The sequence below is a fragment of the Calypte anna genome, chromosome 3 (assembly GCF_003957555.1).
Source record: "Calypte anna isolate BGI_N300 chromosome 3, bCalAnn1_v1.p, whole genome shotgun sequence".
NCBI lineage: Eukaryota > Metazoa > Chordata > Aves > Apodiformes > Trochilidae > Calypte > Calypte anna.
Window position 1 is genome coordinate 35,403,477 of NC_044246.1, and position 288,358 is coordinate 35,691,834.

The window sequence follows — 288,358 nt, forward strand, 5'->3', positions numbered from 1 at the left end:
AGACAGGGTGAGAGTTGGGGCTGTTCATCCTGGAGAAGAGAAGGCTCCGGGGAGACCTTGTAGTGGCCTTGGTCCAGTACATGAAGGGGGCCTACAGGAAAGATGGGGAAGGGCTTTGTCACCAGATAGTGACAGGACAAGGGGTAATGGCTTTAAATTGAAAGAGGATAGATTTTGATCAAATATTAGGAAAAAACTCTTCACCCTGAGGGCAGTAAGATACCAGAATAGGTTACCTATGGGGGTTGCTGATGCCCCCTCCCTGGAAGTGTTCAAGGCCAGGTTGAATGAGGCCTTGTGCATCCTAGTCTAGGGGGAGATGGCCCTGCTCATTAAGGGGGATTAGACCTTGATGGTCTTTAGGTTCCCTTCCAACCCTGACCATTCTATGATTCTATGAGGTGTATATGCAGTTGCTGTAATGCTGTCAAAATTCTTCAGTTTTCACAATTCGAAAGCTGCGAATCTGCAGAAAAACACACATAGGGGACACGATTTTTTTTCTTTTCAGTAGAAACTAGACATTATGAATAATAATAAGAGTGCAAATAATAATGCAGAATGCAAATTCTTATCTTGGAAAAATAATATTTATTTATTTATTTTTATTTACTTCTTAAAAATATAGATATTATAAAAATTTTAAGATCTAGTTAAAAAAACAGAAAGAGATATCCTGACCCTTACAAGACAGATATTTGGGGAGCAGAGTGTTCCTTTCTGTCTGGCCAGAGGATGAAACAGTACATTCCAGTTTCAATGCTGGCTGTCCTTAAACTACATAAATTCTGTCCTTGTCCCACTGCAATGAAAGAAATCTTGGCAAATTCACACAGCCATTCATAGTTTTCATCTCCTTGTCCCTTCTCAAATCACTGCTAAAGCACCCTCAGCTGACTTCAGATTCTTGCTTATTTTGGTTAACTAGGGGACATAAAAACTAGGATGCTCTCAGTTTCAGGCATATCCAGCAACTTGTAAGCCTATCCAACAACCTGCTCTCTTGATTTTTGTGGGAAATGTTTAATATATTGACCTATTTTTTATATGGTTGCATTCCAATTACAATAAAAGACTCACTCTTCTATCACAAAATTATGAAAGCAGTCATTGAAGTCATTTAGTTGTCAATGAAATGTTTGGTGGGCAAGCTATTCCAAAGAGGGGTCCTAAATGGTAATGCTTTGAACAGTGAATTTAGACACAACAAATTCCATTAGTATGTGACAGATGTACAAACACACTAACAGCTATTAACACAAAGTAATTAATTACAGAGCTTTTTGCTTGTAAAGAAAAAAATAGGGCTTTCCCTTAAAAGCATTTTGATAACATTAATAATAAAAATCTTTCAGTGGGGGAAGGAGGATGGATTGTCAAGCATCTTGAGTTTAAGTATGAATAAAATCAATGTACAAAAATTGGCTATTGTAGGATTATGTTTCATATTGAAGTTGCCGAACTTTAAAGAGTCTTGGGACTTTCAGCTTTGTCACTTTGAATTACGTCAAAAAATAAATTATGTTTATTCCTCATGCATACAAAGATGTGTTTTTCCATGGTTTTAATTCCTTTTGCATTAATTATGCTATATTTAGATTATAAATTAATGTGATGAACAAATGTATTTCACATCAGTCCGACAAAGCTATACAAATTTTGCACACACAAACAGGTTTCCCAGCTAAAAAACCCCAGTATTTACTTTGTTCTAGCTTATACAAATCTAAAGCAACTGGAAGAACATTAGATTCACATAAGTGGTGCAACTCTTGTTGCCCTTTAAGCATGATTTGTGACCTAATGTATTATTTTGCAACAGTCAACAGTGTACCAAGGCCACAGAGATCTCAGTCTTCCAGTTTCTGTTCCCCTGTTAAGCATGCTATTTATCTAAGATTATTTAATACTGCTTTGTTTGATATTGATCAAACAAAGGCAAACTTCAAAGTCTAAATTCATTGGAGAAGTTTAAGTACTTTAGGGGAAAGTAACATAATAACATCTTATTTTTAACCTCACTGGTCAAATACGTTTGCTGTTATAATCTGTTACAAAATCTGTGATTTCTTTTTCATTTTTGTACTTCTATTAAAAAAAAAAAATCCTTTCTGGGCTTAGAAAGGATTACATCTGATGTTGCTAACATTTCCTGGAAATGGAAAATAGTGATAACAGCTGCTGTTTTGGCTCATTTTCAGTTGGGTATTTTGGTTTGTTGGTTTGGGGGTTTTTTCATACAGCAGCAATTTACAAGTAGTTACAGCTATCTCTAGTAGGTTTACATCATTAGTAAAACATCGTAAGTCAGTAAAATATTTCCTTTCCAATTAGAGCACTTCCTGTACTTACTGGATTGTTGATTTTCTGAATAGTATTTATGGTAACAGCACTTACATTTTTAAAAGATTGCTAATTTATGAAATAGCTAAAACTAGCTGCATATGGAAGTTAACTTTGGAAATATTCTATATTTTATTCTAAAGCAAAATGCCTTCAATGAGAATTAAGAAAATCTCAGAAGTATCTTACTTAGATAGATAGTACCTACCTGATTTATCTCAAAAGTATAAAATTTAAGATATTTGATGAACAGATATGTATCTACATTATTTTTAAATTTGAAACATACATATTTTCTTCTTGGGGTGAAGCATTCTTTTATAATATCTGCAGTACTGTAGTGTTGTAAAAGAGGAACACTCAGCGGTAATTATGAAAGATAGAAGGAAGAGCCAAGCAAAGCAAGAGACAGGGAGCTCTTAAATGTTGATATTGTTGAAAAATAGGTCTGTGCATATTCGAAGATATGACCTCCTTAATGTATGTTCAGTTTTAATGTTTTAAAATTATTTGTAGGAGACACATTAATTTTTTTTAATTACATTTTCATAATTTAAAGTAAATGCGTTATGACATTTTATTATTTTTCCACCAAATCTGTGCCTCCTTCTTCAGCATGCGATTAACCTTCCAAAAGCAATGCTATATATGTGGGCTAGAATCTGTTACTACGCCAAAAGTTTAGGATTATCAAACAGATCAAAACAGATAATAATTCTCCCTGTGAATTTTGTGACTTCAGCAAATCCCCCTCCCCCAATTACATTTTAGTATATAAAGAGTAGCACCTCCATTCATCACATCTGAAATGGCTGGTGAAAAGCTTTCCCAGCTCAAGGGCATCTCTAGCATTTTTCATTTTGGGATTACTCTATGAGCTCTTCTTTCAAACTGTCTAGCTTTGAGACCAGCCTGTGTGAGGCCAGTTTGCCAGTTTGTTTGTGAGCACATAATCCAGATGTGTCCTAAGAAGTATTTAATACTGGTGTCTACATTGCACTGAGCCTTCAGGAATGGAACGTGGGATTTTCTGTCTGGGTTAGTAAAGGCCAGAACTTGTAACTTCCTGGTGGCTCTTCCCTCGCCTGAGTGAAGTGAACTGGCAATATCCTTCTGTTCCTTAACAAGACAGGAGGGTTTAAGAGTTTTACACCGTAAATTTTCACAGACTTTCAGTTAAATGAACAGGGAGACCAAACTACCTCGTCCTTCCTGCAGCTGATGATTTGAAATCACAGCTCTGAGTCACAGCAAGAAGAATGGTGCAAAGGAGCCCTCCTCCCTCCCGCCACGCTGACTCATCAGAGGATTTTATTTTCCACTCCGGTCAGGAAGCCAACATCTTTTATTACAATTAAACTAATCCTAACAAGAGAACTTTGAAAAATTAATTAAGCTCTGAACCATACCTGAGTAGTGAACTTATGCCATCTGAACCCTGACAAAGGTGTATGTCAATCTATAGCTGAAATCAACTTTCATTTATTTCTTAGAATCATAGAATCATAGAATTGGCTGGGTTGGAAGGGATCTCAGAGATCATCGAGTCCAACCCTTGAACCACCGTTGCAGTTGCTACACTATGGCACTGAGTGCCACATCCAGTCTCTTTTTAAATAACTCCAGGGATGGAGAATCCACTACTTCCCTGGGCAGCCCATTCCAATGCCGGATCACTCTCTCTGTAAAGAAATTCTTTCTAATATCTAACCTAACCTTCTTGATACTGATGCTGACTCCTAGGGAAAAAAGAAAAAGTCCTGACATTTTCTACAAAATATTTTAATGCTAGCTTGTACTGCTTAACTATATATTGTTCTTTGACAGGTTTTTCTGTTGAAACACAATTCTGTACTGAGAAATATATCTGCACTTTAAAATCCCATAATTGTTTTTTTCTGGACTAAAAATCTCAGTTAATTGGTTAGTATGTTGGATTACTGTAATCATTTTAACTGCTGAAATACTTTTTGGTTTGACTAGGATGAACTGAGCAGCTTAAAAATTATTTGATCATAGTTATATTTTACCATAAATAGTACTTTAATAATCTACAATAAAAAGCCAAAAAGCATGGTTTGTGACAGATCCCATCTATGACTTGGAGAGAGACACTTTGCCATTCAGTATCTCTGTTTCACAGGACTGGAAAAGAGAGGAATGATGTCTGTCTTTCCAAGTTATTTTATTGATTTGTGTACAACCCCCTCCTCAAAACTACTATGCAAGACCTCTCTCTTGTTAACAAGTAGCAGTTTAAAAATTTCTTCTGTGTGTGTATATATATAGTTAAAAGATCATCAGTAAAGAATAAAGGGATGGCCTTCGGGTTACAATTATTGCTTAACCTTACTGACATGGGGCTTCTTTCACAGTCTCTTCAGAAATCTTTTTTAAGTATTATTCTGTCCTCCAACACCAAGCATTCCTCGGATATTTAACATCTGAGGAAATTCTAATATCCCAAGGTCTGTGACACCCCTGCAAACAGCAGGTGTATGAAAACTTCGGTTTTAATTTGTGCTTTCTGTCAAGAAGAACCTTGGAAACAGCCACCACCAGGAGTGAGCTCTAATATCTGTAAGATACTTACAGGGGGGTACTTCAACATATCTGGGGGATTAAAAAACCCTCTCTTCAAGATCTGACCTGCCTCGAAGTGAAATCGAATAAACTGAATGTCTCAGAAACTTTCAGATTCTAACAAATGTACACAGATAACAGATCTGACTGAGCTTTAAGGGTTGATTTACCTCTCTTGTCCACTCCAGGACTTGAAAACTGCTGTATCAAGCTATTAGTGCATTGAGAGAAACTTGCTTATCCTTCTTTAATGCAATATGATTTTATGCTTGTAGCATTACCCTGGTGAAATTTTAGAATGAAACAAAATGTAATACAAATAACAGTAGAATTTCTTTAATATCTTGAATCATGAATAAAAGCATGTCTAGACTAAAATACAAACCAAGTTTTAAAACAAAATTCAAACCCTCTGTTCATTGCCAAAGGCTGAGTTCAGTCCCTGAGGGTCTGAGCAGCGTTTCTTCAGCTACAGCAGCAGCGGCAGCGCTGAGGGCAGGGCAGGGATTGCCACTCTTGGGCTTGGTGTGCTGGGTGATTTCATCACCTCACACAGGTCTTGACAGGTGCAAAGCCTTTCACTTCACTTCACTTCACTTAAGGACCATAGAACCCTTGGTGCGTGATTTAGGTGACTGGGAGCTAACATTTTGATCCAGGAAAGGAAGATGAGATCTTTTCCTGACTGTAACCCTCTAGATCTCTTAGTGTTCCTTTACCGCATTTCTCTTAAACCCAGAAATAACATTTGCTCTGAAAAGAGTTCTGACACATGCTGAATTTGCCAGACATTTCACTAGGAGACAAAGATATGACAAATGTGCTTCCTAGCATTTTCATATTGATTTATTCTCCCTCACAAAGGACAGCTTCATAAAGAGCTTGAATCAGATCCATGTTCACACTTTACATATGCAACATTTTTGTGGCTGACAAAGTTGGCTTCTTTTGCAAACTAACTTGGAAATACAGTCAAACCAGAGAAGGGCACGTTGAGGCCGCTATACTGCTGTAGCTATTTTTTTCCAGCTAATAATCATTATTATTATGACTAGATATTTACCCTTAGGTGCACTGGGCAGATCTTTCTGACTCATCCATTTAGTGAATGTTGTCCTGTTGGGTTAATGATTATCTTTTTTGTCTGAAAGATTTGTTAATTCCTATAACTGCATAGGATAGCTATTTTAGTATTTACCAGTTGACCTTGATGCTGATATAACCTTTCTGGTATTGTTGGCTGTGGCTTGTGTCATGACATTAATGTGAATTATCACTGTCTTGAGGATAAAAACCTTCATATAGCACAGATGGTCTGTAGGAAAAATAATTTGAAATGACAGTCTGCACATCATACATTCAGTCTTCCCTTGCAGGCTATTTCCTTTATCATTGCCTCATTCTCTTAGGCACCTTCTAATCAAGCACTTGAGGCATCATTTATTGGACAGACTATGTTCTATAATAATGACTGGAACATGGTGTTCTGGAACACACCTCTGCTACCAGCATTATCAGTGTCTTGTTGGCCTCCTCCAAACTAGCTTAGCAATGTATCACCATTACTTCCAGAGAGCTGATTTTTTTACTACTTCTTTGAAAGAGCCATGAAAGCTGTGTAAGCTCATTACCAGAGCATGTGTGTAGGCTTAAAATTACAGATAATAGACAAATGGTTGTAAAGTCAGTAATTCCTTTACATATTTGCCAAGACTTAGGTCAAGGTTCAGAGTTTCCTTTGCTCAAACCGGTGGAATCAGAAATACCTCCAGGTGTTCTGGGGAGTGCTGGCAGTCCACATGCAACCCAAATGATGAGGCACAGATGATCTCAGTTGTTTTCTGCAAGAGCAAACCATGTTTCACGTAAATTGCACTCAATTGTGACGTCCTTTTCTTTTTGCATTAGTATTTTGTATAAGCCAGTCCCTCTATTTAATAGCTCTTGGTGGTTTTTATGCACTCTAATAATTTGTTATTTATAACAAAACAGTAAATCCCTGGCAGTAAATTTTGATGCCACGAATATGGCTTCTCGTGTGAGTGAAATAGTTAATATATAAGAAAATATTTGTGTGGTTAAGAGTAATCAGCACAAAGAAAATACTGGCTTCCCACTCACAAGCCCAGTCCATGTATGTTACATCTGTATTTGTGTAAACATTATACAAAAAGCAGTGAGAAAAATGTGTGTAAGGAGTTTAAAAAACTGATATGCACATATATAAATTGGAGTGGACTTAGATATTTTCCAGGAAGATTCAGCAAAAGGATGATTTTTACCCCTGTTCATCAGCTCTTTCTTCACAAGCATGGGGTTTTTTTCAGTTTTTACTGGTTACAAAGCCACAAGCTTTAAATGCAGATCCTTGGGCTTAGATCCAGGAGAGGGTGTGAGGATGGGTGCAGTTGTACATCTCCACCCCATTGGCCTGGAGGCAGCAGTGAGAGCAAAATCTACTCTTGCCCTTGTGTGCACCGTGTTTCTAATGTGAAAGGCAGGCACTGCCCCAGAAGCTGGTTTGCATTGTCTTGACAAATATCTCCTTTGCTGACCCACTGAGTGTGTCACTAAGCAAGCAAGCAGCCTTATTTGAGATGTTAAATGTGTGACACAGGCACATTGCCACCACTGCTGGTGTGAGACCACAGGATGATTGGTTTCACCTGGGCTACCCTGCTGCAGAGTGACAGCCGCTCCACCTGGCCACTACACCACAAAGGATCTGAGGACATTATGCTCCTACCAAATTATTTTTTATATATGTATACATATGTCTTGGAATATATCCATATTAGTATAGTTCTCTGAATATTGTTTTAAAACAAAATGAAATCTGTTTTCCTCTTTTAAATTTCTCAGCATCACTGCGAGCGAAGTTATTTCTTACTCTTGTATTATTTGTTGTTGCAGTCGTTCATGCTGATTTTATTAAATAATTATGCTGTGTGTGTATGAATGTGGATTACCCTGAATAGTCCATGTTAATGAAAGCAGCAGTAAATGCTACTGCATCTGGGGGCTGCAATAATTTTCCCTTTTGACATTGACTTAATTTTCCATGGTTTTCAGGGAGCAGAAATTGAGTGAGTGCCATGTTATAATCCGAATTATCTCTTTTAGGCCACATGACAGCCCCTCTAAAAAAACCAACAAAACAAACATTAGAGTGTGAAAATTGTGAATATGAAATCGTATTTTGTAGATAAGTGTTTATGCATCTGGCAGTAAAATTTTGTCCTAAGTAAATGATGTTAGAAATAGAGAAGTAGTGATCTTAAAAGATTAGCTGTGTAAGAGACACTCCATCATTATATGGCAAAAGAATGTTTTCTTTGTTTTTATTAGGATTCTTGCTTGGATACTAAAGTAATGCATACATAAACAATTTTTGAAGGTATATGAGGTCGGAGACTGAGCAGAGCCTTAAAGAGATACCAAAACCATCCTGTTTTCAAATTCAGCTCTGTTTTGTGTCACAGAGGAAAATTTCTAATAGAAACAGAGTGACTGAGTAGCAATTTGCAATTTCTTATGTAATTGTTTCAAAGTGTAACTGTAAATGTAATATAATTCTTGAGGTTATTTTTGTTTTTTGTTTTTTTTTTTTATTCACCAGTTAACACAGGTGATGGGATAGACTACAGCCAGCAGAAGCGTCAAAATCTTGGAGATCTTATTCAAGAGACACTGGAACTCTTTGAACGCCGTGGTGGAGAAAATGCTTACATAAACATTAAGTACATGATCCCTACTTATGAGTCGTGCCTAATAAACTGAGTTGTATCAAAAGGGATCATTCCATTTGTGTTCTAAAAAAACTGTATCTGACTCTGTGTGGCATCTTGTTAGTCATGCTTTTTTTCTCTACAGCTGCTAAAATAGTGGCTTCTGGGGCATGACAGTGTTAGCACTATTGTGAACAAGCGTTTCCAATACATAAATAGTGCCTGTTCCTTTGATTACAATGGTGTACTGTGCTTGTTTGTTCCCTGAAAGAATCGCTCCTTTATAACAGAGCTGACTCGAGCAGGAATCAGAGTTAAACCTTCACTTGTATAGACAATAAAACTATAATTTTCATACGCGATTCAGCAATTGCTGTTCTGTGTCCGCTTGCCCTGAGGGTGATGTCAGAGGCTGTAACAAGAAGAGTTTATGCTGACTGCTTAATAGGTGTTTGTCATGGAAGAGAAACACCAGTTCAGCAATGCCTCTCTAGCAGCTGTGCCGAATAATGTGCACTGACATACAATAAAACTGTTGAATGTATAGAGCAATTATAGTGGGAAAATTTATATGGTCCATTATAAAGCACTGTCATTAAATTAATTCATGTTTCTTACACACTCCAGAACTCAGGTTCCAAGTGTTTACCTTTTCATGGAAGTTGAGTTCCCCTGGGTGAACATCAGGCACAACCGCTATTTTGAAGAAAAGAGGCTCAGGCTAAACATCAATAAATCAGATGGAAGATATATGATGTATCAGTCCCCAAAGACACTGTTAATCTGGGTAAACACAGAATATACTCCTATATTTTTAAGGGTGCTGAATATTTTTTGCAGATGCAAGGTTGCTATTGCTTTTCTGTTATTGTTATTGTTATTATGGTGTATATGTATGCAAAAAAACCCACAATTGTTGGTTTCTCCCTGCATACCCACAACACAGAACTGATATAATCATGGATTTAAGCAAGGCTATTGAGATTGATTTTATTGCTTTTTAAGCATTTATATGGAATAAACCTATGAAAAATAAAACGAGTTTTACAGTTCTCAAGGACAACCATTTAAAAATATTGAGTCAGCTCAAAACAAATCAGAAGATACAACCTTTGTGTAAAGAGCGTGAGATTTTTAAAAGCACAGACTTTGGGATCATTTTGCTTCTAGTCTGGTTTCTGGAAGCTCTTAAAATATATGCAAGTTGCACTTTCAAGTGTTTCTCTGTAACTGCTAGAGCTTGAAATGCACTCTTTGGTGTTAAACACAGAAGATTTTTTCCAAGTGCTTATCCACATCCATATTTACAACCTACGAGGCTTTTTTGTGTGAGAGACACAGCCCCTGTGCTGCCCTGTTCACTTGGACACAGACTGGAACATGGGGGGCACCTTCTCACCTGCTGAAACCTTGAGATGCCACCTGCTGAAACCTTGAGATGGATCTCACTTTAAGACTGACATTAGACTTGCCATTTTCTGTTCTGCTGCATATGTGCCCTTTTCCCAGGCTTTGGAGACCTTTATTTTCTATCTGTTGGGTTATTTATTTATTTATTTATTTGGGTCTTTCTGAGTTTCTTTTATGCATTCCCAGGGCTTCCCTGAGTTTAGGCAGCATGTGTCCTGTGACTAATACACGCCTGTCACGGATGAGCACAACAAATGCTCTGCCTCACCTACCTGCCAGGGTATGTGCGAATCTTTCACCTCCCAGGCAGAAAGGAAGGTGAAGCCTGGCTTCAGACCCATGTCTTTGGAAACTCAAGAGTTTTGTCATCAAACCTTGCATCAGGAAGTCTAGCAGAATACTGTGTGGAGGCTAAGGTCACATCTTCCAAAAATGCCTTTCTTTGCAGCCACCCTGGCATTATTAGCACAGCTTTCACCTACAGTTTCCCCCTGTTTCCTGTCAGCAAACCTGTCCTGCATTGTCCTTGGCACCAGTGAGCTGTGCTTTTTCATTTACTGGTACCTCTGGGTTTGGTTATTGTGGCAACCCAGGTTTCCCATGAGTACACGGTGTGCTGGAGGGCTGCCGTTCAGAGGCAGCCAAGTCATTCAGCTTGGAAACAAGTCTAGCCCTTCATAAAGGAAAAATGGCAGGCCACCTTTCACTCCTTAGAGCTATTTGTATTCTGTCCTTAAGAGAAAACCCAGTACTTCTCTTTGCCTGAGGTCAGAAAAGTCCTCAATAGCTGGCTCCAGTTCCCTCGCCACTGCGCTCCAGCCTCAGAGCTGCTGGCAGAAGGGACAATACAGGAAAGGGCTTTCATACCTGGAGTTTCCCCAACCCATCAACCCTCTGCGTCCCAGCAGTCCTGCTGAGGGCAAGTTGAAGCTGCAGGCTCCTGCAACCAGCTTTGTAACTCTGTTCTCTGACTGACTGACTCTATGCATCCTATCCCCCTTGGCTGACTGACAAAGAGACAACACATAAAATGGTGTCCATCATGCAGCTGCAGACTTGCCCAGACCTGATCCTCTCAGCCCTGTGCTCTTGACTGAAGATTTCTTTCACAAGACGTTGCTTCAACAAGGAGTGACCTTATTGCAGACTGTAAGGGTGTTACAGGTCATGGCCATCCACAAAAGGAAAAACAGGCTTTATAGCAAAATGCTTTTACTTGCATGTTCAAGGTGTTCATTAGCCTCTACCATGCTATTTTTATGACTGGACCATTGCTTTAAAAGTGAACGTTCTCCCATAATCTTATGCATCAGTGGGACTGATAAAAAGAAGCATGATACATAACACGGACTGGTAATTTAGGAACACTGAGAATAAAACTATTTTAAGATGTCATTTTAGTAAGTGAAACTGTAGGCCTGCCAACCTTGACAATGTCCCTTTAAGCATGATCAGCAGCATATTTATAGGCAATTACAGCAGAGCTCAGAGCACTTTATAAAGCATAAGATCAAGGACCCAGGTGCTTAAGCATATGAGTAATACTATGTCATTCAATATACTGCTTGCCTATTTTGCTATGCTCAGAAAATGGAATTGTAGTTAAAAATTAGTAACTGCCTCTCTTTTTGCTGCATCATGCAATTGGGGTCATTGACACTAGGGGCAAGCCAATCAACAGTTTCTAATTGTAATCAATTAAAAGGCTCTCTAGGCCAGGTGTTTCAATGAGCATAAATTAAGCATAGAGGATTAAAGGTAATGTGGCTGTACAAAACTGATGTGGTTTGTGCTTTGCTCTTAGTACTGCTGCTTCCTTCTAGCTGTGCAGCCACTGCAACGTAAGTAGCATCAGTAGAGGACCCTGTGAATGGTTAAATAAGTTATAGGTGCTGGTTTTCTGAAACTAAATGGTTGAGATGTCTCCTAGTTTGTCTGGATTGGTATGGTAGATAGTTTGACTTATGGCTGCTTAGCTTGAAGAACACGAATATGGTAATGGTGGGGATGGGGGGACAGAAATCTAGCTGTGGCCTTCTTTTTCATGCACAGTCATCAAATGGAGGGGGGAAAAATGAAATCTTTTCAATTATTTGTCCCCCAAGCTGTATAAGGGAAGTCTGTGACAGGTGTCAGAGTTTTGGGAACTCTGGCACCTTGTGAATGATGGCGGGTGCTACAAAGGAGTTGCTGTGCAAGCTTTGGGGCTACTGAATGGCACAAGTTGCCTGTGTGAGGCTGAGAAGGGGCAGAGGTGGCTGTGGCTCCTGCCAGCTTGGGTTTGGGCTGCCCCTGTGTCCCTGCGGCGGGGCAGAGCCTGGCAGAGGAGTGGAGGAGCTGCTGCCAGCACTGGCAGTGGGGAGCCGGAGCCAGGCTTCCAGCTTTCTAGTGTTTCAAAGAGATGGAGCTGACAAAAGGAGTTAGAAAAAGGCCTCCCAGGAGTCAAATACAAAAGGGCTGTGGGAAACTGCAAGTGGGAGGGACCTTGGCTTGGGGAGGGGGAGAGGTGTTTGTGGCAGGGGGTGCAGGGAGGTGTAGCTGCAGCCAAGCAGGGCAAGAATAAAAAGCAAAAGTAGACACTGTGTGCTTTCCTAATCCTGTCTGGAGACCCTCTGACTTCCAGAAAAGCATTCTCTGGGCTAAGGGGCTCTGCAGGCAGTGGGGCAGTTCACATTTTTCCACTCATCTGTAACATCCTGTGTTTTCTGCTTTAAATAAAAGCAGTGATGTTTGGGGGAACTCTGTACAAAGCCTGTCTGCTTGCAACCGCTCTGAGCTGCTTTGTGCCTCCTGGAGACCGGGAGAGGAAGGTTCATGCCCTGGCAGGACAAGAACTTCCCTGCACTGGCCCCATAATCCTTCCGGCGTGCAAGGGGAGGGAAGGGGAACGTGTGTGGTGGAGCATATCTTAGCTCTGTTTGTTCTTGCCTGGCAAATGCAGCCTGGGTGTATCTGTGGGGGCTCCTCGCTGAGAGCTCTTCCTCCTTAGGACAGCATGTCCAGAGGGAGGGGTGGATTTCCCAGCACCTTGGTTGGTGGTTGATGGGTTGGTGGGTGCCTTCTGGTGAGCTGAGAGGACAGTGAGCATCCTCAGAGAGTGATGCACGTGTTTCTTGCAAAAATGGGAGCCAGCTTTGTGCCAAATGTCCCCTTTATGGTGCTGGTTTAGGTGCTTATTCAACAAATACTTAATTTTTTACCAACACCCAGGAGCGGGTTGAGGAAATAATGAAGTGCATGGGCCTCACAAGGCACCTCGTGACTCCCTGGGGGCTGTGGCCATAGCAGGACTGTGAGGTATAGCCCTTTTCTCTCCCCTCCTGCCCCTCTTGGCAGTGGAGACATCTGATCTTGGCCACAACATTGGTAGGCTGGGTGTGCACCCCGAGTCCCCTTTGTCCAGCAGAAGAGGGAGGGCTGGTCACAGTTCTTGCCAATAGAGTCCCTCATGGAGAGCAAAAGCCTCAAGCTGTAGAAGAATGGGCACCTTCATGGGCGAGGGATACAGAGGGCATAGCTGTGTTGTCCTGCCTGTGGCCAGGGGCACTTTTGAGACTAAAGCCTCTCTGTTGCTGGTGGCCTAGTGGGCACCTGTGTGCACAGGAGCCCTCTGAGACTCTGCATCTGCTGTGGTCTGGTGACCCTGGCTGCTGGGGTCCTGGAGCAAGCAGGGATGAGGTGATAACAAATCCTGGTGCTTTACAAATGTTTGAAAGGGAAGTTACAATTGTGGTAAAAAGAAGAACGGGGACATCTAAATGGAGTATCATAGCACTGGCCATTGTACATCTGATTCAAGGAATGAGTATGATATACCCTTACTTGATTAAATGATATCAGTAATCCAAATTTCCCATGACCACCATGATCATCTGTTTCAGCTTAATTTTTTTTTTTAATTAAAGTGGGAGGTTGAGGCTGTTGGTAGGCAGAAGGGGAGCAGCTGCACACCAACGTGCTGCCACAGCTGGCTCTACACTGGTGCATGGGGAGCATGTTGTACTTGGGCCTCATCTCTGCCCCTTTTCCATCTCTGTGACTCTATGGTGCACAACTCGGTAGAGATGACATCAGCTGTGTTTGATGTGATCATAGTTAAATGCACAGGTCCTTTTGGTGGGGTACAGCATACTCGTGTGCTGATAGAAGTGCTGCAGCTACTACCATCCATAACCACTGTAGCTCTGTGCCTTCCACAGAGTCATCCTGCTTTTGCATGAAGTCGCACTGCTCTCTGACATGGGTAAAGTGATTAAACAAAATGTGGACAAATGCCTCAAAAAAACCACCTAAGCTTGAGGAGGTGTTCACAGCACAAGCACACTCTCTCCACAGTATATACAACAGTGTTGGATGCTGAGGCCCACAGGGTATAGGCCAGGCAAAATTAATGTCTGACATAAAGCAGCTACCTCATGTTCCATGCTATTGCATTAATAAGCCTGGCTTTAAATGTGTGGTCCATCCAATGCTGTATCACATTTCAATTTTTGTTTTCTGGGTGTAATTCCTAAGTCCTTCCCTAAGGAACAAATACCAAGAAGCAGCTTGGCTTGCCTAACTCCAGCCCCTGAAGCAGGGAATGAAATCCCTGCATCTTGCTTTCTCCATCTCATGCATTAGTCCCATTACTTCATTTTCAGGTGTTTTCGCTTCCTGCTTCTCCCAGGTCCCCATGGTGCTGTGCTGAGCTGGAAGAGATGCTGAAAGCTGGGTGGGTAGAGGGGTAGCTGATGAGAAGAGATCAGGAGGGACCAGCTATTCCAGCAAAAGCTTTTCCTTTGCAGTTTATGTGTTGGAAAGTGTGAGTTGTGGGGAATTTGCATCTCTTTTACCCCAGAACTGCTCCCTGGGCAGTAGGTGAGGTAAAACATTTCTGGAATAAGTCTTCCTTCCTTCTCCTCCCGCATAATGCCATGGTCTTTTGGGAGAAAAATATCAGCTCTGCTGTACACGGGGGACAGGAGTGAGAGAAAATGGTGGGAAGCTCTTGGCTCATGAGCTCTGAGGCACTGCACTTGTCCAGCTTTTGAGGCCACTGTGGCTGTGCATCCCAAACCCCAGCCTATCTGCACCCCCATTTGTCTCCCCAGCTACTACCTGGCCATTTTCTGTGGCTGGGACTTTTCTGAGTTTTCTGTAGCAGAGCTTTTCTCTTGTGAAGGGCTTCAGTGCTGCAATGTGGGGCAACCTGGGACTCGCCCAGCTCACTTCCTATGTGACTTGCAAGATGGGGTTGGAGCTGCCAGTGCTGCTTTTGTGGGGAGAGAATGTATTTTCTGTAGTCCCCTTTTCTTCTGTCTGTTTCTGTCTCTACCACAGCCTGCCCACAACAACATGCTGCCTTGGTAGACTGGATGTTGAGACTGTATTAGCCAGGATATGTCATCAGGCATCACTGAGCTGAGCCTGGCTCCCCCTGGCCAGCAGCACAGCCTGCTGAGCCTCTTTCCCCTCTTCTCCATGGGGGACAATGTGGCTGCTGCTGCTGCTGCTGGTGTTGCCCCACAGCTGGTGATGCTGTCACAGGCCTGTTCCCAGGCACCTGCACGGTGAGACACCCTGAGGTGGGTGGTCTGCAATTCCCCACATCTCTGGAGAGCAACTGAATTCTTTCTGAGTGAAAAACAGAATGAATAGTACTCAGCAAAAATAGTGCTTTATAGCCACTCCTGTAAGTCTGAGCTTAAAACCCAGGTCTCTTTCAAAATGCTCTCGGTATGGGGGAAGGGAATACTTGGAAGCCCTTGTTCAGCCCCAGATTTCACAGTGTGTTTTATTCCTCAGCTATTCACTGGAAGAACTCCATGTCTGAAACTTTTTTATTAACACTGAATCATTTATGTCTGTTACAAAGGAAGAAAATGCTACTGCGCTGCCTCAAGAATCAAAGTAAAGGGAACATCTGCTCTCAACTCCTTGCATCCGATTATTGCTTGCTATGCATTATTACTTACTGGAGTAATGTGGCTAAATTAAAGCTTTTTTTCTTGTGCCTGCTTTTATGCATTGCTTTGGTATAAAATGTGTGGTTTGCTTAAAACCAACCTACAGCTAAAGCTATGTCCCCATACAGCTGAGCCCACGTGTGCTTTGATGCAATTGAGGACACAATTGGAGCATTCTGACATTGCTGTTAAAAGCCCTTTTGTTCACTCCCCCGTAGGAGCTGGGTGTACAAGCATGCAAAACTGCAACATTAAGGGAAAAAAACCCTCCGTGAAGAATTCTGAAGATGCAGAGCAATGTTTTCTGCAGCTCAGCAGCTGTCTGTATTCAAAAGCGGGGGAATGACTCTCACTGTGAGGGTGATGATAATTTTGATAGGAATCCCCCACATGACAAGAATGTTCCTAATGAAGGAGGAAAAACCCACCAGAAACATTCCAGGGCTGCAAACCTGCAAAACACTCAAGCCAGCATCCAAGCTGCTCTGCAAAGACAACAGTAGCAAATCCAGCTACTGCTGCAGGAGACGGAGAGATTTAGGGGTTATTTTCCTTTTCCTTCCTTTCTGAAGTGCTTGCCGTCTTACCAATGAGCTTAATTGATTGAAAAAAAAAATATCTGGAAAATAAAGCACTTGAACTTGCATGCCTAGAAACCTACCAGCATCACGTGCATAGCAAAGGCCACATATCTCACAAAATACCACAGCATTTCACAAAGGAGGTTTAAGAGCTTCAATTGAATAAAGCTTTCTCTGTGAAATATCTTTATGGATCTACAAAGCAGTTAAACCCTCCTTGGGAAAAAAATGTGTACATCTCTTACAGTGCAGTGGCAGCAGTGTAACTACCACTGAGGCCTTATTAATAAGGTTTCTCCCTTATCAGTAGGAGAAAAATAAGTCCTCATCACAGAAATTTAAACTACTAAATTCTGACTATTTGCTGCTAAATCCTACATATATATATTTATTTAAATAAAAGTGGATCAATGCTCTGCCCTTCTTTAAGGGATGGATCCTGTTACTTAAAGCCAATAAGGACAATAACATGGCCTAAATAAGCTCAGTAAGACCCTTTTCTATCAATAATTTTGTTACTGAGCGGGACTGTTTTTAGTGGTCTGCATTTTAAATCTAGGACAACTTGGGTACCACATGCAGTAGGAAACCTGGGCATCGGCAAAGCCTGCAGCATTCATTTGTACATACTATAATGATTGTTTTTGCCTTCTTAAATGAAGAAAAATGGTATTCCTATGTTTTCAGTGGGTTTTTTAAAAGCTTTTATTCTTTGAGCATTGTTCAGTTTCCAAGAAGATGGCTGCATTGCCTTTGCTCCACAGCACAAATATTTATATCTTTTTTATTACCAGCAACTAGTGTTTCAGTGTCTTTTCACATCTCCCATATTGTTATAATTATGTTCTGGGAATGGAGATGGATGGTGTGTTGAGTGTATGTTTGGTTTCCCCACAGCCCTCACTCATGGCTGTTTCCCACAATTTTATCAATAGAAGGCAGTTGTACAAACAGTAGTTTTTTATTTCCAGTTTTTGGTTTCAAGTTTCTCAAGAATTTTTAAATGTTTCTCTGAGATTGCACAGCACCATCTCATATGCTTTGCCTCAGACATGATATTTGTCTCCCTCTCTCTGCTGTGAGACTGGGGAGCCATCATCCCAGGCTGCTTGGTCCATGTGGACACATGCACCATCCTGAAGGCCCAAGGAAGCGACTGCTCCTTCATAAATATTCCCAAATAAACCTCAAAGGGCAGATGTTGCCACTGAGGTGCAGAAAGGTCTGGAAACCTGGCTGGGGGTTGGGTGAAATGAGCTCTGCCCCAGTCCCATGCTGAGGCTGGGCTTTTGAATCAAGGTTGGGAGATGCCCTTGGATGTGGTCTCCAAGGTCAGGGAAAGAACTGCTTTCCCAGCATCATCTGGGGTGTTTAGCAGCCACCTCATCCAGCTGTGCATGGCCTTGGTGGTGGCTGGGCACCTGCTGAGCCCAACCTTGCTGCACCCAGCTACCAACCAGCTCCTGATAAAAGCAGATGCTCAAAGTGCCCAGCGTGCACCAAGCTGCCAAAGTCTCTGCACATCTGCTTCCTTCCTGTCACAACAGATGGTGGCTACAGTGGGAAATGAAGCTGGCAATGGGCATTGGCTGAGCTCAGTGGTTGGGAGGAGGAGGCACAGGGGCAAAGGTTTGAACACAGCAAAGTTTTTTCAAGGCAGATGCCTCTGCTGCTAGTCTCAACTAGCTTTGCTCCAGGCTAAAAAGGGGAGCCATATATATGCTGCAAATATGAAGGGACTGGAGAAGAGCTGTGCCCACTCACTCCTAGTGCTCTGCAAAAGCCCAAGTTCTCTTTTACTACTCAGTGGATGTGGTGCAGCATTCTGGGTGGCATGGCAGACCAAGGCAGAACCCTCTTCCCAGGGGTCAGTGGCTTCCTAGGGGCAGGCAGCTGAAACCTGAAGTGCTGCCGCACATTTGGGAAGTGTTGATATTTCTGCTTTTAGCTGAGGAAGCTAAAGTTGCACAGAAAACTTGTGTTAGAGCAGAGGATGAAACCCAGTCACTTGCCCTAACAACTGCTGATGCTGTTCTGGTGCCAGACCTCCTCCTTGTTTCTTGGCCTTAACGAGAGTAAAATGGGGAAGCGATGCCATGTGACTGCTCTGGTTTCAGTTCAGCATGTATGGAACCTGCTGGAGCTGCACACAGCTGCCTTTGCAGCTAAATATTGTCTGTCTTATCCTTCAGATGGATCTTGATGAAGCCAAAGGAGCTATCTGTACGAAAAAGGAAAGCAGACACTAGCACCTGACCTTACCTTAAACTCACGTTGTTGTCCCGGAGCAGGTTGCATGGATTTTTTTCTCAGGATAATTTTTCTTCTTCCCCAAGCAGTGCTGTAGAAGATCCGTATTTGCACTTGGACCTATCTTCATCTTAGAGCTGTGGGGTCATTTTGATTGGCTTCTCTGTGTTGCTTAGGTTTGTGCACTTTGGATCTCTTTTACTCATTAGCTCTTAGCCTGTTTTTTTATATTTAAATGTCTTTCTGCAGAAAATGGCAGGAGGCTGAAGAGCTCAGTCTCATACATCGTGTTGTGATGTGATACAGAATTAGCATGCACCTGACTTTAAAGACTGGCCAAGGTTAATATCAGTGATATAATCTATTTGTTTAGGAATTTATACAAAACTGCCACTACCATACAATAATAAGAATCATTACATTTGCTGTAAAAGGCATTTCTTTTTTTACTGGGAACTTTACAACTCTTCACTCCTTTCAATAAATGCCCAATAAAAGCTCAAAAAATCTGATGCCATAAAAGCACGTATTAGAGGGTTTGCACTACAGGGTCTGCAGCTGCCTAGTTTTCCTGCTGTGTGTCCCACCCAGGCTTCCTATGGTGCCAAGGGCTGGCTGCCTTTTGGGGCCTCCCCACCACATGCCTGGAGAAACCTATCCTGGCTGCAGCATGTGATGCACAAGCACAGCCTGCCCGGGGCTGCTCACCCCAATGCCATGCTGGAGGGAGGGAGGAAAATGACATAACCAAAACCCAGAGGTGACTGATGTCCAGAAGCATCTGGGAAGGGAGGGGGGCAGTGATGGCACCAGCTGGGGGGAGGCTCTGCTGCCCTGACCTAAGGGGAGGGCTGTGAGGCAGGAGGGGTATGTGACACGCTGGGGTCAGCCCACTTCACATCAGAGGTAAATGGGGAATTTTTGAACCAAACTAAATTGTGGGGGATCAGAGCCAAACTTTATGTTAGCAGCTTCTTTAACTGAAATAGGTAACTTGAAATAGGTAACTTGAATTTAACAGGGAAACTTCAAGCTGTATGTTTATGCCTTATTAATTTTCTCCTATAAAACCCAATTCAAACAGCAGAAATGGGGATTAAAACCAGATAAATTAGGGCTGAACTAAGCTGAAAATAACTTGCCTGTTAGACTCACTCTAGCCTCACATCTGTGATATCAGAAACTCTGCAAGATGCCTTGGTGAGGGGGGAAGTGATTGTCCATGAGCAGGCAAGAGGTGGTAGGGACCACCTCAGCAACTCCTGTTTCTGCTGAAGCCTCTCCAGGTCTGCTCCTTCCTGACTGACAGAAAACCTGTGAGGGACAAACACAGTGTCTCCTCCATGCCACAGTCTCCCTTAAAAAAGATTAATAGGTCAACCCCCAAATCTTACAACCCATACAGGAACCCAAATGTGACTGCTCATGGGCTTCACCTGCTGAGCTGAGAGCTATCATGTTGGAGGGTGGGATGCACTGGGGAGGCTGCCATATGGATGGGGACATCCTGCTGCAGAGCATGTGAGAGCTCAGCCTATGGCACAAGCCCTGCAGTAATGCTTGCCCTCATGGCCAGAGGCTGGGTCCTGGACTACTTTCTGTGTTTCTTGTCCCTGGCTTCTCTTTCTCTTCCAGGACAAGGAAATCTTCCCCTTGAAGGTAAAGTGTGAAGCCTTTTTTTCCTGCCACACCAGGCTGTGGTCCTGTCATGCTTTCTTCACTGCCTCACTAACCCTAATTTATTGCTGCTACAGAACAGAATCAGCCTTCCAGCTGGTCACAGTAATTTTCTAGTTCTGTCCTTCTTTCATGTAATTTTTAATCGTGTTCCCCTTAAGCTGAATGATGATCTAGTGCTGCAGACTGTACCAATAATGAAAGCAGCCTTTTGGACACCGAACTGGAGAAACCACAGTAAGTGCTGCTGAGAAGATGGCTGGGACACAAATCCCTTCCATCAGGCTTGATGTCCCCTTTGAGATCTCAGTGAAAAGTCCTCCCACGGACAACTCCATAGTGCCAGAAGAGGGATATACATCTGCAGTTTCAAGGGCATGGATGTGAGCTGACCTGCAGCTGAGCAAAAATGTCCCAGCGTGTTATGTCTGAGCAAATGAGTGGTCTTCCTGCCAGGCTATGGAGAAGGAAGAGAAATGAGCTGCTCTCCTGGAAAGTGCTGCTCAGATCCTACAGCCTGGCCCCAGCCTGCCTCCTCCTCTTCTCTCTGCAGTGTTCAACACATCAGCACATGCTCAGAAATGCCTCTGAGCAGGGGCAGGGGCTGCTGCATGCAGGAAGAGTGGAGCTGAGGTCCTCTGAAGTGAAGGTTTGCAGGGAAGAGCTGAAGAGTCAATGGCAAGCACAGAAGAAAGCACTCAACATCAGAAGGCTGAGGGATCTAGAGATTTCGCTCTGTTATGAAGAAGGTGGGAAAAAAAAGTCAAAGAGAAATGGAGCAAATGTTACAGGAGGAGAGGGAAGAAACCAGTAGTGGGAGGAAGAAGGCAGCAGGGGTGAGAAGGTCAAAGCAAAGACAACCGATGCTGGGGAAGAAGGAGGAAGTTGCAAGTTAACTAAAGAGCAAAGAAAAATACATATGTCTGTGATAGGTGGGCACAGGTGACTGAGGAGGTGGCAAAACACTGTGCTTTCTCTGCACCAACGGGAGGACACAGCTGCTCAGATGATCTCCTTGGAATTGCCCACCCACTCCTCCAGTAGGTACCAATCCTGAGCTTGTACTGAGTAACACCACAGTGCTGAAAAGACAGTAAGTGCATAAATTTGTGATACAAGAGAAAGAGATATTTATTCTTGTGTAGGAAAGAGAACACTGTTTAAATATTTAATCATGTTTTGGTTTACAGTAATTTAATGGTGTTAAAGCATCTAATACACGCTTACAGAAAAAATCAGCATTTGAAAGCCATAAATTATTCTGGTTGATTTTTTTTTCCCTCTCTCTAGATAAAAGTAACCATCTGACAATAGGTTCCCTCAAACAATTCAGCCCATGATAGTCTCATTACAAGCTATCATAGTCTCTCACACGTCTGAACCAAACCACTGAGGAAGTAATAAGTGATCATTCTTAGGCGCAGACTGGTAGCTAATAGCATCCTCACTTACCTTCTAAACACTGAGCACAGTTAAAATAAATTCAGGATGTATGCATGCAGAAAACTTGACTGCAGTTGCATTGGAGATGAACCAAAAATGGAAGCATTCAGAACTGCTAGCGTAAAATCCAAATAATGTCTTATAATAGAAGTCAGCTTGAGAGGACAACACACCCCCTGTAATCATCTTTAAGGGGACTTTGTCCATGTGTTCAGAGCCCACATCACAGTAAATATATGTAATTCTGTCCAAATAGATGTACAATACAACTGAGTGCTGAAGCTAGGTAGGACAGCCCCTCCCACTGAGGCCTCAGGAGCTGCCTGTTGTTTCCTTTCAGTCCCTGTTGTAGCACTGCAGAAATTTGCCAGTGCATCTACTGGATAGTAAGAGTGTGGTGGAAAGACAGATGAAGGTGGATATGTTCTTCTGCTGAGGGTGTCAAGGCTTTCAGGGTGCATTTAAACAGGGAAATATTGTAGAGGTCCATATTTAAAAATGGCAAAGAAAGGCCTATTTATACTTGCATATTCCTTATGAAAGGAATGTATGAGGTTGCAGGCATTTTAGAAACTATCCCTTCAAACCTGTCATTCTTGACCCACGATAGCTTCTTTGCATGGGGCTATAGCACAGACATGCTGAGGGTGGGTGATATGGGTACACCCCAGCTGTCCAGTCAAAATAAGAGAGCTGTCACAATTTCTGCAGGTCATGGAAATGGCATTTTTATGGACGATACCATATGATGATTTAGTAAAAGCTGTGATCCTCCAGCAGCTTTTAATATATCATCATAAATTAACACTCCTGTATAGTGTTAGGATGGGCAAGATGGGTAATTCAGTTGGTTCTTCACTAGGACTGGCAAAAGTATATTTAAGGTTGCTTCATGTGGGCTGGTAAGCTGAAAATGTCATTACTCTAAAGGGATCACCAAGGTGGGGGAGTGGGCAGGGGATGGGAAGCCACCTGGTCAGCGTTCTCTGGGTGTTTTGCAGGACAGGGGAACCCAGCATGGAAGGGAAAATACAGCTGTTAGGTACATCAGTCAGTGCCAGGGGTTTACTTCTGTGCCTGGAGTGACTCTGCTTTCAGCACCAGTGAAATTACTGGCAAATTTTTTCTTTGGGTATAAGGATTAGGGTAAGTAATTAGGACCTCATTGGTTCCTGCCCCTACTCTGCTTTTGACTGTGGGACTTTTGGGTCCTAATTTGACCTCTTCATGCCCTAAATTTCCCTTCAATAGCATGGTACTACTGGCTGTTTTGTTGAAGTGTTGTGATGCTCAGTTAATGGAAGGGACGTGCCACGTGTTAAGCCCAGCGAAAACAGTGTTCAGAGTGCAGCATTATTAGGATGTATACAAGTCTGCATTTTGGGAAACGTTTCCATTCCACCTCTTAAATATCCTTCGCAAATGGAACTTGCAAAAAAAGCAGGGCAAGCACTGCTAACAAAGCTTTGCCACACACTGTCAAGTGCTTATAAACTCTATTTATAGCTGCAGTTAAAGATTCAGATATGCAAGTACTCCATTAAAAGACCACATTAATGAGCCCTTAGAGAAAATATCTCACAAAGCCTTTTGAGCTCGTAACTGCTCAGTTGTGCAGGGCTTCTTGCTTGTTAACATTCATAAAATATAAATACTGTATAGTAAACAGCAGCACTTTGTGGATTGCAATGACTTCTCTCACCATCAACAAGGTAACTTGTGTGAGCAGGGGGGCAGCAGCAGCAGCAGAGCCCCCCTGTATGCTGCCAGGCTGCACCAGGCACTTGCACTTTGTCTGATCTGGGGGCCTTTCTTTCCAGCATAAAGCCAAGTGTCAGACTGACTTGCAGGTCAGTATCTGTGAGTATAATTTCAGAGAGACCAATCAAACCTATTAGCTGAGAGTGGCAGAGCTGGGCCTTCTTGTAGCTGCAGCTCCAGAGAGTGACAGGTATTCAGAGCAAAATCTAATAGATGAAAGTCACAGGAGGTTAGGGTTTTTTTTTGGTTTTTTCCCTTTTTTTTCTTTTGACATAAGCTAGCTGATGAGAAGTGTTATTTGAGAGAGAAAAACGCTGCTCTATTTGATTTGTTATCATTTCCCTGTTGTCCTGTTCTGTCTGCAATTATGCGGTTTCCATTTTCTCTCTCTCACACAGAATTCTGTATTTTAGGTTGTGACAGATGCTCTTCCTTAAACGTTTTTTGATATATGTTTTATCTGCAATTGCTATATCAAGCCTGCATTGTATAGACAAACATCTTTGAGTCCATTTAAGAAAAAGTCTCTGTAACCTTCACTACTGCATTTCCATCCATCCAGGATTTGCGAAGTGCTGGAGCACTGGAGAAGATAATTTCTGGGTTTATATCCATCTCTCTGCAAGCTGAAGAAACTGAGGTAGGGAAAGATGAAGTGACTTGCTGGACAGTATTTGCTGGCACTTGTTACCAACCAATCTATGTCCATTTCTTTGTGCTTTTGGTCCCGTTGCCTTTCAAACAGAAGGTGCCCTCCTGGAAGGAACACTTCTGCTCATGAAAGGAAAACTAAGGACAGCAGGCTTTAAAATGCTTCAGGGCAGATCTCACTGTTCAAATGTGTCATTGGTTTCCATAGTACATTAGCAAGATCTAGAGTGCTTAGCTTTATTTTATGGTGGTGAGTACCTGATGGTTCAAAATATTAGCATCTTACTGAAACAGCCAACTACCTACTGCCATAAACTGCCTGGTGCTGTGTCTGCTGCCTGATTACTAAGTGCCTGATAAAACAGGGTCATTTAGAATCAATTGGCAGTGTAGGCAAAGGCAGGGCTGCAGCACCACGACTTGCTGCCTTCCTGATGCTCTTCTAATTAATTTCCCTTTATTTGCCTCGTTCTGTCTGTCCCACATCCTGTGAGTGAACTCCCACTGAATCCCTCACCCAGATTTCTGACCATTTGTAGATGAGACTTAGATGTCACCTGTGAAAATAACCTGGGAGACAACAAGAAAAATCCCACCACCCGAGGGGTGGCTTGCTATGCTGGAAGACCTGGGTGGGCTTCCCCTGGCATTGGTTCAGAAGTTGGGTCCATGGCAGCCAGCTGGTGGTCCTGGTCTCAGTGGTAAACAGGGATGGAGTCAATGCATCAGCTGGCCAGACAGACAGCTCTTCATTGGGATGAGGTATATCTCTGGCTTGACTCCACTGGCTGTGCAGACTGATCTCCTCTAACTAAAAAGGGAGCATGAATCCTAGTTTACAGACTCCTGTTCAAACACATGACAAAATAATCTCATGCTGTGGAACAGCTTTAACAGCAAAGATCGAGAAAAATTCAGTCCAGAGTGCCTGTATTGCATGTTTTCCCATACATCATCAGATAAACCTCTCATAGAGCTGTAATGAGAAAGGGCTGTACCCTAACCTTGAGATGTTGGTCAGCTGTGGGTGACCTGAAGCTCTGAACCTGAGCACCCACAGGATGGCTACAATGGGCTTCCCCTTCATGCTGTTATGGCAGAGACCATGAATCCTCAGGGAGTGGGCAGGAGAGCAAAGGTGGGGAGAAACTGGAGAAGTGTCAGGGGGAGGTCTGTAACCCACTGTGTCACTACCAAAATGGATTTGGGGGAGAAATGGCTCTTTGGGGGAGAAATGGCTCTTTGGGGTTTCAGCAGAAGTATTAGGGGCTGAGAATCTTATGGTCTTCCAGCAGCAACTGGGGATGGAACTGGGGGCTTGAGGGCTTGTAACAGCTCTTACATCTGCTGGGAACTGAGTGTCCTCCTTAGTTTGTGCATCAGTGTAGGAAAAAAATTCCCACCACTGAGAAGTTAAATGCTTTAAACCACTATAAAGCAAGCAGGTCATAGCAATGTCATCCATGCTGTAGGTAGAGTGGGAAAACAAAGAAAGCTGAAAAAAGTCCTGCTAGCAGAGTCCAGAGGCTGCCTTGCTGGAAGTGATGCTGGCTGCAGGCTGGACCAGCCTTCAGCTGTGTTTAGTACACAGACATTATGCTTCTGTGTTTGAGCAAAAGGGAACACAAAAGGGATTTATGTTGGTATGAGGAATGAACAAAATGGTGCTGGTGGAGGCAGGACTTGCACATGGGACAAGGAGGCTAGAAAACATTAGAAAATGGGAAGCTTCTTAGAGGAAAGCAGCCAAGCTTCTGACAAAAGGAATAACTCAGTTTCAGAAAACTGTTTATTTTCAGCTGAATTTGAGTTAGGCATTTAAGTGTATTCACAAATGTGGATCTTCTGTCCCTTGCTTTCCCTCTCCATAAAATGTAAATAACAATGCTTTCTTTACTCACAGGGTAGTGTGAAAACAAGCTTGTTCATATCAGGGAAGCTATATGGGAACTATAGCAAAGACTGTGAATATAAAATTAAAGCTGTAGGCTTCCATTGAGGCACATGGCATCTTCTCAGATACACTGTGTATTGTGCAGAAGGGCTGACAGAGGAGGATACAAAAACAGAAGCCAAATTTAATGAGTTCTGAAATCAGGAACCTGTCACTCCCCAAAATTAGAAATGCAAAGACTCACAAAAAACACTGAGAGGCATATGTATTCCTAAACAAACAGTAAAAGTCAGTGAAGAAGTAGGATACAGTGGGGAAATACTCAAAGGCATAGTCCGTGGAGTTCAAGAAATCTGTATACCATTGAGAAGTAAATCTACTGAGGACAGAAATGACCACTGTGAATGACCAGGGAAACACAAAGAGCAATAAAAAGAAAAGAATATGAGACCTATAAATCAGCAGGGTCAGCGCTGCAGGAATGGGTACAAGAGCCCATTGTGAATGAAGAATGCAAAAAAATGATCCAAGAAGCTGAAACAGGAAAAGAAGAGGGGAAAAGATGTGAACACAATAAAAGTCTTTATAAATTTGGTATACAGGATGCCAAAGGTCATTCAGGGAGACAGCCATCACCTTCCTGAGCAACAGGGAAGCTACCTTGAGAAAAGGGGGGATATTGCCAGGAAAGTGAATTATTATACCTCAGTCTTCAGCAGGAAGAGGTGGAAAGTCTGTCACAGTTCCTATACATTTTCCAAGGACAGAAAATAAACAAGCATTAACTCTGAAGGCTCCCAACTGAGTAAAACCACCAAAATAAAGAACTGTTTTAAAAGTGAGTTGTTTATACCCCAGACTTATTCTAAAAAAAAAAAAAAAAAACCAAAAAACCAAACCAACAAACAAACAAGAAACGTTAATGGGATTTAACCTGAAAAAATGTGAAGCTGAGCAAAAGAAAGTCACAGTAAAGGTGCCTTATGGAGATAGCTGGAGCAACTCAGCAGATGAAAAATATTTGAGGATGGCAGCCAAGTTTCTGTTTGTGTTCCTTTTTTAAGGCTCAGGGATTTAAATAACTAGGTATGAATGAACATTGCAACTTTATATACTTTGGTGGAGTTCATAACTTCAACACACGCATTTACAGCTTGTGAGCAGGTATAGCTACCTAGCAAAGGGATCCAAAGCTTGTTTCACACTAAGCTGGCAATTACTCTACAAGAAGTGCTGCTGATGCCTACTGACATACAGGTGGCCCAGCACCTGTTTCCATGGAGTGTTTGCTGCTGTGGAACCAGAGCCCAGCTGGAGCTGGGTCACAGGCTCTCCTTCCAGCTGACATCTTGCAGCCTCCCATTACGGTGGTAATCAGAGCATGGGGCTGGGATGAGGAGGAATGGAGCTCAAGGCTCAGTCTCTCGTCCTGAAGGTGTTTCAGCTTGTAGCTCTCCTGTGTAACCCCTTCTCTGATGAGGCATTTCTGATTCCTCGTGAGGAAAGCCATTCTAATTTTTAGGTATTGCAATTGGTCCACAGAGGGGACAAGAGCCCAGGGAGCTGATGGCCCGGGTGCTATCCTGCTGCTGTTCATATTTCATCATGACAAGAAAAGTGGGAAAGATTGGACATGTTACTACTGAACTTTTGGGCTCCAGCATTCATTGCAGGAGGGGGGCTGAAAGGAGGTAAGTAAGGGGAAAAGGGCAATCTTAACTGTTTGTAAAGTTCTAGCATAACTTGTAAAGGAATAATATTCAGATACATGGAGGTAAAGAGAAATTTGAAGAAAATTCTACACTTGAGCTCAATGAAGTAGATTATGCCAAGTGACTGACTGATATATTTCCTTGATTAAATTGAATTATGTTCTTCATAAAGGAAATGCTTAGTTTTGCTGCTGTAGATGGTTGGTGAAGCTGGAGGCCCTGAGGATTAAAAAGGGAACTGTGGGACACAAAAATATTTGGCTAAAGGGGGAAATGATAGTGAGTAAGTTTGAGAGGGGAGATAATGGAGACCAGTTAACAGAGGAGTTTCTTGAGAACCATCTTCAAGCCCCCATCACCTTGGTACAAAAAAAAAAAAAAAGTGGTAAGGATGGTATTTTCTGCAGCCATCACATGAGTGGAGAGAGGAGGCTGCTGGCCTGAGCCCCTGAACTGATCACCAAGTGCTTTGGTGTCTATGGAGGCAGCCTGGAGATCCCTGTTAGGCACTGGAATTAGATGCTTACAGGGAGCTGCTGTGAAGAGCTTGCTTTCCCCTAGAAAAACTTCTTCCCTTAGGGAGTGAAGCATACATGTCCCTGTGTATTTCAAATTGGTGTTCTTAAGCTGTAGCTCTAAATGACTTGTGGATCACAGTGTGAGGGAAACCATATGAAGATAACTGTCTCCTCATGCATATTTTCATTAATTTGGGCCCCTCAAAGTAAAAATCTTTATTAATTACCAGCTGTGACAAAACCAATAAGGGATCCTAACTTCTAACCTAGCTGCTGTTGGCATTTACCTATCTTCAAAGCAAATATTTTCACATTTTTGAGTGTAGATAGTGAGAAATAAGGAGATTCTGGAGCTTCATTGTTATGGCTGCAAAGCCTTCTTGAGCATTAAACTCTTCTGTACAGTCTAGAGTTTTACAGTCAGCAGATGCTGACTGTATGCTTCCATCAGCAGATGAGGATTTATCTTCTGGGAGACCTTTACCCTTGGTGAAATTGGGCAGTAACACATCAGGTGTAAACACAAGGCCTGTCCTACACTTAAATAGTACACAAACCTTATTTTGAAATATGATTCAGTCTTGGTGGACTTAGATGGACAAGAAGAACCTGCATTTCCCAGTGCTGAGGCAATTTTTATTTCCGAGGGGCTGGGCTTTGCTAATGTAGTCATGCATGTAGTGGAACAAAGCAATCAGACGCCTCTGATTACCGAGAAGTGGGTGTGAGCCGGTATCAAATCCACCTGTGCCCAATTAGGGCAGGCCCCCTATTGAGCATGTGCAAGACCAGGGGGCCAATAAAGGTGAAACTCACAGCCACAGACTAGCTCACTCTCAAGCACTGTATTACCTTTATTGCGCCACTAGCGCTCATCACCTGCAAGGTGAGGCTCTTGTGGTGCAGCTGGTTAAGACCCAGTACTGCAATGCTGAAAGCCCCGGGTTCGAGACTCCACAGAGAGCCTCACCCTGGAGGCTAGTGGCACAATGAAGGTAATACAGTGCTTGAGAGTGAGCTAGTCTGTGGCTGTGAGTTTCACCTTTTATTGGCCCCCTGGTCTTGCACATGCTCAATAGGGGGCCTGCCCTAATTGGGCACAGGTGGATTTGATACCGGCTCACACCCACTTCTCGGTAATCAGAGGCGTCTGATTGCTTTGTTCCACTACACATGCATCTCCCAATTACTGATCAAAATGCATTACAAAACACAGCTCTATACCATCTTCTTCCCCCCCCCCCTTTTTTTCCTCTCTCCTCTCATCAATTTCAGTCATGTAATAAGAGAAGCCCAGTTATGCTAATTAGTATGACTTCCCCTCAAAGGCATTGTGAAATATGAAATAATTTCATTCATTACTGACAATGCAGGGGCATGAGTTTTCCCTTGAGGATCTGTCTCATCTTGTGATTTGGTGACCATACAGAACAGCAAAAGGGTTAGGGACATATTGTTTTAAAATTAATAGTTTGCTGAGGAGGGGCTGGATGATGGTGGGAAAAGAGAAAGCTTAAAATTCCAGAGATTAGGTTCAGCTTCAAGGCTCTTGGAGGCTGATGCATCTAACTGGTATTTATCAGGCAAACGCAGCTGCTGAGAAATTGTTAGCTCAGGCTCCTATTTTTTTTTTTTTTTTTAAAGACAACTGAGCTGGTGTTTGAAACATGCTATGGACCAGGAGAAAACTAACTTGATGTAAAGCTGGTTAGATTCATTTCTTCTTTTTTATTTTTGGGAGTCAGAATTTCATTTCCTTAAAACACGGTGAGTGTTCAGACATGAGCTCCCAGGCTGTCCCAAGCTCAGTTCAGTAATGGAGCTGCCACCACTGCCTTGCTGAGGTTTGTCCTCTTCTCTGTCAGGTGGCCCATAGCCTGCAGAGCAAACACAGCAGTCCCAGGGTGATCCTCAGGGGATTCTACATGAGGAGGAGAAAACAATCCTCTCTTTTTCTCTTTTCTTTTGCCGAGCTAGCAAAAAAAACATCTATTGCTACTTTTGCTGCATTTGCAATGTTTTCATTAGCAAAGAGGGTTTGTTTTGGGTTTTTTTGGTTTTGGGTTTTTTTGGTTTGTTTTTTTTTTTGGAAAATGGGCTGCCTTTGTGAGGAGGAAGTGAACCTCCTGACAACTATGTCATTTCCCTTGTTTCCAAACAGTTCCTTGTCTGAGCATACAACCTCCACTCGTTTAGCTTAACATCTGGCTAGAAAAGAGCAGGGAGGTTTCTGCCAGCTGTTCCTCTGCTCTTCTCCTTGCTTTTCTCAGACAATGTTACCAAATCTTTACTGCAGCTTTAATTCTGCTTCATTAACATGCATACTTTGGGGTATTGTTTCTTCTGTGCCCTGGATAGTTTCACTGGTTTGACAACATCCTTCCTTACCACTAGAAGAATAGGTCCAAGCCAGCAGTGACCCTTGTTGTATGGGTGTGTTCATTAGCTAAGTGCAAAATACTGAGCTGCATCAAGAATGTAGACTGTTCCATCTCTAGGGGGGCCTTTGCTGAGGATTACTCATGAAAAATAATCAGTAAAATACATTGCAGATGAAGGCTGTGGCATGATAATCGTGTCATTGAAAGATCCGTAATACAAGTGCATTTCCCTCACAGAAATGGAAATGAAGATAATGTCATTTAACTGAATCGATAGAAATCAATGCAAAGACAATAACTCAAGAAATGCATGCATTAACCAGAGAGTAAGAACCAATTGTACTCCCAAGTTGACCCATGTCTCTGGAATTAAATGTACTGAGAGGATACAGACCCCGTTACTAAAAGTGATTAAATCATAAGCTAAAAACTGAAACGTAAAAACAATTTCAGTTTTTCATTTTAATCATGTCGTATGGTAGAAACTGAAACATGGAAGAGGGAGGTGCAGGAATAAATTAGCCTTATGATCAGGAGTGAAGGATCTACCAGCTCCTCAGGGTTATCTACAAGTCAGGCATCTGTAGCAGAGGATGTGACTCACTGACTTGGCAGAAAAGGAGCAACATCATCTGGGGACCATGCAGTCACCTTCTCCGGTCTACTCCATGTTGAGGAGAGAGCAAGCTTTCCTGTTGCAGCTGAGTGAAGGCTGGGAATACGTATTTCACGCTTCTACCCCCATGTTTTCAGAAAGAAAAACAAAAACTACAAAACCCCACAACAGTTCTAGGTTTTTCAAGCATTTTGGAAAGGCTCGTGCAGTGGGAGGAATGACAGCATACCAAGCTCATATGCACGTGAGAGAGCCAAAATCCCCATGGGAAGAACTGTGGAAAATTAAAAAAAAAAAAAAAAAAAAAAAAAAGGAAATATACAGCAAATGCTGCCTCTGACAAGTGCAGCTGCTGCTGCCACTGTAGGTATCCTGTGAACTGCTGAAAATAGCGTTAGACAGGAGTCTGCCCCAAGATTTGGAGAGAGCATCTGACTGTGCCACTCCCACTGTGGTTGCTGGGAGCTGTGACTGCTTAGTGTTGCTGGAAAACCCCCAGCAGCAGGCTATAGACTTGAGTCTAAACATACTGACTGTGTGATCTTTTCTGGGTCTTGCCTTGTCAAAGAAATCCAAACTGAACTCCAAAGTTACCGGGAGTGTATGTTTTTGCATTCCTCAGCCCTCCTGTCACACCCACGAGTTGCTGCTGCAACTCCAGCCCCGTGTCCGTCGCGCTGCACTTCCCGGGTTTCTCTGGAAAGCCGGAGGTGAAGGAGCCATCCCTGATGCTGCTTTGACTGCTGCTACCGGAGCCTCCAAGAGCAGGAGGGATGAGTGTCAGATGTGTCTGCCCAGAGACTGTAAAGCAGAGCCAGCCAGGAGCATCATGCTGGGGAAAGGAGGATCCCAGAAATTTCCTTGATTCCCAAGCTGGCTGCTGCTGAGACTGAAGCAAAGGCTGAGGCTGATCTGCTGCTCTTCCAGTGCTGATTGCTGTTTCTACAGGGACTGAAGGGATTCCCAGCTAGGTCCCTGACACAGATAATCCCTATGGCATTACAGCTACTTAGAGGCATGGTTTACAGTGTAGAGTCTTAGAAGACCACTGTCAGGGATATCTCTGAGTTTATGTTTGATCATTCAGGGATCCCACAGGAAAACACAAGAGGTAAAAGCCAAAATCCAGGAATCAGTTTCTGGAGATGCAACTGCACCTTTGAAGTACTTACTCTACTGCCACAGAGCAAGTAGCAAAATCTCAGTAAGAGACACTTGAACCTTTTAAGCATCATCTGTTGGCAATAATGACCTCTCATGCATATTTATGTACAGCACTTAGCTTTATAATGGCCACTTGAAAGACATTTAATTCTTTTTTGCCTAGGAATGAAGCTATGCGAAGTGTGACAAAAATGTTCCAAGGTCCAAATATTAAAACCCAGAAATGGTCCTGGCATTTCCTGCATGCCAGCCAAAACTACCTCCTGAGAGTATACTGTTTAAGAATTTATGTACTTCTTGATTAAACGAAGATGTGTTTGTAAGCACCTATACATAGGCATAGGAGTTAGTAAAATCAGGTAGTTGCTACAGAGCTTCAATCAGGCTTTCCTGGAAGAATTTCAGACAGGTCCTATGGCTTGGTTTGGTTTGTAAAACCTTTTTGTTGCACAGAACTTAATGTTATTCATTATGCACTGAAACCAAAATCATATGACTACCATTTCCTAAGTAAAATAATTATCTGATTGATTCTTATGGGGCAAAACACTACTTTTATTGTTAATTAATACTACCAGATCTGGTTATGTAATTCTGGATATAGGAAGTTCAATTTAATGTGTGTTTAGGGGGAAAAAGTCTAAAAATAAATGTCTTCAATAACTTTTTTTTTTTCTTTTCCAGAATGTGAGCATAGTTACTGCTTTGTGTGATTCCTGTTCTGAACTACTACGGGAAATGCAACCTATTATCACTTTTCATCAAGGAGAAAGAAATATAGGTAATGAAATATAAACATTCTCTGTGAAAAACATGTTTTAAAATAAGCTTTTTGTAGCTGAACAGAAACGCACAAGGCAAAGCTACACAACCCTGCTGTTTTGGAACCAGTAATTTTGGAACCAGAAGTAATTTTCTGGAAAATGAAAAGAAAACTTGCAATAATTTAGAGGGCTAACACATTCAATCTTATTTTAAGTGGAAATGTATTGGGAAATTTTTACACAGAAGGCACATAAATAGTGTCTTGTCTGTCCCTCAGAAAAGGTGGTATGAAAGATTCATTGGACATTAGGACATATAATGACTTCTTGATTCTTTCAGGTCTTAGCCAGTGCTCTAATGAAATTCAAACCTGCTACATCTGCCATACTACACTGTTAATTAGTTTTCTATTTATTTAGCAGATCTAGAAGTGGAAAGCAATCTATTGCCAGTGAATTGTTTGACTTCTATGTTAAGTAGGCTGCATTCCAATCCTCTGATGTTGAAACTAGCATGAATCCAACTTTCATCTCATTGCCATGTCAAATTAGCACCCAGCAGGTTCTAGATACAAAGACTTCCTACCCCCCACACCTCCCACCCTGCTTTAGTTTTTAAAAGACCAATAGTTCTTGAAACTCAAGAAGCAGAAGCTAGGCAATTTTTCTGCAATATTTCTTTGCCTCCCCTTGCTTGCTACAGTGGGTTAAATACAGGGGTATAGAGGCTGTGCTTTGTTTATATTGAGAGAGGAACATGATTTTAAGCAGGCAGTGTTCATTATGGAAAAAAAAAAAAAAAAAAGATGCAAATTGTGCAAGAGTTTGAATAAAATACTACTCAGCATAAGAAAACCCCAGAATGCCTTGGCAAAATTATGAGATGACTTTTGCACATGCTTTGTGATTTTTCTGTTTTTGTCTGTATTCTGCAATATATTGCAGCATCTAAGCATGGCATTTGGTCTGTGACTTACTGCTATCTTGCAGTGTCAACAGGGACGCTGGGTTGTGAAAGTATGCAACAAAGGCAGATTAAATTAGAAAAGAAATCGTCTAGAAAGGAAGCCATTAATCCTAGAATACTGCAGGGCAGGAGCTACAGTGTACTAGAGAGGGGCTGAGGATAAAAACCTACACCCCAAACTTAGGAGTTTGCCTTGAACTTTGAGGTTTCTATAAAACTGAGGTTAAAACTTTGTGGGTTTTAAATAACTCGTCTTAACAAGCCACTATTATACAATGAGTAAGCAAAATGCTGTGCTGAATTTTGGCTGGGCAATGACAAAGCTGATCTCCTTCAGTACTGTTGTATGTGGTGCATCCTTGATAAAATTCTGATCGTATGCAAGGCGTTGGTTTTGAGTAATTCACTGTGTAAATCAGAGGAATAAAATATAGAGCCCAGGACAGCACCATACAAAAGCTGGGTCCAACAGCACACTGGTGGTAGTGTTCACAAAAGAGTAGCTCCTTTCAAGGGAAAGAAAATAAATCTTTCTCACTAGGCCAAATTATATTTCTGGAAAAATGTTTTTGGGTTTCAAGTCTGAAAGAGAAACAGTGAACTTTGTGTTAAATACTGGTTAAAATGCAAGCTGTATGTTATTATTTTATTTGATCAGATTGCTTGAGATTCACAGAATAAAAACTTTTTAAAAAATAAAGATGTGAGACCTGAAAAGAAATTCAAGGCCAGGACTAAGTTCAGACAACAAAGGCAGAAAGAAGAAGAGATCTGAAGGAAGCAATGTGTGAGAAGAAGTAGAATAGGAAGGGAAAATGTGCCAAGTTTTGAACTGAAGGAACTTGATCTCAACTCCAGATAGAAAACCCAGGAAGAGTCGAGATGAGCCAACCCATCCTCTTTTCTGATTTAAATTCGGCACTGGCTGTCTTTGCAGTTCAGGATTGTGGGGTTTTGTGTTTTTGGTTTTTTTTTCCTTTTTGGATTTTTTCCCTTTTTTTCAGTGATAGATATTTCTTGACATAGATCTTATTTCTTTAGCATGTTGTTCTCTTCCACCTGTAAGAAGAGCAAACTACTGAAAAAAAATGTTAATTCTGAATCTGGGAAAATAAAAAATAGCATAGCATAGTGAAATGTTTAACAGAGTCAGCAATGACATGAAGTCCCTAGTGCTCCCTGGAAGCTTCCATTCTTACAGATCAGTATTTCGTCATGGTAGAAAAAAGGAAACAAACTGTATGAGTCAGAGTAATTTTCCTAATTTTTTTTTAAAGTTCCTTTCTTGGGTTCCTGGCATATTTAGAACAGTGTGACTTCACAAGGCATGCCATTAAGTACAGGTTGCATTTGTAATGATCGGGTTTGAATTTTTGATAGTCAGGAATAGAAAAGAGTATAAAATAAGATTTATTAATCTTTCCCTGTGTTCTTAGAGCTGAACAAACTGAAACAAACAGGTGAGGCTGGAGACAGAAATCTGAAGGCCTGAGTTCTGATAATGAAGCTGTGTAATGTATAAGCATGTCTTCTGATGGTTAGGAATAAATCCATGAGTTTCAGGAGCCTTAAGTATACCCAAGCTGCAATTTTTCCAAATGGATAGATTATCTGCATACACATATGAAACAGGTGCCAGAAAGACTTCTGCTTATTATGATCTGTTCATAATCTTCCTGTAAGTTGCCAGAGCTGAATCTTGGCCACAGCTCCCTTTGTTTCTGCCCAGCTTGCAAAATTTGGCATTGTCTGTCCCTGAGAGCTCAGGGTGTGTGGTACAGTACATCCTCTCCTACTGATTGCTTCTGCCCCAGTTCAGAGGGGACCTCCCAGGTCAGGGAGCTCATCCTGCAAAAAACCCTGCTGTAGTGCTTCTCTTTTTTACCAAGTTGCACACTTGTGTCTTATTTTCTGCAGAAGCATAAAACCAACGTTGTTTAAACCAACACAGCCAACAGATGCTTGTGACTATGGATGTTGCGTAATCAATGAATGGTAGCTTATAAAATCTTTAAACCTGCAGGAGTTCAGAATTTCAGCAAATTTCTGCCATGTCTGCCTGCTCATTTTGATTGGCAATATTAAAAAAAAAGCCAGTTGTGCATAAACTCCATCTGTTCTTATGGTGTGACATACATGTTGTTGGGAGGGCTATTTAAAGGGATATTGGAGGTGTTACTGGAAAAAGAGTGACTGAATAGGGGACCAGGATTCCATTTGATGCACAGAGGAGGCTGCAGTAATCAGCAACTCAACATTTTGCAAAAATATTGGCAGAGGAAATTGATCCTTAAGTGTAATGTACGCCTTGAAAGAAATTTTGTAAGCTATTTCAATTATGCCTCCATTTTACACTGCTATGTAATCTGATTATACAAACTACACCTCTAATTCTTGCCTATGCAGATGTTGCACTGAAACATTTCTCTGTGTTCCGTAGAACAAGATACAAGCTTTACTGAAGAGTGGAATGAAAGGCAAAGAGTTAAGATGCTATTTCATAACATGAGAGACATAACTCAGATTAATTGTACTTCTGGTTTGTAATACATAGACACACTATTTTTGTAACAAGATGTAGTTGAGAAACACACAGTATGAGCCAAGACAATAAAGTGTAACTTTAATTGCAGGGAGAAAAAATAGCTTTGTGAAAGAATAATATCAGGCGTCTGTCTCCCAATTTGTATTCCTTACTTCCCCATTAAGTTGTCCTTTTTAGTAAGAGGTAGCTTGGAAGAAGTGAATTTAAATCCTTGATGTGCTTGGACATAGCAGCTGGAAGGCTGTATTATCATAACAGGCAGTAGCAGTCACCCCAGAAACCTTTATATTTCTTTGGGTCTGATGCAATTTTACAGGACCGCAGAACAGCTCTGGTGAAATCGTGTTTGTGCCACAAGAACTGAATGGATCCTCTGATCCATTTGCTTCTCCAACAGCAAAGAGAAGATGAGGAGGAGAGGAAGCAATGAGCTTTACTTTCCACAAAATAAGGCCTCTGGAAATAAGTTAGTGCCAAAATCTCTGCATTTGTTGTTTTGTGCTTAAAAGGTCCTTTATAGTTCAGGCAAGAAAGATCCTTGCCCTGGCAAGCTTGCATTCTAATTGAAACCTTTGTGTGTCTGCCCAGCACAGCAAAATGTAGAGCTGTGGTGACAATGGAGATACTATGTCACTGGTTGGGTCAAAATATGAATTTCAATAGTATTAGTCATGAGAAAAGGACATGCAGTTATTACTGCAGGACAAGGGGACATGTGGCATAGGGAAGCTGGCTGGAGCAGTACAGCTCAGGGAGAGTGGCAGCATGGGAGAAGTCTGGAAAACCAGGCAGGAAAGAAGTTATGAAGGAAGCTTGGAAAGTCAAGAGTTGGGATACATAAGAAGAGACATGGCAGAACAACAGAGAGCAGATTTAATTGTTTGAATTACATGATTGAAGCTGAGTGTCAGGTGAAAGCAATAAGGAAGATGTAGCCGTCTGAGAGGATTTATAGGGATCATCTGGAAGCTAGAGGCAGAAGGAAGGTGAGAAGTTGCTCTGTGGAGAGGCAAAATTAAGTCAATGAAGCTAAGGATGAGGTGTATCTGTTCTGGTAGTGGACATGGCAGTGGAAGGTAGTGTGTGAGTAGATCAGAGTAAGGGGAAAGAAGGAACTTGAAGATGTGTGATATTTATTGTGGGAACAGAAGAAGGAACAGAAGCATTAAGAAAGGGAGGAAAAATGACCCTTGTAGGTAGGAGAGCCTGGAACACTAGATTTAGTGTTAGTTAGTTTAGTGTTAGTAGATTATCTGTGCAATGTAATAAGCAAAGCAGTAGCAGAGGATAGAGGAGTGACACTGCTTTTAATGGTATACCCTAATCTATATGAAGTGCACAATCTTGTAGAGTTTATTTATGGACTTGCTAGTAATGGAAGCACAGGTGCAAACTTTGTGCTTGAACGCTATAGGCCCATTTATATTTGTCAAAACGAGCAGAAAGTTTTAGTGACATGTACCAGGATATTAAAAAGTAACTTCTAAAGAAAAAGTTCCCAGGAACAGTTCCCTGGCCCTCTGGACATCATGAGCTTTGTCCTGTTTCCTCTGAATGAATGCATTCTTTAAATGTCTGCAGTTACAAACTTTCTTTTCGGCAGCGGGTGCCATGGAGCCTCTGGCACTCAGCTTATTGTGTGCCTGTTGCTGTCGCTCTCTCCAGTACATGGGGTGTCCTTTGCCACCACTCTCTGAATTCCTCTTGGGTTCATTCTGTTATTTGCTTCAGTTCTGTGTATTTATTTCTCTACTTCCATGCTACATTCTGCTACTGCTGAGGCTGGGATGCACTTAAAGCCGTTTGCTAAATCCTTTCCCTCTCTCTGTAGCTTTCCCCCCCCCCCTGCACATCCTGATGAATGATCCTGGCAAAAATCCTCTCTTCACGTTATTTTTTCATTTACCTTTGAGACATCAAACTGTCAAGCATCAGCACCTTTTTCCTCCCTAATACTTTTGAAGGAGAGAGACCAGCAGTGAGAAGCATTAAGTTACAGCCCTCTTCTTCCTCCAACCCCTCTCTATCAAAGGCTTTGTTTTGACCATTGGCCACTTCTGTCTTCTAAGTGGATTAGAGGGAAATACACACATAGGCCAGCACCACATCCAAATTATTTAGAAGAGTTTACCTAGCAGGACATCGTGCAGTATCCATGCTCTTCCACTGGGCGTTCTGTGACAGCCTGGTGGTTCCTCTGACTTTAATGTAGAAAAAACATTGCCAAAATGCAGGAGTTTTTAATTCATTGTTCTATATCAGTAAAATAATGACACAATTTCAATTCTCTTCTTTCCTAATGTTTGTGTCCCAGCTTGTGTCTGCATGTATGTACACTTTTAAAAACATGTTTTGTGGGTTTTGATGTTTATGTCTCTTTAAAAAGCTTGTTATGACATGAAGAAATACGAAATATCGAGCTTGAGACAGCTTATTTGCAGCTAATGACATTGTGAAATTTATTTGAGTTTGAAGTTCTTTGTGTTCTATTGTTGTTTATTCTGGAATCTTTTATTCTAGCATGTTTAAATATCTGATGTGATAGAAACAATACATATAAAATGTCTGTCATTTCCACCATACAGGTTATCATACTTATATAAGACACAGTTTTAAAACCTTTCAAATATTTTCTTTTGAATTAAAAAGGTTTTAAATTTTATTTTATTTTTAGGAAAAGACCCTTTTGAAGGGATATAATTTTAATCATTGCTCTCGAAAATTAGGAACAAAATCCTGGCATCAGTGAATCAAAAAATCTGTTGATGTTGGGTGTGCTTGCATCTGCCCTCTAGTTTAAAACCCAGTGTTACCTGGTTTTATGAACTGACCGCAGTGTAAATCCACTATGGACTTTACATGTGAGACTTCTTACTTCTGAATTACAGTAAGAAAAGTGATCATTTGCTTCATATCCCATCACAGCAGAATAATTTAGGCCATTCATTTTTGCACAGGAAAACCCAGAACCCACCAATACTCAGGAAACCATGTTGAGAAAATCAAAGAATGCCTATGCAGGTAAGCATTTTCATGGGTTGCACTCGTATAGGCCTGCTCATTCTCTTCCTCCTTGCTGGCAAGAGCATCATCTCAGGATGAAGGGATCTCCTTGTTCAGCCCTAGGTTTGTTCACAGGACACTTACGGCATGATGCAAGATTTAAGGATCAGATCACTGGTTTGTTTTGCACCCATTTCGGGCTTCAGCCACAAAACCTTCCCTCTACCCTCTCCTGTGCTTGGAAAACACATTGGGTCAGTCTTTGTGAAGCTGTTGGGGTTTTTTTTTGTTTGTTTTGTTTTGGTTTGGTTTTTTTTCCTTTTCTTTTGTCATATCCTCTGAAATACAACCAGCAAGCCACAGTTCAACACAGATCCAATGATCCATGCCTGAGTTAGAACAGACACCACTACATGAAGGGGTAACTGGAGCTTTGTTCTTGGCAGTTTTAAGCAAAATGCAAAAGCTTCTCTGTGGTGTAAATGGCCAAAAAAAGGAGAGCAAGCACATCTGTGAATGAACACAGAAGACTTTGCTGGAAATTACTAAGAGTGTACACCACGTGTTGCTTGCTTCAAGGGTTTGTAAGGTGCTGACCCACTGGGGAGCCCTCATGGTTAAGCTGAATGCTGAGCTGTTACCAGATAGCTACACAGTGCAAGAGATCCCGCTTCTCACCTCTCAATTTTGCAAAGGTAAAATGAAAACCCAAAAACTTAAGCTGGAGAGATCTGCCTTCAAATTCATTGTTTAGCTGAGTGCTAAGACCCAAAGCACCAAGCACCCAACATACTCTGTTGCTTATGTAGTCTTCTGTGAGCAAAGATACTCATGCCTAGAAGCTGTTTTTCAGGTTGCAAACCCAATTATTCTAAAAACAAAGCTTTTATCATGTTTGGCTGAACCTAAATAAGTTTGAAATGAGGATATTTTTAAAAAAGAACCGTCTGCTAATTGGTATTGAGGTTTAAATATTTGAGCTTGTTTATTTCTCCTACTTCTCTAAATGATGTTCCAGAAATGTTCCCCTGCTATTACAGTCTATTAAATCAGACTTAGTAAAAAGGAAACATTTATTGATATCTTGAGAGACGGGTGTGTCTAATTAAGGTTGTGTTGCTGTGCATATTTTATATTAAAGTAAACGTTTCCTGTAATTTGACTTTAATCAGGTCTGAAGGGCCTTAATAAGTGTTTGGATCTGTCTCTTTTTATTTTTCCTTTTCCTTGGACTAAGGGAAGATGTTCTCTACCAGTTTGCAAGATCTCATTGTTTACCATCATGTGAGAAAGTTCTGCCACACACTGCAGTATTTTTTCATCAATTTAGAAACTTTGGCAGGTGATACTAAATAGACATTCTAGATGGAGCTTCCAAGCATTGGTAAACAAAGAGGAGTCTGGAGTATTTGCAGATTGAAATTTTAAAGTGTGATCGGACAACTACTTTGCTTATTCCTTGGCTACTTCACCCAATTTTACTTGAAACTATGATTACTAGAAGAAAAAAAGATATATAGGTTTCTGCATTCCTAGTTTAAAGCTTATAATTTAGAATCTTACTTTTCTTTTTGCTGGTATTATTGTAGTGCAACCTCCTTTGTGCTGTTACTGCTGTCTTTTACTCTCTTCCTCACTACCTTTCTTGTTTCATGTACAGCTATCACTTGGAAGGAAATTCAGTCTCAATCACTCAGACATTAAAACCTATAATAAAAACTATTAAAATTTTCTTACGCTGTCCCTCAGCTCAGGGGTTAACTTCATCCTTCATAAATAGTTTTTGCCATGCTGCAATTTAAATTATATCCTATGTAACCTGATCTTAAAAGATTATTTAAAAGATTAGCAGAAAGAGACCAGCTACTACTATTGATCTCTGAAAAGCTGACATTTTTTAGTGAAATGTCATATATGCCTATGTGGAAATGTCCTCAGATTTTTAGAGGAGTGGTTCATAATGCAAGAATAAGTTTATCTAATTAACAATAACATTCCTGTCAAAGAGCTGTGTAACACATTGTTACCTCACTTCAGCTGGCAGAAGGATGCAGTAATGCAGAGCTCTTGTGTGGATGTTTAAATATATCCAGAATTTAGTATGCACATGTATATATACTATATACTAGTATATGTACAGATTCACACTTACAGAAATATATTTGTGCAGGGAGTCCAAGATTTCTTTTAACAGGCTTTTCTAAATTTTTGCAATCTTTTTGTTGCTGCTTATGACTTCAGGGCTATGATCTTATTGCAACAGATGTTTTACACATAACAGAAATGATCCATTTTTTACCAGTGATACCATAATTCAAATAGATAAGCAGAGGAAGAAAGGGAAAAGTAATTTTTCCACTAATGGGACACTTACTGATAGCACATTCCCGTGCTCTGCTCAAATGCAGAGAGGGATTATGTCTGCACTGAGAAATTAAGCAGAACCAGGGAGTGTATCCCAGCGTTGGGAGTGTTCAAGTGTCAGAAGAGCCCTAGGACAGTTTTCCCTTAAGGCCAACTCCCCCTTTCCCAAAGACCATTAGGTAGGTGACCAGGCTGCATTGGATGAAATCTTAACAGTATGAGCACAGCCAGCCCAGGGTGCCTGGCATTACAGTCACAGCTGGGTCCTGGTCTTGTTTATTTATCTTTTTAGAGGAGATGCAGCCAGAAAATCTGTATCAAAAGCTGACATTATATCCAGATTCCTTTGTCTTCTTACAGCTCCTTTCTAGATCATTACCCTCATTTATATGACTTTATTCTTAAAAATCACCCTGGCAAAATAACTAAGGCAGTGTTTAAAGAACAAAATGAACTCCTTTATTTTCCTCAGACAAACATCACAAGATGTTAATTGATTTGTTTCCAGCTTTGACGATTTTTTTTTTCTTGGTGAAAAGCAAGATGACAAATTAAAGAAAGGAAAACATCACTGATTCAGAAATAAACTCTTGGAGGTCTCCAAAATTAGATCATGTAGTTAGTATCCAACTTATGAGCACTGACATTTGGTGGAATCACACTTGCGTGAACAAATTCAGTTCATGCAATTTAGGAACACTAAATGATCTTTAGCAAGGAATGATACATGGGTTTTTTTCTAAGCTTCCTTCATTGATTTAATTTCTGATATTCAGTAGTTCTTAAAAATTATAAATGTTCTCCAAAGAAAACCCTTCACAAATCAGCAGTGGCTATGGCTTAAAAAATGACAGAAACTTAATGGTGCCATGTTAATATGTTCTGATACATCGAAGATGTATTCATGAAATAACAGCACAGGCTCCCTATTAGTTAATTCTGTATTCTTTTTCTAAGCCATCTGCAAGTTTTGCCAGTGTCTTTTGCCTTTCAAGTATGTCTGCTAAGAGCTCGAGGTCTATCAGCAGAAATTTTGAGGCACCTGTGAGTACAGGAGGCAGAAAATGTTCCTATTCAACACCTAAAAAATAAGAAATACTGTAAGCGTGTAAATCAAACTTAAAAAAAAACCCAAACAAAAGGAATTGCCTTTCAGATTCCCTTTCAGTTCAGTGCCATCCATGGAGAACACCTTACATCTGTGAGATGACTCTCTTAGACTGGTATGGGAACAGCCAGACTTCTCATAGCTTAGGCAGAATGGTGAATGCCCTTTAAAGTGCTGTGATTCGGCTGTAGGAAATGTCTTTTGGGAAGAAATAAAGGCAAATTTATGCAAGAATCCATTTGGAAATACCCCAGACTAAAGATTAAACATATAAAGTATTTTCTTGAAAGCACATGCACCCCACTGCCTTCAGAATAAATGTGACAATGCTTCAGAATCAGCCTTAGGAAAAAGGAAAATTGCTTGTTTTCAGTGTTCATCAGAAAAGATGAGTGGTAAGATAATTTACCTATGATTTCCAGTGGTGTGTGTGGTTTGGATTATTTTTCTTTGTTTTGTTTGGTTTTTCCCAATCTTTACATATCTTGTGATTTCTGGATTTGAGCAGAATTCTTCAGACAATAGAAATATTAAAAAACATGAAGTAAATTCTCTACCTAGCAAACAGCTGAAGGGGAGTTCTTACTGTTGTAAAGCTGAAAGTGTGTGGTAATCTTGACAGCACTGTGATTTGGGTCCTTACACTCAGTTACATTATTTTTTTTTCCCCTCCTTTTCTCTTTCTCTCCAGGAATTAGGATTTTGCACTGGGACCTGGTATCCATTACAGGACTCTCTTCAGAAGAGTGAAGAATGTGCTCCTACCCTTGGTGATTTTTGAAGCAAAACTTCACAAGGAAGAAGATCACTTGGTATGTTTGGAGTCCTGCCTTTAGGAATCCACAGAAACCATTACTGTTCTGTTTGTGTAATTGGAATTGCATTTGTGCATTTTCATGTTCTGGAAGCAGAGTTTATTCCAATGGATGTAACTTCTTTGGCTTTTTGGATATTGGGTGCCTTTTTTGGAGGGGTTACTTTTCTGGTGACATAAATGAAGGGCTTTCACATGCCTCTGATGTACCTGCTCCCTGACTTAGGCCTGGCCACCTTTCTTCCCACAGAAAAAAAACAGTCAATGACCTTGGCTTGTGTGCCACTTTTTTTCCTCTTCTCTTTGGGAGTGTTAATAGCTTAAAGGAAGGAAAGAAAAAAAAAGTCCCTGTTAAGGTGAAGACTCTCTCAACTTTGTACTGTCCTCCATATAAAAGCTTCCTACTAAGTCTGCATTTACCACTGCATCACTTGTGTCTTTTGCCAGCTTTTCTATCCTTTGCTTCTGATTTTTGATTTGAAACTTTAACTGTCTCGTGTCCCTGTTTTCTTTCAGAATTTACCAGCTTGGTGTGTTTTACTCATCCACTGCCCTGTACATGAACGTAAATAGTCCTTCCCCTCCCTGCAAATCTCTCTGCAGAACAAGAGGCAAATCATCATCCAGATGTGCAAAAGTTTCATTGAGATCCCACATAAGTACTTCAATTACTGGGCTGGACAAATCCAGGTAAGTTTGAAATCTCTCCAGTTGAGAGACAAAACTGAGTTTGTTTTTTTTTTATCCCTTCTAAGTTTTAAGGGTTTAAATACTTTAATGTTGTATTTAATATAATTCTCTAATAAAGTACTTCAATATTATCTAAAATAGCATCTGTGGTCACAACTGGCTATGTAGATTTATAGAAAAAAAAAAGGGGGGGAGATGCAGGTTAAAGGATGAAAGACTTAACAACAGTGATACAATTTCAGTTGTCAAGTATTAATTTTTTATTAGGTTGTACACAACATTAGTGCTTTGGAATCTCCTAAGTAAAACTGTTTCACTTAACCTTTGGGTATCGCAAGCAAAGTCAATATTTGAAGAACATAAACAATAACTGCAGAATAAATGAAATGTAGATGGCTCTACTGGATTTAATTAGATATGACATTGAATAACTTGAAAACAAACTAAAATAAAAACATGAACATATTTATTAGGGCGATGTTTTATGAAATTCATATAGGCATTTTATAAATATGAAAGATACAGCCTGGACAGTGAAATATTATTGCACTTGAAGAGCTAAGAATTAACATCCTGCAATTGCTTCACTAAGTTCTTAATTGACAGCACAAAAGCTTATTTTAAGATCTGGTGTTCTGGTTCAGAGATGTGAAAAAATTTACTGTACCCCTTGTGTGAGTTAGGGCCCTGTCTACAACAGCTATTTGAGCCAGAGAATAAAAAGGGGTAGAAAGAAGGTAGAGATGATGAAAGATTGAAGACTCTTCTTGACAATGTCATTTTAAAGGAATAAATATATATCCATTTTTCAGTTCTAGTATTTTAATGCAATATAGTCTTCCATCTATAAAAAGCATGTTCCTTTAGTTTTGAACTACGCATACTGAAAATAAATTCATATTCTAGTATAGTCTATTATATCTAGCTATAATCCCAGTGTATTGTACGTATTTAATTTAAAAAAATGTCAGTTTAGTTTCCAGAAATCCTCAGTCTCACAAAATCTAACCCTTCTAAATAAATGTACTAATGTTAGCAAAATCACAGCAAAACCAGCTTAATTATTTGACTTTAACTCCAACTAAATGATACTTAAAGGCACCTTATCATACCAAAAAAAAAAAAAAGAATCCAACATATGTGTATTACTACTGATGTTAAAGGAACCTTGCAGAGGACTGAAGCTTCACCATTTCTTCATTACTGAAAACAAATCCAGTTAAGACTTTGGGCAAGCTTTCATTTTTCAATTAACATGTTTTATTTCAAATTTATTCAGAACTGAAACAAGAGTTACATTTACAGCTGAGGAAAGGAAAGATGAAACTTTGTTCTTTCTTTTGTGCTCAGCCATACAATTTATTTCTCTCTTGGCAACAGATTTTAAATCTCTTTGCCTTTGGTTTTTTCTTTTTTTTTTTTTTTTTTTCATGGGAACTGTTTATAGTAAGTGCCGACATTAGAGCTGACAACGCTTTGTGTGGTTTTTTTCCTTTTGCCTGGTTTCTGTGTCTGTGTGTGCAGGCATGCATTCATTAACGTAATTCCTCAACATTCAACAAGAGTGCATCATAAACCAGAGGAAAAAAGCCTCATAAATATTTAGATCCTCCATCTACCTTCCAAAACTGAAGTGAAATAGAGTATTTAGTGAGGACTTGGTCTAAGTTAATCTGCATATGAACTGAAAGGGGTTACAAAAGGATGAAAAGGTGGTGGAAACGAGCACACAAACCCCGTAGTCTCCAGGGGGCCATTCATCTTGTTCTTGTCAATACAATCTCAGTCTCACTGCTTGGCTCTTCTCTGCGCATGACCCAGCAGAGCAGCTCGGCAAAGACAACATTTCAAAGGCTGTGAGTGCTTTCTTCCTAGTTTTGTTCTCCCGTGTAATTTTTCGAGGAGCAAAAGCACAATACTTCATCTTTCCGAAGCTGCAGGAATTTTTCTAAATGTGTCTCTGCTTGTTCGTAGTCCACACACTGACATACAAACTTGACACATTTACATAAAAGAACAAGTAGGTCACATGAAAAAGCAGTTTTAGGTAATCTAACAATTACTGAGAGGTAATGAGATCACAGAGTAGCTTATGGAATATTATTATCTGCTATACAGCTACAAAACTATACACTTTGGAACTGGTGCTTGTGTAAATTTATATATAAAACACCATTATTTTTAACAACACTGTCAAAAAGTCCAGAATTCCAGATATGAAACCCCCCCCCCCCACAAAATTTGTTATTTAATGTATTTTCGTAATTGAACATTCACTGAATTGCAGAGGGGACCTCTTGAGATCATGTACTCCAAACCCATGCAGAGAACTCTATATAATTTTTTTGCATATATGATGGAATGGTGTAATACATTAAGTGGCATTTTTTATTTCATGATCTGAGATAAAATTTTGAAAGATTATACCAATACCTACACATAATGACTTGCCATCACCAACTGCTGTGCTTAGGTATCCTTTCCAGCCAAAAGAGCACAAAGGCCATAAAACAATGAAGTCTGTAATAAGCCACAAATAATGACTTCACGCATAAGAATTCTTGATCATAAGCAGCCAAAAGACAGCAGTTTTTTAGTTGCTGTGAGGGCAAAGTTAAAATGAAATACTGTAACTCAATTCATCAATCTCACAAAGGTACAACAGGAGAATTACATCAGTACTATATGCAAAAAGGTAATTTTAGTCACATACTGGTAATATCCACTCATTTACTACATTACTGATGAGCTATTTTGTGTTTGTGATAAGCAAAAGGTCTATCTTTTTCAAGTTAAGATCTATATTTGTCTCCTTCTTAAATGAACTCCACTGTTGCTTTTTTTGTTTGTTTTTTGGGGTCATTGATTAGTTAGATTCTGGTTTTATGTTACCAGACCTTCTATTACCACAGCAAAACAGTGATGCTATCAATGTAACACCGAGTACAAGCCTGAGCCTGCAAGCTGTACATACAGTGCTATGACTCCTCTACTAATCACCTGTTGCTGATCTAACACAAAGGACTCCACCTACTCTGACAAACTTCTAATGAAATACCAAGATGTATCTGTAGCCAGAGGGGTAATAGATTTCACTACTAACCTCCCAAACTTCAAAATGGGGCAAAAGATCAATTATACCTCCAGTAATGCAAATCAGATGGCTTATAAAGACTTCCTGGAAGGAAAACCACGTTGGGATGCATAGTTGATGTGCTAAAGGGAAGACCTTCTTCAGGCATGAAAACTGGCCACCTGATGGGCTCTCTACTGTTTAAAAGTAAGTAAAAGAACTCTAGAGATGTGGAAATGGTTTTAAGTTCAGCAGTGCTTCCTCTCCCTCTCTTAACAGAGAAGTGGTTTGCCAGCTTTGAAAATAACAGGGATTTTCCAGGCCTTTTTTTTGGGGGGGGAATGGATTTGGTGTGGAGTGGGGGTGTGTGTGCTAATAAACAGAGACAAATTATTCACAAAACCTGTAATCAGCAGAAGTGCAATAACCCTTCTTTTTAGTTTGACAAGTTATGTAAACATCCAAAAGGTGAAGAACAGCCATGAAACTTTCAAATATATATTTTAAAACAAACATACCATATGCGATGTTCCTATTTCAGTGATCACCTTTATTTATCAATGATACAGTAAGCTCCATAATATGAAAATGCCTATTGTAGAAGGTTTTACAGGCAACTTTCATTAAGTTGTAAGAAAAAGTTATATACATAGAAACCTCTCACTTTCTAAATGAACAGAAATATCCAGACTTGTGTGAACTGGATCTGTACAAAAGCCAATTTGAATATACAGGAAATGTGTTGTATTTCCTTCCCTGTATTAGAGTCACAATGAGAGACCAAGCACAAAGCGTTTCACACTAAAAAAATAAAAAATTAACAGATTTTGAGAGCTAGTCAGCAGGGTACAGTGTCATTTCTATACACTTCAAACTTAGCTGCAGCAATTATTATTTTTTTTAATCAGACCACTTTATCTACGTCTGGGTGATTACTCAATTATGTATATATTTGGCCACTACATCACAGTGAACTTTTCAGTCTACTCCCATACCCCTCTACTCTGTGGTCTAACACTGTGACTATGAATGCAAAAATCCAACACACTTCCGCAAGCCAAACCCAGGGCACGACCACATTACCTTCAGCAGAGTAACTTGGTTGTTGCCAAAACCCTGAACCCAAGCTCTTGCTCAAACATTCTGAGTGCAAGTGGTTAAGAGAAAAAAAATCTTTCTGCACACTTACAGTGAGATTCACCTGACCACTTGCAACAGCTGACAGTGGCCACTCCACATGTCCAGAAGACATAAGGGAGTTCTGCACAGAGCTAGCAAAAGTGATACAGGAACTATGAAAGAAGAGGTCTCCTGGAGGTTCAAGTGGAATATCGTAAGGCAAGTGAATCTCACCCTTTATTATGCTTATAAGCGTGCAATAATGAATCACTGTCATCAAACATTGGACTGATTTTAAATAATAATCAGATACAGTATTAGCTTAGTAAGATCATGTGATCTGCTATGAAGTGACTGTAGCTTAGAATGAGTCTGATCTCCTAGATAAGCTATCAGTGCAGAAATGCTTGCCTTTTAGCTTGGAGGCCAAGAGTTGTTTTACTGATTGGTATGACCAGTCAGCTCGACAGTCAAATAGGAATTTATGATGCACCAGCCTACCAAGATGGCATGAAATTTAGGATGCTTCCTGTTTCTATAAGGAAATCCTGAATCTATCCAAGTTCTTAAGCAATAACTCTCTGTACGTTTATAATGGCTTTCATGCAAGCAAATTTAAGTACTTTACTACAAAGTGTTACATAGTTTCTGAAGAAAAGAAAACTGAAATAGGTGCTGAGGAATACCATGACAACTTACCTGGCTACCATATTCTAGGAAAGATTCCTAGACTCCAAAGAATGACAGTGGGTAGGAGGAACAAATGGGAGACAGTAAATTTGAACTCTGATGGAGCAAGTCCAGGGGAAGGCCATGAAGATTATTAGAGGGTTGGAACACCTCTGCAGTAAAGACAGGCAGAGAGAGTTGGGGTTATTCAGTGTGGAGGTAGATCTAGGTAGACCTTGTAGCAATATTCCTGAAGGAGGCCTAAAAGAAAGCTGGAGAGTGACTTTTTTACGAGGGCATGTAGTCATAGGACAAGGGGTAATGGTTTCAAACTGGAAAAGAGTAGATTCAGGTTAGACATTAATAAGAAATACTTTGGTGTGAGTGTGGTGAGACAGTGGAACAGGTTGCCCAGAGAAGTTGTTGCTGTTCCCTCCTTAGACGTGTTCAAGGCCAGGCTGGATGATGCTTTGAGCAATGGGAGGTGTCTCCACCCATGCCAGGCAGGGTTGGAACCAGATTATCTTCAAGGTCCCTTCCAAGCCAAACCATTCCATGATTCTAAATCATCCAAAACTAAGTTTAGGCTTCCTAAAGCAAAAAAAGACCATAAAGATATTAAGAGACTGAACACTGCTGTTAGCTTTCAGAGGAAAGGCACAAATACCCATAATCAGATAAAGCAGAGAGCAAGTTTCTGAGCATACTATAGCACAGAAGCACAATGGTTTCTGTGTGGGAAATCAACACACCACTGTAGCTCTTTGTGCTCTGCAATGAACACTTGAGCAGTTCTGTCTTCTCTACAAAACTGAAGATTTGTTTTGCTTGGTCCTTTTCCTTCCTCACAGCTTTTTAACTCCAGACACTTCTCTTCACTATTACATACATAAAAGATTTGTATTAATAAAGATTTAGATTATATAAAGTATTTTGAGTCGGGAAATAAGACTTCTAGTTCATTTTTCAGACTGATTACAATTGCATTTTATTAGAAGGCCCAGGCAATACAAAAGTTTCTTGCCCATTACCAGAAAGCTTTAAAAAATGAAGCTTTCCTATAACTCGTTTGTTTTCTATCTGGTTCAATATAAGCTTCTTGCATAAGGACTACTGCTCTCCCTGTACTGACCATTAAGAAGCATAAGCAACACACCACTAGTGATGCCTCAGTAAGTCAATATACTACACATTCCTATTTAATGTTATAAGGAAAACTTAAATTAATGCACTATATAATGCAATTATTGCAATACATAATTACCTAAGCTCTACTTGGTTTTACAAAATAACTGAACTGTCACTGTTGGAACAATCCCCTAAGACCACCATATCCAACCATCAACAACCTCCTGTCCCCCAAAAACCAAACCAACCAATAAAAAAATTTACCACCATACCCACTAAAAGTATGTCCTGAAATGCCTCGTTTACATGTTTTTTAAATACTTCCAGGGATGGTGATTCCACCACCACCCTGAGATTTTAGCAGTAATGGAAAAGAATGTTTACAAAATAAAGGCTCAAAACATTTAATTTATATTCAATTGTAACCAATTCAGTATATTTTACCAAAAGATGGTGCACTGAAAAACAGAACTCATCAGTTTCTTTAGCTCTTTGCCACTATGGCTGTCAAAATAAATCTGCAAATTTCCCTGATACAGACTTTGTCTCTTTTTCCCCCCAATCTTATAGTTAAACCGAAAAAACTTCTCACTATGGTGAAAAGTAAAACTACTTTTGATTAGCTATCTTACACAGAAATATGTCTTTAAGCACTGTATTTTTAGTTACGTGTTGCCAATAAAAAAGCTACTGAGACCACTACAATTGTTGCAATTACTGCATCATTTAAAATGCATAATGTTATCCTGGATAATTTTAAGGTTAGATATCTAGCACCAACTGGATAGAAGGTAAAAAACACCACAGGAAAACCAAATAGGTGTGTCTGAAATAATGGCTAAGATATCTTAAGTTTTTTAATTTCCAGACACCTTTATACTGTCATCTTTTAAATGAGAATGCTTGTTAATGGGACTCCAGTGACAGCTGTATTTACAATGGTGAAACCAGTGCCTCCACAGAGTTAGGCAGCACTTACAGCAATACACACTTGCTGCTACTCCACTCCTGCAACACTTCACAAGCTGGCTCACAGTGTTTCCTTACATGGGTTCTCCATGAGAGACAGGACAGAAGCCATTTGAAATTCCTCCCAATGCGAGCCCAGAGATATAGAGCTGAGGTAGTAATTTTGTTGACTGTACAGATGGGGCTTGTAGTTAAGCACAGTAACTGAAGTTATAGGATTATACATGGCATTAGAAACACTGGAAATGTGCGTGGTGTATTTCAAGAGATTATTTGGTTTATACTGAGCTATGATGAGTATCAATGATCCAACAACAAAATGCACAAAAATAATGCACGTTTATAAATTATAAGAACTAGGAAAGATTATGAGCTTAGAAGCAAAATATACCTTCAAAACACAGAATTCAAGTATGTTCTGTGAATAGTTCTTTATTTTTCTCCTAGCTCTTAAATTATGTTATATGCTGTTATGAACAAAATTACAAAGTAGGTAAATTTTATGTTTACAATATTGTAATGTAGTGACTCAATTTAGTTTTCTCTCCATAACTGCTGGTAATTTTTCTTCTAGGCTGTCTCAGATTACTTTCCTTTCCCTCCTCAGGGTTTTCCACCTTCCTCAGCAACATTATAATAAATCTGGAATGCAGGAGATCATTTTTATCTCCTACTGAAGAGTGGGAAATCACACCAATCTAAACTTTGTTCTTAATGCAGGTATTTGTCAGAAGCCTAGCAGAACTACCACCCTGCCTAGACAGACACGTTTTCCTGTTCTACAATCCGATCTTTACTAAAGAAAAGTCAACATAGTAGTAGGTAGGTTTAGAAACAGCATGGACATTCCTTAACCATGGAAACGATCTACTTGCAGAAAAAATATAATCTAATAGGTAAGTAATCTATGGCATTCTTGAACATTGACATAATACATTCTATTAAATACTGATTTACATCTTTTGCATGCATAACCATGGCTATTTGGTACTTAGAGATAAGATGAAGTCTAACACAGAGATACTCATGTCTTCAAGAGCATGCAGGTGGTGAGACACTGGAACAGGTTGCCTAGATAAGTTGTGGATGGCCCTCCCCGAAGTATTCAGGCTCAGGTTGGATAGGGCTCTTCCTAGTCTTGTATAAGTGGTTGAATCACTCTCCTGGCTCCTTTATTGCAACCTGAGGAATAGCCAGTTCTAACAGGAGTGATGCTTTGGGTTACTAGGCCTTTTTTCATACTCGGTGTACAGCTTGAGATACTTTAAGTATACAAGATACAAATCTGAATTCTTACAGGCTAAGGTGCACTTAAAACCTGTATCTTCTACTTCATCAGCATTCAGCTGGGATCAGTAGTGGATGAATTTAGGCATTAGCTATCCCAAAATTACATACAGTGCTCATAAACATGTTACAGTCTATGTATGTTATTATCTGTATTTAATGGAGTAAGCCTATCCTGGGATTTAGAGAGAAGGCAAGATGTATTTTTAACTTGCTGCTGTGTCAGAAACACATTCAAGCCTGAGTAAAGCATCCAGTTCCACACCTAGGATAATCCTGGCATAGAGTGGTCAGGTAAGGGTTACGATAGTTAGAGAATGTGAGGTGGTCATTGGAACACAGGCTTTTTTTAATTAACTCTTCTCTTTTAAGACTATGAACACTATGCCTTCTGCATATATACTCTTCCTGCTAATACTTGTTTGAAAAGTGACCTGTCAGTTTGGCTTAATGTCGAAAGAAATAGGTTTTTGTTTGTCATACACATAACACATTTTCAACTTAATTGGTTATTGAGACTTTCAGTCTGTCTCTAGACTTTTTTTGGTTCACAGGTTAATCAACTTCCAGAGATGAACAGATTTTAGATGTCCATCTTGTAGTGACCACATCTGACCGCTGCATTACAATTAGAGCAGCTACAATCTTGTACATCAGAAACTAATAAATACTGAATCATGTAGTGTTTTTTTCTTAAGTGACTGTAAAGTGGAGAATTGCTTTTTTCCCCTAGAGAAGAGTAGTGTAGCACACTGGTACCTTCCTGTGACAGTATTACAGAAGGCTGATGACATCCAACTGTATAAGCCTATCATTTGGTCAACAGGAACGCTGAAAGTAACAGCTAACACTTTAAAAGAGTAAGTTTCCTATTAGTCATCAGCCTTCAGCTCTCCCATTTCCCAAGGTGCTATCAGCTATGAACATTATAGCAGTAATTGAATTCATTTTTTATGATCATTGCAGGCCTTTACTGTAATATACAGAGTCTGCTACTGGCGTTATCATAATTTTACTTACTTCAAGATTAGATTAATGCAGTAAAACTTCACCTTAACAGAGAAGCTTTTGGAGAACATTACAGGCTACATAGAAGAAGGGCTACCTAGATGAAAATGTAAGAGTTAAAGACTTCTGCTTGTGTCCAGATTCAAGGTAAGGCCTTGGGTAGCTGCTGGAAGAACAGCACAGGACTTTGACAGAAACCAAGACAAAACCTGCTCCTCCACCCCCAATATCAGTACCACACCACTTTTCTCCCCCTTACCTGCAGGACCTGTTTATCCAACCCTGTGCTCCACCCCTCAGTTCTTCCCCCATGGGAAAGCTGCAAAGTTCAAAGGAGTGCAAGAGTTTTCTGGTGCCTCTGTAGGTCAGCCTGTAGACACACCACTCCTGATGGGAAGCTATGCTTTCTCCGAGGTCTTTAACCAGGAATTCTTACAACACGCCTTTCCAGGACATGGAAGCATGGTAAGGTAGAGGCAGAGAAAAGAACTTCAGGTATGCTAAGAAGGGGGTTTTAGGTAGCTTGTTTTTCCTGTATACTTGGTGAAGAAAGAGATCATGTTGATTTGGTTATTGAAAACTAATGGTATTATCTCTATTTTGTTAATGCATTCAGCTTTTGCAAGGGCATTTTCCCAATGACTTTTCATTAAAAACTTTAAAACTCTGAATTGACATCAAGTATTGGAATTGTTCTTAAGTCACTTATGCCCACCTACACAGGAACCTTCAGTGCATATCTTTGAGCTCTTGCACTGTTCACACTGAGAGAATAATTCAGATTAACACAGAACAAACTAGAGCTTGAATTTTGCATTGCACTGTGTGAGTGATTCCTCTGTAACTGGTAGAGTCCCCATCTTATTCTCTGGTACATGAGTGGAAAATAGCTATGGATAAGCTATATAGTTCCTGTTAGTAGGGAAGATAACTGATAGTTACTGCACACAGCTTATGCCGATATTTTTTGTATCATGGGGTTGTTTTTCCTGCTGGTATTCAAACATTTGTAGCACTTTATATACAGGAAACAATAACGAAGTGGTATGGGAACAGCAGCACCAAACCTGCTGAAAAAGTCTCCATATGCTATTTTTACTCAGAGAATCAGCAGTCTAGAACAGTTATTCTAATATTACCTGAGTTAATCTAATTTTAAGATAAAAGCCTAACAGATGCCATTAATGAAAATGAAGGATTTGATACCAGGTCTTTTCAGGGTTAAAAAGAGCCTTCACTCACTAGTTAAAAATTAGCAACCAGCTACAAGAATGCATCAGACTGTTCTACACCAAATAAAAGGATGGTAATTTTTAAGGGAAATAAGGCTGTGCTTTAGCTTGCGACAATTTTAAAACATGGCTGGAAAAAAGCAAACACAATCTTAACAATCTTGTTACTAAATAGAAATGGTAATGTTTCATCATCCAGAGCCATACTGCAGTGTGCTTTGGGTATGTTACCCATGGATTAAGAATCTATGTTTAAAAACACAAATGGTTTATAACACTGCTACTCTTTCTTTAGTAACAAAGATATCACCCTGCTGAATACATATTTCTTAAAATAACCGAAACAAGAAATCTGACTTATCTTACCTAATTCAGTAATTTTAAACAAAACCCTGAAATGAAATACAAATTCTTATGTCCAAATATGTTCTCCATGTTTGAAGGGCAAAGATACAATAAACATGACAAGGAATGTAATAATGCAAAGCATTTTTCCTGTCAAGAGAACTAGTTTCTGTAAATCTTGTGAATGCACATTTTTCAGGAGAAGCAGAGTAACACTGCTTGACAATATCCAGCAAAACTGAACACCTGTCAAGACAACAACATCTGTACTTCTTTTTAAGTTTTGAAAGTGCTCGTCATTTTAACCTGATCAATAAAATTTTTTCAAATACTCCGCAGTAAGTAAAAAAAAAATTGAATTTTTACAGAACTTCAAGCAACATCTAGAGACTTTCTACCTAGTCCTATTAAAAATGGCTTTTTAGTGAAATAAGTGAAGATGGAAGTGATTTTCATCTAGCTTTACCATATAAACTCTATCAGGCTGCTGAAAATCGGAGCAAAGCTTTCTCAATAATAAAAATCAAACAAAAACACCAAGTAAGTGCGTGGGAAAGGCGCGGACCAGGAGGAATACATACAAGCAACCGCGTCGCGCTGCTATGCCTCTGCGCCTGCAATGGATGCAGCACGTTAACTTTGGTTCCGGCTGCCGGATACTGCTGCTCCCATCACGGCTCCCATCCAAACCCGCCAAACAAGCCACGACTGATGCCAAAACACGGCGCGGCCCTGTAAGCAAAAAAGGCCGTGTAACTGCCAGCCGGCGAGGCTTGGGCTGGGGAGGCAGCGCCGCGACCGCGACACAGAAGCCGACCCAGGCTGCCGCGGGGCGCCGAGAGGGGGGCCCGTTAGGCTGGGATACGGCGCCGAGCAGCGCCTGTGACAAGCGCGGGCTGCCGTTGTCGCTGCAGGGTTGGGAGGCCAAGGCGTGAGTAAGGCTGGGCCACCGCCCGCAACGCTCCTTCGCCCCCGGCAGCAAACGCCCGGCCCGCTCCGCACCCCTCAGAGACCGAAGGCAGACGCTAAAGCGCTCCGGCAGCACGCGGGCTCGCGCCGCCCGGCCGACAGACGGGGAAGAGGCCTGAGGGGAGAGCAGCTCCCCACCACCCCCGCTTCTCCTCGTCGTCACTCCCCTCTCCCCGCGGGGCCGGTTACAGCTCGTTACCGGGGCGCTCCCCCAGCCCCGGTACCTGGGCCCCCGCGTCGCATTTCTCTTCCTGACCCCGCAGTCGCGTTACCGATTAGAAATCGCTCCTCGCGCCGCTCAGCCACCCGCACCACCCACCGCCCGCGAGCGCATGCGCGGCGCAACCAACCGCCGCCCAACCAACCGCCCAACCGCCGCCGCAACCCCCGACCCCACCTCCCGGACCCCACCCCGCTCCGCCGCGCGAGGCGGCGGCCACGCCAAGCGGCACCGGGGCTCTCAACGGACGGCGCACGCTCCCCGCGGCCGCGCCCCGCACCCCGCCCTCGGGGGCGCACGTGACCCCGCCCCGCCCCTCCCCCCCATACCCCCTCCTCCTGACCCCCCCCATCCCCCCAAGCCCCGGTCACGCCGTAGGTGCGGTACCGCCGCTCTGTTCAGAGGAGTTCCGTGCGCGCGCCGGCTCCAGCGGGGCGGGAAGGGGTGGGACAAGCGTGAGGGAAAGCGTGTGGGAGCTGCTGCACGAGACGTTGCGCGCCCGAGCGCCTGCGCTGCCTGTCTACGCGCAGACGCCCCGAGGGAGCGCAGTCGGGGGGAAGGGGAGAAACCCCCCTTCAGCCCGGCGGCGGCGCCCCTTTCCCTCCCCACCCTCCGCCCCGGGCCCCCGGAGCGGAAAGGGAGCGACAGCTAGCTCCGCCAAGCGGCGCTGCCGCCGCCGCTGCCAGCCGCCGAGTGACGGCCGCTCCGCCCCTGGGCCCGCCCCCTGGCATGTACCCACCCCCGCGGGCTCTGCCCCCTCCCCTCCTCCTGCCGCCGCCGCTGCTGCTGCTGCTGCTGCCAGCGCAGCCTGAACTGAAGCGAACTCCGGAGCGAACTGAGGAGAAGTGAGGAGGCGGCGGCGGAGCCGAGACTCACCAGCCACAGGCAGCGGCGGCGGCGGCAGCAGCGGGAGGGCGGGCGGGCGGGAGGGAGGCGGAGAGGAGGACACACCAGGCGCAGCGCGGCGGCAACAACAGCGGCGGCGGCAACAGCGGAGAGATACCGGCGGCGGCTCCTCGGAAGCGGCAGCCGCGCCAGCAGCGCCCGCCCGCCCCGCTCGTCCCCTCCCTCCCCCGCCGCGGAGACAGGGGGCAGCGCCGAGAAGAGAAGCCGGGCTCAGCGTGTGTGCGCGGGAGTAGGAGGAGGAGGAGGCGGCGGAGGGGGGACACACCGAGGACTGCGCCGGCCGAGGGCGCACGGAGCAGGGAAGCGGCGGCACCGAGAAGCGGCGGCGGGTCCTTGTGCCTGGGAAGGAGGGCGCAGCCCGCAAAGGGGTTTCTACCGAGTTTTCCTTTTTTTTTCCCGGTCCCTCGGACTCGTCGGCAGGTCTGCGTTTGTCTCCGGATTTGAATCCTCCTCCTTCTCCTCCTTCCTCGGGGAAGCTCCCCTCCCCGCCCCCTCCCCTCCCCCACCGCCTCCCTGCCCGCCCGGATCCAGCCGGGCGCCCCGTGCCGCGGTCGCGTTGCTCGGCGGAGCTGCTGCGGGCTCTCGCCGTCTCTACGCGGGCTTGGAATATGGTTGGGGAAATGGAAACCAAGGAGAAGCCGAAGCCGAGCCCTGATTACCTGATGCAGCTGATGAACGACAAGAAGCTGATGAGCAGCCTCCCCAACTTCTGCGGGATCTTCAACCACCTCGAGCGGCTGCTGGACGAAGGTAAAAGCGCTTGTCTGGCCTCCCCCTCCCCCGCTCCGCCGCCCTGCCCTATCTCCCCCTTGCCCTGGGCCTCCGCGCTGCTCCTGGGATCCCGTTCGGCCCCCCGCCCCAGCCCCGACCAGGCGGCGGGGGGAACCCGGGGCCTGTTTGCCTCTCCCCGCTGTTCTCCGCACGCTTTCGGGCCCCGGCTGAAGAGCCGAAAACAAAGGGGAAGTGCGAGCTCTCCCCGCCCTGGCTGCTGCCGTGTGGTGCCGGGGGACTCGGTGAGCAACTGCGAGGGAGACGAGGCAGCCCTGGCCGCGGAGGTCCCCCCTCTCTCTCGGGGGTTTCCCCTCCCACTCCTTCCCCCCCCCCCCCTTTAATTTTTTTTCTTCTTCCTTCCCTGCACCGTCCCCGAAAACCGGGGGAAGGGTAACCGCCTCACGGAGGGGAGGGAACGAGGAGAGGAGCTCAGGAATGTGCTCTGGGGGAAGGCAGGGAGGAGGGGAAGGCAGGCTGGCGGCGCGGCGCTCCCCTCCTTCCCTCCCGAGGCGGCGGGGAACGGGGTCCTGTGCGGCGCCCGTCGGGGGAGCGCTTCCCGGCCCGGCCGGAGGGCCCCGAGCGGCGGGTGGGGGCGGGGAGGGGGGCAGGGTTGGGAGGGTGTTTGGTTTCGAGATTTGGCTGTTCTGGAAGCTGCTTGAACTTGAATGACTAAGACGGAGGGGGCTGAGCTTTTTCTTCACCTCCAGCTCTACCCCACCCCAAACTGGCCACAAACTAATTGCAGTTTTCCTATACTGTAAGGGAAGCGAACAAATTTTTCTTTCAGCTGTCCTTATCTTTTGAAGAAACTAACTTAGTAGATCAGACTCCTACGTGTGACTGTAGTGAAGGGGAAAAAAAAAAAGATAATTACGAAATTGCCTGGTCTGCCCCAGCCAAACGTTTGCTGCCGACCCTATCTCCGCACCCTGCGGAGGGGTGAGGGGGCTGCTCCTGTGGCTTGACCACCACTCTCTTCCCCCCCCCCCCCCTTTTTTTTAACTTGAGTTTTTACAAATAAAAATGCATTTTGGAAAGATAAGAAAAAGTATTTACTGGGAATTTCATGCATCCCACACGAACCCCCCGGTACAGTAGCAGACCCACTGTGTTAAAAACAAAGCGATACACTTGTTCTTAGTGTTTTAGGTTCGGTTTATGCTTGAGTTCATAGCTTTGCTTTTGTAGTTAAAAGCGTTTCCTTTTTTACCACCTTAAACCTAGGCTTTCTGATGAGTGAGAAAGATCTGTTTGTTTCATCGTACTTAATTATACTTTGTAGAATTTGATAAAGCCATAAATTATTTATACAGTTTCAACTTGCTGGAATTCGTAGCATGAAATACTTTCGAGATTTGGAGTTAGGGTCCTTGTTTGCAGACTTATATTCCTCCTCGCTAGAAGAAGCTTGGGAAGTTGTTGACCTCGGAAGATGAAAGAACCGGTTATATTTGGTAGAGCAACTCCCCGCCCTCTCCCAAGACTGTAAAAGTGAGATAGTGACTGTAGTACAACAAAAAATAGTATATCGAGAAAACGCTGCCTTCTGAAATAAACGATACAAAAGTAAAAAACCAAACAAACCAAAATTAAACAGTGACGAATACTGAAAGATGGGCTGGATGAAGTAGTAGGATGGGACATTCTTTTATTATTTTTAAGACTTTTGGTGAAGGTTGAATTTATATTGGAGCAAATACGGATGCGGAAAGTAAAACTGTTTAAAACTTACGTTCTTGGTCACCACGGCAAACAACCTCTTCAGAATAGTTACGTTTACAGTAAACATCAAGAAGAAACTTGACTGAGAAGACTGCCTTTTAGCACAAATAGATCCCTCCAGAAGTTTGCTGTTGGATTTTTAAATTCTTGAAACACTTCAACTTATATTTGGCCAGAAGAGGCCTGAAACGTGGTTTTTGTTTGTTTGTTGGTTTTTTGGTGTTGTTTTCAATTTTGACAGAGAACGGAGGGAAGATAAACATTTTCCTATATGAAAAGGACTCCAAAGTCTAAACGTATTTTGATATATTTTTTAATATCGGAAACCCTGGAAGTCTGTGTTGTGAAGTATTGGAGATGAAAGATGAGAGCTGTGGAAACTTTCTGAAAAAGTTTAAGGATTGTGTTGGAGCTATTCTTCACACTCTGCTTTAAAAGAAAAACAAATAAAATACAATATATGCTTCTAAATAGCCTCAGGAAGAAGTCTGCTATCCCTTTAAGCTTTTCTGCTTTTCCTGTTTACATTGGCAATTGGGTGGAAGTATTGTGGAGGCAGAAAACTTTTTGGAATGTTGAAAAAAATGTTTCGTGCAAATCTAGTAAATTGCTTCAAGACTTCAAAATTTGAACACTAAGGGGCGCCAGTTATTTTTTTTCTGAGGCTTTAGTCCGTCCGCTGAACACCATTTCTGACTTGAGTAGTGAAATTAACAAATCTGCCAGAAGATACCAAAGAAAATACTTGTGGATTTTTGCGGGTATCTCTGTTTACATGAACATATATGTATCATATGCTTATATACAGTATTACATAGGTGGGATAGTTGATAGTGATGAACAGCTGAGAAGTTGACTCAACTCTTGTCCTGTGAAACACATATCCCGGTTACCAAAGGGGCACTGTGTTAAATATCTTAAACTGGATGCTGCGCTGACATCCACCAGAAGGGTTCCATTGTTTGCTGGAAACGTCTGCAAAGATGTACAATGCTTGCCTAAAAGTATACATCTGTTAGTTTTATTTCATGGCACTTTTGTGAATACCAAATATGAGGGCTAGGTGTGTATACATAGGGATTTAGATAAGTGTATCTAAAAATAAAGTTTCAGTGTTTATACTCCCTCTTTACTCCCTCCCCGCTACAATTTGGTTTGCTGCTTCTAGTTTATTATGTTGTGCTTTAGGTAGGTGTGTTGGGTTTTTTAGTTAGTATACAACTGTTTTCCTGAAGGCTTTGTTTATGCTTCAGGAAACTAATATGATCAGCCTTTGTCTTTTATTTTGTACTAGTCAAACTCAAGAAATTAAGTTAAAACCCCAACAATTCAAACAAATTAAACACGGGATTGCTTTCTCTAATGGAATGCTAGGATTTCATTTATTTTTACATGCCAGTGTTTAAAAACTAAACTTAAATGGATTTGTGTTGTGATTACTTCATGTAATCGTATTCAGCAAGAGATAGAAATGGGCCTGGTGGTTTAGATGAAGAACAGCACATTTAATCTGGTTATGTTTCAGAATGTACATCTACTTTTTTGTCCGGTTTCTGTGCTGTGTGTTAACCAAAACACATTTTCCATTCTGAACTCCATCCTAGTATTTGATCTTTGAAAATTGTAGTGTTTAGCTTAGTAGATGGTCTCTGACGTACAGCATTTGGTTTTGGAGATCAACTTGTTTTTCTAAAAAATAGACTTTACAACAAAATATGAAAGTCATCGTTTTATTTAGGTTACAGATATTTTTGCATGTGTGCTTTCAACTTCTTATGTATAAATAAGGCTTTTGTGGATTAACAAGGATGTTTAGAGTGCACATCATAATAACTAGGAAGCTGGATTGTTTTTATCAGACTACTGCAAACCTGTGGGAAGAGAGGGCTCTTCCTGAATGTGGAATAGGCTGTATTTCCTGTAATTGTTTGCACCATCAAATGTGACCTGATTTTTTTGCTTTTCAGTTTCTCAGATACCAACTTTTCTGATTCTAACCTGGTTTGTTTTTATTGTAAATTATGTACCTTTTTACTTTTTAAAATAAATTGGACATTTCAAACTCTGCAGTTGCATACTGACTCACTGAAATTTACATGGTTTGAGTTTGTTTTTCCAGCACATTGTGTACCAACATGCCTAAACCATTAACTGAGATCTGGGTAGTGTAATTTTTGTATTTGCATTCTGTTTTCTTGTACATGTAAGTGTTTAGAATGGTGTGCTTGATCAGAATGTACATAGATCAAGCCTGGAACTTTTTTTTTTTTTTCCTCCAAAGATACTGACTCACACTTTTTCAGGGATTATTTTTTTCTCTGTAAACTGTACCTCAAAAACTTCCACTTTCTTGTCAAACTTGTGTTGGAGGTGACATAAAAGTATGTCTCCCTTTAAATGTAAGTTGAGCCATGAATGTCGCTTTTGGACATAAATGTAATTTCATGTCCAATAGGCTGCAGCTTTGACTAGCAGTTATAATAAACCTAAAAAACATCTAGGTACAGATAAAGGAGCATTTTTTTTTTCTTTTGGATGCCGGTCTTTTAATTTGCTGTGCTCACTGGAAAAAGTGTGTGAGAATTTGCAGAGCCCAGTGCTTTAAACTGCAGCTATTGTGTCAGTTTTGTCTTAATCAGAATGTCTGCCTGAGTTATGACTGAAGAACTGTGTTCCGCTGTAGTAAAAGTTCTGCCTGAGAAGTTATCTGGTTACTTTTGTACATGACCTTATTGTTTGTGATTATGTAAATGCAGCCTGTGCTTAGCTGGGGTTTTGCTGACTTGTCAGATTTGATGAAGGGGTGCTGGCCAGATTAGCACATCTATTTTTCAGTTGTATCAGATCTTGCCATAAAACCCCTTTACTTTGTTACAGAATCATTCCTCATAATGATTACAAACCATTACAAATTGTAATCATTACAAATCATTCCTTGTAAATTCAGACGAATAAGTTATTTAGGATCAAGGTCGTACGATAGGTTTTTGCCCACAGTCTCAGACTGTTTTTTAAACTTTTAACATAAAAATTGTACAAAACAGCATGCATCTAGAGCATTGTTTGTGTGCTGGTTTTCAATAGCATTCTTTTGAATCTGATTCTTTAATCATCTGTAAAATTGAAGATAATGGTCTGAGGCAGTTCTGTGATTTATGATTATCTCATAGTAATGAGGTTGTAGAGCTTTGAGACCTTGTGTGTTCAAAAACTTCTTAAAAGTTGTTCTAAGGTGTGGGTTGTTTTTTTTTGTTGTTGTAATTCCTTGGCAGCCGCTTGTAAATTCAAAACAAAAGCTCCATTGCACTTAAAAAAAAGTTGAGATTTTTTTAGCTTTTGGAAAAATATTCAAAACTTTTTTTTCCTTGTAACAGGTCAGTTATTTTTTAAAAGCAATTGTATTTGGAGCTCTATCTGCAAGGTTTATAGGATTGCAGTCAGCTGGAATGTAACTTAAAAAATAAGGGTGTTGTTTTGACAGATAAAAGTTTTAAGTTAGTAAAGCAGTTATTTTAAGCTCAGATTTTGAAAGCAGTTTGTTTATTATTCTTACCAGTAATTGATTATTAAAATGCTTGTCATCAGGTTTTTTTAATTAAAAGTAATCATGGTAGGTTTAGTTCTGTACAAGAGCTGCTGACTTGATTGCCTTTAAACTAGGAGTGACCTGTTTGATTTTTTTAAAAATTGTATTTTATTATTTTTGTTATTGTTACTTGTTCCTTCAAGCTGGAATTGAGTTTTCTTCATCTGAGATAGTACACAATAGTTTCCAAAATAACTAGTGCCACATAAAAATCTCTTACTAAGGTTAGGAACAACTGGCAAGTGCTGATGAGATTAGGGAGTGGCACAAGATGTTTTTGTAGAAAAACTGAGTATCTGACGGTTGTTATGTAGTAAAATGGGAGAATAATCAAGCCAACCAGCAAACCCTGAGAAACACTTGTAATATTTTAAGAGATCACGTAGAACATTTTAATTATAAAAATGAAGTATACCTGTATCAAAAGAGAAAAGATCAAGTTAGAAAAAAGTTGCTGGTGTTTAATGGGTGCTGTGTGTGAGAATTGAGGGCTGGACATGAAATGAATGGTTACTTTTGTAGTTCAGTATTTTCTTTGAACAAGTTATCTGTGTTAATCCTTAAATTATTTTTTTTTCCTCTAAATACAGTGCCAGATCAGGAATGGGATACTTACAAGGATTTGAATTGTGTAGACTTTGGTAAAGAAAACCAAGTGTATTTGAATTGTTTGCAGTTACCGTCTGTATCTTTTAAATGCTCTCCTTTTTAAGGAATGCATACTGACGTCGATATCCTGTTAATTAGATGTATTACTAGATGCTAATTTGGTATATATTGTGGCTGACAGGATAGACCTGTGTTAATGTTAATTACCAGACTGTCCTGACAGCTCGGGCTGATGGGGGTTGTTGAATTTGACTGCTTATACAGAAGAATGTCGGGGAGCCGGAGAGGGGGAAGGCAGGGGAGGTGCTGTTCTAGGAGAGCTATGAGGTAATGAAATGCCCTCACGCACTGACTCTTGTCTTTATTGAAACATAACTCGAAAGTTCTCATTTGGGCTGTGTGAATTTTTCTGTATTGATTTTAATCAGAATGCACATTATGGAAATTATCTGTTGATTTTGACACTTGATTGAAATTTAATAACACGGTGCTAAGAAAACAAGTAGGAACAGTAAACTGCCGGTGGTGTTTGTCTTGTTATACTTAATGCAACTGGTTAGGTCTAAGATACATCTGGGGCAGGATCGAGGTCTGTGAAGCACACTGGAGCTGTTCTTTGAATAATGAAACAGGATTTATAATCTGAATTAGATCAGAGACAGAGCTATTTTCCCAAGAGTTAAGTGATACTTTTCTGCTTTTGAGTTGAGAAAATATCCTGTGTTACCGTGTGCAGTGCAGTTTAACTTAAGCTCTGGCTTTAGGTATTCTATTAAGTTCTTTGAAAGAACTTAATAGAAGTAACGTTAGCTTTTTTTTTTTTTAATTGTAGAGCTTAGATTTTTGAGACAGTTTGTGCTTGAATGAGCAAAGCAACCGTGACAGCTTTAAGGGCAAATAATATGCAGCTTCTTTAGCAGAGCTGCCCCTCCGCGGTGTCATTCTTGTTTCTGCTTGAGCTGTCTGTTGCCGGCTGGTTGGGTGTCTGAGAACTACGGCAACAAGAAAGTGCAAATCGAAGTGCTTCTATTGAGGCAGTTGTGCTACTAAACCTCTGTTGTCTGGGTCTGGTATTAGAAGTTGTAGGATTTTTGACACTTGGCAATTATTTTAGCAGGTGTTAATGCTGAGAATGTAGTAGCACTAGCATATTTTGTATTTTATTCTCATGGTTTAAAATACTGAGTAAAAACTAAAAAACATGTTTTAAATTACTTTTGATAGGAAAATTAATTTTTATACTTTGTGTCAGAATAGTAAATTTGACTTCTCCTTTTATTGCAAAAAAATAATTCTCTTGAAGGTTAGTGGTAATAGGTACTTATTAATGTGCTTCCTTTTAGCATTGTTGGTGGTGTATTGGATTGGATAGAATGCTGAAGGTTAATTTTTTAATTAGTTTCTAAAATGTTTTTGACTGCTTTTCAGTTGCTTTCTGCTCCCAGAGCAGGCAGCAAGAGAGCAGCGCTTGGGTACTTTAACCTTGTTGCAGTGCTGCAGGAAGTGCGTGGGAAGGTCCTCAGGATAGCCCTTTTTAAAGGGGATACCCTGAAGTAAGTTGTGTGATAGCTGACTGAACATGTTAATAGTGGGACAGTTAACACTTCTAATTGGGTAGAATCTTATAAATGTGTATGTGAATATCTGAAAAGAAAAAAAAAGCCTAATTAAAAACTTGTTACATCACTATGAAGTTAAATCTACATCGTTCTGAGTTGTAACGCAGCAGAATTGGCTTCTGATGTCGGAGCATCAGAGTAGGGGAAGATAATACAGTATTTTATAACCTTATCTGGTGGATCAGTGCTTTAAAAGGTCAGCTGATACTCTGGACTGATCAGGGTTTGTTTGAGTTTTTGTGGGGTGCTGTCTTTCTTTTTGGATGGATCAGGGCTGTGATCAAGCTCACCACATGTGATCTCAGAAGCTGACAATGGCTGAGTTGCCTCAATACTAAAGATTGAGAGCCTAAGGGAGAGAAGTACCTTTGCTTAAACATTTACTTCAAGGTATGAATCTCCTAATAGAAGTCATCTGATTGTACATCTGGTCTTTTCAAAACTTGAAGGACATGACTGTTTTCAGACTAGCTGACACTAGATGGAAGCCAGACTTTGCTGAATTTAAATCCTTCAGATGATGAGATAATGAGCCTTTTTGTTTTGCCTAGTTCAGATTAAAGAACTATCTTAGAAATCTCTGTAACGGTTATTTGGTCAAAATATCCTATGCTAACTGCAGTATTTTTTCTTCATTAGTATTTAGAAGATGGAATACACCTGAAATCTTAAAGTAAGCAACAGGTGTGTGTAGCACAAGTGTTAATAAAAACTTAGGTTCTGTTTGTGTATTTAAATGGCAACTAAAACATTCAGATGATGTTACATAATGCTTCTGTGTATTTATCAGACTTTGAAGCAGTAGCAAATTTGTTAATGTTTTTCTTAATGCAGCTTGATCTAATAACCTGCAAATAATATATCAAAAGTTAAAGATGCAGAGCAAGTAAAATCTGCTTCTGGCTGCTGTGGAGTATCTGTTTCTTTGCAGGAATGGGGAGGCAGAGAACCCAAGAATTCTGACCTAGTGCTGTTTGGTTTTGAACAGTGTTGCTCATATGTGCATACTGCTTTGAGTTAAAGTTTTTATTTTGAAGGAGTGTGAGCTGCACCCCTACATTATGAATTAACATAGGTGTTTTTTCTAAAAGTTGTTTCACTGTTGTAATCTCCCCTGCCCTTCCCCCACAACCTTTCAGACTAACTTTGCCTAAATATACTGTGTGTGTAATATATTGACAAGTGTGTTCTTGAACAGTTGTTTTTTGTGTTAAAGTTAAAACGCTGTAATAGGCTCAGCTGTCTTGTTTAAAGTAGAATGTTGTGAAGATTCTGCAGTGAGAAAATGTTGCATGTTAGGTGATGGTAGAGACAAGTTGTTTGTAGTTTTTTAATTGCTTAAGTATCTTATCTATAAAGATAAGCATAGTCAGAGAGGTTCATATGCAATCAGTTTATGAGGTAATTGCGATGTCTTTAAATCACTTTTGTCTTTTATGGAAATCTGATAGTGCCTCTGAGTCAACCAGAAGCAAGACTGTTTATATGGATTTTTTTGTTCCTACTTTTCACTTAGTTCTGTCAACTCTGTGTTCAACTAGTAAATAGACTTGAACAAAATCTGTGAACAGTTGGTAGGGTAAGGATCAGAAGTGAGTTCTAACCAAGTTGCTATTGGGAATACAGATGATGTATATTAAAACATCTTGACAGGAACATTGATACTTTAGCATATGCCTTTCAACTTTAAAATTAGTGACTGCAGTTGCCTTTAGAAGGGCAGTAGCTGTTGTGATTAGTTTACAGATATTGAGTCTCTTACTTTGCCAGTCCTTACAGTGTTTTTGTGTTTGTTCTCTGTGTATAAATTTTCTTTTTGTGACAACACAATCATTTGGGAAAAAATCTGGAGCAAACATAATCTAAAGATCAAATCCACCTTGGAAGAAACTGGAAAAAAAGTACAGCTGGTTTTCTTGAAAAAAGCTTATGTAGCTTATGGACTTCAAAGAACTTTTTTTAGACACCTGTGGCTTCAAGAGATAGAATGATATTTGAGGAGCTGAAGGGGGAAAACTATATCAACTTAATAAGGGTTAATTGAGGTTAAATTCAGTACAGATCAAATTGCTTCCAGTTTCTAATAGTTCGAGTGTAGCTTTCAGGGAAGCAAGAAATTGTGCTAAAGCTCTGTCTATAGGCAGTGGGCTACGTAAACATACAGCGCCTGTTGATTCAGTAACTATTTTATTCATAAGTATTCATGAGAAGCTTGTTGGTTCCAAATGGGAGGTTTAATGCACACGGAGGGCACTTGGTAGTGCCGAGTTTTAATACTGTTGTCTTCAGAAAGGTGTTCCTGCATCAGCCTCAGATTAGCATAGGATGAATAACAGAGCAATTCATCAAGTAAGCAGCTCTGAAGAGTGTCAGCAAGAAAGCTGATGATGATGAATTGAGGAGAAATGGATTCTACGGTAGATAGGCACTGCAGCCAGCACTGGAGCAGTGAGGGATGGCACTTGGTATTTAGGTATATGCTGGGTAATTAAGTGAGGAGGGACTGCACTCCTTTGCTTGGCTGTGTAGAAAAGAAACATGTCCCTTCCACAATTCAGGAAGGTTACTAAATTTAGCAGACAGATGAACGACTGGTTTGTACTTTACTGAAAACTATTCTCATCAATCTTTAGGACTGATAAATGTGAATTGTGTTTAGAAGACAGACTTTTGAACTTCCCTTGAAGTTTGCAATGTCAGCAACCTTATTTGGCAATAGAAATTTGAGTAAGCTAAGTTTGAGTAAGATTTAGTTTCTGCTGAACTTAATTTTGCTTCATGTTTTGCTCTGACCTTTCTTAGACCTCTTGGCCTTCAGTTACTTCCCATTACTTAAGTGTCTAGTTCTAGTTACTTGGAGTTTCAATTTTTTTTTTTTAGGATAAAGAAAATGTGGATTTGATATTGTTAAACCAGAAGTAAAATTGCATTTTTTTGTTTCGTCTGTCAGTGTAATAGTATGACTGTCTTGTGCAAAGATTTTTAGTCCTTTTTGATATGTTTCGTGTTATAATTGGGTTTGACCACTGATTGTTATGTCAAATTGTTGAATGTTTGGTATGTGGAGAACAGTTTAGAGTAATGACGTTCAGGTTTTCTTTGTGGGAGCTGTTTGTGTACATTTTTTTCTGACTAGTTACTAGTTTACTACTAGTTACTAGTTTTCTTACTAGTTACTGAGGGTAACTAAGCCTGTGTGTTCAGGTTTTCTCTGCACCAAGCAGAATTCAGTATTGAAATTGGTATTGAAAACATGCATTTCACTATGTCATGTAGCACAGATCGAACTACATTTTTAATCTTCTGGATTAATCAATTTTGCTGCTGAAAGTTTTGAGATATTGTTAATTACTAAGTTCTGTTCCTGTACAATCAGAACGATATTGTATTGTCTCTTCAGACTTTTATTGTGTGCTATTAGATACAACGAATGTGAGCTTTTGTGTTAAATTTCAGATACGGAGTCAAGATACTAAAAAAGGGCAAACATTTAAGGACTTTTTTCCTGTCTAGTTATGGATTGGTAGTTTCTGATAGTGTCATACGTATAGTTGAAAACACAGCTTTATGCTGTTATAAACAATTCTGGTTTTTTTGTTTGTTTGTTTTAGGTTTTTTGTTTGGTTTTTTTTGGTTGGTTGGTTTTTTTGTCGTCTTCTGGGTAATTTCCAGACTTTTAAGCTAGTTAATGAAACTTAAGGCCACAAATACTAAAATACTGTAAATCTGTTGATACTGATATAATGAACAAAATAATAGTATGATGTTTTCCCCAGGTGATATTTAGAGAATCTATTTATATTTAAATGTATGTATATGTGTATGTATATATATATACATTTATATAATAATAGAGCTGAATTTGCAGCATTGAAACTCCAAAATATTAAGATGTTAATCAGGAAGAGTCAGTTTAAGAAATGTCACCAATTAAATTGTTTCATATGCTACTATTGTAGAATAATTTCAGTAGACAACTGTTTTTAAGGGTGTCTGTAGCTTTCAATTTTAGTTCCATTAAAGTAGCCACACTGTGTCTTTTATGAACAAAGGTATTTAAGCAAGTTCTGGATACTGAAGTACCTTTAGCTGTAAATATTTCAGGAATTTAGGGTTTTTTTCCAAAATTTTTTTCCCCTCTTATGTTTGGTGCTTTCCTCTTTCTGTGAGTTGGAAGGACCTGTTTGGTGTTAGAGATAAATGAAAAAAAATGTAACTTATATCATTGTTTAATACATAATACTCCAGGTGCATCAGGTGCAGGTCCTGTCTATGTATCTGTTCTTCAAATCAATCCTGAATATGAAGTCATAATTTATAATGTTCTTCATGGTGGATTTAGGGAGAGAGAGACAGAACTAGTATAATTCAAATCTGTATTGTATTGGAAGCTTATAAATCTGTATTTAAAAAGTACATGTGATTTACAGTTTGCATTCAGTTTAAATACTGGATTTTTAATTTGTATGGTGCATTGCAGTTTGTCAACATTGGCTTGTTCCTAAAGAGTTCTTAAATTCGAGGGACTTTGTCAGCTGAAGGGAAAACTGATGTTTCTGTAGTGAGTATACAGAAACTTACATTATTTTCAACATTTTACTTCTGTAGGTAGCAGAGATCCTGGCTACCAGACTAGTAAAATAAATACTAGTTTTGTTTTAATGTCCTCTCTTTGTTTCTGCCATGTGTGTATATGGACATGCCTGCATACATTTGACAGCAAAAATGAATATCATGGTTTGTTTTTTTAAAAAATCCACTATTCTTAAAATACAGTATTGAAATGTATTTACAAAACATGGTGGGTATCATCACACAAACTTGCATATGACAGGTTTTTAATGTTGATTTTTCCCTGACTTCTGATATCTATTGATGTCACACAAATCAACTTCCTTTGTAATAAACCACACTTTTGTTAATTCTTCAATTTTTTGACAAGACAGTAATCCTTCTTTCATCATGGTTTCAGTTAGAAAAGCTCTGATCAGAGCTTTTGCTGTAATGGCAAGAGGTGAACACTGATGCTGCATTATCTTATCTGGTTGATAATTTCATCTAATGGTCCCGGAACTTCATGTGCCAATTGTTAAATGCACTGGGCTGTGAAATAATTGGAACTTCAGCTTGCAAATACCAAGCTATTGTTTTCAATAAAGTTGAGTTGAAATCAGCTTTCTGTGCTGCATTGCAGTGAAAACCAATTAATTACAGTATGACAAGATGCCATTTTTTATTGCCAAAAGAAAGTTTCTAGTATTATTCTGCAGTATGAGCAAATTCATGGCAGTTTTGGTTGAAATTTAAGCCAATTTCATTGTCAAATGGGCTAAAAGAGTATTTGGTTGTTTAATGTTGATTTTCAGAGTCTGTGTTTATGAAATGTCTTCTCAGATAATTTCTCCAGTTTACACTGCTTCTAATGCCATGCAGTATGTAATTTTTATTAATCATTGAAGTCTAGATGGCACTTCATTTTATTTCATTTCATGTGACACATCTGATATGGTACAAACCATCTCAGTTGTCCAAGATGTAATATTTTCTGATACATGCCCTTAATTTGCCTTTCTTTTTTTATTTAACTTGTATAAGTTAAATATCAGAGATGGATAATTTAACAGGTGTTGTGTGTGTTTTGTATGACATACACTGTTTGCTTATCTGATAATAAAGTATTTTTGAAAAACAGTGTGAGAAGACGTATGGTTTGAATGTAGTTACTTAATACAACTGAGTAATACTTAAGCTCAGATGAAATTAAGTCACTGTGCACATAGACTGGTTACCTCTAATACAATTTGATTAACTTTCCGTGTGACTTAATACAGATACTGTACATGCTAAAATGTTCTTACGCTTTTTTACTAGAATATCAGGGGCTTAATATTTTAAATTACTGATTATATATTGTTTTAATTGTTTCCTTGTAATTTATAGTCTTTTATTCCGTGAAGTACATACCAGTAGGAATTTAACTCCCATACTTGAAGAAGATTTGCCATGGGGTTTTAGTTCCTATTTCTTTTAGCTCCTATTCCTCTTACTACTTTTGGCTACTCTGTGTTTTCAGTATTCTTGTACAAGCTTTATAAACTTAGCTCAGGTAGCATTTATAAAAAGTAAACGAAGATAAGCCATTTCTTTTGACTCTTAGTGGAGGTGGTCATTAAAACATGAAGCACAGATTGCTTGAATTTTGTTTGCTTCAGTGACTTCCATATCAAGAGGTAGCAAATATGTGTTGTGGGGTTTTTTTCTGAGCACTTTTCAGGCTTGTCCAAAAACTGTTAAGGAAAAGTAAGTTTTGTTTAGGTGGGAAAAATGAGTGGAAATTTGCTAACAAAGTTTGCGGGAAAGAAAGGGACATAAAATGAAAAGAAAATGTATGTAAGAAAGTTCCCACAGAGTGCCTACTAAGGACAAGTGTTTCAAGACATGTTCATGTTTTTTAGTAAGGAGTACAGGCTGTATCTGAAGATGTAGTCAAAACAAGGACTGATTTTCTTCTCAGAAATGCTTTGATGAATTCAAGGAGAAGAGCTTAGTATCAATATATTCAAACTTCTGAAAGCACTTAATATAGGATGTAACAGTAGCTTTTACTGAAAATCTGAACTGAAAGTACCACCTGTGAAGACTTCCTTTGAGGTATACTCACTGTTAAGGTTTTTTCATGTGAGTGATAGGTCCTTGAATTACACTGGAGATTCTAATGTCTGAAAGGATGTGACGGCTGGCTCGGAATGATGCTGCTGTTAGCAGTGAAAAATGCCTTCCTTACAATTCTTGTGCAGCAGGCCATGGAATGTAGCACATTTTTATAATAAAGGTGATGAATTTAATCACAAACTGGCAGCCAAATGGAAATTGCAGACCTTGATACTGGGAGAAAATTGCCTATAAAGCAACTTCTGAGAGAGCAGGCTTTAAATTTATCCATCCATTTCGACACTGAGGAGAACATAGGAATTGCAGGGTATTTTGCTTGGCCTGTTTAGTTCAGATGGATGGCACTAAAGTCTTCCTTTATTTAATAACTATATAGTATTTTGTTGTTTTTTTCTAAATAAAAAGAACAATTGGCCTTTCCACTTAAGCTTTACGTGGTAAGGCTTTTGGAAAAAGCTGTTCCTTTATTATCTTGAAATTTACACCTATTGTAAAGCAAGGCCTAATGTACATAATTAATTGAAACTTCAACAAATCAACTGTTTAACAAAATTTCCCCTTATGTCAGATTTAACTCTAATGTGATTTCAGATTAAAAAAAAATTAGCCATGTATCGGAAAGCCACTTTACAGCATCGTACTGATATGACAGGCAATGCCATAAATGCTTGAAGTCTCTCTGGAAGTAGGATATTTTTCTCTTGTAGTATGTAATGTAATTCCTGATAGGGGCACAGCGTTTTTCAGAATTGTTGGTACTGATACATTTCAGGAAACCATGGTCTTAGTCTTTTAATAGTGCCAAATGCTGATGTTTTTCACATATGGTAATGAGGAAATTGAATTACACATAAGGATATCTTACATTAAACTTTTGGGCAAGTATATGAAACAGGAGCTGCTCATTTCTTGTTCTCAAACTTTGCTCTGCCTGTGAGAAAGTCAAACCTGTTACCAATCCTGACAGATTTATTATTACTTTTTTTAAAAGTTACTTATTTTTTATTTTGGCAAACCATCCTCAGAGGTAGTAGCCTTTATTACCAGAAGACACACGGATTGATAAGTGTGTGATGAAAACAATTAAGCTTCATTCCAGCAGCTGATGGAAGTCTATTACATACCATTTCTGTAGTTAATGAGTAACTCATTCTTTTTCCTTATTGCCTTCTGACTGTAAGCATTCAGAGGTGCCCATTCAGTTAGGAAAGACCAAGTGCAGGTCTTGGGTAGAGTTGAAACTGGAATGTATATACCAAATGAAAAGAGCTTACGTCCAATTGGTTTACTGCAAAGTAACTATAGGACCCACTTTTTAAGAAAAAGTTAGCAGAAAACCCTGGAGAGGAGTTACAGAAGATGGTTTTGAACTAATTTAGTAGCTTGATGATGCAAAAAGGAGATTCTTAATGGGTAAGTTGTCCCTGTTACTACTTTTCTGCTAGTTTTGGCATTCAGTGGATTCTTCAGTGATCTGTTTCAGCTCAGTAACCTGGAAGGAAGCTAATCAAGTAAAAAAGAGGGAATGTATTAATGTTCTTTTGCTCCATTACTAAGCTGAATTGGTTTACTAAGGCAGAGCTGATGTGAGAGTTGCAGCTGGGAGTGAGACCAGCAGTGGTGACTTCATTTTTGAGCAACAGTGTACTTTTAAGATTAGTAACTTTTCTTACCCTTCAAAGGAGGGAGAGTGGTATAGTAATCCTGTTTTTTTAAAGTAATGCTCTTCTCATGGTCTGGATTTCGAATTTTTGTGGACTTCTTGTATATGATTTAGCACATGCAGTTTTCTTCCTTTAAGTAGTGATCTTTGAGTGTCATAGTTTTTCCTCTCTTGTTAGCGGCTTTCTCAAGATCTGTAATTCTTTTCTGGGATGAGTGGTGTGCTGCCTTTTTAACTATGCAATTTTTTGCTTCTTTGAAGGAGAACAGGAATATTTCATACAGCTCACTGTGTGATAGTTCTTTGGATCTTCCCATTTGGTTGGGATAAGCTTTATTGTCACTGTTCTTTCTTCCTGTTGGTTAAATGTCTGTGTACGCTTAAGCTTCTGTGTTGCCATTCTTCTTCTCTTACATTTCAAATTAAAAGAAACAAACATAAAACCTAAAAAAAATTAATTGAATGTAATAGCTTTTTGGCTAGTTCCAAAATGTAACAAAACTACCAGTAGTAACATTTTACTCTCAGTGCAATCTATGATTAGTGCTCTGTTTTCTTTGATCGCTGGTATAGATCCATTTTCAAGTAATTTTTTTTCTACTGGCTTTTTTTTTTGCATTGTGTGTATCAACGCAGAGTGAATGCCCATCAAGGAAAAAAGACAAAGATATTCTAATTTCTGTCACTATTTTTTTTTTTTTTTTTGTGAGGGGCTCACTTATGAGCTCATATGTTGCATTTCTAATGACAGTGATTACAGTGGAGTTTGTCCCCTGTAGCTGCACAGTCTTGCTCGTAGTTTTGCAGTATTGTCTATTACTGTCGAAACAGGTTTCCTTTGTTTTTTTTATCCACTGTGGTTTTCACCTTGAAATTCAACAGGAATAAGCTTGGTTTACTTTCTTTAAGCCATTCATCCTTTCCTATTTCATCTTCATTTTTTGTGAACTATCTTTTTTTTTTTTTTTTTTTGTCTCTCCTTTTAAACAGATATATTGCACCTGACTACTTTCACCTACTTCCCCATATAGATACCTACATTACATGCTTTCAGAAAGAGCTGTTTCTTGAGATAAACAGAGATTTTTTGTACAGTGCAGACTCATGAAGAGTCTTAATCTATTCTGACAATCAATATCAAGTGTCAATCTATTCTGACACTTCATAGCTTTCCTAAGTATTGTTTACTTTAGACTTACTATTAATTGTTTAGCTTCTGTTTTGCTTTGTTGACTCAAGTTGCAAAGCTCTATTTTCTGTTTGTCTCCAGTAAATGCTTATCTTATTATTAAGAAAGACTTATAAGTAGGTCATCTAGTCATTCCAAAGTTTAGGAATTGGTCTGTGCATCTGATTGTGGACCAAAATCTGTTGAATTGAGAGTTACTGTATTCTGAGAAATCTTTGTTGAAAGTTAAGCTTTTGTTGTAGTTGGTAATTCATGGAGGTGTTTTTAAAAATGAAAAATGCCTCCTTCTCCGCCCGCCTTCCCCCGTTTTTATCATCTTAACCAGTTGTGAAAGTCTTGTTAGGAACAGATTATTTTGAAAACATTGAAACCATGAGATTGTTTATTTATTTAGTAGTATTTGCTGAAATATGGGAGAGAGCTAAAACATTGAAGTGGGAGTGTGAATCTGTAAAATTAGACTTGTCTTTTGATTAATTTCCTTGCAAGAATGGAAAATAAAAGGATATAGAAAACTGAGTTTACTTTCCAGCTTTACTGATTCCTGTTACCTCTCTTGGTAGGCATAACTCAATTTACTGAAATATAGAAGCAGTTTACTTATTTTAAGAAGTTCTTTAATGCAAGCTACGTGATTCGAAATTTTGAAATAGTTTGGCAAAGTCTTAGTAAATATGAGAAGTAGGAATCAGTGGTCCCTTAATCTTGTAGCAGAATGTGCTTCTATATTGACATTAACTGATACCACCCCTCCCAGTACTGGAAGTTGTGAAGAGGTGTTCAGACATCTAAATAATTTGCTTCATCATGCGGTCAGCAGGATCTCTAACGTTTCTTTCCAGTTTCATTACTGATATAGAGGGGAAATATTTCAGCTGACAGAGGTTTGTTTTTGTTTTCTTTTCCTAATTTGCTTTTTAAGGAGTTGGAAGGACCATGGCAGCCAATTAACTAAATGGAGTGCAGAGGTCCCAATATTAATGTTCCAGTTTGAAGTGTCTAGCTTTGGTTTGCAGTTCACTGTTACTTTTTTTAATTTTAAGGGGAGACATACCAGCTGATAACCAGAAATGCTGCTGTCTTTTGCAGCTAAAAAAATATACCAACCAAGAGCTTTTGATTCAATACTCATCAGTAATGACAGAAACAAAGATAATTTATTAACAGAATATTTTTCTGGCAAGCTGAAATGTATTCAGCATGCATCTAGGCTGTTTTGAGTAGTAATTATAACTAGATTTACTGGTTCTGTCTCTTAATTCTTTACTGTACTGCATGGAGCTTTGTAAATCTGAAGTACTTGTTGGTATTTTCAAGAACACTTTATGGTATGATAGTCTGGTTCCATTTTTCCCTAAGAAAATCATGTTGAAATGAGTTTTTAGAATGTTGATGATGAATAGAGGACTTCAAACAGTTCTGTGCTGTGAAGTTTTTTTGTTTGCTGGTTGCGTATTTTGGATATCTTTAACTGAAAGCAGTCAAGCTTTTACCAGATGCTCTGCAAGTCTAGTGGCAAGATGGGATTGACTATTTGCCTATGCTTTTTTCTATGTCCTTTACATATGATTTCAAAAGAGAATTGTTTCCCCCTGCAGCCAGTATGCAGGAACAGGTGGGTGAAAGAAAGAGTTAAAGGGAAAGAGACAGAAACTAAGATAAAATACAAGCCTGAAAGGCTATTTCAGATTTTGGCTGATTTTGTACTCAGGGCTTGTTTTTCTAAGTCTTGAATGTTGAATGGAAGAAGAAAATTAAACTTTCTTACTCCCATTTGACATACTGTCTTGAAATGTCATTTCCCTTCTGGTAATGGAGCCTTACCTATTTGCCATTAGTAGTTGTGCATGACTGTTTTAATGAGCAATGGTTCGTCTGCTTGTGCAGACTGTAGTTCTGGTCAATTAATGTTGGAAGCAGTAGTGTAAGCTGGTGTCTGGTTGAGACCTCATCTTGGTTCTGTTTCAGTACCCTGAAATACATCTTAGTCATAGTGGGGGAGTTGTGGGGTTTTAGGGGGGGTTGTTTTTGTGGGGTGTTTTGTGATGATTTCTTTTGTTGCTTAATTTTTTTTTTCTTATTTTGTAATAGGATAAACCATGAAACAAAACTGAGATAGTGACTTTATGGCCAGGCTAGCAAGTGATGTTAGTGATGTTAGCAAGCACTGTAGTATCTGGTACTGAACACTGTCCCAATGAAAAGAAATACAATGATAATATTATACTGGTAATCCTAGTATTTTTATTGCATAGATTGAAATACTATTTCAGTCATCCAGAATATGGGTGTTTTTCTGAAGAAGTATGTGAATTATGTAATGTGAAGCTGCAGGTATGACCTCTGTAATGTGCTGTGCTGTCATACATTTTTAAAGTAGTTCCAATACAATTTCTGATGAAGGTTGTGTTATGTATTGCAATAGATGACCTCTTGTGTTGTATGTAGCTTTGCAAAATTATCTAAAACTTCTTATGCCAAATGTGTGGTTAAGGCTCAACAATACTGAAAGCTTCAGTTGAAACAATGAAGTAGTTTTCAGGAATGAACGTGGGGGAAAACGTCTCTGTCTTAAAACAAAAAATAGACTTCTTTAAAATTTGTTAAGAGAAGTTGCTAGAGTGTGTTTGTAATTTGTCTAGCAGTCTGCCTAGATCTGCATGAGGCAGATGGCATGTTTGTGTATGAGCACTTTAGTGTCCAAAAAGACTTACCCTGCTGATTGTGTGGTGCTCGTCCATCCAGTGTCTCTTGTTGAGCACGCTATGGATAGGCATGCTTGACTTCAGTCTGAGGCCACGTGATTGCAGCTGTCAGTTTCTTTGGATCTGGAGAGAAGTTGTGAGGATGATGCTGTGTTTGGACTAAAAAAGTGCAGTGGTGTAGCCATCCTTCACGGTTGGTAGACTGGAGCTATTAGAGAATGTTGGGTAGGAACTAGAACTAACCAAAGGAATGAAGAAGAACATGTCCCACAGGTGAAAAATGGGACTTAAGTAGGAAGATAAGATGGTTTGGGAGTAGGATAGGGTTTAGGACAATGAAAACAGGCTGAAGCATGTGTCTGCTAGAGGAAACTGCTTTCCAGAGCCTGGAATAAACCCAAAGTTGTGGAGTCTTGCCTTGTCTTTGCTGTCAGGAAATATCTGTGAAACCCAGAGGCAAACTGTCTCGTTCCTCCTCTGCTGCTGGACAGTATCTCCTTTTCCTGTCAGCTAATACCCTATTTCATGTAGCAGAGGTCTTTGAATGTAAAAATGTCAGCCTAACTGACTGGTTGAATTTAACAAGTTGCCAGATACAATTACAATTGTTTTCTGGCAGTAACTGATCCATAAGATTGCACGCAGATGAGTACACTTGGAACACTTTTTTTTCTGGTACTGGGGGATCTCAGGAAGCAGTTCTCTGAACTTTTAGTGGGTTTGTTATTTTTGGTTTGTGGTGTGTGGCTCTGGTGTTTTTGGAAAAAAAAAAAAAGAGTAAGGATTTGAGTGACGCAGATGACTTGTAGCTTAAACGTGAGCTTATTAAGGGAACAAGGGACAAGTAAAGAAGAAGAAAAAATTATGATAATTTTACTTCATTAATAATAGTGCTGATTACCTGAAAACTTGTCAGTTAAATACATTGCTTAACACATCTGTGGTTTTGCTATGACGTGTATGCATGTTGTGCTGGAATTTACTCTCTCAAAGTAAATGTGTAAAGATGCAGAAAACCCACCCAACGAACACTCATCTGTGTAGAGAAGATTTATTTCATAGAGGATTGGAATGCTTATTAAACAGATTATTGTGCCCTCAAGTGCATCATGAAGTAATATTTCAGTTTTCAGCAAAGTATGTCAAAGTATACTAAGTTTTCAACTTATAAGTTAAACATGTATTCCCTGAGTGTTTTAATAAATACTTGAGCTTGGAATATGGATTCTAGAATTGATTTTCTCAAGTAACTTAGGAAAAAAGAAATCACATTTGCAAGCACTTCTTTTGATTTCTTTATTGTGTTCACAAGATTGTAATGGTCTATTTCCTAGAAAAGTGTGATTCCTTCAGACCTTTTTAGAAAGTACCTCTTGGTGTTGAACAACAGAATATTACGTTTGAGGTGTAAAAAGGTATAGACCAGGGCAGTGGAGAAGCATTGTGTTTATTCTTGAAGGTGGTATCTTACTGATGTGTTGTCTCAAGGCAGGGCCTAAATAGAAATAGTAATAACTGTTGTTACTGTTTAGGAATAATAATTGGGGATTCGAAATTTGAAGAATGATTGCAATGACATTTTTGCTATGTATTTTGGAATCAATCCTAGCATAGTTCCATTGTGTGATTCTAAAGAAGTAGTAATACAGAAATAGTAAACTCTTCACACTCCTTGAGAGTGCAATTGATATATTTTGAGGAAGGGCTGTGGTTTTGCTTTACTAGGTTTTAGTTGGTTGCTCTTGTGGCAGTGCAGTATACATAACCATGCCAGCTGGAATCTCGTAGCAATGCCCAGTCTGTATCTCCCTGGCTTGCCCTGTCCAGGTTGTGACAATGCATGCTACCTTTGATGTACCTGTAAAGTTTTACAAAGATACCTTCCAAGTAAATATTTGGAGGCAGTTTTGACTATGGCAGCCTCGCCAGTCAAAGAACATCTGCCTAATGAGGGCCTGATGTTACAAGCAAATCAATTACTGTGTATGAAACATAAAGGAGTGATGATCGGAAGGCCTAGCCTAGTCTGTTTTATTCTTATTAATTCTAGAATTAAGAGTAGTATTGCTAATCAAGTATTTCCTACTGTTTACAGAGCAGGCAGGCCATTTACAGTCTCATTATTCTTAGGTGTTGTTAGTGTCTTAGCTCTGTTATAGTTGAAAGCAGTGAGTGTGGTTCTGTGTTTATTGAAATAAGAATCCACCTAATAGAGCAGTTAGCACTGTAGTTTTTGGAAAGTGTGTTTGTGTGTATCATGTAAAGAAGCAAAAAGATTGTAAATCTACCTATACCTCTGATAGTCAATGGGGTTTTTTTGTAATGTTAAAAAAATCTTAACGGAGGCTTTTTGCAGTTGAATAAGGAAGTGCAGCTTTGAAAAATGAGATTAATATGTTTTCACATACCCAACTGCAAATTAGATTGAACGTTCTGTTCACTATGTGGAATAATAATAAATGAAACAGGGCAAATAGCAGCTAGTATCTTTCATTGCAGCAAAAGAAACCTAAGTAGCAATATTCTTTTTTCTCACTTTATCAGAGGTTGATGCTTTTGTGGTAGCTGATTCTCTTCATTACAGTTTTGCTGGCCATGCATGTTTAGAAAAAGTTTAGTTGCCTTGCTGATTTCCTGCCGGCTGCTAATGTGTTGAGTCAGACAGCTGAACTAATGCATGGTACAAAAGGATGGATAACAGTAAGATTAGCACACTAATGTGTCTCTTCAGTTTAACTTACGTTCAAGTCTGGAAAAATATTCAGGTTTAGTAAAAATGACAATTACAAACAGCCAGTTTTTTTTAACCTTGAAGTTAGGCTTCAGTAGTGTAAGACATGATTTGATTGTTGCCAGGGTTCAGTTCCCTGGAGAACCATGTGTACATAGGTGTGTTTATCTTTCAGAAGATTATTCAGGTGTATGTGTTTGTAGTGAATTCAAGCATACTGTTTTTGTGGTGTTGTTTTTTTTGCTTTTTTTGCTTTTTTTCTCTAGGTTGATGGAAAACGAGAAGCTTTTCAAAGCTGACTTTATCTGGTTATCTTAATCACTTCAACATGAAATTGAGGTTGTTTAACAGTTGTAATAGAGGAACTTGCTGACAATTTTTAAGTAGTGGGATTTTCTGAATGTACAATCTACCTAGCATAAATACAAGATTTTTATTTTTTTTTTTACCTTTTAACACCTTCGTTAAAGTGTTTAATGAAGTGTGGCTTACACTGCAGTTTGATAAGCTATCTACATAGAGTAACTTTCCTCATGTGTGACCCACCTAATTTGTTGTAGTTTGAAGACAATCTTGGTAAGGTATTCTTATCCCAAGCTATGAATTATATATATTTTCTGAAAACATGATATATTTTGTTTTAGCAATTTTTTTCCCCACCAGAATCATAATTTGCTGTGGTGGGTTCTTCCAAAATGCTCTATGTCAAATGCAGATTTTTTTTTTTTTTTTTTTTTTTTACTGCTACACTTGTGGCCAGCTAAAATCTGTTTAATTACAGAGCATGTGTAGCCCTTTAAGCTCTTATTCTTGTGGCAATTGTCAATGTATTGATAATGAGCAAGCATCTCATGTTTCCCCCCCATGCCCTGAGCCAGCCTGAGTGAGTGGCTGTTGTGTTTTACATGATTCAAATTTCTTTTCATATCTTCAGTACTACTTCTGAATTAGGATGACCAAAATTGCGTGGAGCATTATAACAGAGTTGTTTGTGCAATTGTTCCATTCTTTATTGAAACATCTGCAGAGCTACATCAATCAAGATATTTGCTCTTCTAGAGATGTCACTGCTTGGTCCCTCCTGGTCATTGTGTGATTGATAATAGGTTTTGAATGCTGTCTGTGTCAAATAGTAAATTTTCATTAGGGGGTGCATTTTATAAAACCTCCTAGTTCTGCAGCATTAACTATTCAGTATGAGATTCCAGTTTCACTAACTCCTTTTTAGAGAGTATTTGGTTTTCTGTACCTTTGGTCAGCCTCTTTTTAATGAGTTCTACTTTCAGCACTGCTGTTGTCACTTTGTTTTAGCATCTACCTTGGCGAGCTTTTCTAGGAATTGCTATTTTTTTTTTAGGTAAATTCCACTCAGAGTGTTTTATGGGAAACTCAACTTAGCATTGCTCTCCTTTCTCAGGCACTCTCAGTTACTGTATCAGTCTAGCACAGTCTAACTTCTGCAAACTTGCAGTATGCTTTGAAGACTTTCACACGGGTATTTTAAGTTATGCAGTATTTCTGAAATTTGACATAGTAGTATACATGGACTAATGTATTTGGCTGGAACGTTTATTCTTGAGCTACATTTTGGAGCCTTTTCTTGTATGAGTACATGCCTGGTAATTGTACTTCCAAATCAGTTTCCAGTTTTTCTCTTTTCAACATCTCTTTGACCTACTCAGATGATTTTGCTAACAGGTTCCACTGCTTTATCCAAGTCACATGTTTTGAAATCTACGCTTAAATAAAATTAGTTGTTCTTTTGATCAGATATATTTGCTTTCTCAATTTTTTGTTTCATATCTTGCTGTATTAGGAAAATTCCCCAGATGATAATCAGTGATCACAGGTTTTTTTTTTTTAGATGTTGCAAGTAAAAAACCCCAAACCTTTAGTGCCAGAATCTGGGTTTTTATTATTACAAAGTGTTCTCATAAAGAAGACACATGAAGTGTCTTCACTGTCAGCATCTTAAAGAAATATAGTGTATTTTTAAAATAAAGAATGCATAACATTAGTCCTTCATGACTGATCATCTGATGCTGAGTAATTTTTTTTTTCCTTTTAACTTACTAAGTGTGTTTTTGTGGTCCAGATGTCTAGCTTTTTTTCATGTGTGCATAAACTGTAGAAGCTTCAGTTTTACAACAAGAAAAACTGATACAAAACTATGTGAAAATACTAGTGCCTCTTAACTTCCCAGCAATGTATTTATATTAGCTACAAAGTTTATGTTCCCTCAGATTGCCTTTGTATGTGGAAAATGTGAGAAATTTGAGTTTGGCCTTAAAAAAATAATAAAATAGGGAGAAAACTCCCATGACATTACTGTGTTAGTGAATAGTTAATTATTTTTGGGTGATCATAGAAGTAAAAAAGAAATTACCTCGATCCTTTTGTACAAAAGACATTGAATGCATTAACCAGTGAAATGTTTTCTTCTACTTAATAACTCTGTAGAGAATGGTTCTGGATGGTTTCTAAAAGATGGAGGAAATAACCTGCATATGCTTTACATTATTCTTTTTAAATGGTGAGTGTTAAGATGTACCCATGGGAAGGAAGAAAGAAAGACTCTAATGGTGTAGTTCTTTTAAATAGGTATTTTTAAAGTAACTTTCACTGTTTTATTTCCTCTCATTTCCAAGAATAAACAAAGCTGAAATTTAAGTAACTCCATCAGAATAGGATTAGCTTTAAAACTAATTATTTTGGAGGGTCTCAACCAGGAACTTCTTAAACTCTGTTTTGTTTAAAGGCTGTAAAATAGCATGTTACCTGGTTTAGTGGTGGACAGGTATTTTCTATTATTTTAACTGAATTACTGTGGAAACTCAATCTAATGCTGAGACTTAATGCATTAATATTCATAATTAATTTGATTCATGATTAACTTTAAAATCATGTTGACTTTTACAGTACTTAATATTCCTTTACTCTTACAAGTTTTTTTTAGTTGTACTGTTTTCTATCAGCTAATCACTCACCCCAAGGAGCTTTTATTTTTACAAATATACTCATTTAAATGTGCATGGCTATTATGTCAGTTGCTAGATGATAGTAGTTGAAGATACTCAGTAAATTGCTGAAAAGTTTGTTCAACTATCCTGTTCTAAACTGATTCTTATGTTAAAGATTTTTAGAGTTTTTTGAGCATAATACTGGGATATAAGAAGACACAGGACTTAATCTCAAATGTACAGCTTTTTGTGATAGCCAGGAAAATGAGACTGTATTTAATATTTTATTTTCTTAAGTGAATGGAGGTTGCTATTGTCAGGTACAATGCAGGGCTGATATACTTTAGATGAGACCTGCTCAGGCTGTTCTGACATACATTGAATAATACAAATCCAAGTCTTAGTAAGTGGAAACAAATGCATAGCTGTTTCATTATGTCAGAATTCAGTGTCAGGTACTAAACCAGATCTGCTAATGTATGAAAATTTCTCAGAAGTGGACTGTTTTATCAAGATTTGATGCTTGAGCTTGTCTGAATTTTTATTTTTTCACTCTTTATTGGTTTGTGGAAGAAAGATGATAGGAATCTTCCTTGACTGATTCTCAGTCATTCCAGTGATTAATAGCAGGGGGTGAATAGAGTAAGTGCTTTGCAACATTTTGGTCTGTACGTTGATGATGCATGCAGGGCACAGGTCCATGTGGCACAATATTAAAAATGACTTGGTTTTTTGCTAACATTTCCATTCCTGCTTCATCAGCAATAGTAGCAAATAGCATTAGGATTAACAGTGAAGACTGTTAAAATTGCAGTGAATAAACCCAAGTATTTCTTTTCCAAGTAAGCGTACTGCCAGATTAGAAAACACGAGTTGCAATGTTCTACCTATTGGTATAACAAGTGCTTTATTATTATTATTATAAAACACTTCAAAGCTTTCTGTTGACATTTGTACGAAGGGAACAGATGAGCATGCTCTATTTGGTTTTGAAGTCAGTTTGATACAAACCTTGCAACTGCCCATAAGAGAAGGAGTTTTGCAGGTTCCTCTTGAGGAAAAAGAAATGACTGAATTTTGATATCAAGTGTTGACAAATTGTTGAAAGTGCTGCCCACTTATCACTGGACTGACAGTTTAATCATTGAAAGCATACTGCTAGATGGGGCTTAGAGAAACAAAAGAGAAGGAACTACAATTTTTTCCAAGGTGTTGAAAGATGAATTGAGATTTGAAATGCAAACAGTTTTTTGGGGTGGGTGGGACTGCGTGGAGTGACACTGCTGCATGACTTATACAGCCATATTCTCAGTTGTGGTGTACAAAACTTAGATTCTTTTTAATTTTTTCTGATAGAAAGTGCTGATCAACTTAGTGCATAGATGGGGTGATGTCATGTTGTTTTAGTTCTTGTTTTTAATTTTTATAGTAAAGGTATTTAATTATGGAATGTGCTGTGATAGCAAGGTTCCTTTGGGGTGAGTTCTGAATATCAGCATACTACTTGTCTTGTAGTTCAAGCACATGCTCTCTGTTGGCCTTCAGAATGCTTTCAAGAGAGTTTCTAGTCCACCTGTCTGGAGATTTTCCAATAAGAGCAGAATAAAACTGTTACGCTTTTTCTTCTCTTTTCCTGCCATTCTTAGTTATATTTTTTTCATGTGCTTTGTTTACACTATTTTTTGAAGAAGACAGGCTGTATATTATAGAAAACTAACTGGTATCTACTTGCCATTGTCTAGCTGCTGGGTAATGTTTTAATACAACCCAGAATGGATTGTCTGCCTGGATAAACCTCAGACCCATATTCACTGGATTTGGATCCTCCAAAGTAGTAATACTGTGGGTTTATGTTTAGAATGTTTGTAACCATCATTTCCTAGTTTGGGGATGTATCTGATCAGAAAAGAATTGGTAAAGAAACTCCTAGTTGTAGTTTAAACTGCAGTGAGAAATATTTTGGTTTAAGAACAGCGTCCAGGTGTGCTGCTCTTTGAAAAGAAAATTTTATAATTTAGAAGGAAGCCTTTATGAGGAGAAGTTGTGAAGCTGTGTACCCTAGGAATGAGGGTGGTTTGCAGCTCCTAAAATGATGGGAGAAGAAGGATGTTAACTTTTTCAGTGATTTCTGACTTTGAATATGCTTGCTGAATAGTTTATGTAAACCCATTTTATGTTGCAATTCAACTGTCTTAAACACATGTGCAGAATTTTGCCTCCTCTAATGTAAAAATAATTGGCAGCTGAAAAGCAGCAACTTCTTGGTTGTTTTCAGTGTGATGGGAAACATTCATTTGAACAGTCTTTTATGTGCTCAAGAGGAAAGAATACTTCACTGTTAAATGTCACGAAGAAATAAAAAATTACATCTCTGTAGGCAAATGTAGTGAGTATAAATAGTGTGTTCTGTTGCAGATCTTATCTTAGGGGAAGGTGTTGGAGACATTGAAAAATGCTATCAGTATAGATGAAGGAAACAAAAGATTACATTACTTTTGTGGTTTTCAGTGACAGAGGAAGAAAAATGTTCTCCTGCACTAGAATGCATGTCATTACCACCATAGGTGACTGTCATGCCATGTTATGGTGGAACAGGATAATTATATTGAAAGCAGTTTTTCTTTTTTTGAATCTGTTCCCCCACTGCCCTGCTGTGAGCAAGACAAATTTATCATTTACTGCTAAACTTATTACTTCCAACATACAGACGAGAGTATTGTTAAAGGGGAATAATGTGGATTTTGAGATTCTTCTTATGCGTTTCTGCTACCTACAGTAGAGATGAGTACTTAGATCTCTTCAAAGGGAGGCCTATCACTGCATTTGCAGAGCACACAGGTTTTAGAGGTATGGTGAAATTGCTGCATGCTTTTTTTAGGCACATTGCTATTATAATTAAATATCTCTTCTTACTAACTCTTTTAAATCCCTGGAGTGTTACACAACATAATTACCACTGCAGTGTTAAGATAGAGCTGAAGCAGTTAGAACTGTACTTAGGTGTTTTCTTTGAAAGTAAAGCTTTCCTAATTTTTAAATCAGTTGGCTTCCTGTGAGATATCATGGTGGAAGAATTTGTAAAGAATTGTAAATGTGAAGGAGCTAAAGCGTAGTAAATGAACTTGGAAAGTGTAATTTCATGAAAGACATGCCAAAGAAGTTTTTTGGAAGGGAAGACAAGACATCTGCTTCTTGTTGTGTAGGAAATTTGGTGAAATAATCTATACAAAAGGCTTTTTGCTTGAGTCCCTCTTGTTTTTAATGATACGTGGATTCAGTGGTAAAAATTAAAAAGGTGTGCTTTGAGTATGTGATCTTACTTTTGAAGTACTCCTGTCCTCAGATTTTAAAGTATTTCAGAAAATAATAAGCAAGATATTTGCTAGACATGAAAGGGCAATAGATCTTTTAGCTTTTCTAACATGTAGCTAGTGAGGCTTTCTGGAATCTTACTGCACTTTTGATAAACTCTTGAAGGGAAATGCTGGAAATACAGAAGCAGACAGTTCTAGAAATACGCATAGTGAGTGGCAAAGTTGCAAGAGACTGGAAGCTTCGACTTGGTTTAATGGAGACAGAAAGATTATGTGATCAAAATTTAATACTTTTGTATGGACTTTTGTTGAGAGACAAGAGGTTTGATTAAACACGAGGCAGATACCTGAGAAAACTGCTGCTAGTCATAAAAGAAGAAAAATCTTAAAGAATGTTGTGTATTTGGGAGAACATTTGTGGCTAGCTGGGCTAAGAAGTTGAGAAGGGTTGTAAGTTGTGTTCTGTTCCTGATTAGAAGTGAGAATGGGTGAAGTGGAATTTGGTCTAATTATTTTATTTAAGCAGTAGTCCTTCAGTTCTGCCACATACAAGATAAATGAAAAGCTCGGAGAAGCTCCCACAGAAAGGGAGTTTGAAGACCTGATCAGCAAGTGAAGAAAAACTGAATTCTTGCTTGTTATTTCACCCATTGCTTCTGAATGTTTCTTCTGAAGACTTAGGGTAACTAAAGCAAGGGGAAAGGTAAAATTCAGAGAAGCAGAAGAAAAAGTAGCATTTGAGGAACTGATGACAATGCTGAGTTGATGTTGCTGTCAATCCCTGTCATGATGTTTGTTCGTGTTACCAGTGGCTTGAACGTAGAGAGAAAAGATAACTGGAATATGCAAAGGAAATGGAACTTCAGTTTTCTAGTCCTGTAGTGGAGTAGAAAATCCTGAGCTGGTAGGTGTCTTTGTTCTAGTGTTTCAAGCATGATAGATTGCTTAGGTTTCACAAAAGCCAGAATTTAGTGCTAGTCCTCAAGTCAACCTATCTGTGTACTGTTTCTCCGTGTGTGTTCTGAATGTTTGGCTATGCCATGTCATGAATGTGATATATGAGTGTTTGCCGGGAAAAGATTAAAATGCGTTCTCTTTCTTCAGTGAAAAGTAGGATATCTAATATTAGTGATTATATCCCTCGTGAAAGATACAATTTAAATTTACATTTTCAGTGTAGCTACTCTGTAGCTGCAGAATATAAATAAAAATGACTGTGTTGCTACTTATGCTTCAGTACTTTGGCAGATGTTAAAGCTTGTGTCAGTGTAGTGGTAAGTTAATGGAGAATCTGAAGAGAATGAAAAGGAAACAAAGCCTGCCAAAAGGTAATATTTGTTCATAGAGATGTGCTAAAGAATTTCTTTCTATACTGAAGCCAGTATAAATACTGCATGTAGTTCTGAGGATTTTGTGCCTGTTGCCAAAATTGTCAGTTTAGAAGCCGCTGTATGTTTTCCTTGAGCTGTGAATATGATGATGAAATTTGTGTTCTCCATTCTAGAACAGGTGTTAACCACCAAATCATTATATACTATACACAACTGACAATGTCAGTTTCCAGTGGAGAAACAACTTGTTCTTGAATATGCAGAATAAGTTTGTTAGAATTAATTCAAACTCACTCAGTTGAAAATCAGGTCTGCTGCATTTCAAAGGTGCCTTATTTCTAATACTATCCTTTTCCTCCCTAGCTTTTCAAGTGGGCAAATCTTAGCTATAAATCTTTTGCCAGAGAAGAAACTGATTATGAAACAGAGGCTATATTAATCTCTGTTTTGCTGCTAGAGTTTCAAGTGACTTCTCCTTTCTCTGTCTTCCTGTGGTCATATGAGAACATATTTTCAGTTATATTTTAAATCTGAAGATTTTGAAAAAAGTTGTAACAGTTTTGAATAAAAGACTGGGATTACTGGTAACTGTTCTCACATCTTACAGTGCACACTTATACTTTAAAGCTTTGGGAACAATTCCTCTTTAATGTTATTTTTTAGGAACTTGTTTGATACATTTATTTTACGTAATTCTTTAATGATACTGGGATAAACTCATTGCGAAACTTTTATACTAGTTGAGATTCCATAAGTTATTAAAGGTGGTTTTTTTAATTCTTATGGCAGTAATTTAAATAGCAATTTAACAGTTATAGAAGTGAAGTACACAGTCTTGTTAAATATGGCTTTTTGTTAGGTAAGAGTATGCTTTCTGTCCATTCTCAGGTTATTACATTTCAGTGAAACCAAAACCGATCTGAATCAAATTGTCTATTTTTATTTACATTGTTTAGAATTACTCAACTACATCTTGGAAGTAAATACCTTAGGATGTAGAAAGTATATGTGTAATTGATAGAAACAGTATTTATAAGTCAACTTTGTGGCATTCCCTGGTGCTGTTCAGTTTAGTACTTTGTAGGAGGTGTATATATTCTGAGTGTATATAGAAGTTGCCCAGATCTCTGATACCATACTTGTCTTCATTTTTTTATGATCTCACAGGGACTAGTCAGTAGAACAATATTTAACAATATTTACTATTTTGTTGTCACACCATGTTCTCAGTAACTGCACCCTTGAGTTGCCACATTTCCATTCCTGAAAGATGCACCATTTCATTTCCAAATGCTATACTTAAATCTTGTAACTAGCAAATGATACTGTATAGATGCATTTCTGTATTATTTTTGTTAGGCACAGGTTTTCTGAGTTTTTGTTTTGTTTGTTGGTGGGTTTTTTTGTGGGTTTTGGAGGTTTTTTTTGTTTATGTTTTTTTTCTTTCTAGATGCTTTATTATAAGCATATGTGAATTTACTGGTTTTATACACCTTTTAAATTATGTGAACAATCTTGTAAGTGCTTTAAAGAACTGCATCTAATTTTTACTTTAGTAGCTGTAATCCATAAACAGGACGAGTAGGCAACAAAGTTACAGATGTGAAGGAAAAAATATTTAAGATAGGTGCTGCGATTTCAAAACCAAACCAAACCAAATAAAAAACGCAAACCGAAAAACCTAATCCTGAGAAATCCATAAAGAACCTCAACAAAACCAGTAGTTACCATGATGCTCATGAAGAGAGGAGGAAAATGGCATTAAGATTTGGGAAAGATTAGAGAACACTATCATGTTAGATTATAATCTGTTACTGTGTTTAATACCTAATATACGTTTTTCCCCCCACAGAAATTAGCAGAGTACGGAAAGACATGTATAACGACACATTAAATGGTAGTACGGAGAAGAGAAGTGCAGAATTACCAGATGCTGTGGGACCTATTGTACAGTTACAAGAGAAACTATATGTGCCTGTAAAAGAATATCCAGATGTAAGTATATCTTTTTAGTCCCTAAATTTTTTTTTTGATCCTTGTGGTCATCTTTAAATGTAAATTTCATGTGGTGCTACCCTTGGATCACACTGAATTGCTTTTGACAAGATACTTCTCAGGGAAGCAAAGTATGTTGCTCTTGGTTTGATTTGTAGTGAGTGTGAGTGGAAGAAGTTTATATTAAATACCAGACCAGTATGGCTTATGAATTACTTTGTTCATTGAGTATTGTCAGTCCTGAGACACTGTGTAGTGAGTATTATGGGGGAAGTAGTTCTTGGGATTGTGTGTTTTCCACTTAGTATGTCTGTCACAATCCATTGGAGAATCCTTAGAGACCCTTTAGAAACCTTTTGGGGGCTACTTAATCTCAATTCCTGTTTGGTCCATACATGTGTAACCACTTGTCTTTATCTTGGGACACTCATTGGTTTGTTGTTTGTATTTCTCCCTCATTTCATAAGCAAAGCTTGCATGCCAGTGTTAATGTCTCCATTAAGTTTTCTGTTGTATATCTGCTTTTTTGAGAGGCTGTGGTTTCATTTAGCTTGAAGAACTGTGAGAACTCTTGTGGTCTGAATGGTTTCTCAAAACAACTTGGGGAAAATAGTCTTGTCAAAGTCTTCCCAGCCATTTTCACTGGTAAAGGAGTTGTGTTACATCCACCTTAGGAGAATTCACTACAACTACTGTTGTAGTGGAGGAGCGCAAGGGACCATGTAAAGCGGTATGAAATAGAAGAAAGTACAGAATGGCAAAGTAATACTTGTGTATTTTGTGGCTTTTTTTTTATTATTAATTAGACTAATCTCTCCAAATTGAGGTTTATTATTTTAATACTGCTACAATGTATAGGCCTAAATAAAACCTCATCATGCCATGCAAATTTGGTGGCCTTTTGCAGTGGGGTCACGTTAGTGGATAAGGGAAGAGCAACTCATGTCATTTTACCTGGACTTGTGCAAGGTATTTGACACTGTCCTGCATGACATCCTAAATGTCTCTATACTGGGAAAAAAAGGAGATTCAATGTATGAACCAGTCAGTGGATAAGAAGTTGGCTGGATGGTTGCATTTAAAGAGTTGTGGTCAATGACTTGTCCACATAGAAACCATGGACAAGTGGCATTCCTCAGGGATTGGTACTGGTGCTGTTCAACGTCTGTCTGCAACATGGAGGGTGAGACTGAGAGCAACTACAATAAATTTGCTGGCAACACCAAGCTGGGTGCAGAGCTCAACACACATATTAACAATCTTGAGAGCTATTGAAGTTCAGTAAAGCTCAGTGTAAGGTCCTGCACATGGGTTGTGGCAGTACCAAGTACAATTAGAGTTTGGCAAGAGAATATGTTGAGAACAGTCCTGAGGAAAGAGCAAGACACAGAGCTGTTGTATTGAGTCCAGAGGAGATAAGGCCACGAAGGCGACTTGAGGGCTGGAGCAGCTCTCCTGTCATGACAGGCAGAGAGTTGGGGTTGTTCAGCCTGGAAAAGCAAAGACTCCAGGGATACCTTCAGGCAGCCTTTCAGTACCTGAAGGTGTCTAAAAGAAAGCTAGGGAGGGACTTTTTACAAGGGCATATAGTGATAGGGCAAAGGGTAATGGTTTCAAACTGGAAGACTGTAGATTTAGGTTAAACATTAGGAAGAAATTCTTTGGTGTGAGGATGGTGAGACACTGGAACAGGCTGCCCAGAGAAGTTGTAAATGACCCCTCCCTGGAGGTGCTCCATCCTCCTCAGGATGGAGCTTTGAGCAACCTGATCTAGTGGGAGGTGTCTCTGCCTATTGCAGGGAGCTAGAAGTCTATGATCTTTAAGGTGCCTTGCAACCCAAGCCATTCTATGGTTTTACACTGCATTAAGAACATTAATTGTATATCATTATTCAGACCAAAATCTTTAAACAAATGTCTCTTCCCCCCCTTTCAGTTTTCAAAATGTTTTGCTTTTGGGTTAAAATACCTGTACTGAGAAAAGTGGTCAAAGATTGTGTTGGCAGTAGTGGCATCTGTGCCCCGCTTACCTTCTGTTTTTCTTCTAAAGTAATTATTTGCATATGTATATATTTAAATGTACATATAAATACATGCGTATATATCACCACACCAAAAACCGATTCTTATGAAACATACTGGAATTGTAGATTTTTGAGAGGAACAGTGCTATGCATTTTTTCTGCAAATGTAATTAGCTCAGTACTTAAATAGCTGTATAGATCTTAAGAGTTACATTACTTTTACTGTATTAATAAAACACAGCTGAATTGTTGCGATTTTGGTCACCAATGCATCCTTTGAGGAGAGTTGCTTTAGTTGTTGGTTGTAGTTTTTACATAACTTAATATTTGCTGTACCAGGGTCACGAGATAGAAGTAAAGGGGTTGGATTTCCTGTGACTGTTCTTAAGCTTTTCTTCTAGAAATCAAGAATTGTAGTAGCTTAGCTCTTTACTCCTAGTTAATTATCAAACATAATTTAAATAAAGAGTAAAGAGTTTGTCTCTATTTTGTGTCAAAGCACTTGTGTAACTTTCAAGTGTGATATTTCTCTAGCTACTGCTAGTTCTGTGTGCTTCCAAATGAATGCCCTTGAAGTGGTCACTAATTTATTTTAATAAGCCCTTACAAATTCAGAAGCTGGAGAGACTTGTGATTTGTACGCATGTGACCTGGAATAAAAAAGGAGTTGGTTCTTGTGAGATTATGTGAAATGTTTGCTAGAAATGTAGAACTTCTTACTCTATGCTGGTACTTGACGCAGTTCAAGCTTCAGTAGAGAGCCAAACCCTCCATTCTCTATGTGCTCCTGCCTATGGGTTGTCTGTATTTATTCCTAGCTGCTCAGAATGAGCATAGATCCCAATTTTTTGGATCTTCATATCCTCAATAATTGGCCAAGCAACAGAATATGCTACTACATATGAAAAAAGCAGTGGTTTTGTATGCAAGGCCCTTTCTAAAACCTTTCTGGAGGTGAGAAATAAACTAGCTTTGCATGCAAGCTGCTACAGTGTTCAGAAGGTCTAGTGTACTAGACTAGTGTTAAACAAGTTCCAACTTGTTTAAAAAAAAAAAAGCATACCCAACCCTATAAAAAGATAAATTTCTCCTGTAAAAATAATTTCATTGTAATCAGTGTTAGGTGAGACATTATTAGTATCGAACAAATTACTTAATTGTGATCAGATACAGAGAAGACATGCTGTTTAGGCTTTCAGTGAGTTTCTCTGAGAAATCCAGTTAATTCTTTTCCAACTCACAATCTGTTGTATCTTACAAAGACATAAAGATGGATAAATTTAAAGATTATTCAGACAAGAGTGACCAAAACCTGTTTTCTGATGTAGATTTAGTTATATATATAATAAAACGCAAAACCCCAAACAAGTAAGCTTTACGTTGTTGTAATAAACTTTTATTCTGGCAAATATTTTACTGTAGTGGAAGTTCCATAGGGCTATAGTGCCACTTTTTTTCACAGAATCCTAAATTAATTATGAAGCATAAAAATAGTGGTCTGCCGTAAGTTTAAACAAAATTGTATAAACATATACTCATACATGTATAAAACATGAAAAGTAAATTTTCATAGCCTACCTCAATTTAATATTAATTTGACTGTCCTTTGAGTAGCTACAAAGAGGAAAGAACATTAAAAATTGCATTACAAAGCTAAAATCAATATATAAAATGCCCTATAGTGTCTTAGTAATTTATTTTTTTTATGAGTGCGTATTGAGCATATTAATTTTCAATTTTTTATTCTAAAACCATAGTAAAGGCAAGATTCAACTTTCAAAAAAATTGTCTGAAACAGCCTGTAGTTTTTAAAAGGAGAATGTGTAGAGCCTACATTTCTGTATTAGTAAGTAGAAGATTCGCAAAAAATCTTGCTGAATAGTAGCTAATTTTCTGGTTTATGTTGTATTAATGAGGAGCATTTTTCCATGATATAATGACAGTCTGATAAAATGTAACTGTTAGAGTGGTCTGCTTTCTGTCTCATTTTCCTGTTGCCAGCTGTAGTAATGCAATTGTGTATATTTGTATGTTATTTTCTTCTAGAATCCCTTGGAAGAGCTTAGATCTTTTTAGAAATTTTAGTCTTAAAACTGAGATTTAAGCTACTTAACTTAAACTTTACACTTAGGAGAGAAATTGTGCGGAAGGCTCCCAGAAGATGAAAATCCATTAATTGTCCATAATTTGCCCTACAGTGAAAAATATATTCTATATACAGTGATATCTTTGTATCCTCATATAAATCTTTGGTACTACAATTTGAAGGCATTTCCAATTCCTATAAAAATATCTTCCATCAGAGTTTTAAAAAGTAAGAAGAAAGGATGTGGGGAAAACTATTGAGCTCTTAGGAAGCAGAAGATTGGAGGATAAGCTATTGTTTGTGGGTGAATAGTTAATAGTCTTCAGTATTTCTTATTCTTCAAATAAATGATTAATTTTCTTGAATTTCCCTAAAGAGCTGAGATGAAATTTTGTCTGATATCAATTGCAACAGTTTTTTGAATTAGTACCTACAGATGTTGTACTGCAAAAATGTATTTTGTTTTGATTTTAATTTTTTTTTAATAATTGCTTTATTATTAATAAGTAGCCTGTTAGCTCTGATTAACGTGAAATTCTCTGTTGGAATTCTTCTGTGCCTCTTCAGTAAAAATCTAAGAACTCTGTAATTATCACATCTGAAGTAGCATGTCCTTTGAGTATACTGAAGCTCAAAGGCCAGCAGTGATAAACAGCTTGTGCATACTTTCTGACCATTTCTGTTAAAACTATTTAATTAATACAGCAGAACGATGAACACAGGGATTCGTTTTACTATGGGGAACTTAGTGACAAAACGTTTAAATCCTTTTTCAATTTGGTAATATCAGGGTTTAATAGCATCCCTAATATGGATTAGGAAGATGATAACATCCTCTTTATTTATTGTTCTGATTCTTTTACTTAAGCTCTTCATTCCCTAGTGGTAAACAGGGAGGGAGGCTAAAAGACTTGGCTTTGTTTACCCTTGCAGTAGGAAGGAAGGAGTGAATATAATTGATACCTAAACAAACTTAGCTCACAGAGTACCAGTAAGGCTGAAAGAAGATTCAGCAAAAGGTCAAATACTGATATAAGTACAAATGTATTATGACAGAATGAAAATAGTTTGATTGGTAATTTCTACTCTGAATGAGTTATTTGGAAATACGTTGTAATAGAAGTAGAGGGGGCAAAAAAGGTAAGTTTAAAATAAAACTTTATATATTTATGAGAGGCTTTGTGCACTCTGGTTGCAAATAGTAAGGGAATGGATTAATTGAGAAATGTCTCCTTTATTTAGAACCTAATAAAGCAGAGACTTGCCATTATATCTGTATGAGGCTTCAGTCTAATAGTTTTATTGGATATCCTTCCACTACTGACCATCTGATTCACCTTTTGATAAATGTTTCTTTTGAGTCCTGGTTCACACTCAATAGCTTGCTTTTTTCTTTCATAGTACCTTTCTGAAAGATTACATCTATTGTCATAATTTTATTCAGAAATAAACCTGTTAAATCTCCAGAGTATGTTTGTCCTCTGAAGCAAAACCATGTAAGACAGTCTAGAATTAAAGGCATTGGAGATAAAACCCCTGTTCTTTAGTCACTGATGGTAATCTTGCAGGTTCAGCATCAGTTCAGCAGTACTTAGGGACTTGGTGTCATGCTTGTGATTGTTTTTTCTTTCCCATTTAACTCTTCAAACATTGAATGCATTTAAGCTAGACAGTTGAGGATCTAGTCATTTATCTGTTAATATTCTTATTCCCACTTCATTCTTACTCTCAAATTTTGCTCTTTAACTATTTGCAGATACTATTTGCAGTGTTTTTTGTGTGTGCAAACAAAAAAAAAAAAAAAGGGGAAGGCGGGGCGGATGGAAGACAGGTAAAGACTACACTACAGGTCAATGTTTCTCTTAGTATTTTTCAAAGTAAGTTCAGAAATCTGGGAGAAGAAAGAGCTGCATCTGGTACTCACGGAAAAGCTGAACATGCTTGTTAGGATACCAGTTTGTTATAGTGATGCTTGTACTAGGTAGTAACTTACTCAAATGAACATTATAGGACTGAACTTGTAGTGATGGGTACAGCATGTATATGACCCTTTTAGTTGAAAGTAGTGCATGATTTTTCTTGTTTAGTCACGGTATGACTCCCAGCTCATAAGGGAACAGCTAGTGCCAGACATTGGGCAACTTCTGTACACCATGACTGAAGAAGAGTGTATGTGTGGAAGCCAAGAGATTAAGGAGAATGGTGAACAGTTAGTTTATAGATGCCTCCTGTTTTTCTGTGAATAAAATATCTAAAATTTTAGTTAGAATAAGCTTATCTTACTAAAAATTATCAAATCTGGGAATTACAAAATTTGAGGTTGCAAAGGATATGTCCAGCTGAACTTTCTGAAAAGCAATTTAATACCTAGTAGTCAACATCTTCCATGCTTGGGTTTGCCTCTGTGGTGCCTTTTGTTGTTGCTTGTCTCTCAACTGTAGTTGTCTCTTCAGTGTTAGGCTTTCAATGGACAATCTGTTTGATCAGAGTTGTTGTCTTAATACCATCTTTCGCTTTACAGGTCTGTAATTTATGCACACAAGTTTCGTTAAATCATGGACTACAAAAATATTTGAGTGCATGAATTCTGTTGCTCATACACTACAACTCTTGTGTCAGTTTGTGAACTGTTTTCCATCAGAACTTCTGCTTAACTTCTGTAGTACCTCTTGCAAGACTACTGGAGAATTGTGTGCAAGTAAAAATAATGAAAGGTCTGTTGCTGGTTTGTGGAATATTAATTATGGTTTTTACTGGATTTTTTGTTCAAACTGTTCTTTCAAATGTTATGTTAGTAAAGAAGGGTTTTATGCAGAGAGGTATAAGTGCTTCAGCATGACATTTTTGCTTGCTGTTGTGAATAGATCAGGTACACTTACGTACATCTGCTGAACTTTATTTTTTTGTGAATTAACATCCTATGTATTTTAACTGGGATCGGGGTCTGCAGTAAATATGGAAATACATAAGTGAGGGTTGAAACCTATGTAAAGACAAAGAAGACCTAGAACTCTGAGCTGTTGTACTTTCCCCAGAAACCTAACCTGGAAATTATAATACCACCCTATTTACCTTTTCTTTTGGGTGTGGTGTTTGTTTTTTTGTTTGTTTTTTGGGGGGGTTTTGTTTGTTTGTTTAGTTATTTTGTTTTGTTTGCTTGCTTTTTCCTTTACCCTCCCCCTCCCTTTTCTCTCATTTTTTGTGGAGAGGAAGACTGTAAAAAAAAGGGCAGCTTTTGGAGGAAACTTTCTGTTTCTCTTTTGTCCCATGTTTTGTTTCATTACCTAGGAGCTGTTGTTTACCTGCCTCAGTTTTCAAAGTTGATTTTAGAATTAAATGACAATGCTACCTCATAAGTATCTCTGTGCAGGAGATTCTGAGAGTGTGTAGCTAACAGGTATTCATCCACTATTGTGTGGACTCACTCAATTTTTTCAATTTGTCTGGGCTATTTTTTAAATTCAGTAAGAACAGTGGTTGGACGCAGTTCTTTGGATTCTGGTAACTTTGACCTAGTCCTAATGCACAATTCTAAGTTTAATATGTTTCTTTTTCTTCTTCACAGCATTGTAAAATAGTTGAATTCTGTGAATACACTGATTCCTTTTGAAATTTTCTATAATTATTTTAAACTGTGTGTACCATTTTTCTTTCATATGCACTTGGTATTTTAAGAAAAATGTTAGTTTTTCAGCATCCAGTTCCTTTTTACAACTTAATTGCACTTAGTTTTCTCTAAAACATAGTACCCCTTGTCTTCCAGAAAGATTTGAGCACCTGTACTAATGGTGTACATTCATCTACCCAACACTTAATTTTAAGTTTCTTGCTTAATGATTTTTCATATGCTTCTGTTTCTTTAGACTGCTTACAGAAGCTTGATCAATATCTTGGAGCTATGTGGTTTATAAACAATCAGACCTAAAAACATACTGACCTAAAAATTCAAGTTCTACTCTAGTTGCATGAGTTACTTTATGACCTATAGTGTCAAATGGCACTGAGGGCTTTTCCCTGAAGTCAGTGGTAACAGGGAGTGCTTGTCCTGGGAAGATCATTAACTAAATCTTAAATACGCAACGGTTTCTCAAATTAATTTGTTTTCCTGACAGATACAGGTGGTCTAAAAATGTGAATGCTGGATGAACTAGTTTTCTCTGTATAGCTGTTCCAAATACATTATACTGATTAATGGAAATGACCAATTGTTATGCCTTTTTTCCTGTGGTAAATATGAGGTAGTTCCCCTTTTGTTGCAGTGACCATGATGGGGCGGTAGTCATCACGGAACTTTTGAATGTGGTAAAGTCTCCCTAAGTTTAAAAGCCACTGGCTAAAATGCAAAAGCTAGTCAGAAATTAAGCAGGAGTGTAGTAATTGTTTCTATGCTGCTGTTTCAGTAGTGTTACAGTTGTAAATATTTAGGATAATAGAATCAATGTATTTGGTATGCAGAAGTGCTGTGGCTGCTGTAATGCTGCACCATAATACTACTGCTCTGTACTGCTTGATGCTGGCTGAAGCACATAAATCTCAAGTGGATATGTTGTGAGGCTTGTACCCTTAAGTGCTCCCAAGTAGTTAGGCTTTTTAAGGTGTTTCAGGTGCTTTTCAGTTTAACCTTGCCTTTCTATTTATTACCATCTTACAGATAGAGCAGAGTTAAGGCTTGGTAATATAACAGCTTTTAGAAGAAGTAATTTAAAGCAAACAAGGTGGATCAGACCTTAAAGCCCTGAAGGAAATATTCATAGTGCTACAATGTAAGTTATCCTTTGCATTTTTGAGCTGTTCTCCTGCATTTCTAGGCTTGAATATTGCAAACCTACCGATTCTGGCAGCTATACATATATATTGAACACTATTGTAACAGCTTATTGAGGTGGTGAATAGAGCTGTTTAGCTGTTAATTTTTAATATGTTCAACTCAAATATTTTTAGAGGAATAACAGCAAATAGACATTGGAAGCTACTGGTATGTTTCCTTTACACTTGTTTGAAGCATGTGACTTGAACTGTAGCAGAATGACAAGCACTACCAATTATATAACTATACTGGGTTTTATTCTAAACTTTTGGAAGGGAGGGATTCTTTTTATGTTGTTGAAACAATTTTAAGGTACTTTATGTATCGTGTTTCAGTATTTTCATGGCATGAAATTCCAGACCTAGTTGGGTGAATTGATTCCCAGTAAATCTAGTGCAGCATGAACTCTATGGACATGGAAACTGATTGCAATGTACAGAGCTTATCTATGGCTAAGCATGATTTTTTAAATCAAAAGTTTTTGTAGTTCTGATTGTTGGAGATACTTGGAGACTTTTAAATATATTTAAACATATATATAGGTATTTCAGAAGTTGATTTGTCTCAAACTAGGTTAGAATTCTCTATTCCTACCTGCACCCCCCTATGAATTCATATAAATTAGTTTTACTATAGAGCTTCAATTTTATGAATCAGATTGCAGTTGTTATGAATTCTGTAATGTGTTTAAAGGAACAAAGCAAAAATTAATGCTGGTTGTAATTACAAGCTACAATTTCATCAGCTAAATTAAATTATTAAAATTAGTCATGTGAATGGGGAGGTTTTGTAACAACCATCTGCAGTGGTGCTCCAATTTAAGCATATCTTTTGCCCTTCTAATTACTGAGAATTAGAAGTAGTCTATGCTACAGCAAAATTGCCAACTTGAAGTTCCTTGGGTAATGTCATATGTGGTCAAATCTAATTAAAAGGTATTATGATGGAAATTAGGTGTTGAACTGTGTGTCCTAAGCACCTTTTGTTTCTGGAATATGAGTGTAAACTGAGGCTTAGAGGGCACTGCTGGAACCCACAATTAGGTTTTGGAGACCGATTTACACACAGCACAGCTTGTTAATTCTCTAGATAAATGCCTCACTATTCCCAAGCAGAGCATGGAATTGAACGATTTTTACTCATCTCCTGGTGTTAGTGAAACTGATGTGATGTCACTGTTCTGAAAGCCTCATCTTATTGAACAGGATGAAACCAATTATTCACTATCTCACTTAAGCATGCCTACTATTAGACTGTTCATGGGATCTGATTTCCTGAAAGAGTTTCTGTTAACAATCTTTCAATTAGTGTTTAAAGGTTTTTATGACCACTTAAAGAAGGGAACTAGCAAACTGTACTGTGGGCCTTTAAATCATCGCAAATGGGCCTCTAACAATAAGAGAGATTCCTATTTTAAAACCATGAAATTGTTAATTTGTCTATCTTTACAGCTTTCTCACTTATGTTGATAATTCTAAGCAATTTAAAATCCAATTATTTCAAAAATATGACAGTAATTAGATTAGTGTTTTTACATGAACAGAACATGTAGCATAAAATTCATTTGGAGGGGCATTATAGTTACTTGAAAAGGAATTGAAACTGCCCTGTTACAATTTTCTTTAAACTTGTGGCAGGAGAAAAAGGGTTAATGTTTAAAATGTCCTTAATTGAAAAGCCAATATGACTTTAATGCAGAGCCTATATTAGTATGTATGACAAGCATTGGGAGAAAGCATTGTTGAAGCAAATGGTGCAAGTTAATAGAGTACAAGTGGCAGAATTCTTGTCCTACTGGGTGCAGATTGAATAATGGTAATTAAACATACTAAAAGAAAAATTTGCTGTTTCACAAAAAACTAGAGTTAAAATTTATGTAAATAATTACACAAAAAAAAAAGAAAAAAAAAAGAAAAAAAAGAAAATTAGATCAGAAATTAGGGAAAGAAAAAAGTCCAGAATGCAGAAAGTTTTCCACCTTGAATATGTTTGAGAAGGCATAGCTTTTGTCTCTGATCACTGAAAAAGTCTCTGATTTGTTGTTGTGTGTTCTTGTACCTCCTGTCTGCTGTTGTCCTTAATGTTGTCACCTCACTGAGGAGTATCAGTAGACTGGAGTAAAAAGGACATTAAATGGTTGACACTGAGGGATGGCAATGTATGAGACGAGAGCTAAATATATAGGTTGGTGACATTCTAGCAGCTGGCTTAAGTCCTGCTGTTTGTTGCTTGGGTATACTAGCCTTAAAAAGGAAGAGAATGCATTGTAGCACCAGGAAGAAAAAAACAGCTGGTGCCGTATCAGTCAGCCCTAATGACAGAGAAGGTTAAAGAGTTTGGAAGGGCAAACTTTGAAAGAGTGTTATAATTAGTAACAAAATTCTTGATTTTGTATAAATAGTTTTTTGATAAAACTTATCTAAAACTTTGAGGATTTCCATGGCTCATTCAGTGAAAAAAGAAATTAACACTTTATTTGCTGCCCAAAGAAAGTTAGTTTCAAAATTAATTTGTTTACTTTTGACTCAAGCAGTTTGTTAGGTGATTGTACAGTAACATTCTTTTGATAGTTTTTCTGCTTCTTAATGAGACTTTGGAAACATTTTATTACTTGATTATGTATCTTACAATTTCTTTCTTAATTTAGAAAAAAAAATTTTTTTTGTAATAGATGAAAGCCTGAATGCTCTTGAATGGTAAGAAGATTGTGATTTAAATGTTCTTATAGTTCATGCATTTTCAAAACGAAAGTTAATGTTTGGAAAAATCAGTGTTTAATTGCTTGCAAGCCTCATATTTGATATGTGATGTCTAACTACATCGGTTTCTTTTACATGCTGTAAAGGATGTTGGAATGTAAGCTTGAAATTATTCCAGAACCTTTGTTGGAATATTAATCCTGCTTGATATTTTTTGCTGCTTCTTGTTGAGGTTTCTACTGTTTGTTCTCAAGAACTTGTTTAGTTCTTGAACCCAAGCTTTATTATTTTTGGTTTCTGGCTTACAGCTGTCAGTTGACCCAAAGATAAATGAAGAGCAAAACCTCGTTTATGTGGTCTCAACAGGTATACACTGGAGTGAGGAAGCTTTTCTTCTCTTTCTTATCTGTAAGCAGTGTCTGTGTTATTGGGGCACCCTAGAGGCAGTCTCCTGGGTTTAGTAGGTGAGAAGGAATGGGCCCAGCCTTTCTCTGAAAGAAGATGAGGGCTAAAGACTAAAGAGACTGAAACTGTTCTCCAGCCTAAAAGGCTTTAGTAGAGAGGACTTGGCTGGTTTTGGTTTTTTTTTGTTCTTAAATGTGGACAGGCTCCTTGTGCAGCAGCATGAACTGATACCATAGGAAGAGAACAGGAAAATCCAGATCTCAGCCTCACAGCAGGAGCTGTTATGTTCCCTTCCCAAGTTTGCAGTGCTTGCAAGAGGAAGATGTAGCTCAGTAGTTTAGTGGCAGCTTTATAGAAGACTGAAGCAGTAGATGAGTCCTGTTTTAATGTTACAACCTATTTATGTTTTTTTCCTATGATAGGAGCATCTTCACTTTGTTTATAATAGTACTACCAGAGTGGTTTTCCATCAATTTGAGATCATCTTTAATTTATTGTCTTGGTATGTGTTTATCTTTTCCACAGAGAATACTAAAATAGGTATGTGAAAGTTCAGGTGGACTGTATGTAGCATGATGGTGCATTAGATACAGTTTTCAGCCCTTGAGTAAAAGAGATTAGAGAGATTAGAGCTTCTTTGCTTAGGGAATTTGATGGTTAGTCAGATTTATTTTTTTTAATATACCTCTGTATAGAGAGATTTCTGGCTGTGGATCCATATAGTCGTGATCTCTGAGGTCCCTTCCAACCCGGCTAATTCTATGATTCTATGATTTGAAAATCTTATCTGGCATTTAGTACGTGATACCATTTATGAAGTGCTGGTTACCTTTTGAATTAGCAGAGCAGCCATTTGTGGATTTCCATTTTGAATTCTGTTTTTTACGTAAGAAAACATTGCTTGTGTGATACATTACTAGAATAACTATCAGCAAAATTGTAGTAAGTGTGTTAAACTTGCCTTTATTCCTTCTACCTGTCTAATGCAAGAGTGTTTTGTAGTAAGACCAGCTTTTTTCCAAGAGATTATTTAATTATACAGTAAAAAACAGAAGCACACTTTTCCAGTTTTGTGTTAAGAGGTCAGTAATTTAAGAGTTATCCCTTAATTTATTCTCTCAAACTTTGTAGTCTGGTTATTTGACCCACTGCTTCTCTTTAAAGCAACTTTAACAGTGTTTTTAAGTTTCTTGGTTCTGACAGTACAGTGTAAGGTCTTTATGGTATCAATATATAATCAATTTTCACAAAACAGTGTAGATCTCCCCTTTGATTTCAAGTGTTTTGTAGCTTTTGTCTGAAGGTTGTATTATCTAATGCCAAAATTATATAATGGAGACACAGTTTTGCTACCAAAACCCAAAAAAGAATGAATCCTTATACCCTAGGACAAAAAAAATCCATAGTAATCACTTAGTTTTAAACTAAGTAATAAATGTCTTGGGATAAATGTTGATGTCTTGGGGTATTTTTTTGAAAACTGAATTGAATATCAATCAGGTAGATGTGGTAACTTTTCAAATCCGGTAGGTTAAGCTATTTAATTTTTTGGTATTCTGTTGGGTAGAATGACCTTCAGACTAGCCAAAGAATTTATGTACAAATGATGCTTGCTCTTTAGCAACTAATCTGGCAAAGAATGTCCTTAAGATTAAAGATACTATCTCTGTCAACATGTTTTTTAAATTTCTGAATGTGATAACACATGTACTCATTGTGTTTTAAAAACTAGGTGAAATCTTCTGCTCAGACAAGTTGAAAATAGATTTTCTAGGAGGGCTGTGTTACAGTTTTTTGAACGTGTGAATTATAATTATGTATTTTGAAGATTATGATTTTTGAGTGTACAGGAATTACTACCTCCCAGATTTTTACAGCTGCATTTTGATAAAAAGTTCTGATGGGTACCTAGTTCAAACAGGTAACAGAGGAAACTATACACTGGCCTCCAAAATATAGTTATTTAGATAATTTTCTATTTATTATGATAACATTTTCTTAAATGTGAACAGCTAAATGAAACCCCAAGTATTCACTTGGAATACTCGATAATTTACTCAGGTTCTCTTAAAAATACAGGGTTTGGTTTTTTTCCAGATTCTTAATTTAACTGAAACCTCAATGTGTTACCCTTAAAAAAACCTAGGTGTTGTGTGTTTTGCTTTTAAATCTGCTCTTGGGGTTTCTTTTCCCTTTAATAAAGCAAGTTGTATTGCCATTATTAAAATGACCTGGAAAGCTAGCCTGATTTTTTTTTTTCTTCCTTTTTTTTAATACATCTGATCCATTGTATTTACATGGGGTTTGTAAAGCTGTTTCTCAGTTAAACAAGCTCTTCAGCACAGAGGTTATGAGAGGTGAATAATGTGGATTTAAAGGATTTAGTAATTCATTCTAAATCCCAGCTATACTTTTGAATGCATTTTTTAAGGAGCATTTTAAGTATTAGGATGCATTCTACTGAGTAAAAAATATATCTTATTGACATCACATGGATAATCTGGCTTGTCTAGTTTATAGCTGTAGTGATCAGAAAAAGATTCTGAGCTTTTTGAATGATCACCAGCAGTTGATACTCTGCTCGGTCAGAAACAAATGTAAATAATCTGGTAATTGGCAAGTCAGCTCTTACAATGAAAATAACCTTGCAGACTTGTCATGTCCTTATGTGGAATAAGTTATTATTTTTATTTCAAGGTGGTTTTGTTCTTTAATGTTGCTCTGCTTGCTTGGACTTAAAAATGGACAGTACCCCACTTCACTATAGATATGTATAAAAAAAAAGATGGTTTTATTGTATCAAGTAATCTATTTATTAATATTAATCACCCAGTCAAAACAACCTCAGTTTCTGATTTGAAATTAAGTGGTATGCTCTTTATTTTTACATATTCCAGAACACAATTTGAAGTGGTAGTTATGAATTTGTTAAAAAATGTTAGGTTCATGTTACTCTTCACTAGTAAGAAACAGTAATTGAGCAGTTCTCAAATTTAGCTGAACTGGTTATTTTGGTAACGTGTGTTTTCACTGAAGAGGTTTTAATTCTGAAGTGCTATCTATTTATTGCCTGGATTTTACTGATCCCATTTTAGTAGCTTTTTAGGTGAGGTGAGTCAGAAGTTAAACAGCATGGAGAAGGACTGATTGTGCAGCATAAATACCCTGGTACTTAGAAGTGTGATTTAAATTTTTTCTCTTCCCTGCACTGAGCAGTTCTCCTAGTGAGCCTGCTAAACTTCCTGGAGTTCTTTCTCCTGACTGGAGATCCCATGGAACTGTACTTTTTATTTTACTTTTAAGGGAACTTTTTGACTTAGGCCAAGTTGATCTTATTCCCACAATAGCTATCAGTTCAACTAAACTAGGAACAAAAAAAAACAAACAAAAAAAACCCCAAAACAAACCCAAGCCCACCCATAATCTGTTTATAATGAACTAAATAAAGGTGGAACCAGTCAGTGAACTGCATATCCACTAAAAGTGACTCTTAAGTGACTCTTGGCTAGGAAAAAGAAAAATCTTTTCTCTCAGTGCTAGAGATTTGCTGTTTTCTTGGTAACAAATACAATTTTAGAGAATTTTAACTGCTTGAAATATTTTTAGCTGTAATGAACCTTTATTAAATGTCTGTAATTAAATTTCACACTCTACGTACTCAAAGTTAATTCAGATGGTATGCTAGATCATTTGGTTTTGTTTAGCACAAAAGTTCTTTATTTGCAAATATGACAGATCCTAACTTTCTGAGGGTTGAAATTCTGTATTTTGTTCTCCAATACCTTGATGGCTGTATTTTTGTGTTAGAATGATGAAGAGATTTTTTCATGCTAAGTTAAGTTCCTAAGTTTCTTGCCAGCTGGCATTCTAATTTACTACTTAACATCATCACTTAAATGCTTCAATAGTTCTCAGTTGCCTTTGATTATATTATTAGACTGGCGTATATCACATACACCCAGGAAATATAAGTGGATATATTTGATATAAGCAGATTATATGAGTCATGCTGGTATTCTCTACATATGTACTTTGCCATTTACTTGATTGTTTTTGCTTAGAACATATTGTATTAAGGGATGGAGGAAATGTTTCTCATGCATTATTGTCTTCAGCCTTTTATTACAATAAGGTTTTTTTGAAAGAGACTTCAGGAAACAAGCTCGTTTTTTTTCTAGCAGTGTTAACAACTACTTAAAGGTAGCTTCTTTGTAAAAATTAACTTCAGCATGTGGTTACTATTGTCTGTGTTAATTGTACTGACAATGTTAATACCATCTGCTTTGTCAGCCTTCGCTCCCTGTAAATTCTCATCACAGTCTGTTTCTCTTAACTATGGAAAACACTTGCCAAATTCTGCTGGAGCATATTTAATTCTCAAAATACATGCTAATGTATGCAATTTCAAAATTAGTTTATTCCTGAAACATTACACTTTTCTCACTTGATTTCTTCAGTGTGTACAAGTGTGACTGTATGTGTAAACTTTTCATTCTTTGGTTGCAGTTATTCTGTGGTGTGATCACTGAGTAAACTGTGCATGTTGTGCACATTTTTATTTGGTACTAATCCTTACTAATGCTCTTCTTCAACAGAAGCTGTTTTCTGTTGTGAAAATTATTTCAAACCTACCTATCTATAAAATTATGCTACAAGTTTTGCTTTCTTTTTTTTGAATGCTGAGCTACCTAACTGAATGTATATGGTCTTACCACCTTAAGGATTAATATGCCATATTTTGTTTTCCAATACTTCAAGTGATTTTATTCTTGCTTCAATTTAAATCTTTCAAAAAATCTCTAATTGGCTATATATCTGATAGGGTTTTTTGGTGAATATCTAGAACTCAGCAGGCTGTTTCTAAGAAAAGTAGAAATATTTTATGAAAAAATAGCTCGTAATACTATATCCATAAAGCAGTTTTCCTTTGAAAAGAAAATGATTTGAAAAAACTGACCCAAATTTGCTAATTTTCATGGCACAGTGAAAATTATTACTGGGTTCAAAGCCTCATCTGAGTATGTATAAAATAGCACTATGCTGACAAAACACGTCATATCTTCTACAGTAGTATTTCCAGTTTAAATTTGTGTAGAAATACATTTCAATTAAATTCAGTAGATGCTTTTCTTAATCAAAACCATGTGTGAAAATAAGTATTCAAATTTAATTGTAACTTTAAGAAACCTATTAATGCTTAGGAGTAATCCTAATCTTGCTCACAAGGAGTACTCACATTTAACAAACAACATTGTGTAGTACACATTCATTGCATTTTCTCTTTAATACCTCTCCTTACTGCAGTTCCTATATGTTTCTTCATTAATTCATTTCCAATGTTAGCATTTCAACCTGTAACTCTGTCAGTTTATCTCAGTCTTGAAACAGAACTCTTATGATCTGAAGACATAGAAAATTCCCCCCAAAATGTCCAGACTGACTTTCAGCATTGCTGTGTAAAATAAAATTACCAGGTGCTCTTCATTGTAACATCCGCTCTTCAGTTACATCTTTAGCCACCAAACCATGTGGAGTCTTGGCCTTTGGCTGCTTTTTGTTTGTCAGGGAAAAGAGCATGAAAATGAAGTGATCAAGAAATGCTGCTCTCCATGTCCAAGCAAACTAAACCACCAGAACATGTTGAAAAACAATTTGGTTTTAATGCTTTAGTTTTTTTAGTGTTTTAGTATACAATCTGAAATCAGATTTGGCTATGGGAGGGTGAATATAGGGCATGGTTTTCTGTCTCCATGAAAATCCACTTAGAGCTGTCAGTAACATCTAATGCTTAGCTGTAAAATCAAACACTATAATTGGAAAAAATTCTGGGTAGGGGAAGGGCTAAGCTGCTTTTGAACTGATGTAGAAATTTGAAGTTTTTTCTGTCCTGTTATGGTTAAAAAAAAAAAAAAAAGACATGTAAAGGTACTCTCAAACTGGAGAACATCATTCAATGTATGATGTAACCGTACTGAAGCTGATTTCTACAGGCAATTAAGAATTAAATAACATCAAGTGGATATTTATGGTTAGAGGTACTCAGTTGTAGTAATTACAATGGGTTGTTTAGTTGTTTTCTTTTCAAGCAATTTCCAGATTACAGTAAATGTATATTGCAAAGTATTTGTTGTGGATCATTGTTAAGGGGCTTTTTCTGTGTGTTTAGAATTTTTGCTGAATTTAAATGTTCATTATTATGGTTTCAAAGCTTCTTAGTTAAAGTTACCATGAAGCATTGAGCATCTTTGGTGTTAGTATGATGAGCAACTACTGAGGTTTTCCTGCAGTTTTCCTTAAAATAATGTTTAGGCTGTGTGAATGTAATGTTTGTACTCAAATATGCATTCTGTCTCAGAAATTTATAAGTTTTAAAGACTTTTCTTGATTTCCTTACGTTGAAATGGACTTTACAAATAGCTAGTTTAGGTTTTTTTTCCAGTGAGATGTAACTAGATCTGCAAATTCAGTGTATAGTAAATCACTGAAACATTTGCTAATGAGATGGTAGAATAAAATAGTTTTTAATTGAGCAAAATAATTGTTCAATCAAATGCATCTGCTTATGCTCTCTCTTGCTAGATTTGGATATATAATCAAGTAACCTTTTTTTAAAAATTCCTCTCCAGTAATGAAGGAAAGAAATTTTGTTTCATCAGCTAAATTAAATCGTGCCATTCACGTTTCAAAGGAAAACACAAGATACAAAAGGCACAATAATAGTATGAAATTCAGTATTGCTGGACTCCCTCTTCAGATTTTAACTTGCATGGAAAGCTCTTAAACACTGTTTCCCTTACACTGTACAAATCAAGCACACTTCTTTTGGCAGCCTCTTCTTAATTAGCATCTTTGAGTCTTTAGAATAGTTCTTTCTTATTTTTCTTTACTGTTTCGTTCTGGATGTAGGGGGCTGGTATGGCATAGGACTGTAAAAACACCTGCTCTGCTTGGGAAATTTTATTTCAATGCATAGGGAATGCAAGCTGTTCGTATCAGGGAGTTTCTGATGCAGTTAACTTACTAGGTAGGAAATCAGGCAAATTTTGTCACCTTTTGGGAGTGGAAGCTGTTGCAGAATAATCATTCATATCCCAGCATAGGTGCAAACATTAGAATTGAAAAGAACTTTTTTCCTAATACTCTTGTTTCTGCTTAGGCACCTTCAGTATAAAAGATCTTAATGTACAAAATCTCTCAACATATGCCATCTGTTTCTAAGAGTGTGTATTTTGGGCATCTTCTCAAAGTAAGCAACAAATGTCTTCCTGCAGGGTCTTGCTGGTGTGTATTTTGTACGTGCTGGAAACGTCAAGCTTTATGGTTGGCAGACTAAAAGAATGGGAGTGACAGTGCAAAGGAACAGGCAGAGAGGGAAAGTGAGCATGGTGTCACTGGTTGGAACTCCTGTACCTGCAGTCTTCCAGATACTCTTGAGTTCTTGGCTTTTCACAAATATTGTTAATGCCCTACACTTCACTGTTACCTACGTTTCTCCTTGGACTCTTAATGTGCATGGAATGCCTTCTTCTAGAGGTTGTTTCATGTATTCTAATTTTGAGTTTGTATAAGAAGATATGAAAATACAAAAATAAAACTTCTATAAAACCAGAAAATTAATTTTGAAATACCATGACTGAAAATGTTAGACATATAAGATACTGAGTATAGAGATACATTAATTGTTGGGGAAGGAGAGACTACTTTGATGAAATGTTGCTTTTTCTCTATTGTTGACTTAGAAGCAGTCAATCCTAGCTTGGTTGGCTTTTGCTGAATTTGTAACACATTCTCTAATTCCAAGCTATGAGGTTGGAAAACTTTAAAGTAATGCAGTCTTAAATTGATAAAACTGATCTGTGAACCACTGCTGTTTGTTTTCCAACAATTCGCTGGGAATGAGGCGAATCCTACAGAATTAGACAAGTGCAGCGTAAGAGAAGATGTAAGAAGTCATAGGGAAGTATTCCTACCTTTGACTCTGTATAAATAGTTGCAAGTAGTAATTATTGAACAAGTAGTATTCCTCATCACAGGTCTGTGATCAGGTCTTATTTGTAGGGAAACACCAGGTGATAAAAAGGAGTGCAATTCAGCAGGAGAGAATGGGACAAAGAGCATGAGAAATCTTGTGTTAAATGTGATTAAAATGGTCTTTTGAATTTGTCAGATCTATCTAGTTCTGATTAATTCTGTTTGATAATCTAGTTGTCCTGGAAGGTAAGAGAAGCAGAGTAGCTGCTGCTATCAGAATCCAGCGGTAAAATTTCTGAGACTGCTCATCTCAAAGGCTTGGTCTACACTGTGTTTCTGAGCTGTGGTCTGCTGCTCACTGCTCTCTGTAACTTTAGTCCCTTGACAAGAAAGAAAGGATTTTTTTTTTTTCTTATGGAGTTCTAAACTAGGGCTTTGAGAATGTAATCTGAGGAATTGGACACCAGACCACTAACACATTCAAGAATAACTTGGTTGGTGAGATAAAAGTGCACTTAGCAAAAGATGGGGTCATACCAAATGCTTTTAAATATTAAATTCAAATTCAGAACTCTCTTGAAATTAATGGGCCTGAAGTCAAAAATGTGGGTTTCATTACACATAGGAGCAGTATGTTGTTGTAGGGGGGCATGCAATTTGCATGTAAATACAAAAATGGGGAAAGTTGTCAAGGCAGAGGTAATGGAGAAGAGTAACTGGGATCAACAAATGTTGAACCAAGCATTGATAGCTTTTTTTTTTTTTTTTTTTTTGAGAGGAAAAGAGTTAGATGAGATTTTAATAGAAATGTGTTCTAAGATACATTTGTTCTGAATTACTCAACTTTGTTGAGTTAGGTCTCAGTTTTATTGCCTTAAAGCATCGTGCTTTAAGAAATTAACAACTTGGAGGTCCAAAAAGGGGTAACAGGAATTGCCAGAGTTTTAGAAAGAATACCTTTCCAAAAAGGTTCAAGGTGCTAATGCATACACTTTGTTAAGAAAACGTGGGTTTGAGCTACCTTGGAACAATTTAAGAAGGCTTTTATAAGCAGAATATTCTGCGAGTAGCTGGAAAAGAAACTGGCTGAACATTTAACAGAATGTGTTGCAGTTTCACTCAGCAATTTCTCAACTAGAAGTCACAAATCTGAAGTGTTTAGACAACATGAATATAGTTGCAAGCTGGAGAGTAATACAAATTCTAGCTTTTTTCCTTATTATCATATTGGGTTTTGTTTTTTTTTTAATCCAAATTTCTTTAGGATTTGATTATTCTTTTAATCATTATACAGATATTAGAGGTTGCTGTTTTTACTGGGTTTGAAGATGTAATGGTAGTCACCTTGTGTGTTGTTTAAAGTTAGGTCTGCAATTTTATTCTAGCTTTTATCAGTGGAATGGGCTAGACATCTAAAGATGTAGTGAGCAGGAAGTGTGGTTGTGGAGAAAGCCAAGTAAGACGATCATGCAAGATAGTGGTATGGTTTTGGTATTAAGCATGAAATGTATTACAAGTGTAGGTTTCTTTATAATATTTCAAAGCTGAATTGATACTTGTAGCTGTTTATTGCATTATCCAGTCTTGGTGAATCTTCCTTAATTTGCTATGAATCAGTTTGTGTATGCATTCCCAAGTGCCTTTATCCCCTGCTTACCCCAACAGTTGATTCAGTTTTATAAGGATTTCAAGTATATTGAGTTGTACTCAAACTCAGTTTTAATTAGCTGAGGAAATGAAAGCCAGCAACTTCACCATATTTCCATTTAATAGCTTTGTTTACCAGGATTTATATGTTTTTTATATTTTATTTATCTAAAATACCCAGACTTCTGTCCTTATTGCAGAGTTTGTTCTTGTAATATCTTATTTTAATTTAATCTTCAGTCTGAAATGTCTAGGTTTGTGTATCTTTTAAGCCTGATATTTCATCTTTTCACTGTTGTTATGACAAAATACTGCTGTATGTTCTTAATGCTTCCTTCACTTAGTGCTTTTTTTACACGTCGTAATTTCCGAAGTGTGTGATTGAAAATAATGAAAGGCAAAATAACTAGGAGAATAACTAGGAAATGTTATCTATCACTAAGTGGTGATACTGCTGTTTTAAGGGTAGGCAGGAGGTTGTCTTCTGGTCTTAAAGTTAGCCAGCTAAACATGAAATAGCTGCTCTGTTTGTATGCACAACTGAGTGAGGGACCCAACTTTGAAATATGTGTTGTTCTGCTACATGTCTCAATATGTTTACATATGTAAACATGCACATGGTTTTATTTTTATATATATATATATGTGTGTGTGTGTGTATGGGAAATACACCCCCTGGTGTAGAGGTTACATAGGTACTCACTGTATGAAAACACTACTTACCTCATTACTGTATTTTATTTCCCCCTCAGTTTAACTTTGTTGGAAGAATCCTTGGGCCCAGAGGACTAACAGCTAAGCAGCTTGAGGCAGAAACAGGATGCAAGATAATGGTCCGAGGGAAGGGCTCAATGAGGGACAAAAAGAAGGTAAGCTTCTGGAAGGTGGTGTAAGTGGTTTACTTCCTAACAGAGGATAAGCTTATGTCTCTCATACTTGTTGTGTTCTTACTATATGCTTTTGCATTGTCAAGTGTTTTTTACAGACTTCAAATGTTCATGCTCCATAATCGTTCAGCAGGGAGTCTTAACTAGCAATTATAAATTACTCTTCAGTAATAACTAACTTCCAATTGTGTCATGTTTCACAAGGTAAAGGTAAAAACTGAAGTTAAATGTCTTTTTTCTACACAAGAGCTGTTAACCTGGTAGGTGTTCTTAACTTTCTTGTACTGAAATACCAAAGTAGTGATTTGTGCAATCAGTATGGATTGGGAAAAATGTTTAATGTATTTCTGACAGTGAATTCTGTCTAGGCAAAGCAAGAATCACTGCTTCTGGATTTGTTTTGCATTCAGGTGGACTTGGAGTGTAATTATGGCTGTTCTTGCCCTATCCTGTAATATACATGCTCTGCCCATATAAATAAGGAAACTACACTTTTCAGGATAGAGCCATCTTGAATGTCAAGTTGTTCCAGTGGTAACTCCAGGAAGTAGCTCATCTTTTCAGGTTTAATTTTTAGCTATTTCCCCTCACCTCTGGTTACTAATGAAATTAGACCAACATCTCCACTGCAGTTTTGAAATGTGTCTGTAACAGTACTCTTCTCCTTTCTGTTCCCATAAGTATTATTTCTTTTGATTCTTTCTTCAGAAAATCTCCTTACCTGATCAGCCATATAATACACTGTCTTGATACCTACGTAGCACATGGTAATTTAAAGAGAAAGCTAATGTCTACTCAGTTAAAAATACTACCCAAAGCTTGTGACTATGACACTTTGAAACTTCAGTTGATGCCTCTCGTTTTCATAATCTGCTCAAATACTGTCACCACCCTTTCTCTTATTCTAATTCAGCTATTTTTGATCTTTAAATTACCAACTTTTCATCAAAAAAATGCAACCTAGAAAATTTTTTCTTGTCTAGCTTCTGTATAAGGGGGGGATATTTTCTTAAATTCTGATTTATAGGGGTTTCTTTTTAAAAAAGTATTATAGTTTATGTCCTGAATTCTTTCTGTCTCTTGGCTCGGGGGACATATAACATATAAACAAGTCTACTGTTAGGAAGTTTTAAACCATAAATGGCTAAATAGATCTTGTTGAGTTGATACTTTTGTACAGAATTTTGAAATACAGAGTTCTTATAACTAGTGGGTGGTAGTTTCTATGAGAGAAGAATATTTGATCTTCTCTTGAAAGCTACCATTTATTGACTTGTAGATAAATTAGACTTTAGGACTTCTGATTATATGCGTAACAAAGTAAATCTTCACTATGTTGAATGTAATTAATTTAGTTCAGAATGAGTGAATTCTCAAACTGTCAGTTCCTAAGAGCAAGTACTGATGCCTTAAAGAAAACCCCAAAACCAAGTACTTAAAAGTTCATTAAGCTTTTTTCCTATTAAAACACAGTGTTTAAAAGACACTGTATTTTTATCAATAATGCAGTTCTTATTTTATGATCAGAATTTAAATTAAAGGCTGCTTCATTGTTTCAGGAATATTCTAGGTCAGAGTAGTTCACCAGAAGTTAGGTTATGTAAATTTTTCTGCATAAAAAAATGTTAGTTCTCGTTCATTTGTGTTCATAGATATCATAAGCTAAAACATTTAGGCTTCTCTTCTTCAGAATGCTTATTAAGTATAGGTTGAGGCCCTAAGTTTAATGGTCCAGAAATAACATCTCATTGTTAGAAGTGAATATATGTATATTTAAGATAGTCATTAACAATGATGCTCTCATACACCCTTAAAAGTTTTGCAGATTGGCTTTGCTCTGTGGAAAAAAAGCAGTTATGATGGCAATAGCTATGTCTGGAAAGAGCTACAGTAGTGTATAAAGAAAGAAGCAGCTACATCCAAGTCATCAATTCTGAAGAAACCCATTCCCCTATAAATGTTTCATTTGCAGACTCTTTCATATGACACACTTAGAAGACTAAAGTTTACTTTAGATTTCTGAAAATTGTTGTGTGTTCCTTGGCTCACATGTCACAGTTCCCCCGTCTCTGTCCTTGTCCTTCATGTTTGTACTAGCCTGGACAGAAACCAAGTGGCCCATTTCTCATCAGGTGTGGTAGCCATTTTGGAAGGTGTGCCCTAACAGTGCAGTTTTGTTAGAGCTGTACAGCTTTCACTCTCTTTTTATATTAGGACCCACTGAAGAAATGTCCAGCTACTGAAGACATTCTGTTTCTATGGTATCAGAAGAGTGGGTACTTAAACATTACCAGCCAGTGTAGGACATGTTCATGCACCATGTCTTCTGTTACTCTCAGCTGCCAGCAAGGATAAGTGCAATTTCTACAGCCTTGGTCACCACTACGGCTTCTGACCTCTCTTCAACATCCACATAGACTGTGGAGTCTATGAAATGTCTGTTGCAGAATCACAGAATGGTGGAGGTTGGAAGGCACCTTTAGAGGCTCTCTTGTGTAACACCCCTCCTCAAGCAGGGTCACCTAAAAGAGATTGCCCTAGGAGCATATTCAGATGACTCTTATGTTTGGTGCCCACAAGTTCCCACGACTGTGCTTCAAAACCTGCCCTTCCCTATGGGGGCTCATTTCTCAAGATAGCTTGAGCAGTTTTACTGCCTTGGGAAGCAGTATTTTTTATGTGATTTCCCTCACTCTCCCAACTGTTATGTTTTTTTTCAGTAGCTTTTCAAAGGAGAACAGGCAGCATGAGTTACTGGAGTTTGAGAAAAAGCTTAGAGAAGCTGAGACCTTCTGAGTATGAGTCACCAGGTTTTTTTAAAGTTTAGTAAGAAAAATAAAGCTGTCTTCAAGCTGGTGAAGTTCTGTATGGCAGATCAGCTAGAACTTCATACATGTGAAAAGCCACAGACTGATCCAGTCAGCATTTTTATGCCCATGACTTTTGAAGCACTGAGTATTTGACTGTTGATGATTTGATGAAATAATACTGTAGTTTCCCCTCTCCTCCTTCCCCCATTTCTCCAGGTTATGCTGGTTTTTTAAATCCTTTCCTTTTATCTAGAAAATTATGTTGAATGTACTTTTCTACATTATGTATAAAAGTAAGTATTCAGGATTTTGATTTTTTTTTTTTACTGGATTGCTGTGAAAGTTGGAGGACATAAAAAATGCAGGTTAATTTCCTTCTATATTTTGTTAAGGGTATTTCATATCTTTCAAACCTGATTGCTAGTTAATAAAATAAACTGTATTGGTTGTGGGAAGGAACTAATTACTATAAGCCAGTGTCAACCTGGCTGATGGTACATGCCATCCCCTGGCATAAACTGTTGATCTACTTTCCCCACCTTGCTGGTGGTTACAAAGTCTAACAGAAAATGCAAAGACTGCACTAGAAAATACAACATATGGATTTGCTGTGGAAAATTTTACTCTCCTGTGTAAGCCTGTGAACAGAAGTAATGAATTAGAAATCTTTGTCACATGACCAAATGACTTGAACTAGCATCAAATTTTGGAACTTGCTGACAGATTTCCTCCAGAAACCAAGGGGAATCTTCGAATCATTTGTGTCTGAGGCTCAGATGGTAATCAGAACATCTCTCCAGGCAGCTTTAGACAAATTTAAAATCAAAACCTTAATTACTGAGAATATTGTGATTAGAGCCTGGAGGTACTTGAATGAGGTTATCGAGGAGGGGAGAGGGGGTTGCAGGCATTAATCAAAAGCTAACCAATATGTGACTTCATTAAGACCAAGGTGTTTTTGCTTAGTCTGAATCCCAGACTAATGCAGATCCCATTAGGTAGTGAGGCAAAGTAGCAATTTTCACACCAGTCAAACAATACTGCTTAATAAAAAGGAAGACAGTTTGATGCCGGATTAGGAAAACATTGTTTTGGTCATCTCCCTTGCCTTACGTTAATTCCATAAAACAAATGTTGACACACATATAGGAAGTCAGCTTTGAGCACATTGCCTGCTATTACCTCACTTAGGCTATGCAGCCTTACAGCATGGGACTCTTGGCTTGTCACGATATTGGTCAACTATGTTGTTGTGGTTTTTTTCCGATTTGTTCCTAATTTTAGTCAAGAATATCCTCTAGAATGGGTGAGGAGAGAGTATTGTAAGTTTTTCTTACACGAAGAAGCATCTTATTATGATACAAAATTATTTTCTTAAAATTGATTATTTCAAAGAGAAAGGCAATCAGCACTTACATGCTGTGTAGAATTGAAGTATTATTTATTTGTAATATTTTAATACTTTTTAGTCTCAAATACCATCAAATACACCTCAATTTCCTATTGAAAGTCTTAACAAACATTCAGTCTAGCTTACGGAGTAAAGTTAATGGCACTAAATAGTACATACTTTGTAGTGCATCTTGCTAAAGTCCTGTTTTTGCTCACCTTTTACATTCTGTGAAAACCACTGTGTGAACAAATAATAAAACTATGGTTCTAACAAAATGTTGGAACAGAATATATTTAACCTTTGGTAGCAAATGGTCAAGTTGTTAATTTCAGAATGAAATGTAATAATTCTTGTATTCTAAGAATAAATTACATGGCTCACGCCTCCCATTTCCTCCAAATTTTGCCTCTACACAGAAGCATGCTGCTGCTGTTCAACAATTTTTTGTATCTCTGAGAAATCAGGGCCGTGGTTTTGAATGGCAATTAAAAATTCTCTAACTAGTTGCAGAAGTGGGTTCTTGTGTATTAGTCAGTATGGTTATGAATAACAGAGGAAAAAAAAATCTTTAGGTTGTGGGGAGGATCAGCATGTGAAAGTGAAAAGGAAGTCTATATACATAATATGTGATTAGAATGACTTTTATTTAAAAAAATAAAATGTCACTGTATGAACAAGCTGTTCAGATAAGATATTAAGATGGTAACCTGTTCAGTATGTTCTGAATCTACTTCATTCAGGTTATAGACTTCTAATAGAAAATTACTTAAAGCATTGAGAATGCAGTATTAAAGATATTACCCTGGAACAATTAACTTGAGCATCTAGATTCTTCTACAGTGACACTTCCATTAAACATACTTTCTTTTAAGTATATATGTCTGCATTAAGTTTGATTTATCAAACTGATTCACCAAACTGAGAGGCTTTCTTCATACTTAACTTTTGAGCACTGTAGCAGTTTGCCTTTTCTTCTTAAACTAACTTTAAACAAAAAAAGTCTATTCATATAAAGGTACTACTGAACTTACATATTCAACATACCACAACTGCCATTTAATACACAGTGAAGAGTGTACCAGAGAGTGTATGAAATGAGTGTATTAAAATGTACAAGAATTTGTATGTAGCTGTGTGATGAAAAAAAGTCCTTTAGCTTAGCATCCAAGCCAGTTTAAGAATATACTTCCTAAAGTTTCATTGTAAAACATAACATGTAATGAAGATAATTTTGGTAGGTTGTACACTAATATTTTTTTTGGCAGTGAGCACTTCATAAAGTAGGCTTTTCTGTTCTAATTTTGGAACTTTTATTGAATTTGTAACTGCTTCCTTTGAATGCAGGAGGAGTTGTGAAGTTGGATTTTGTTGTTGTTATTATTTGTTAGTCTCTTGTTATATCCCTGGTAATATGGGAGCAGTGACCCTCTGAAGAGATAAGAGTTAATGTTATTAGCTAATAGTATAAAAAGAAGGGAAAAAAGCACAGAAAAAAATCATTTTAGCCACTACTGTTTTAATTACATAATTAAATACTCGAGGCTGACAAGTAGAAATGATGCTACGAGAAATTCAGAAGGCAGCAATGTTAAAAGAAACATGGTATTTCTCAACTTTCTCCTGACTCAAAGCTGACTTCTTTTAAGCCTCTTTATAGAGGCTTTGTAGTCCACAGCCTCTAGAGTCTTTGAAATTCTACCTGTATATATTTTTAAATAAAAAAGTCCAGTTTATGTTGACAGTAGTGAAGAATATGGTATAAGCAAGCATAGCATAGTTATGTGTGGGAATGTGAATGTTTTACTTAAGTTTTATGTAACTTTTGACAAACACCTGTATTTAAATTATTGCAGAAGTCTCTTCACTTAGCAGTCTCAGGAGTCCTTTAACTTTCAAGAGAGAATGATTTATTTTTAAGGATAGAAAAATGGAGGTGTCCTGAGCTCTTAATAATTATTGCAAAGCAATATTAGTCTTTCAGAAAATATTACTGATATGTGTCTGATACAGCGCACCTTTTAGATTTCATAAATATATTTGCTTTTTAATGGCTACATCCTGAATATTTTTTCATACTTACTGGATATATTTTTGCATATGTTCATTGCAGCTTTGAGCAAATTTTAACCCTATTAAGACACATGTTTTGCTATGTAATGTAAAAAGTAGCAGAGCTTATGATAAAATTTGACATCAAAACGTGTTTATGTATAATTTTATTCTTAGAGCAGTTAAAATGGTAAATGGCTAACTGGTTATTGATATAACTGGATATGAGAATAACTGTATTAAATGCATTAAAGTAGTATTTTGTTAAAGACAGTGGAAGCTATCAACTAGAGGAGTATAAGGAAAGCCATGCCAGTAGAAACTAACTTGTACTATACTCTGCTTTTGGTTTTGTTTTTCTTAGAGTTCTCTCTGAGCTAAAAAACTTAGGATCCTTAGTCAAGAGACTCTAGATTATCTTGAAACTGGCGAAAAGTAGCATGAAATACACGGTAAAAAGTACAGATCAGTGGAATCCTGAATCATTGCCTGAACATCTGTGTGTAAACAGTTCTCGGTTTCATTAAATTACTTTATTTCTGTTGAAAGGTAATTGACTCATCTTAATCTGTGCTATGGTTGAAACTGCCTTTCTGTAAAATTAATCCTAAACTTTTTTCAGATGAGAAGCACAGAGTGTTAATTGAGTTATAAAAGGTTGATGAGGCTACAGCTCACAGGTGTTTGTATGTTTTTATCTGGCATTTTAGTACAAGTTTTGAAAGACGTGGGGGCCAGTTCATACTGGGTTTTTTGAGGTTTTCTTGTGTTGTTGGGTTTTTGTTTTGTTTTTTTTTTTTAAGGTATTGACCAAATTGTCTGCGAACCTACATTTTACTTTGTCTAACAAAGTAGTGAAAGAAGTGAGTGGTTTATATAATGAAAATGTACTGTAACCAAAATTTTTTTCACGCTTACTCAGCAGAAGATGGTAAAAGACAAGTTTCTGAACGAGGCAAGACTTTGCTTTAGAGAGTGAGGGCATTCTTCTGCACAGTCATATGACTTCTTAAAACTTTAACCTTTTTCAGAGCTAATAGTATTGTGCATTATCTAATAATACTAAAATAAGAGTTTATTCTTGTGAGATTCTACAAATTATAGATTCAGTGATATTTCTCTGTTTTCAAGATGCACTGTGGCTACTAAGAAGATGGAGAGTGCCTTTTTACAAAGAATCACATGAATAAGACAGGGAGTAATGGGTACAGGTTAATTCTGGAGAGATTCTCATTGCACTCTAGAAGAAAATTTTTCTCTATGAGAACAGTTAGAATAATCTCCCAGTGGAATTGGTGGAATCCCTTACATTGGACAGTTTTAAGATGCAGGTTGACAGGGTGCTGGGCCATCTCATTTAAACTATATTATTACCTAAAAAGGTTACACCACATGATCCTTGAGTGCCAGCCTGGTATTCTATGATTCTTGGACGGATGTGGAAAGATGTGGCAGAACCTATTGATTCAAGGAAGAAAGCCCCATGCTTATTTTTTCCCTGAGTAGGTGATGGTTCTTGGCAGCTCTTGGCTCTCCATATTTTTTGAGAGCTGCCAGCAGACAATATACAGAGTGTTGTTTACTATCCTGGATATGGCTCCATAGAGTCAAATTTAGCAATTTTCTTGCGACTGATATGAAGGCTCTTTTGCATGGAGCTGAAAAGTATGTACAAAATAAGGTACTACTATTGCTGAAACTATATACTTTAAATTACTCATTGAACATTTAAAACACAGAAATATTTGACTTTCTGTTATTTTGTTGTTTTCCAAATAGAAACAAGTAATCTGTAGCGTTCCTTTGTGGCAAGACACTGTATTCTTTTTCACCTTAGAAAAGTCAACTGTATGATATCAATTACAAATTGTAATTTCTAGAATATCAGTGTTTTAACATCTAAACTGGTTTGTAGATGGTGATGACATTTCCAGTTCTCATGAGATCTGCTGGTTCTGTTAGCCTTTGTCTTCCCTAGACTTGAATTAAAAGGAAGTTGTTAATCACTGCTTACCATTTTACTAGGTAGTTAAATGACCTGAACTGAACTTACTTGGAGACTGTATAACATAATAGAATCTGATATTCTTTGTAAATTATCTGGTTTGATTGTTAAGTGCCATAAACTTGCTATGGAATGCACACAACATGCAGTATTCAGGCTTGCTTGTTGAATTTGTTGATCTGAGTAACTCTTGAATATAATGTAGATCATAAATTAATTCAGTACCACATTTCTCCAAGATGACCAAAATCTTGTCCTCTGACCTTAGTAGCCTGAAATGGAGAAAACAGGATGGTTTTGAGTCTTTAAATTAAAATCTGCAAAAGTTACTTCATTCAGACCATAGCTCACATGTGCCTGACAGAATGGAATAAATGGCAGCTGAAGTCACAGGAAGACTGGCTCTAAGAAAACAATAGGTGTATCAAATGCTTGCTTGGTTTTATTGTATGTTATTGAATTATGTATAAAACTTTATGAATGGGTGGAATCGGTACAGGGAGGAGTTGGTACAAGAATGTCATATTTGCCACAGAGTTGTTGTAAAGCACCCAAGACCTCTTCAAATGTGAAAAACTAGTATTTCACAGTAGTGTAGAGAGACACCTGAAATAATTATGAAGCATTTAAATTTTCATTGCAACAGCTATAGGAGGTTTTTTTCTTTTTTGAGTCTTTGTAGGATCATGAATGTCTTTCTGTTTTCTCCACCTGTTTTGAACTAGGTCAATTTTTTTTGTTTGTGGTCCTCTTTCACAAATGTTTCCCTTGTTTCATAAGTTACATTAATTTTCCTGTCTTTGACATGCAGTTCCTCTTAGTTCTCTTGGGAGATACTCTCAGGGTGTCTTTTTCTATCTTTGTTCTTGCTAACCTCCTTCTGAATGGTCACATGCTAGATAAATAGTTATAACAAAAGGAGGGTTAATTTCTATAGTGCTTCATGCCTCTGAAAATATGATGAGATGCCATGAAAGTGCATTAAACTTGTGTTTTGGTTCCTAGCAACACTTCTTATATTCATGTGAACATGGCAAATTGCATAAAGGCTGGAGTTAACCTAGTGTTGCAACTGGAAGAATTCAGGCAAGGAAGATAACATGAGACGATAACATCCGTCCCTGGAGGTATTTAAGAGTTGCACAAACATAGTGCTTAGGGATATGGCTTAGTTAAGGTCTTGTCAGTGTTAGGTTATGGTTGACTCAATGATCTTGAAGGTCTTTTCCAACTGAGGTAATTCTATGATTCTGTAATTTTGTGATTCTGTAAATTTTCATTATTTACTTGCCTTGAAGTCTGGAACATGAACTCTGAATATCATAGCTTTTGAAGAACTGTGGAGAGTAGGTACCAGTGTTGCCCACAGACTTGGCTATAGATTCATGAAGATAATTTGTAGATGTCACATCAAGACATCTACATATCTTGTGGCCTTCTATGAAGAGGTCACAACATCAATAGACAAGGGAGGAGCAACTGATATCATTTATCTGGACCTGAGCAAAGCCTTCAACACTGTCCCACACGACATCCTGGTCTCCAAGCTGGTAAAATGTGGGTTTGATGGATGAACCACTCAGTGGATTAAGAACTGGATTGATGGCTGCACCCAAGGAGTGGCTGTCAGTAGTTCTGTGTCCAAGTGGAGAGTAGTGACAAATAGAGTCCCTCAAGGATCAGATTTGGGACTGGTCTTGTTTCACATCAGTGTTGGTGACATGGATGGTGTCATTGAGTGCACCCTCAGCAGGGTCTCTGGTGACCCCAAGCTGTGTGGGGTGGCTGACACACTGGAGGAAAGGGATGGCATCCAGAGGGACCTTGACAGACTGGAGAGGTGAGCCCATGACAACATCATAAAGTTCAACAAGACCAAGTGCAAGGTACTACAGCTGGGTCAAGGCAATCCAAAGCACCAATATAGGCTGGGCAGTGACTGGCTTGAGAGCAGCCCTGAGGAAAAGGACTTGGGAGTGCTGGTGGATGAGAAGTTCAACATGAACCATCAGTGTACACTTGCAGCACAGAAAGCCAACCAGATCCTTGGCTGCATCAAGAGAAGTGTGGCCAGCAGGTCAAGGGAAGTGATTCTCCCCCTCTGCTGTCCTTAGATCCCACCTGAAGTACTGGAGCATCCAGTTCTGGAGCCCCTATTACAAGAAAGACATGGGCATGCTGGAGTGTGTCCAGAGAAGAGCCATGAGGAGGATCAGAGGGCTGGAGCACCTTTCCTAGGAAATCAGACTGAGAGTTGGGGTTATGCAGTCTGGAGAGGAGAAGGCTCTGAGGGGACCTTATTGTAACCTTCCAGTATCTGAATGGGGCCTACAAGAAAATTGGTGAGGGACTGTTTAGGATGTCACGTAGTGCTAGGATTAGGGGGAATGGATTCAAACTAGAGGAGGGTAGATTTAGATGACATGGTAGGAAGAAGTTCTTCACCATGAGGGTGGTGAGACACTGGAACAGGTTGCCCAGAGAGGTGGTGGAAGCCCCATCCCTGGAAATTTTTAAGGCCAGGCTGGATGGGGCTCTGAGCAACGTAACCTAGTGGGAGATGTCCCTGCCCATGGCAGGGGGGTTGGAACTAGATGGTTGGTTTTGGTTTTTTCTTTCTTCTTAGAAAGTGTGATCGTGTACCTTCATTTTTTGGTCGTTAGTGTTTCTGCTGCATTGGTACTTGGAAGTTTAAGGACCGAAGTGGTGACAATACCTGATCCACTCTGTGGAAAGCTGCTGTTCACTTTAGCAATTGCATGTTTGTCTTGAATAAGGAAGAAGCAGGTTTTTAAAAGATGGAACCAGCAGCACATTAGTACCAAATCCATCACTGCTTGGAGTATTTTTATAAATGGTTACTGGAATGTTCAGTCCTGCAGATGTAGGGAAACAATTTATGCTCTCACAGCAATCACACATTGCTTAAAGATTGGAATGCCAAACCACAGTTAGCTGGCTGTCTGAATCCACCTGAAGTACATGACTGATTTAATTGATCTACTTGATGGAATTATTTGGGAGCTACTTAAGATGCAGTACTATTGATTTCAAATGTTCCTCATATTTACAACCTTATGTATACAAGAGAATAACATTTTTAGGTTGCTGGGGGTCTTGAAGGGTATTTTGTTTTAAATAGCTCACTGAACTGAAAAAACATACTCTTAATATATAATTTGAAGAACTACAAAATTGTAGCTGACAAATTCAGGATGTAGAATGATTTTTATGGAGAGCAGTAGATGTTATTTTGTGTTGATAGTATGTATTGTATTCACTCTCCATTTAGTGACTGAGCTTTTCAAATAACAAGCAGTCTTTGAGGTGGCTTTGAAACAATCACTTATGTTTCAGGTTGACAACACTGGAATTGAATGTTCACTTACATGTGGACTGACAGGAAGATCTAGAACTTAAATCTGTTAGCTCACATTGACTCATAGCACCATTAATCAGAAAAAGTTTTAAGGTCTTAAGATAAACTTAAAATTTATCACTTATTGTGGCTTTTCTAATTGTTAGTGTGGATTGAAATACTGAAGTTATTGGGGCCATATATGATGAGGATTCAGGAGTATTACAACTACCAACATTCTTTTGCAGCCTAGTGGTCATTTTCAGTATCCAGCATTTTAAATAATAACTGCAATTTAGCTTGAAGTGCACTTTTTGGAAAAGTAAATTTGTCAGTAAAATTAACCTTCCCTTAAAAAAAAACAAACAAACAACAATTCTCTGTCTAAGAAAAATCAGATACTTTGAATTTGCCATGTCTTCCATATACACCTGAAGAAACAAATGTTTTGAAGATAAAAACACAATTTCCTCTTGCTTATGTGTTTGTTCTCTTAAGGAAATCTGGCTTTATTTAGTTACTTCGGGCTTCAGACCTATCATTTAAACTATAACTGAGTAAGTTGCATGACTTAAAGTAGAATAATCTACCAGGTAAAGTGTAGAGTTTTAAAATTAATCGTATTTGGTCTGTTACTTGCGTTGCTATTAAATACACTTTAAATTGGCTGGTTTTGCAAGTTGGACTATTGGATATAGTAAATTTGACTAGATCATGCTTTACAACCAGTCTTTCAGATGCCAAAACTGGCAAGAAGTGGGCATTTTGAGCATGCTTTTCAGACCCTGGACTTTCACAGTAATAGACTGGATTTTTTCCGTCTTCCTTGGACAACCACAAAATGAATGGTGGAGTGTTTGCAGTTTCACCACTGAAAAAGGAGTATTTGGGTTCTCCTGTCAGCAGTATAATTTTTCACATCAGGCTGTGGCTAGGAGTTCAAACATGCAGGTTGCATTTCCTGCTCAAACAGTTGTATATAGTGACCCTTAGGGAAGAAGCAGCAGAAGGGATATAAACATTGCATGAGCAGCAACAGCAAGCTGACAGGCAGTGAGTTTTGCCTTGCTGACTGGTTAAATAAGGCTTCTTTATTGCAAGAGGAGGGAAAGATAGAATCAAGTTGAACATCTAAAGGAAGAAAAATGAAGCAAATTTGAAGACCCTCAAAATGTCAAATAATTTGTCACACACATTCATCTGTTAGCTCATAAATGTCAGTTCTTGTCAAAAGCATTTCCAGATTTTCCATCTGAGTTTCCAGAATGTTTCAGGGCATACAGCTGGGCTTCAGAGTTAAACTTGATTTTTTTCGGGTTTTTAAACAGGCCTCTGAATCAGAGAGCTCTTGTTATGCTTGCTGCTGTCCTGACCTTGAAAGAGGATCTGTGTTCCTGCGGGAGACATCTTGAAGGGTGGTTGGCAATCCTGGATTCAACTACGAAAGCATTTTATTTACTTCAGTTACCTGTCTTGAAAGCAGAGCCTTAGGAAAGAACTCTCTCAGCTTCCCTTGTTAGCACACATTGTGTGATAGCTGAGTCACTGAAAGCACAGGCTTGCTTTTAGGGATCTGTTTTTCCCTCCTGTTAGTTTGGAAGTGATTTTGTGATCATTTAGAGAAACAACTGACAAAATGCTTCGCCTATCCATTTTGTTCTTGCTTCTTCAGAGTTTCTCAAGAGCATGCTCTAAAACTGTCAATGGCAGATCACAGCTGTGGGTAACTATTCTATACACAAGTCCATCTCCTACTGCAGTACTGCTTTTCCAGGCTCCTTCAGAGCAGCTGCCAAGCATTCTTTCCTATTATTTCAGTCTCTAATCAGTGGATCTCTGAAGCTGGGGTCTTTCGATGGCTCATGAAGTGTGTCACAAAGAACCCAAGCTCACATGTGTGATCTAGGTGCATGAAGTTTTAAATCTCTACTTGTAATAGAACATATCTGTGCAAAAACAGATGAAAAGGGCTATTTTTGCCAAAAATTATACTAACCACATACTATATATGTATAATATGTATACATACTATGTATGTAGTTCGAAGCGTGAAATTTATTTGCAACACAGTATCACTAAATACGCAAACTAATGACTTGTTAATTTGAAGATTACCTGAGTTTAGGTATTGATAATAACAGTAGTGGGAAAGGTGCCCAAAGAACATGGTATTTAGTTCAAACTTAGTTAACCACTTTCATGTATATATTGAATTAATTGTAAGATCATTTTCGTTCTCTGATGAGATGTGTTCTGGTTAATGTGGACTCCCATATTTGCTTCTAAAGCTCTGATAAATGCAATCTGTTGGAATGTTTTTAAGACAATAGTTATTTAATGAATAGCTTGTGTGTACAGGAGAAAAGAATAAGCTTGATTGCTTACAGTCTGACATTTGAAAAAGCATTTTTTTTAGATAAGTTGTATTTGCATATCTAATTGCTATGTAATCAAAACTAAGTGAACTGTAGCTACTTGAAACCAAAAAATGAAAGGCAATCATCTTTTCAGGGGGAAATATCCCACTCATATGCAAGCCCGCTTGAATATTAGAATTATATTCTTCTTGTGTTTAATTATAGGCGTCTGACTGAGCAGTGAATCTATGCCTGTGTATTAAAGGAGTGAATGTGACCCTGAAACATCAGCTTTCCTTTGTTAAAGCAAAGCATTGGCATTGAGAGAACTTTAACAGTGTTGTGTATTTTGGCGATAAGGGATTGTGCCAGAATAGCTGTTAATTACCTGCTTTGTTTGATATGGAAAGTAGTGGTTCCACACTTTTCTTCCCACCAGTGACAGTACTCAATTAAAACTTGTATTAAACAGTGATAATGCCCTTGTTTATCTGGTGAGGAAGACGTGAGGTGAAGAAAATTAACAGGATTTTTTCAGCTGTTTAGAAGCAGCCTTGTTGTGGTCTTTTATTTTTGTTTTCTATGTAACTAATGACATTACAGGAAAAGGATTTTTGTGGTTTTGGTGTGGTGGTGTGTGGTGGGTTTTGATATTTCAAGGTTGCTTTTTTTATTTGGGTTTTTTTGGGGGGTGTTGTGTTTTGGGGTTTTTTTATTATTTATGACTCTTAAATCTTGCAATTTACTAACCAAGGCTACAGTAGATGTTAGAATAAATTTTGAACTGTTGGGCATGTCGTTCCTCTATGTAATGCGCCTGTTGCCATGGGTCCTTATTTCGCTGCTTTTTGAAATTTTACTGTATTACGTGCATGTTAAAAGAAGAGTTTTTGTTTGTTTTTTTTTTTAAATAACTGCCTGAGCTTTCTGTTCTAAGTATTTGAAGCGTGTTTTCTGAGTTAGTTGGTTTTTCAGCCTCTCAATATTTATTATTTTATACTGAAATGTCCTCAGATCTCATTTTGCAAGATTTGCTAATCAGCTTAATATTTTCTTCATGGATTTCGAAAGTATGCGACAAAACGGATAGTATTTTGGGTGGGAAACCTTCAATCTGAGAATTCTATAAGTATTATTCACAAATTCTATAAGCATTTTTCACAAATCTAAACAGAACAAGGAGGAGTAAGGCAAGGAAGTTAGAAGAGAGACCTGATAATACGTGTGGATATTTGTTCCCTCTAGTAGAAATGCTGAAGGATATTCTAAAAATGAAAATGTACAAAATACATCAGTAGCTAATAAGAAAGGGTATAGAAGTGTTACAGCAACACTTTTTTATTTCATTAATCCAAATCAATTAAGGAATGGTTGGGTTGCTTTACTTACAAAATTTTGAAGTTCTCTGTTGAACAAGCCTGATCAGCTTTATTCTGAAATGAAAGCTGAATATTTGTTGCTAGACTAATTTTTTCCAAAAAAGTGAAACAGTAAGTGAAAAGAAGTAATTACTGTAGCAGCTTTAAAGTATGTACACAGAAATCTTTTGAAGATCTCAGTGGATATGGCAATGTGTGGTAATTCAACCAGAACTTCAGAGCTTTAACTCAGATAAATGGAGGTCACAAGCAGAAAGTCAGATTGGTTGCCTGCTATCATTAGGCACAATTAATGAAGTTTGTTCAAAAGAATGAAAATTATTTGTTGCAGATAAATACCTTAAGAGGCTTCATAAGTAATGGAAAACTTGTCACTGTTAATGCTAGGTTGTATTTGGTAATGTAATGTCTCAGGACATAAACAAGCCAAAGTGAGAGATCAGGTTTAAAAAAACAAAACAGCTTTAATTATGTGAATTTTATCATGGTTTACAGAAAGAAACTAAAGAGAGCCTTGCTTTGATGAAGTCTCATACATGGCATGTTTCTGAAGTAGCCTGCTTTTCTTTGGAAGTAAATATAAATAGTAAATAAATATAAAAATAAGTAAGTAAATAAATATAAATTTGTTCTTACAATTCTCTTTTCATACAAAGTAAACAGTGATAACCATTAAATGAGGATTTGCTGAGGTGTTTTATGATCTGGCATTTTGAAGTAGAATGATCTCCATCCGTTTCTTTAACTGGTTTTCCAATTTTCTTTATTCTGCACTGTTAAAAAAAGTGGAATGTGAATTTGAGATGCATTTAGATAAGTACAGTTATTTCACGGCATAGCAGTGCTGCAGTACAGTGTTAATATAACTGTTAGCTCATCCATGTAGGATTAGGTGCCACAGTGATTAGATAGCTTCCTATGATCAGGCAGACTCCCTGAATAGTAATTCACTTTATAGGTGAATGTTGCAACTCACTATGCCCAGTCACAGATAGCTTCTCTAATGTTGATGCTAGTTTGTTGAGACTTATTTAAACTTTCATGTATTCAGTATAAAATCCCAGCTTCAAATGAAATTGAGAATTGTGTTCTTCCTGAATGTTCTTAAATGCACATACTGTGCTTTGTTCACTGTAAAGCAAAGATAATGAGCCTATCAGATTTTTTTGTTCAAAATAAAATTATCTGATTACATTTCATTGGCTTTGGTCACTTGAAAATAATTTACAAACTTTTTTGAGCATTTTCTTTATTATGCATTTCAGTTAAATTCCGAGGAACTATTTGGTGTGTTTTCTTTCTGAGAAATTTCTTAGTATACAAAACTTAAAAATAACATGATACTTGGTTTAATCTGGTTTACCGTCACACCTCTACTTGTAGATCTTTTTGCATAAAGGAAAATTCCCATATTGAAATTATTTGTAGTGTTAAAATGTGGAAATGTGAAGGAACTATTTTCTCCTTTAGCAGTTGCCTTTCCTGGACTTTTTATCATGAGCAGGCTTTCTCTTTATGTGTTTTACTATTCTTCTAGGACTTGCAGCCACATTAAGTGAAGTTCGTAAGTGTAAGACTGAATGGTTATTTTCTCTCCCAATCAAACTTTTGTGTTTCCATTTAAAAAATGCAAGCTGGAATGAATAAATGTTTTGGTAGTGCATAACTTTATGCACTCGCCACATTGACATTTTTTGCAGAATTTCATTTTTAAGTTGGGCAGAAATGTTGTCATCCAGTTGATACAATTGTTCAAAAAACAAAAACTTACTATCTTGATAGATAACCTGTGGGGTGAAAAAACCCAAACAAAAAACAAAACAAACAAACAAAAAAACCCCACCAAAAACCCCCAAAAAACCCAAACCCCAAGCAACAATCTTCACTTTCTTTTATCAAGAAGCTCTAGGATGTGAAAAAACTAGAAGCTGAGAGCTGAGTTTCAGCTCTCCAAATACTCTTCCAGAAGAATATTTGGTTTTTATGCATCCTAGTGAAGGGGTTTATATACCATGTGAGGAAAATTCAGACCCCCTTATCTCCCATGACAATCTGTATTGATGGTACATCTCATTTGAAATATATATACACCACCCAAGCATGCCTTTTTCTTTAATGAAAACAGTACTGCTGAAAGCATGTTATAAAGCTTGTTTTTATTGCAGGTATACACAATGAATCATAATTTCCAGCAGGCTTATATCCTGCCAATGTAGGATCAGCAGCTAAGACACTGAAAATGTAAACAATATTTTATTTACGGTTGGGACCTATGGAGCATGTTTCATATTTGTACTTCTGCCTTTTAGCTGCATAACGGTGTGCTTGCTTGCATCTGGTATTTCAAGTATTCTCTCTACTGAGGTTTATTAGGCTCACAGCTACATAAACTTTTGAAATAGAGGGTAGTGATACTGATGTTCCTTATCCCTTCTCTCTTAGCCATTTGGACGGTTAAGAGGAGAATGTGATTCTCTTAAAGGGTAGAAAAGAAATCAAAATTTACTGTGAAAGAAAGGTGAATTTACCATTTAGCTTTTGGAATGGCTGTTCCTCAAAGCTAAGAATTTTTGAAAATGATTTTGAGTGATTCAGTATTCTCTTCAAGAAAATGTGAATAATCCATCTAGAAACAAACTTTAATTCCATGTATTAGCAAAAGTCAAGTTATTATGACCTTGGGTATGCTCTAAACCAATTTGTAATGATTAGTGTCAGAGCAGTTCTTTTTCTGTTGCAAAGTAATGGCCTGTGATACACTGGAGGCCAGATTAGATCATCCTTATGATTCCTTCTGGTCAAAGTCTTTGAAATTTGGGGAAAAAAAAATCACTTGGAGTTAAGCTAAAGTATAATAAGAGGGATAGCATTAAGATGTTCTGGAAAAAAATAATATAGTATAACAGAACATTTGATTTATCAAAGTTTTAAATTAATCACAACTTCCTTTCTCCCATTATATATGTGCATATTGGAGCATGTGAATACAACTGAAGCATGTGACAATTCTACAGTCAGGTAGAATTTCAAGTTTTTTATTCCCTGTATCCAGCTTTGTGTCTGTATGCATAAATATATTCCTGTGTGCTAGAATGAAAATTTTAAATTGGTAATGATCAAGCTGCAGTGTTGTCATTCCAGTATGCTTTGGCTGTATGTAATCAAAGAGAACTCAAATTTTATTTGTGTAGATCTCTTTTGTATAGTAAGCTCTATTGTTTTGTTTATACTGTGAATTAGGATAGTCAATGCCTCAGTAATCCTAAAGTCAGGAGGAGTATACAGCAACAAGTTTTAGTTCTTGGACGTTTGTTGTGTTTCTTGTTACTGGCCATAATGTAGCTTACAAAAGCTTCTTAAACAGGTTTAGCAGGGTTTTTGGAGATTTTGTTTGCTTTGAAAAAGGAATATGTTTATGTATGTGACAAATTTGAGGCTATCTTCAAGGATTTTTAAAGAAAAAAAAAGGAAATTAGGCATAATCTCACAAATAGGCAACTGGAAATCAAATTCTGAAGCAAGACTGATGAGATGAACAAGTCCTGAGATACCAGGAGGAAACGAAGAACAAAGTGTTAAGTCTCCACAAAATAGTGACAACAGTAGCAGAGGATGTTGGGTTTTGTTTTTTGGTTGTTTTTCCTGAGTGTATTCATAAATGCTGATTTATCTGTGATTTTTACAGATACATTTTCTATGATGGTAACAGCTTTCTGCAGCTCAGGAGAGTAATTTTCATATGTATTGAACTAGATATTTTACCACTTCTTTGAATTCATATCTTTTCATTCTGTCTTCATATCAGCAGTTATATATAGTGGTTATAATGTTAAGAGCTGTGTAATTACTTGCAGTTGGAGGTGAATATTGGAAACTCACAGAACTTGCAGAATGAATGGATTTCTGTATCCTGGGATGACTTAGCTAACAGGACTGTCTGCTTGTTTATGTATGGCAAGAAAACACAAAATACCTTATCCCCTTGCAGAAGGGAAACAGCTGAGATGCTCATATCAAAAAAGCTCGGGATGATGGGGCTGTGTGTCTGGAATTTCAGACTTTACATGCTTATTCACAGAGTTATTTCAACCTTGAGTTGAATATATAAAACGCAAACTTTATTTTCTGGTTTAATTCTTTATTTTCTTAGTGCCTATACTTAAGCATGTATGTTATGAAAAACTGTTTGCATGTCTGTGGTTTTGAATCTTTGTGTGTGGGATTTTCACTTGCTCTTGGATTATTGGATTTAAGACTTGATTCACGGTGTTGGTATCTTCAGAGTAAAGAACTGGAAGAGCACCAACAGCGTAAGGTAGGGCAGTGTTTTAAATCTCTTAATAGTTAAGTTATTCATACATTATGTTAGAGAAAGCTGTTTAAAAAGCTTATATATATATTTGTCTTAATAACAACATTTCACATCCTTCTTTGAGATCTCATGTTTTCAGAGTTTACAGCCCTTTTTTTCCTGCCTTTTGGTTTTTTTTTTTTTTTTTTTTTTTTTTTTTTTTTTTTTTTTTTTTTTTTTTTTTTTTTTTTGCTTTACTAGCTAGCTTTACTCATCCATTGATTTGATGAACTGATTTAAGTGATTCATGGAAGACTGGCTATGCCTAATTTTTACCTGGCATACACTGGAACTGCAGTATATCCCTTTCTTGTGAAGCATGAGTGCTGTGTGTTAAATAATGGTATATTGTTACTAAATTCAGTCAATTTAGTTACTAAAATTTAATTGAAGTTCGTTTCAGACTTTATTATCCCCATTCTGAAAATGTGAGAGTTCTACTCACAAAAGTATGCTGCATCTTATGAGCCTTGTGTGTAGGGTTAGGGGTGGAATGGGAAAGAGTGTAGACATCTAGTAGAGCATGACTTGCACCGGAAACCTTTTTAGTCTTGCTGAGTATTACTATATTTTGTTAAATAGTTAAAGCATGCTTTACTGAGAGAGGAAAAGAAATCCTATCAGCAACTTTTTCTGTTAATTTTTTATTAGTTTTCTGAGCACTTTTTAGTGAAGGTGCCTTTTCCTGTGAGACCATATGGTTTTGCAGCAAGAATGAGTACATGGTCTAGGCATTGTTTATAAATTACATCAGAAGATACATTACTTTCAGATTGCTGTGTGTTACCGTGGAGAATAGCACTGAAGCTGGTAGTTTGAATACTTTGATTTAATTTTTGATAATTTTCAAAAGTCTTTTAGTCACTGCTTCTGTTCCATAACGTTCAAATGGCATTTAATACTTTGTAGGTAGGAGGATCAGAGAAATAGTTGCATGAGTAGAATATGTTGCATAGTAAAAACAGTACTTAAAAACATCACAAAAAGATTGCAACAAAAGGCAACATATTTGTGTGTCACTGGTGTGTTTGGTAATCTTAAAATGAATTTGACACAGTATTTGACACTTTAAGTGAGTGATATGATGGGTATTGAACTAGCCACAGCTATTTAAAAATCAGGATTTAATTTAAAGGGCCTTTACCTACATTTCTGTCAAATTATGCAGAATTGAAGAGACTTGTGCACTCTTACCAGAGTAATGCCTAAGCTCTGTAGGATAATCAAATTAGTAGTCCTCAAAGGACAAAATGTTTTTGCTATCACTAAATATTGAAGGTTTTCTCTGAGTGGTATGGCACTACATTGGGACTGATCTAATGGTCAGTTCCCTTTATAAGCCTTAAGATATCTCTTCCCACTGTTTCTTTTGCATCCTCAGGAGTCAATTGAGTTTTGAGTTTCTTACATTGGTCTCTGCGCTATTGTGTGAGCAGCAGGGTGGAAGTATCAGCAGCTCAGGGGAAGTATCCAAGTCAGGACAGTTACAACTGGTTGTTAAATAAATACAACTTGCAGAGTTAAACTCTGCCTTCGAATTCTATATGAGGTACAGGAGTGTGTGCGTTTAAATGTGTTTACTTGAACCTTGTGGTTTGGTGTTTCACCATTAATTTTACCCAGTAAAGTAACAAGCTTCTGATGAAAGCAGTTGTTCAAAAGAAAGGAGAAAATAATGTAATTTTCTACAGTTTTCCATGATATTTTTGCAGGAAGAATCTTGTGGTTGATGCTGTAATCTTATGCATAGAAGTCTACCAAGTCACTCTTCAAATGTTAATTTGATTTTCGTGGGTTTGGCTTGCTTTCTAACAAATTTTCAGTATTGTAGAGAAAAATGAGAATTATTTATTTTGTTTTTACACATTCCATTTTCTGCTTACAGTTCTTCTGTAGAAGCAGAAAAAAGTCCCACTAAATAACACACACCCTGAAACCAACCAGCAAACCAACCAAAAAAGTCACAGACCACTCCTCTCCCCCCTGCAAAAAAACCAAAACCCATCCTAACTTACCTTTGAATTACCACACTGGAGCACAATGCCAGCAATCTTTGAATTGGTGCCTGCTGCTTGTTGAAGCTGGAGAAATAACATTGTAATTATAGGTAATAAAGGAGAGCTAAGTTGAAGGGTAGACCTAGGGTAAAGATGCCCAGGTAAACTTTGGCCTACTCTTGTGCACAAATCACAGAATTTAATGAAGTTGTTTAAGTCAGTGTGGTCCCTGAAAAAAACACTGAACTGTATCTTGTGCCACCACGTGTTAAAACACAGAGGAGGCTTTCTAAAGTCAGTTTAGCATTTTAGAAAGATCACATTCCATGTATGTAATAATGAGGAACTTCAGTTAGTCCACTGATTTGACTTAAAACATTGACTAGAACCCTGTACTGGTGAGCATAGTTTATCTGTGATATCTACTTTAAACACAGCATGATTTCTAATAACTTTCTGTGAAAGGGTTGTCAAACACTGGAATAGTCTGGAATAACCAACCCTGGAGGTATTTAAATGGCATGTGGACCTGGTCCTTAGGGACATGGTTTCATTGTGAACTTAGAGTGCTGGTCAAAGGTTGGACTGGATGATCCTGAAGGTCTTTTCCAACCAAACATGTGTAATAATAGTGTTTTAAGTGCATACATTAATGTACTTTGGATATATTTTTTCTTACCCAGGCATCATGCTTTTGTTTTACTTGACATATTTTTCACAAGCAACACTTTTAACTTCCTTGTTTTCCAAAAAAATTTACTTTCCTCTTCCGTGTACAGTAATTACGTAGTTCAAGTGTGGGTGGAAGGAATACATAAGGGGCTTTAAACCATTTTTTTACTACTTGACATCATCCCATCTTACTTGAAATTAATGAGCAATTAGGGTTGCCCCAGCAGTAATGGGTGTTAGTTAAAATAAACTATCCTCTTAATTCATTTGAATCTGGTATGAATTTGACCTCTTATATTATTAGTTTTTGTTTAATGCTCAATTAACTGATGCTAAATTAACCTAATACTATCAGAGGAAATGCAGTATTTTTTAGATAATAAAAGCACAAAGTTTTATGTTCTGATAACTGTATTGGTATAGCACGCCATACAAGTTGTCTTACAGGCATGTTAGTAATGGAAAGCCCAGAGAACAGAATGGGTCTCTGTTAGTCCTCCCCAACTTCCTAAGGGAAGATAAAAAGGGAATAAGGAGAAGAAACTTCAAAGGTTGGAAGATAAAACTAGAACAGGTTTAATAGAAAAGGGAAGGGACATTAACACATGGGATAAGAAACAAATAACAGCCCCTATGATGATTGCTGAGACGAGACTCTGAAAGTCTCTCATAGTAGAACCCACTCAGGAAAGGGGCTCAAAGCTCTTCCCAGCAACTGATGGATTCAGATCCTGCAGAGCACACTTGTTGATTCATAAAACTGTGTGGAAAAACACTCGTAGTGATAGTGCAGGAATACTTAGCTCTGGAAAGGGATCTTGTGTTATGTGTCATTTAAAACGAAGGAGAACTTGAAGTAAGTGAGATGAGGGAAAGAAAACTTATCTTTGTTCTGTGTCTTCCATGGATTCACACATCATTTTTCTGTAACTGGGTTGTCTTCTATTAGGGCTTTCTGGGATTGCAATCTCAAGTGTAAACAAGAAGGAGTCCATCAGAGGATAAAATACAAACCTTAATCCCAACTCTCCATGCCTCTTAAACATCTTAAAGAAGCAAAATAGGGCACAAGCCCAATTTTTTTTTGCTTTTCAGGTCTCCTTTAAGAGCAGAGACAGCCATGATTCAGCAGTTTTGGAGGTAGAGGCAAGTAAATGTTTTACTACTTGTAAACATTCCAGTAAGTTCTTGCAAATCACCTATCATTTGAGGAGACCCTGGTTGGAAAAGAATCTCAGACCCCTATTTCCTTCATGGTGAATCTGCTTTGTATGTTCTATGTGAGGAAAAATATATTTGAGCTTCTCTGATGATTGACAAACTCCATCAGTCACAAACTGTTGAAATACCTAATTGTTTTGAAATATACAAGTTTAATATTAGTAAGGTTTTTGTGATAATAGTTTCTGTTTTTTTATTTTGAACCTGTCTTCAAAAGGTAAATTGTGTTGGGTGGTTCATCATAGTGGGGTTTTTTTGTTTTTTTTTTTTCTTTTTTTAAGAAGCAGCTAATAATTCATCTTGAGAGTTACTCCTGAAAGTATCACTTGTGAACTTGTGTGCTGAAAGTATTACCTCTAGTATCTTTATTCTTTTCTGAAGGCTTCACTGGAAGTTTAGGAAGGAAGTGTCCATCTCTACTCCTGAAGTTTTAAAAATAAGTCAGACTCTGATTTTCTACTGTTTGTCAGAGAATTTGGCTCCTTTAGGTAGCTCAAGCTGCAGTTCCAGGGCTGCTTGGAGAACAAACTTATGTCAAGCCTTGCTGCACTCTGCACCACACAGCCCTTCCTAAGCACACTTTTCCCTTCTTTGTGACAGTTACTGGTGATTTAAAATGAATCTGATGACCTCTTTCAGTGCTAAATCAGCTAAAAACTTAAAGCTGGAAACTTCCTGTTGTCTTTTGAGAGCCATGAACTGGATCTCAAGCATTTTAGTATGTTAGAGGGACTAGCAGCTGCGACTTGAAATACTTGGAACTGTTGTGAGACTACAGGCTTTAGGCAAAGTGCAGTAACTGTTCTTTAATTAGTTGAGCTGTATCACCATGGATTCTTGGTATGCTGTGGAGATAATACATTTTACATCTTCAGGTGATAAATGCAGGGCCCCCAACTTGTTTTGCAGACACAAAATGGAGAGCATACAGGCTCGAACTACCTATTCTCTCCACCATGGGTGAACTTTTTTACTGTGTTCAGTTTTCTTATTTAAAGTTGCAGTCATTTGAAACAGACCAGAATTTTTTGATGATGAAACTATGTAGATACTAACTGTGAACTGGGAAGTTGTTAAATGGTACACTTGGGTTTTGGTTCTTTGAAATACCAGAGCTGTTTTTTGGAAGGACTAGAATTTGGGGGATTTTTTGCCATATTTTTCCTATTTAAAAGCAGTGAAGTTAATTAGTGACACATCTGGGTGGATTCTTAAGTCATAATACAATGAAAACATTAAAATGAAATAGTGAACAGTTACAGATTTTTTAACTTTGTTGGCCGACTACAATTGTAACACACTATTAATTTCAAGTAGTGAGCTGATACTGTTATTTCATACTACATTTCTTTACATGCTTTGTAAAGAACCATCAAACCTGTTCCGTCAGGAAGCTAGTTATTTTTTTGGACCTTCCTCATCCTTATTATCAGTTAAAGTTGCAATTTTCATTGTCTCCTAACGATACAGGAAATGTGCTATTCCATCTTCAAGGGTTACATGCAGTGGGGACAGGAAAGAAGATGGATTTTGGCTTGTTAATGTTGGGAGTATAGTTCACTGGGATAAATAATGTTGCTAGTTAGTTAGCTGTATTGACCCACATTAATACCTGTGCCACTGTGAGGAGGAAGAAGGGTAAAAGAAAGTAGCCAAGTCAGGAAGCAGGAGGTAAGCACCTGTTGGTTGGCAGTAAAACTTCTTTATCAGTTGGAAATGCGTTTAGAATAAAGGGGTTATGCTTGTGCTTTCCTAAAGGGTAGGAAACATTTAGAATGAAGGAAGCCAGGTTTTCCTAGCTGTCTCTCTAGGATATGAGCAGAGTGTGTACTTCGGTCCTCAAGTCATGCAGAATGCTGTCGTATTTTCTAGGATGGATTAAGCCATTGTAGAACATAAGGTGTGCACCTAATGACCTTTTCTCCCCAGCCTTACCATCTTACTTGGACTTCTGTTATTCAAAAGTATTTAAATTAAAACTGTAAAACTTAGGTTGGACATTTTTGTGTGGCAGATAAGTATGCAATCTAAAATTGTATGTAATGGACATTTTAATAAAAGAAGTTTGGGACTTGTCTTCTGAACAGTAAAGCAGTTGAATTTTTTAATAACTTTGAATTTTTCTGATAATGTACTTTATTAAAAATCAATCACTTTAAATGTCTTCAGACTTGGTTAACCCATCAAGGATTTACTTTGGTTTCTGGCTTCATAATATATTAACATTCTGCTTGGTTCTTTTGGTTTGTCCTGTATTTATTAATGATATTTCTTTCTTCGTTATTATCTTTGTTCAGCTGAGGGAAGAGTCTAGATCTACCCTTGCTTCTCTTTGGGCACTGTGTTGAAAAAGAAGAACTTGAAATTTTGCATAATGAAATAAGTCTTAATTTTTCACTTTACAGTGAAAAATGTAATGGGGCTATGATAATTTTGTTATTTATAATTTTTATCCAGTTTGTGCCCTGAGTTTTATTCAAAACCTTGCAAATTAAAATGTCAGCAGATTAATTTTTTGGTGAGGTACTTTAAAAATCAGTCTTTTGGTGAAGATTTTTTGTACATTTTACCAAACTATGTGGGATTTGAAAAGCTCGTGTAAAACTGGAAGTTTATTTGAAGGTATGATGTTGTTTCCCAAACAGCAGTGATCTTGAATTAAATGTGATATTGAAGGATGCATATATAAACACTCTCTCCTAACACCACTGTACATGTATATATTGTAAGTAGTGTCTTTTTTTTTTTTTTTTTTAGTTAAAACTGACTACCATTCACTTTCTTTTTCGTTTATGGAATAAGCAAGGGTTTTATTACATTTTGTCACATTTAAAGTGGGAAGAAAGCTTTTTCATAATTACTCCTCTTAAGAAATATTACTTCAGTAATTTCACTTTAAATTACTTTTCTCATAGGGCTTCTATTTTAAATGTGTTGCACACATACTGTATGTGCACATTAACTGAAAAATTTGTGGTTTTCAGCTTATTAAATATAGAAAGCAAATAAAGAAGCCCAGACTTTTACTTTAAGAACTGATCAAGTCAAGGACCACAGAGCTCCCTGTGAAAGCCACGAGAGAGTACATTGCCAAATTCTAATTCCGATGAATCATGAAAATAGTACTGCTGAAGGGAACTCCCCACTGGCTTAGTGGGGAGTTTTAGGTGGGTTTTGGTCGATGGATAGATGTATCCTGAGAGTTAAGCATGGATAACCATTCCAAAGATCCATCATCTCTGTCCTGTAGGAAAGGTTTCCCTTATGTATTTATGTGCAATATTTTTAATAGTCATTTAATATCAGTGTCAACGTGGCACTCAGCTATACAGTCTTTGACTAGCATGACTATTACTGTATTTTAATCTACTCTTGAGAAAACATGCCACATGTTGGATGATTCTCATTCTGCAGTCACTATAATGAATAGAGTTGTTGCCTGAAATTGGTCATAAAGAAGGTTTGCAACATTGGTTTTGCTTTGAGTTACCTAGGTGGTAACTTGGGTTTGTCAAATCCCGAATTGTAGCAAGGATTTGAGGCAACTGCTACAATAAACCAATATAATTACAGCCTGTACAAGGTTTCAGTCATAAATAAGTGAAAAGTTTGTGTGCAGAGATAATTTGAAGCAGGAGCTCTGAATTCTTTCAGGGACTCAACATTAGTTCATTAGCTGATAGTTATTCTCAATTTTGTACTAAGTGACAACTTTGAACTTTTCTATATTCTCTATTTTATTTTTAAAATAGAAGGCAGCTTAATTTGCCTTAGTATCTTGCTTGTTACTTGTCATGAAATGTGGTCATGGGTCATTTGTTTTGTAACTGTTGTAACTATAGATATGGAAAGAACAGAACTGTTTCATAAGGAGGAAGTGATTAAAAAGAACATTTAAAAATTAGTAATACTCAAAGATAGAGAAATATATGCTGTGTAATCACCATAAGATTAAAATATACTTTTAGAGTAAACTTTCAGTTTTGACATCTGAGCAAAAAATAAGGTAATGAGATAAAATACAAGACTGTATTCTTAAAAGCATTAAAATATGACAGCCTTAGCACTAATAGTATAAAATGCTATGGAAATTCTATATTTTTTGTTCCACTCAGTACTATACTACTGATTGTGGGTCACCATTGTGGAAAAAGTTGAATAAATCATGGACAACAATATGCAACACTATTATTGAATCACTGCTTAGAAGTATTACCTTAGTATTAATCCAGAGCATTAAGGTTGCTAGGTATGACCTTTATGTATAAGCAGACTTTTCCTTGGATTTAATCACTATGCTGTGAGCGACTAGTTTGGGTTTTTTTTGCCACACCCTTATCTAAATAAATGGGGTATGTTCAATTCTGATCTAAGTTACTGAGATGTAACATTTGAAGTGGAAAATATATTTACACAGCTAACTTGAGGTGAGTGGAAACTTGAGTTTTCAGAACACTAAATAGCATTTTATGTATTACAGTAAAATTATGTCTTCACAGTGGTACTGATAAGTGTTCATGTCTGCAGAGCTGCAAGTCAGAGCATGGTGTTCCCTCATCCTTACCCCTGTTGCAAGAGTTCTGGTGTGGCAGGGAGGAACTGGGCTGGCTCTGCTGTCTGTGGAAGGTGTGACTGACAGCTGGCAGGCTTCATATATATATATATATGCCTGTGCCTTCCTTTGTCTGCAGTCTGCTACTTGTGGGATGTGTCACGGAGCCAGTTCAGCTTGCTAAACAGGCAAAACCTAATCTGACAGCAGTAGTTTGCTGCTGTGTTAAACTGGCTCTAGAAGAGCCCAGGGAGAGCTGTTTCCTGATGCAAAGAAGAGGGAAGCATTCTGCAGGCAGTCATGGGGATGGAGAAAGAAATGAAGCAACATGTTTTGGTGGGAGTGAGCAGTTCCAGCTCTGCTGTTAAGCTGAATTCTGTGGAAGAAAGCTTTCTATACAAGAAAACTCAGAATACTTCTGACTTACGATTTGGGAGAGTTTCTTTCTCTGAGATGGCAATGTAAGATTGCAGTTCTAATTATAAGCACAGATATTGTGTCTAATACTGGCAGTATTAATTTAAGCAACACTTATGAATGAATTTGGTTTATGTTTAGTGCTGTTTTCTTGTTGGCATAGGAGGTGATTTGAATCTCATTATACAGAATATCATTTAGCTGCCTAGACACTTGAATCTTCTTGCCATCCCTGCAGGTCTGTGAGAAGCGCGATTGAGACACCTATTCTTTATTATGCATCTTTGAGGAAATTTTCAAGGCAGAATTATCCCAAGGATTGAAATAGGGAAGGGGAAATAAGGAAAATATTAAGTATAATCACAGCAGTGCTGATATGCTGTTTTCTGTTAAGGCTAGGATTTTGCAAAGTCTGTGCATGTTGACTTACACATCTATCCAGGACAGAAGGAGCCATTCCCAAGCAATACAAGATACTGGTTTTGAGCTACAGCAAGCGTATCAGCCTAGACATGGCAGTAAAAACAGCTTTGTGCCTGGCCTCTTTCCTACGTATTTCTCTGTTCTTGTAGCCCCATAAAGTACTTCTGGCAAGGAGTTGTTATTAAAGTATTAATATTACTCTTCTTTCTCTACTCCTTCCCCTCCTTGACCTGTCTCCTAAACCAAATACATAAAAACCAGATGTGATGTATGTTTGTATGTTTCTTCTCTCTCTTTTTTTTTTTTATTTTAAACTTCACTGAGCAAGGCTTGGGAAGTTGTGTGACACTTAACTACTTTCTAGGCATGTTTGGTTTAAAATTACAAGTCTCTTATTTATTTATTGCTTTGACAAAAAGTAAAAACTGAAAAGTTCACAATGTTCTAAAATAAAGCTAACATTGCTATACAAATAATTTTATTTTACATTACAAGTAATATAATTTTAATGGAACAGTGATAACTGTTCAGATTCTTAAACAGAGGTCATTTAACTTTTCTGCATATGAAGAGTAAAAACTATGAACCTGTTAGGTTTTTTTACTTTAGTTGGGGTTTTTTTGTTTAAGGAAGGTAGGGGAGCAGGGAAGAGTTTTCCTTTTGATTTTTCTCAGTTCTGTGCAAATGCCTGGAACTTGTCTTACATGGCAGGTTAAGACGTGGTACTTTTAGGTTTTTTGGCACACTGAGGATATTTTAACATATTCAGTCTGAGTTCCAGTTAAAAATGTTCTGCAGTGACATCTTCATATACTTAAGTGCGAAGATCTACACTGTTTGATGTTTCACTTGTCTTACTAAATGTTAAGCAGTTTGAAAAGATGTTAAGAAGGTTAGTAATAATGTACTATTGTATATATTAGCAGCATGAGAAAATGGGGAGGCTCTGTATTTTTAAAGCTTACAATTGTTTTGTAACTAAAAATGGTACAGGGTTATTGTGGCTATATTGTCATTTTACAAAATGGGGTATAGATACTTGCAGAGGAATCTGTACTGATATGTCTTAATTTTTGTCATTATACATCAGGCATATATGTTCCTTGTTCTTGAGGAAACACTGAAAGCAAAATGGTTGGCAGAATGGTTGGATTTCAAAGCAGAGGCTGAGTTGACTTCACTCTGGAAGTGATAGGCAGATTGAGATTAGGAAATCAGAAATGGGGATTTGCTGGCATTAAAATGCAGAATCCAAACAGCTGTATTTATTATAATAGCTTCAAAAGGTAGCTATTCAAATAGCTATTACATGTTTTCACTTGGTATTTATTTATGTTTTTCTTTAAATAATGTTCTGTAATTCAGTGTGAAATAAATAAAAATAAGTCATTTATGGAAAAATAAAACACAACAAATTATGTATGAATTAATGTAGTTTTGCATGTTTCTTGTCAATGGAGAAGTTTCATATGAATGGAAAAAGTAAAAACTAAAAGTTTTCCTAAAAGTGCTATTTAGAAGTTTGACCCAATCATTCACAACTGCAAAAAGCCTCAAGTCCTAAGTAAAAGAACAGGAACACATCCTCCTTTATCATAGGGATAGAGGTGCCTCCAGCACTTCCTGCATAATTTTTTCTGCCCTTCCTGGGCAGTGTTTGTCCTTCTTCATCTATGTCCTCTAGGATGTCAATACTTTCAACTCTCCTAGTTTGAGGATCCCAGATGAAAAACAGGCATCAGACTTTCAATTTAATTAAAACTATTTTACCTTTCAGTAAATATTTTAACACAGTTTTAGACACCTTGGTAAATTTTGGGGTGGAATGCAGAGGCATATGTTAGCAAGGCTAGTGTTTGAGTATTCCTCCTGAGTAAAAATATGATGGTAAATTAAAATTTAATACAAATTGAGTACTGCTTAAATACAAATGGAGGTATACACAAGTATCTTTAGGTACTTAAAAAAGTAAATTTAATAGCATTATAATCAAGTAAAATGTTACTGACATGTTGCTCCTACTTGGAGAAGTACCTTTTTAGATCATGGAGAGAATAACTAGTTCATTAAAAAAATGGTGTATTCTGGATATATTTTGTTTTGTTACTGATATCCCGATAATTATCAGTAAAATCAAACTTCTAAAATATTTCAAGACTAAACCAAATAATATCTGTGTGTGTAACACAGTATATACGTGCTGCTTGATACTAAGGTAGATGAAAGTATAAGAGCTTGTCCCACAAACCATTGCTCATATTTTTCACCCTGGCACATCTTGAGGCAAATACGCAAGAATAAAATTTTGGTGAGATGCAGTCCTGTTGCTCATTACACAGAAACTTGCCCTTTGCAACGGGAAGTGGTTGGTGGCCCTGCTCTCTTGAGCAGTTGAGTGTCCAGATATAACGGTGCAGAGCCAGCAGGTTGCCAGTGTGCTGGCTTGGACCATGACAGGGGCAGTAGAGGGTGGTTCTTGGGTCAGCTCAAATGTTCTCTGAAGCTGCAGCTTCAAAGAGATGCCGTGAGGTGTCCTCATCCTGTAGGAGGCATTTTGACTGTAGGGCAGATCTGAGCTGAATATTGCTTGGTTTGAGGCTTCCTGAGTGCAAAGTCTGTGGTGAGGCTCCAAGGGAGAACTGAGTCCCCTTCTGTGCATTTAAAGATTAGCTTGTTTTCATGCTGTCAGATTTTTTTTCAGAATAGTTCTTGTAAGATTATTTTATTTTCAGGTAGTACCTTTTTACAGTGTTTGACAGCTACCAGATCATTTTACGTGAGATGGAAGACGCCTGCTTCTTAATCCAGAATTGTCTTCAAGTGGCTTAGTATACAATAATAATAATAATGGATAATTAACATCCTAAATAATATCAACTTGTCTGACATTCAAAACATCAAGTATGTAACTGTTAACTTAAGCAACTGATCTGTTGCTTCTATAGGATAAAGATTCGATAAGAAATTCTTAAATGTCAAGTAAGCTACAGTGACCAGATGCTACTCCTTTGGCATTTCTTTTGTTAGGTTATTTTTTCACCAGCTATCTGCTTGTGAAATGCTACCATTAGGAGCTCAGTAGGAGCAAAAGTCTCGTGTTAATTTGCCTGACTGTAACTGCACAATTAAAGCAGTTTATCAGCAGGGGTTAGGACAAATCAGTGTGTTCTGATGCTTCATGTTATAAAATTACTTCTGTTGTTCAAACAGATACTGTAATTAGTGCATCATTTTAAACTGTGTTTTTGCAGGGCTGGCTTGGAGTTTCATCTGAAGACCTCTATTTTTGCTACTTACCTAAGCGTGTATTTTGTTTGCAATTTAGTTTCATGAGACATGGTGAACAAGTCTTTATGGGGTAGTTACGTGTTAAAATACGGTCCCTTGTATTCTCCCATATGTTAACACTTAGTAGTAGCCCCTTATGATCCTATTCAGCTCCCTGGTCCAGCAGAAAATGGAGGAAAGGGATGGGTGTAGTTTTACAGCATCAGTTGCCCTGGCTCTGTGAAAGGTTGGAGTGATGCTGGGACCAGACCCAGTGGATGAATGAGGACTGCCTGGTAAGGGTACCAGACCCTCTGAAGTTGTTAGATTGCTCACAAAAGGATACAATCAGGAAACAGCAGTGATTCAACCAATTTTTTGTTTGTTAGTTTGTTTCATTAGGGCTAGAATTCTCATGACTATGCATCAACTGATAGAGATTTGTATATCTGAGACTTTTAAGATGTTGATTCCTTGCACAATATGTTACAGAAACCCTCTGTCTTCCAAATGTTTGTTTTCAAATATTTCTGCTGCAGAGAAACCAAAAAACTTAAAAATTAAATTTTGTAGCTCGGATTGCCAGAAAGAACTGTTATGAGAACACAACTCCTGTGGCTCATGAAAGGCTGGGAGTAATGACTTAGTTTAGGGAAAAGAGCATTATTCTTAGATTCCTCCTGTTTGGTTTTACTGTTTCAACTGAATTGACAAAAGGCTGTTAAGTAAGGTGTAATCCATATTGAATGGTTGAGTTATGTTTCTCTCAGACTCATTCAGACCTGACGTTGTTGCAGGCTAAAATATATATATATCAACTCTTATTTAACAATAACATAACTAGACTAGTATTTGTTTCCAGTGACTTTAAATTTATCATTTTTTACTTAAACTTAACTTTTTTGTTTCAAAATTGCTTTAATTCAATGTGGTAACTTCTTCTTTTCCAATTTATATGTCTACTTTTAAACTGCTTTTCCTATTGTATTTGAAACTTTTGTATATAGAAAAATTTCATTATGGAAAAGAAACAATCAACTGCAACATATACTATTTAGACATTAAAGAAAGAATGAATGCAAAGTGGTTAGAGTGGAAGAAAGTAATATAACCCTGCCTGCATATAAACAGATACTCGAAGAGATTTCTTTTCAGTATTTATTTCATATTCCTGGCATTCTGACAGCTGGAAATTACTGGATTCTATTTCACCAGTGTTTAATTAATTAACTTATTTTTGGTCACTTGACAATACTGCGAATGTTTTAAGGCCTTCCTTTGTGGGTGAGAAATAAAGTTGCAGATTTTTTTTTTTAAGTTGTTGATAAAATGATTTTTGATGGTTGTCTTTCTGGAAATGTTTTCCCTTTCACCATTTGAATTCTTTGAACAATTTCAAGTTTGACTACTTTGCTTTGAGTTTAATGTTTACTGAAAATTACTGACAAGAGAAAGGAGATGCCTAACTTAATACCTCAGGTCAAGCGTTGTACTGAGTTTTCAGTCAAGTAGTTTGTGTAGCTTACAGAAGCCTAGTAAACTGCTAGCTCCTTTGTGCTAAATCAAGGTATTAGGAAAGAAGCTTTTGGATGGTTATGGAAATGTAGGTAGAAATGTCCTTAAAGGACTGGAAGGCAGGAGTTATGAGACTGTGATATGGAATTAATGTGGTAGGGTGATGTGTATGGAAGACATGGGACTTAAGTCAAAAGGGAACTCAACTTCAGTATTTCTCCTCACAAAACAACTTTTCAAATATTAAAGCCTGACTGTATAGATACAGTTATAGATTCATGCTGTGCCTGCTTTTTTGGCTCCCCTCTAAGCACATGACCACCACCCCCCAAGAACACAAAGCAATTAGAAAAGAGATGCTCCTCCTGCTCTGCCCCCCCCAGAAAAAAAAAATTCAATGACTTCAAAACTTTGAGAGCAAGTTAAAGATTGAGAAGTTTCTTCAAGTCTGTTACTGTGTATAGGTACCCTGAGGATAATGAGTGTATACCCACAGACAACAGAGAAGAAACAGTTAACCCACTAAGAAAGCAACCAGGTAGAACAGAATAGAAGCAGTGGAGGGATTCAGAGCCCCTGTGTGTTAAGGTAGAACAGAAATTATTGGAAGCCCATTCCAAACTCTGTTCTTCTATTTCTCAACTAATTATTTTTTCAAAACATGTTATGTGGATTTTTATTGTTCTTTCTTCCATCTTACCATTTGACTTAAGAAGTAGTACTCACCACAACAACAGGCGTTCTGTTTGTGTGCTTCATGACCATAGGAGAGCATGTATAGAACTAGTCATATACTTGTTCAGTTGTCTTACTGATAAGTATCTGTATGATTGTATTATGAGGTACAATATAATACATGCCATTAACGACTTTACACACGTGTTCCACTTAAAATAAACCAGATGTGGGAAAAAACTCCATAGTATCATCTGTTTATTGACCTATATGTAGCATTTTTAAAACAAACTAAAAAAAAGAATCTTCATGCTGTAACAGAATAACTTGAAGCACAGCACCAGCAGTTGATATGATGTAAATCTTAGAAATATTAATGGAGAATAGCAGAGAAGCAGGTGACCTTATTTTATACATTAAAAAAGTATTTTTCTGTTTTCTAAAAGTTACAGATCAGACTTGCATACACTGGATAACAACATGCATTTTATTTGTCATTGCTGATAGGTGGTAACTCCTCCAAATTTTCTAAGTTTTTGAGACTTCACCGTATTGTTTTCATTATGAAAGAAATGGATACAGTGCAGTAAGGCTCCTTTATATTTGCCCACACTATCATCGAATCATAGAATTGGCTGAGTGGGAAGGGACCTCAGAGATCATCAAGTCCAACCCTTGGTCCACTACTGCTGCAGTTACCAGACCATGGCACTGAGTGCCACATCCAGTCTCTTTTTAAATATCTCCAGGGATGGAGAATCCACTACTTCCCTGGGCAGCCCATTCCAGTGCTTGATCACCCTCTCGGTAAAGAAGTTCTTTCTAATATCCAACCTAAACCTCCTCTGGCACAACTTGGGACCATGCCCTCTTTTCTTGCTGAGAGTTGCCTGGGGAAAGAGACCGACCCCCACCCAGCTACACCCTCCTTTCAGGGAGTTGTAGAGAGTGATGAGGTCTCCCCTGAGCCTCCTCTTCTCCAGGCTGTACAGCCCCAGCTGCCTCAGCCTCTCCTCATAGGATCTGTGCTGGAATCCCTTCACCAGCCTGGTTGCCCTCCTTTGGAGGGCATGTATAAGCATGCAATTTAATTGTGTGGTAGCTAAAACTGCATTCAGTGATTCCTTCTCTTTTAGGAAGAGAATTTTACTTGGGGGCACCTTGCATTGTTATTGCCCCTCTTGTTTTTCTTTTCCTCCTACAGTACTGTAGTTGTGTATCTTACCACCCACCTCATGCTGGAATAATCAGTGCAGTTCCCATTCCAACGCTGTGTCAGCTCACTGCCAGTCAGTGCCAGGTGAGGTAGCAGGATGGTTTTTGCTCTGCCCTCTGCTGGTTCAGGAACCTGCTCTCATTCATCAGATCTGTAGCACAAGACTTTGTACTACCTCATGTCTCCATCTTAAAAGAAAACAGCTCACTCCGGGTTTAGATTTACGAAAAATAATAATAAAAAGTAGAAATGTTTAAATAGTAATAGTGGAGTTTTGCAGTTGAGTGAAATGTGTTGCAAATGCCTGGTGGTTGTTAGTTCTTTCAAAGATTAAATTACAATGGAGAACATGTTACAACTACACTGCGCTTTGCTGAGGTTCTGCTCTATAAATGAGGGTTTTTTTCTGTCTTTTTTTTTTTTTTTTAGCTTCTCAAGTTCATAGAGCTACTTGCACAGCCACTTTTGTTTAGGCTCAGATAACATTTAAAAATACAATTACAGCATGTGAGTAGTGTGTATGTGCACATTACATGACAAATAGCAAAAAGAAATGTACTCCAAACTACTGATTCTTTTAAATGAATTTGCCTTACATCTCTCATTATTCTGTTTTTTCCCCCATTTTTATCCTTCCTGTTCCACAAAACATTTTGCACTTAAAGTAGCTGAATTAAAGATAAAAAATTCTAGGTAACACTTCTGCCTTAGGTATATATGAGTATAAAGTACTCCAAGTATTCACTGGTATTAAATCTTTGAGCATTTCCTCTGCATATCTGATTTCCTGAAATAATTTCACTGAAATTTGAGGTAAAAGACACATTATCTATTAATTTTGCTTGCCTTAATTTTTTAAAAAATGTGAATTGTAGTTAAGCCACAAATGTTTGTCTTATAAATAGGAGGCTCTTCTATCATGCCCAGGATCTTATATCTCAAGTTTTTGTTAATTTAGATTCAAAAGTTATAGTAAATCTTTCCCAGTTAGTGAAGTTTTGATCTATCCTTTCCCTCTTTAGAGCTTGTTTTATTATGTTTTATATATTGTAAAATTTAAATTATGTTTCTGGGTTAATTTAGCTATCTTTATTCACTGTTTATAAAAACGTAGTTGGATTGTTTCTTCCATGTTGTGTTCATTAGGTAATTTATTTTTAAAGACTGGATACTTGAATGTGCTACTTTACTGTTGCTTGTTGTTGGAAAATGTATACATTGATAAAGTTCTGTTTAGCATGCCCTCCCTTTCTGAACACATTACTAAGATTTATCTTTTGGATTATTAATGCTGTTGATGTAACAGTACCTGGGTAATGTTGAATGTCTTGTTACGTGTTCTTCTGTGATTTCAGTATCAAAGCCTTGCCGTCTTCTCTCTGCCCTTCATCCACTACGTGTAGCTCTGCTTTGAAAATAGCAACTTCGGTTCTTTTTGTAATGTTTGATTCTTGAACTTTTTCTTCTTGAGTCTTTAAAAGTGATTTTTAACACTGAAGAATTGCTCTGTTTTCCTGTCCTTTAAGCAGCTTCAGGAATTTCTGTATATGGTTTATGTTTCTCTTTTCTTGAATATATGGGGCTTCTTAACCACCATAATGTTTTATATATGTTTGAAGCCTTTGGGAGGCTCCAAAGACTACTGAAAGCATTCCTTTGGTTGGAAAGGTACAAAAAAAAGAAAAAAAAATTAGGTTAAAAAACACAAAATCCCAGCAAAAGATCTTTTGAACTCTTAAGTTCTTGTTAAGTAACCACATAAAACAAAAGTCTCCACAGTATGAAGAAGTCTTTTCTCATCTTGCTGAAAGTACAGTTTGTACTATTCAGAGAATTGAGTTTTGTGTACTGTTTATACATAATGTAGCAGTGCTTCATAGCTTCCATGTTTTAATTTTTTTTTTTAGGAAGAACAGAACCGAGGCAAACCCAACTGGGAGCACCTGAATGAAGATTTACATGTACTTATCACTGTGGAGGATGCTCAGAACAGAGCAGAAATAAAACTGAAGAGGGCTGTTGAAGAAGTAAAAAAGTTACTGATACCTGCAGTAAGTATTTGTATGCAAATCGTCAATTTCCATTCCCAAAAGTTATTTCTGAAATATAATTAATACTGCAGCAGTAAGAGTAAAGCTGCCGAGTAGCATACTAAAACTAATTTTTAAATTATTTTTTAATACCCTAGTGGTCTTTTGAATGTCTTATCCCAGACTGAATTATTCTCAGAGTTCCAGCTTTCTCACCTTTTTTCCATGTAAGGATGCCTTTCACTTTAGGGCTAGGGAAACAGGACATGCTTCTATGTTTCACTTAGAGATTTTCTGATACTTGCAGAAAAGAAGCCATGTTTTCTTTGCATCATCACACTAAAAACCTCACGAAAAGAATATAATCCTTCAGAGCTACACCATCAAAAAACTTTGCTGTCAATATACTGGGGAAAAATAAAGTGAAACTGGAAAATGGGTTGTCTTTCTCATTTCCTGATAATATAAACTGCCTTCTGCCTAGCCAGATGACTTAAAGTTTTTTGCAGGGACCAGAATTACCGTGTGAGAGCCCTTCTCTTAGATCTGCTCTGTGTTCTCACTAAAAGCAAGGTGACTCAGCATGGCTGTATAGTGCATCCCATGCCATTAACTTGCATCTTATGCTGATTTTTACCACCACTTTTGTGCCATTATAACATGATAAAACTAAATTACAGCTTCTTTTGTTGGAGAAAAATTTTTCCGTATTACAAAGAAAAATGAGATTATCTTCTGATAGAAAATAGTAGGTGATATTAAAATGACCTAGTGATTTTGGGTGTTTAGTGAATTCTAATAGATGCTGGTTGTGAGGGAACTTGTGGCACATGCTATATTAGCACATTTGTTTAAGTTATGTTTTTAAAAGCTACCAAAGATGGAGAGAGTCTTACTTTTTGAATTAACTAAATATGGTAGAATATTACTCACGATGCATGAAAACATAATTTAGATCTCTTCTCATTGCACTTTGACAGTCTTTGAAAGCAGAAAAATCTAGAGCATGTAGATCTTCAGAGTTTATTCATTTACTAAAGAGATCATTTGTGCATCAGGCTTAATTTTATGCTCATGATTAGAAATGGTAACAAGAAAAAAAAAAGGCATATGGGCAAAACTGGAAACCATTAAGTTCATTCTCTTAACTACTATACAGCAGATGTTTGAAAACCACATAACTCAAACTTGCGTGATACAAAACTAATTTCATCAAAATTCTGTTGATTCTTCTACCTCTCTCTTATTGCTGAATAGAATGACTTACTTGAAGGGTCGTGTTCAAGATGATCAGGTCACAAAACCCTAAGTATGTCGGAAGTACTAACATGTCAATTCTATTTATGTTTGTGTTATCTTGGTTTTGGGAGCTGGTGGATTGTGTATGTTTTGAGACAAAAAAAAAAAAAAAGTCAGTTTTCTGTGTGATAATTTCAGCCAGCTCTTTCTTGAAAATATTCTTCCTCATTTAGTTACTTAATCAGTTGGAGAAGGTCTGTAAGCCTGATTGCAGAATTTTTTCACTTTAGAAAAACAACACAACACAGGGCTAACTCTTGTCCAAATACAGCATTAGTTGAAAAACACTTTTTCAGTTCATTCATTAACATCTTTGTATGTTTCATATAGGCATGAGAGATTTGGGTGGTGCTTATTACATGCATAAGAGTTAAAAGTTTGTGGCTTCCATTGCAGGAAACTATGCCTTGTTGAAACAGGCATGCATAGTACATAGCAATGAAATAGTATACAGATGAACTTGGGGTTCATACTACCTCTTGCATCTGTTCAGTTAGTATAAAAAATTACTGTTTAATCAAATTCTGGTTTCAGGTCATTTGAGAGTTGAAAATTTCTGTTTTGAGATAAAAATACATGTATTGAAAACTTCTGTGAAGAAAGCAATAAACCTTTAATCTGAGTAAGCATGAAGAAAATAAAGAAATCCTAGTTAATAATAAGATGTGGGAAGTTGTGGATGTTGGAAGATTCAAGATGCTTTAAAATATATGAATGGAAACTGGCAATTCCCTTTTATGTGGTAGCATACCTGCACCTCTTATTGTTTTCCAAATATATGCCAGAGGATTAAAATTGATTAAAAGATACTTTCTTTTCTGGTTTATCTTCAGGTTAATTGAAATTTGAGATTAGTAGACGAGAACATTTAACTCTTGCCATATAGGGGCAATGCTTTGGATTTCTGAGATACATTTCAGAAAAGCAGGCAAGTGCTAGAGATGCGAATTGGGTACTAATTTTGAAAAATCAGTTATTTTATACTCAAGATATTAAAAACCTAATTACATAGACACTGCAAAAATAGGCACATTTCTAAAATGGATTTCCATTTGAAGGTACTTGGTTGAACAGGACTAGTAGTAAAGTGTGCTTCTTCTCATCTTTACAAATCTGGATCACTTGTGATTTCTCTCCCTGCATATGTGAATTATTAATTTCCCTTTCCACTCGCTCTTGGATTTTTACCAAGATGGTAATATAGTCAAACAGTTTTGCTTTAAAAATAAAGAAGGATAACTTGAGGCAGACGGTCTGAACAGGCTGGTTTTTTCTCCTTAAGGAAGAAGGCCAAGACCTTTTTTTTTAAAAAAAAAAAACAAAACAAAAACTAAATAACAATTACTGTTTTGTATTTAATTTACATTTCTTTGGTATGAAACCCTGTTGGCTATACTTTAGGTTCTATAGAACTAATTATTTTCCTCTTCCTGGAGTTCAATAAGTTAGTAGTCATTATCTGGACCTGCAAGCTATGGTCATATGGTGCTGCTTCTTTCATGGTTTTCTCCAAAGAAAAACAGGAAGAATAAAGCAGTCTGCAGGCATTTGGGATCACATCGAGCTGTACTATCTCTATGCCTTCCAAAATGGATTGTACAGTTTATTCATCTCCATTGTGAGAGCTTAAAGAGTTTTTTATTTGCAAGGGTTCCATAAGGATGGGCAGTTACCTTGCAAAGGAAAGACACGACCTGCACTGGATTGTGCACTGCAGAACGTAAGAAAAAATGTAGAGCGTGTGTAAAGGGAAATATGGAATAATCAACTATCATATACTGAGTTACAGTGTCATTAAGCATGGACCTCTTTGAGGTCCTGGGCAGTATTGTTGAATTCCTCTGCTAGAAATACATAACTCTTCTACGTGTTCTAAGAAGTGTTGAATAAACTCTTCTGGCCAAATGCATTTTTCTGGACACTCCTTGCCTCATACAGACATCCAGGTTTCTTTAATTACTAATTCACTTTTATACTGTCTTTATGTAGAATGAGACACATAAAACAGAATTCAAATTTCAAGCAAATACTTCTTACCTCTTTTTCCTCTGATTCCACGTTCTTCCTTTCTGAGGAAAAGATTGTATTTCTGGCTTCTGCTTAACTATTCTAATCTGGTCTGCAGTCAGAGTTTTTCAAAACCTTCCCAGTGCTCTTTACACATTGGAGCATCTGTAGTTTTACTTGGTTGCTGCCTCCATCTCATCTGGAGGCAACTGCAACATAGGATTAGTCAGCCATCCTCCCTGTCAGACTGTTTATTGTTTGCCACTACTGTTAACAGAATTTTATGATTGTGATGGGTAGGAAATGATGTTTCAGTAGAAGGCTGTTAAGGGTTGTTTGTACATTTGGTACTGGTGTAAAAGTGATTTGAGATTTGTAGAAGAGAACATCCCCATATAGGGGCCACACTTTGGATTTCTGAGACATATTTCAGAAAAGCAGGGTAGTGTTAGAGATGTGAACAAGTTACTAATTTCAAAGGATCAGGTATAATGATTTTATAATTTCAGTCCTGAATATCTTTAAATTTAGCTTTATGCTATGGGGGAAGTGTCATTTAAGCAAAAAAATCATTGAGTTTAAGTAAAATAAATCCTGTAACAATACTGATTTCATAATGTCAGAATCTTTAGAGTAGATGAATGGCAATGGCAATGATTTTTTTTTAAAGGTAATTCAAACACAAATAAAAAGCTTGCTACGTAAGATAGTTTTTCCTTCGTATAGAATAACATTTATTATGACTTTAAGTAGATGAGAATCAACGAACATCCAATTTTCTAATGATATTTTTCATGTATTTTGTAGCAGTTCTATGTACTGGAAAACAATTACGGTCAGTGTTCCCAAGAATTCCATCATGTAATAAATGTTTTGGTGTTGAAGTTGAGGAATTTAAAAATGGAGTAAGGAAAAAATGGAAAATAAAGGTGTTTCCAAAAACAGTTTCCACAGCACAATGATCTGTTGACATTAATTCATATAGAGTCCAAATTGCCAAAACCTAATAAGCCATTTATTAATAGTGGAAAGTTTGAATAACTCCTGCTATATGGCAGAGCTGAAGATGGAAGCTTATTTTGCTGGTTGTAGGTAAATTGAACCCAAAAAAACCCCAAAACCAACTTTTCAGAGCTACATAACCTCAAATGTTAAAGCAGAAATAACAAACCAATAATCCAGAATGGGTTAACTGATGTTGTCCTTTAACCATATCATAATTGCTGCTACACCTATAATCTGCCTCCATAAGCTGTTCAAGAGGCTTGAGTAAATCTGAATTAGTGGAAATGTGAAATAGAGGAAGTAAAACATACAGTCCCACCTGTAAATATTTTCATATGCAACAAAGAGAAAATATCTCTTACAAAATAGTAAAAATCAGTGGAAACATCTGAAAATTGCCCAAGAGGGTGAAGGAATTGCTAAAAGTGATTGATTGAATCTTTTTGAGTTAAGGTTTTACTACTGAGTGAATTTATTTTGGCATTTGACATTCGGGGCTGTTAAGGTTAACTGCAAGGTGCTACTAGGAAAGTGAAAGTAGGAGCAGAGAAGAGGATACTTAAAAGATGTGTTAACCACAGCAGTATGATAAATAATGGCTGTTTTTAGATAAAAATAAGCAACCTAACACTGTATGAACTTGTGTTTTGCTTTACTTCTAGTGCAATAAAAATTGCCTCACCAGGTTGCAACTGAGTTATAGATCATGTAGAAAATTATCTATGTTGTTGATGATGGCTACCTTCAGTATCAGCTGTGAGAAGCTGAGACTGTGGAAAACCTTAAGAATTTCTTTTTTAATGTCAAACGTTCAAAACAGGTAATGTGCACTGTTTATAAAACAAAGGATTATTCTATTCTGTATTGTAGAAGGCAGAGAAATTATAAATATAGTAAATGTTGAAAGGAAATCTGGGGAAGTAGGATTTGATCTTTACCTTGAAGCTCACGTTGGCTGTCTTTTTACTGTGAAGAAAAAAACCCTAAAGACTCAAGTAACAAACTGTTCACTGTAAGCATCATGAAGCAGTGATACTCTTCTTCATGCCTTGAAACACAATATGCCAACAAAAATGCCATCAAAGCTTTGCATGAAGATGTGATGCAGATAGCTAGAACAAATCTGTGACCCAATGGTTAAACAAAAATATCTGTGGTAAATGGGATACAGTCTCTTCTTTGGTATCTGTTGTTTTAAATTGTGAACAGATGTTACAAAAGCACAGTACAAGCATTTTGTGGTTACACTATATGGCTTGCTTTGCTGGAGAAGTGAGTCTTTTCCATTATAGTCCAGCTAACATGGATTTTGCTTGCAGACCATTTTTCTCCCAAATGCTTGCTCTACTCCTTATCTAAACAGTAGCAGCAAATGACATTCAAGTGTTTCATCCAGTTTAATGTACTGGGTATGGCATGATTTTTAGAAATTGTAATTTTTTTATGGTGATTCTTGATATTTAAGCACTCACCAACCTCCTTCTGGTTTACTCCGTGATACTAGAGATGTTGTTTCATTGGTATTTCTATTTTTAGTCACTTGTATATACAACACAGTATATAACAGAAGATAATATAACGAAGGAGCAACATACTGACCAAATTTTTAATTTTTTTATTTGGATAAATTAAAAGCATTTCGAAATAGTTTTCAGTAAGTGTGATGAGGTGTGTGTTCCTTGATTAATAAGAAGTAAATTTTGTAATACTTTTCTTGTGAGTATATTTTAAAATTGTGGTTTATTTTCAACTTCTTACAGGGAAGGATGTCTTAATTTTTACCCTGAGAGCTTTGTGTTTGCTTTGAATTCCAAAGCAAAAAACTGATATAGTAGAGTTTTAATTTTAGAATTTTTAATTGTACTTCAGCTTTAGTAAAAAACAAGTGGATATTGTAGTAATACTGTACGTAATTTGTTGCCCTGTAGCTAAAACAAGCAAAGGCTTGAGATTTGAAATGTATTAAGAGAATATTTAATTTGCTTTAGCCATATGTAAGGCTGCAATAAATTCTGCATGCAAGTTTGACTTCCCTAAGTAGCTCTTTATAATTCATTCCTGCATGGCGTGCTGGTTTACATTTGTGCTTTTATAAGTGAGAATATAGTGCTGAGTTCCATAGTCTGCCTGTTGAAATGTTGGACACATCATGCAGTCCATTGTTTGCTGCTTGTTCAGTCGAAGTTATGAAATGAAAAGGTGATAATGGTAGGAGACATAGGACTCTGCTGTCCTTAAAAGCTTTTTAGGAAATTGCTGCATTACCTCTGTTCTGCCAGTTCAAATGCTCATCTCTCACATCGCATATCATGTATATTATCAAAAGTTCCATAGATGAGTAAGGAAGCAGCCAAACTTCTTGGGAGTGGCTGCTAGACAACACATGGGAAACTTTTTGATGTGGAGCAGAGGTGATAGTGTGTTATTTTTAGTAGTGTGAAACATACTTGATGTGTCCATGACAGCATGAACCAAGGGCTGGTGCAGTCTTGTCATGCCTTTGTGATTTGCTGTTCCTGATCCCTGTTTTGCATCAAGAAGCTACTGGCCTTCATCTCACCGTGTAGCAAGTCCATTTGGTGAAGAGCTTAGCCCTGGATTAGCTGACTTGCTATGGCATCAGTTTTGTTTTAGCACTGACAGAAGCCCCAGCTTGAGAACATGCAGCCAGGGAAAAATAGGGCTGTAGCAGATCAGCTTTAAATAAACTTAAAAGTTCTGTAGGACTGCGAGTGAGTACGTTCACCTGCAGACAGGATGAGAATAAAATAATCAGAAACCCAGTGTAACAGAATATGACTCTAGAAAATGAGGAAATCCAGGTAGTGCATAGGCTTCCCTCTTCTGTTTGCCACTCTCCAGTCTGTCTAGGACTAGTAAATTCAGTAGCTTATTCTCAAATTAAATAAAGAATATTACACTGGGCAGTCCCTAAGTAAATTCTGGCACGCATTTTAAGTCTTGTTCAGTTGAAAATTTTTACTGTAACTCAAAACTGAGTTGTACATCAGTTCATATAGGAAGTGTTTATATATCACACTTGACATGTTACTGCAGTGTTAAATTTTTGAGCTTACACTTGTATTGACTACTAAAAAAAGTCTTCCAGGCCAGCTGCAAGCGTGAAGGAACTCTCCCCATCATTGTGCACTACAGTGGAAACTACACAAATAATGTCTGTTGATGGAAATTATTTTTTGGGACAATACTTACTATGAGATACCACTTAGCTGATTTGCAACTTAATTGAATTAAAAAAATCTTTAAAGTCTGTTGAATTTCTCAGCTCTCTTGAAATGATCTTCATAGCACTAAGGAGAAAACTAATATTATCAAAGCATTGTTAATGAGAATAATTTTGAAATGTAATACAAAATGTGCTCTTTCATGTTATGATTCCAAATTTGGTTTTAAGTTTCAAGACATTAGTAAATAATTAAAGGGTAAATAGCCATTTATGTTAATCCATGCCCTCATATTTCATTTGAGTGTTTTAAAAATTTGAACATGTAGTTATAATCAAATATAATTACATAAATATGTGTAGAATTATTACCCTGTAGCTTAACTAGCAAGCAATACTCGTTCTTGTTCTCCCTAGGCTTTGCTATACTAATGGGAGAAAGAAGCTCCCTCAACAGTTATTTTTAAGGACCTTAATGCAGACATTACTCTGAATCTTCCAATTATCTTTGCTAGTTTCTAGAATCTAGGAAAATCAGTTAATTGTGCCTACAGTTAGTCTTGAATACCCTGTCTCTTTTCCACTTTTCCTTCTTCTCAAAAATATTTATTGGATATTTATACCTCCTGCGTTCATATATTTATGATGTAACAAACGTATACATTGAGAAATGGTGGCTCATAATTTATGAAAAAGACCTTGGAAAACTTAGAAAATAGTCTCTTCTCAAAGAGAAACAAAGAGGCTCTATTGCCTGAAACTCAGTAAGCACATGCCCTTCCAAAGCAGGATTATGCATTGATTGGGAGCTTTAATTAGGTTCTACATGAGTTTTGTTTGTCTTCCAGAAATGTGCTTAATCTGGGTTTTTTTTTTAGTAGACATAGTTGTGGAAATAAAAATGACATTGACCTATTCTGGTAATTAATTTTGTGGTATTTGTTACTTTTTTTTATGCTTCATTGCATTTTTAAAACTTGCTTGGCTATTTTTCAAGTGTTTCCTGTAGTCTTTTTTATTATTTTTTTCCTTCCATCTGTTGATGGTGGTGTAGCAGAACGTGTAAACTGGGATTTTCATATAGAATCTTGATAAAGATGTTAAGAAAACTGCAACAAATTACCCATGCATTACTTTCCTTATCTTTAATTTCTGATTACAGTGGGTTTTTGCTTTCTTTCTTGAAATCACAGTCTTACACCTAAGTAAAAGAAATATTAATTATGCAATTAGAAATCCTGTGCAAGATAAAGTATAAAGAATAGATGTGGGATTTTTTTCTGTCCTGCACTTCAAACACAATTTTATACTAAATTTTAAGCAGACTATAGTAAGGAAGTCAGATCACTTCATGGAGAAGTCGTCTTGGCGGTGGTTTCTGGAAGGAACTCAGCAATGGCAAAGATTTTTGTATGAAGTAACTGGTAAACATTTTGCTTTTCCAGCTATTTAAAGCATTCTTTATTGCCAGTTTTGAAATCTAGATTTCTAATTATACAAAACTAAAAGTTGTCATGCAAACATTTGTGGTTTAATGCTGACTGATTACAATCAATAAGTTGCTCTATGTTCTGCTATTTTGACGTCAGAACATAGGAAATTTCTAACTCTGGGAAGAGTGCCCAGGTTTTTTCACCTACTATTTAATAGAAAACTTGAGTGTTTCTTTTTTAAAACATTACAGAAATGCTTGAGCTTCCAGGAGTGCACTAATAAGATATTTCTTTCTTTCCTAAGTTGTTGTAGGCTAAGGCTATAACATGAGAATATTCTGGACCCTGTAATCAGGAGAAACCTAGGTGAGCATGATATACGAGATGGGAGCTAACTATTTTACATAACTAATTTACTAGTTTACATAATTTTGGACTGGGTCACTTGTAGTATACTTCAAATTAAACTTGAAACTGGCAAACTGTCCTGGAAAGTGAAAGACTAGGTGAGATGTTATTGGGAAGTTGCATTGCTTAGATCACAGTTATTTATGAGAAGCATTTAAGACTCCATCAAGTAGTACAGTTTTTGTCTGTGTGTTTTTAGAAATGTTATGTGCTTGAATATTTTTGTCTTTACGATATATCTTTTTTATTAAGTAAAGCTCTGCCTTACTATAAATAAAATGCGTTTGAAAATAACTTTATGAATCCAGAACTGCCATCTACATCTTCAGTAGTACAACTATTAGCTAATTTTTAGTATTTCCACTTAGTAAGTCTCTGTTCATCTAATTCAACTTGTTTGGGGAAGTGAAATGTGTTTTAAATTACACAACACTCAAAATTATTGGATAGAAGGAAACCTGAAAACATCAAGTCTTAGGAAAAGGTCAGGAGTCTCTCAAACTATGTATCCAATCCTTTGGTATTACAACCTGTAATAAATGGTTTGGAAGATGTGGAGGTTGATTTTTGACCAAATACAACTGCAGATAGGAATTTCAATACATTTGTGAATATATAAATCTATCCTTTTATAATTTTCTAGTCTCTAATAATGTATATTTCAAATCCTCTTTTTCATGAGAATATAAAAAAAAACAAACCCAAAAAACAGGCTCCCAGAACCACCATTTGGACTTGACTGTCTTAAGATCATTAAGATAATTTGCAGTCATTTTGATGAAAACTAATTTTCAGTTGTGTAACTGCATGCACCACTATGCTCTCATCTTAGAAGTGGCTTCTTTGGGATTTTGTCACTCTCTAGCTTATGTATCCTAGTTTGAAAGCAAAATTTAAACTTTCCCTACTCTGGCTTTCTTGGGAACCATAATAACTTCTCTGATACAGTTGTAGTAGAGCAAGCAAATGATATGTGTTGGAAAGTTAAAATTAAAGTAGAAGAAGGAACAGAGATTTGTCATATGTAGTCATGGGCACTTGAATGCTGTAGTGATGGAATTTATGCAAGTTAGACAGTTCTAGTCCTTTGCTAACCCTTTTGACTATGTTAGGCAGCCAGTGTTTTTCTGTATCTGCTGGTCTGAGCTTTTTGTTTTTAATGAGTACATCAGTAGCTGCTAGGGTGTTAAATCTCAGACTTTTGAAATGAGAGCTTGGTTGCTTAGTTTATTAGAATTTATAATCAAAGTCTATGCTCTCAACAGAGATGTGTTGAATGGTAAAATCTTCATATTATGAAGACTGAGACGCTGGAACAGGTTGCCCAGAGAAGTTGCAGATGCCCCTGGAAGTGTTCAGGGCCAGGCTGGATGAGGCTTTAATGACCTGGTCTAGTGGGAGGTGTCCCTGCCCATGGCAGGTGGGTTGGAACTGGATGATCTTTAAGGTCCCTTCCAACTGAAATCATTCTATACTGTTGTGCATGAAAGTTGTTTGAGTGTGTGTAAATACTTGCTTTGCCTTGAAAAATAAATTACAAAAGACTAAGGGAGCTAAGAGGAATGTCAGAATTTCTCCCACATTTTTTAACCTACTGTAGAACAAATGGTAGTAAGGTGCAAATCCGATTTTTTCATTTAATAGTATTTCATTTGGAACACATAGACTATTGCTGTAGTGTTAAGATGAATACTGTTTTATCTTAAGCCTGCAAAAGCAAGGCCTGTATTCAGTAGTCATTCCTGAAATTGCTGATTGATTTGCAGAGAAGATGATTGAGCTGTAGAGAGGTACTTTAGTGACCCTTGCAGTATGAGCTTCTGTCCTCATGGGTACTGGTGAGCTCTGCAAAGTGCTTTATTAATCATCAGAGAAAACAGCTTCAGGGAAATCTGTTACTTTTGAAGATACAAAGGTCAATCAGATTCAAAAAAGGTACATAAAAAAAATCAGAGTTGTAAAATTCCTCTGTTCATAGAAGCACTTATTTTCCCCTATGCTAGCAAAGATCTTTAAATGAATGTTAACTTTCTTGTCTGTAAAGTGTGGTGCTAACTCCTTACTGATTTGTAAAATACTCTGAGGTGTAAATGTTTACTTTAAAAAATTATATGAAATGTCGTTACTTGAATCCTAATTTGTTTCTGGCAGACTAGTTTTGCAAGTCGTCCTGAAACAGAATAATGAGCACTTCTATGTTATCCTGCAAGACTGGAGATTGTAGGGAAAATTCTGAAGAGTTCTCAGTGTTGATACAGGGAGTTGTGCTAGTAAGAAATGGTTCCATTGATTTCAGAGTAGAGTTAATTTAGAAATTTGTTGGTAATTTTTTTGTTGCTTAAGCCTTCATGTAAATTCTACATCTTATTGAAATATTTATGTTGAGTAGCTTCAAAAATAATAAATATGTATATATATCCAGTTATGTAGCCTGTGTACTTTAAAGCTTTAATAAAACCAGTACTAAATGATATGTCTTGTCTTCTTTAGAAAGTAAGTAGGAAGACTAGCAGTTTTGCAGACCCACCTAGGAGTTGTGGTCAACTGAGCAAACTTAAGGGATGCTAACAGTACTGTTTGAGAAAATGACCTGTGTAAATCATACTACAGTTCTTAGAAAATAAAGTGAAGCATGTAAGACAGTAAAACTGATAAACAGTGCAATTTATTCTTACGATGCTGTATTTTACATTCTACATATTTTGGAGCTGCTAAAAATAATGTTTGTTAGTAGTCCCAATGTTTAAATGTTAAACATCATTAAATAGTAACTTGTGTCACTACTTACTGTTGCTGGGATTTTTTTTTTTTTTTTTCCTGAGTCCAGTGACTACATCTCATTAAAATTAATAGTACTTTGTACATCTGAGGTATACAAACTCTTCTAAAAACTCTAGCCTAAGTTACTTTAAGGAGCTTGAAAGTAAGCTGCCCAATCATGTGGATATGATAATAATGATAAATAGTTTGGGTTTGAAATTCAGAAATTTATTTTCACTAGAAATCTTAAGTTAATTTGGAAACCTCAGAAATCTTTGCTAAGTCAGCTTCTGTGAAGATGTAGTTGAGACATAATCCCCTGCATACTCTAGGTGCTGGTTTTATTTATTTTTACTGTATTTTAATCTTCTTTAAAAATTTACTTCTAGATGTGAATCTTTTGCATACCCTTTCAACCCAGTTTTAAGGTTAAGGCTAGCCAAGGAAACTAGATACATGATTAAATGTCATTAAATGGAAAGCACCTGTGGTTTAAGGCATGGCTTCTCTTACTAGATTCAGTAAATTCTTACTGATAGAGGTGGCTCTAGTCACAAGCAAAAACAACCCCTACTTACTCATTTTGGTGTCCTGGTACCAGTTTGGGTTTTTTATAAGCTTGGTTTTCACTTCAATAATTTCTTTCACAGAAGTGTCAAAGTAAAATCCTGTTTAATCAAAACCTTCTATTAGCAGAATACCTTGCCTGGCATAAGAGCTGTAAATTCTGCTCCTTTGTAACTTTTCCAGACAGCTTGTATTTCAAAGGAAACTTGCACAAAAAGTAGAAAAATAAAGTTTTGTCTTCAAAGGTTTTTATAACACTAGCCTGTTAATTATTATAAAAACCCCAGGTAATTTCAGAAAAAAAATGTCTTTGTTAGTTGTGAGTATAGAAATCAGTAAACATGTCTATATTCCTCTAAAGCATTAATATTGTTACCATGTATTACCAACACAAATGAGTTAAATGCTATACTTAAAACCATAGAAATAATGGCTTATTGTTGATTGTTGGGAAGGCGAATCTTGTCCAGTTATCCTTTCAGTGTTCCTCTATACATACCCTCACACTTTTCTGTCAGGTCATCCTTTAGATGTTTAAATAATTAGATAATTTTTTTTTCCCTGGCTTTGGCCTCAGGCCTATGGTTACACTTCCTTAACTTCATCAGGAGCATTTTTGTGTTTCTGATGACAAAAGTTTCTTTTCCTCAAAGGAACATAGATGTGTTGAGTTTCTGGCAGAGGACATCTGTCCTGTGTGACACATAATGTTCCTACATTTGTATCAGGGTTTGATGATCCAGAAGAATAAAAAGATAACAATCATGATTCAAATCCTGGTTCGTTTTCCTGTGAAAAGAACTTGATGTTATACTGTATCACTTTCCTTTTCTCTTGATACAGCCCAAGTGTTGGGATGCTAATCAGAGTATGCCTTTCCTGTCCTGTTGTCCTGACTCTTACAGTTGCTCTTAGTTCTGTATCTTTCATAAAAGGTCTATCTTTTTCCAGCTACATTTCCAATTTTTCCCTTTCAAAACACTGGCCATAACATTTCCTGCAACAGTTCACTGCATTTTTCCTACAACAGCTTATTGTTGAAGTGTAGTTCTGTTACACTCACACCTGTTGTTTCTTTCCTTGCTATCATCTTGTTCCAGCATGTGCCTGAAACAGCTTTTGGACTTCTGTGTTCCCTGAAATGACTCGGAAAGCATCAAGTCTAATTGATTTCATCTCATCCATGAAATGTTTGGTGATGCTACACCATTCTTTTCATGTGGCTTTGATTTGATACCTCTGCATTTACTTAAGCTTTTTGGAGACATATTACTGTTGCTTTTCTTGATTGCCATACAGCCCTAGATATGCTAGGCATATTACAGTTATCTTCCTTGTGATGGATACTTATTGGACTTATATATTTACAACTAAATAGAGTATTTCTTCTATGACAATTCAGCTTATTTTTCCAAATTGTAATGCTTTTGTTTAAAAAAAGGCAATAAATGTATACGTACATCCTGAGGATTTAAAAGCTAATACAGTACTTCTAGTTTGAAGATCTCATTTTGCTGCAACAGTGTTTTCTGATGTGAAAATGTCAAAACAATTTTAATTGTAGAAATACGTTCTTTGCCTATGGCAGTAAATGGAGACTGCTGAGTGGAAGCAGACATTTTTTTTTCAGTTGAAATGTCAGAATAAAAAGGTGATGATAAATGCAAGAATAACCAGCATTGTGTAAACAAAGCTCAGCTAGGGTTTTTATATGTATGTATATATATGTGTGTGTATATATATATACACACACATACATATGTCTGAAACCTTCTTCCTTGTGAAGAGCATTGCAAGAGGCAGTCATACTACAGAGCAAAATGCTGATAGCTTGTGAGACCTTGGTGAAAAGCCAGTGTCATTCATGTGAAGTTGAAATAGTACTTTAATTAAACCATTTAAATATTGGTCACGTAAATATTATAAAATTATTTAGGTATATTAACTATGAGCTACTCAGGCCAGGATCAGCAGTGGAAAACATGAACTGATCAAAGATAGTATTGAGCAGGTTGTTCTTTTTCCTTGCTTTTTAGAAATGCCAATTAAATATTTAGCTTAATAAACATAAAAATAGTGAAGTAAATGAGAAGTCAAATTTAAATGGGGGGGAAGGGGAAAGGGTAAAAATATAAAGCATTCAAATAAATTCCTTAAGTCTAATGGGTCTTTAGCACTCAGGAAAAGGGATTAAAAAACCCTGCCAACTACCACAAAAAACCTTACCACTTCTGTTTTGAATGGACCAATGGATGTAAAATCCTAATAATAGACAGTACTGGGCATGCTATATCATATAAAAGTCACAGTAGTGTGCCTCTCTATGAACATCTTCTCATAGAACTTTTAAATAAAGTGATGGGATTATTTAGAAGCATCCTTGGTATTTATGGCATCCTTGCTTTATTTCTCTAAGCTGATGAAGAGCTGGAGTTTAAAACAAAAACAAAAAAAGAATCTGTAGACATGAGCATTTTTTATAATGTGGGATGTACATTGGTATTAATGTGTCTCTGAACACTGTAGAAGAAATTTTAGCAAATGCATTTATGACAACAGCCTCAACCTTTTTTTTGGTGAGTGAGAAAATAGTTTTCATATGTGGATTTAAAAAGATTTAACTAATGCTTAGAAATAAATTTCTTCTGTGGGTTATAAACAAGAGAGGAAGCATAACCTTTATATACTTATGGAAATAGTAGAATTTATCTTATCTTAAGGATTTTACAGGTGACAGGAGATGAAGAAAAAAGTTATTCAAGGTAGTTTAGTTATTAAATCTAATACTGAGAGGTTAGATGGGAAGTAAGGAGCCAGTCAGCATAGAGTACCCAAACCTTATAATGTGTCTCAACCTGATTCTTACATAAAAGGAGAGAGGCTTTCTTGAGAAAATTAACAAATTTTTGTTTAGAGAAAGGTTATTGTGAAGGTGATATTTACATTCCTGAAAAGGGTTATGAGGTACTGTTGCAGTTGTGGCCATACCACTTGGTTTGTTTCTTTAACATAAATGTTTGGTTAACCACACACCTGTGACTTTTTTAACTGATAAAGCCTTGTCCAAACCAGCCACACACGTTCTCAAGTGAAGCTCACTGGCATAGATGATGTCCTGAAATGCTGTAATAGTCCTCAGATTCAGTGCCAAAATGGCCTAGTGGTTTTTAGCAAAGTAAGATAGCACAATCACAATCTTCATTCTTTCTAGAAGAGAAAATTAACCCAGGGTTTAGGCTTTTCCAGTATAATAAATGTTGGTTCAGACACAGCAAATGTTTATTCTGTTCACCATTGAGCTGCTGTTTGCCTTTTACTGGAACAGCTGGGGCAGAAAAGCAAGGGAGGGGTCAATGGTCCTGGTTTCCTTCACTTTTTCATTATGCAAATTGGCAGAGGAAAAAAAAAAAAAAAAAGCATTAACACAGAAACTCCACATACCCTTCTAAATTTAGCACTGTAAAAGGACCTGGGTGGCTTTTTTAAAATGTCGACGTTCTGGTGACAGTGAGACAGTGGGCACTTAAATACTCAGTATGACACAGTGCACACAATGACATAGTATTCAGTAGCTTTTCAGGTACTTCCTTGATCTGTAGTTTGAACAGTTACATGCATTAAATAATAACAATAGCAGAAGATGAATTAATTTCATTTGAGAGGTGACTTAAGTATCTTCAGTAATGCAAACGCTGAAGTTAGTGGGTCAATTGTCTGCCATCATACTTCTTGGTTTTTTCCTGTCTTGATGTCTGTTCTGCACGACTTAGACGATAGAAGATCCTTTGTCTTTGCAGTCAGGAAGCCTCGCTTGTGAAAGGCCCTAATGTGAGAGTACATCCCTTCCCGCAGATAAAGGTGTTGCTACTGTTCTGTGCCGTACACAGCCATTTTAATCTGAATGGGAAATCTGTCTAGGGACCGGAGTACAGTAATTAGCAGTCTCTTCAGAGTGTCAGAGCAGAATTACCATTGTAATGGTTTAGCTGGAGGATAAAAGGATTGAATTTGGGTCTGCCTTCCTGCCAAACTAAATGAGTTGCCATGGGAATTTTCAAATATAAGAGGCGTTTACTTAAAGCAATTTGGCGGGTTTGAATAAACTCATAAATTACGAGTTTTAGAGGAGAGATCCCTGCTTTCTCTGGCATAGGCTGAACAGCAAAGAAGGCTGTTAGAAAGCTGCTTACATTCTTAATGAGAATAAGTTGATCCATGCTCCCGTGCAGACTATCAGCTTATTAAGGCTAAACTGTTTCTGCAAAATACTGTACAGTAAGCACATTTTGAGAGACAGAGTTTGCAACAAATCCCTGGAGTAAAAAACAAAATCTGATTGCTCTAAACATAAATTGAATTTCCTTTGCTAGATTAGATCTGTTTTCAAGTAATGCTATTAAAAATGGTTCTCTGTATTGTTTCAATAAACATTAACCTGCTATTGATTTCAGCTTTCCTCTGTGCATGTAATATTTATTACAACACTTGTCAAATCTGCTTCTGAAAGGGGAGGAGGACATGGAAGGTTTCTTTGGAAAACAAATAAGGTGCTATAGCCCTTCGAACTGTTTTTTTTCGGGTCACATGTAAATGTTTTCCCAGCTCAGGCCTGCCTTCTCTCTGAAGGGATTTGGGCTTTGACCTGCTGACTTCTTTGTCAGCACCAATGCTATTGAAATGTGAGAAGATGGACTTGGTGCTTTCACAAATGCCTCAAGTGATGAACATCACTTATGCTTGTTTAACCTTCACTTGTGCTCAAGAAGTCAGATGTAGTACTGAGAACACATGATCAGTGTTTTGCAGAGCTTGCTTGGAATCGTGCAGTAATGTACTCCTGCCCACTTAGATTTGGTAACTTAAAGAAAGAGAGAAGCTCATACATGCTGGAATACTTTTATATAAGATTTAAAAATATATGTTCAAGGACATGTAATGGAATAGTATGCAATATTTTTTCCCCAAAAGAATTTGTTTTGGGTATATAACTTAAGGCTTAACTGTTTCCTTGTGATATTTTTTAATGTGTATCTCAAATCTTTACTCACCATAACTATCAGGATATGGTGGAAGAACTAATTAAAAAGATAGTAGTGCTGCGGTAATGGTCGTAATTTAGACTTTTGTTTAAAGCGGTAAAATTATGCATAGAACTCCTTGATATAATCTTACATCACTAGCAGAAATCCTGTAAATTAGCAAAAGAAAACAGTAAATTTGTGCGGGTGATTCAGTAGTGGAACAGCTGTTAAGTTCTAACAAATTCCTGAACTGTTACTAATGATGCAGCTGAAACTCTGTTTGGTAGCCTCAGGGTACTGTTTCTGTGAAATTTTAGAACTCTCTCCAAAGAAATTAGATGAAGACAAGAGCAGCATTTACCATTACTGATACTCAGAATTTTAGCTGTTCATTTAAAGTTACTTGGAGAAATATTAGTTCCTCATTAATTGTGCTCTGGAGTCTGTGTGCTTAAAATTACCAGGGAGTTGATTTCATCAGACTTGATCCTCCTCCCCTTTTTAGCTGAGTTTGTAGAAGGCGATAGCAAAATTTAAAGGTATTACCTAAGAGTTTTTGAAATGGCTTATGAAATAGAAAGCATGAGGGATGTTGACATAAACAGCAGCTAAAAAAACCCTGGAGTATAGAATAATACAGAGAACTACTGGGGATACTGGATTGATCTAACTGCATCGCTTAGATCCATAGTACCAATAGCTTACAGCAGCTCTGCAAGTCATTGCTATTTACACAAAGCAAGCAGTAAAGAAAAAAAGAGCTTATTGGTATTATCGTTTTCAAATTTCATACTCTGGGATTTCACTGCATTTTAGAGTTTTGGTTCCATAGGTTGCGGGGCTTGACTGGGACCCATCTTTATTCGGGTCTTGTGCCCTCTTCCTCTCCTCTCATGCTTGACTTGCAGAGATGAGGTAGAAATAAATGGCAGCAGGAGCTCAGAAACAGCCTAAAATTTTTTTTCCAAGTTAAATGTTGGAATTTAGAGACATTAGGTAGTTAGCTATATAACAATTAAGTAATTGTTACATTTCTGGGGTTATTGGTTCCTGCTGGTCCAGGAATCCAGAGAATCAAAAATGTTCATTCTGCTGAACCTAGTAGAGTAGCATCTATAACTTCTCAAGGAACTTCCCCTTTTCTGATAGATTCTCTTAAATTATTTTTATCCATTCTGCAATTATTTTGCATCAGCTGAGGCACTGTTTCATTTTTTTCTATTTAGATTCCAACAGTTTGTTTCTTCCTGCATTTCTTTTCACTTGGTCACTAATTTGTAAGATTTTTGAAAACAGCAGTGCACATGTGTTGCTGGTATCTGAACTCCAGATCAGAATAGTGCTTATATACTGCTATGCTAAAGAGACATGACAGCAAAATGCATCATGCAAAGTCATACATTTCTTCACCAAGCAAAATCAAGAGTTATCACAATAGTTCTGTAGAAGAATATAATACAGAAAAAGGAAAAAATATTAATAAAGAAATGGATTTTTGTAGGGTCACCATACTACCATATTGTGCCTTATTTTCAGTTTGTTAACATAGAGCTTTGTAACTATTGGATATACTATTTAACTGGTATGGATTTAAAGGTGGTGGTCTCAGGCGTAAAAATTAGCAGTTTAGGATGATGTTTTAGGGGAGATTTAAAATTAGTTAGCTTTTCAATTTTTTTAGAATATGGAGTGCAAATACCAAAGAAGCTCAAAGGTCTCTGTAAGACATGAATGCATATAGAAAGTTACAGCAATAAAGAAAATGAGATTGTAGCCTTTGCTTCTGATAAGCAAATCTACAAATGGAAGAAGCATACTTCACACATTTTAAGGTAACCGGTAGAAGAGCATGATTAGTATAGCTGGTCAGAGAAGCTATAATGGTAAGAGAAGAGAGTCAGAAAGGAGAATAATTCTAAATTAAGAGAAATGGGCAGAAACTGTAAATAAAATTTTAAAAGAATATTGTAGGAGAAAGAGGAATGAACATGAAATTAAATATTTTAATATGAAAACAACACATTTGGTTGTCAGGTGGTGTACTCTAGTCAGAAAGGAAAAATCTGTGCTTCTGGCATGGAAACTAGACTACTGAGCTTCAAAATTAGCCAGACTAAGACACTAATTCCATGTGCAGCTGAGTCAGTTGACAGCTCTGTGCAGGGGAGGTCTCAGCCCCCCTCACTCTCTTCTTCCTTATGCTAGCACACATTTGAGCCTGCAGTGAGCTTTTTCTCTTTCATGATGTGGCAGAAAACTACTTAGATTTAAAAGCTGAAATATAAAATAAATAAGTGGTCTTGCCAGATTACCAGATTGACATGTCTCAGTCACGGATTCTGGAGAGCAACAGTAAGGAAAGAGAAGGATTGTGACGACCTCCAGTTAAATTGGCTTAAAGTACTGCAAGAGTACCAGTTGAGAGGCTTTTTATATCTTCAAAAGTAATTTTTGACTTCTTTTTCAGCAGTTCAAAACCTCAGCCTAATCACCCAGAACTAATTTATAGCCTGGGGAAAAAAAACCTTAATATAGCATTTTAATTTTTTACACTGTAGCATCAACTCTGTTGTATTTTCTACATGAACTTGTCTGAGCATGTTTGTTCTCAATTTATTCTCTGTAAATTTCCCATCTGATTGGCTCTCATTTTGTTCTCAGTTTTTTTAAGATCTCAGCTTTCTCAGCTAAATCATGTGCAGATACACAGCAGCTTATTTTTCCCCATTCCAGAGACAAAATTCCATTAATTTTTCCATTTATTTCAATTGCTTCAGAATTGCCCTAGCTTTTCAGGCTTTTTGGACTTCTGTGGTCTGTATTTCCCTGACTTATCGAAAAGAACTTTATTTGTCTCTTCCCACTGATGATTAAATGAATGGCATCCAGTTGCTCTCAGATAATGTACGAGACTTTGCATTGCCTGTTAGGTTTGCTTCTTAATTTTTAAACCACATCCAGTTAACTGAAAGCTTTAATTGTACTTTTTCTGTTGTGTTTTTTTTGTTGGTTGGTTTGATTTTTCTTTTTCTCTCTTTTTTTTTTTTTTTTTTTTCCAGTGTATAAATTTTAGACACAGTAAAGGAGAGTTTTACTACAAAATGCTATGTATAAGTATATAATCCATAAAATTAGAGAATATGTGAATATAGGTATTATTTCAAAATATTCATGAGATTCCAGAGTTCAAGAGATTAAGAGGGACTAAGGTGATTTATTCTGTTGTAGAAAATTTATTTTAAGCTGCTTTTGCATTTGACTGTGCACCTTGTCTGCTAGAATATGAAATTATTATTCGACAGTCTCTGAAAAATAGTTTAGTTAGACATATTTCAGATATCTAAATGGAAAGAGTTGGTTTCTCCTAATGATTGGATTAGAACAATTAAGCATTTAGAGAACCACAGTGTCTGAACAACATTTAAACAGATTTATACAGAAAGATGTGAACACCAGTCAAGGATGAAATTTAGAAATGAGAAAATCTGAGACTTGCACAACAATTTTGAAAAGAAGTGGACATTGCATATCATTGATACCAGGCAGCTGACAAGACGACACAGAGTCAGAGTGATGGCCAAGGCACTGATGGTGAATGTTGAAGAAGAAAGTAAGTTACCACATCAACAATTTGGTATTGTTAGGATGGTTTTCTTTTTTTAATATTAGGTTACTGGTTCTCTGACAAGCTGTTACATGATGCATCTGGCTACATATTGTAGGATTATTCTACCCAGATCTGTTTCCTGAGCATGACATGACACCATTGACACAGGTGGTTCTGGGACTGCAGTCTGTTTTAGCCACGATTCAGGTACTCAGCTGTTTAGAAAATGAAAAAGGAAGATTATTAAATTACATTTTGTTGTAATATCTGATCAAGGGTCTGTAGCAAGCTAATCTGATACAACACCATAAAATATGCAAAAATCAGCAATGAATTGAATCACAGAAATCTTGACTATTTTTGTCCCAGTATAGCCTTTCACTTACAGTGAAATTTGATCAAATGTATATTGTGAGTCCTACTAAATGGTTACTTAAGTGTAGTCTTTGTGTTTCTGCTGAGGAGGCAGATTTTTAAATTACTGTGTAGAGCATCAGGGAAAGATGGTGAAATTAATTATTTAAGATAGTCCTGATACATACTTCTCCCATTCTAGGACAGAAAATTAAACGTGAAGAACTTAATTGTTTTATCATTTAGATTAATTTAATTATTATACATTTAAAAAAGCTAATTGATTGATTATGGTAATGTAGCCTTTTTGGGAAAGAAGAGGTGAAAAAATTCTGGTCAGTAATTTCTTTGAGGACTTTTCCAGTAGGTTAATCAGTCCTTTATTTCTCTCTTGTTCACCTCTCTTGTTAACATTCAGAAACCTCATGATCTGAGTCACTTCTGCATAGAAGACTTCATCATCTTTGTTCTACTACAGTCTCTTTTCAGTATATGATCTGCTGTTACCTCTAAAATGCCTGTAAGAGATAACAGTTCTGAGACATGCCCCACATACAGAAATGGTAGATTCTGTTACTTAGGCAAGACATCTGATCAGTCATGGGTGGGGAAAAAAAAAAGAGTGTAGATTTTACCCCAGAGTTGAGAAAAAAACTTTCATGGAACTTTTTTTTGTTGGGTTGGGTTTTTTGGTTTGGTTGGGGTTTTGTTATTTTATTTGGAGTTGGTTTTTGGGTTGTGTTTTGTTTTGCTTTTTAAACATTAACAGTTATAGGTAAATTTCTCAGACTCATATATATATATAAAAATATCTCAAATATATATTTCTTGTGCAAATATGTATATAAGGGAATAATGGAAAGGTATTGTTACTGCAATTGAATATAAGGGGTTTTCTTTAAAGTCCTACTAATACTTCAAAAGAAATTATTGTTAAAGTCTTCTAATTTTAATACTAAGGATTTATAATGTGCCCTTAAAACATGCAGCAAATTTTATACACAAAGTTGAGTGTCAGAAGAAACTTCTTTCATGTTATTACAATGTGAGAAATAGGTGATTCTTGTAAAAATCTGGATTTTAAACACTGACCTTTAACTGTGAGATAAAACCCCAAAGCCAGAGTGGAGTATCTTGAAATGAGAAGCTGGTTTAATTTCCTTTAACACAACCAATGGGTTTTAGTCAAGCTTCAAGTTTTGTTTTTTTTACCCAAGAACTATAATGAATAATTTAAATAAGACTTCCATATATTTCAATTAATCTGGATGACTACACTGGAAAATTATGTGACTGCATTAAAAAAAAAAAAAGGCAAATTATTGTTGCTTCCACTGTTCTGGAGTAGTTACCAGAAACTGAAGTATGTTGCATGGTTTTTAATGATATACTAAGAACTCACTAATATATTGTAACTCAAGTTGCTCAGAGTAAGGGAATTTATTACAAAGTGAAAGTCTACTGAACGTATATTTTTCTGTAATACTTACAAATGTCAGAAGTCTTTTGGCTAAACATAGGAGACTTTGCCTTAGAAATCTTCTAAAATTTATATTGGCATTATATTTAATGCCAAAGTTATATAGAAATGAAGTAATGATACAACCTGACAGAAGAAAGTTTCGTGCCTTCCCTCAGCACCTATGGGGCAGAATGAGTAAATATTCAGGGCTAGCTGGAGTCCAGGTTGCCTTTTGTCAGCGTGTTATCAAATGGATGCTTTAATTGCTGATGCTCTTACCTGATGGACAACTCAGTGCACAGGTACAGCTGCTGCTCGGCAGCACAGGCTCCTAATAGCAGCCTTCAGCAGCAGAAATCAATTGCCTTTCATTCTTGAGGCAGGAAGGATTGCTTGCCCATGGGGTAGCCACAGGTTACAGAACTGTTTGTGAATAAGGGAATGTAGTTCGGTGGTCAGGTGGGCTCAGTGCTGCAGCTCCCTAGGGAAGAGGCAGCGCTTCTCAAAGGCCCTTTGTGGCAGCCTCAGCCAGGCAGGGCTGAGTCCTCGCTCCTGTCGCTGGAAAATAAGCGTTGGCTGCTCTCTAAAAGCTTGAAAAGAAAGCTCACTAAATAGCAAAGAAAGCCTTCTCCCTGGCAACACACTGCCTTGAGCTGCTTGAGCCTTGAAACAGAAGGTCATATGATTGACATATTTGTCCCCTAAAGGGAGTGCACACAATTCATTTTTTCACTTCTCTGTATTTTTAGGCTGTGTGAAAGCAGGTTTTAGGCAGCAGTACAAGAGAGGGAGACAACAGCCTAGCTGGAATGCTGCTACTCCCTTCTTCTGAACTTTCTCAGCTCTTAGTGTTCAAGACCAGTAGAGGCATTTGTGGCATTTATGGAAGAGTAAACTTGTCTTTAGACGGTAACATTTGATTAGAATATCAGTAAAATGTACATAAGACACAAGTGATATTATATTTAACTGACCTATTGTTTACTCACATACATGTAAGCAGCTGGAAGTAATAGTAAGCTTTTAGTACTCATTCACTTTTAGCAGCTGTGGAGAATTACCAAAAGTTTACAGTGAGTACATCAGTCCTCTTAAACTTTCATGTAGCATTTTCTCTGTTGGACTAGAAATGTAAAACTTAGGTTAGTTGAATTTTTTGACATCTTACATTAAAAAACAAAATTCTCTAGATGGTAACTTTGTACAGAATTCTAAATTAAACAGTCGTTAGATTACCCTTAGGGGTTGCATGTATGTATTAAAAAATGGTGTCAACAAAACTGTGCCCTTTCACTTTCTGTTATTTTGGAAAAAAAACTTTGCAAAGGTTTTATAAAAGCTAACACAGATGAAATGCAAAAACCAGTTATTTTAATCACCTTTAGCCATCATGGTTCTTGCTGAAAATATGACTACAGCAGTAAGTGTGGCACTCCAAGAAGCTATTGGAAAACCACTGCTCTCCGAGTACCTTTTATGATTGGATAAAGCATAAGCATTTATGGTTTTCCTCTGTGTTGTAATGCATTACTTTTATTTTAACTGGTCACTATTACCTTTGAGGACATCTCAAGCTGAAAACAAAAATCTCTTAAAAGTTACTACAGCATCTTGAATTCCCAAGTGGCAGTCTGCTGCCCTGAATCCTGTGTTTGATGAAAACACATAAGAGAAAGTACATTTAAAGATGAGAGTTAATGGTCTTTGTACTGTCTTTGTACTCCTCATCACCAGTAGCTAGTTTTCTTTTCTTACTCTAAAGAGAGAATTCTCACGTTTTTTCTCCATTACTATAAATTTGATACTAAATGTGATTTTCATTATTGTTTTAATTTCTGGGTGGCACCAGATTAAAAACAGCTAATGGACATGTTTTCCATATGAAAACATGGGGTCATATTTCATTACCATTTTGAGAATGAGAGTCTTTGTTTATGTACTAAAACATTAGCATTGCTGAAAACAAAATTAGCTGGCACTGGAGTTTCTAGAGCTTGCAATAAAATAGTAGTTTTGAAACCCCTTAATCGGGTTTATTCTTCCTTCCCCCTCTCCCTTCCCTCTGTGTCCAAATTCAGTCTTTGTACTTAAGGCAAATTTACAGCCATTCAGAGTGTATAGACTAGAACTTTGAATAGGAACCTCCTGGGATGACAGAGGAAAAATGGTTAAGCCAAACTCATCTACAAGTGTTTTAATTAATCATTCAATTATTATATTTCTAACGTCTACCTCTAATTTGTACCTATTAGGACAAACACCTTTATCATGGGTAGTTGTGTACCCTAAATTAGTACCCTAAATTATTTTTATAATTTACTTAATGCTCAGGATGGGTTAAAGCATTTCTGCTCATATAAGTGGAGTGTGTCAGTGCAATCTCAAAATGTTTTGGCACTGGTCAATCTGTTTGAAAGGCAACAGCTGCAATAAAGACCTTCAAGATATAGACTGTGTTTGATTTCTGCTCTGTTCAGATTTCTTGGATGTCCATGGTCCTTAGGATGCTGCTGGTTGCTGCATGTGGGTGCAAAGTTTGTACCAGAGGCTTGCCGGGTAGCATCTCTTTCAGTGTGCTCATGGTTTAGCTCCTGCTCTCGTAATGAAAATAACTAGTGAAGAATAATTTTTAATGGCTAGCATGCCATAATCAGAAATTCAGAAAAATAAAAGTTTTTAGCTCTGAAAACTTGTTAACTGGGCTTGGACATTGTAGATCTAATTGCATTTTTGAGAACTATATAATTTGAATATTAATACAAATGTTAGCAAATGTCTTTGCTAACAAATTAATCATAATGTATTTCGGTATCTTTGAAAATGTTTCAGAAGTTACTATATAAATATTTTTTTCTTTTGGGGATTTCTGGGAGTTTGGCGTGTATATATGTGTCACAGAGCTGTTCTGTTTGGTGTACAGATATTTTTGTCACTGCTTTTATTAACACCATTAAAAGGTTGAGGTGTGAGGCAAAGAGGAATGATATTCAGGGGAGAAAAAAGGCTAAACAAAAAGCAAATTCTGGAATTAAGTGCTGTTGAGTTTGTCGTATATCTGACCTAAGGGACTTTCTTTCCTTGAATGCCCCAAACCCTGTGATTTAAATATGAGCCCATCATGTCTGTCCTAAAGAAATGTTGGGACAGATGTAAAAATCCATTAAGGTCAAGCAGAATGCTACTGGTGATTTCCCCCTTGCCCCATATATTAACAGCTGGTACTTAGATGGTGTATGCTGAATCAAACATGTAAGTTCCACTGATGCTGTATTTCAGTCTGGCTTATAAAATGCACTTCACGCTGATTTTCTGTACCTTATCTGTATATTCTTCTTGCAGAAATGGAGAGTAGGGGAGGGAGGGCATAAGGGCACTGAAAAATATTACTGGTAAGCCGAGTATCGTGATTAAACAGGGATATGTCAGATAAGGTGATGGGAAGTGTAAAAAGATATGCTGACTTTTCCCTCTAGTGTATCTTTAACATTATGACCAATGAATTTGTCAAGTGAAACAGCAGTCTTCTTTGCATATCATTTGAACTGAGAGCTTGCTTTGAAGAAGATAAGCAGTCTGTGTTGCCCAGAAGAAATAATGATGCTAATTTATCTTTGCCTGTCTCCATAGACACAGCAGTGTGCATCAGTGTTGAAAAGGAAATAACTGAGCTATAGGTTGCCACCTATTTGGTGCCGCAGTACTGATGGTGGCATACAAGGCTCGATGAAATATGTGGCTTTAAAGTATTGATTTATTTTACTTTGTCTCAAAAATGTGGAAATATTTCTGTTGATAGAATAGCTGCCAAATTATGCCAAAAATACATCTTTGGCAAATTCTTCTCAGCATGAACAAAGCTATGTCATAGGCTTTCAGCACCATCACCATCAGAAGTGTATAATCAAGGATGAGAAAGTCTAAGTAACATATGTTTACCAACAACTTATATCAATATTTACATTCTAGGCATGGGAAACTTGGAAGTCTTACTCAAATTTTGTGAGGGAAAAGGATGACAGGATATTTTCCTTAACACTTAGTAACTGAATAGTTTACCAGAAAGAAAACACTTTACAAAAGTGAAATCTGATGTCTTGTAGTATGTAATTAATAGTTGAGGTATATAGATACTTTTAAAAACTTTCCTTTGTTGCCGTGGATGCCTTGGTCTTTTAACAACTTAGATACCAAAAAAGACCTTCCAAACCTAGAACAGATTTTGCTTCAAGATTTCAAATATGGTTTAGCCTATGAGCTTTTATAACATATATTGCATTATATTGATGTCCTAGATCTTTTGGGGTTTGGGTGTTTTATTTAGTACATGTATGTCTGGATATTTGTAGTATATTGGTGGTGAAGTGTTTTGTTTATAAATTATGAATGGAAGGTTTTGTCCCTGAATGGAGACATTCATGTGTAAAGGCTGTTTGACTGGCACATGGTATGTTAGGAATACATGCTGATCTACAAGTGAATTGCAATGGAACATTTTTCTCTGTCAGGGAGATAAAAGCATTCTAGAGCCCAGAGTGTCCAGCAAGTGTCCCAGCACAAGCCTCCAAGCTGCAGCTGTGTGGCTGTATAGCAGCTACCGACTGTAGGAAGGCAGGGTGACAGACCTCTGAGGGGCACCAGCACCTCCTGGGTAAGAAGGGTTAGATCAGTAACAGTAAAATATTTCAGTTGTTGCTCTTCTGTTTCACTAAAATTCGTATTAAATTAAATTGCATGCGGATTATACTATACAGATGTGCAGTTTATACAATAATAAAAGTCTTTGTATTTAAATGTGTGTATTTCCAGGTACATGGTGGTAGAAAATTTGTGTTTATTCTATGTGGGAATTCTTAATCACTTCTTCTTGAACAAGAGTTTTAAGTACCTGTTCTTGTTCTCCAGTAAAAAATACAATGTGTCATTGGAAAACTTCTCTATCTGAAGTAAACAGGAGGAAAGCACATGGAAAAAATTTAATAGCTGAAGGGGTCTCTCCTGCCGAGGTCTCTGGCAGGAAAGGTGTCGGGTTTTGTTGGCTGCTGTTAGTTACTGCTAATGGTGTGGGGCAAGCAGGCAGGCAGCATGCATGAGAAGTTGCTGCTGAGGTACTTGGGAGTTTACTGCTGTTCTTTGGTGTTCTTTTCTTGCTGAGGCTGCATGGTCATTTTTTCCATGGGTGAGACAGGAAGGGCCTCCTGCAGTGGGCTGGGGAAGACCAAGACTGATTTTTTTGGCCTCTGTATGCGCAGCTGATTTATCCGTCATTTTGCTTCAGCAGCACTTCCTCTTCTCTCTTGCTGCGCCTGCTCTGATCCTGAAATTATAGCCCTGGAGCAGCTTATAAAGGACTGCTCCCTTAACCAAAACCAGACATGGCTGCATTTGGTGCGAGATAAAACTGTCTGCAGCCATTACTAGGGTTGGGCTCAGTTAATAAGAATTCAGCTGAAGTGCAGGGATGTGTGACAGGATTGCAAAAATGTCATGTAAAATGCATGACATTTGGAAGCTAGACTGTCAAGGAAAGTCACTAACATCATCCATATAAGTGTATCTATTTTATTATGAATACAGGAGAAAAAAAAACCTCATTATTTTTTTCCAAAGCAGTTCCTTTAAAAGGAAAATGAGCAATATACAGGGAAAGCATATATGTTTGTGCAGAAATGGTTAAAAGCCTTCCCTTCCAGCACTGGTTAATAATGAGAGTTGGAGTATGTTCTGAGACTTATCTGGGTGTAGGACTGAGGCCCAAGGAGTTCTGTCAGGATAAGGTATCCCTGCTGTCAAATAGGTGAGTGGATTGTTTGATCTGTGAACTAACTTGGCTGTAGTCACCTTCCATATGGGTCAGTGTGGGTCCTGCAGCAGTCTGGCAGGGCAGTGTGGACACTGAATGGGTCCACTGGATTCTCATGAATTTCTGCCCCGTAGTAAAAAGTGCTAGTTGTTCCTTCTTTTAAAATATTTCATTTCTTTCTCTACTGTAATTAACTATGTCCTTCAAAGAGTTGTACACAGACTATAACAGTCTACCTGTCACCCCTGAAGACTGCTGTCATTATCTGAAATAATTGATGTAGCACAGTGAATGCAGTCTGTTTGGAATCTGTATGCCTCTGTCTTCAACCTTGATGTCATCTGTATCCAGTATGTGAATGTTTTGTGTATAAGTAAGTCAAAGTGTATGATACTCTTAAGGGTGCACTGAGAATTTAAGGCACTTAAGTGCCTAATAATAATTTCGGAAGCATTAGTTAAACAAAAGAATTCTCTGAGGATCGTGATGTATCTGAGGTTGAAGTATGTCATGAACATTGATAATGAAAAGAAGTCATTAAAAAAATTAAATAGAGTGCTTTGTTTGAGCTCCCTATTTCATGACATGAAACAACCTCCTACTAATAGCTTATTACATAATTGCTTTTTTTTTTTTCTTGAAGCAGGCAGTATTGTCCAATGTAGGAGACCAGATTGTTTTAACTGGGCATCAAGTATCATCAATGCTGTTTATTTAATTTGAAATTGTTTTGTTTTGGGAAGTGTTTTCCCAAAGACTTCATGGAGGCAGCACTTGTAGTTGTTATTAGCATTTTGAACCTTGTGACCATTAATCCTACTCTGGTAAAGATCACAAAGCAAGTTACTTGAAATGATAGTTGTCACTGGCATTAGGTCTTCTACAGGTCTTTTTATTGCTAGCCCAAGTGGAGCTGACCTAGTGTGAGGAGGACTGGCTGTGTGTTCACTCTGTGCACAGTTGGCTTTATTAGGATTTACTGCTTGCCTCTCTTCAGTATTTGTATTCAGCAAGTAATGCAAGTGCTTACATTTAAAGAATTATGTTTCGAGATACCATTTAAGATTTTTTTTCTTAATTTGCATGTTATATTGTACATGAAATACAAGGAATGCACTGGAGATTTAAGAGGATGAGAGGTTTGAGTCAGTCAGCTAGTCAGCTTCAACTTAGTAATGCAAATCTGGCTTTAAGTGACCTTATTGATGTTTGCTCAAAGTAGTTTCCTTTTGGTACAAATGACTGAGCTTTGTTGTAGCTATTGTACAGATAATGTACTGTCCCTTTAGAGATTGCCTTTGTATCCCTGATGCAACCTCTCTTTGCTTTAACAGAGTGCCTACAGAAATGCCTGGAGCTAAGATAGATTGCATCGGTGTGCCTCATTTGATCATCTGTCAGCAGCGAAGTGAGAGGAGGGGGCAGGCAAAAGCACTGCACCCGTTGCTCTGTCTCAGCTCTTGGAATTTTGAGGGTCTGGCTACTGTTTAATGACGTTCAAGCTCAGAGCTTGACACCAGAGGACGAATGACATGACAGCGGATCTGAAAGGGTCCTGCCCACTTCTGTGACTTAACTCCTCAGAGTGGTAGCAAGTGACTCTTCTAGATTTGGGATGTTGAGGGATTTGGGGTGTTGATCAGGTTTTCAAGCAGCACTAGGAGGGTGGTGCAGAAGTGCTAAACACCCCTGTCACAAGGACATAGTATTGTACAATAAACAGTGCCATCTTCTGGGAGGAGTCGGAATGATGCCCTTGTGGTCAGACTTTTAAGGTGTTTTTTAAGTGTATTGAGTTTGGTTTTGTTTGTGGTTTTGGTTTTGTTTGTTTGTTTTGGAGGGAATTTTTCTCTCTAAATACAAATTAAACTAATTAGATTTAGATAATTTAGATTTTAGAATTAGAGAAAGAGAGAAATCTAAAAAACGCTTTGAAAAGCAAAATACCAGAAATTGAAATGCAGTGTTTATGTCTAGTAAACAGGTCCACGTCTTACACCCAATAATTATCACTGATGCAGTCCTTAAAGTAAATTTTAAACTATATTTTGAAGTGTGTTTAAAAGATTAAAAGTTAATCAACTGCTAAGACATAAATCTCAGAAATAAAGTACTCAATCTGCTTTGCATGCTGCAAAATTCTACTTTGTAAAATTATATAATGGCAACATCTTTTCCCATAGGAAGTGACAGGTAGGAAAATGTTAAAGATCGCCAAGTATGGTTACTTTGTCTTCTAGTGCTTTTAAACTGTTATAACTCGTCCTTTTGGGGATGTCAGAAGGCAAAAAAGGTTTTCTATCTTAAAATTACTATCCTATAAATAGTTACATTTGGGAAATATTCGCTGTGGTGCAAAATCTGGGATTAGAGTTACTAAAATTATCCTAGCAAGTGGAATGTAAGATTCAGCATTAACTGAGACTCATTAATGGTGTCAGATCAATCACCTGACCTCTTATTTGGAGGAAGTGAGCAATTTTAGTAACATTAATGGAACTATATAGGAGGTGCAGCTGACATTGTAAGATGTTTTTTTTTTACACACTTAGAAATAGTAAATAAAAGGAGCTAATCAGAAAGCCTGCAACAAAATATAACCCAAATGGAAAGAAGGGAAAAGAGGAATCAATGTGTTAAACATTTCTGTTGTTAAAATAAATTTGATGAGGTATTATATACAGAATTACAAGAATTTGTGAGCTCTGGATAGGCAGATAGATTTGGAATTGGTTTTGTTGCATGATGATTGTCTAGGTAGTTTACCAGCAAAGGTGCTCTGGAAGAGTAAATTTTTTTGCATGTAAATTCTAAGTCTTCTGAGTATGTCATATTAAACATACTACCATCAGTGCATTTTGTTTTTCTAAGGTTTCTGAATAGTACAGTGCTTAACCATACAATTAGTTTGTCGTTAAAATGACAATTGAACGTGTATTTACTTTTTCAGTAGTCATGTTAGCTTGATCCTGTCACACAGTATTTAATATGTAAAAGAAAATGTCTAACTTTCAGTATATTCTGAATGTTTAACAACATAAATTGTAACTGTGTGTAATCTTTGTGCGTGTTCAAGAAGTCAGTACAGTTAGGACTTTCATTTTTGACTGAAAGTAGTTTCGTGTTGACACATCTTCCATGTTGATTTTAAGTTGTTGATATTTAATTCAGATGTTGACATTTCCATTGCAAGGGGAGATGATCCTTAAGCATAGCACACACTAAATACTTTTCTGAGGCACAAATTAAAAACCTCCTTTTGTCTTGTGACTTAGTAAATTAATTCTCCGTAGCTAGGAGTCTAAAGTACGTTATCAATATTTTGCTCCAAACTAGCTTGAAAAAATATTTCCCTTTGCATTTGGAACACTGTGTAGATAATCCTGTTAGCTCTGGTTTGAGATGGTATTTCACCATTGCAGTGGGACACACAGTTGTGTGGCTTTTAATTCTGTCTCTTTTGTAATCACTCATACTCTTGGATGTTTATTTCAAGTCATTTTAAGAGTTATAGTCTAAGACACATAAACAGTCTTTGAAATCAGACTGAATTTTTCAGAGCGCAGTATGTTGTTATCCTCATTCCCATTAACTTGGATAATGCTGTTCCAAATATCTTGTAAACATCGTGTGAATAGACAAGATAGGTAAAAATGTAGGAAATCCTCTTGAGCAAAGGAAGAATGCAATGCTGCTGACACCAAAGCTGACCTCTTTTCCATCTGACTGACAATTTCAGCAGTGGCATTCAATACAAGCATCAAGGTGCTAACGAAACATTAAAGTAGAAGTTATCTCTCTCATGGGTTTCCTATATCATAATCTTGTTTTCAGCTTGATAGGAAGTTGACTATTATAAATGGGAGTATTTCTGGAAAGACAGACCAGAAAATGTCTATTCTTAAAACTAGCAATATGCTAATTAGAAGTATTTTTGTTAGTAAGTGAAAAAGTGATTTTTTTACCGAGTACCATGTCTTTGCTTTAAAATTTATGCTGTCCATTCTTCCTCCAGCCCAATAATAACCATTTTTTCAGAATATCCCTTTAGGAGTACATGACAACACTTAATAAAACTTGAGAAAAAAAAAAAACCCTTAAACAAATTTTATCAAACACAGCTTACACTTAACCCTATTTTTATAACCTGTGGTATGAGCCTTTTTCAAAATTCTTTTAAGTTACTCATCAATACCACTTAATAATAGAAAGCAGGAGCTTACACTCAATTTTAAGGAGAAGATAACAAAGCTTACTGATTTTGTGACTAATGGTAAGCAGGTATTTTGCTTGGTTAAAACTTGAAGGCATTTTATTCTACATCCCTCAGATCTTGTGCACTAGTGAATTAATAAGCCTGACTTCCTTCCCATCTTTTCACATGCAGGCAGAAGGAGAAGACAGCCTTAAAAAGATGCAGCTGATGGAGCTTGCAATTCTGAATGGCACCTACAGAGATGCCAACATCAAATCACGTAAGCATGTCATAAGTTTGAGGGTCGATGCCATAGTAATGTTTGCAGGTTTTGATTCCTGAAGCTACTTTTTAGCACATGTACAGTAGCAAAGGAGGGCAGTAAAAAAACCAATAAAGCAGTAGATAGCTTTCAAAGTATCTGGAGATAAGTTACAGCAGTTTGGGGGTTTTCAGGTTCCCCTTTCACTCTTTTTTTTTAAGTAGTATATCCTGGCTGAAATACTGAAAAATAAAGTTGTAGTTGGAAAAATTCAACCCTTAATTCAGATTTTTCTGGTTTACAATAATTTTTTCCTTCCTACATAGAAAGGACAGTAGACTCCTTTTCAATTTTATTTTCAGAGTTAATTTGAGTATGTTACAGATGTTCAGGATACTGTGAACACATTTTTCTGTATTGTATTCCTTCCTTTCATCTTGCTTGCATGTGTCCCCCCAGTGTTATGTTTCTCCAACAATTCATCAACTGATTTCACAGATGAGTTCACAGGGATCAGTGATGTAATGAGCCATTTTTATGGTTTCTTCCGTTACATTTGTGTGAGAATGCTTTTGCAAATGCATGTATGCACAGGTTTACACTTGAAAATTAATTATGTACACCTACTAATGAGACCATATACCTATTACGTGTGGTGCAAATTATTTTCTCAAGTTGAAAATCGAATTTCTCCTCCTGTGAAAATGTAGTTGCTGATACCAAAGTAAAATTTTGCTGTAGCTGTGATACAGATGTCAAATGCAAGCACAGTTAAATCATTGTTTTCACTAAGGGCCTACTGATATTTGCAAATTTGTTTCTCCACACAGTCACCATTTCAGTGTTGAATATGGTTAAAGGTTGGAATGCAGTTAGGTCAATTTGAGAGTGCTTACTCCAGTGCAATTATTCTGATTTGAAAAGGCACATAAGCAAGGGCTTTTTCCACTACAATGGTAGTGGTAAGTCTTTCAGCCCTAATGAGCACTAATATTTAAAACTAGATCAGTTTTAAATATACTCTAGTCTCTAAATTATTGCAAATTTATGAGTAAAATAGCTTTCAGGTTAACTTAAATTGATGCAAAGTGTTGCATAGAAACCTTTATATTAATTTGAGCAATTTCTTTGTCTGTTCTATACTGTATCATCTTAAGAGAGAAAATGGATTTTTTTATTCTTCATTTTTTTACTAGTTTTCTACAGTAATACCATTTGATAATAGTCTCATTATTTGTGTTTGATTTTACTGAAAACTTGAGGATGTAAAAGCCATATTCTTTTATTTCCATTTAAGATAGGAAATATCTGAGAGGTTTTTTTAATTATACCTTCAGTTCAAGCACTTTTGCTTAAAAATTATTTTAAAAACAGAATAATCTTAAACCTGAAAAACTGCTGCCTCATTTCTCTTTTCAGACAACCTGTAGGTAAATTAAATCAATGTAGATCAATAGTAGTGCATAGAAATCCATAATCTGTAACCCTTTAAGATTTACTGTTACCAGATGTGTTAGTTGTTCATCCTGTATGCCAGCAGGCTTCAAATAATATTTAATGAAATGTGCTAGCACCTTCTAAACAAAACAAAACAAATCCACTTCCTTTCTTTAACCTAAGCAAGGCCCTAGTGAACTTCTAATACAAAGAAAGTACTTGATTTTTGGCAATTTGATACAGAAATCACCTTTTAATTTAATTTATGCTAGTGCAGGAGAGGAGGTGCATAGTATTTCTAGGTCATGTTTAACTTCATTAATTATCAAATTTTATATACAATTGGAATTGTGTATATGTATAAACACAGTTTAAGACACATAAAACCTGTAGACTTAGATGGCAGCTCTGCATAACTGAGTATCTGTGGACTCTGTAGTTGCACTAAATGTTGTACTCTGTATTTGATTATGACAGTATTTTCCTTGTATCTTCTGCATGCATCTCAGTCTCATGCAGTCTTGATAGCATAAATGAAGAAATGTGGTCTAAATGGAGCTTTTGTGCTGTGTAACCTGTTTGAGAAATCTACCTCACTGTTTTACAATGACTTTTTTATTTTGCATGTTCATACTTAATCACACTGGAAAATGGAAAGCTGTTTGCATTTGAATGGTGTGCTTTGGCACTGTGTGATCAGCGCATGTACTAATGATTTCCTTTTTATTTTTCTTCTTTCCTACTTTTCCCCTTTTTCCCATTCTTTCCACGTTTTGTACTGCTATCTCCATACTTTCCTCTGAATTTCTTTGCTTACTGTAGCAGCCCTTGCCTTTTCTCTTGCAGCAACAGCCCAGGCTCCAAGGATTATTACGGGGCCTGCGCCTGTTCTCCCACCAGCTGCCCTGCGTACTCCTACGCCAGCTGGCCCTACCATAATGCCTTTGATCAGACAAATACAAACCGCGGTCATGCCAAACGGAACTCCTCATCCCACCGCTGCAATAGTTCCACCTGGACCCGAAGCTGGTTTAATTTACACACCATACGAATACCCTTACACGCTGGCACCAGCTACGTCAATCCTTGAGTATCCTATTGAACCTAGTGGTGTATTAGGTAAGAGCTTTACACGCGGATGACCGGAGAATATAATGCTGACGCTTTTCTGATACCTGGGAAGTGTAGAGGTCGTGGGGCTCAGAGGAAAAAATGTGAAGCACCAGTCTCATCTCAGATATATCAAAAGCTGCCAGGAAAACTCCACAATTCCTGTAGCTCCTAAGATTTTAAACATGTTTTGCAGCAATAAATGTGTGTATCCAGCATATTAAGAAGATTACTGAAAATAAAATCTTAATGTTTGGATCACACTAGGTGGTGGATACACAGGCAAGGAAAAAAAGCCTAAATAGAAATTGATGCCTACTGTATGTCATTTGGACTCCCATAAATACCAGATTTACTTGTGCTCTCTCTAACATAAATTATTTCCAGTAATCTTTGGAAGACAGAACTTTTATTTTGCTATCAGTTTTTGGTAGCAAAACCAGAGAGAATGGAGAGGTCTTTTTGCAGTTTCTTGGAGCTTCTGCTTCTTTATTTAGTACACAACTGATAAATCTCTCCGATTGTCTCAAAGCTGTAAATCTTTTTGTAAGCAGAAAATAATTTCAGTAAATGAATATAAAGCAAAGTAAGTTCTGACCAAAGGATGATACAACTAGCGACTTTATCAATGGCTTCTTTTATATATGTTGCATTGAAATGTTCATCGTTTCCAGTATTACAGACTGTTGTCTTGCTGTGTGAAGGCAAGAATCATAAAGCAGCCATGCCAATTCAGTTAACTGGTCAATATGAATCTTGCAGTTCCAATAGTTCCTTCCTTCCCTACCCTCTACAAAAACTAAATAATCTTTTCTCTTCAGTTTGTTCTGAATTGCATATGCTGCTACATAATGTTGATTTTATAGGACTTTGATCTTAGTTCGTTCAGTGGCAGTTATTGATTTACACAAATTCTAAACATCTCTAATGAACACTGGACAATAAGGTTCAAAGTCAATATTTTGTTGAAAGTATTGCAGAAAATCAGTGTTTCATTTACGTGACAAATAGTTATCTGCGTGTGCATATTCCCATGTTGAGCTGTAAAAAAATGTGTTTCAGACTTCTGCCTTTCAGGATTAGTGAATCCATATTAAAAAACTTTAGTAGGACAAAAGTATGCAGTACATCTGTCTCTGAGCAGCTTATGGTGGTTGTTCACTACTCTATAGCCAAAATTCACTGCACATATGATTTATCATAATCATCTACTAATTTCCCACAAACATGTAAATGTTATCCCCAGCTCTTCCACCCCCAATCTGCAAATCCTCTTGTAATAGATCCTGGAGCAAAGTCACCGTTGCAGACATGGTCACAATAGCTATCAGTTGCTGGTTAGTGGCAAAACTCTCTCCTAAAATAGATGTGTAATTCCAGGGTAATAATTAATTAAAGTGCCGGAACTTTGATTTCAAGCAGAATTTATGTAATGAGAGAGGAGGGGAAAATTACTCCTCAAAAAAGACCTTTCTCCCCCTTAGGTAGCAAAGAATCAATAACTCCTAATACATCTGCTCTATTATCTGAGCAGTTTCACAGAGTTAGTTGAACTAAATTAGGTTCAAATTGAGTTTTATTTCATAGTACACTCATTTTCATTAATATTAGGCTATATTTTGTCCATTTTTGTGGTGGACCTTTAAGATATCTTAATATAAATCAGTTTAAAGTAGCAGGCAAATGCATCCCTATTAGTATGTGTGGGGATATTGGTGTTGGAATCAAATTTTAGTTGGTGACTAACTTTTAATTCCCTTCCTTTTATCTTCAGGTATGGCTTTCCCAACGAAAGGCTAAGAATTCAAGAACGGTCTTAACTGATCCTTCATCAGATCTGAATTTTAACAAATGCTTAGTTTCAGCAGCCTTGAAAAAAGCTTGGCCTAGCAGTCAGTGACTTACTTGCACTTTTTTGCACATAGATTTTAAATAAAATAGTGCTATTAATTTGGATTAGCTCTTATTATTACAGAGTAGCTGTAATTTATGAGTGTATAGTAGTATACTGACTGCTAAGTGTTCTATATAGTGTTTGCTTTACTAATCACCTAATTCATTGCAGTTCATACTTATTGACTTAAAGTTTAAAATCACAATCTGTAGGCTTGAAGAATTGCTTTAAAACTTTTTTGTGGTAGAACTGGAAGTGATCTTAAGATTAGCAAATAATTGTCAGTATTAAAAGATGGCATTATTTAAAATAGTCCTGCTGCAAGAAAGGCACTTCAGTGAATATGTGACTAGTAAAGCTTAAATGTGCTTGGGTCTAATAGATTTCATGAAATACTGTAATTTTGGGATTGTAAATGAATGGATTAAACAGGTTAAGGCCAGGATGTTTAAAATAAATGCAATATTAATCTGCACAGAGAAACTTCTTTTTAAGATTAAGATTTGAAACTACTGTGCCTTAACTTGTTGCTTTTCTTAAAATGAACTTTTGTAGTTAATGATCATTGAAATCCATTTTGATAAACCTGCTGTTAATGTTTTCTTTGAATGTTTTCTAACTTTGTCTTGGTAATTGCAATTTAACTAGGTGCGGTGGCTACTAAAGTTCGAAGGCACGATATGCGTGTCCATCCTTACCAAAGGATTGTGACCGCAGACCGAGGTTAGTTTAGTTCTGCAGTTCTTGTTTGTAAGAAGTGCTTTGAGTGTACATGAGATTTGCAACACCACAGCTGGTTAACCAAATACCCTGTTTTGACCCATTCAGTTTTTTGGTTTTTTTCTTTTTTTTTCCGAAAATCTGAAGAGTTAATATTTTAAAGCTTTGGGAATGCTTGTGGTTTAAGAAAACATGTTGTAAACTTGGCTTTCCCAGCTCAGTTAAATATATAAACGTTGTGATATATTTAATATAAATGCTATAATGATTCCCTTTTAAAAGCTATTTAAAGATCCATCTGTATCAGAAAACACTATGAATTCAGTGCTGCAATAACTAATTTGGTTGTGTCCCCTCCTTTTCCCCCCAATTAATTCTTTTCATTGGTGTGGAAGTATCAGATTGGTGTTGCAAAATCAGGTGAATGGATGGTTGCTTAATGAGAAAGAAGTAAAGGAATAAATGCCTCCTGTCTGTGTCTGGAGAAATCTGAAGATTTAGATTCCTTTTTTTTTTCCAATAAACTTTTGAGCCACTGTACTGTATATTATGAGGAGGATGCATGTTCTCAGATACCTGACTGAAAGGTAAGGGCTGTGAAGATAATACTTCAAAAGTTGTTTGAATTTGCATTACTAGGGGTGGGGGAAGGGAGACTGTTTTGGTTTTTTGCCAAAATCTATTTCTTGGTTTTTGCCTTTTGCTGCTAAAATGTGTAACCTGAAGGAAAAGCAACTTTTGAAGTCCTGTTGGTGAGATGACATCCAATACTTTGGGCATCTCTCTTTAACCCTTGAATGGGAAGTAAATCTTCATTTTTCTCCTGTTCCTCAAGTGTAATGCCTTTGGACCCCTGGATGAAGTATTTAAGCATATTGAGAAAAGTGATATTTTCGGTTTATTGACATTGACTAGGAAGCAGTGTGTGGGCTGAATTCTTATCCCATCCCTGCTGCTGACTCACTGTGGGTTTCAGCAAGTCATCTAATCTCTCTGTGTATGTTTTCCCATCTGTAAAATAAGGATAATAATACTTCCCTACCTCACAGGGGTGTTGTGGGGGTTCTTGTTTTGTACAGGGCTTTGAGGATGCAAAGCGTTATGTGCCAAGTATTATTATTCTGCTCTCATCAAAATCAGTGTTGTGCAGGCTTCCATGATATTATAATACTCAAAAGCCAAAGTCAGGTGACAGATCTGACATATCTAACATTGACTGCACTCCACTTTTCACAACCTTCCATAAATTAACTACATGAAACAGTAGACATTTCAGTAAACACAGTAAAAAGGGGCCTCTTTGATATTCACTATGTTTATGTAATTGTTTTATCTTTCAGCAATCTTAACGCTTTACAGAAATTGTAAAGTTGATAACAGAGACACTAAAGTTTTATAAAAGATTTTTTTCTTCTTTTTTGTCATTGCACACTATTTACAGCCCATTGTCTTGTTCTCATTTCATGACAACTCTTCAATGGGCAACAGGGTATGACCAGAAAAAGGTCATAACCCATGTTTACCGAAAAAAAAAAAAAAAATTTAAAAAAATTTAAAAAAAGGAATCAGAAAAAAGATTAAAACCTATCTCTGTCAAGAGTAGTGAGTGGGAAGGATTTGGTTATCTTTGAAAGTTTGAGCTGAGGTTGCAAAAATTAGTTTTTGCTAATGGTCTTTCATGATCTGCAGTGGTTAGTTTCAGGTGATGGGTTTAGGTAGATGCTTGCCTGAGCCAACTAGTAAACATTCTGATACAGCATGGTAGGGAGGCAGACTACCAATCTGTAGTTTAAGTTCATCAGAGTAGGGGTTTAAATATTTTCTGAAAGGGCTTAGATGTTTCATCTGGATCTCTTATAAATAATCAAAATTAGTTACGGGAATAATTTCACCTTCTTTTAAAATACAACAATTTCCGATAATACAGTGTTCATCTCCAGCAACATTGAAAGCCCGTGGTCTCAAGTAGATAAATACACGTGGCTGATCTCCTGTGGAATAAATCATGCATTCCTATCTCTTGTAGCATGAAAACCATGCTGATACTACACTGGAATGTTACTTTAATCCCAGTGTATAATAAGTGTAAGTTTTTACTTAGTCAAAGTGAATTTTAAAACTGTACTTCACTGTACTTAGAATTTGAAATCCTAGATTATCACTGCACAGATTTAAGGTTCACAAGGTTTAGAGAACACTATTCATCAATAAAACGGTTCCTTTTAATGTACTAAATTATGTTGTAGAATTAAAGTACTCTCAGTATTTACCATAGTCACCTATTTGGTTGTTCTGTCACCAATATACTTCTGTAGCTACAGTTACAAAAAACAATGTCAGCAAACCGAAATATTTTTTTTTCAATGCAGAAACCTTTTTTTTTTTTTTTTTTATGGTTAAATGTCACTAAATCTATATTAGTATTCATCGGGTCTAAAGTTTGGGGTTTTCTTAAATCTGAATTGACTTCTAGATGACTTTGTAGTACTACTGCATTCAGTTTTTAAGTAGGTTTTTATTCTTAGCGTAGTTTTTGGGGTTTTTTTATTAGAGATAAGCACTGCATTTAAAGCAAGAATCCCCAAATGTGTAAATGTTTTACTCTTACAACTAAGCATTAGAATTGGTGAAGGGTTGAAAAATATAGCTCAGTTTAACTCAGAATAAAACCCCAGTTTATAAATAATACAAAATTGAATTTGATGCATATAACAGAGAGACTGACTGATTTAATTGTAATAAACTGTAAATGGTGTTGCACAGTTGAAAAACCTGTGTGTACTGTAGAAGGCCAGAGACTTGGCAGAGGATGTATCACAGGTGTACTGGTATTTTTAAAAGGTAGTTTGCTTTGATTTTAAACTCCACAAGAAATGTTAACGCTGAGAACTTTCTTGAATGTTTTATCCAAAACGTCACGTAATTTATATATAAATTTTAATACCATTTAATCAAAATCGTAATCAGTATCAAAATGCTTTAAGAGTCTGTTTCTAGTATTACCTGTAAAGTGGTGAGATTGTGCCACATAAAATATTTATTTTTATTTTTGCTTATTTTTGAAACAGCCATTTTAATTTTAACAAATCCCACTTAGAGTGATTTTGAAAAAAATCAGGGAGCATATGGTCTCATTTACGTTACAGTAGTAATTTTTTGTAGTGTTATGAACTGTATCCTAAATGATAGGCCATTTTTATTATGTGAAAGTAAACCAGCCTACAAGAAAGATTGCTAAATCAATGCTATCTGTGAATATTACACCTACTGGACTTCATTTTATGTAATGGCACAAATCTGACTTTGCACTGAATACCTTTCTCACTTTCATCTCCTCTGCCTTAGTCGAAATGGCAACAGTACAAAAACTTTATCAACCTCAGAATTTATTAGCTATAATTAAGCTGTTGAATAAGTCTTAAAAAAAAAAAATCATACTACTGTTAAGTGGACCAAGTTTGGTGAAGGAGAATGTGAGAGAATGATTATAAAGAAGGAACAGCTCAAGAACATTGGGAATGATAACTTTCCACTTGAGAACTTTTTTATGTTTTACTGTAATTTGTTTGTGTTTTTGGGTTTTCTTTTTTGTTTTGGTTTTTTGGTTTGTTTGTTTTTCTCTTTTTTTTTTTTTTTTTTTTTTCAAAAGAAAATAGTATTTACAGGTGGCTTCTTTTAAAATATAAAAATATAAAGCAGGAATGTATATGAAATGTCAGATTTTATTGTATTTGCAGAGTATTAGCTTTGAAAATAAATAAAGAGAGCTGTTTGTAGTTTTAAAATGCCTTATTAGTATCAATTAGATATTTTCTCTATTTTTTGATGTACTTAGAGCTTTTTAAGTATAGACTTTAAAATGGCAGGACTTTTACAGTGTTTACATGCAAGTGCATTTTATAAGTGTCCTATCTGTGTAAAATAGTATTTTGAACGGGAAAATGCTGGCTGAAGTAACAGGCTGAGCGTTTTCCTGGTTCCCACGATGATGCCTACGTTTGCTAGACTACAGTTTAGTATTGCTTTGTATCATGAGGCCAAGAAATTCCATGTTGTTTGTAAATAGAATAAATGAAAGGCAATAAAAAATTTATTGAACAAAAACCCTTTGTTTGGCCCATAGTTTGTTGAACCAAATTGTTTCGCTAAGTCCAGAATTCCTTAGATGACTCCATTCTTTTAACAACCAGTTATTAATAATCACATCCATCATTAATAGTTGCTTTAATGCTTGCACCTGGGGAGGTACTAATGCTTAATAGCAGTCAGATACTGATGCTGTGCACTGACTGTTGTTTCAGAAATCTTTACTCAGTTCCAAAACTGTTCATTGTTTTTTGTTTTCCAATTTCCTTCATCGACTGCTACTAACCATTAGTCGTTAGTCGTATTTTATCTCTATTTCTCCTGTTAACCAGTTTTGTGGGAGTGGGCTTCTCCTTCACGTGTCCAAATCATGATGGAGGGCTGTCATGATTTTATTGCATTCTGTAGATGGTGTCGATCAGTATGTCAGAATTAAACATGCTTGTTTTTTTTATTAGTTGTGATTAGTTTTCATGTTGTCATTAAGCCGTCACTAGCTGGAACTAATCTCTTCTCTATCTTTTCTTTCTTTTTTTTGTTTTGTTTTTTTTTTGTTTCTAACCACCCAGCCGCCACCGGCAACTAACCTATGACCTTCTGACCTCTGAACTCTTCACCCAATGATGACCTGACCATGCCTGCCTGCTGATCAGTTAACTGGTAAACGCCTTTGCTTGCCTGTCTTCAGTGCAGCGAGCTGGGGCACTTGTCCGTTCGTCTTACCATCTAACAAAACAGACAAAGAAATTGTTGCCCTCCAACTCCGCTTTTTGTTGTTCTCCTGTTTGGGTGAAAGTGGTTCTAGAACCTGCACTGAATAGTAGTAAAGCAATAAGGTCCAACTCATCCCTCAGCACTGATCATCCTCTAGTGTCCCGCCCTAAGCGAACGGTAAGGAGGCCTCGCACCAGATGGAGACAGATGTCCCTTAACTACCCGATGACAGAGGCAGTTACTGTGAGAGACTTCTAGGAATATTTTTCTTCTCAAAAAAAAAAAAAAGAAAAAAAAGAAAAAAAAAAAGAAAAAAATTCAAAAGGAAAAAAGAAGTCAAAGCTCTCTCTGAATGTACTGTGTGATGATGCATCATGCATGAACCTTTGGTCAGGGATGTCATTGGGGAAGGGATTCCAAAAAGTATTCAAAATTTGATACGCTGTTTAGTCACTACCAGTGCCCTCAAAGGGCAGATGTTGCAACCTTTTTTCTATTGCCTGCCAAATTGGACGTTTTAAAGGAAAGTGTGCCATGAAATGCAGATTACAATGACTTTTCAGAACTACACCAATGCAGAGAACAAAACAGCAACACTATTAAAGCAAAATCTGAGTTTAAATTATTTTAACCATATTTTAATCTCCTCAGAAGATTACATGAGAACAAGGTACATGCATTATGTGTCACATTACTGGGCAAACTGTTCAAGTATTTTTTTTAAACCTCCCTGTATAGAAAAAATTTCATTAAGGATGTAAAAGCCATGCTTGCCTATTTGCTGTATACATGTAATGAAATTGTAGATAAAGTGTAGTGCATTGAAACAAAATGAACAAAAAAGTAGATACTTTTACTATACAAGGGTGCTGGTGCAGAAAAAAAATATATTTTTGGAAATGTAGCATTTTATACTTTCAAGTGTTATAAAAAAAGAAAAAAAGAACAAAGAAACCCTTTATTTCATTAAATGATTTTTTCTGGTGGTTGTCAAGAAACAAAAGACCAAAAGAGCCTTTTAGTCTTTCTTTTTTATTTTTTAAGTATTGGAATAAGTCTAAAGAAAAGGAAGTGCCTTATTTTCTTCATGGTCATTTAGTCAAATGTCTTGTATAATCAGCTTCTCCCTCAGACAAGTTACCGCATGCCACTCAGTCGCCCAGTATGTGAAAGAAGCTGTGAGGAAAGACAAATGATGAGTTGACCATATTAATTACCTGATTTTTGCCATACTAGTGTGATGTGACTTTGCCAAAATCTCGTTATGTGAAATATTTGCTAAGTTTTTGTCAAACCAGCCCATCATTATTTCAGCCACTCTGCTTTTTAAATCATAGCAAATGCTGTACTTGTGCAATGTAAACCAAAGGGTTCTGTGAGGCAGACTGTCTCAGGCTAAATGAGGCTATTAGCTGACAAATGTTTGTAGGCTGGAAGTATGTCATTTTTTTTCAGGGATGGGGAGGAGTTTTCTTGAGATTGGTTGGAATAAAAATACATTGACTATACCAGGCTTCAGCATTTCCCAGAAAGCTGATGTTTTTTGGATAATGAAATTGAAAGTGCTAAGCCTTGTGTTGAGTTACAGCCTGAGCTTGTCCCCAGCTTTTACAAGCAGATCCTGCAGTGGCAGACAATATGCAAGTTATTTTTCAGCTCTTGGTTGACGAGCGTTAGATGTGCCCACTGGCTTTTCTTTATAAGATAAGCAGGAGAGGGACATGAGCTGATTGATTGAAGTCCAGCTATACTTTTATTTTTGACCTTTATTTCCACATGAGATTCATAGAGCTGGGCAGTTGAAAGAGCTGAAACTGTGGAACACACAGTATTTTAATCTGAAAACATTAAGTATTACTTCACATGGGGCGCAGTATGAAACTTGGCAAATATCAGGTGATAAACATATTCCCCACATGTCAACTTATTCTCCTCCTGCAAATCTTCACGGCTTCCAAAAGAAAGGTCAATAGTAAGATAAGAGGGCTTACATTTTTTAAGCACCTGCATGGTGACCTCATCTTGTCTCACCTGGAAATAATTATCAGTTTATTTACTATGCAATATACATTCAACCTTTCGTATTCAGCTAGCTTTTTGTTTATTGTGCCACCAGCTTTGTCTTCCTGTTACACATACAGTTGTGTTGATTTTACTTACAGTATATGCTGTGCCATTTTGATTTTATTTTGGTTGGTTGGTTGAATAAACTTGCGACACTCGAACATTTGAAAAGAGATTTGCTAAAACAATACCAGTATTTGATCCAGTTTCATCTCAACTATGATAAAACCTGGATATTTTAGATGTTTATCAAAAGTCTTTTACTAGGGGGGAGGGGAAGTGTATGACATAGATGTGTGACATGTGAAAGTAATGTTTGCTCTGAACAAATTTCTGAAAACTTAGTTGACAAAATTTTGGATCAACTTAAAAAAAAAAAAAGCATGACTTTTGAAATCTCTGAATGCCTTGGTTCTCAGTATTATCATTCTTTAATGACTTTTTCTTTATTAAAATAAGTAGTTTTAAGACTTCTTTCTGACAGTATTATGTAATTTTTTTAGAGTGGGTAGATGGGAGTGTCGCTTGTATGTAACCGTACAGATGACATGTATTTGTCTATTCTTTATTATCTTAGTAGTTTCATGCTATGTATGTACCATAACCAACCTATTGCCTATGAGAAACATGTAAGATAATGTATTTACAGCCATTGTTACAAGTTTATAATGTATTTTTCTATCTTGTTTTATATGTATGTTATATAACATTCAAAAGAATTTTTTTCCTGATTGAGAAAAAAAGGATACAAAAATGCAAAACCCACAATTTTGATAACTGAAAAATTGCCAATTGTTTTGCAGTACTTTATTATATTGGGAGTGTTGTCTTTCTTGGGCTTTTAGTTAGCTACTGGATGAATACATTAGACATATTTGGGTTTTAGTTGGGTTTTTACATAGCTTGCATTTTAATTCTTTGGTTCTTTGCTGTTTCTATTAACCCATAGCATTATTTTAATAAATGTTATAATACCAACCTACTAACTCTGGACTATGTCTGTTTATTAACCATTACATGTTTAATTAAAATAAACAAATAAAGACGGAAGAATGTAAAGTCTTGAGTTACTGGACTAACCCTGAAGAACGTGACCACAGATAACACAACGTGACTTGTTTTTATGTTGTTTGTCGGCTGACATTCTGCACACTACTATTAAGTTGGCTTTGGTCATTCTGGCCTTTTACCTTGGGGAATAGGTGCCAGTAGAAGTGGGAACAAATTAGCATTTTTTTTGAAGCATTCTTCTTGTAGAGTCTTGCCACTTGCCTTTCAGCATCTGCGTTACTAATTCCACACTTTCTTTTTCTTTCTCTAAAATAATTACTGTCGGCTCACAGCAAAAGAGCAAAGATGCCAGCGTATTGGTAAATAGTGTCAGTGTACAGAAACCAGTTTGATTCTCTGTTGAACCATTTCAGAGGTTGCAGTTAATCTCACAGGAATTTGGAATTGTTGGTTTTGGCACCTGATTCACTGTTGCATAATGTGACGTTTCCAAGCACAAAATGTTTCTAGATAGAATGACCATACATCGAAATACAAAATTATGGGGGGAGGGGGGAGTGTCAGTGCAAAAAGTGCCTTATTTTCTTTGTATGATGCTATTTAGAAGCCTCTATTTTGGTTTTGGGTTTTTTTTTTGTTTGTTTGTTTGTACTTCTGCTGTAGACAGACTGTCAGTATTGCCTAGCTCAGGGGAGTACAATTTCTGTAAGCCAAAGGTCAAACGATCTTTTCCTAATGACTGCAGAAAGTACAAAAATACACCTTGTGCTAAATTGCCAAGCAACAGCCATTTCAAATTCCAGGGCTGCCTTTTTGTGAGGGTTATCCCTGTGGATGACAAGCAACACGAATGCAGGGAACTGAAGTGGTGAAAACGCTGTTTTGAATGTGCATCTATGCAAGTTATTTTGACAGAAACATGGATCGTAAAGCTTTTTTCTGTCTGAGGGTCTTTTACATATCCTGGGTTGCCTTCCTGGATTTGTATTCTGAAGTGGACAGTAATTACAGCTCCTGGTGAGGGAGTTCCTCAATGTAGATCACTCTTAAGGTATCAGCAACTTTTGTGGAAGCCCTTTTTTTTTTTCCTGTAGATAGTAAAAATTCAGATGAGGAATATTTGCATCTGTTCAAATGCCTTCTTTAATTTATAATGTTTCAAACTACTCATCTCAAAGTCCATGCAATATAAAACTTTATTTTAAGAAGTTCTCACAGTATTAATAGTAATCTTTATTTTATGAAGGAAAAATAGTTATCTCTGATGAAGATGTTTGTTAGTTTTTTAATGTTTTGTAGCTCTTTGTTTTACAAAAATGTATAGGTACAGTTAATATATCAATGTATTTAGAATAGTCTCACTTGTACAGCATTTTTTTAATTTAACAGATCACGAATGTTTTACTATCCTAAAAGTCAGCCACAGGCAGATGATAAAAAAATTAGACGTTTACAACAGATAGCTTCAGGATCTTTTGATTGTGGCACAAATGTCATTTCAGAACCAGGAATTTATATTCTTAAGGAATTTTATCACAGGTTCACATTTAGACTTGGAACTATTCTCTCCAATATTGGTGAAACTCTTCAGATGGGGCAAAAGAGTAGTGGTTTTTATGGAAGAATACTGCTATTCCCAGAACTGCAGAGTGTTTTTCCTGTAATATTTTTATTATTTTATATTTTTCTTAGATATGAACTACTGTCATACCTTATCCACAGGGCATTTTCATCTCTTTCTTCATTATGCGTGGTTGTGAAAGTTGCTGTAATTTTTGAAGTACGTTAAAGCTGAAAACCAGCAAAAAAAGGAAAACTCTAAAATCAAAATTTTATCCTAGTAATTGTTGTCCACCAAGTGCATTTCTTGGCTTACCTAAGTGCCTGTCTGAAAAAATACCTATTTTATACTTTGCCTGCTTATGGGAAAGAATTAAGCTATTTTTTGGAACTGAATTTGAGAATGGCTTCATTACTGCTCCATCACAGAAGCTAGGTTGTTCTTTAATATTATTGTGGTGTTAAACTGTCCTAACATTTGAAAGACCATACATTCAAGTCAATTTCAGAGTTGCTGTTCCAATAAAGTGAAGTTTATCTTCAAGTAAATCTGGTTTTAGTAAGTTACAATATAAATACCCATCATGGAGCCTTTCAAGGTAAAACTAAACAATGCTATTCATCTCTTAAAAGTGAACTGTTGTACCAAGGTGCAATTAATTTAGTTTCTGCAGGAGTATTTTTTTTGATACGTGCTATCAATCCAGAATATATTTCATAAAGAGTCATCGGGGACATCTTTGAAATGTTTTTAATGAACATATGTTCAGTGTACAGTGAAAATACTGATATTCTATTTGAATATACATTTTTAAAGCATGTAAAAAATCTGCATGTGACAAACGGTTTATTGCCAGATTGCACTCTTTGAGGGGGACCACTAAAAAGTTTTCTGTCTTGAAAATGCAGGAAAACATTGAAGTGAGTTGCCATCCATTATGAAATTACTTTAGCTTGGGGAAAACACACTTATGAGTGTACAACGCTTAATTATTTGTGTCTGGATAAAAATAGCAGTCATGAAAAGTAGTGTATTGTACAGAATGGAATCTGAGAAGCACATCCCTGGGCTTGAAAGTACAGAATTGTTACTAGAATTTCTATTTTGTTTTCAGTGTATTCGATACAGTTTTCTGAAGCCCTCTCAGCGGACCGCAACCCAAATAGCGCAAGATCCGTAACATGAACGTATGGTAATCAATGTGGAATCAAACTGGTTGACAAAAATACAGTGTTCTTCCCTCCGTGTGCCTGTGCACTAATTGCAGGTGGTGTGGTTCTGCAGAGGAAGCGGGTGTTGGGCCTGGCGGGTTGCTGGGCTGATTCCTTGGTGCCGGCTGTTCGCACGTCCGTCTCTGAGCCCAGACTGTCGGGGAGGAGCCTCCCTCCCAAGGCAAAGAGATCTGAAACTCTTGGAAGGATTAGTTGACAAAAATAGCAATAACAAAACATTTATGCATCTATGCTTTGACTTGTATTATGGCAGTTTGTGTGAAATATTTTAATAAGATTTTGTTTGTGCAAAATAATGTATTCTGAGGGGGAAAACAAACATGGACATTGCCAAAACGTGTAAATAAAACACCATTTATGCCTGTACATTATGTGCAATAAAGTAACTGGAAAAAGTGCATGTACTTTATCCTCAAAAAGAAACTGATGGCTCTGAAAGCTGTAGCTACAGTTCTGTTTTCTGAAAAGTTAAATTTTATTCTGTACCTAAACAGCAGAATAAAGAATGTACATTTTTCACACTTCAATTTTCATTAATGTTATGAAAGATGTTAATAGTTGACGAGGCTTAAAATGTCCTGGTCATCTGTTTATCAGGGTACTTTTTGCTTAACAGCATCTTACTGCATATATTGTTCTTGTCTGTAGCTGTAAGGGAAGCAAGTATGCGTTGCATACCATAAACATGCAGTACACCTTTTGAATATAGATTTGGGGATGCACTGATTCCATGAATTTCTTCAAGATGACCAAAGATTTTGATGTTATTCTGTAAGCATCTCTGTTGCAATTGTTCAGAGCAAGTGAGAAGTACTACTTTTGTAATAGAGCCTAACATACTGGTTTGGGGGGAGGTTTGGGTTACTACAGAAAATTAAGATAATACATGAGCCACCCTTCCTAGTGATAATCTAGTGAGAAACACACTTTTAAAAGAAATATATTATGATGGTCTTATTTTTGTTAATATGTTTATGTTATACCTGGTTATAGTTTAAGACAATTTCTTTACCAAGGTATTCTTTGCTGAAAAGTCCTCCCACTTTACGCTGCTTAAACAAAAAATGGTTTGCTTCAGAAGTAAGTGTACAATAGATAAAGTTCAATGTGGTATCTTTAGGAGTCTGGTAGAATAGGGGAGAATAGGCTAAATATCAACATTTAAGTATGTTACCTCTCTTGCACTCTTCCAGACAGGAAGTTTGACAGCTACCATTCCAAGATATCTTTCCTGGTGAGTTTCAACAAAGTGTTGGCATAAAGTCATGGCTGAGATATCTTTGATCTTGGTAGTTTGTAGGCCGTAGAGATTGCTATTGGGCATGTGCCACTTGAAGAGGTAAAGCAGCTTGCAACATCTTGGCTGTTACTCTGGATGCAAAGCCAAGCATGCCTGTGCACCACACTCCTGGCCTGAAGTGTGGGCACAGCCTCTCTTTCTGTTCTGTCTTTGTGCAAACCCCCTCCTTCATCCATCCAGACCCTTAGAAAACAGAATTGTGGTGATCTTCCATTATCTCTTGCACCGAGTCAGTAGTATCTATTTATGACCACACTCATGCCAGGAATTTCATTTATTGCTCTACAAGTTAAAGTTAGATGTGGAATTTAATGACTGGAAAATTTCTATCAACAGACTTTACTACTGTTCTAGCAATGCTTCCCACGTAAGTGTTTTGGTATGTTTATGGAGTATGGCCTAATGTTACTAGTTGTCTCCTGAGTGTTTTTACTACAGTTACTGTAGTTCCCATGAGGAAATGCAAAGTTAGCCATTATCTATGTCAAAATAATGAGAGGCATTCATCCCAAAGAGTGGAAAATGCAGTTTCTGAAATAAATGTCTTTCACTTTGACATTCAGGTCTACCAGTAAAAGTAGGGAGAGTTATTACCCAATTGTTCTCTTGGTATCCATATCAGTTTCTCAAACTTAAAAATAGACAACTGACAGCCAGTTCCTGTTGAGATGGACTCTTCTAAAAATTATCTACCACGAATAACCAGTAAGTCCCTAAGAAATACGTTTTAAAATCTTTGCTTGAATACAGCATAGCATTTATCTGCCTTTTTTAAATTTCTGTCACTGCATTTCTAAATGTTTTTATCTTCAGCAACAGACAGGGTTGACTTACTTTGCATGGTAAACTGGATAAACTCAGAGGTGAGGTTCAAGGACAAAACACAGCTCTCAATGTGTCTATTTCAGCAGCTCCACAGAAAATGAAGGTGCTCTCTCTAAATTTTGTGTATTTGTGAACCCTTCGTGCAGTCAAGAGACTAAGCAGCTCAATGACTGGTTTTAGTGGGACCTTTTTAGAATGAATTCTGTTGATTTCCAGTTCGCTGAGGGTGGCCTTTTTGAAACAGGTGGTAGTTCCACTGCTGAAGCTAGGAAGACCCCAGATCCTCTTGCATATGTTAGTCATTCAGCAAGCAGTTGTCTCTGGTTATTTCTTCAGGTTTTTTTTTTCTTTGTCTTATTTTCCATACAGATCTTTTAGTATCATGAGAGATATGAAAAGATCAGTCTCTACCTTGTAGAACTGTTTTAAAGGGCTATTTAATTTTTTTTTTTTAATCGAGCAAGAGTATGGGAAACCAGTTACTATAAAATAATGATACCGGGATCGCTATTTTGGATTCTCACTGTATTGTGTACGTTAAAAATGCACAACATGATGATAGTGTAGTATTTATGTGTTAGTTGTATATACATTTCCAACTGTTATTTCCATATTGTGTTTGATAATTTATAAAAATAAGCAAGGTAGTTTTAATGGAACTATGCATGTACTTTGTATGGTTCAGAAGTAGTGAAATGATGAGATACTACAAGTTATTCCTATATGTGCCTTTTGGAAAAGCACAACCTTTTTGAAAGGCAGATTTTAAGGTCTTGGCCTCAGCTGTAATGCACAGTAAAACTGTGATGCAGGGATCATAGTTTATTTGCTAGCCTACCTGCTAACCTCCTAAAGTTTAAACACTGGTTACTAATTTTGAGATGCAACTGCATGTTAATTGCCATGGTAAAAGCCATGTCTTATTTTTAAGATGGGTACAATCTGGAGACTTTGACATGTATGCTCTAGTAAATCTCTGGAGTTTTCATAAGAGAGGGTCCAGAGTGGGGAACAGGTCCATTACTTTCCTATTCTTGTGTGATTTCTCCTGTATAACCTTAGTGATGGAACAATTTCGAGTCTTTCCCTGAAAACCAATTAATGAAGCAGATCTTAAACTTCGCTCCTGAGAGAAAACAGGAAACGTATACCTATCTGGACTGAAAAAAAAAGATGAAACAGTAACATCAGAACTTTGAATCCTGTCCTGAACAGATGAAAAAATTACTTTGGACTTCATATGATCCAGGAGGAGATAAACAAGAGCAGCATTGTCGAGAAATTCATGCTGTTGACAAGTTCATCAGTAACTCTAGGCTTGAATTTTAAGTGAAGAAAATTGAAATTATCTTAGTCCTTGAAGAGCTGATTTGCCATATCTCTCTATTATCTTAAGCAAACTTGTTAATTTCTCTGTTAGAAATCCTTCCCTTCTTCAGCCTAATTTGAATTTCATGTTCTTTTCTTATAAGGTTCTGCTCTGCCCCCTTCTTTGCTGCCTTAGAATTCCTAGACAAATTCTCTCTTCATTACAGAATCACAGAATGTCAGGGGTTGGAAGGGACCTCAAAAGATCATCAAGTCCAACCCCCCTGCCAGAGCAGGGTCACCTACAGGAGGTCACAGGAATTTGTCCAGGTGGGCTTTGAATGTATCCAGAGAAGGAGACTCCACAGCCTCCCTGGGCAGCCTCTTCCAGTGCTCTGTCACCCTCACAGGAAACTAATTTTTCCTCGTGTTTATATAGAACCTCCTATGCTCAAGTTTGTATCCTTTGCCTCTTGTTCTGCCATTGGGTATAATTGAGAAGAGCCTGGCACAATCCTCCTGGCTCTCCCCTTTTGTATATTTATAAACATTAATAAGTTATCCCCCATTCTCCTCCAAGCTGAAGAGCCCCAGCTCCCTCAGTCTTTCCTCATAAGGGTGATGTTCTACTTCATCATTTTGGTTGCTCTGTGATGGACTGTATGAAGCAGTTCCCTGTCCTTCTGGAACTGAGGGGCCCAGTACTGGACACAATATTCCAGATGTGGCCTCACCAGGGCAGAGTAGAGGGGGAGGAGAACCTCTCTCCACTTACTAGCTACCCCCCTTCTAATGCACCCCAGGATGCCATTGGCCTTCTTGGACATAAGGGCACATTGCTGGCTACTGGTCGTCCTTCCATCCACCAGCACCCCCAGGTCCCTTTCCCCTTCGCTTCTCTACAAGGACTCAGTCCCCAGCCTGTACTGCTTCTTCGGGTTGTTCCTAACCAGATGTAAGACACTACACTCACCCTAGTTGTAATTCATTAATTTTTCCATCCCCAACTTTCTAGCCTGTCTAGGTCCCTCTGAATATCAGCACAGCCTTCTGGGGTGTCAGTAGTCCTCCCAGTGTTGTGTTATCAGCAAACTTGCTGAGAAGACCCTCTGCCCTATCAAGGTCATTGATAAGGATGTTGAACAGGACTGGACCCAGCACTGATCCCTGAGAGACTCCACCAGTCACAGGTCTCCAGCTGGACTCTCCACCATTGATCACCACTCTTTGGGCTCTATTGTATAGCCAGTTCTTAATCTCATTTTTCCAGGGATGGAGGTGAGGCTGACTGCTCAGTAATTGCCTGGATCGTTCTTCTTGCCCTTTTTAGAGACTGCAGTGGCACTGGCTTTCCTCCAGCCCTCAGGCACCTCTCCTGTTTGCCATGATCTTTCAAAAATGATGGAGAGTGGTGTGGTGATAACATCAGCCAGCTCTCTCAACACTCTCGGGTGCATCCCATCAGGACCCATGGGATTGTCTATATTCAATTTGTATAACTGGTCTCTAACCCAGTCTTCATTGACCAGTGGTGAGTCTTCCCTCCTCCAGGCTTTCTCTCTTATGTCCAGGGTCTGGAGTTCACAAGAGTTGGTCTTTGGAGGTTATTAGGATGGTGAGATGCCACAGTGTGGTCTTGGTATAGAAAGACTACAAGCAAGACTTCAGGTCTAAATCAGGATGTTAAAATGTGACATTATTTAGAAAGTATTTTAAATATACAAGGCTCTGTCCAAACAGATGGAAGACAAATGTCTCAATGATGAGAGCACAATCCTGGCATGTGGAACACCTGGGTTTGAGATGTTTCTTTCACTGCTGATGATTTGTGCAATTTTGAGCAAGACCTCTGGAGGCAAATCCAGGGAAAAAAAAAAAAACAACAACAAAAAACCCGAAAAACAAAACAAAACAAACCCCCAAACCAGCTGAAGGGAGAATTAGGCCTTATTCAGGTGTCAAGATTTGGACTGTGATTACATAGGTTTTCAACAGTACAGTCTTTTTCTGTTATTCCATAAAAGAAAATCCCTGGTACCCACAAATATTTTCCCTGAGTGCAGAGTGGAAAGTACTGGTCAATAAATTCCTGTCTTTCAACCACACCCATAGTAACTAGCCTAGCAGCTCAGCTCCTTGAGAAATGCCTCTCCCTGTTTCCCCGTGCACAGGGTGTATGGTCATAACTGAGCCTTTTGCATTCCTCAGCTACCCACAGAGAAGCTCAGTGCTGTTTCATGCAAATACCTCTGTTGCTTTTCTTTGGAATCTTTGTACCTCCCTCCATTCCCTGCCGGTGAACTGAGTTAATAGGAGTAACACAGTTGAAGTATCAGCTGTGGATGACTGCATTCAAGAGTGCAGACTGCTAAGATAGTACAATTTGGGGTGCTCTCTACTATCATCAGTGTCCAAGCTTCAGTGTCATACATTATGAGCTTGAATGTACTTAAAAATAAAGCATGTAAGCAAAACAGAATACCCTAGACTTCTTATTTAGTCAAGCCCACAGTATAGAAAGTTTGCACAATCTCCTAGGTCAGCTGAGTCCTAGTTTCAGACCAGATTGCCTCAGTTGATACCAGCAGTGCCAGAGATGCTGTCTGTTGCTTTGGCTTGACTTGCATTCATAGTTTTCTCTATCTTGCTGGCTCACTGTGGATGGGCTGAGCTGCATTCCAGTTTTTCACCATCAGTAAGTCTGAGGAGAGGCAGAGGGATAGAGATGCTGCTGCAGGGAACAGCACTGCTTTATCTCTTCACCAGGGGAAAGTAGAAGCAGGGAGCACTGATTGCACTTGAGACCTGGCAGGACAGGCAAGACAGGATTGCTTGGTAGAAGTCAAATTTTTCCAGTACAACACAGGTGACGAGCATGGTGATAGTATCTAACACACTGCTTTTTACTTGTCAGATTGTTAGTATCATCAGAGAGCAAATGCTGAGGTTGCTCGTATTTTCTGCTGCCTTCTGAGAACTCTTTGGTGTTCACAGAGTCCACTGAAGAGTCCAGCACAGTCTCACTGCTCTTTTTGTGCTGAAGCTGAAGAGATCTGAGCTTTTGACTACAGCAGTTCTGATACCATTGCAACACAGTGCTGGTTTAACACGTGGTGCCCTTCACAAGTCTCAATCTATTATAACACACAGTAAATTCAAGGGTCTGGAAAAATTTGCAGCGAGGCAGCACTCTGCATTGGTGTTAAACAAAGGTGTGCAAGTGTTTTTGGATGTAGGAGGGGATACTTGTGACGTACACCATCTCCATTTGAGAGATGGACTTAAAAATTTTGTGACTTTTTAAAAAATCTATATCAGGGAACTGAATGTTGCCTTTTATTTCATTAGTATTGTTTTTCCTTGACTGTGTTTAGGAACAAATGTTAGCTGTGCAAGGATGTTTTGGCTGCCCTTTCCCTGGAAATGTTCAAGGCCAGGTTGGATGGGGTCTTGAGCAACCTGGTCTGGTGGGAGGTGTCCCTGCCCATGACATGGGAGTTGGAACTGGATGATCTTTATGGTCCCTTCCAACCCGAGCCAGTCTATGATTCTATAAGTCTACGAGGTCTCCTCTGGTTCTGAGGTTCTGATTGTTCAGTTTGGAGGCTACCATATGATTATTGAAATACCTCAAAGTAATAAGCTTTGATGCAGGAACAATGTTTGCACCTCAGGCTTGTGGCTGTGAATGGTTACATTTGGGAAGCCAATTTTGCAGTGAGCTTCCTATGTATTCCTAAAGGAAAGAGATAAATGCTGCTTGTGAGTGACAGCTTTGGGTTTCTTGAGCAAGAGCCAGCGTTTGCAGGAAGGTATAAAGCAGAATCACCTCATCAGCCGTACTGCTAATCTCTGCAAAGCCTAATATTAGCTAATTTGTCCTTGGTCACACTCAACCACAAGTCAGCTGGCAACCGAAGACTTTTGGCCAGCCTCAGTAGGAAAGTGGAGAAGTGGGGATTTAGCTCCTTAGACTCCCTTAAGATTTTAGCTTGGTGAAGTAAGCAACTGAATTTTATTAGTTGTCATGTACACCACAGTGATAGGAATGATTACTGTCAAAGTAGTAGGACTTTAACCTGCTCTGGATTTGTCTTATGATGTCCCTGTATGAGGGAACCTTGAAATAAATAATTTCCACTCTGGCAAGTGCCTGGTTTAAAACAAAATTGAAACCAATGCATTAAATGGTCAAAGTTCTGACTTTTTAGGTGGGAGGGAGGTAGTAAATAACATTGCCTTAGAGCAATTTCTCTCTTGTCATCCCTTTTCCCCTTGCAGTTTGCTGTCACTAATCACTGTGAGCCAGACTGTGCACATTGAAGAATCCTTCAGATGGAGTCAGTGGGGCTGCTGGTGGGTAATTTGCAATGCACACAGACAGGGCCATCAGGCCTCAATGCTATTAGACTCATTTCAGCTATGAATTCTCTGGGCAAGGACTTTCAGTAAAACATTGAGTGTAATTCAGGTGCTTTTTTGGGGATTTATTGTTTTGGGTTTTTTTCTTTCTTCCGCTTCTGATTTTTTCATACTGTTTTCTTCACACACACAGCACTACAAGGAGGAGAGCAGCAGCAGCTCTAATGAGCAATACTAACGTGCCTTGTTCCTCTGAAGGATTCCTTTGGATGATTTAGCAACCTTGCTTGAATCAAGAGCCTCATTGCTGATAGAAGGTTGGGAATGGGAGAACCCAGTTGCAAAGGCAGGGAAAAAAAAGTGCCATCAGTGTCTGGCAGCAGCAGGAGAAGCTGGTTGTGCTGGTGAATCACCTGAAGCACTCGCTCCTCTTGCATATTCCAACCACATACAGACATGTGCAGGCAGGGAAAATTCCTAGCATTGATTGTGTATGAGGGAAGGACCTGCTTATGCTGCCACAGTAGACTGTTTTCTCAGAATAAAATCTCGTTAGAACATAATTGCCAAAATCCTGGGATGAAATGCTTCTGTTAATCCCTGACACTGGGAGAAAAGTAGTCATTTATGTTTTAGTTTGCTTTGGGTTTTTTTTTCCCCAAATTTAATTACCAGCTTTGATGTGTCTATAATGGGAATAATGGCAGAGAATACAAGCTCTTCTGTCTCCATCGATACCTATACACTTGAATATGAATAGCATCTTTGTTTCAGGGTTTGGAATAATGGCTGAAGAAGGATACCAGCAGTGCAGCAGCTCTTTTCTTTTGTACTGGATCTAATAGGCCTGCAGAAAAAAAAATACCATTTATACTTTTCTTTTAGGCTGAAATTCACCCTGTGCAGAGGTCTGGCACAGGGCAGGAGCTTCACTTAAATCCTGCTAAGCCCTGAGACAGGCTTTTCAGGTTTTCCTCTGGTGGGTACAGGGATCTAGATCCTCCTGTTCTTGGGTAAAGACATGTAAGTAATACCTTTATGACTCAGGTACGTCTTGAAATATGTACCCAGATGGCAGAAAATCCTACTCTATTGTGAACCACATGGCTGGTAAGTCATGAAATATTAATGGCCATGCAAATTTTTGCTTCTGTATCACAAGCTTTTCTGTGTTCCTAACCCCTGACTTCCTTTAATCATCTCCTGGGTGTGTGGTCTGTTACTATTCTGAGATATCTTGTGAACAGGAGCAAAGTAATTACTTGATCCCTGCCTGCTGCAAGAATCTTTCTAAAAAGAAAATAGATAACTTGAAATGCTTCCTCCTTGCATTAAAATCAGCCTCACCTGCCTGCTTCACAAGATTTCTCTTCTGGTAGCCTGAATCAGACCTACAGTGTTTGGTGTTATTTTCATGACTGTAAAAACAGAAGATTCTTGGACCTCTTAAGTCATCACCTGCTCCCCCATAGATTAAATACAATTTCTGCTCAGATGTTTTCTCCCCTCTGCTCCCTGTCCTACTGTTTTTGCTTAAGACATCATTATAAATAAGCTACTGTTCCAACCACCAGACATTTTATTGTGATTTATTACAGGAAAGCCCAAAGATTTTTCAACCAGCAGCTGTACTGCTTGTTAGTCCTAGGGTTATCTTATCCCTCTTCCTAATAATTAGAGGCTGAATTAATGCCTGCAACAGGAAGTTTTTTAAGAACCAGGGCACATAGTTTTGGCAGAAATCCTTTCTTTACCTATTCTCTAACATCCCCCCCCCCAAAAAAAAAAAAAAAAAAAAAGTTATTATTGTGAGGAAACATTCAAACACTTCATAGCACCCTGCCAAGCCTAGGAGAGGTGAGTGGTTTGATGCCATGGGGATCTGACAGCCACATGAGAAGCAGCTGTACAAGCAACACAACTGGAGACAGAGAAGTAATCATAGAAGAATGTATGCTATATGGGAACTGTTTTAGTAAGCCAGCATGATGAAAGTATAGGCACGAGGAGGTATTTTTACAAGTGAGCTTGCAGTGACTGCCAAGAGCATAGTGTAACACAAGAGTTATAATGACCACACAACTTAATGCAAGGCTATTAAGTGTTGACCTACAAGTGGTTTCTGATTTCTGGAGCAATTCTGCCCAAGTGCAGGAGTGAGCAATACAGCACCAAACCCAGTGATTTAAAACAGAGGTTTCATATAGATAAGGAGGTGAGGAGACTAAGGTCAAAACAGTCATTTTCAGAGCACAGAAAAAGGAACTGGGATACCTCAGGTGTTTGTAATATCCTGCTATGTAATGCCTGTCATGAAGCAGAACCTTTCTGGTGCTCTACTGTTTCAGTTCTGTTGGTCTGTACCATTTCTGAGGAACAGGTGTCAGGCTGAGATGAATCCACACCCAGAATTTTAAAGGTACAAAGTTATCTACCTCACCCTTGATTTCTGAAAGCAGTTAGCTGCCTACAAGTCCTCAAGGGCATAGGTGTCTGCCAGCCACCACTTCTCAGATTTCTGGTGTGATTCATATTTTTCCATCTCTATCCTCTTGCCTCTGGTTGTTATCTAGCTGCCCAAAGTTCTACTTCATGTTTTTTCTTTCTTTCATACTTTTCTCGGAATTTTTTTTTTTCTGAAATGACCTTGTTGACTCCAGGTTCCTGTGAGAAAGGCAGACCCACAGCTGGGTTCACAGAAATGGCAGCTGTGAAGCAATATTATGTAGTGGCTTAAAACCTGGCAGCCTCCAACCTGACGACCACCTGCACCTTCACTGTGCCCTGTGCTGGAAGCAGAAACCCTTCACCCTCTGCCAGCAGCCGTCAGTGCTGTGGGAGCCATAAAGAAAGCAGCTGGAGCATCCCCCCAGGCTCTTCTGCAGCACCATGGTGTCTCACCACCAGATGACATACACCTGTCTGGTGCATCTAAATGCATGTATCACATCTAAATGCATGTATCACATCTAAATGATGGTGGTGAGTCCAGCTCCGGGTGTGGCTCTCCCTTATCTTGCAAAGGAGGCCGTTGCTAACTCTGGTTTTTGGAAAGAGAGGAGGTCTGATCAGCTGAAAGGAGTGGTGAGTAATCCTCATCTAAGTGGTTTTTTAACTAAGCTGTGAGTCACTCTAATGAACAATGCCAAAAGTGCTGACTTGCCCACCTCATGCTTCTTCACCTGAGACTTCACCTGAGGTTAACCTGCAGCCTTGGTGTGCCTCGGGGCCACCTTTTGGGCAGAGGAGCCCCAGGGACAGTGGTTTAATGTAAAACTTATTAATGGAAGTAATGCTTTTGTAGTATGTATACCCAAACAATCAGTATAAGTAATTAGGAGGCTTTCTGTGTTTCCTTCTGTATTTGGCACTTCCCTCTAAAGCTGCAGAATTGGTTTTTTCCTTTCAATAACATTTTCTTACCTCCTCAACATCAGGATTTCAGTTGCAGGTTGCTTTCTCTTGCTCTGCAGACACAAACCTGGCCAGCTAGAACTGGTTGTGCCAGTGTGGAGCAACTGGGCAGACAAGAGCATGGGATTTTCTCTGGGGAAGTCGGGGGACAGAATGAAGTACACCAGGCCCTCCTGTCTTCCCTGCTCTCCACCATGCCAGCACAGCAGGGTGAGATGGTGCCCATCCTCCCACTTCAAAGGCCACTCTGCCACCTTCCACTCCCCTGAGTGCAATGTCCTCAATGTCCTTGCTTGGCTTTAAGTTCCACCTTTCCTACCAGCAGCTCGGGGATTTTGAAAGCTGTTTGCCTCTGGTTTGAAGGCAAGGCATGGGCTGGCTTGGCTGCCCACAGAAAACTGCAACACCGGGTGTTTTCAGCAGCTTTCCCTGCGTGCATGGCACCATTTAAAGGAAAAGGCAAGGATGAAGGTGAAGGCTAATAATGGAAGTTTAAAAATGCAGCTGACATGATAGCATGCCATGCCTTTCATGCCATCCTTCATTTACTCTCCTGGCACTCTCACCTTCCCTTTTAATGCTCAGTTGTTTTTTCTCCCATGAGCATAGTGCTGCTGAGGCCCACTGGGGTTGCAGAGTTTGATCCCTTTACATGCCAGTGGGCATACTGTGGTCTGTTTTTCTAACCCTGCAAGTGAAATGATCCATGAAACCTCCACAGTGAACTCTGCTAAGGGAAGACTTCCATAATCTGTGGATTATGCTAAATATAGTTTCAGGTGTTAAAAACTTTGAGCTCTTAGAGCTCGCAGCTTTTAGAGAAATACCCCTCTTGTAGTTAAGAGCTTTTAATAGAGACTCATTCACGTAACACTTTCATGTGGGTGGGTGGTATTGGCACCAGCAGCGGGACACCTGCCTCTAGACCTGCTCTGGGTTTCTCAGTTAGGCTCCTTCCCTCACCAGCTGCAGGACATGGGCAGATCTTTGGGCAGTTCATCCTAGATTAGGAGATAAATAGGGGAAATCATTCTTCTCCTCTGTAATTTGTCTAGGTTCCCCATGTAGTTGGCTTAGCTGGATGTGAGCCCTTTAAACAGCAAAACTTTTGTGAGGTGAATGTTACTCACACTAAACCCCTCCCAGAGCCCATGGCAGGCGAGGCAGACAGCGAAGTCCTAGTCCTGTACCACAGCCTTGAAACCAGACTGTCTGTCCTTTTCTGTCTCTGAAACTTTTCTCTGTCCCTCCTGCCTCTGCTTTGCAGCCTGGATGCCCACCAGGAAGGTGTACAGCAGTTTGTACACAAATCTAGCTGGGTAACTGCTGCTATCTGCTGAATTGCATGTGTTTGTAAAACTCTCACCTTCCCTGATGGAGCTCACCCAGTGCCCTTCAGGTCCCTGGGGGTTTCCTACCTTGCAATAATAGGAGGAACTGCTCTGCCCCAAAATCCTCAGCAAAAAGCACTTGCTCAGGAGTACCAGGAGGCAAACAGTGTGAGTTCTGCAGCTGAACTCATATTAGGGGAATTATTTCAAGCAGTCTGTACATTCCTTCTACTTATAATTTATTATTAACAGTCTGAGAGGAAGAAAAATAATTCATTAAGCATCCACCAAAGCATTCATAAGACATTATTGAGATCAAGTCTCAGGGAAACACATGAGGCTTCACAAATATATTAAATTTTATCTACCCACTTAAGTCATTTTACAAAGGAAAGTGAAACTTAATCCAACTGCTCTGCCTCTGTAGCTGCTGCTCAAGAGGAAACAAATTCACATCCACCATAATCTGAGTAATAGGTTCAACACAAGCTCCCTCTTATCAGAGGAAAAGGAGCAGTTTAATCTCATAGTTTCTGCAGTCAGCCCCGTGCTTATCTATTCCCTTGTGGCCAGATATCCGAGCAGCCCAGTTAGAGGAGTCCTTTTCCAGGGGCCACACAGTAAAATGCCTCACCAGGAGACCTCTCGCCCTTCCTCCTTGCTGCTGGCACTTTGCAGGTGTCTTGTGTCCCAGATGGGAACTGTTTCCCAGTCCCATACCCAGACTTGAGAATAAAGTCTGAAAAAGTGAAATTTCTCCTGTAGCCCAAATCTGTAGTCTTGCTCCAGTCATCCATGAAACACTAAGGCACTGCTTGGTCAAACGTGCCCCTCAGAATGCCCCTGCTCTCTCTCCAATACATTGGACATTTGGTATACTTGCCTCATAACTATGTGGTGAGATGATTTGGTTTTGTTGAGAAGCTGAAGCTCACTAACAGCCTCATTTCTCATCCCCATACTTTGCTTTCTGAACCTCTTATCGCTTTCTTGTGCTATGCAGTGATGATACTGCGTGGGATATTACTTAAAAACATCATAAAGGCATTTCTGAGAGCAGTGGAGTCTTCAAAGGAGAATTCTTAGAAAGCTGGAGATATGGGGGGAGGGAAAATGTAATCTTTTTCTCATTTCAGATGGACTTCTGCCTTCCTTGAAATTCCTGTGAATTTCAAAGTCTTTGATAGCCATGAAACATCAGAGGAGCCTTTATGCTAAGCAAAGCCTGTGTGAAAGCAGTGATGTTTCTCACCAGGAGCTGCAGCACACCCCGTTCCTCCTCTCTCTGTTTGCCATCCCCTCAGCTGATGCAGCTGATCTGCGTCTGTTTGGGTGGTGGTGGCTTTGCCCTCACTGTGCCATGTAGGATGACACTGGAGCAAAACCCATTTCAGGACTTGCCTGCATAGCCTTAGCTGGTCCCCAGGGATGGCTGTTTTAAGTGCCCTGGGATGCCTTGCCTGTGGCAGAGTGCAGGGCACAGCATTTATCTCAGCCTCCCTTACAGGGTCAACATCAGGTGGAGAGGCCACAGCAAGGGGCTCTCCTGGGAGAGCTCTGGTGCTACCAGGCAGGGCTGGCAGGTTTATAGGCAGCCATTAATCAATGTGAATGTAGGTACTGCACAACCACCATGAGCTGTGGCAGCCACTCCTCGGGACAGGTACAGCCTGGGTGCAGCCAGTATTATGGGAAATTTTTTTCCCACAGCAGGACCAGCATTGGGATATTGTGCAGGGGATGCCATACAAATTTCAAGGGCTGCAGAGTTGGAAAATGACCCCCACGGGCCCCTCCTGAGTGGGTGGGCACTGATCTGTGTGGGTGTAGAGGTACCTGCTGCCTGCACTGTGCTGCCAGTGGCACTTGTAGGTGTCCTACCATAAATTCCTTCCAGAGATGTTGCTGGCAGAGAATAGCATCTGGTTGAGCAAAGGGGGAGAAAGAAGAACTGAGAGCGAAAGTCCCAAGGAAGGTGTTTTTCACCTGGGCAGTGATTATCCTCTGAAGACTGATGCATTCACACTTTCTTCATTCAATGGGAGGGAAGAGGCTTCTGTGGTGGTTGGGCAGTGGCACGGCCAGGGTGGTCATGGGCAAAGGGCAACCCCTGCTCCAGCAGGCTAGGATGTGCCTCATGTGTCCCTTCCCCATATTCCAGCCAAGCAGAGAAGCTGCAGCCTGACTGAGCAGGACCTGGGGCTGGCCCTGGAGAAAAAGTCTACAAAAGCTGAGCAAACAACATCTGCACCATTGCTGGGAGAAGGCAGTCAGTGCACTCCTGCCACCACGAGCAGACTCCAGGTGAGCCACAGTCTGCAGCATCAAGAGCTGTAGGTCTGAAATTGTCCCTGTCTAATTATGGTGAAGTTGCCAGCTGAGACTTATCTCATCCCTCACAAATGCAGGCTTATTTGTATCTGACCCACTCATCTTCACATCCAGACATATATGATCCATGGCTTTGGGAGTATATGCAAGGACTCTCCTCACTTCTTTCTTGTCCTTCAGTGCCTCCATTTCCTTTCACTCCCCAGGCATTCCATCTTGATTTATTTCCCCTTCTGCTGCTGCTTTGCACCCTCCTGCTTCTCAGGAGCTAGTTTGTCTTCTGCCTTCCTCTGGCATGCGTTCTGCCTGTACTTTATAGTATACAGTATAGATTTGCTACCAACAGGTAGCTCAGTTGTTCTTAAACAAGCTGAAGAAGTATGAGACTATTTTTGTAGTGTGTATTTTGGAGTATTTTTGCTATGTGTTCCACAGAAAATGAAGCTTATACTTTCTGCTGGAGCTGTGTTGTGAAGTAAATTTCTCTTGATGTGAAATGAATGCAATTTTTAAACATGTGACTGGCACAAAGTATACAGACAGTAGTGAGTTTTGGGGAGGATAAGGTGAACTAAGGAGTGGGGCAAGATGAACTTTTTTTTTTTTTTTTAACCTTGGCTGAGTTGTTTCCTTTGAAAAAGGGTGGTAATGTGGTAATGTCCTGGGCAGGTGTGGTACACAGCTATGCAGGGGTGTAAGCAGATCTGTGAGGCACATAGATGGTGATCAAAGGCCTTAATGACTTTTTTGTTAGATATAACACAGAGGGACAATGTTCTGACTAGTATTAAATGGACCAAGGTCAGGATATGAATTTGTAATTGAGGGAGAAGGCTGTAAAATAAAGCAACAGCATTGCCCAGCTCTTCACCTGACTAATGAAGCATGACTCCGTAATGCTGATTGTCACTGCCAAACACAGATTTAAGCACAGCTCCCATTCCCACCCTGCACTGTTCACCAAGCTGGTCCCCTCCAAAATGGCCTCACTTCTGCAGAGCCAGCAGACATGACTTAGCAATTACCCAGAGACCACATAGAGGAGAAGGGTATCAGGTCAAATTACTCCCCACCCCTTCTGTGCACAAAATGCAATGGTCTTTGGCTGAATTGTGTTTGAAATGCAGTGCACTGGCCCCAGGCAGGGACAGAAACAGGACTGCTACCAACCACAGGTGGAGTTACAGCAGCAGAGCTCCCTTGCCATCATGCTATTCAGTACAGAAAGTTTTACTAAAGACTTTTTAAAGTGTATGATGGAAGTGTTCAGCACCAGAGGCAAGTGTGGCAAGGGGAGAGGAAGGGAAATCATGCTGAATTCTGGCAGTATGACAGGACATTTTGGAAGACAAAGCCTCTAGAAGAAAGAGAGTAATTTGGGAAAGCTTTATTGGAAGTGAAGAAACAAAGATCTGTGGGCTCACTGGGAAGGCTCCAAGTGATCTGATCTGAATGTAAGGCAGAGAAACCTTTTTGCAGCAATAAGTAGCAAGGGAAGAAAGAAAATCCAACATAATAAAGTGGCAAAGTCAAATACCTGATTTAAGCCCATCTTCTGTCTTTTTCAGAAATGAGAGGTGCAATCTGAGCAAAACTAAGAGAAAGGAAATTTAAATACAGAAGCTAAAATATTAGTTACTATCCTCCTTTGAATTTTGGAAGAGTTAGCAGTTGAAGAAGGGTTGCTAACCAGAAAATATGTATCAGAGAGCCTGTCATGGCTTAGCAGTTTGGGTGGACCAAAAACCAAAGCACAGAATTATTATTACCACATCTTCCCCCCAAAAAGAAGATAAAAGGAGAATAAAAATTGAAGACTCAAAGTTGGAAATTGAAAACAACTGGAGGCAGATTTGCTAGCACAGGGGAAAGGCAATAACAGAAGGGATAAAGAACAAAAATACAAATATATATATATATATATAGATACAACCCAATCTTGATGGTGGCAAGGATGGGTGCCTGAGGGTCCCTTGCAGTGGGACTGACTCAGGAAGAGGGTCCATGGCTCTTCCCAGCACCCAAAGGATGTGGACTCCAAAGAGCAGGTGGTGAACTGGGGGTAAAGGAGTGCAGGGAACAGCAATGCAGCCAGGAATGGGAGAAAAGAGGAAGGGCTGTGGTCTGCCTGACCTTAATAGAGTATGGGCAGGGAATGGGAGGGAATAGACCCCTCTGTGTTCTGCCCCTCTCTGAAACTGAAAGCCCTCCTGTTTGAGTTCTCCATCTTCAGACGATGATGGAGGATTTCCTGAGGACTGGTGGGTCCATTGAGTAGCCAGGGTGGAAAAGCAGAATTCTTCCAGGAAAAGTCTTCTAAAGAAGGTGAATGATTTTGGAATATTGGTCTTCACTGCAGACAGAGAGAGAGAAAGATGCAACCCTAACATGCTACTCTTAAGCAGTAAAAACCAAAGAACTGTTGGCCTTGCAATAACAAGACAACTCCTTGCCACTTGACTGCCATCAGCCTCCCTGCAGAAAGGGTCATTGCCTTTTCAAAAAAAACTCCTCTGGGGCTTTTCACCTCTTGAATTCTGTGGGGCAAAGCACAGCTGCTACTGGAAGAAGAGTTGGTTGAGGAGTGCACCCATCTTGCATCAAGTTTTAGGGTTTTGTTCCTTGATGGAACAAACATATATGTTTTCAAGTATTTCTATGGGAGAGAGATGTGCATTGTCAAAGTCAAGTATTTTTGATTTGCATCTTTTTTTCTCCAGATGCAATGGTCTGTCTCTATTGGAAATGTTGTTTTATCCTTATGCCTCAGGAACATGTTTCAGCTTTGACAAGACAATGGGTACAGATGATCTCTCCCCTCCCACCTTGTCAAACAAAATTTGGTCAGAAATAGTCTGTCTGATTTCTAGTGCAGACAGACAGTGGGAGAAAAGGGAAAAGCCTTCCCTTCACTGAAAACTTCAGTGACTTCTTGTCAGCTGGTACAAATCTTGATTCTAGCTCTAGATTTCAAGGCAATGATCAAATCTGGTAGGTAGTACTTGAAGGAAATTTTGGGAAAAATAGGCTGGTTGGGTTTTGCCTGATTTTAAAATCCCTGTACCATATTAATCATGTATGTGCTTCATAATCCCACAGTAAATAGCTGTAATTTTCCCATTTCACAAAGTAAAATGTCCACATGCCCACTTGCACACAGAAACATTGATCCAGGTGCAGCCTGGGGAGTATAGAAAGGTCATTTTTGAAACTGGGGAGAGATTGAGGGTGTTGCTGTTAATCACAGATGGGATGTGTAACATCTTTCTGACAATAAACAATGCAAATAACAGTTTGACTGCCATCACTCTGGCCTAGAAATGCTGTTAAGACAGTTCTTGCACTTTAATACAAATAATAACCACTGTAGTCTCTCCTCTGTTGTCCTGGCTGGGTTGTGCAATATTTAGTGGTGTAAAATTCTCACCAGTTCTAAGGATCACAGCACCGCTATGAGTTTTGCCTTTTTTGCACTCACTCTTCTTGCTTCCCAAGCCAGCTGCAGTGACTGCAGGCAGTCAGTTCCACCTTCTTTTTCCCCCTCCCTGACTCTGCTGTGTTTTTGAGCAAGCTCAGATTACCTGGAGCCTCTGGATGTATTTCCATCCCCACTGTTCTGTAAAATCAACAAACAGCCCCACCTTCCCCCTCCCCATTTCCCTTTTCTGAATGCTTAAAGGCTTGGGAATTTAGCACTGCTGGTGGGATTTCAAAGCCCAGCCCAGGCTCAAGTGCCAGATTTGGGCTAAACAGCTGCTGTGTAGTGTCAGATCTACACACTACAGTGATTTGTACAGCCCATTGCTGAACCAGCTAAAGCTATTTGTTTAAAAAATAAAGAGACAGATAAATTCAACTCTTCCTCTTCTCCTAGCAAGCTGATATCATGTGCCTCTCTTAAAGATGGCTTGCTCCAGAATGCATTAGAGCTAAATTATCATTTATGTTTGTCACAGGGATTGCTAATGTGTAATGAGATTTTAAAGTTAATGTTTTGTACAAAGCACTTAGTGGAGCTGGGATGAAATTGGTTCGGGATTGTGATGTGGTGTTTTAATTAAAGATATTTTCCAATCAGGGCTGAGAAAACGACTTGTCAGATGATTTTCTACCCATCAGCCAATATACCAGTGCAATGCTGGTCTCGCTTTCTGCTTTTGGGTTTTCTTCAGGGAACTGGGGGAGAGAGCCTCTCCAATTCTCATGCAGAAAAGCCTTCCTTAGCTGCAACCCTTATAGGAGAAGAAAGATGGGTCTGGTGCTCTGAAACTTTCACCTGGGTGTCAATGGTCTGGTTCAGTGGAGCATGATGCTAGCCTTACACTGCTTTGATTTTGTTGAAATTGCAACTGCAGCTTGGTCCTATAAGTGCTCACAGACTGAAAGCAATGGCAAGCCAGATCTTGCTAGGCAAGTCCTGAGTTCTTGTCAGCCATTGGTCTGACTGCCAGCTCCTCTTCCCTTTCTTGCTTTACCATAGGCACAGGAAAATGTGTGGTGTAGGTCCAAAAGAGAGAGAAGGGATTTCAAAAAACTGTAATTGGTAAAACTAGCATGATGGTGACCAAGTTATCTTTGGCTTCAACAAACAGGCTTTCAATGCATGACTCATTGCAAACATCAAATGCATGTTAATGGGCATAGCTTTCAGTAACTGCTGGACAATAAGGTTGTTATTACCAAACTAACACATTGTTATCTTAGCTATCTCTGGCCAATGCCGGGAACTTCAGCCAACACCAGATCTAAAGTTGGTTTATGTTGCTTAAAACAAAATCACAAAGCTATAACCGGGCATGAAATGCAGGCATGGATAACGCAAGACTCTTGCAGAAAAACAGCTGCCCTCCTCCTCCTCATTTGCACTGCACATCCAATAGCCCTGAGAGGCTAAGATGGGTAAGAGCTGTGGAAAGAGAACAGGGAGAATGAAGAAAAGTGGCTACTGTAGAGAAGTGACTAAAGGAGTTGCGTTTCCCAGTGCTCCCCACACTTCACCCCTCTCCTCCCGCCCCTCCACGCATCAGAACTGTGACCAAGGAACCCCTTTGCCCCCTGTCACCTCTCCAGGCAAGGGGCACTGACCCCATATCCTTGGACAGCCCCTCTGGAGGATGAGTCAGCTCCATGTATGCAAAACATCCCTGCTGGAGACCCACTCAGCATGGGTGTGCAGCTGTGACACGACAGCATCATTAACTTGGATAATAGGACTGAGCAACAGCAAACCACCCTGGATTTGTATAGCTCCATGTTTGTTTTTGCAGTGTTTCTGACTTAAACCCCTCTAGGGCTGCATAGCTGTAAACCTTTCGGTATCATGCATTGCATTCTGCTTGCTGAGATAATAGAAACAAATCCTGCCTTCTATGCTCACGAGTTCAAAATGGTTTGGTTGGTTTGCTTGTTTGCTTTTCTACAAAGGGCAAGGAGAAAGCTTTCATTTCATAGAGAATTTTATTGTTTTAATATATGTGGATGAGTTGTTTGGTTTTCATTGGTTGTTTTTTGGTTTTGGGTTGTGTTTTTGTTGTGTGGTGGTGGGTTTTTTTTGGTTTTTGTTGTTTTGGCTTGGTTTTTTTTCAGGTTTGCCTATCCACAGTTTCCATGACTGGACACAGGTGAGCAATTAACAGGCATTTAAATCCCAAAAGTAAATTGTAACATAATCTCTTAATTTGGTGAGCTCACTTGCTCTGTATGGAAATACACCTCAGCTGTGTGAAAGTATGCTACTGACTAGAATGGAGAGGTGAAGGTGAATTTTTCAGAAAAGAATCTCACATTTACACCTCTACTGTGTGGTTGATGCATGAATATGCTGGGTATTTTAACATTTTTTTACATAAACTTTATCAGGGATCATATGATCTCAGGAGACTACAAAGACAGGAGACATCAAGCTGCTATTTAGGTCAGTCCCTCAGTAAAAGAGCATCCTTCTCCATACACACCTCAACTTCATTGTACATCCCTTGTCCAGCTGTGTGAGTGCTCTGTCTGCAAGAACATTGACACACCATTTAATGAGAGGTGTTGACCTTTTCAGTGGCAGCGAGGTACAAAAATGCATGGGGCATCTTTTGCTGCCAACTCCAAATGTTCCAAAATCATGAGTCAGATCTTCCTGACTCATAAATTATAAGACTATCTGAAAAAAAAGTGTTCATGAAAACACCAAACAAATGTGTTGGTGTTCTTCTCTGCCATATGGTTTATTGAGTCTATGGTTTTGAGCCCTCAGAGGTCATTCAGTTCAAATTTTAAGTCTTCTGTTCTCTATAAACCATAGAAAATTCTGCTGATGTTCCCATCCACTCAATTACAGGAGTCAGTTACAGGAACTGAGAAATAATGGTGAACTCTAAGAGGGGCACCTCTGTTGTGCTTCTGACACACATCTCTGCCAACATGTGCTGAAATGTGGGAATCAAATTCTGCTTGAGGGATTCTGCTGGGCAAAAGCTCTAGGAGATATAGAAAATCTGGATTCATGTCCACAGGGACAGTGCTAAAGCTTCTGAGTTTTCTGCTCAGTGTTGCCAAGACGCTGAACCAGCTGACCAGTTTAGGTCCCTGTGTTTAGAGATCCCCATCTGTGTGGATTGTAGAGTAGAGTGGAGATTGTGGAGTAGAGAAGGTTGGTGGAGAGGCAGGATAGTGAGCCATGGAAGGACTCCCCATGCTTGGTGTGATGAGGATTCTCCTGTTGGTAATGCAGGTCATGCACCCACACCTCCCTCACTCTGGAGGATGAAAAGGACAGATTTCAGCATGTGGCAATGGCACCATCAGGTACATTATTGTGCTGAGCAATGGAGCAGGGGCTTAGGCACATCTCTCCATGCTGCAAGATTCGCCTTCACCGTGGCTTTAGGCACAGGCATAACCAAAATAGATTAAATGCTTCTGCAGCAGTCTCAGCACTTGAGTGATCAGATTTGGTGCTTGTGAGAGGAATGATTTCACACCAACAGTGTTGCATTTTTTTGCTTTTACACTCACATTTTCATCTGACCCCTGCTACTGCAAGGTCAGTACTCCTCTGCCACTGCTCCTGAGGGACCTGTCCTTGCCAACATGCCCTTGGCACCACAGGTAACTTCAGCACAAGAGAGTCCATGATGGCAGCAGGAAGGTGGGTTGAAGCAGCTGGTCCCAGTGGGCATACACATGCTTGGGAGCCAGCCCCTTCCTGATGCCCACAGTGGTGTCCCAGTGCTCTCTATGGTGTCAGAAAGGTTGAGTGGAATGTAGCAGGGAGGGCTGTGTACGGAGCTCATGCTTCCCCAGCACAGGAGATGCTGAACATGAGGAGGCACTCCAAGTGTGTGCGTGCACATGGACCTTATGCTGTGACTCCTGAGAAGGTGGTTTCAGAGAGCTGCTTCGGATAAGGATTTTAGGCACTTATTAGGCCTGAAATACAGATAGAATTTTCAGTGGAAACCTGTTAGGTACTCAGCAGTGCTTGGAATGAAACCATTCCTTAACCTGCCAAGTAGACAATACCATCCATGCTCCTGTGTTGCGGCTCTGCTGGACTCATTCAACCAACCATGTGCCCTCTTCTCCCATACCTAACGGCACCTCTACCCCCAAGGACTCCAACCCCAGATAAAGATTTGCTTCTTTATGCTATAAGGTGATTATCTCCCTCCTCTGCACTGTCTCTTTTGTTCCAGAAAGCCTTTGTAGCTTCAGTTTGAGATGTGTCTCTTTTGGCCTCAAAGCCAGGGATTTTGGACTCTCCAGGTGTCTGGCCTTGGATCCTGCTATGTGTCAGGGTGCCAGAGCCGTTCTGGAGGCTGCAGTCATCAACTCCCCAGTGTCTCACTGCTTTAGCACATTTGGCTATGCCCTTTGGCAGCCTTCACTTAGTGCCTTGACACCAGAGTTTTGATTATAAAACTGGAGTTTCCTGGGATCATTGGTTTAGTTCTTCTCTCACTGGTACAAAACTTCTAATTCTATGAAATGATCTGTTTTCCAAGCTTCTGTAGCAGGAGTTATCTTGCTCCAGCCATGGATTCATGGACAGAAGATGCTAGTGGGATGCCCTGGTTGCAGCAGCTGCTCATACCAGTATGTCTGTTTAGCAAGTACAGATGGAAAATGCTGTTGTTTTCCCCTCATTGATCACTGTCCAAAGCATCTGAGGCTCCAACAGAAGAGCCAGAAGGTAGCAAAGCTGATGTTCCCACAGCTCTGGTACTTCCTATCACATCTCAATTTCTTAACAAGTTACCATGCTGTACTTCAGGCTCAGCATTGTAGCTATCTTGGCCCCTTGTAACAGGTCTGTTCTGGCACAGAAGCAGCTGCAGGCACCTGCAGCAAGCAGTTCAGCTCAGGTGTAGGGACATGCAGGTCTCTCAAAGCCTAGGAGACCATTTGCCTTTTAACTATGTCTTTTTTTCCTTCTTTTTTTCTTTTCCCTGTTGCTGGTGCAGGTGGCTGGACTACTTCAGTTTTAGGCAGATAAAAACGTCTGTAGCTGTTAATAACAACCACCCCTGTCCCTCTGCCATTTTTCTTTTGTTGTTTTACACAGACTTTTACAAGTGGCTCCCTCTCAAATTTCTGGTGAAATAAATAATGTTGTCCAAGGCTGTAAATCTGTTTCCCTCTGAAGGGAATAGGGGGAGGAGGACAACACAGGCACAGGAATGCTGATGGAGATGCTGAGGAGGGCACGGTTGCCATTAGGCGGCACAATTATGGCAGCTTCACCTGGTTTCTCTTCCCTCCTCCCCCATCCTTCCCTGAGGAGGGTTTCCTTCAGTTCTCCACTCTTTCCAAAAGCAGTGAGTCCACCAAGGGGGGGTGGCCTATGGATTGAGAGGTCCCACTGGTCACCTGGCACCTCATCAGCTCAGGGTGTCATTGCTTTATTTAATCTTCTCCTCAGGTAAGGTTTATTCTCCCCCTTTTCTGCACCTTTGCTAGGAGTAATGTCAAGGTGCCCCCTGCTTTGACACCTTCCCTTGAAAATCACCCCTGAAACCAGACCTGGTGTGGGACAGTGCCCTGACAGGTCACCATGATGGGAACATCGCAGATCTCTGCTTAAACAGGCACAGCAGCCCAGCAGACAGATGTTCCCTTCTTTCCAGGGCACCTGTGCCTCAGTACATCTGCAGACAGGAGCACTGAGCAGAGGGGTGGGCCTGAACAGACAGACCACACTCTGAGAAAGCTGCTTAAATTGCTATGTTGATCTCTATCACTCCTCAGAAACCTTCATTTTTTTTAAAGGTAGCTAAGCTTTTGCTAAGTAAATACAGCAGGTGCTTTTCCATCCCTTGTCACCTGTTGGTAGCTGACTCTTCCTTTTTCTCTGCCTGTGGAGAACTTAATGTGCAGGACATCATGTTGCACCAAAACTTTCTGGCTCCTGGCTTCCACGCTCCTTCTTCTCCTGCCCACAGTGCTTGTCCTGGCGTGGGCTCTTGCTACAGGACATGTGATGTTTTGTTTTTTGGTTGGTTGGTTTTTGTTTTAGTTTTTTTGGGTTTTGTTTTTATGTGTGTGTGGTTTTTTTGGTTGGTTTTGGGTTTTTTGGCTTTTTTCCCTTGTGTGCAAAGCTTCTTCTTTTCTAAACCCATAAACTCACAACTGCTCACATGCAGCCAGGAGTGGTTTATGATGAGAAATGGTCTGTCGGCTGCTGCAGGCTCGCAGCTACACAAACGTGTTGTCTGCAGAAACAACAGAGAAGCAGGGGGAGGCAGGGAGAGATCAGCTGTGAGTGGGAGGGTGAAGATATGGGGAGTGGAGGTCAGAGGAAGCGTGGGCTTGAAAACAAGACCAGAATGTAATGCTATTGCTCTGTGATTCTTTTTTAAGTAAAAAGGCAGATAAAACTGGCAGGTTTTAACATGGGCAAGTGTCCAGATATTCCTTCCAAAGCTGGTAACTTCTCTGTATCAGCTCTGCCACACACCTCCCGTCACCACTGCTCAGGGGGCACAGGTAGTGCTGGGTTGCTTGTTCCTCAGCTGTCAGATCACAAATACAGGTTGTTATTTTTTGAGACTATCAGTAAATTGGAGAAAAATCAGTGGGTCTTTGTCTGGCCACTGACCAAATCAAAGTCTCGCTTTGGTGTGGGAAGCCTCAGAGAGGGTTTTAAGTACTGAATATTTGTCACTGACTTTGCAGGCTCCATTGCTCTTACTCCTAATCTTCCTCGCTTGCTCATGCTGTGCATGCAGAGGCAGGGAGGGATGATAATGGACTTGCAGTTGTACTTGCCGTTCCCATAACAAACTGCAGGATCCTCACATAAATTGTTTGAACATGTAACACTGCTCTTATTTCTTAATGATAAGGGCTTAGGAGCTGCCCTTTTCTCAAATGAAAGAAATGAACCAAATGTTATCTCTTTGTTTTAAAAAATGATCCCTGCAACTACAACAAAAAGCCATTACGATGATCCTTAAAAGTCTTGCAAGCTTTTATGGGAGAGATTTTCCACTCATCAAGTCTGGCTCTGCTCCCACTCCCTCTCTCTCTTCCCAGCTTCTGTATTTTAACCTTCTTAGGGCAGCTCAAGCTTCTGGATACAGCTGAGCTGAAAAAGCTTGCCCTGGAGGACATGTCAGAGGTCTCACCTGGAGGGAGAGGTTACTCCTTTGGATACTGTGTCTAAAGCCAAGTGCTCTCAATATATACTCCAGTCCCGAGTGCATCCATCATCTATTATATATCTATACTCAGTGTTTACACAGGTTTCTTGTTTATAATTAAATATTAATTCAAGGCTCTGCATCTGCTTCTAAGCCCAACAGTAGTATCCATTGCTTCTGCTGAGCAAATAAAATCTCACCCTAACCTTTTGGTGCTACAGCACAGATCTGATAGGTGGATGGTGCTGGGCTCATGCCAAGCCACAGTCGGCAGCCTGATGACTCTTGTCTGGACCAGTGAATGCAGCAGGGCCACACTTAAAGTTGAAAATTTCTAAGTCTAAAGAAAAAAACCCTTCCTTTATCTTGTGGCTAGTAGGTCTATGTCTCTGCAGTTAGGAGGAAAAAAAACCAAAAAAACCACAACAATTTGAGCAGCAAATACAGACAAGTGCATGTTCACACACATACTCAGTTTTGCAGTGCTGAGTCTGATGTAAAAAAATGGGATGATGTGAAGTTGCTTTACTTCCATCCCAAGACAGCATTTGAGCCCTTGGAGCTGGTTTCACAGTCTCTAGAACAGAAGGCCTGGCAACTTAACCCATTTGATTTTTGCTTAGCCCTCCTAGCTTACACATGCTTATGTAGGTTAATGCACACACCCATTAACTTTCTTGCTGTCAGCTGCTGTTAGTGTATCTGTTTAATGCTCTGCTGGGAGGGAGATGGATGGGCTCCTCCAGATGCCATCTTGACAATGCTTTTTTTAGTTCAGCCCCAGGGGATGCAGATCCTAGATGGCTCTCTTGGAGCTGCTTGTGGCCAAGCAAAGCAGTCCATAGACAAGCTCTCACCTTAGATTTCCAGTTTAACAACACCCCATGCTATTCTTAGGTATATTAAGTGGAAATAATGTTTTTACAAAAGTATGTAAGCATAACTGTCTCCCAGGTGGGGAAAATGAGCCATTGAGGACTTCAGTGATAAGGGCTGAGCCAGTTGGAGAGGTGTGAATTGGCTCCCCGTTTATAAGAGCTTCATCTCAATGATGTGTCTCCTAGCAAAAGGCTGTAGGGAGAGGGCTGGCATAATGCTGTGCCTAGTAGAAAGTAGGTGGATTTACTTCAGTATTCTTTGAAAAGCAAAAAGTGGGAGTCTAGGTAGGAGTTAATATCAATGTATTATGCACTGTCTGCTTTTTGATGTATCACAGAATTGGTCAATGCAAAGAGAAGCAGGGGGAGGAAAAGGGAGAGAGAGGTCTCGAGCCAGTGCAGATGGGAGGCATGGCTGAGTGATGAAGAGTGAAAGATGCTGACTGGGCTGAGGCTGCACATGAAGAACTGGCTGCCCTTCCTGATCCTCCCTAACTGTGGAGAAAGACAGACCTCAACAGGGCTGCAGCTGAAAGGGGGAGCACACTTGTTTTGTTCGTGTTTGTGTGCAAATACCATGAAACTGTGGAGTCGGTGCCATCTTTCAAAACAAGTTGTCTGTTGTCAAGGAAGAGAAGTGGGGGTTTTTTTGGCCCTATTTGGAGTTGCTGGAAGTATTCTGTTACCACTGCTGAGGCAGACAGGTGGGTGGAAAGTCTTCCAGCTGCTGGACACCCACTACAGAAGGAGCTCCCCCTCCCCTGCTCAAGAAAGCATCCTGTCTTGGAGATACAACCCATGGGTGGGGAGAGGCTCTCACGGGCTGAGAGCACTTCCAAAACCTAAGCAGATTCTGCTGTGCTAAGGTCTTCCTCCTTTGTTGGATGCATTTCTGAGCTCTTACTGACAATTACCTTAAATTAAAATTAAAAGCTGCTGGCTGTTCAGTACAGCCAAGAGCATTTTGGCAGTGGATGAGGGAGAAGAAGGGAGAGAGATGTGTCCTCACCTAGACCTGCTGTTTAACCTGAGTGTGTAGGGCAGAGAGAGGAGAGCAGTGCTGCTGGAGATGTTTTCAGGGTCTCAGTACATTGCTGCCCTGTATCTAGCCCTGGTGCAACTCAGGAGAGGGCACCTGCAGGGTGGGGACATGCACCCATGCCAGCCAGAGCAGACAAGGTGGCTTCTCAGTGCGCTCATTTAGATTTATGCTCTTCAGAGCAGCTGCAGTGAGGTGGAGGATCTGGGTGAACTGGGCTGCTGTACCTTCTTCCCATGCACATGCACAGCCTCGGCTTGCCTTGGGGCTGGCCAGTTTGTGTGGGTGGGTGGCATGGGGAGAAGGACAGCCCAGTGGATCTGTCCAATTGGGCCTCTCTTGCCTGTGCTGACTTGCAAGGCTCTGTGCTGGGTGCCTGGAGGGAAGCCTGCCACCATTTAGGTAGAGAGAGGTAGTCATCCTTACGTGCCTGCACCTTCCTGGTGTTTGCACAACCACCTCATCCTTGGGCTGGTGGAGGTAGAGGCTGGCCAAATGTGCCTGGATGGAGCTTTGGTGTCCAGAGCTTGGGCCTGTGCTCCCAGGGGAGCTGCTCTGTGCTGTCCTATTTAGGCACTTTCCATCACTCAACTCGAGTTGCTGGGGATCATGTGCATCATCTGGCAGAGCAAGGAGTGAAGTGGTGACAACCATCGTGTGCTGCTGTTCTTCCCTCTTCTCCCTGAAAGGAGAAATCTGGACAAATGTGTCCCCAGGTTTGTTGTCTCACAGAAAGGCATATGCAGACATGAGTGCAGGCTTGATGGCACATGCTCAGAGAAGGCAAAGCCAGAGCCCTTCCCTCTGCACAGAGCTGGAAGGGACAAAACCTGAGGGAATCTCTCTCTGTGGGTTGAGATCCCACCAGTGCCCAGGGCTGGAGGCAGCTCTGACCCCATCCCATGCCCCTGTGCTCTGCAGCCAGTGAGCACAAACATGGGGAGCATGAAGACAACCGGTGTGGGGCAGCTTTTATTTGGTTTGCATGGTGGATTTTGCTGTTTTCTGAGAGCAGGAATGCTGCCTGCTTGCTCGCCTCCCCTGGCGCAGCTGCACCTCTCTGTCCCAGCCCCAGCTGCTGCAGCTTAGCTTTGCTTCAAAACACATTCTTGTGCTGGGTGCAGTGCTTCTGTGCTCTCAGATGGAGACGGGCTTTTAGCTGCCTCTGCCTGCATGGCATCTGCCTTTTTAATCCTCTGCATTTTCCATAACCTAAAATAAACCAGTAACAAATCTGGGATGCATTTCTCTAGCCAAGGGGACAGATCTAGGACTGTAATGTTTTGCACCTACTGTGATTTTTGCAGTCTCCCTCTCTTTCTTTCCCTCTCTTTCTTTCCCTCTCTTTCTTTCCCTCTCTTTCTTTTTCTTCCTTCCTTTCTTTCTCTCTTTCCCCCTCTCTTTCTCTCCTTCACACAGAAGACTCACAGGAAATGTATTCTTATGTCAATAACATTCAAAGGTGAAAAGAAAACCTGCCAGAAGAGAGTCTTAAAAGTCTGACATATTACCAGAGGAGAATTTTCAGTAGAATTATGCTGGAATTCTTCCAATAAATAAATTCTGCAGACTTGTAAGGGAGAGCTTTTAGCTTAATGAAAATATTACTTAAATTAAAATTCATCCCATTAAGCCATCAATTCCATTGTCATTGCAACATCATGTGTTTAATGTTAATGACATGCACAAATAAAAAGGAAGGAACCTATTTGTCTTACTGTGACAAAAGTTAAGTAAGGTCTGCAGTGGAAAGTTAAATACAAGCCAGAGTGGGTACCAGGCAGGGTCAACAGAGTACTGGTTAAAATGCACTTACAGAAGGTATATTGCACAGTATTGAGTATGGGAAAGCTAAGAAGACTGTATTTTCAATGAACTGATTTCTATTTCTTCCCCTCCAGGGTCTTCAGGACAAGGTCTTCTGCTCTGTTGTTTTTCTTTTGGATCCTCACATGGAAAAGAGAGTGGATCCCAGACCCCAGCTGCAACACACACTCACTGTTTTACGAAAGAAACTGTGGGCACCTTGAAGCGGAGCTGCCAAATTCAACCCATGTCTTAAGCTCTTTTCATTTCCAAGGTGACAAGAGTAGGTTTTCATGCCACCTGTGTCAGGACCTTCTGCTTCCAGCCAGGCCAGACAACCTGGGGGACAGCACTCTGGACATTTTTGGAGTCTTCTCTTCCCATTCTGTAGAGGGGACAAGGCCAGAGCAACAGGTGAGTGAGGGAAAGGGAAAAGCTAAATGTCTTCTTCCACTTCTGCCTTTTTGATATAATCATTCTGGACTGGAAGCAGAGAAGGCAGCAAAGAAGGTTTCTGCATTTTCTGGTGTGTTGCTCGTCAACAGACCACAAGGCTCTTGCTTGGGATGGATGCGAGGTTGGCTGATCTCCCACTCTAAGGGTTTTCCTCATGAGTCACCCACTGTGGCACAGATGTGTGTCCTTGAGGGTCACCCCAGGCTGGGAGTCCACTGCTGGGGCCCTGAGAAGATCAATGGCAGAAGCAGCTTGGGAAGGATCTGGTGTCCAGGAGATGGGAAGGACTGTGTCACTCTTGGACAGGTTGTAGCAGAGCTGTGGGGAGAAAAGTTGGATTGGGCCAGCCCATGTGGAACTGGCACACCATAACCACTGCATCTGGGGTGCTACATTGCACCCCTACCCTTGAGAGTTTGCTTGGGTTTTTCATGTCAGCTGCAGTAGGTTGGGGTGCCTGGGGGTTATTACCCATATCGCTTCAAGAGGGTCTGGCTGCCCTGGCATACAGATGCAGAGAGCACTGAGGATTTGCCACGAATCCTTACTGAAAAGCAGGTGGAATGCCAACCCAGGGGAGAAAGTTCAGCATTTAAAGCACTGCTTATAGACAACTCCACTCCCACCCCCCCAAAATTCAAGTCTGAGGGCTTAAGAAGGATTTCAAAGCAGCATCTATATGTGTGCTAATTAGTGACTCAGTTCAGGCTCCAGTCCATACTCTTAATCTACTAATTCAACAGAATAAGAGAGCAGAGAGATTGAAAGGTGGGAGGGATCGTTGCCCATTAGTAGTGTCTTACATACTCATGTCAACACCCAAGACTCCAATAGCAGCTCGAAGGTGGTATCTGCCTCCTACCTTTTAGAAGGCAAACCAGATGCTGTTACTGTGGTCAGAAGACCTGCATGTCACAAAATGCTCCATCCACCCAGTGGAAAGGAGTGATCAAGTTTATCTGTCTCTTAGGGTGGGTTCTCCTTGCTTCAATTTGTCCTTCACTGAAGGTGAAAGTGCCTCCGGGCAGGAGGGCCAGTTCCCAATGGAAGGCTACATGCACTGCAAATCGAGGTCTTAGCTTCCCCCAAACCTGTGAAAAAGGTTTCACCTGCAGCTTTTTCCATTGTTCCTGACTTCTTGGTCTGTGCTGCAATGTGTTGGGAAAAGTACTGGAGCAGGCTTCTTGTCCCTACATAGCCTGGGGAATGTTTGCAACAAATGGAAAAATGACTCAATCTGAAGCTTGAAGTAGCTGTAAGTGAACAAAGAACCCAAGGAGGTCACCAGCACATCCCACATGGGTTTCTCATGACCTCTTCTCAGGCTTTGCTATGCAAAATGAACAGCACTTTTCTTCCTGAGACCAAGAATGCTTTTCTAGCCACGTTCCAAGGTTAAACCATCCATTTGGCCTTCTCCATCTATATGAATTAACTATTGGAAACACTGCAGATGTGTCATTGTTAGAGCATGTTTTGAGAACAGCTTCAGGAGCACCAGACATATTGTTACTTGTACAGAGGCAGGGTTTCCAGGCATTTCCCTGCAATTGCTATTTAAGTTCAATTACAACAGTGGCTTCCCAGTCTCTCTTGTTTCCAGGTTACTCCTTTGCCACAGAACAAGTATTTATTTTTCACCAGTAGTACAAAATGTATTTTCCTTGGATTACCTTGAGTACTCCTCGCTTGTGGTCAGTAAAAGAGAAGTTCAAAGCAAATCTGACTGCTATGTGTTGTCATGGCTACTTTTCCATAGCTTCTTTTCTCAGCCTTCTGAGGTAGGGTTGGGCTTTCACTCAGGGGCACCAGGGTTCATTTCCAGTGGTCTAGTGTTTGGATTTTTTTGTTATTTTTGGGTTGTTTTGTTTGGTTGGTTTGTTTTTCCTTCATTGAGAGTCCTTTCATATTCTGATGAAATTGTTCTTGATTTCATCTTTCCTTCCTGCTCCCCTCGGGTCCTCTGTCTTGCTTCAAAGTGACATTGTACCAGCAGACTTCTTCACACCTGTTACAATCCAGGGACAACTCACTCTTGGGAAAAAAGTGGGCAGTTTGTGCATTCCTATCATCACCAAGAGCTTCCTGTGATGGAAAATAGTTCAAGGTTTCTGAAGCTCCCCCCTCTCACAACAAATTTAGCCTGTGTGCAGGGGTACAATCAGCACATCTGTTTGTTTTATATATATATATATATATGTATGTATATATAAAAAAAAACTGCCTATCACCATATTGATAAACATTCTTTGGAACCACTCTCCACAGCCAGTATTGTCTTCTTCAGGAAATGAGTGAATTGCTTTCTATTACCCTCCACTTCCCTGCACTCAGCCTGTCTGCTTTGAAGGACACTGTATGCTTAGTGCAGTCCTGAATTAACTTCTCTCCATATGGCCCAAACTTTTTGGATATGGTTGCCATTTGGCACACTGGTTGTGAAAGGCTTGATTATAGGCCTGCATTGGTACACATGGACCATTTCTCACCTGGGAAATGGGCATGGCAATTCTTCCATCTCTTTGAGGGGCATTCTGAAGAAAATACATTAAATCATCCTGACCTCTGATCTCTGTGATTATTACATGAAAGTAGTGCATGTCAGCCAGGTAGGCATACATAGCAAGGCAGTGTAGGATGTGAAGATGGCCCTTCTAGTTGTGGGATAACGCAACATGAACAAATGCTTGATGCTCATTTTCATCAGTGAAATGCACTTTTCTGATCCACCAGGAAAGACCGTGCCACTTGAGGGCAGGAAAACATCTCCTGGAGGTCACGCAGCCCTGTGAGGCTGATGTCCCATGGGAATAGATTTCAGACTCCATCTAGAACATCTCTGCAGCAGTCTCTTGTAATCATTGCTAATCCAGTGAGAGTAATAAGTAGGTATGGACTCTTGCATGGATTTATTGGTCTGAGGAGACACCACTGGCAGAGATAAATCAAGGGACAATATTTACCAGAAGTAAATGTTGACATTTATGGAAACCTAGAGTGTGTGTGTTCACATCTGTTTTGAATGTTTTCATGAGAGCTACCTGGGAAGCCTCTGTTATGGGTATATTTCCTAGAGGGTAATAAGTATTCCTCTTAAACAAATATTCTAAAGGGATAGATTAAATTAAAGTTTCATTTTAAAACTATTTATTTTCTCCTGGAAGGTAAATAATATTTTTCACATACAGTGCTGCAGTCCATCATAACGTGTTTATTTGCATGTGTAATTTGGTTATCTGGCATTACTTCAAACTTGATATTACTTATTTCTGATGAGTAAAGAACAATTTGGGCCCTGGTGTTTTACATTAATCTCATAAATTAATCCCACTGGATAAAATCTTGCCCCCATTGAAGTTGACAGCAAAATAGCCATGGAAGTAATTTGGGCCAGGGTTTCACCTCCTACTTGTATGCTTCAACATACATCTAAGGGTTTGCAGAGTCCACATTTTACTGAGCTATGGTGAAAATACTGAGCTGCTTTTACTCTTCCAAGATCTGAACAGGTTAAAGGAATGAAATCTAGGCTGTCCACACCATTTGCACATGGTGGTTATTCAGGGTCAGTGTTTCCCTGTGCAGTCAGGCAGTGATTGATTTTTGTTTGTATAGATCTATCTCATGCCAAGAGAGAGAAAGATATTATAAACAAGAGAAAATATGATATGGAAAAAATGTCAAGGGAAATCTCAGTCTTTTAGGACTAATACATATGCATGCATTTAATGAATGGTATATTATATAGTTCAGAAAAATTTATTGAAGCAAACAGAACTGTGAAGTGAAACATTGGGTTACAAATGGATGGTGTTTCCTGACTGAATAAACATCCTTTGTGGATGGCTTGGGCTTATTCTGTCTCTTTAATTTTCACTCTTACTGTTCAGTAGGGGATTTTGAGTTTCCTGGACTCTGCAGAGGATCATTTTTTTTCTCTGTGGTAGTCACAGCAGAGCATCTTCATCCTGTGCGTATTCACAGCTGACTAGGGGTTCTGAAGAGCAATTGTTTTTTTATTTCCTGAAAACCTTAGTTGTAGAGACAAAAATCAAAAAAGAGGGTCAGCTAACTGGGCAGGTCCCTGTGGGAAACTCAAAGACCTTTCTTTCTTTGAAATTGCTTGGAGTTTCATGATAATCTTTTTATCCTGATAAGTTAGCCAGATACAAGGGGCCATAGTCAGTTTTTATGAAAAGGAGAAAATGCTTATTTTGTTGTTGTTTTCTTTGTTTGTTTTTCATTGTGTGGTTGGTTTGGTTTTGTTTGGGTTTTTTTTTGTTTTGTTTTGTTTTTGTGTGTAGATTATTTTTTTTATGAATGCAAGATGGGAACCTTTACAAAAATATAAAAATCCTGACTGTAGCTAGAACCAAAGAGCAAATGACAGTGTTCTTGGACCCAGCTTTCTGTCCCAGCACTATCATAGAATTATGCCTTTTTTTTTTTTAATCTGTCCTGGGCATAAATTCCCAGCTCTTGGTGTGTTGGTGTGTTTTTTGTGGGTTTTTTTCTTTTTGTGTGTGCGTGATTGCTTTTTTTGTTTGCTTAGGTCTTTTGTTTTGTGTTTTTGTTTGTTTTGTGTTTTTGTTTGTTTTGTGTTTTGTTTGTTTTGTGGTTTTTTTGTGGTTTTTTTGTTTTGTGTTTTTTTGCTTTGTGGTTTTTTTTGCTTTGTGTTTTTTTTGCTTTGTGTTTTTTTGCTTTGTGTTTTTTTTGCTTTGTGTTTTTTTTTGCTTGTGTTTTTTTTTGCTTTGTGTTTTTTTTGCTTGGTGTTTTTTTGCCTTGGTTTTTGGTTTTTTGTTTTGTTTTTTTGGTTTTGGTGTTTTGGTGTTTTGGTGTTTTGGTGTTTTGGTGTTTTGGTGTTTTGGTGTTTTGGTTTTGGTTTGTTTTTTTGTTTTTTGTTTTTTTTTTTTTTTTTTTGTGTTTTTTTTTTTTTTTGTTGTTTATTCTTGTTTTTGTTTTTTTAATGTTCTCTGCTTCCCTGGACTATTTCCCTATTTCCACTCTGTTGACACAAAGCAATAACCAGATAGGTTCTTCCCTTTGCAGCTGCATTTACTTGCCCGCATTCAGGATGGAAGCGAGAAAGAGTCCTTCACAGGGTCTGAGTGTGAAAGGCAGCAACAACAGCACCCAAACAGCAACATTCTCCATGTGCAAAGTGAAGATCATCTTCCCTCCACTTCCAATAACACCTGGCTACTCTGCAAATTAATCTTTGGATGCCTGAAGATGGGCACCCAGAAAATGAGGTACAGGCAGTGGCAGCGTGTGACAAATTTAGATTAGGAGCAATCTGTCACAGCTAGGGATGGGATCTGTTTCTGAACTCAAGGGCGAGAAATACTCATTGACATTAGTGGGAGCACAATGGGGGCCCACCTTACCCACACTTACTATATTAAATGACCTGTAACTCAAAAGGTCTGGGATGAAATTTTTTATTCTACACCCAACACATCGGTTTGCAGTTGACATTTATCTGAAGACAAATTCTGAAGAAGTGATAAACTAGTGGAAGGCAGGGGAGGAAAAAAATTAATTAAATCCAGGTAATTTCATTAATGATTTTTTAGCTTAAATACTTGTGGGCAATTTTGTTTGGCTGCACAGAAACAAACAAAGCACTAGGAAGATTTTATCATAGAAGCTGTTTTAATTCTTTAGTAAAAAGAAATTCCTTCTTATTTCGCATAATTGAAATAGGTCCTTAGCTGACCTGCCAGCGTTTCCTACTAGTCTGTTTGTGGGACTAGTCACCACGAACAAGAATAGTACCACCTCTGCTACCTCCAGATGTAAGTATGCATTGACATGTATATGAAATACCTCTTCAAACACTTTATATTGCTTTTTCCGTTTGGGAACTAAAATGGAAAGCACATTCAGTCCTTAAAATAGACAGAAAAATAGAAATGTCATGTTAAAATATTTAAAGTGGTTAAAATAACAATCAGCACAAAGTGAATTTGGTCCATTTTCTAAAAGCAGCCCCTCAATGGCAGGTGAATTACAGGCCATCGTACTTGGATCTAATCTGTCTTTGAATTTTAATGAGATTTCATGGCTCTTTCATTCATTTATGGTAATGAATCAAATTATACTTTAAGAAAATTAGAAATGAAGACAAGAGATGTGGCTTGTTTGAAACTGTTTTGCATAAATGCAGACTTTAAATTTTGGATAATGCCAGATACTGATAATGGTGTCTAGAGACTAATAAAATGCTGGCATATCCTCTGTGAATTTTTCTTCTGTTGAAAAATATCCTTGCTGCCACGGATACGTGCATCTTTGTCCAGCTTTGTCCAGCTGTGTGTTGCAGTACAAACCCACCATTTTATTCTCTTGGGCAGCTAAAAGTCCTGAATTAATATGCCAGTAATTTGTAATACTTAGTGGCCTGGTAGAGATTTCTAAATGTTACATGTACATAACAGGAGAGAGCAAAGAAGTTTGAATAGTCTGATAATCAAAATCAACTTGTACTGGAGCACCTATTGTGCAGTATTTTGGTGTTGTTTTTTTTTTTTTTAATTACTATCCTGAATCTAGCTAACACTTCAAGTGTGTATGTAAATAGAAACTACGATAGGCCTTCACAGCTGCAAATGGCAGCCTTGCAAGGACTGTACTGAAGTTGTGTACTGAAGTTTTGGCAAATTATGTGTTCTCCAAAACCAATTGTTTAGAAAAATCATTAATTATTTTAGAAACAAATTATACTGATTTTTTTTTTGTTGTTTAGAATTTGTTTTGTTTAGAATCCTGTTTTTTGTGATATTCTTCCTCCTAACTTGGTTTGATAAGTGTGTTGCAAAGCCTTTTGTTGACAAATCTTTTACCATACTCTCCAGAGAAATGGTGGCCCAAAGGAGTCTACGAAAGTAATCAGGGCTGTGAGAGTGTTTCTCTCATTTGCTAGATCTGCTTATCATGAGGAGTCAGGGCAACACAGGAGATTTCCCTTCCCCGCTTCCCTCTCTGCTCACGGGTACTTTGAAAGCAGAGGCAGAAATGCTGCTGAGCCAGCTCAAAACCCCATTGCTCAGGGGGGCACTAGGACTGAATCTGTCCATCCCCATGTGAAGAGTGGCCCCAAATGCCTTAAGTCAGCTTTTTGGGAGGGCAGCAAGCTAACAGCAGGAGCAGTGGAGATGTACATGTTCATGGGGGTCTCTCACTCCCCAATAGTCTGGGAAATAGTCTGGAAGATGTGCAGCCCCCCAAATCCCCCCAAAACCAACAGACCCAACTATCTGTGTTGAGAGAGATTGGGTGATCAGCATTCAAATGCTGCCACCAATGAAATGCCACAGTATTTTGAGGTCAGACAGTGACCTATTAACCAAGAATGAACTGAATGTCTTCATGTGCCATAGTAGGGGGCCAAAGAGCTGTGTCAGTGATTAAAAGCAAGGGTTGCTTGTGGTAGCTCATAATTAGAACACTTGGCATCTTGCACTCTCCTGCTAGACCTAGATACTGGTCAGTTCTAACTCTGGTTTAATATTACTATAGCTATGACTGAAATCATAATATTTACGCAAGGTAGTTTTTCAAGAAGCTTACTGAATGTGAAAACAAGTCCACGGGTTTTCCCCTTTCATGGAAATAAGCTGAAGGTCAGATTTACAACATTTCAAGCTACTTTCTGTGCTCATTTACACAGCTGTAATCTTGAGTTATGCCACCGAGGACAAGCAATTGCCCCAAACTTAGAGGGATGTAACTGACAGCCTAATTTAGCTCAGGGTTGCCAAAGCTCTGCAGAAAATGAGCTGTGAGGGTGGAATGTGGTGTTTGTGAAGTAGCTTGTGTATATTCAAGAGATGCAAGAGCCCAAAGATTTATTAGTAGTGTTTCAGAGCATTATTGAAATTAGGCTTAATTATCTGTGTAATTTGCTGGAACCAGCATTTTAGCATTTTTGATCAAGTATATGCCATTAATTTTAAAAAGAGATGTACCAGGCTGCTCTCAAAAAGTGAAATAAAAAGATTTGAAAAGAAAGCCTGTAATTTCTAAACTGCATGTTTCACAAGCTCTGAAGGTTGTTACTGGTTGAGTCCCTCTCCCCCTTTCGCAAACTAACAGTCTGCTTGCAGTTTATTCATATGGAAGAAAGTTCACATCACCCCAGGGGGTTATTCCAGCAAGCAGGGAAAGGAAGCATCTCTCCATTCCCAGGCCTGCTGAGCTCTGCCATCCTTCTTCTTCTGTCCTTGCTCCAGCCTCCTGACCACCACCTAGAAATGGTTCTGGCCATCCTTTGAGGATGGAGAAGTTGAGCTGTGAGCAATGACTCCTTTGCACTAATGAAAGTGCAAGGCTCCTGGTGAGACCTATACTCCATCCTTTCCATTCAGACATGCTCCACTGAAAGTGCTCATTTCAGAGGTGTTTGTCAGCTCCATCCCTGAACCACTGTTCCTGCACTGCCTTCTTGCCAGTCACTTGGTGAGGTGTAGCCCAGGATCACCCGAGCTCCTGGCAAAGAGGGATGTTCTTTCTCTAAGAAGAGAAGCCATGCCAAGGTGCAGTGGATCTTGCTTTTCTGCTGATTTTTGTGGAAACCTCGGAGAAGACCCTTAGCCTCTCTCTTTTTCATGTATTAAATGGCAATAATGTTGCTTTCCTATTCCAAAATAGTGTTTTGAGGATAGTCATTAATATGTATGAATAGCTTGAAGCCTACATGAACACTGTAATGCTGAGGGCAAGAGGAATGCCAGCACAGACAGGTTATTAGCTGTCACTTTGCCAAACCTCTGCCTGAGTAAGCCTTTGTTCTCGGGACAGCTGCTGAGTGGTTCTTTTCTGTGGTCAGCACTTCTCTACTTCACATTTTCATTTAATTTCTTTTTTTTTTCCTTTCTTTTTTTTTTCCCCTTTATACTTGCTCACCTCCCACCTCCATGCAGATCTCTAGCAGCACTGAGGTGGTCAGCACATCCTTTTGGGAGGCAGGCAGTAAATACAAAGTGTGTGTGTGCATGTGGGTGCTATTATTGAAATGTTTTGTGCCCTGGCTCGAATGGTGGAGAAGCATCAGCTCAGACTTTCCCAGTAAATTATTAACTTCTGTTTGTGCAGAGGATGGAGCCACAGTAAGAATGCAATTAATTACATCGGCAGCCCAGCCAGGCCAGCAGTCAGCAGTGCTCACTTGCAGCTTCTGGCTCTGCAGGGCTGATTTGAGAGTAACTAATTAAACACAGGTGCAGGCTAGAAGACTTGTTGAATTAATGCACAGTGTCTTCTTTTCTGTGTTCCCAGGCATTTGTCGCCTGCAAGAAAAGAGCAGGGCTTGATGCTGCAAATAATAATAGAGTGCTGATGATGGAGGTAATTAATCCTTTATTATTCTGGTGTGATAAGCTGCTGCTAGGGCTGTCATTCAAGGGCTTCTCATGCAAAAAATGTGTTTCAAAGGTGAAGGAACACAGAGAAGGTGAAAGACTGAACAGTGTTTGAATGGGTTTCTGGTGTTATGGGCAAAGATACATCTTCAGGATTTTGACAAAATTGGTAAGCCCAGTAGTTAAAACTCAGACATTCACTGTGCTATGTTCTGGGCTCTGTTTTTAAGCCAGTAAGGTAATTTTAGTAGTCAGCAGCTTAAAATGAAAATTCAGGCTGGTTCAAATGATCCACAGACACGGGAGGAAAGCGAGAGGCCATAACTGTGGCTCACTATGGGTTTTGTTTGCTCTTTTACTGCTTCCTGGACATCCTCAGTCAGGCACTGTCAGCAGCAGGACACCAACTTCAGTGGACCTGGGGTTAATCCCAGCACTGTTCCTTCTGATGGTGCCAAGGGTGATGGTCTTCTTATAGGGTAGAATGGCTTTGAGTGGAGGTAATGGAGATGTGTAAGGAAGTGCAAAAATAGAATCATAGAATTTTCAGGGTTGGAAGGGACATTAAAGATCATCTAGTTCCAGCCCCCCCATGTCATGGGCAGGGACACCTCCCACCAGATCTGGCTGCTCAGAGCCCCATCCAGCTTGGCCTTGAAAACTTCCAGGGTTGGGGCTTCCACCACTTCTCTGGGCAACCTGTTCCAGTGTCTCACCACCCTCATGGTGAAGAACTTCTTCCTAATATCTCATCTAACTCTACTCTCCTCTAGTTTGAATAACAAATATGATTTTAGGTTATTTACTATCAATCAAAAAATGCTGCAAAATGATATTTGTTGCTGGTAGTTTCCTATTGCTCAAATAAGGATCCTTATTGGTTCAAGTCAAATTCCAGGACTTAGATTTATCTTTTCCAGTTAAAATTAAGGGTAAATTATGAAAATGCTGGTCTTCTACTCTCTGTTGTATTATTCTTGCTTATAATACCCCTTCCTCCTAGACACAGGAATTCTGAGATTTTATGAGGTGGTGAAGAGAATAAAACTTTCTGAAGTAGAAGCTCCATGGAGTGCCAAGCATTAGGAGTCTTCAGTCTCAACACAGAATGAAAAAAATCTAAAACATAATATATGTGTTTATTTTAAAGACAGTAGCAATTTTGTGCACTTCTTGTTACTTCATGACAAAAATGGTCCAAAGCTATTAGGAATGTTTATAGTGAGAAAATAATGTTGAGTGTAATAAATGGATTGGGTAGGACAGCCAATCTTTTATTCAGTGTGGGAACCAAACACTGCCATATTGTACAGATTTGCTGATCTGGAAGAATTGTACTTGCCTTACCAAATGCAGCTCAAAAGCTGAGAGCATGATTATGGCAGTTTTCTGTGTTGTAATTCAGGAAATTTTAAGACAGAAACATTGTTTGGAGAGTTTTCTAAGGGATTCTGATCAAATTATGTAAGTTCAGGAAACTGGCAATAATTTATTACCCTACCATATTTTCCAGTGGCTTTTGTTTTCCTTGCATCACAATTTTTAACCCACGAGAGGCAAATTGTAGTCAAGTACTTAGATGAGGGTTTCTACTCTGCTACAGATTTTAATGCTTACTCCATGCTACGGGGAGTGCTAAGGGCAGTTCTTTGGGCAAGGTTGTTTTTTGCTTCTTCATTTCCCCTTTGTAGGTTACCTGTGGTCCTATGGGAAATTTTACATGGTGGAATGTCAGCCCTCACTGGGCACATACAAAGTGAAAAAAATTCTATTCTGCCACTGTTTGTATTTTACAATAGCAAGAATCCCTTGGCTGTGGGTCCTGATGGGAGAGAGAGCTTGGGAGGCTTGAAGCCCTGGGGTACTGCTCAGCTCAAAGGAAATTGAGTTCTTGTGTGTGTGTGTGTGTGTGTATACATAACCACGTTGTGTTGTGGTTATGATTTTTACACCATGCCTCTGAAATTTCCAGGAAGCTGAGTTTTGCTACTCACAGTTGCTATAGAGGTGACTGCAGCATTGAGACTGTTTTTGTTCGTGTCTTCTTGTCTTCATTAATTTCCAGTCTATTGTTGCAGCTGAAAATATGTGGCTGCTGTTAATGTGTCCAAAAGCATGAGGCTGCCTAGGTGGCTATTTATATTACAGTAAATATTTGATGAGGAGGTGTGTTATTTTTATTCACAATATATTATTGGAATTAACAGGCATGAAATATGTCATCTAACACACAATTGTTTGTTACCTTTACAGTTTTCCAAAGGTTTTTTCCATTTCTCTTTGTAATGTGAACCAGACAGGTGGTGATTCAGAGAGTGCTAGTATGAACTTTCTCACATAAGCTGCATAGTAGGGAGAAACACCAAGCCTCAAACCACTGGTCCCATGCTGATGGGGGATGCTGCAGCCTCTAAAGCAATAAACCCAGAAAGTCTGTGCACATTTGTGAGCCTTAAAGCTGTGATCTTCGTATTCTCGTAATCACTGCCATAGGAGTATATGACTGACAGCACAAATGACTTAGATTTACTGTAGAGAGATGTAAATTGATAAGTCAGTAGACAGCCATCATTCTTCCTTTATTCTCTCTCTGTAGCCCATGTCTTTCTCTGCTGGCATAGTCAAAGCTGAGACAGTGCATGCTCTACCAAGTTATATTTTTCGTAATTATAAGACAGTACATGAGATCTGAGAGTGTTATTCAGGAAATGGCACAAAGCTCACTGAAATACAGGTTTTCAGAGTGATCCTCTAATAATATTGTTTTTCACATAGATTCTTGATACTCAGACTCTACATCTATGTCTTTAAGCTGTCTGGGTGCTTTAAGAAGGGATAAGGACAGTGGAAAAAAAAGGAGGTTTTCCTTTTACTCAGAAAAAAAATGTACAAAGTGTGAGATATTAGTTTTCTCCCCCCCCCCCTCTCCCCCCTTGGCTGAGTCTGAAGCATTCTGCTGCACAGAACACTTTTATAAAAAAGTGTGTGTGTCTGTGTGTGTTCACTTAAGGGGAAGAAAAAGAAATCATGAAACGGAATCATAGGAGATTACCCAGAAAGACCTCAAAGAGTAATCAGTCACCCCCTTAGCACTGACTGGTGTGGCACACTTGTGTCTTGAGGTTGAAGGGTCCTTTTCCACTGATCCATCTCATTAGGCTCAGCTGCCTCTGACTTGAACTGAAAGATCTATACAGAATGGACTATGAGTTACAACAGAGCTGTTACAATGCAGATGCTTTTTTCGTCAGGTCTGAAAAAGTATGGCAAAATCTGAATGCTAATATTGCAGCTACTGGACCTCAGATATATGCACTGAAAATTCAGATCACATCTAGATTCAGTGAATGTGAGGCTTGGAAGAAAGTAAATGAGTGAAGCTCTCCTCACTCTGGAGGTCCAGCAGGGAGGTGCTGCAGACCTCCCAGCCAAATCCCAGGACTGTCAGTGATTGTAAGTATACTTTCACTCAAAATTTCTCTAGTACTCCTATTGAGTTAATCAAAAGAAAAAGGAAAGAGAAAAAAATACATTTGGATTTTTCACTTTTGTCATACTAGATTGAAAAGAGTAGGCAAAATGAGACTTAGGAAAATCAGTCTCTTTGCCTAACTAGAATCCCACAGAATACACCATTGGCTTTGCTCATGGGGGTCCAGACTTGCAATATCTCAACTCTTGCTTTGCCTCTCTCATTTACACGCACACTGACCATAAAGAAGAAAGTAAGATATTTCTCCCCCTTTCATCTTTGAAACAGGGAACATTTTACATCCATTAGATTCTCTGCTTAAATAGAGCCAACAGTTTCAGAGAGGCAGAATTTATTAATTTTTATTTTTCTTTAAGCAATAGACTCAGGTGCCAGAATTAGAAGCCTGTTTGTACTAAATTGCCTCTGAGATTGCAATATAAACACTTCTGAAAGGAGATTAAGATCTCAGGTACCTTTTGGAAGTGCTTTGTTCCTCATGCATTTGGTACCTGATTTCAGCATCTCAATTTTAAATGTTTCCAATTAATTAGGATGAACCCAGTGCTCTTCATGGTGTTAGAAGCTTGCTGAGAAGATGTGAGGAAAGGTACTGCTGGTCATGCACTCCTGTCAAAAAGCAGCTTCTTGTCTTAGAGCAACTTGTGGAGTTACAAAATAAGGAAAAGAGTCCAAATATGTTTGAATAGAACTAGTGAATAAAGCAGTATGTTGATGTCCCAATAACTTGAAACTGGTTGTCTGGAATTTTCTTGGATATCAGCCTCAGCTGACTGCTATTGGTCTGAGTGCTATTTAAATCTTTTGCTTTCATGCATGCATGTGTTTTTGTCCCTGTCATTGTATGACCTTTCACCAGAAACTGACTCTTTCTGGAGAGTGTAGAGAAGACTTTGGAAAAAAGACAGAAATTTCTCTATAATTCTTGCAGTGCACACACAGCACCATAAGAACAGCCCAGACAGGTACTGCCAAGTGATTTTGCATAGGTCACTGAGAAACATTTTGGAATAGCTATGCTATGAGCACAGATTAGTTTCAAACACAGAAAGAAGAGATGCAAAATCTTATTACCAATTTCCTAAGCCATTTGATTCACAAGACATTCATGCCAAAAATGTGTTTACTGGACTATTTTCTTAAAAGGGTCATTATGTTTCCTTCGAGGTAATTCTTAATGAAAGCGTTGATTTCTTCTCACTATTTCTTGTCTGTTTCTCTGGCTGGAATAGGCCTTTGGGAGCCTCTTATAAGTGAAAGTGTAAGGAAACCATCTTCCATAATATGTGCTGCATGGTTTTTTGCTGCATGTGCCTTCAGAATTTGCTTTTAAAATGCATAGTGGTTACAAAATAAACCCGAATGAGCCATTACACTCTGGTGTGTAATTATGTATTTAGGACACATACTTTATACTGCCTTAAAAGAAATCTGTATGGAAACAAATTGCATTACATTTGCAGTAGCTGAAAGTAGCTGAACAGCAGCACCTCAAGCCTTTCAAAGTTCTGAAACAATTTACACCATTTTCTCAAGTAACTATCTTCCAAGCCTCAGATTCCACAGTAGGAGCTCTAGAGGTCTCAATATAGCATAAAGGATCTGGGCTCAGCTGTTTCATCACAGCCTTCAAGCTGTGTTCCTGCATGAGGTACCAGCTCAAAGGATTGGTGATCTTTGGGAGGGAACCTTCTGTGGCTCTAACACACAGCACTGAGAGTGAAGCTGTATGCCCCCAGAAGCAAGGGTAAATCCAACTTTCTGTCTCTCCAAAAATTAGTGAGGAGCAGGGGATTAAGTTCAGGATGAATGGTTGTGGTAGTTTATCCTGAGAGAGGAGTGTGCCTATACGGCTGGCGAAGAAGATGGAAAGGTCTTTGGCTTCTTGTTTCAAGGATTCAGGCTGCCACTAGAGCAGTGCAGTTCATCTCCCCAGCTTTGACAGTGTTGTACTACATATTCTTCCTATTTAACAGGTCCTTGGCAAAGCTGCCTGCTCCTCAGGGGGCTGACACTTGGAAATAGCCACGCGTAACAGAAGTGGCAGCAGGCACCTTTGAAGAAGCTGTGTGCCTGCCTGGGTCATTGGTATCAAGCAGCACCCAGTGTGCTTTCCTGCCTTGAGACAGCAGCTCCTGCATTAAATCTTCGAAGTGCCTTTCCCTGCACAGTGCAGTTGGAAATGTTAAACGTCATGCTTGTTATCACTGGCACGTATAAAGCAGAGCTGCAGTAAATGAGTTAAGTGTCCTGAGGATTTGAGGGTTGGGGTGTTGCTTTTCTGGAGCTGTGCACTCAAGAGACTTGTGTTAAACCTGGGACTTTGCAGATACTCATGCTGATTCTGCCACTTATTTATTGTTTGGCCTCAGGCTAGGCACTTAACCTCTCGCCGCCCTAATTTCCCCATCTGGAAAATTATATTTACTTACGTCTCCTGAGGATTGCACAGAGCTTAATGAATGCCTGTAAGGGATTTGGAGATCCTCAGATCTGAGATGATACAAGATTGCAAAAGATTCACTGCACACGCAAGGAGGAGGGAGCAGGTGCCCAGGCGAGAGAGCCTGCCTGCATTGCTGGCTTGGAACAGAGTCTGAGAGCGTAATCAGCAGGGGAGGATTGTACTGCCTGGGTTTAGATCAGCTTCTCTTGTGGCCTTTTCAGATTTGTTGGGAGAAAAAGGAGGCAAGTGACTGAACAGAGAGGAGGGCAGCTGAGGTTAACTGCTTTCTGCTGTTGGTCCCCTGGATTTTCTTGTCAGTGTGATAACAGCTGGATCTCCTAGGAAGGTAATGATCTTCTTGGATATTCCATCTTGCTGCAGGCTATTAGCAAAGCTAGGCAGCCCCTATGCTGCCCATTCCTTTTGCAGGGAAAAATGAATCCCTGACAAAAAAAAAAAAAAAAAAAAAAAGTTCCTCCATATAATTAAGCAGCATTAGAATGAGGCCTGTGCCTTTGCTGATGAACTTCAGTGAAAGCAGATGGCCACAATGGTATTAAAAACTAAAGACTTCAGTCAAGCTTTTAATTGAAAACAATTGGACCCTTCTGGATGGTAATTACCTTGGCTGCTTGCAAATAACATCACAGCACTGATACCTATGAAGGAAGAACGGAAACTGACTTAATAAGAATTGCTTGATCTGCGTATAATAAACAAGAAGCACCCAAAACTATTTTCTCTGGTAGCTTTTCCCCTGCAAGATGCTTTCAAATGGTTAGCAGTGTGAAAAGGAATACAGACTGGCAGAAATTGAAATGTGTGAAGTGTTAGCTGGGTTCATAAAATAACTTGAAGAGCCTGTCATCCCCATCTCCATCCTGCAGCTGAAATCCCAGGAATGTCTGAGAAAAATACCACAACAAAATAAAGTGAAAAAGCTCTAGATTATCCAGTGTTCCTCCTTTTCTGAAGTGAAGTGATAACGGCAGGCTGCCTTCATCTCCTTTTATCCATTTTTATCTTCCCTTGCCTGATCAACTGGAAGGCTGGGGCCTTCTAAGAGCTCAGAGAGTTTTTCCCTCATCCTTAATTTGATTTTAATGATGATGAAGTTAATTTGCCTCAGTCTCTAACAAAACAAATGTACTATGTGGCATATTTTGCGGTGCTTCTAGAAGTGATCTGACAATTTTCTCACTCCTCTCCTTTTTCTGTGCTGGGATCAGGTAAGGTTTTGAGGGCTAGCCCACATGAAGGGCCCCTAAATCCTGCTATGTTATTTATTTGTTCACACAATGTGACATAATACTACTTCACAGTGCTTTTCCTCCTGGGGAAAATAACCTGTATTGCTGTGGATGTGTGGGTGGAAAAACCAGTCCTTATATTGTCTCTCTGAAACACAGGTCCTGGTTGTGATAGAATGAACCAAATCTTGTCACCTTCCACAGAAATGCTATCTTTTATGTGGCAATACTCTTGGGCATCACTTTTTGTCCCTTTCTGAGCAGGCAAGACATTCTGCTGCTCCAGACGACCTCAGAGAATAGCAGCTGCTGCAGTTTTGCAAAATTAATGAGTAGCTGTGAACTGCTAGTAAAAGTGATGCAATGATTTTCCATAACATATCATTTTAGAAGAGATGACTTTACCTGCTTTTTCTTTTCCTATCCAAATATTTGTCTTTTCAAGGCACCAGCCAAGAGTTTGTCTCGTCTTGTCTGGCAACATGATGAAATGGACTTTTCCAGTATATTTCATCTGGATTTGATGATTTTATGCCTGGAGTTCAACTTTCATTCACCTTATTTTCCATGATTAACAAGGAGGTCCTGGACTTGTAGAAGTCAGTAGAACTTTTCACTCTGTCTTTGCTAGGATTTTGCTTATTTTTATATAATAAAAATACTTCTGGCTGAGCAAAGTCACAAGACATAAATGTATTTCCTAGAGTCATTAAAACTGATATTTTTAGTTGTTGCACTACCATCTAAGTTGAGGTATTCTCATTTGTGTTTATGATTTCCCGGAAACCTTATCCTTGGCTTTTCCTTTTCTCTGGGGCTCTTGGAGGACAGGTCTATAGTTGATGGGGCTGGCATCCTGCTCTGCTTCATGGTCCTTATGTTCAAGCTGATAGCACGGACTGAGCGGAATTTTGCTCACAGCCTTTCTAGTCCTTCCTTTTTTAAAGAACTTGGGACAAATCTGCCACTAGGAAAGGCTGCCTTTTAGAAGTGTCTTATGCTAGTGGCTGTGGTGATTTTATCATTTTTTTTAACAGCTACTTACTTTTAACTCTACAGAGTATGATCACTTATTGTAATTACTGTTTGCAGCTTCAAGGGAGCTGGTATAGACCATACTATTTTAAAGGTATAAGTAAGGCATAAGCTCTATTGATCTAAAGTATTCTGAGCGATAAACAGCTGCTGGGTTTGATTAAAGCTGAAGGGAAGCTGAAGCATTTAATCAATCTCCAAAGCTGCTCCAAGTATATTACAAAGCAATTGTGATTATTGCTATTATATGACAAGAAATAGCATCATAAAGAAAGAGGGATCGTTTTTCTTGGAAGCATTTAGAGGTCTTGTGGTTCTTCTTCTCAGCCTGTCTGATGCTGTCACCTCTGAAGCTTGGCTAAGTGACAGAGTGTGCCAGCTCAAGCAGACTCATCCTGAAAGAAAAATGCAAGAGCAAGGCCTTTCAGGTCCTCAGTCTTCTCTTCCCCACGCCTAGCTATGGCTGATAGCCAGTGCTCAGGGAAGGAGTAGAAGAAACAGGGCAAGTGTACAATAATGCTGGCCACATCATAAGCCTCTCTGATCCCTGCATCCCGCACATTTCAGGCTGTTTTAAGCCATGGGATATGTTTGTACCTGTCTAGCAGCCCTCAAGGGACCTTTCTGCCATTACTTTGCCTAATCACTTCTTGAACCTTCAGACAGTCCTGGGTTTCACTACATCCTGAGGTGATGCATTGCACAGTGCTGTCATGTGGCTTTGTAAAATAGTATTTTCTTGCTCTTTTTTTCCCCCTCAGCTTTCTGCCTAAAGATTTCTTTTAGCACCTTCTCACTCTTGTCTTAGGAAAGTGATGGATAATGGTTAGCTGTTCACCTTTCCTATTTCATAAACATAGAGATGTCTGCCTCATCGTGCTCTGCTGCTTCCTTCTTTTCCGAGGCGTATTTTGCCTCCCCTTTTTTGATGCTGATCCATTCCTCTGACCATCTTTGTCATCTCTACATCTATTCCCCTCCTTCTTTTCCTGGATGCTTTTTGAAAGGCTGTAGTCAGAATTTCCTGTATTACTTTAAAATGTGGCTTTTTTGAGTTTATTATTTCTTCTTTTTTCAGGCACTTAGTGATATGTACTTATTACATAGCTTGTAAGCAATATGTATCATGCAGTTTTGAAGACATGGATATAAGAAGGATTTCTGAAAACTAAAGAACTGCATGAAATAATCTTAGGTTTCAATTTATCTTACATCACATTTAAAATATAAAAATTGAAGCTCTATGAACAGCTTTGGACTTTTTCCCTAGAAAATTTTATATGAACATAAATTAATAGATAAGTTTATGCATAAAGATTAATAAGTTAATAGACAAATTAATAGATAAATGTATTAATCCTTTCCCTTGCTGTGACTGCAACAAAGAAATCACATTCCTTAAGCCTGGAGGTGATAGCGTTTTCAAAGGCTAACTTTTCCCAAGGGTGTCTTGTGCCAGTCCTTGCAGTGGTTTCTTCTGTCTTTCTCTGGAGAAAAGGAGGCTTCAAGGTGACCTTACAGCAACATTCAAATATCTGAAGGGGGCCTATAAGAATGCTGGGGTAGAGCTTTTTACATGGGTATTTAGTGAGAGGACAAGGGGAAATAGTTTAAAACTTGAAAAGAGGAGGTTTAGGTTAGACATTAGGAAGAAATTCTTTAATTTGAGAGTGGTGAGACACTGGCACAGGTTGCGCAAGGAAGTTGTGGCAAAAGTGTCCAAGGCCAGGTTGGATGGGGCCTTGAGCAACCTTGTCTCGTGGGAGATGTCCCTGCCCATGCAGGGGGGTTGGAACTAGATGATCTTAAAGGTCCCTTCCAATCCAAACCATTCTTTGATTCTATGCTTCTCCAGTGAATATAGAGAAATATGAACTTCTATGGGCAATAATTGAATAGTGTCTCAAAATCAGAAAATAAAAAATAAAACTTAAATTAGTCATCTGATCTTAGTTATTCACATGGGGAGATTACCTAGTGGTAAGTTAGTTGATGCATTAGGCATAGATACACTAAAATGGCATTAAGAAATTTTAAAATATTAATTTAAAGTTGACATTGCTCTTCTGTATTTTATTTTATTTTGGGTGAAGATGACTGGCACTGGATCCCTCTGATCAACTGCAGTTTACTAGTCAGCCCAAATAGCCAGCTTTTGGTGGGAGGAACTCCTTTGAGTTAACTCTCTGAGCTAACTTTGGAAAAGGAAGGACATCTTCTGATTCTCAGTCTGTCCTGCTTTCTCTCCTGCCTTCAGCATGATCCATGTTGTGTGGAGGGACCTCCAAAGAGATGTTGTTGCAAGCTTTGCTTTTGGTGAATGAAACCCATACAAGCAAGTCAGATGCCTTTGGGTTAGCAGGCAAATGCAAGATGTCTGTGCTTTTGTTTCTCTATTATGACATCTTTTTTTGAAACTTAAAAACTTTTGAAGCTTCTCATGACCTTCATGTGAAACCCTCTGCATGGATCTAGTGTGCTGCAGGCTGAGCCTGGTGCAGTTATCTTAGTTGCATAAGATTCCTATTGCAACATCCATTAAATCTTCTTTATAGTGGTTTCACATGAGAGTCACAAGTCTTCTGGGAAACTTTTCCTGAGTTTCACTTTATAATGGTATGAGAGTCTTGTGAGTCTTGTGAATACATTTTTTTTTTTTTTTTTTTTTTTTAAGAGAGAGTGTTTTAAGTAAATGAAATTTCAATTGGGAAATCTTGAGGTCCTCTATGAATGACCAGAGCTGTAGCACTTTGTGAGGGGCAGCTGCGAGACCTGCTCTTGTTCAACCTGGAGAAGAGATGGCCAGCAACAGCCAGATACTCAAATCCTTGGCTTAGCTTGACTATCTTTAATTTCAGTGTGCTGAATGGGTTGAATGGTTGAAACTACAGAGCTAGCTGACAGACATTTCCCACTTGAAAGTGGGTCGTAGAAGTCTACTTATGAGGGAGCCTGGCTTTTCAATGATAGCCTTGGATTCCTGCACTGCTAATTCAGTGGTACCAGCAAAGATCTCGCACAGCTACCTGAAAAATGATTAGGACAATCAGTCCATGTCAAAAGTAATACTTTTTTGTTTGTTTTTACCTGGTTTTATGTTGATTCCTCTGATGGTTTAATGAAAATTCTTCTTGGTGTATTTGAAGTGTAGTGCAATAGTCAGAACAAATAGTAGAGAGTGCTTTAGCTAGTGCTGGGTTTCAGAGAGGCACTTCTCAGTCTGTGTCTTTGTAGTCAGATTTTTGAGACCACCTGTGAGTAGCTCTCAACTCCATCACTCTACAGAGAGTCATTGACCATGACCATTTGAGAAACAAGATCTTTAGCCAAGTTTGTGGCAAAAACAGACTGAAAGGATCAATGAAACCTGACTAATCACTATTTCACAATATTTCACTTATGCTGGTTAGCTATTTTGGGGTTTTTTTGGTTGAAATATAACCATTTATTACTTGGCCCCTACATACATTGCTTCTGTTCATGGAGATTTGTTGTAGACCTACAAGAGGATCAGTGTCTCCCGAGCTATTCAGGATGGGATCTTGCAGCTTTTCAGCTCCTGCTGCTGCTTTACACAGACTGCACTAAGACTGGCTAACCTGGCTGCTGTCCTCTATCCTGTTGCCCTGACCTTGCTGGTATTTTATGGCCAGATGCTGTGCCTGAGCAGAAGTTGGTGAGTGCATCAGCCACTTTCAAGGAAATCTGTTTGTATCAAGGAGTACAGGACTTTGAGAAGCAGCCATTATCAGCTAACCTCACTTGGCGAGACAGGGTGATGCCTTGCATCTTGTGGGGCCTGATCCTGCACCCTGGTGCTCGACCTTGGCATTGCTTCTGGTGGCATCAGAGTGAATACCAGCCAAACCGAGACCCGCATCTATTTATGTTCCTTTCTAAAACTAATCTCTCTTCTCTCTACCATGCATATTTCCACCTTTGTGCTAACGAAATCACTGGATTGTTCCAGAGGACTCGATGGAAAATATCTGTGACCTTTGGCCATCTCTCTGAAATACTACAGTTGATTTGGTGTTTGCTTTGGCGAGTTTCTGTGAAAGACTGCAGAGTGCGTGTGTTTATATGCGTACGAGGAGAGAGGGCTCCTGCTCATTGTGCCTTTGTGAGGCTGCCAGACTGTCTGGCCCCATCTATTCCACTGTAAGTGAAAAGGCCTCACGAGCACTCGTCGTGCCCTTGGACTGAGGCTCTGCTAGGCACTTCACTTGGAAACAGTTCTGTCAGCTTGAAAAAGCATGTTTCTGCCCAAATACTGTTTACTCCCTGCTGTTACAAGTGACACGTAAGATTACTTGTCAGTGGAGAGATTTTTCTGCCTCCCCCTTGAATTGTCAGTGTGCTGGGCAACTTTGCATAGAGTGCATTTTTGTGGCCCTCCCATACCAGAGGGAACAAAGAGACTATCTTCCCTACAGAAGAATGAGAAGTTACACGTGAAAGTCAGCAATAAGACACAGCCCTGGTTGAAAGAAGCAGACTCTGCTCTTGAGAAAAGTCTTGTTTTCTCCTGTAGCACATTGCCTTCTGAAGAAAGCCAAGGCAGAGGTTTTTTAGGTGGAAGGCATTTCTGCCCAAAATAAAATTTCTCTGCTCCCTGCAGAGAGATACAGTCCAGCTGAAAACTCCCACAGCATCCTCTGAGAAGATGAATGTCTCCAGCAGCCTATTGGTGAGCTTTCCTGCCTACAAGAAAGCTTGTTCTAACCTTTAATCATATCTGTGAGTTCCTGCTGAAAACTCATGGGCTGCAGGACCTGCACTTGACTAGTAATTATGAAGTACTTTGGTATTGGAGCCCAAAAAGCACTGTATAGAAAGTAGGTATTTTCTTTTTGTGGTAATAAGCACTTAGGTATTTTCTTTTTGTGGCAATAAGCACTTATCTCAGTTTTCATCTTCTGGAAGGAATAGCTGGAAAACAAATGTGTATTGGTGGGAACTGCCAGGTAACTGGACTCAACCTATAGCCTGTCTGGCCTTGAATCCTGTCTGTAGTCACACTGAATAGTTGGAGAAAGATGCAAATATAGCTGGAGTGGATGGTTACCAACAACCTGTCAACAAACTTGTCCACTGCTTCCTCGAGAACTCTGTCTCGGGTTTTGTTTCAAAGAGCAGCTGTATTAATTTCAGCAAGAGAGGTACAGTAACTGATGCTCAACACTTAATTTTTTTTGTCCCCCTGGTAAGCTTTGCTGGCCAATTTTGCTTTGAAAAATCTGTAAGTGGGGAACACTGGTATTTTCTTTTGTGCTGGAGACATGAAGGAATGAAAGGATTCAGGATTGTAAACCCTTTATGAACAATTCAGTCTCTTTTCCCAACAAATATTCACTCTGCTACATACACACTGATATTGGGCTCAGATATTTGTGGTACCAGCAATAGGGCCAAACCTCCATGAGCCAAAATAGGCTTTTATTCAGTGTCAGCTGTCCATCCATTTCCAACCTTCAGGACATACTCTTGTCAGTTAGGGGCTTCTGCTTGAGAAATCTGGTCTGTTAGCTTGCAACACAAATAGATAGGCCTGGGCACATTACCTTTACAGCCTGTTCTGCAATACATTGTTCAGCCCAGACAGCCTTGCTCCTATCACTGCTTTGCTTCATGTTGCTTTTGTGAATAAATATTGCTGCACATATTTAGGCCAATATTCACAGTCACTCAGCTAAAATGGGGCATAAATGGCAAGAGTCTTCTCAAGCAAACCAGTCAGTGAGTGTCTGTGGGTCTTGGTCTGATGGTTTTGAGGGATCTTCTTGGTGTTATAAAGATTGATGAAAGGTAGGAAATTTAGAGTTGAGAGGCAGCCTATGTCAGATTCTTTTAGTCCTCCCACTAAAATAGTATGAGACTTTTAAACTTTCAGGTGAGTATTTTCCCTATCATAGCCTTTCAGCTTTGCTTCTTTGTGTGTTTGTTTTAAAATTTTATTAATTTTTTTTTGTTTAATATTTTGTATTTGTTTAATCTTTGGAAATACAGAAAGCAAACGCACTGCTTTTGCAGCAGGGTAAGCAGGCTTGCTTCATCAGGAAAGCACCTTATGAAAGCTCAGCCTAGTGCAAACCAATCCTCTATCTAACTCAAGTGCTTTTTTATACTCTGTGCTTCAAAGCCTTGACCACCCTGCTAGCATCAACAACCAGTAAGGTGAGGCATGACCAGCAGGCCCCCTGTCTTTCACTACTGCCAGGACTGAACGTCTGTTTCCACTCCTTGAACCACCGTGTCTGAGAGTTCAAAATGGTTCTGTGCCTGCATGTGTCCCTTCTGCCAGAGCACAGGCACACGTTTCTGTAAAACTTGTCAGAGGTAAGCTGCTGCTGAGAGCTATGTGGCATTGAGTGCTGCACAATGCTTTTTGTGAAGATAAATGAATCGGGAGGAAAAGCACTTTTGCTGTGCTGCTGCTATTTCAGCGTGAAAGTGAGACCCTGAAATGCTCTGTTCTACTTCAGTAGCTCTAAGAGGAGCCTTTCTCCAGAGGCCCCTGGTACCCAGATTAATTGAAATAACTGCAAAGGACTCTTTTAAATCTCACTCCCTCCTCCTTGTTTGCAGTCTCTTCTTTTTTTTCCCCTGCCGTCTACACCTTCTCTTGAACAAAAAGCTTTAAAATGCTTTTCTGGAAAGACTTGGATGTAATTTAGATGAAGTTAATGTGAAGTCAAGGTTGATTGCTCATCTCCCTGAAACCAGAAGCAGTGGCTGAGTGCTGGCGAGTGTGAGACAGTAGTTCCACACAACTGGGAGACTAGTAAGGGAACAGAACAAAGACCAGGCCAGAGACTGGGAATTGCTGCTTCCCCTCCTCCCCGCGCCACTTTCTCTACTCACTCTGAACCCTTTGATCACTGTCCAGCACAGGGTTACGTGGTACCCTGGGCCATGGCCAGGGATGTATACATGGGTGGAGGCTGCTGTAATCTGTGTGTGCTCTTGATCCACCCTGTACCCGTATTTCCACAAACACTGCTGCATCACAGTGGGGTGCATTGCTGCTGGTGCTCCGTCAGCTGAAACACAGGACTGACCCTGCCAAGCATAGCTCCCTTTTCCAGAAATCTCTTCCAGAAACACTTCAAACAAAGTGCGCCTGTATTTTGTAACCAGTACTGCATTTGTTGCCAGGTGCATTTCTATTTGATGCTGAAATCTAAGACTGTGAGTACAACAGTGCTTTTCAGTGGACAGTGTTGGTGTCTCTCAGGAGTGGCTGCTCTGGGAGAGCTGCCTGGCTGAGCACACCTGGCTTGGAAGGTGATGCTCGTGGCACCTGAGGATGCACATCCTGCAGACCATCTGCTTTAGGGCAGTCTTTAAGGTCCATGTTCCTCTAAGGGGATTTTTAGTGCTAGGATTACTGGCTATTGATAATTCTTGAGTCCAAGATGAGTTCTTATGGATTTGCTACTACTATCATTCATACTTAAATGTTGACATGGTAACAAGAAAAAATAAGTAGAAACTCTTGAAGACAAAGGCTCTAAGGTAAAGTGGATGGGAATCAGTAGTGGAGGTGTGAGCTGTGGCCCCTTGTGCTTTTCAGTTGCATTTATTTGTGGCTATCACAGGTGAGAAGAGGGACTTGGTTCCTCCTGTCTGCTTCTGACATTGTGTCTTCTAATAAGTTGCCTTCAGCACAGTGGCACAAATAGATTTCTTGATTGAAGACTGTCAGCAGAAGTCTGCATGTCAGCTCTTATGAAAACCTCTGTTCCCTATAAAATCCTACAGTGAACCTGATAAAGGTTACACTTTTCTTTGTTATTTCTGTGGGATGGACAGAGGATCCTAGAAGAATTTTACCATTCCCTATCAAAATCCCTCTGGGTAACTCCTATAGCACAGTTTCATATTGCTCTCTTACTAAATGACACCAGGTTTTCCCATAAGCTAGATCTTAGCAGGAACCCCTAGCAGGTTGCAAGAAGGATGTTGCAATCCTGCAATTATTATTCTAGTGTAAATGCTGAAACTGGTTGAAGACGATTTAGAAATCTACCCCTTCTCTCCTCATTTCCCTTCCCACCTCAAATTGCCTCAAAGGTCATTAAAATAAAATTTGCCCAGACAAACGAGAAACAGCATGATGGTGTCTCTTAGTTCCTGCGGGTTTCTGTGCAACAGGGCTAAAAAAAATCACACAGGCAATGCGTGGAGCAGGAGACTGAAAAACCACCACAAGCCTCCTGGTCCTGCAGCCAGAATCCACCTGGTGCCACCAAGAGGGGCCAAGACATTTTGGGGCAATTGCCAGTAGCTTGGACACAGGTTGTGGAGTGTGTCATATGGTGCTGGGGATGCGGAAAAGCTGTTGTGTCTTGGTGGTGGGGCTGACACCTGGCACCCCACAGGACCCCTGCCCTCCTTTCTTGCTTCTCGTGGTGTGGTGGCTGCTGGGTGGGCTCAGCCCCTGTCCCAGGGACAGTAGCACTCAGTGCCAGCAGCTCTGCCAGAGCATCCCCTGTGATATTACTGTGGTGTGTCTCAGCAGTTACAGTAACAAAAATCCTCTGTTGTAGGTGAAGATAACCTATTGATGTTCAGGAAGGGAGGGAATAATCAATTTCTTTGTGTGGGGCTGAAGACAAAACTGTAAGCAGCCTAGGAGACCTTCATGCCTGTTTTCTTATTACTGTAATCACACCAGGAGCTGTGGTACCTCTGCGGAAGACAGGACAGTTCCCCAGAGCTTGATGTCACCCCTGGCACAATCCCCCACATTGCTCAGCAACATCCATCAGCCCCAGAGATGTGAATGGGGATGTGGCACTTCTCCTGAGCCTGAACGGCAAAATTGCCCTGAGGTGAGATGCTGCAGTGGGTACAGCTTGAGGGAAAAATGGATCTGGTTTAGAAAAGCTACTTGTCTTTAAGATGATTTCAAATGTTCACATTTTTTATGCAACATTTTGCAGCGTTTCAGCTACTCCCATTTGGAATTCAATTCCTCTCCCGGTTAATCAATAGCAGGCCTTAACAAAACAATATCTCACAGGAGACACAAGCACACAGTGCTGAACAAAGCAAAACAGCCACTGGCTTACAGCAACAATTGCTGCTACACAATGGGTTTTCAAAGCTCAGTATATATTTTGTCCCTAGTGGGAAAACCATAACAAGACTGAATTAGTGGCTAGGCTTGCCAAAGGGAGAAATTAAAGTGCTGTGGCTTGTCTGACACCTTGAAGTACCTTTATTTATTTTGGGGGAGTGCATAGCATGAGGAAATAAGATGCCTATTAGGGAAAACTATTTTCTGGTGTTTTCTGAAGAATGCAGTGATTCTGCATGCTTGAGGGCTTGGTCCAGGTTGGGGATCAGCAGCACCTTCTGGTGAGAGTCACTTGTGAATGTGGTGAAGCTGCAATGTGGAGCTGGGGAGGAAAAGGGGTGGGGGTGGAGTGTGTTATTGAAGAAGGATGGACTAGGAGTCTCTTGTCCCTGGCGGGGAAGCCCAGGGCTAGTTTCCAGGTGGCTGTTTAGTGGAAGGAAAGAAAATTCCATTCCCTCCACGTGGTCACGTCTGAGCTTGCAAACTTAACTGCTCATCTGTGGATCTTGACAGCTCCTTGCTCTGGCACTAATGGGCTTCAGGAGCTCCCAGTGAGCTGTAATCGCCTTGGTTCAGAGCTCAGCTTGCACCTTTACAAGCTCCTTCACCCCTTGCTGTTAACCTGAGGTCTCCTTTACTCCACAGCTAAGCTTGTAAATTCATGTAACCAAATAGCAGTGCTGTTAACCGCTTGCATGAAAGTGAACAACACATCCATCTTCCAGTACCCAGCCAGCAGCCTAATGACACTCTTCCCTGTGCTCACAGGTACCCTTTCAGAGATAACTAAGTCTGGCACTGCAAAAACAATTGCTTCAGTGCTTGCACAGGCCAGGCAGCTCATCCAGGCAGAGGGAGGTTGCCCAGGCAGAAGGCTTCCCACCAATGGCCCCTGTGCATCCTGGCTGGTGAGGGAGATCTTCATCCTGTTGGTGAGCCATGTCTCACACCCCAGAGCAGTAGTTTTTATTTTGGATTGTGACTGATATTTGACAAGTCTCTCGGAAAAAACATTCCTCAGTTTCCCTGTCCATAAATTGAGTCTAATTCCCTGAAGTTAAGAGCCACTGGGAGGATAGCTGATAATGAAACACAAAAAGGTGCTGAGGTTTTTTGACCCCTGTAGTTCTTCCCAAAGTCTGTGGCTTGAAATTAATCTCAGCAAGAAGTTTGTCTAAATACAGACCCAGTTTCTATGAAACAAGGTTGATGTGGTTGTAGATAGATGTGTCAGCCCCCTTCCAAGTTGTCCCCATGAGCTAATTTCATCCCAGCAAGTCAGAGAGGTACAGTGCTCACAGACACTAAATCCTGCAAGTTCTAAGGAATCCATCAGTACAAGCTCTTTCTCCTGCTCCCTCCATGGATGTGGCTGGGATGGGACTTCACCCTTTGATAGAGACCCCACAGGGCAGTTCTGTAGGGGATATTGCTCATGGGAAACTAGGCTTGGCTGCTTTTGTTGTTGCTTGTGCTACTACTTGTTATTGAAGGAGAAAAAGTGCAACTTTCTGTCTGCAAATAACTTGGACCTGCCATTGGCTGAGATCTGATATGTTCCATTTCTCACCCCAAAGCAATCAGAAGCAATCAAAGTTAGAAGCACACAAGCTGGCAGGGGTTGAATGGACATTGCTTTTCTTTATTTGCTGGCTGCTTACCTGATGCAACAGACAGTAGGAGAGGATTTCTTAATTAACCAGGCTTCGACCTGGGTGACACACATACACTGCCAATGGGCACTATATAGGCATAGTTATTGCACTTTGGCTTGGCAAAGGCCTCATGATATTTGTATGGTTAAGAAGACAGTCTTGGAGGAAGGGAGAGCAGAACTGGGGGTCCTGGTCTGTAGTCCCAAGGCTGTTTGCTGTCTTTGTGTTCAACATGGCTGGATCTAACCTTACTGGAGAGTGGGTGGAGGGTTAATTTGAGCTGCGTTTGAAAACACTTTTAAGCAATGCACAGCAAGATATCAGAGAAGCAATGTTTACAATCTATATCCTGCCTCAAACTGCATAGGCACCGAGCTCCTGCCCTACTGCCAAAATTAGCTGCACTCATCAGGAAGCAGCTGGTGTCCCAAGCATGAGCCCTTGTGTTCAGCCATCACTCTGTAGCTTTTATATAGTTAGAGAGAGTACTTCCTGGTTACTGAGCATCACCTGCTCTTTGCTTTGTGGCGGCAGCAGGAAATTTCCCACACGTGGAGCCTAATCCAGTGTCCTTAATCATGCACGGTTCCTGCTGATTTTAGCAGGAGACTTTCTTCATGGTGCACAGTAGAAATGTGTCCCTCGAGAAGCTGTCTTCTGAACTCCCTGCAAGAGGGGGAACCCACTGCTCTGACAGCTGTCTTCCTGTACATCACCAAAAGCGTACAGGCTATGATACACAGTCCTTAAATTTAAATATCAATTATTAGGGATTTTGCTGAGCTAGGTAATACTGAATGGAGAGTGTTTGTTGATTAGCTTTGCTATCCACTGAATTCAGGTTGCTTTTACCTTTTAATTCACTCTGCATAAATTAGCATCCCTTTCCTTAGTACTTTGGAAAGTAAGTAGCCACTTTCCCCTCCAGTCTAGATTTGGGAGCATTTGAAAGGTGGCAGTGCATTAATTTCTGCCCCAGAGAACTTTGCAGTAGAATCACCTCTTTAAGTTGTTAATTTGCCACAACACATTCAAAAGAGTTGGCATCAGGGCTTTTTGTAGTAATTTAAATGTTAAATACTGCAAATTAACAGAAAGAAGGCAAAATACATAATCTTTTTTTGGGGCAGGGGGGAACATGCCTCTGCTCTCCCTCTGCTCTTGCAGTTTCTACTCTTACAGAGCAGCTTTGCATTCCCCTTTTATCCTGTTTTTGTGACTGTTTTACTCCCTACTTCTCCTGGGGGAGGGGAGAAGAAGGAAGGCAGAAATGAGTAATTTCTGTTTCTTCATCTCTGATGGCTTCTTCACCAGGAGTGGAGATGAGCAGTGCAGGGACCCTGCTCATTCTTTAAGATTTTTCCTTATTTTCCTCATCACCAAAAGACAGAAGAGGGAAATTATGGCAGGCACTCAATAGCCAGTCATCTTTTCAATCTATCTCTTCAGCTGCTTTTGTTATCTAGTGGCATGATGGGTTTTGACTTGTTATTTACTAGCTGTTTAATTTAAATGTATCCCCATCAGGGACCTAAAAGATCCAGTCTTAGAGCTCTTTCACATGATTTGACTAACCACGCTCTAAATTATTTATCATGGCTCTAAACAGTCTGGATAATATTTTTATTTTTTTAAGCACTATGATTTGATCCAAAACATCTGTAAAAAATCACAACTGACCTCCCATCTGGGCAACAGCTCAGCTCTGTCCTGGGGTTGGGTAGTGTCAAGTATGTGAGCTCCATCTGAAAAGCCTAAAATTCCTGACATGGTGAAATTCTTTTCTTGCATGCTTGCTGTCAGAAGGTGGGCAGAGAAGGGAAGGGAAAGGAAGGCTGCTGTTAGGAACCCAAGAGCAAGATAACTGAACTTCTGTCTGGGCCAGAAGTGAGCGGAACATGTTGTTACGGAAATGGCCATGAAAATGCTCCTCCCTGCATTAGAAAATTAGCTATTTAAAGCAGGATCGATTGCCTGTCCTCTTTACCGCTGTTGTCATTTGGATGTGGCATGTGTAAATAGTATTTCCTCATGAAAGAAAACTTCCAGCAATGACAACGTTCCTCTGGCCACGTCCTGGCTTAAAGGGGAGGAACTAGCTTGTCCCTGGACGTGAAGAGAAGAACCAGAATCTGAGTTTTGGTTTTTCTCTAAAATTTCAAACAAGTGAATTTTGACCTCCAAATGCCTTCTGAGTGGCACAAAATGGGACACAATTTCTAAGGAGATTTTTAAGATCTTTTTGGGCACTGGTATAACATAGGGAGTGAAAGTAAAACTTTGTGAAGATGAACATAACTATGTGACTTACAGCAAAGTCTACTTTCCCCTGAGATCTGTGTAATCAAAGTGGCAATACATGCTTTAAAGCAGTTCTTCCAAACAGATTGCATTATCTTTACCAGTGTGAGTGAGCAAAAAGCTTTTCAGTCTTGTCTAATCTCCATTCCTGACTCTCTAGGGGGTGGGGTCACATTTTTCAGCAGACTGGTTGAAGACGTGCCCCTTTATGTTTTGTTAACTGTGTCCTGCTTATGTTTGTTCCTTTTCTCCCTCTTCGTTTTTTGATTTTCCAGGGAGATTAACCCATTCCTGGCTTAAGCACCCTCAGACTTCCCTCAAGTTGAGATGCACATCTGGATCCCAGCTTTACAGCTTGAGTCTGTTGCTGTTTATTATTATTTGCGTTGCTTCAGGCCCCACTAAGGGATTGTACAAAGTGTTCTTTTAAAAAAAATAAATATTGAAGTGTCTGCACAGCATTTGAGAGAAGCACACTCCCCTGTAAGGTGTTGTCACACAATCACTGCAGAAGCACAGAAAATAAATTTTGGGGGATGTGTAGGACACTGGGGCTTTGGAAAAAAATGTTTTTAACAGTATTAGAGGCTTTGAGGCATCCTCATTTCCACACAAGCCCCTGTACCAAGTGAAGGGTGAGCACCAGGCCTTTGAGGAGCATTTAGATGTCCTACATAAGGGAACTTAAAGACTTGGCTTGACAGAGGGATCTGGATGAGTTTTAGGCCAGCTGAGCATGGTTTTTAGAGGTAGGGATCTCTTATTGTGCTGACTAATGAGTCTTGACATTGAAAGAAGTGTTGAGCAGCACCATTACAGAGCCCTGAAGCCTGCAGAGATGCATCAGAGCTGCCATAGGTATGGATCACATTCTTGTGTCTCCAATATATATATATATATATATATATATATATATACATATTTCCTCCTTCTCCCAAACTCCTTGTTTTATTTTTATTGGGATTTTCTCTAGATGAACCCTATTAAATGCATCACTAGCGCTGAAATTTGCCGATGCCAATAAACCCATCTGTTTTTTTAACTAACCACAGTCCCTGGAGTGTTTCTCACCGGCAGAGATTGGAGCAGCCCTCTCCACCGTCTCCAGCTCAGTGTGTCAGCCCCGGGAACAATGGGAGGGGACCCAGGAGGTTGCTGTCAGGAAGCACCACTTCCCCTGGATAATTAACCGGCTGGGAGACTGAGGAATGAAGATAGCGCATGAGACACACAGAGTACAAACTGCTGAAACAATAAACAAACAAATGAATGACCAGCACTTCCTTTTCTTATATTGTTAAGGCTGTTTCCTCAGCTCAGGTTGCCCCAGACCTGCCCAGCAAAAAGCAGCTTTTTAGGCTCACTAATTCTTAACTTCTTCACTGCCACTGCTTGCTGGGAAGCGGAAGCCCATGTTGGCCAAGGTGGTGGCCAGTATAGGCCTACTGCTCCTCCTTGGAGCTTGCTGGAGAAACTGGAGATTCCATGTTCTGGAAATGAAAAGTGAAAAAACCCACTTTTACTGAAAATTGAGTGGAGGGGTACTTAGTTTGGCTGCATGGCCCTGACACCCCAGGAGTACACCCTGCATGGGTACCAGTATCCAGACCAGCAGGTGAGTCAGTCTAGCTCTGAAAATATTGATTTTCAGAAAAAATTGTCCTCAGAGCCAAGACCTGGAGGAAACATGGGTCAGGGCTTTGTGGCTCAAACCCAGCTACTGTATCAGTCCTACAGCTGTCTTCCAACAAGCTGTTTTTCTGACCTCCTCTGTTAGAGGGGTGTCAGCTCTGCTGGTGAGCATCTGACTGCATGCATGCTTCCACCGGGATCCCATTCGCTGAGTCTAGGGTGGCCTCCTGCCCATGGCCTCCTCCCCATCCAAATCCCTCTTTGAGCGGGTTGCCATTTGGTTGTATCTGACCTGATAGCAGAAATCGGGCAGTGGCAACCCCATCTCACCCTTCTCCTGGATTATTTTTACAGGTGTCTCACTGAAGTGCAGCCAGGAACTGTCCTTGTTTTTGTACATGGAGCATCACGAGCATATTTCATCCCACAGAGGCTGTTGCCAGTGGCACCCTAGGAGCTGAGGTGAGGACGTAGCTTCACATCCATCACAGGCTGATACTGGTCAGTGAATCTCATTCTGCTTGTGCCCTCAGCAAAACGCTGGCAGGGAGAGGGTGCAGCCAGGGCTGAGTAGGGAGAATTAGGCTGATCCCACTGTAGCTGGGAAATCTCTCTCAGAAAGAGATGCTGATGTTTTTCTCTGGAAGCCTGCAGATCCAGAGCAAGGCAGGAGTGAGGGGTGTTTGAGGAAGGGGGCCCGTGGTCCCTCCCTGTCCTGGCCCCATCAGCAGCACGGAGAAAGGCTGTCCTGGGGCAGGTCCTGCCTGCTGCTGAGTGCTCCCAGCTGACAAATTACTTGTTATTACTTTAAATACCCACTGTTTGTGTTAAGCACAGCAAGAAGTCTAGTAAACTGAAATGGTGACATTTAAAAAATGAGGCCTTTCAAGTAGATGTTTAATCTTTCTAATAAGGAAGTTATCTGCTAAATACCAAGTCTAACAGTTATGTAACAGGTCTGTATCAAAACACAGATAATGATTGGTGGGGTATGTTTCAGCAATTGATATTTAACTAACCTATAAAGGTTTTCCTGCTTATATGTAAATTATACTTCTGTCCCAAAGACAGTTTAAGTTGCAGTGCTGGAAGTTTTGTCATTAAAATGTTGCTTTAAGTGTTGTGCGACCTGGGGATACACGGTGGCTATGAGTAGAGGGTGGCTTTGTGTGTGGGGCTGATGGTCACAGACCCTTTATGTCAGCTTTGGAATACCCTCCTCCCTCCTGCCCTTCCCTTCCTGACAGAGGAGCTGTGGCTGCTGTCTTCTTGTCTTCCACCTCCTCCGAAGTTCTCTTTGGTGGCTTTGTTCCCTCACTGAAGCATGGCTACACCATCTGCTGAACCAAGCTCTAGTGTGCTGTATGCCCATTCCTAAATACCAAAGCTGGGCCCAGCTTTGTCACCTTGTAGGGTGTCCATTTTTTTTTTTTTTTTTTTTTTTTTTCAGGAGGATCAGGGAAAAAATGCATGCCTCAGCCAAGACAGGGGGAACGGGCAAAGGAGGACAAAGTGAGGACAAACTGAGACAAAGTCCTGGGGCCTGTCTGAGCAATCATGTAGACAAGGTGAGGCAGTGAAAAACTTCAGTCATTCCTGTACCTCTGGGTGAATAAAAGAGGACAGACATGAGATATCACATGGAAGAATAATGAAAACCAGTTATAGAGATGAGACAGTGTGATAGAAGACCTGCCACCATTGTGCATTATCACCAAAATTTAAAAAGATCCACTGTCCACCCTGCTGAATGCCTCTCAGCTCTGCTCAGGAGTTGGAGCTCCACTGGCACCATCATCCATGACAGGTCCCTGTGCTGCCCTGCAGCGGGTCCTCTGCCATCAGATAGGAACTGGAAAAGTGGTGGGTGGTGTGGAAGGAATGAGAGACAGCAGATCCTGCTGCTCTCCCCTGACCAACATCTGCTGTGTGTTTACAGCATGCTTTGCTTTGAGGGATGGGAATGGACCCTTGGAGCACAACTCTCCCTCTCTCTCTTGGGGAGATCAGCCTTTCTCTAACTGAGAAATGCTTCTTCTCAGAACATATCCATCCTTCGTGCCTAGTGTATTTTGGCATGTTTCAGGGCCACTGGTGGAGTGTTTTTGAAGTGTTTTATCTTTTCTACTGACAAAATCCCTCTGTGTCACAGTGTGTGTCTCCACAGTGTGGAGTCAATGGGAGACATGATGGATTCACACATCCAACCCTCCAGTAAAAATGGAAGAAATGTGGAACAAACTCTCCCTAAGCACAAACCCTTTGATTTCAAGGGGCTTCCAACTGCCAAAGTCACTTCTATGGTGCCACTCCCCTGAAATCTGCAAGGTGATGTCATGTTCACCCAGTAGCTGAGGTGGAAGAGTGGTGCTTTGAGAATGGCTTTGAAATGAGTGGGAAAGGGGCAGGTATGCTGGTATATCAGAGACATACTGTGAAAGACCCAGTTCCTGTTTTCATGCTATCTGTCATCACTTCCCCCTAAGTCTCCTTGCTAACTCATTTCATTACTGGATGTCATGCTAGCAGCAGGTTTCTGTTACATGCCTCTTTTCACAGTGTTAAGCAAAAAGCTGAGTTTTACAGTTTAAATAAAATATCTTGATTTCTTGTGGAAAAGATAAGCTAGGCTGTGTGCTCTCTAGAACTCTATGCGTTCTGTTTTTAGGCAGCAGCTGTTGTGCTTTGTCCCCTTTGTGATCGCTCAGTGATTCTCTAAAGTGAAGTTTCTCCAAGAGCTTTAAGGAACAGCACAAGTAGACATGGAAACCAGCTCCCTGTTCTCAGAAGACCAAACCACAATTCATGCCTGACTGTGGCATTGCAAATAACAGCACATTCACCAGGAGCCCCCAGCTCCTCAAAACCATCTGTATGTTTGAGAGACTCCTAAGAGTAGAGGAACTTTATTTCTAGTCACTGAATTGGAAAGGCAGATGTTTTCCTTCCTTCCTCTCTCTGATGTCTACTCCTTGTCAGTTTAGTTAACATCCTGAGTCCATGCGAGACAGCAAATGTTGTCATTTGGGGAATTGCCAGGGTAAGGGGAGCATCCATGTTCTGCTGCCAGTTTTTCCAGCCCTTGCACCTTTCACTGAAGAGTGAAAAAGGAGCCCAATTTTGTACATGGAAGGATGTGATAACACAGGCTGGGCCACTGGGGAGCTCAGCTTTCATGCCAGCTCTGACTGTACACTGGCAGGATAGCTAAACAGGAGGGAAGAATGAAACTTGGAAAATAGACAGGGAGATGTATGTGGTAACTTTTCTCCTTCACAGCTTTAGGAATTGAGACCATCCTTTGCCTTGTGCTGAATGAAAACCACTCCAGTGCTCAGATCTCACTTCCAAAGAGACCAGGTCTCTAGATGGGCAGACTGCTGGGCACTGGATCCTTCTGGAAAATGTTTGGGAATACTATACAGTTCCATCCACTTTAAATTTGAAAGTGAATGGCAACTCATGTGCAGTGTGCCAGGGTATTCTGGGACAGGCAGAGCATCATAACATACATTTTGATTTAAGATACCTGGTCTTTTAAAGACATCTCTGAAAAAAGAGAAACTCATTTATAAATGGAGAAACAATATTGGTCTGGACAGTAATAAGTCTCATGGAAATGCAGTGAGTTTAGACAAAAAAATCCTCTTTTAACTGATATTGACTGTCCTTGCTAGAAGATACCTCCTTTTGTGCAACACCTAGAATAAATAAGGCATTGTCCATAAAATGTTCCCAATCTGAATTTTACTAAACATAATGCCTTCCACAGCTACAATTTGTATTTTGTGGAGTTATACAAAAAAGGACCTGATTTTGCAGCCACTGATATAGAGGAACCTTTGGGACCAATATTCAGATCCCGTGTTGCTAAGCATTGTAGGTCAGCCAGTAGTAAGAATTAGTCTTACCTCAGAGTGCAAACCAGCAGCTACGGGAAAGGACAAGCCACAGTTGTGCTTGTGGTGAATGGAGGCAGTGGAGCCCTTGACTCTTCCCCGTTCCTGCCCCAGCATGATGCCTGGGATGCAGAAGAGATTTTCAACCTCTTGGACCATCAGTCTCTCCTTTCTTCCCCCTGTGGTAGGGCTTGCAGTGTTGGGTGGGCAACAGGGCCTGGTGTTTGTAGGTGCTGAGCAGCTGTTACGTGGCTACCCTGACTGCATGGTTGTCCTGGAGGAGCTCGGAGCTGCCTGTGAGCTGTGACAATGAGTGCCAAAAGCAGGATCCTTGCACCAGGCCGAGGTGCATAGAAGCCCAGGGCATGGAAGGCCATGGGGTCAGTGTAGCACGTGGGGTTGGTACTCCTGCAAAAGATGTTTTTACTCTGGTGTTCTTCAGAAACAATGACTTCATTGTCTGCTGTGGATCTCCGAGGCAGCTGTGACACCAGCTTAAGGACCATGTGACTTTGGTGGAATACGTAGACACAGGTAGGATTTGGCAGAGCTGATACACCTGCAGACTGGGATGCGGGGGGATTGTCAGAGCTGGGTGTGCTGTAGGGGGAGTTCAGCTGCTTTGTGCAGTGTGTGCAGCTAACAGCATGGTGGTGGGCAGCAGTGAGGAGTCAGGAGGGAGATGAGAGCTGCATCTTTGTAGCTTTCTCCCCCACAAAGACACAGCTTGATTCAACTAATGGCAGTAATTAGGGATAATGCTTTGGTATGGGTTCCTGATTTCCTTTATAATTAACCCCAGGGAGATGTTATTTTTTTCTACCAACAATAAACTTTCGTATGTGTGTTGAGAATTTCTTGCTTTGTTCTTCAGGATTGTTTGGGTTTGTTTTTTTCCTTATCCTCATCTCCACCCCCCCGCCTAGTTTAAAGTCAGAATTCGACTTTTTCCATTCGTAGATAAATGGCACATTGCTGATGGAAATAGTTCCCTTGCCACCTCTTATATCTGTGAGCTGATAACGAGGAAGAGTGTTTTGGGATGCTGGCCAAGAGCTTCCACTCATGGTCTATAAAGTTACTGTTAATAGCTGCTGTTCTAAAGGGGGAGGCCAAAGGTGTTAGGAATATGTTAAGGGGCTTGGTGATACTGCTGCAAGAATTAAGAATAGTTCAGGGGCTTGATGTGGTTAGTCCTCAAAACAAATCTGAGAAGAAAGTTTTTATAGTTCCCATTTTCCTGGTGGGGAGATTAACCAAAGCTGCTAAAGCAGAATTTAGGTTTAGATTTGGGAATTTAGGACAATTAATAATTTGCTCCGCTTGATCATTCCTTGCTTGAATGAGCATTAATGCACTCAGAGCTGAACTGACACCCGGACAGGGCTCTGCTCCTCTTTTCCCCTGTGTCTCTGGCCCTGACCAGTTCACATCAACCACGTGCAGTGAGAAGGACATATACATTGTAAGCAGATGTAGGTGGATGTCTGCTCAATGTCTGTGCCTGTCCTTTTCCCAAGATAGCCTGGGATAACCAGCAAGCTTGGAATTTCCTTGACTTTGAGTCCACACCTTTGTCTTTAGCCTCAATCTGTGTCTCTTTTCTGTAATTTTTCATAATTAACACCTGCATCTGCTTGTGCTTTTGATCTTTGCACTATCCCATGGCAATGAGTTCCACAGTTACCTTGGTGCTGTGTGAAAATGGGCTTATTTTCCTCATTTTGACCCTGCTGACTGATGATTTCTGTGACAACCACCGTCTTTTGCATTGCAAAGAACAGTGAGTAATTCCCTGCTGAGTTTTGAAAAGCACTGCTGATAATCATTCTTGACATCCTGCATGATTTTCTTCAATCACATATCTCCTTTTTTCAAGCTAAGGATCCCTACACCTTAATCTTTTCTTACACACGAGATAAATTGCTGATAATAATTTCATACTTAGTGAAAAATCCAGGTACCATCAAGAACAAAGAAACTGTCCAAAGAGATTGAGAGAATAATTCTGTTTTCCAGCCTTGTCCCAGAGAAGCCACATTCAAGACAGAAGGAGATGCACCAAAAAGCTGAAGTTTCTCTGGAAAATGACTGCTTTAGTATATTGTAATGTATTACGCATTTTAGAAACCATAGTTTTTACAACCAATTCAGCAGCACAGAAATCTGAGCATCTGCCCTAAAATTATCAAAACTAAATATTTCTGAGTTCTTGCCTTTTACTGGTAGGATCTGAAATGAGAATTAGTATCGTTCAAGTCTTTTGTATGATACATGCTCATGAGAACAAGTTGCACGTGTTATACCTACAAATACCCATAGCCATGTAATTTTAATTTAACTCAGATACTGATGTCAGTAACCAGAAAGACAAGATAGATGCTCTGGATCTCAGCCCCAGATGTTTTGGTCGCTGTGACAACAACATCTGTGCTGACTCCATTGGCAGCACTAGCATCCCCAACACTACTGCTGTCACTACACAGCCCCCAGAGAAGCAAACAAGCCTGATCCTCCCATGGTGGGGGCCTGGGGAGAAGCTTCAGCCAGATGCAGAGGTTTTTCTCCATTGCAAAGTTACCTCTGAAGCTCAAAGGAAAAAATTGGCTAATATTTCGCTCCCTTTGCTCTCTGAAAAGCAGAGGGAAGAAGGACACAGCTAGTTGTTGCCTACAACAAAGCAAGGTGTGTGCCTGTTTTTTAAAAAATTTATTTTGGACCTTTTATCTAATTATATTAGAATTTGCAGCCTGGAAAGGGTCAGAGATGGGGCACCCCAGTCAGGTACTTGTGCCAGTGTGCAATGTCTCAGAAGTTTTTGCAACGAGAGATAAAGGGAATTTATCTAAACTGTAACTTAGTGAACAGGCCCCCATGAGCAGCTGGATCTTTCACGGAGTCACTGGAGTGATTTTATGTCAGTGGATTCATTTCACATGTGTTAGTAAGGTTAATAAGTTAGTCTTTCTTTTGATGACTTTGCAAGTATACCTTAAGAAAGGCAAGAATAAAGCGGCGAAGCACTGGAAATACACTAATTACAGACAACTTCTTCTGATTTGTGTGTTATTAATACTTTATTTCAGACTCAGTGCATCATATCTTCTTGAACTCAGATGCCAGGCAGTGCTGTTCATACATACCTTCCAGAGAAGAGTGGCACTTGGTGGTTTGGTGAGACATCAGTGCTTTGTTAAAATTCTCTAGGTATTACTGTGGACTTTCCTGTAATCAAGTGAGAAGGTAGAAGATACAGAAATTTGTTTGCAGTATTTTTTTTTTCTTTTTTCTGCAGGCAGGTCGTTATTGCTGCTGAGAAGTTGAGAGATACAATGCAAATGACAAAATCTAGATGATGACTGCATTATCAAAAAGTAGAAAACACGATCAAATGGAAAAGAGAAGTGCTAGGACAAGTGTAGCAACAAAGTCAAACTGCATGCCAAAGGAGCTGCATGGCTGACATGATGCATCCCCCCCAACCCAATTAACAAGGTTATTTAAATTTGAAAAAAATTTGAAAAAAATTGAAAAATTCAAATTAAATTTGAAAAATTCTTTTTTCAGTCAAAAATTGACTGAAAGAATTTGAAGAAAGGTGGTCATTAAAGTTTAGCAACAGAGAGTGAGAAGTAGTATGTATATCTATTTTCCTTGTCATAAAAGTATTTTCTAGTCATAAGAGTGTCTTGTGCTGCATGCTGATCTCACAGATGGTGCAGTAAATCAGGGCTAACTCTGAAAGTGTCAGTGGAATTATCTTTGTGTAAATGGCATCTGAGTTGGTCCCAAGCTGTGAAAGACAGGGATTGCTTTGGGGCATAAGTGCAGGTAGGAGAACTAAGGGGTTTTTTTTTTTTGTTGTTGTTGGTTTTTTCTTTTTTTTTTTTTTTTTTTTTTTTTTCCTTGGAGTTGGACTCACTTTGTGGCTTTAAACATTTTGCATAATTCTTTTGCCTTGGTTTCCTCCCTCTGAAGTCAGCTGATAGTTCCAGAGGAGCCCTTGAGTGGAGAACTCTGATTATGGAAATAGCTATGGAAATGCTTGTTTATTACTGTTAATGGAAGTGATATAATGCATTAGAAAATTTCTGCTCAGCCAAGGAACTTGAAGGGCAAAAGGTACCACAAATTCACCAGGAGCTGTTTTTGAAGTGCCAGCTATTATTTAGTGTGATGAAGAGAATTTTCACCCAAGAGTGAAGCAGAATACAGTCCTGTGACTTCATGCCTCAGACTTCAAAACTTAGTATAAGTTCCTTGTGACTTGCATGTGAAGTTACTGTCAGGCGGTGATGGCCACAAGTTCTTTTTCTTTGATGTCTGTTCAGCTTATATTAAAATTGAGGGTGTTCTTCAATATTTCTGTAGACTCATAGGAGCTGAAAGTCTTCTCTCCTAAGGAGAGACTGTGGGCTTATACAGCCCATTACACCCTTTGCCTCTTCCTCATTCCTCTTCCAAAAGACACATCTAACTTCTGGCTCAAGATTGTGAGGAGTGGGGTCTGGTTTGGTTTTCTGTACAGTGAGAGGAATATTTGTTAAATTATGTAGGCATGTTACTACAATAATCATAAATGAGTTTGAGAAAAGGGATGCTCAAGTATGGAAATTCTATCTGTGTACTTCATAGGGTAGCCCTTTCTTTGTGCTGCCAGAAGGAAGAAAGCTGGCAACCTAGCAGCAGTAATAGATAAAAACCAGAGAGTGATGTTTTCCTGATGTGTCCAATAAGTAATCAAGGGGTAAGTAAAGAAAAAAAGAGAGCTTCTGAATCTACACAGTTTCTGGAAAGAAAATTGCAGAAGCGTTCTTACCATGAACACATCCTTCAGCTTTCTAATAGAGGAGGCTGAGATGTGCCAACAAGAGAAGATTCCTGGCCTTTGGTATGACTCTGGACATTGAAGGAGGGATTAATTTTGCCTAAATGTGGCTATTTAAAAGCAAGTGTTTGGCCTCCTTCCACAAATGGTGGAGGGAAAAGAGGTGATTTATTCAACCTCTCTCCGTCCCTGGGCTGTAGGGGGAACCTAGTTACACTGGATACTAACATACAGACAGCTAAAATTAGCAAGATGAATTGCTCTTTTACTACTTCATATGTTTAACAAATTGCATACTTTCCCCACAGCTGTGTATAAGTTCTCTGTTTTACAGGGAGAGAGGAAAGTGAGGCTGAGATTAACTGACTTCCCCAAAGACAGCAACAAAACCAAGATTGAAACATGTGCATCAGACTCCAGCCTCCCCTCCTCCTCCCCGCTTCCCTGACTTCTTTCAGATGAATCTACCTCCCAAGGACAACAAATAACTGATCTCTATTCAGGTTTCTATTTCCAGCTCCTCCCTCCCCCCCCAAAAAAAAAGCAACAAACACCAAAACCAACCAAACAAACAAACCAAAACATGGCTGGCTGGACAAGCACAGACATCTCCATCAGGCAAGCTGTGAGATTTGAGGTTGCTTGTGGGACATAGAGTCACAGAAAGTTAGGGGTTGGAAAGGACCTAGAAAGATCATCAAGTCCAACCCCCCTGCCAGAGCAGGGTCACCTACAATTGGTCACACAGGAATGTGTCCAGGTGGGCTTTGAATGTCTCCAGGGAAGGGGACTCCACAACCTCCCTGGGCAGTCTTTTCCAGTGCTCTGTCCCCTTCACAGTGAAAAAAATCTTCATAATATCTATGCTCCAGTTTATGACCATTGCCCCTTGTCCTATTGTTAATCACCCCTGAGAAAAGCTTTACTCCCTCCTCCTGGCATTTTCCCTTTACATATTTAGAAACATTAATGAGATCACCCCTCATTCTCCTCTTCTCCAAGTTGAAGAGCCCCAACTCCCTCAGCCTTTCCACATAAGGAAGATGTTCCAATCCCTTCATTATTTTGGTTGCTCTGCGCTGGACTCTCAAGCAGTTTGGGCTCCTCCTGGGCTCTTTACAAAACTCTACTAATTTCAGTTTTCTAAAGTTGGGTGGCATGTTTCAGAAAATTTGGTTTGTGAAGAAATACTCAGTGATTTACCTGCCTGACAACAGCACTGCATTGTTGCTGTTGCTCTTTTTGCCGAGCATATGGAAGCTGAGTGCTCCCTGGCAAGTATCCAGACATCCAAAAGTTAAATTGATGGGAATTGCCATGAGGGCTTTAGCTAATGGGAGACATAAAGAATGAAGCCTGTTTTATTTTTGCTTCTTTCTTTTCTTATGAGAGTTTTCTTCACAGAACAAGCGAAGATACCACCGCATGCAGCATATTTCTTCTGTGTCTGCCCCCTGGGGATGACTTACGCTAAGTTGTGATCTGTTTTGCTGTTCCAGCCCATTGGGCTCATCAGTTTATTCAACTGACTTTTTAAATGACCCTATTTTTCCTGACTTGGGTAAAAGTAGCAAGAATCTAATTGCACTTCTGGGCATGGGGTGTAATGTCAAAGCAGCAGGATGGAGGGAAGAAGTCTGCTTCTCAGGAGGGGAAGAGCTCGCTGGGCAAACCTGTTGGGGTGGCTTGGGTGATGTGCACATCAGTCATCAGTATACAGGATATGCTTTAAGCCACATAGCTGGTGTCTGCACAATCCAGTGCTGGATGCTTAGTGGTTTCTTATCCCCAGGGACAAATGTTATAGAGAAGCTTAGATATGCACCTGTAGCTAGATTAAATATTTGAAGACTTATCTTCTTCAAGCCATTAGAGCTTGGTGTCCCTCTTCACAGACTGCTGTATATGCACTCTCCGGACCAAACTGTAGATTAATAGCCCTGCAGATGGAGAAATATTTTTTTTCCTAAACCGTAGTTCTGTTTCATTTTATATTGCTTGCTAGATTAAGTTTTAGAGCTCTCTGAGGTTTGAGGTTTTTTTTCCTTTATGCAAAGTGAGACGAGAAATTTTCACTGTTGTACAGTTTTGAAAGCTTTTTTTTTTTCCTTCTGCCATAAGCAAAACTCAGGAAATCAAAGGTGATTCATTTTTAAGCAGCAAGTGATTTAAACCAAACAATGCTTTTTGATTTATGATAATGAAAAAGATTGCAGTGTGATGACTGGCCAGATAAAAACTTATACTGCACCAATTTTTCTGATAAGTGTCATTATATTCACACTCAACTAATTCTTCACTATCAGTTTTATTTGAGGGTTTTATTTATTTTAAAAGTTTTTATTTAGGGAATTTATTGGCAGGGCATGATTGACAGCCTTGGAAAAAGAAGTCTACTATTCAGAAAATGGATATAGAATTTTCTTATGCAGCCCCACCAGTATGCCTCACTTCATCAGGGCCACAACAAAAGAGTAAAAGAACATGAGAGCATCTTTCTGTGGTCAGATTAAAAGTCTGGCCTGGTATGGTCTGCAACAGCAACCCATAAGAGCTACCTAGGATTTACCATGAATGAAAAGAAAATGGAGGATGATAAATTTTCCCAGATATTCTCCTACTCACCAACAATTTGTGACAATTTTGAGATGCAGCACACTTAAACATGCTCACAGCATCCCCATGTGCACACAGAAGACTCACAACATCCCACATCAAGCAGATTTTTTTATTTTTTTGAGTGTTTAGGATTTTTTTGTTTTTGTTTTGGTTTGGTTTTTGGCACCTGATGGTTTCATTAAGCCACCCCACCCCCCAGTTTTGGACAGAAAAGGAGAATCCATGTCCCTATCTTTATGCCACTAACTGAGAGGGACATTTGGTTTCTTAACCTTTCCTTCAGCAACAAAATTTCCTTTTTTATTTCTGACTTCAGGCCTAGACTTGACTTAGGTAGTGACCATTAAAATATTAAACATTAATGGACACTAAAAAATGGATTCATTCTGAAAAATGAGATTTTAAAAAATCATCTGATTTTTATTTTTAAGCTAAATTGTAATGGATTTTATTTCTCTTGTGATATATAGCTGGTAGAATCACTTCTCTTCATGCATTTAATCTGTTTTATTCTTTTGCTGCACCATGAAGTTAGACAGTTTTTTTGCTTTTTTAAGCTTAACTTCCATGAATCTGCTTGACTTCAGGAACCAGAGTTTTAAGAAATGGGTCAGGTTCAGAAAGACTGAAGACAAATCCGTAAGACCTTGCAGCACGAGGATTTTTTTGCTGTTGCAGTTGTTTTGTTTTCAGAAAACTCATTCAGGAGCCATCTAGACAATGCTGTACTTAACAAAGGCTGTTCCAAAGATTCACAGCTGGATTTTATGTTTAGGACAGAGAATCAGCAAAAAGTGGGTCTGGAAAGGGCCTGTCAATATCACCTGGCTCATCTCCCTTTCTGAGACAGGACTCCTGTGTTGTTTGTCCAGTCTGATGTTGAATTTCCTCCTGTGAAAGAGGTTCTGCAGCCTTGCTCAATAACCTATCCCAGTGCTTAATTATCCTTATTACTAGAAAGTTTTCCTCATATCTAAACTAAACCTCTCTTGTTGCAGCATAAGCTCATTATTTCTTATCCTGTCCTCCACAGAGATAAAAAACATTTATTTGCTTATTTTTTGCAGCAGCCTTTTAGAAAAACATTATGTTCTTCCTCAGTCCTCTCTTCTCTATAATAAAAAACCCACTATCCTTCTCTCTCTTTTTACAAACCATCATTTCTAGACCTCTGACCATTCACTCTACCCCACCTTCAACTCCTTTGCCTTATCCTGTGTCTTTATTGAGGACCCACTGTTTCTTAAGAAAGGACATCATGCCTGGGTCAGTGTTGTGTGGAGGAAGATGGACCACTTCTCACTTGGTTCTAGCATGGCCTTTGTCCCCATTCCACAAAAACATCATTATCCCACAGCATCACCATGTGTGTGCCTGAGCCATGCCCACGAGTTGTGTGACCCCTGTGCCCAACCCTTTGTGCAGAGCTGCTGCCCTGCCAGCCAGATCCCACCACCTACTCCTGCCTAAGTTGTCTCACACCTCAACTGGGAGACCCTCAGGCTTCAGCTTGACCCCTTGGGGACAACACAACACAGCATGCAGGTGTAGCCGAGATCTGTCTGAATAAAATCATTTTATTCCAAGAAATCACTTGAAAAGTACTGGAGGCCCTGGCCTCTTCCTGTATCTTATTTCTCTTGAGCCTGGGAAGGGCTTTTCTCCCACAGGCCATGCCTCCAAGTAATGGTAGGTGAAGTGACTTGCTTTTCTTACAACTATCTGTGCCTGGACTTGTGCCATGCATTAAGCCATGAGCTTACAATTCCCCTTTCATCCAAGCTTGTTCCATCTCTTCATGGGGACTCAGCTGATAATTGAAAGTACTTTACTTGATGTCTCTGGACTGCTCTCCTTCCACCTTTTAGGGATAATACTCCAGTGTACTTACATATTTTTTCTGGGCCAGCCTGTCTGAAGTGCACTTTAACCATGGTTCTTGCACACCCTGGACATGTGTCCAAAATACCATAAAACCTGGAGTTCATTGATGGGTAACAACATATTTCTCTCTTCACAATAACTTCAATATACTTGTCAATTTTTCACTTCATGCACAGTGGCTTTAAAAATGCATTGAAACAGCATTTAAGTTATCTTAATGATGAAGTTGTCAATATCATGAACTTCCTGCACTGGTCAGATCTTCCCAGGTCATTAATGTCTGACACACTTTGCAGCTTGTAAAAGTAAGGCACTAGAAAGATTCATCCACAAATCCTTTAAACAAGATAAGCTGGTTCTGGCAGTTTTTACCTCTATCTGACTAGCATTTCATGAGTAACCACTCTGTGCTGATCTTGCACCGTGGAGCATACACCTTACTCCATACTCCTTGCTACATTCAGATCTTTCTGGGCAGCCGATGAGTCACTTTGATAGTAATTCTCCATGCTGCCACAGCTCCCAGTTGTCAGCAGAACCTCCTAGTAGAATGATATTTAGCATTTCTGACAACTCTGAAAGAATGAAGCATGGACCTGTTTTTACTGTCCATTGCCAAGACATCATCAAACTGACATGATCTCATTCCTGTAGAAGCACAGAGCCTGCAACCCAATGTCAAGGATTAAAGTAAATCCTGGATAATTTGTGTACCAGTGCTGGCTTGCCATTTCCTTCTTGCTACACTCTTCTATCCCTCTCTCCCCAGCTCTCTCCCACTCCTTCTTCAAAGAAGGCAGAACAGAGATGAGGAAGACGGACAGATTTAAAGGGCTTTTTGCAAGGCACTTGATAAACTTTATTCAGTTAAGCAAATACATCTGTCCTTCCTGAACGCAGCATTAATGACCTTCATCAGTGTCACTTGTGCAGCTCTTTATAATGTTTTCTTTCTTCTCTTGTTTTGTTTATTGCCAGGAAGAGCATACACCTGGCAGGTAACAGCCAAACTGAAGGGACAAAGAAGATTTGTTTCAGATAGGACTGACTGGAGTGTACAAGTTACAGGTTTCATGAATTTCTGCAGAGATTGAGACTGATCTGTCTGAGACAGCAGCTGTGTTAACTCGGACTAAAAACATCTCATTGACAGCTGGATTCTGCAGGGCCGTCAATAGCTCAGGCATGTAAAATTACACCATGTCATTTTTATCAGCTCAATATCTGGAGAGCTATCTCAGCCATTAGAAAATGCGGTTAAAACTACATCAAATGATTTTTATGTAACATAACATTGCTATTGGGTTGCTAATCGCTAGAAAACTTTCTGATGTGGCTTACAATGGCCCACTTCCCACTGTGTAGCAGTTTTTAATTTAAAGCAAAAGCCATTAGCAATACTATATGCTAAAGTGCTCAGAAGCTGGCCTTGCTCATGTTTTCTTGGGTTGCCGATAGGTTTAATCAGTTATCGTGTCTGAGTTGTCGGTGTGACTGGTAAACTTGTGAGGCCACCTAGAACAGACTTGCTTTAGAAATCATTTGTCCTCTTCCCACTGAGCTATCTCTGATCCATAAAGGTAACACTAGCAAATTCCTTTGGTCTTCCATTATGTTGCAGTCTGCCTCACATAAATAAGACAGGTAGGTACAAATATTTGGGTGTTTCCTCAGGGACATCATTAAGTCTTTTGCTGAAAGCGGTAGTGTTTGTAATTTCTCATGCAAAATGAGTGAAGTGACTTACCCAAACTCCCATTTGAAACAGTGACAGAGCTAGGATTAGGATCAATCACCTGCATCCCAATACTAAGATTTATTCACTAAAAAGAAATAATCCCATCTCCTCTAAACCCATCGCATTGGATTTTCAGATTCAGTGTAATTGGGAATATTGACATATCATTCTAAATATTACACCCTATTTATTCTTCCTCCCCCTGCAATATACTTACCTTACTGTATTTCCATGTGTACAGACCATGTGTTAATTGTAAAAAAAAGTTTACATTCATCAGAACTGGAGCTTATTCCTAGGTATGGCACAGAGAAGAACCGCATTATTCCATACAGACTTTTCCTTCAGGGTCAAGAGGAAGATTCATCAGAGTGAGAAGTGTGATCCTTTCTCTCCTTGGTGCAGGGTGCAGTAGAAGCCTTTTCCTGCAAGTAGGTTATTTGGAGATTAAGGATATTTTAGGGAACACTGGATTCATTTTCTCTAGGAGACAGGTTTTGCATGCTCAACCGATGTCAGTCCAGTAGATCTTGTTATAGATAATTGATGCATTTATGTACTATGAGTGGTTTGAGAATTTCTGATAGCAGCAACCTAGGAGTTTTATTTTAATTGTTTTATTGTAATGCTGAGGAGTTATCAGTGAGCACTGTGGCCTCACACATCTAGCTGCCTTGACACAAAAGTTTCTCACACCTGCATGTGCAGCTGTGGGTTAGTAGAGTCTTAGAAGACTCATTCCTATGTGCACAACAGCATTGTTTCACAAGCATTTATTTTCATAGGAGTTTGGGTGGACAGGAAGCTGAACATGAGCCAGCAGTGTGCCCAGATGGCCAAGAAGGCCAATGGCATCCTGGCTTGTATCAGGAACAGTGTGGCCAACAAGTCCAGGGAAAGGATTCTGCCCCTGTACTCAGCACTGGTGAGGCCACAGCTCGAGTCCTGTGTCCAGTTCTGGGCCCCTCAGTTCAGGAAGGAGATTGAGGTGCTGGAGCAGGTCCAGAAAAGAGCAAGGAGGCTGTGAAGGGATCCAGCACAAGTCCTGTGAGGAAGGGCTGAGGGAGCTCGGGGTGTTCAGTCTGGAGAAGAGGAGGCTCAGGGGAGACCACATCACTCTCTACAACTCCCTGAAAGGAGGGTGTAGCCAGTGGGGGTTGGTCTCTTCTCCCAGGTAGCTCCCAGTAAGACAAGAGGGCATGGACTTAAACTCTGCCAGGGGAGGTTTAGGTTGGATATTAGGAAAAAATTCATTACAGAGAGGGTGATCAGGCATTGGGATGGGCTGCCCAAGGAGGTCCCTGGAGGTTTTTAAGAAGAGAGTGATGTGGCACTCAGTGCCATGGTCTGGTAACCACAGTGGTAGTGGATCAAGGGTTGTACTTGATCTCAGAGGTCCTTTCCGACCTGGATGATTCTGTGATTCTGTGATTTTGTTAAGCATTTATCTCCCCCACCTTTGTGCATGTGCCAGCCAGGGGAACCCAGGGACTACTCAGGCTAAAAATCAATTTGATTGCTGTTAATCTAGTATGCAATGAAAAGTATTTTTGTTGGCTTGGCACATGGCTTCACAAAACCAGCTGGGCAAGTAACATTGAGACAGGGACTGCAGGAGAAGGAAGACCTGGAGGAAGCATAAGTGGTGAGAGAGAGGGATGGTCTCGGAGGAAAGAATTTCCTCACTCATGAGGATGTTGAAAGATTCAACATTAGAGAATGTTCTCTCCTGTTTTAATATTTAAGTGATGCAGTGACTGGAGAATATGGGTGGCACTAGTCACCAGTAAGCAAGTGTAGCCTGAGAGTCTGCCATGACACCAGAACTCTGCAAGCTAACATAGCATGTGTCAGCAATTTTAAAATTTAAATACTGCCTTCAACAATACTTCACAAATCAGCAAAAAACTGCAGACGTGTTTGTGTCTAGTTAAATAGTTTCTGGTATAGGATTACCTCTTTTCTCTCCTCTCTATTTAACAAGATTCCTCTCTCATAAAATCTGGGGAATAGTGCTTTTTGTCTTTCCTTTGTGTTTTAATTAACCTTTATGCTTCCATATGGCTTGCATGACTCAGGCTTTATAATTTATAGATTACAAAGTCACAACATAAGTCCTAGATGAGACTAGTGACTTGAGCATGGTAGAGAGAAGCACTCTTTTCTTTTTTCAAATGTAAGTCTAGCAAACCAATTCTGAAAATTTCTGCCATGCCCAACCAATGAAAGCTGCATGGCTCGGTGTGACCATGTCCTTTCCCACCCTCATGCCATGAAAATTGCATTATTCTTTACAACTATGCTAAATGAATTTTTTAAAGGACTCATTCTTTAAATTGGAAGATTTTTTTTTGACTGCATATTCCCCTGGATACTTATGATCTGTTCATGCAGTTGTCAATCAACAGTTTTGTATTCTTTCAGGGTTGGTAAGAAATATTCACTTATACCTGGTTTATTGTTCATAGAATCATAGAATCATAGAATTGGCTGGGTTGGAAGGGACCTCAGAGATCATCGAGTCCAACCCTTGAACCACCGTTGCGGTTGCTATACCATGGCACTGAGTGCCACATCCAGTCTCTTTTTAAATATCTCCAGGGACGGAGAATCCACCACTTCAGTGGGCAGCCCATTCCAATGACGGATCACTCTTTCCGTAAAGAAATTCTTTCTAATATCTAACCTAAACTTCCCCTGGCACAACTTAAGTCCATGCCCTCTTGTCTTGTTGAAAGTCGTTTGGTAAAAGAGCCCAACCCCCACCTGGCTACACCCTCCTTTCAGGTAGTTGTAGAGAGCGATGAGGTCTCCCCTGAGCCGCCTCTTCTTTAGGCTGAACAACCCCAGTTCTCTCAGCCTCTCCTCGTAGGGTCTATGCTCGAGTCCCTTCACCAGCCTGGTTGCTCTCCTTTGGACCTGCTCCAGGACCTCGGTATCCTTCCTGAACTGGGGGGCCCAGAACTGGACACAGTACTCAAGGTGTGGCCTCACGAGGGCTGAGTACAGGGGCAGAATCACTTCCTTGGACCTGCTGGCAATGCTGTTCCGGATACAGGCCAGGATGCCATTGGCTTTCTTGGCCACCTGGGTACACTGCTGGCTCATGTTCAGCTTCTTGTCGATCCAGACTCCCAGGTCCTTTTCAGCCTGGCTGCTCTCCAGCCACTCTGTCCCCAGCCTGTAGCGCTGCATGGGGTTGTTGTGGCCAAAGTGCAGGACCCGGCACTTGGCCGTGTTAAACCTCATCCCGTTGGAATCAGCCCAACTCTCCAGTCTGTCCAGGTCCCTCTGCAGAGCCCTCCTGCCTTCTAGTTGATCAACACTCCCCCCCAGCTTAGTGTCGTCTGCGAATTTGCTGATGATGGACTCAATCCCCTCATCTAAATCATCAATGAAGATGTTGAACAGAACTGGGCCCAATACTGATCCCTGGGGGACACCACTAGTGACCGGCCGCCAACTGGATGCAGCCCCGTTCAGCACCACTCTCTGGGCCCGGCCCTCCAGCCAGTTCCTAACCCAGCACAGGGTGCTCCTGTCCAAGCTGCGGGCTGACAGCTTTTTCAGGAGGATGCTGTGGGAGACGGTGTCAAAGGCTTTGCTGAAGTCTAGGTAGACCACATCCACAGCCCTCCCCTCATCCACCAGTCGGGTCACCTGATCATAAAAGGAGATCAGGTTGGTCAGGCATGACCTGCCCTTCCTAAAACCGTGCTGGCTGGGTCTGATCCCTTGCCCATCCTGCAGGTGCTGTGTGATTGCACTGAGGATGACCTGTTCCATGACTCTGCCAGGCACTGAGGTCAGGCTGACGGGCCTGTAGTTTCCTGGGTCCTCTTTCCGGCCCTTTTTGTGGATTGGCGTGACATTCGCCAATTTCCAATCATCTGGGATGTCCCCAGTGAGCCAGGACTGTTGGTAGATGATAGCGAGAGGCTTGGCGAGCTCTTCTGCCAGCTCCTTCATTACCCTTGGGTGGATCCCATCTGGTCCCATAGACTTGTGGGGATCCAAGCATCGCAGTAGGTCACAGGCTGTGTCCTTCAGGATTACAGGGGGGCTGTTTAGATCCATGTCACTTTCTCTGAGCTCCAGAAGCCATCCGTCTTCAGGGTAACCTGTCTTTCCGCTGAAAACTGAGGTAAAGAAGGTGTTAAATACCTCAGCCTTTTCTTCATCTTTAACAACTATATTCCCACTCGTGTCCAGTAAAGAATGGATATTTTCCTTGCCCCTTCTTTTGCTGCTAATGTATCTGTAGAAGGACTTTTTGTTATCCTTCACAGAGGTGGCGAGATTCCGTTCGCATTGTGCTTTTGTGTCTCTGATTTTCTTTCGACATGACTTAACAATATTCCTAAATTCTTCCTCAGTAGTTATCCCTTTTTTCCATAAATGGTAGGCCCTCCTCTTAACCCTAATTTCTTTCAGAGTCTCCCAATTCAGCCAGGCCGGTCGTCTTCTTCGTTATTAGGAATAAAAATATTCTGTTCTCCAGTAAAATGATATGTTTTCACACTACTAATCTAAGAATGGCTTTTCACACCTATGTTAAACTTTAATTACCTGAGGTCAAGTAATCCTAACCAGGTGGTTACCATTGAGTGTGGAATGAAAAGAGGAGAAAAGATGTGCTGTGCCTGTGAGGTGAGGTATGCTCCTGATAGCTTACTTACCTTTTGTGCATTTACTTGAATCAAGATATTTGGAGGTTGTCAAGTGTCTGTTCTCTTGCTTTTGTCAAATGTAACCTTATTTATCTCAGCAGCAGCTCTGAGAGTCCACACCACTCCTTACTAAGTGGATGAATAGGCTTGTTTATTTAGTCTTTTTATTGCAGTGAGTACAGAGTGGGACAGAGAGAATGAAAACTCCCACAAAAGCTGGTGGAAATTTCTGTAGTGAAGAAGATCCTGTGGTGCACGATTCTTTGAATTCTGATATGTGCTGGGCTTTGACTCCCCAGAAAACCCAAAAGGTAAGAATTTAATTTAAGAAGAGGGGGACTGCAGAAAGGAAAAAAAACTTCAGGCAAATGTATGTGTGTGTACTGCCCTCTGTACTACTGGCTACAGGGCAGGGTTTGCTTATGCAACTGCAGGTCCTCCTCTGAGGTGTCCTGGATGCTCTTGACCACCTACATAAGATAAAGAAATGCTAAAATTTGAGTGTGAGTTTCACACTTTTCTTCCTTCAGATAAGCATGTACTTATTCAGGTTGTTCTAAATTACTTTTCATTGATCCAGATATTTCATACTCAGAATGTTTCATACTCAGGCTAAAATATAAAAAAGTCACATACAGTAATTAAAAATGTATCTTCCTCATGAAAACTGAAGGAGAAATTAAGCCTTATATAAGTCAGAAAAAAACTTGAAAAGCATAATTATCTTATTCAACATCTATTCCTTGAATGTACTTTGCTTTAGGCACACACAGTCAAGGATAGAGTAGTGCATTTTGTTTGCTTTAAAAAATATTAAATATGTTACAAATTATTTATACCTGTGTGCAATCAGAAAATCTTTAACCTTGTTCATCTTTGCAAAGTCTTCATTACAGGTAATCATATGTCAGCCTGGGGGAATTGTGGTAAGAAATTTTAAAATTGCTGTGATCAAAAAAGAGTGACACACATTTCAAAAAAGTGTGTCCGCAGGTCAGGGTAGGACAGTATAAGTCAGTATAAAGATTTTATCAGTGTGGTGGCTATAATATTTATGGTTAAAAGCAAGTCATCAGGTATTTAGTGTGCTATGTGATTTTTTTAATATAACTATATACGCTCTCTCTCCAAGAAAGATATGTCCTTAGATCATGCAGAGCCTCAGACAAGCATGCTGGAATATTATGAAAGTAGCCACTCACTCTTAAACCCCTATTTAAGACCATGTCCCCTGCCTCTGACAAGCTTCAAATACCCACCTCATTTCTCATCCCAATCCCAGACCTCATCCCTCAAGCTCTTTTACTCATCTGCCCTGTTTCACCAGCAGGATGCTAAATGCCTCTGCCCACACATTTGGTCTCAGTAAGTCCTATTAATTTACTTTGCCATGTCCTCAATTTATTTGGAAAATGGAAAAATTCACCTCAGTTATGAAGGAGGTATTTGATAACTTTAATCTCGGGGGAACTTCTGAAAGAATCAGTTCTTCCTTGCCTATGACCCAGAGACAGCTGACTCCTCTTCCTTATCTGGGAGATGACCGAAAAGAATCTGTTGCTTTTACAGCTGTCAAGTGCATCTAACAATTTTTGTCCTTGTATTCATGTGCATGCTGCAGAAGGCTGCAGAAGGCAGGTGCTTTATCCTGTTGTTTTCCTAATCTCAGATCCCCAGGAGGTTAAAGAAAATTAAATAAAATGTGGAAAAACTTCAGCATCAGAGATTTCAATAATGTTAAGGAGTTTAATATATTGTAATTGTTTAAGACTTTGCTGTTTCCTTGTGCATCTGCTTCTCCCTCACTGTGATTAAGTCCATGGTGAAGTCTAGATAAAGATGACATTTAATGCAATCCTATCCCTGCTGCTATGGAGACATGCCTTGTAGAGAGTGTCCACTTCACTTTGGTCTACCACAGCATGATAAGTTCAGCAGCTTCTGGCAGATCTTCCTAGCTCCCTGTCTTTGTTGTTAATAACTTAACATGCACGTAAGTAAAATTCTTGGCAACTTAACCCAGCATTTGTCTTCATTAAAGTGCTTCACAGACCTCTGTTAATGAAGACCTGTCAATGTGGTTTTCAGTGGGAAAGGACTTTTACAATGCAGGAAAAATGGTGACATTGAGGGGCAGATGCACTCCATTTAGATCTTCTAAGGTGTTTGGGTATCTAGGAGCTGGGTTTTGTGTTATGGTCTCTCCTGTGGCAAAGCCATTTAAAATTTTCTCCGCCCACTGCCCTGCTCCCCAGCCCCTGCCCTCAGCCCCATCTGCAGTTTGTCCTTCTCCTCAGCCACACCAGTTCTTTTTTTTCTTGGGGTCTTCTGGAAACCACATCAGCACTAGTGTGTTGGTGAGAGTATGTCCTGGCCCCATCTCCTTATCCAGCTGTTAATGAGGGCTGATAGCTTGTTAAAGGCTGAAGGAAACCAAATCAGGAGTTCAGATTTTGCTCAGGGTGAAAGTGCCTTTGAAAAGAGGCATGTGCTTCTTGCTGTGCATGCACAGAGGGAGACACTCTGCCTAAGGTGAGGAAAGGTTTTGTAAGGGTAAAATAACACAAACATCCCTTTACAATTTTATGTGACTTTTATAGGCTTTTTGCTAGTAGTGGGTTTTTGTTACTGCTTTTGGTTTTAATTCTGCATTTGTCCAATGACCTCCTTAAGCCATCACCTCACAAACAGGGCATAGGGATGAGTAGGAATATGTGCCTGAGATTAAGGGGAGGGCAAGAACTTTATTAGCCAGCTTTGCCACTAAAAAAATTTACATTTTGAAATAATATCCATGGAGATTAATGGGAATTTAGTATAGAGAAACGAGACCTTGGTAATGTGATTGCAGACCTGTCTGTATTAGGTCAACATGAATACTAAAATCACTTTGTTCTCTAGCTGGTCACAGCTCTCTGCTTAACAGCTTAGCAGGCTGAGATATTGGGTCCTGCACTTGACTTGCTGCAGAAGGCTGGAAATCCCAGTTTCCCCAGGAAAGCAAGGGCTAACTCCCATGGAACCTGCTTGTCACACTGCCTGAGCTAGGGAGTTCATGTGTGGTGTCAGCTTTATGCATTGTTTCTTGTAATTTCTGTTTCTGCCTTCTCCATATAGGATTTAATAAAGGACATGTTAATGAGGACTGAATGGCATTTATTATCCAGACAGCGTATCATGGCCAGTTAGCCTGATGGATTGGTAAGAACATGTCTCAGCTCCATACCATTATTCAGTCCTTAATTAGGGAATTTTTCCTTAGTAAGGGCTGAACTGTGACACCATGCAAGACATTTAGATTTGCCTCGTGTTGCTCATAAGTAGGAAATGCCTTTTATACACACTACAGAGGAGACAGTCTTCCGCCGAGGTCTATGCAGGGCTTTGCCTGAATTTCTCATGCAGCAGACTTTAGTTCACAAAGGCTGAGTCTGCCTGCAGGAGAAGACCCAGGCAGATATAGCTGCCCTAGTCCATTAACAAAAATGTGTTAGAGGTACTTTATGCCTCCAAGTATAGAAATCAGGGCATGCCTGCAATACCCGGGGCTTAAGACTAGTTTGCTTTATAACCCCAGGCCTATTAATTGAGGTTTCTTTCTTTTTAGTGAACCAGCAAACCTCTCAATGCAGGGTCAGGGACTTGCTGGACTGCTGTAAGAGCTGAGCAGCTGAGCTTCTGCTTTTAGTGGCTCTGAACAAGTTAGTATAATTGTTCATGCCACCAGGGCTTTATTTTGGCCCAAGGTGCCCACAGTGTTCTTCCAGAAAGACTCTGTGGGCATCCCTGGCCAAAATAAAGCCTTGATGGCATGGACAGTTACTGCATCAGGAAAAGCCTCAAAGAATCTTTTTTTCTGTGAGCAGGTAATGGAAAATGAGTGTAAGAGCAAAATGATAGCAACCACCCAGTGCCTTCTGTCAAGTGAAAGAAAATGCATTTTTGATTCTTTGGGAGATGTGTTTGGATGTAGCTTGTCATGGAACCTTGGGAGGACTTCTGGTAGGGGACTTTAGTTTGCCACCATTACCTGTGGTAGCTGCAGACTGTCATGCTTATTTTTTCCCCTCCTGGGGAGGAAAAAAACAATGCCTGTTTTCAGGGACAATGGGGTGTTACCCTGTGGAATAGCTTTCTCTATGACTGTTGTGTAACATTTGTGGGGAGGCAAAAATGAACAAATCACATTTGTTTTCAACAAATAGGACTTGCTACTTGGAGGCTGTTGTGATACAGCTTTCCCTGCTCAAAATGATGCTAATTGGCTCCCACCTAGTTACCAAAGGGAGGCTTGGTGATTTCAGATATGTCACCTGCTGAAAATCAGTAGAAGACTGAAAATATATTCAATACCTCAGGGAGTGCTTTTTATCCTTTTAAATTAGTATTTGTATTTGATAGAATATCCTTGGTGTAAGATAAATAGTTTCCCTGAGTTCAAGACTAATTATCCTCAGGGACACAGCAGACTGAACAGCTAGATGAGCCAGAAATAAAATGGTATCTTGTGGCTATAGTGGGAAGTAGGAAGTTACAGTTCTACCATATGTGATTAGATGGCTATTGAGCTTGTTAATGTTGGAGAGGAAATGAGTGGCTTTCTCATACTGAGCCTCCACAAATAACAAAGTACATGTGTGTTGCAGCAGCACTCTTTCTGCTGTGGATAGGTAAATGTCCATTGCCAACAGCCTTTGCTGATTGTTTTTATTTCAGACCACACAGAGTCTTTACACAGTGAAAGGAGAGAACTTCTTGTTCATGTGCTTTTCATGTTTGTATAACATATTTAAAATACTTATCTCTTACTGAAGGATTAGAGAGTATGTGTTTGTTGGTCCTTACAATCAGAGGAATACAATAAGGTTTTTTTATGTTTGTCCAGTGCTGCAGATATTTTTGTTTTCTTTATTTCTTCAGTTTTTCTCAGATGTTTTTCATTGACACTTAGTTTGACATTTGAGGCTTCAGATTGTGACTGTAAGCAGAAAGGTAAATGCATATTGAAACTGTTCTTGTAGTCTGAACAATATCATCCAGAAATCTCATGAGAATTTCAGGAAAAATTTAAATTTTGCAGTTTAGGGCTAAGGTGTTTTGTGTTTTTTTTCCCCTCCTCTCTCAGGCAAAACTCCCGTTAAAGCCTGCTGTATATTTGCCTGAATATGAACTGCAATATCTAGACAAATTTTGCATAATAAAGAGCTTATCTGTTCCTTAAACTGGATAAGCATCTGAACTCTCTGCCACATTCCTAAATTAGATCACTCTCCTCTCCAGGAGAAACCCCACCAGTCCAGGGGCTGTGATAGGGCAGGCTTCTGTGGGGCAAAGTCTTCAACCTGTGGGACAAAGTGGAATTTATGGGGAGACCTAGGACCCAGGGGAAGGGGGAGAGGGCAAGGGGCAGAGCACTGGTCTAAGGCATGCAGTTCACCCATATTTCTGGGGATTTGCCCAAAAATAAAAGCTCAGAGCATGGCAGCACTGTCCCCATCTGGGAGGGATGGGTGCAATCTCTTGGCTGGCTGAGGGCTGTTTATGTCCTGGGGGTGAATGGAGTGTGACAGCACACACAGCCTCCAAGCCAATCACCTGAGCTGTCTGAAGGGCAAATGTCTCCAGTTGTAGGCAGTTTCTCTCTTATCTGTTCAGGTGCCACTTGCAAACTGCTTTGTCTAAGGAGAGCTCATTTGACTCAATCTGCTAAAACTGGGGCTGGTGTGAGAGTACAGCACCACAGGAGAGAACACCATCCCTGATGGTCCTCCACCCTGCTTCCTGGGGTAGAGCAAACAGCAAACACACCAGTGATGAGTTCCTCTAAAGCACTGTTTGAAAGTATTTATTGCTTAAGTTGCTAAATCAAGAGATATGAAGAGGAGGCAAATCTCACCCCTAGCCAGTGGGCTAGCACAGTATTTTAACTAACATGAGGCTTAGTACTCAGAGGGCCTTGGTGAGCCTGGGGAAACAAGGCTTGTCTGACTGAAGGAGTAACATTTTTGGTATAATCCTTTTCTCCAGGTTGTCCAGGCAGTGATGTGGGCAGGACATGGGCCACTGCTTCCCACCATCCCAAGGATTCCTAAATTTTAAACAAGCATTGTGAATGTGAAGGGGGCATTCAGAAACTGCAGTTCTCTGAATGGGGGTCTTGCGATTTGTGTGTTCACACAGCACAAAGTTTATGAATTTTCAGACTTTTGTCACACTCTGAGATTAAAAAGACACTGGTATATTCAATCCTGCTGACTGAGTTGCAGAAGTAATTTCTCATTCAATTGAAATTTAAAACTTCGGAGGTTTCATGTCCCCTGGGATGGAAAGTAATTAATCAATTCCCATTAACTTTGGCCACCAATCAGGGAAGATTTTGTTTTCATTGTAGCAAAAAGGATAATGTGTACCACCTACATTTTTAAACACTGACAGGAGTTTCAGAAAGCAAGCAGCTAAAACTGGGCTCTCTGCCTGTTTAGAAGAAACCACCCTTTTTCTAAGAAAAACAGAACTTTGTATTTTGTCTGCAAGTTTTATGAGGAGGAGGATTCAGAAGTCAAAACCTGTATATTTTGAGAGTTGGCCACTATAAGTTACTTTGAACAGCTTTGTGGGAGCTTGTGGCCTCTGAAGCCTCTTATTTTTGTACATGCATATCTGCATT

General features: G+C 39.0%; 3 protein-coding genes across 10 annotated transcripts in view; 2 read left to right on the forward strand and 1 right to left on the reverse strand.

The window, feature by feature from the left end:
- Positions 1–9,015, forward strand: part of PACRG (parkin coregulated) — a 217,751-nt gene extending 208,736 nt beyond the window's left edge. Inside the window, exon 4 of one of the 2 annotated variants that reach the window (XM_030447908.1) lies at positions 8,546–9,015. In XM_030447908.1, the coding sequence (XP_030303768.1) occupies positions 8,546–8,706 (161 nt within the window). In that variant the 3' untranslated portion in view covers positions 8,707–9,015. The remainder of the gene's footprint in view (positions 1–8,545) is intronic. The other variant, XM_008504997.2, reaches the window with a different exon arrangement.
- A 45,013-nt stretch (positions 9,016–54,028) lies between these two features.
- Positions 54,029–57,048, reverse strand: LOC115598059. The gene is made up of 3 exons (XM_030447524.1): positions 57,034–57,048; positions 56,327–56,961; positions 54,029–54,487 (listed from the first exon to the last, which is right to left on the reverse strand). The coding sequence occupies exons 1-3, from the start codon at positions 57,046–57,048 to the stop codon at positions 54,424–54,426; spliced, it is 714 nt and encodes a 237-aa protein (XP_030303384.1). The 3' UTR covers positions 54,029–54,423.
- A 650-nt stretch (positions 57,049–57,698) lies between these two features.
- On the forward strand, positions 57,699–194,494 carry QKI (QKI, KH domain containing RNA binding). 7 transcript variants are annotated; one of them, XM_030447235.1, is made up of 9 exons: positions 58,083–58,590; positions 90,565–90,707; positions 113,099–113,215; positions 136,700–136,750; positions 150,798–150,941; positions 184,215–184,302; positions 186,544–186,840; positions 189,374–189,448; positions 194,101–194,494. In XM_030447235.1, the coding sequence occupies exons 1-9, from the start codon at positions 58,449–58,451 to the stop codon at positions 194,115–194,117; spliced, it is 1,074 nt and encodes a 357-aa protein (XP_030303095.1). In that variant the 5' UTR covers positions 58,083–58,448; the 3' UTR covers positions 194,118–194,494. The 7 variants fall into 7 exon arrangements, with proteins under 7 accessions (XP_030303094.1, XP_030303095.1, XP_030303096.1 ...); XM_030447231.1 differs by having other exon boundaries at positions 58,352–58,590; positions 186,568–186,840; positions 194,101–194,289; XM_030447236.1 differs by lacking the exon at positions 136,700–136,750.
- Positions 194,495–288,358: the final 93,864 nt, after the last annotated feature.

What these genes read in the sequence shown, in the direction of transcription:
- LOC115598059 (XM_030447524.1), bottom strand. An exon ending in GCAGCGCGACGCGGTTGCTT is followed by an intron (nt 54,488 to 56,326) that starts GTATGTATTCCT and finishes TGAACTTTGCAG; the next exon opens with CTTTCCCATGGGGGAAGAAC.
- QKI (XM_030447235.1), top strand. Translation starts at nt 58,449, where the DNA reads ATGGTTGGGGAAATGGAAACCAAGGAGAAGCCGAAGCCGAGCCCTGAT. An exon ending in CAATGAGGGACAAAAAGAAG is followed by an intron (nt 113,216 to 136,699) that starts GTAAGCTTCTGG and finishes TTTGCTTTTCAG; the next exon opens with GTCTCCTTTAAGAGCAGAGA. An exon ending in AGATGCCAACATCAAATCAC is followed by an intron (nt 184,303 to 186,543) that starts GTAAGCATGTCA and finishes TGCTTACTGTAG; the next exon opens with CAGCCCTTGCCTTTTCTCTT.